General features: G+C 40.9%; 12 protein-coding genes and 3 non-coding genes across 24 annotated transcripts in view; 9 read left to right on the top strand and 6 right to left on the bottom strand.

Moving 5' to 3' along the window:
• LOC117425869 (ZP domain-containing protein-like) overlaps positions 1-2518 on the bottom strand; it is a 7063-nt gene extending 4545 nt beyond the window's left edge. Inside the window, exons 1-4 of one of the 2 annotated variants that reach the window (XM_058993813.1) lie at positions 2398-2518; positions 2046-2094; positions 537-638; positions 212-420 (exon numbers count right to left, since the gene is read on the bottom strand). In XM_058993813.1, the coding sequence (XP_058849796.1) occupies positions 212-420; positions 537-638; positions 2046-2094; positions 2398-2409 (372 nt within the window). In that variant the 5' untranslated portion in view covers positions 2410-2518. Of the gene's footprint in view, positions 1-211; positions 421-536; positions 639-2045; positions 2095-2256; positions 2296-2397 lie in introns of those variants that run through there. The other variant, XM_058993812.1, reaches the window with a different exon arrangement.
• A 2283-nt stretch (positions 2519-4801) lies between these two features.
• Positions 4802-15516, bottom strand: LOC117425922 (Y+L amino acid transporter 2). The gene is made up of 10 exons (XM_034043240.3): positions 15303-15516; positions 12067-12644; positions 10280-10405; positions 9854-9998; positions 9270-9393; positions 8847-8950; positions 8364-8460; positions 7852-8001; positions 7202-7385; positions 4802-6422 (listed from the first exon to the last, which is right to left on the bottom strand). The coding sequence occupies exons 2-10, from the start codon at positions 12602-12604 to the stop codon at positions 6232-6234; spliced, it is 1659 nt and encodes a 552-aa protein (XP_033899131.2). The 5' UTR covers positions 12605-12644; positions 15303-15516; the 3' UTR covers positions 4802-6231.
• A 996-nt stretch (positions 15517-16512) lies between these two features.
• On the bottom strand, positions 16513-28173 carry LOC117425474 (receptor-interacting serine/threonine-protein kinase 2-like). Its single transcript, XM_058993811.1, has 12 exons — positions 27828-28173; positions 26398-26571; positions 24379-24532; positions 23917-24072; positions 23435-23583; positions 22713-22762; positions 21778-21939; positions 21418-21503; positions 20864-20932; positions 20258-20426; positions 19844-20008; positions 16513-18406 (listed from the first exon to the last, which is right to left on the bottom strand). The coding sequence occupies exons 2-12, from the start codon at positions 26553-26555 to the stop codon at positions 18132-18134; spliced, it is 1593 nt and encodes a 530-aa protein (XP_058849794.1). The 5' UTR covers positions 26556-26571; positions 27828-28173; the 3' UTR covers positions 16513-18131.
• Positions 28174-33918: 5745 nt separating this feature from the next.
• Positions 33919-51047, bottom strand: LOC117425946 (adhesion G-protein coupled receptor G5-like). 2 transcript variants are annotated; one of them, XM_034043276.3, is made up of 14 exons: positions 50862-51047; positions 44855-44956; positions 42920-43360; positions 42299-42371; positions 41657-41783; positions 40966-41097; positions 40274-40387; positions 39075-39120; positions 38476-38576; positions 37815-37930; positions 37213-37481; positions 36503-36593; positions 35703-35971; positions 33919-35280 (listed from the first exon to the last, which is right to left on the bottom strand). In XM_034043276.3, exons 2-14 carry the CDS (start codon positions 44916-44918, stop codon positions 35141-35143), a joined length of 1983 nt encoding a protein of 660 aa, XP_033899167.1. In that variant the 5' UTR covers positions 44919-44956; positions 50862-51047; the 3' UTR covers positions 33919-35140. The 2 variants fall into 2 exon arrangements, with proteins under 2 accessions (XP_033899167.1, XP_033899168.1); XM_034043277.3 differs by lacking the exon at positions 50862-51047 and adding an exon at positions 49575-49626.
• Positions 51048-58554: 7507 nt separating this feature from the next.
• LOC117425419 (coiled-coil domain-containing protein 102A-like) lies at positions 58555-89206 on the top strand. The gene is made up of 9 exons (XM_034042348.3): positions 58555-58705; positions 69717-70439; positions 71562-71782; positions 73281-73389; positions 74437-74553; positions 76025-76234; positions 83073-83243; positions 83565-83668; positions 87936-89206. Exons 2-9 carry the CDS (start codon positions 69795-69797, stop codon positions 88060-88062), a joined length of 1704 nt encoding a protein of 567 aa, XP_033898239.2. The 5' UTR covers positions 58555-58705; positions 69717-69794; the 3' UTR covers positions 88063-89206.
• Positions 89207-107175: 17969 nt separating this feature from the next.
• LOC117425480 (docking protein 4-like) lies at positions 107176-147256 on the top strand. Its single transcript, XM_034042441.3, has 9 exons — positions 107176-107422; positions 125112-125344; positions 136374-136481; positions 136953-137067; positions 137815-137934; positions 139131-139320; positions 140590-140728; positions 141050-141167; positions 141690-147256. The coding sequence occupies exons 2-9, from the start codon at positions 125279-125281 to the stop codon at positions 141818-141820; spliced, it is 987 nt and encodes a 328-aa protein (XP_033898332.1). The 5' UTR covers positions 107176-107422; positions 125112-125278; the 3' UTR covers positions 141821-147256.
• Positions 147257-147491: 235 nt separating this feature from the next.
• On the bottom strand, positions 147492-154326 carry LOC117962809 (adhesion G-protein coupled receptor G2-like). The gene is made up of 12 exons (XM_058993809.1): positions 154277-154326; positions 152680-152917; positions 152250-152391; positions 151568-151690; positions 151087-151203; positions 150726-150762; positions 150450-150550; positions 150232-150353; positions 149689-149957; positions 149349-149436; positions 148676-148956; positions 147492-147624 (listed from the first exon to the last, which is right to left on the bottom strand). The coding sequence occupies exons 3-12, from the start codon at positions 152319-152321 to the stop codon at positions 147581-147583; spliced, it is 1254 nt and encodes a 417-aa protein (XP_058849792.1). The 5' UTR covers positions 152322-152391; positions 152680-152917; positions 154277-154326; the 3' UTR covers positions 147492-147580.
• A 9579-nt stretch (positions 154327-163905) lies between these two features.
• On the top strand, positions 163906-169751 carry LOC131698963 (threonine-rich protein-like; the record flags this gene model as incomplete). Its single annotated transcript, XM_058994098.1, has 3 exons — positions 163906-163910; positions 168374-168818; positions 169671-169751. Coding segments are annotated over exons 1-3 (531 nt in total), but the record flags the coding sequence as incomplete, so codon positions are not given.
• Positions 169752-177000: 7249 nt separating this feature from the next.
• LOC131698962 (uncharacterized) lies at positions 177001-180559 on the top strand. Its single transcript, XM_058994097.1, has 3 exons — positions 177001-178027; positions 179914-180052; positions 180404-180559. Exons 1-3 carry the CDS (start codon positions 177033-177035, stop codon positions 180557-180559), a joined length of 1290 nt encoding a protein of 429 aa, XP_058850080.1. The 5' UTR covers positions 177001-177032.
• A 2789-nt stretch (positions 180560-183348) lies between these two features.
• Positions 183349-186165, top strand: LOC117425149 (adhesion G protein-coupled receptor G3-like). The gene is made up of 5 exons (XM_058994095.1): positions 183349-183354; positions 183804-183925; positions 184612-184880; positions 185608-185695; positions 185880-186165. Exons 1-5 carry the CDS (start codon positions 183349-183351, stop codon positions 186163-186165), a joined length of 771 nt encoding a protein of 256 aa, XP_058850078.1.
• Positions 186166-190522: 4357 nt separating this feature from the next.
• Positions 190523-223090, top strand: LOC117425929 (protein VAC14 homolog). The gene is made up of 19 exons (XM_034043250.3): positions 190523-191354; positions 192689-192839; positions 193182-193349; positions 193832-193894; positions 194425-194532; positions 194627-194736; positions 194873-194994; positions 195410-195547; positions 195888-196028; positions 199761-199824; positions 201480-201624; positions 201947-202012; positions 206237-206384; positions 209454-209586; positions 215068-215242; positions 216003-216121; positions 217379-217458; positions 218671-218821; positions 221832-223090. Exons 1-19 carry the CDS (start codon positions 191251-191253, stop codon positions 221989-221991), a joined length of 2346 nt encoding a protein of 781 aa, XP_033899141.1. The 5' UTR covers positions 190523-191250; the 3' UTR covers positions 221992-223090.
• trnag-gcc (transfer RNA glycine (anticodon GCC)) lies at positions 196340-196410 on the bottom strand. Its single transcript has one exon. It is a non-coding gene; the product is annotated as a tRNA-Gly (tRNA).
• Positions 196608-196678, top strand: trnag-gcc (transfer RNA glycine (anticodon GCC)). Its single transcript has one exon. It is a non-coding gene; the product is annotated as a tRNA-Gly (tRNA).
• trnag-gcc (transfer RNA glycine (anticodon GCC)) lies at positions 199191-199261 on the top strand. The gene has a single exon. It is a non-coding gene; the product is annotated as a tRNA-Gly (tRNA).
• A 2281-nt stretch (positions 223091-225371) lies between the features above and the next one.
• LOC117425741 (protein MTSS 2-like) lies at positions 225372-272071 on the top strand. 8 transcript variants are annotated; one of them, XM_058993804.1, is made up of 15 exons: positions 225372-225953; positions 233028-233089; positions 233376-233449; positions 255735-255819; positions 257189-257280; positions 257775-257849; positions 260362-260519; positions 260871-260978; positions 261183-261280; positions 262327-262543; positions 263158-263232; positions 264061-264210; positions 265022-265198; positions 265798-265963; positions 266170-272071. In XM_058993804.1, the coding sequence occupies exons 1-15, from the start codon at positions 225885-225887 to the stop codon at positions 266964-266966; spliced, it is 2403 nt and encodes an 800-aa protein (XP_058849787.1). In that variant the 5' UTR covers positions 225372-225884; the 3' UTR covers positions 266967-272071. The 8 variants fall into 8 exon arrangements, with proteins under 8 accessions (XP_058849787.1, XP_058849788.1, XP_058849786.1 ...); XM_058993805.1 differs by having other exon boundaries at positions 225373-225953; positions 262411-262543; XM_058993803.1 differs by having other exon boundaries at positions 225373-225953; positions 262324-262543.
• The last annotated feature ends 16287 nt before the right edge of the window (positions 272072-288358 follow it).

Here is a 288358-nt window from a genome sequence, read left to right as displayed (position 1 = left end):
ATTTACACATTTGCCCCGATGTGCCGTCTTCGCTTCATCTCACCAGATCTGGGATCAATTAGAATTACAAGACGTATCTGAACCTTAGCACATCATCGCAATAGTAATTGCACCAAAGAATTTCTCCAATTGGAGAATTGGAGAACCACTTTAGCCACCAGTATGAAAGCTCTCCATTGTGGGAGTTCAGAAATGAGACCACCACACTTACCTGCGGTTTCAGCCCGCCACACTTGGTGTAGTTCTCATTATTCATGGCAGCTGTGTAGTACAGTACTCCATCCAGCTCTTCCTCAAAGGCAGTGCAGTTCACATTCAGCAGGTGCAGCATGCTCAGACTGATATTGTTGTACTCAAAATACTCCTTCACCACCATCACTTTAAACAAGTCCTTCTCACAGATCACCTCCATGTGCAGCTCTGGTGGAGGGGGGAGATAGCAAAAGGAGAGAGCATGAGAACAAAAGCATAGTCTCTCTCAAATTAAATGTACACGTGAAACCTAAAACAGCGGACAAATTAGTTTAGTGCCTTACGATCACATGCGTTTCCATAGAAGCCGGCTACACACGAGCAGTTGCCGCTGACCAAGTCCAACTCACAATTACCCGGATCCTTGCACGCGCTGGGATCGCAACCTGCAAAAAGAAGAATCTATCGTACACGTTGCACATAAACACCCATAACCCTAGTTTGTCTTCACTGCCTTTCAGGAACCAATTTTTAAAACACATGATTAATAGGCCACCAACTACATGTTACATGGTCTAAATCCTTAATATCGCAGTACAGGTTTTTTTTTTTTGATCTTATGTTTTTGGGTTATTGTATTTTTCGGTGCTTTTTTTTAGCTATTCGAGTTTTATGTAAAACGGTTTTTTTCGGAGCTTTCGTTTTTGATATACTGTGAAATTAATGTTTTTGGTTACTTTACAAAATGCCTGAGCGGTTTTTTTTGTCAAAATATGTATAGTAGTAACTCGACAGTACTTGCACACTTAAGTTGTGCCTTCTTTCCATTGTTGTCTTCCACAACGAAATCCCTATGGGCACGGGCAGTCTTCCAGGGTTTTTGTGTGTAGCCTTTTTTGTATATTTCGCCACAAACCTTAACCCCGCCGTATTTTACCTGTACAATTTTAAAATCCTGCTAACAAGCCTCCATCCTGATTATAATCTCGTTTTAAATCACGCAAGCGGAGTCTCCAATTGAAATGTAGGAATGTGCCGTGACTCAATAGTTGTGGCGGGTTTAAAGTATTCAGAACGAATCAATGATAGATAGATGCAAGTCAGGAACTGAATATTGCCCAGCAGCACAGGGAATGTATTATAGTATGTGTAGAAAAAGGGTAAAGTCAATGTGAATGGCTTAACCATTTCCACAGTTTTCCGGTGTTTATTGGCCATCCACCGATTTAATTATTTGTTTATTTAGCAGATGCCTTTATCCAAGGCGACTTACAGAGACTAGGGTGTGTGAACTATGCATCTACTATCTATGCATATGCTGCAGAGTCACTTACAATTACGTCTCACCTGAAAGACGGAGCACAAGGAGGTTAAGTGACTTGCTCAGGGTCACACAGTGAGTCAGTGGCGGAGGTGGGATTTGAACCGGGGACCTCCTGGTTACAAGCCCTTTTCTTTAACCACTAGACCACACAGCCTCCCAGTTAGTTGTATCGAGGGTGCTTTATCGGAATCAGAAGCCCTATTCATCGTGCATTTAGATGGTACTACAGCGATAACGGAATCAGATCATATAAAGGTCTGTACTCATCAATAAAAACGGTTTCAGCTGTCAAACATCATACTGCATATTCGTCGAGCCACAAGGTGAGAGTCTGAAAAGCTAAGACAAGTCTGATCTGTGAAACACGTTGCTAGTTTCTGGAAACAAGGCAACATCAAACTACAGATCAAATAGAGCTAGCATTAAACTCTAATGGAACGCGAAGACTGACCGGCATTACAGCACCGGCCTAAAGCCATGCAGGACGGCTCTGCATAATATTACCAACTAAATGCGACGCAACACTTACCTAGCCCATAGTCGAATAAGCAGCAATGCAGGAACACACCAATAAGGAACTAGAAATGAACGACAACATATATTGCATCAGTAAACACGCCAGCAAACAAACAAATATATTTACTCTCGATGCTGTGAGCTTTTTTTTTTTTTTTTTTTTTTTTTTTTTTTTAACTTTCATGCAAAAAGTTAAAACGCGAAAGCACATCTATAAAACTTACAATGAAAACGTGTTTTTGTAGCATTTACGTTTTGAAAGGTACACAAGATAAAAAATTAATTATTCTCGATTATAATCAAATATTTACGTCGGTCAGTTTTTGTAAATATAAATCCCAAATCCTATAAATACTTGTACATACCGCTTTTTCCATTTTTTTTTATTACAGTATACAAATATATATATATATGTAGATTTCGAGACACTCCAGTTACCAAACTTTATACAGCACACCACTGTGTCTATGTCAGTTGGCCGTGAAGCATTATAAACCTTTTTGACAATTAGCAACTCGCGTTCTCAATTGCCCTCCACACCCAAATCGTTTAGACAACTAGGCAGTTGCTAATTAAGAAGTGATTATTGACACTGGCAAGACGCGCACCTTTTTGCAGTTCAATTAAGAATGAATGCATTCAGCTTGCTTCATTGTTATTTGCAAAAACTTGCAACAAATACGCCAATTAATTTACCGGCAGTGTTTAGGGGGTATAAGAAGAAAAGATCTACCTGTATACATTATCTGAAACAAAAACACATTGGAAATGTGAAAAAACGCCAAGTTATCAAAAGTGCCCAGCCATTTAAAGTAGAGATATCAAAAACACAAGCCAAGTTTCAAGAAACCATTGAGGCAACTTGCCAGCACAAAGCAAATACGCACAATTGTCAAAGCGGTGCTGGCCAAGGTTGCCCCAATTGTTTTTCTAACTTGGCTTGTGTTTTTCATGCGTTTGATCCACGTTTATTGTGCCTGAAAAACACAAGCCAAGTTAATAGAAACAATTGGGGCAACCTTGACCCCCACCGCTTTGACAGTTGTGCCTGCCTATTTATTTATTTATTTATTTATTTATTTATTTATTTATTTATTTTTAACAGATCCGTTTTAAACTGTGTGTTGTTATTTGCATTTTATCTCGCAAAAAATAGGCTTCCCACCAATATTTTAGTTAATCTTCTGGGTTCACTAGGACTGTTTGGGGAATAGTGTGTTATTAATGTCACCTGTTATTTTGCCCAACGATACCACTTTCCAAAAAAAAAAAAAAAACCCTCTGTTAAACTCCTCAGATGTTTCTAAACTAAAGGTATTTTGGTGCTTGTAGTCTTGTGTCTCCAAAAAGAGGTAAAACAGCGCTTCCGAAATCTAAATTAAACAAACTTTAACTTTCACATAATATTTAGAATCAGAATTTGTCCTCTTTTGTGCCTTGCTTAATGCATGTAAAAGAGAGAAACCAGAAAAACAATTCGGGAATATGAAACCAATAGTGGAGTTCTAAGTTGTTTCTGGCTATTTTTATGACAGTCACACATCCTCTTACAAAAGAATAGACCTTGACCGATTGTTTCCTGTTTACTATATCCTAGCTGGTGCCCTCTGCCCCCGAGACGATCCTCGTGAAGCTGATCCGTGAGAAGCTGACTGAGTCGGACTGCAGAGACTGAGCTGGTAGGTAGCGGTGCTTGAGGGAGAGTCACAATGGCTCTGGAGACCCTGTGGGTTAGGGAGGTCACCTCACTAAGTGTCTGCTCTGCTCCAGGTCCCTGAGGAGGCTCCACAAGGGCAGGAGGTGTACAAGAAGATGAGGATGATGAGAACGACGAAGGGAACTGGAGGAACGACTATGCTGATGAGGAGAGAGGTAGGTCCCAGTTATGTTTTGGTGGACTTCCTCAATAAAGGTCAGGGTATAGCTGAGGATTGGATTGAGTGGGAACAGTAGTTAAAACGTCTTGGTTGGATAGTGCCGCTGAGCTTGCATTATGTGTGCATTGCAGGATCAATCTAGCACATTTCATAAACCTTTTAATATTACTGGGATGGGAATAAGATGATTGCATAGCAGTTTGACCTTTTCCAGGTTTTAATACAGACTTGATTAGCCACAGTGTATAGGTTACAAGCTCAAGTGAGACTTATTAAACTCATAATAAAACCAGGATTGGATCAAAGTGCAATGCAATGGGAGTTATTTCCATTCCCTGTATTTATAAATGTTAGAAAAGTTAATTAAACAAAAAAATAAATAAAAGCATGTGTCTTTAGGTTAGGCAAGATGTTGTAAATGCCTTTGACAGACCATTGCCTAATGTTACCTCAGGCCCCGTTGATAACTAGGTGAGTGCTTACTCCTGCAGGGCACAAAGACTGCATTCTGATAGATAGGAGGGGGAACCGCACTCCTCTGTAGGTAGGGGAGGGGTCATTCTGCAAAGTGCACGCAAATTAGTGGCCTGTTGCTCCGGAAGCTTTTTTTTTTTTTTTCTGAACAGATAGCTATATTGTATAGATTTTTTTCATTGTGGTAAAACCTGGACTGTAAATATATATTTTTAATGAAGATATTCATCAATGTTGTGGCTTCCTGTATTTATTATTATATGATAGATATATCATCTCCAAGTATTTCTGTACACTCGATCCTTCAGTAAAGGCAGATCAATGCCGAAGTAACCAGCTTGCTAGCACCTACACCGCTTGATAACAGCGACACAAACTGGATAGGTGCAAGCTATCTTAAATGAGTAATAACCACTGCTTTATCTTACCTAGCTTTATTAACATTACTGCTCCCACTTCTATTATCAAAACAACACTACAGCCAAACTGCTGCATGCTGCTTCAACCAGGAATGATCGAGCCAGAGATAACAAGAATTAAGAAAACGGATTTAACCCTTGAATACTACTCTGTTAGACAGACCATGTGAAAGTAGAACCATTCATTCCTTAACCATCCATAACTTCAGAAATATATATATATATTTTTAACAATTTAACAGCAAATGACACTGCTTATAGCCAGCAACTCATTTGCACAAATGGCAGTTTGCCTGCTTAACCTGTGTGTCAATAATTGGAACAGTGTGTCTCTCAGTTTAATGTGACTTAATTGACTTTGGTCTTGAATAGAGGTGAAACCCCATCCATGGAAATAGAAATCAAACCATCTCTTTGGAGTTCCAGGAGAATCGAGGAAGCATCTGCTCAAGGTTAGTCTGCTTCGACCCACGCAGTGGAGAGCTTTCTATTGCATCAAATAGTTTTTAAAAGAACAAGTAACAATGCAAACATTTCACTGTGGAACATACAGGGCTGTCATGTTTAACTAACGCACACACACAAATAAGGCAATACCCAGTCCCCCCCGTTACAGTTAATTCACATTTCCTACATATTCATACACTAACAATCAAAAAATAAAGGTGCTGGTACTTCACAGTGGAAGACTGATGTGAGGTACAGTACATCTTCCCCTGGCAATTGTCCCGTCAGGTTTCAAAACCCTTACAGTACATTCTGTAAATCATCTAACGCTTAAATATGCTGCGCACAGAAAAAAAAAAAAGATTATATATACAAATATATAAGGTACGACCATCCTTCCCAAGAACACCCATCCTTATTCCATCAGTTCTGTGTGTCAGATTGTATATCTATATCAATATCTATATCTATTATATAAAATCAAATCTCTCGGAGAGCCTTCGTGCAGCGAGGACTTATTTCTTGAAATCCCAAAACAGTTTCTACAAAATCGAGTATTTAAAAGTGGTGGGGTTAAAAAGTGGCTCAGTGACCCCACCCCCAACATCACCAGTAGACTTGACGTAGGTGCAACATGATATTTTTTTTTTGTTGTTTCCCACCAAATGATCCCAAAGTTCCTTTTGGACTGGAGTGTGGCAAGTAGCGTATGTGAGTGACAACTGGAGCACCATGTGGAATGTAGAAGTTCTGACTACTCCTGTTTGTAAAGAGCACGACTGAAAGCTGCAGTGCCACGTTGTGGATTGGAAGACATTGAGCAGAGTGGTTTGAAGTCAGGCCCAGTGTTTAAAACACCTGTCTGCAGGTAAGAAGTTAATAACCTCAAGTAGTGCGACTCCTGCCAGTGGTTCAAGTCTTAAGTCCCCACCTTAAATGAAAGCAGGGTTCAGGAGTCTACATGGAACCTTCCTAATGGATTCTATCTGTCCTTGTGTGTTTCTTCAGTTTGGCGTTTAGTGTCTGGGGACTGTGCCGGCTTCCCCAATCCTTCCCCCAGCCCCCCGGATTGAGAGGCACTGGGATGGGGGTAGGGTATCTTGTCCTGTTCACTGACGTCCATCTCCGTGAGCACACAGAAACAGATCAGCTGTGTGATTCGGGTCAGGGCAGCTGTCGGGAGGGAAACACAAAGAAAGACGCTGAAACCCAGTCCATGCACACCTGTATTAGAGAGAACCATTTCAAACAGTTTGCATGATCTGGATGTAAAGAAATCATTTAACAAAATGTTTCTTAGAAGCAGGGTTGACTGTACACTGGCAAACAGCAGCTACACTTTGTCCACATTTTTTTTTTCGGAAACGTAACATTTTGGCCAACAGTAAACGCGCAACAGAAATTAGCATCGAGGCTGATGTGCAAACTACTAAATTATTTCAAAAAGGCAAAAAAAAAAAAAAAAAAAATCAAAATGTTACAACGAGTAGTAAACAACCTAACACTTGAAATGCCTTGAATTATATACCTGTGTTTATTTCTAGTTAATAAATAAAACAAATACCTAAGTGTAATTTTAATAAGCAACCTCTGGTCCTCTGATATAAAAACATTCAAAACAGGCCAGAACTTGTAACGAATTTGGCCAATTGATAAATCGCTTGCAAAGTGAGGGGACAAGCCAAGTGGGATTGTGGAAGTTACAACTATCTACAAATACCTTAAAATACTGCGGTCTGCTTTAAAAATGGAAAATTACTGCTTTAAGTTTCTTACATTTCTCTGAGCTGTTTCCCTTTTTGGAAGTCTTGGTACATTAATTACAGGTGCTTCTCCATTTCCACTGACCCCCCCCCCCTTACACAGAGTTGCAATGTACAGCTCCCCACCCTTCCTGTGTGATCCAGCTTGATAAACAGGAGCTCTCTGCCGAGAGCCGGAGGGGTACCTACCCAGCAGCTTGCCGATGCAGGGCGGGCGCTTGGACTCGGGCAGGTGGATTCCCAGCAGGTAGACGGGCACCCCCGAGAGGGCGATGGCGATCCCGATGAGGGAGCTGAGGGTGTCGCTGTAGAGGGGCACTGCCACCAGGAAGACTGAGCACAGGCAGAACACGATGGGGAAGAACAGGCTCAGCTGCAGGGAGAGACAACAATGGTTAAAGTGTGCAGAGACTGGCCCACTTTCACTGCCAGGCTCACACACATCCAAATACTTCCAATGTTGAATGCATTAGCTAAAATGCTTGTTTTTTAAAATTTATTTATTTATTTTACTTATTTTTACCTCAAGCAAACACATGAATGTATAGCTCTCATTATGCAGACTTTGTATTAACAATGCTAAACTCCACGTGGTCATAGATCATCACTAACGTGAAAGTCAGATTAAAAGCTTTATCTTAAAACAACGTTTAATAAAAAGTACCTGAGCAAGCCGTGATCAGCTTACAACATGTTTTTCAGTAGCTTCCTTCTTTGTCAGGACATACCAAACTATGCTATACATGCACAAGGCGGTTTTGTTTAAGGCTGCACAGATATTGTTGGCTTAATAAATGCTTTTAAAGATGGATTGTCCTGAAGTCATAACCATCTCCAACCTTGAGTGGTCTGTATCTGTCGGGCTCCTTCCAGCGCAGGTAGATCTGTCCAGCTATCGACAGCCCCACGAAGAACCAGTAACTGAAGCTGTAGTAGTTAATGAGCTGGAAGACATCCTCCACAGCCAGGTATATTAGGGCCATGCCGCACTGTGAACACATCAAGCAAAGTCAATTACACAACCAGGGAGGAACTTTTTACCATTCGCCACTGGAGGGAGCACTATACTGTAACTGGACCACGAAACACTTCAGACATGAAAAAGAGCAGTGCAACAATGCATAATGACCATGCACACATAAAAAAACAGACACATGTACAGTATTAAATTAAACCTTTTAGACTGACATTTTGACAAAAAACATATGGGACCATGCATTGGTTTCTGTGTGAATTACAGGAACTGTAATTCAAATCAATTGATTTGGGTCCCATTAGGTCAGTTGCAGATTGCAGGTTAAACATGCAGATAGATCTGGAGGGATGGGGAGGGTCAGGAGGGCACACTCACGTTGAAGAGGAGCGCGGGGATGGGAGTGAAGCGTTCCACATGGATCATGGACAGGGCGTCCGGGAGATGGCCTTCACGTGACCCCACGAAAAACAGCCTGCCAGCAAACAACAACAATACATCAATTTCATATCAACCTGCCTCCCCATCCATGCTTTGCATACGTAAAAGAAAAAGGTGATGGGTGGCCAGAGGCACGGAAAAACATTCAGGATCTGTAGTAATACTTAAAATCACTCACAACCAGTTCTACTACAATTCTTTCTCAATACGAGACACTGGCTAAAAGAGAGACAGTCCAAAAAAAAAATTTACTGAATTTTATAAAAGTTTATTTTAGTATTACGACATACAACTACCATTGAGTGTTTTATAGTTATGGATGAAATACTTACAGGGTCAGGGTAAGTTACAACACAGTGACACAGAACAGGAGTGACCGCAGTGCAGGACAGAGCGATCTAAACAGCCAAACAGACCCACCTGGAGGCGGCGATGATGGATGCGTTCAACCCGCCGTAGCAGGAGAGGGCCACAGCGATGGGGATGGACCATCTCATCACACCCAGGGTCTGGTCAGCGAAGGTCTGGGGAAAGAGGAGGGGGAGAAGGGGCTTCACCTTCTCAAATGCAGTGCATACACAGAGCAGACTCACTCAAATTGCACATACAGATCCAGCTAAATACTGTTTTACTATTAAAATGAAAATTAGGAGAAAACACACGTGTTATGTCTGAAGTTTTTGCTCCAGAGCAAAGTCTGCACTAAGAAGGATGCAAAGGCTGTTAAAAAAAATTAGCAGGGAAGTAGCAGGGTTGCCATGCCTTTCATTTCTTTAAAAAATGGTGATGTTAACTTGCCACTGGAGCAACCTAACTCGGGATTTAAATAAGCAGCCTTCTCACCACGGCGACCGCGTCACTCGCGAGGATGGCATTCATGTCCAGCACTGCATAGTAAGCCACATTGGTCAGGATGTAAATGAAAGTCACCACCGGCATGGAGATCGCGATGGACAGGGGCAGGTTCCTGAGCAGGGAAAGAAAAGCCTTAAAAAAAAAAAACAGAAAAACTCCAGGACTACGGAACTGAGAGGTTGGGATTGAGCGTGTGCAGAGCGAGGACGTCTCGGCGAGCTGGCAGAGTCAGTGTTGATAAAGGAATCGTCTCAAATCCGAGTGGCCAGGGATTTTAGAGGTCGAAAAACGTTTACATTTTTAGCAGTCGCGCTTTATAGACAAGATACAGTGACCGAAATTTGCTTGGATCACTCATTTTTACTGAGCACTTGAATGTTAAATCACTGAGTAAACACCTCAACATGTTTCTATTTAAATATCTCAAGTTCACTCCGAGCCTTGGAGTGTTAAGTGGGAAACATCTCTGCATAATGGAAAAGTCTATGCTAGGTGAAATGCCTTACTGCAGAGAGGCAGACAGACAGACAGACAGATTCAACAATACATCCAGACAGGCCTCGGCACCGTACCTCTCAGGGTTCTTGATCTCCTCTGTGACGAAGTTGAGAGTATCCCAGCCGGAGTAAGAGAAGAGAGCGGAGTAGAGGGCTAGGGCGATGTCCCCGGGGTTCCAGGACGAGCCTTCGAAGGAGGACTCAAAGTGCTGTGTGTGCCCTGCCCAGAGGAGACAACCGCTGGGGTCAGCACCACAGGGCACTCCTGCCCTTCCACCTCAGTATTTCAACACCCTCTCACGACCACACACTCACACACACTATCCACTTTCTCAAAACGAAACCCAGCGAGCAGCAGTAACCTGTTCCGCAATCGCTTGCCTTTCCTCACCGAGTGTATTTTTAAAACTAAAATGTGAGAAAGGCTTTGTGCAAAGTGACCATTCAGTTTTGCAGGTTTGCAATTCTAAATGAATGGATGAGGAGGGAGATTACACTTACCCTGGCACAGCTTGACGAGGCCTGTGATAATGATGACAATCAGCGCGATCACCTTGGCGTAGGTGAACACGTCCTGAACTCTGGTGCCCCATTTCACATAGGCGGAGTTGATGAAGGTTAACAGACCTGCAAAGGCAGAGAGTAACAGTGGAAGAGCAAAGCTTTACTAACCAGCGTGTTCACCTTTCACACCGATACGAATATTATCATGTAGAAACAGTACACTGCATTAACACTTGGCACAGTGAAACTAAAACGTCGATCTTAATTTGGTGGGGAGTGTGTCTTCGTGTTATGAATTAATGTTGAAGGATATGTCATAATCATGACAAAGTATCTGTTTTTTGGGGTTTTTTTTTATTGCGTCCTAAAACTTTTAATGCATTTTAAATTTAGTTCTATTGTTTGAATTTATATGAATGTTAAATGACTATTAGGGACAGAACACTTATTGAAACGAAAACGGCTAACCTGACAGGTCAGACAGGTTTGTACAGCTGCTATGTTATTGAGGTTGTGAGGGAAAGCTAATATCTATTCATCAATGTGTATTTGCAGACATTCTAAGAACACTTCACTCCTGCAGAACAGATGTTGCAATACTGCTAATGCTGTGGTGATGTATGCTATCCAGAAGCAACATTCACACACTGGCAGGAATGTTTTTGCTCACAGCAAAACATTCTTGACAGCCGCATTCAGCAGTGCGTTAGGGTGGATGAATTAAAGGTTTTTAAACATTCCACGTAAACTGTTTTTTCCATTTAAACATTTCCGCTGAAAAAGTAGGCTCGATTTAGTTTTTTAATATTTTACTTTGAAGGTTTTTTCAAATATAGATAGATTTCTGCATCTCATCGAATGGGTTTATAATGGATCAGATATACTGTAGAATAAATGTCTGAAATCAATGTTTTTGTTAAATAATAAAACTGACATTTTTTTAATTCGACCCTTTAAAAGTTCAAGCCTTTGTAGCCTTAGATCTGAAACCGACTCTAAAAACATCTGTGCCTCTCCCAGTAGGGGGTGCTGTGGAAGAGGGTACCCCATGCCAAGCAAAGTTGGACTTTGGTACAACTGTGCTCGGCAGTCATTTGCAGTGAGCCTGGTAATACAGTGATCTTCTGTGCGGTATTCCTGAACTAAGCAATTAGCCCCATTAAGTTCACACAGTGAGTCAAACAGAGAATCAAATCAGGGAGGGTTAGATAATGTACATGCAACCAAACAATCTTATTTTCTCAGTCTTACACATTTATAAGAAATCGCTCCCATGTTACTTTTCTACTGCACTATATAATCATAGCTCTGTGTGTGTGTGTGTGTGTGTATGCGTGCGTGGTCTCTAGTCTCTTCCAGGTTTTATGAGATGCATCACGTGTGCCAGGGCTGATGGTGAAGTTACGGGTAACTCATAGTCACAGGGTTCATGGAGTTCAAGTTTTGAGTCCCTCTGCAGCACGCAGACAATAGGGAGAGGTCTAAAGCTGAAACTAGAGATGTAAAATCTGGGGCATAGGTCAGTCTCGTCATATTTCTGAAAAAGAAACAGCATGAATGAAACAACTGAAGGACATGCTTCATGCAAGCTGATTTAGCAGTATTGCCATGACATAGAACTGAAAACCTACCAGCCGCTGTAATTTCACAATGCAAATCCATCTAGCTTACCTGCCTCACAGCAATTATTATTTGTTTATTTAGCATCTTTATACACAAAAAGACACCACAGCAAGCCGAGGGATACAGCACAGTTCTACAAAAGCAGCAACAGGGGTACTCACAGATGCAGGCAGCCGCAATGAGTCTGGATGCCAAGTAGGGCGGCTCGCAGGTGGGGAATAGAGGCTGCACCAGGTAGTTGGCGAAGGTGATGGCAATGACGGCCTGGCTGGTAGGCTCGATGATGAGCAGCGAGGTCCACAGCCGGATGAAGGCGATGAAGCCCCCAAAGGACTCCAGGATGTAGGCGTAGCTGGCCCCGGACTTGGTGATGGTGGTGCCCAGCTCAGCGTAGCACAGCGCCCCCACCACAGAGAACATGCCCCCGATCACCCAGATCACCAGGGATAGCCCGTAGGAACCGCTGTAGATCAGAACCCCCTTGGGAGACACAAAGATCCCGGAGCCGATCATGTTGCCCACGATGAGACTGATCCCATTCAGGAGAGAGATCTCCTTCTTCAGCTGCATGGTCTGCTGGCCACCTTGCTGCTGCTGCTGCGATGCGTCTCCATTCAAGAGCTTGCTTGGTTCACGTGCTCCCGAACTACCACTGGCAATGCCGTCGGACGTTTCTGCTTGTCTCTCTCCGGCCGCCATCTTCAATTCTTCCTCCTACTCCTCCTCCAATCAAGTCGGTCTACAAGAGCATTTCATGACAATTTGTTACACTGATAAGTCGTTAATGTCAAACCCTAATACAAAGAGGTTTGGTCAGGTTTGATCATCAAAACCTCTTGGGCTAGCCAGCGGCCTGCTTGGTGACACATCCCATGTAGCTCATGTTACATTTTCATAGCACAGCCTTTTAGTTCATTATTATTAATGTTTTCATATTTTCCTGCTGATGTTTGTCATTTTACCACTCTCGGAATTAAGCAATAATTCTGCCTTTAACATAAAAGCTGATTGCAGATAAATTCTGTTTGGCATGTCTGAAGCGGATTTTAGGGGTATTGTATTTTTTTTGTTTATAATGATGCGTGTTGTATTTTTTCAAATTCTAAACTGTGCTAGCTTTGCCTGACTATTACCCAGTGTTTCTTCCATTTTAATTCACATAATCAGCTAACCGAATATGCAAACCACCATAGGAATGTTTGAAATGTTTTTCTATCCTGCAGCCTTCTCAGCGAACATTATTCTGACGTCCCTTCAAATATTCTCATTGTTTTGTGCAATGTCCCAAGCTCCTGTTTACTTAGAACTAAAATAGAAATCCTTCTGGCAATTATATTCCTTCTTCCATTGTATGTCCATGTGTGTACTCCACAAGCAGAAATCAGAAAAAAAAACATTCAGACTGAATATTATAATATAGCTGAAACAACTTTGACATTACATAAAAGGACAAAGAATTCGTAATTTGGCACAGTGCCAATAGGGAATAAGTTTAAGCCTTGTAGTTGTTTTTGTGTTTTTCTCTCCAGTTGCCTCGCCTTCTCCCCTTGCCCTCATTGGTTCTCAGCAGGCCAGCAACTCTGGAGCTCTCTGTCATTCTGCATGCTGAGTTTCCATAGGCTCATCCTGATTTAGACATCCCTATCCTGCTTAGCAACACGAGCCATGGGTCACAGGAGTAAACTGTGGTCATCACCATGGTGATTTGTTATAACTGAAATAGATCAATGCCTACCCCCTCTGGACAGTTGGTTTGCCTACCCAAAATTACAGAACCCTTAGTTTAAAGCAATAGCCTGGTCTGCTTGGTACATGGTTTTACATTTAGTTGGAAGATGTATTTTTGTTGTTAGGGAACCTAATTCATTGTGGATTTCCCTTTTAATGTTTGTGTGTTTTCAGACTGTGTGTGAGGATTCTTTTATCAGTGCAGCGCATGCTACTGCGGCAGCCAGCCCTTTATTACACCATTAGCAGGATGTTTATTCAACTTAATTGGAGCAAACAGTCAGTCTTGGGAAAACATTCCAACACTTCTCTGAATACTCCTTCTTTTACTGGAGATTTACTGAAACAACTTCTGTGGAGAGGAAGGGCTTTTTGATCTGAACTGGCTGACAGTAACATATGATAAAGTCAGAGTGTGTTAACGTGTTTTTGTCCCGTACATGTCTAAATATGAAACCAGTCACATTCTATTTACAAACGCACGGCCCCAGGGCAGCTGCAATAAACAGTTAACTTAACTCCCCCAACTCGAACCTAGATTCGAGACCCGATTTTTCACACCTCAGACCTAAAGAGACCAGATGCAACGACACATGATTGGGTGGTTATTTCCTGAGCATTTATGCCATAAAAAAAGAGCAGAAAGTCAAATTTGGTAGTTTTATATAATTATGAAGTTGACCACAGTATTTTTTGCAGTTTTCCCAAGCTTTTCCCATGGTTATGCTTCACATTTACCATAGTTTACCCTGGTTTGCCCTCCCCTCTCCCCTCTCCCCTCTCCCCTCTCCCCTCTCCCCTCTCCCCTCTCCCCTCTCATCCCCTCCTCTCTCACCCCCCTCCCCTCTCATCCCTCCCCTTTCATCCCCCCCTCATCCCCATCCCCCCCCTCCCCTCTCACCCCCCCCTCATCCCCATCCCCCCCCTCCCCTCTCACCCCCCCCTCATCCCCATCCCCCCCCTCCCCTCTCACCCCCCCCCCCCCCCTCAGCAATACAAACAACCTCCTTCCTACCAGCCTCCCATCTTTTTCTTTGTCAAGCTTTTCTTCTGGTATATTCAAAACAAACAAAAAAAGCAAACACACATAACCCAACAAAGTTAACACTTTAGTCAACACCTTTTTGAAAAGCAGATGTTACAAGTGACGACTAATTAATAATAATAACAATAACAATAATAATAAGTAGCGACAGCTTATTGGTAAAATCGAACCGTTTCTTTGCTTATAATTACGCGCTAAATTAAAATGAGGGTTATTTTTAAATTGTACAAACGATGTACAACAATGTAGCGTTTGCTAATGTGTGCACAGTGTATACACAATACAGAAACACGCCGGTACAACTATAATATCAATAGGAGTTACCTGACACCCTATCGAGGCATTCGATAGCTCTGTTAAAATTATTATTAATTTAAATACAGCCGCACCATTCATTATTCAGCACTGGTTCTTTTTTTATTATTAAAAAAAAAAAAAATACGATTTTTTTCTCATCTCTATTATCATTTTTTTTCTTAATTCTGATAATGGTGAAATGGCAATAATACAAGAAGATACGACGCAACGTTCCAAAACATCCCTTTGTCGTCTTTCAATTTGATTCTCTAAAAATATATATTTTCGACAATATCCCATCTGGGATACAGAATATAGAAACCTTACCTCTCTCTGGGAATTCCACTATACTGCAGCCTCACGGTCTGTTAACGCCTCCTTGCGAGAGCCAAACCTTGAAATACAACTGCTTCTCTCCACTCACTCAGATTCAGGTAGCAACCAGCCCAAATATAATCACATGGTACCGGCTTCTGGAACCCTGTCACATGACGGCTGCATCAGAGGCTGACAATATCTTCTGTCCTATGGTGTGTTTATAGCTTTTACTGTAGATCTTTCCTGCTAAAGTATATTGCACTCTCTCTCTCTCTCTCTCTCTCTCTCTCTCTCTCTCTCTCTCTCTCTAAAAGTGTGTGTGTGTGTGTGTGTGTTGTATTCTAGTATTTATGTTGTTTATTTAGGGTGTCCTGGGGGAAATAATATATATATATAATATAACAAAGGTTAGATGTTTAAACATAAAATAGTCTCTATCTAAAACCCACCTCCAGTTATAATATTATGCCAAATGCACTTGTTTACGTAGCCTACATACACCTGTCGCCCTCAGTAACACAGTAGTAGTCTTTCTAAAATACCTATTGGCTCTGTTGGTATTATAGCAGTAGTCTTGTGAACACTCCAAGTAAAGAACTCAGCAGTGTTAAAGTCCTGCTAATAAACCCCACAACATTGTACACATAATCTGCATTTACACAGTGTTCTAATGAACAACACTTAAATAGGATTAAAAAACAATGGTCATTATGATTGCTCTAGCAGACCTGCATGTTATTGTCATTAAAACAAAGACATGAAAAACAAACCTAACCTAGTTACTCTCCAGCAGAATCAAATTACCCAGCAAAGTCGGATTATTTGTGTTAGAATGTTAAGGTGTTCGCATGACTGACAAAACAGAGCACTTACATTGACAGGACCACACCTAACTTTTTTCTTATGCTAGCAAACAATAATATATCTGTTAATGGTTCCCATAATGAGTGCTGGGCTGCAGAGAGGGCGATAGAGTGGTTGAGTTGGGGGAGGGGGACTCCTATAGCCTGTACTTATGAACACTGAAGACTAAGTCAGGTGGGGGAGGCTGCCATTGTATGACCATGTCCAAGAAAGAATTTAAGTCCAGACCTTGTAGCTAATACCCCACACCGACTATTTTATAATACAATTATTTCCATTGCTGGATCAGTTTCCCAAATGTCCCAACATTGATCATAGTTCATGAAAACAGAGGTGCAACAAAACAGATCATAGATCACATTTCAATTCTTTATTATTTAAAAAGAACAATAAATATCTGTTATTCTGGTGTTGCCAACTCACTACCGGTAGGCATTGCAACAGCTAATTCCAGCGAGGCACTCACAGTCTCTGATGCTCATGTGTTCTTCTGAGAATGCACAGGCTTTGCAGTGCTGCAGAATTCCACAGGAGTACTTTACACACGGTTCACACGGGCCTGATAACCCTGCCTGATTGGAACGGGGTCCAGCTCCCTCTCTGTGCTCTTTCATAATGTTGGCTAAACATGCAGCGCACACACATTTGTTTGTGGGAACTGTGTGATTGACAAGATTGTGTATTTCGCAAGGCTACGTGACCATGGGGGGAAAATAAAAAAAACACACAATGAACATTTTCAAATATTTAATTATTATTATTATTATTATTATTATTATTATTATTATTATTATTATTATTTTTACACAGAAACTCACAATTGTCACAAAATGCACAAAATCAAGTAAAAAAAATCAAGTAAAAAAAAAAACCCTTCCTCACCCCCCGTCTTCTTGTATATTCTTTGCTATTTTGAAAACCAGGACAGGCTATAAAATGATACATACAGACCAGTGTTTAAACAACATTTCAGCCTTTTTCAATCCCCTGCTGGATGAAGGTCTCCCCAAGATTCTTCCACACAAACCTGTCTGCTGTATCCCTCATCCACGTTGCCTGTGGAGTGGTATGTTTAGCTAGATCTATATATATATATATATATATATATATATATATATATATATATATAAAATAATGATTATAATAACATTAATAAATAACTAACACATGCATCTGTCTTAATATAACAATACTAGCAGATCCTTTGCTCTTGATGCAAGATACAAATACCCAGTACTACAAAACGATATAGAATTATATTCAATAATGTTGTATACAGTTGCTGTCTTGTGAGTAGGGAGAGTGCAGGAGTTTCAATATAAATTCTCATCCAGGTGAGAAAATAATAAAAACTCTTTTTTTTTTTTTTAAATCTAACTGAGACCTCATTCAATGTGATGTGTGGCGAGTAGCAATTTAACAATTTAATTTAGCAACGCTGAATATTTATTACATTTTAAGTTAATGACTATAAAACTCCTGACCCTTGGCTATGGTCATTAACATGAAAAGACCAGAACCAAAACACTCAAGAGATGAGGCTCTAAGCAGCCTTGCCAGTAGATATAACTACTATACACGACTCAGCAAAGTATAACGTTTTATAAAAACTACTTCACCTGTGATGGTTTAACAAATACATTTAAACATATTACCATGAGAAAAACGTTCTATTCTGTGAAAACAAAACACTTTGACAAGTGAACCCAAGCAGACCCACGTCTTTGTCTTCTCTTGACGTCTGCTGTAAACGTGTGTGCTGTAATTACAGCACAGATTACAACACTTGTATTATTATGTATTTGAAACGGTTTCTTCCAAACCCTGCTTCATTATACAGTTATAAATGAGAACTTTCAAACACAAGTTTGGATATCACACGATTGCATTTCCATTTGAATCCCAGGGTCAATTCACCCCCCTCCCCGACACAGCCTGCTCCTGCGACTTCAATCACCTAGCCCATCGACCCTCTCACTGGCACAGACCCCTGGACGAGCCCAGGCCCAGGGCCTGCACTACCAGCTGAGCCGTCCCTTCTCCCAGGCACAGGCAGGTGTCCAGCAGGCAGCGAGTGCGGGCCGCCAGCGTCAGGGCAGCAGTGATGTACTCGTAGTCCTCTCGGGCCAGCGCCTGCCGCGAACGCAGCCTGTCCAGCACGTAGTTCAGCCTCCCCTCCGTCATCCCCCGAACGATGGACCCCCGCCTGTCCTGCAGGATCCGGCAGCAGCTCCTCTCTGGAAACCACGCTGCGGAGAAGAGCATGTTCAGCTGTTATGCTTTTATTAAAGTAAATAAGTCACAATAATACTTCTTTTACAGTCAGTAAAGTAGGGCTACTTATAAGCATCTTCTAACTTTGACAGTGGTTATTATGGGTCAATAACAGCTTTACATCTTTTGTCGATTGGTTTCATTGTACATGTTCGCAATGCAAAATACAAAAAAAATAATCAAAAACACTTAATTAAAAGCTATATATAAAATTCATATTCTTATTTCTTTGGGAGAATCCCCCTTTTCATCGATCTAAAATATTAATCAATGCGGTGCAGTCTTCCTCTATTTTGTTTAACAGGTAGTATTTTGTATGAGCACCACAAGAGGGAGGCACAGATAGACGGGACAGTTTGAGCACAATGTATTTATTTATTTAATCAGCAGAACTGCCCACTGAGACAAGGTCTCATTCACAAGAGAGCCCAGAAACAGGCACAGAGAGGGAGAGGGCTGGAAAAAGCTGCAAAGAGATAGTGGAGGAATATACAGACAGCACAGGAAACAGCTCTCCTGTATGAAGCAGCAGTGGGAGGGGAGGAAACAGAGTATAGAAGAGGAGGAAGCCAAAGAGACATTGATACTGTAGATAGAGAGGGTGGTGTACACAGCTACAGTAGAGAGGCCAGCAGGAAGCAGATGTGGTCTTTGTGAAGTTTTCAGTACTTTATCTTGAAAAACATACATTATCAAGCTTTGGCTAACACTATTGTGTAACATTAAAAGGACAAATTCTCAAAAGCTTATTTGGTCCAGATGTTACTTTGCTGCGTTTTTTTTCTGAAAGGATGAAACGCCACTTACAAAACTGAACAAACAAGAAACATCTTAATAACGTATCTGTCATTTTTCTTTTCATTGTTAACATCCCGACAACCTTTTACACATAAATTTAAATGGCCGCTCTAGTGCACTGGGGTTTGAGATCTGTCTTCTAAATCACTGCAGGAAGTGTGATATAAAAAAACGAAAAAGAAAAAAAAAAAAACATAACAAGTGCTCTGGCTTTCCTGTTCCGTACCACATCATGGATCGTTCTTGCTGTGTTGCCTGTTTGACAATGTGAGCAACAATCCTTACACTATCAGTGCACTAGAGCGGGCATTTTGAAAAGAGCTTTGAAACAGACTTTAAAGTTATGTGTAAAAAGTTATCAGGATGTTAACAATGAAAAGAAATTACAGGCACGTTATTTAAAAAGTTGTAGCAACACGTGGGGACGCTATATTTTTCGGAACCCCGCTACTTATTTTTTAAGATTACTCAAAAGCATCCGAGAGAGGTTTAGATGTGGTTTGGAAACTTTACTGGAGAGTTTTGACAATCTAGTCCTAAATTCGCTGTTTCTCACATTATCTATATAGGGTTATGGTTATTCCAGATGGATTGCCAGTAATCAGACCCCTTACCCAGTGTGCATTGATCAGGTTGGCTGAAGGAGTCTGTTTGGTGCAGGGGTGGGGGTGGAGGGCTCTGCCCAGGACAGCACCTGTCTGGGCTGCTCTGTTGCTCCCCTCCATCACCTCTGAGGAAGGCTGGCTTGCTGGGTAGAGAACTGGAAAAGCTACAGCTCTCTGGGGAGGCAAAAACACAGCAAGCTGAAACCTCTACAGATAGGATCATGGAGAGAGGACATCAAACATTCTCCAGCGCAGTAAGCAATGTTAGTAGTCAACCACAAAATCTGCCAGGCCAGTGTTATAATACTGTATACCACAAATACTTGTTGTGTGCTACCTAGTGCTACCTTGGGGAAGGAAGTCCAGCATACGGGCTGTTTGGTGTTCTGTGAAAAGAGGTGACAGTGGCGTATCAGTCCTCACCTCTCTGGGACGCAGCCTCCATGGGAACGCCTCGCCCCATCTGAGGGACTGGGGGAGTTTTGGGGCTTGTCCTGCGCGGGTCAGGGCCCACTGGTGCAGATTTCAACATCTGTACTGTTTCCATGGGAACAGACTTGTTTCCGGCATTCTTGGGATTCCGACTGGAAATCTGTCAACAGCAACAGTAGTAAAGCTCATCAAATAGAAGTCCTAAGCTCAGTCCAGGCATCAAGGTGTTAACTGCATTGAAATATTTCTGGTAACACCCTATATTTTCCACTGCAGTGTTAATAAATTCCATAACTTGAATCTACAGTGTGGCACACTGGTAATGCAACCTAATAATAGGACTTGTACGCTGATATACATTAATAGGGCTGCACTAGTGTGGATCCCATTTATTGTTATTAGAAAACCATAGCAAGACAACTGGTTTACACTTATAATACCTTTTAAATATACTGCTGTTGTTAACAGACAAGCAGGGACTTGTTAAATGAGATAAGGACCTACAGAGCAAGGTATGCAGGCTATAATTATGAAAACATGTCACAATGCATCATACGCCAAACCCATCTCCTGCTGGAACAGGATCTCAGTACTGACCTCCAGGTTGTTGATCTCGATCTGCAGCGTATGGATCAGCTGGTCCTTGCAGCCCTCTACCGCCCTCTCCTGGGGGAAAATAAAAAATAAAATGTTTTGTAGCCTGACTGAATACAATACTACACTCTTGTCTAAGGTTCATATGCCAGGGTATTGCTCTTACAACACAACTAGAATGTTAACTGTGCAAGCTTATTTTCCAATAGGACAGATTTGCGAGTGAACATATAACCCTCTGGGTTCCTGTCTCCTCTGCAGAAGGCTAGGAGCTACCTGTGAGCGTCCAAACTGATAACAGCATCTGTCGGCATTCTGATGTAAATCTTGTTTTCGTCCTGAGGCACTGCATTCATTAAATCTTTATCTCGAACCCACTTCATTTCGTAAACGTTTTTGTACTGTAGTATACAACCCGCTTGCCTGAGTTTGGTACACTGTATTTGAGTAAAGGGAACAACTTGAGTTTGGATTGGGATTGAGTCTGGATTAGGGACTCATTTTAAAGCTGTATAAACAAGCTGTTTTGTCCAGCAAGTCTGCTCTGTCTTCTTTACCTTCATTTCTTTCAGCAGGAGGGCAGCCTGTGAAAGTGTGTCAGGGTGAAACGTCTCCACAACTCTGCGCAGCTCCAGGACACAATCTGGGGTAGGAGAAACCCTCATTACAGTCTATCATGGACGATTCATCATCACAAAAAAAAACCCAACCCTAATCAGACCTTTACAAATAAAGGCATTGGGCTGTACTGAAACAAATGGTAACGTCTTCCTGCTGTTTATTCATTACATCACTGAAATTAACATATGTAACCAATATAACAACTATAGCACGGAGATACAACTTGAATGCCTGAAATGCAAGATGTAGCAATCTCCTTATATAAAGGCAGCAGGTAAACCGAGATGCGCCCTTACCTCTGATCTGAGGTCTGGTGTGTGGATCAGGGTGCCAGCACTGTGTCATCAGCTGGATCAGGGAGTTTCGCTGTGGCACAGCAACAGGTATAAACTCCTCCCCAGTATCGGGGCGCGCTCCGCTCTGGACTGATGAGACCAGATCCTGGGGCTGCCCAATATCTACAGAGAACAAAAACAAGCACAGTCGTGACTTATGATTCACTTTTGCTCTGTCATTCAGCATGACACATACAAATTTACTTAGCATTTTCTGAGGTAATAAAACGTATTGAGTATACTCATTCTGAAGTCATATAATGAAACAAAAAAAAACAAAACAAGTGAGTAATTTGCTGTACAGTCCCTGTAACATGAATCTGCAGCTTGACAACAAAGAGCTAACACAAATGAAGGAAGTGAAGAGTGAACAGATGCAGCTGTGTCTGGGGAGGGGAAGCGGGTTGAGATGTCTAGCTCTGACCAGCTCTCAGTCACAGCTCAGATGACATGGGGGGGCTGGCAGCCGGCTCCAGTACTGGCCTCTTCCCTCCCACACACTCTGACAGTGCTGTACAAAGGGCTTGCTTCAGCACATTACAGTGTAGCACGGTTCAGAGGAAGAGAAAAAGAAAAACCCCTAAAAAATCCTCCAGAGCAGCGAGACTTTTTTCCATTGCTGCCTCCCAAAAAACACACCTGAAACTGCCTGAAACTACAACCCGCTGCTATTTCTTGCCGGGGTGGGGGGGGCTCCTATGCCTGCCTTTGTCTTTATAACATTCTTTAATATTGTGTTTCTCCTCATTCAAATATAACTGGCCCTTTTATTACAGGTACTCTTTTTAGAATGAAGATGAACAATGTTCAATTCAGGATAAAAAAAAAAAGGTTGGTGTTTTGGAGATCCCTTCAGCCTTGTGTTCCGAGGCTGAATTCTGGGTTTCACCTCATACCTTGATACGGCCTTCTCCTGCTGAGGGTCTCCCACATGAGCATGGCAAAACTGCAGAGGAAGAGGGTTGAGACATTACAGTGTATTCTACACTTTATAGCTGGATGGCATCACACATTTAATTCAATTTCTTACTGCAATGTGCTCCTCAAGTTGTCAGGAACCAACTTTTGGGGCAAAAAAATATATATCGACATAGATATGCATATACAAAAGGTAGTGGAGAACACTAACTAAACTATCTTTTAAAAGGTTTATATGGATACTGTAGGATACATTACAGTCGCAAAAGAGGGCTATGTTGAAGGTATATACTTTACAGGGAGCTGTTGTGTCGTCTGGATTCTTCATACATACACTGGGGACTCTGTTCCTGAACTCTGCGTGTGTCCAGCTGCCTGTTTTCTGTTCAGAGTTTACAACAGGAGGAGTAATTCAATGTTGATGATTCTGCTCACAAATATTCAGAATACTGCTCTTGAGCTGAGGGAACACGAAGCCACCTTGTGGCTTGGAACTTGGTTTCACAGATTAACAGCCATGGCCGATTTCACCTTGAATAAAATATACACAGTCCAACTGCTTTCCCTCAAGAAGGAAACTAGACTGGGTACTTTCAGTGTGTCTTGTGCTCACATCATGCACACAGCAGTTAGTAATGCCTGTATTATTCCTGTTTAAGGAGCGTCTCTAGAATACCATGCCTGAATATTCAAGACTCACCTGTATACGTCTCCCTTTGCAGACGGTGCCTCGCCTCGCAAGGTCTCTGGTGATAAATAGGCCAGGTCTCCGCTGCACAGACCACTGTAGTCTGCAGGGACTGACTGCAGAGTCCAGGCTCTCCACTGAGACAGCCCATAGTCGCACACCTAAACAACGAGGGAATGAGAGCGCTGGTTATTTGTTTAGTTAAATCTGTTTGTACATGCTCAAAAGAAGCCCGGTCGGTTTCCATTCTGAGCGGGGGAAAAAGAAGATATTTACATACACTGGTCATTTCAACATCCACGATCGGATCTATGCGCAGTTAGATATGTCTCTTGACTAACTTGGTCTACAAATGCACAGATGCAGAATAGACAGGGATTTTAAATCGATTCTGGTTCAAGCAAAAGATAGGAAATGGAATTGAAAACCAGCGGTTTAGATCAAATCAATAAGGCCCATGTTGTTCTGTAGTTTCACTGTCCTGGTACTCTTACCTTAGCCCGGTTCTGCGTGTCGAGCAGGACGTTGCTAGACTTAAGGGCCTCGTGAAGAAGAGGAGGAGTCAGGCTGTGCAGGTGACACACCCCTTCAGCAACATCCAATAGAATTCTGAGGAGCAGTGGCAAGGGCAACTCCGGAAACAGCTGGCACTAAAAATATAAAACAAAAATGGTATTGTTATGGGTAGGAAAACATTTTAAACCCCAACACACATTGTACATGAGATAAAATGGCAAACGCAGGGAAATATCATCACTATATCAGTACTTATTTTATATTTGTTTATTATTAGCAGTATTATAAAAGACTGAATAGGCTTGAAAAGCTACATCAATAAAACGTTCCTTTTCTATGGCAGCTTTACAATTCGTTTTTTATTATAATTTTTTTATGCTGTACAAAATATGCTACTGGGGAATCCACCTATTTTCTAAAATGCATTTCAAGAGCATTACCTCATACAAGAGGGAGCGTAGAGAGCCACCGCCCATCCAGTCGGAGACCAAGCCCAGGAAGAGATTGGAGCGATAGATCCCGAGAGGAACCATGACCCGGTCCGATCGGACCCGGCACACCAGTGCGATCTCCTTGAGGCGCTCAGTCCAGTCGCTGTGGACAGAAACACACTGGGTAGAAAATATAACTTCACGAAACACTGAGGCAGAAAAACACTGGGTAGAAAATATAACACTGAGGCAGATTCCCAAGGCTATTTACTGCAAATCAAAGTTACTGTTATTTTTTGTCTAAAAGGAGAAAAAAAACCTCAAGGCCCTTAATTAAATGTCTATACTTGTTTGTTATTTAGTTTGGTGATTGTATTTGGTGACCAATTCATTCTTCTTGTTTGGATTAATTTGGTATCATTTTCTGTTTCAGTCATCAAATCCTTGTGACTTTTTTAAAACTCCCAAGTTTACATCATCCCTGTGGCCTCTATAGGGCTCTCAAGCACATTTTCTCTCTAAGTTCAGCTGGTACACCAGAGTGTAATGAATAACCTGCCCCTCTGCAACACTGTGGATCTCAGAAATACATCAGTGAGAAATTCCACTTAGAACAAAAGTGGTCTTTCTTACATCCACTAGGGGCAGAGTGTTGCAGGGAGGGACAGGTTAATGGTTACACTCTGATGTACCAGCTGTACAAATACAGGACAGGTGTGAGAGCTTAATAGAAGCCGTAGGGGTCAAACATCTGAGTTTTCAAAAGTATCCAGGATGCGATGACAGACACAGAAAAAATATATACAAAGTGATTTTAAACAAGAACAATTCTAACACATTGGAAGTATTATTATTATTTATTTCTTAGCAGACGCCCTTATCCAGGGCAACTTACAATTGTTACAAGATATCACATTATTTTTACATACAATTACATTATTTTTTACACATTATTTTTACATACAATTACCCATTTATACAGTTGGGTTTTTACTGGAGCAATCTAGGTAAAGTACCTTGCTCAAGGGTACAGCAGCAGTGTCCTCCATCTGGGATTGAACCCACAAGCCTCCGGTCAAGAGTCCAGAGCACTAACCACCACTCCACACTGCTGCCCATACCATGTGTGTCTCCACACACTGGACGCAATACGATTGGTCCTGTGACAAAATGGTACTTTCGCTGCGACACTACCTTTCACTACCTTACACGCCATTGTTTAGTGAAGGCGCGCAAGGGAAGCTGTTCCTCATTGGTCAGTTTCCTAGCTGCCACGCAACAAAAATCACAAAAATAGACTCCGGGTACTATTTTTTTTCGCATCGCTTCAGTGTCACCCGTCGCATTGCAGGCAGTGTGAACGGCTCGCATCAAAAATACATGTTTATTTTTTTTGTTGTGGTGCGGTGTGTCGTACGACACGTCCACTTGTCGCATCGCGTCCGGTGTGAGGAAGTCTGAACTGTTACACTATGATTAGAAGGTACAAGCTGCTTTTAGGAATGTCAGTTATAAAAGGCTGCTGTCTGTATGTTTGCAATAAACAGGGGTCAATGACACACTAGGTATGCTACGTACCTATTGAAAGCATTGATAACATGCTCTGCGGTTTTACTGAAATCTGTTTTAACTATTTACCGTAAAGGGAGCATAATATTGAATTTGGCACCAGATTGCTTCCCTGTAGATAAGGCGAGAAATAAATCAATAAAAAAATGCGACCACACTGAAAGATCTACAAAACACACCCAGTAATACACTCGCCAGTCCCTGAAACTGTCTCTGTACTGTACAAAGAAGTGCTAGTCTGGTGGGATTTTTGGCACAGTATTTAGTTTCCCCATGCTTTTCCCATGGTTATACTATGCATTTACCATAGTTTGCCACAGTATGCCTCTCTGGGCTTTACATGCTTTACCATACTTTTACTATGCTTTATTACATTTTGCAATTTTTTTGCAATGGGAAACTTTTATAAGAGTAAATTCTTATGGAAAAAAAACAGATCGAAAACATGAAATGCCTCACCTCTCTGTAGTGGGTCGGACGGTCAGCACTTTAATGGAAACCTGACGGCCATGACCTCTGAGCTGACCTCTCAGACAGGCCCCGGAGCTGGCTCTGATCAGGGTAAGGTTCTCCACATCCAGGCTGGGGATCGACAGCACATTGCAGGGCTGGGCCATCCTACATTGACAGGACCTGGAAAGACGTCAGAGGAGTTGAATTTCAAATGAAAGGTCAGCGCTGCAACGGTTATGTTAGAAATCTGATTACAGGGCCCAATGATCATTTTTATAACAGATTAATCAGATCTCCCCCTTTAAGTGCACCATCAACCTGACTATTTCAATGCAGGGATAGAAATTAGACTTATTGCTTAGCTCGATCCATTGCTGATTTTACTGTGAGTTTAATAAGACACACTCGAGCTTGTTATACCTATACACACTGTGACTAAATCAAGCTCGTAGTAAAAACTGGAATGGATGAAACTAGGAATCTTTTTCCCATCTCTGTAATGGGACTATGTAATGTGTCATGCAGCTCCAGCTGATATATAGAGATATATAAAAGATCTGACGGTAGTTTTTGTATGTATTACCGGTATTAAAAATATACAGTACATTTTTAAACATTAATATATATATATATATATATATATATATATATATATATATATATATATATATATATATATATATATATGCAGGCAACATACAGGAAGAATTGAACAATAAACAAATAATATTTGTTATAAAAACAAGCACAGCTACCAGGGAGTAATAAAAAATAAAAAAGACAATTTATATTAAATCAGTTTTTTGTGGCATCGTATGTCATCCGTGGCTAAGAACTTTTTTTCACGATGGAAAAGTTCATTAACTTGAAGCCTGTCTACATATCACCGTTTTTTGTTGATACTTTCAAATAAATCAAAGTGTTAAAGTGAAAGGTTTTTTTTTTTTTTTTTTTTTTTTTTTTTTAACTAGTAAGACTGCACAGCGGTTGAGAAAGTCCCAACCCCTCCTGTCCCACAGAATCACGAGTTGTTGTTTTTTTTTTAACAGGACAGCTATACGCAAGCCACATGTGACCTCAGAAGCAGCTACACAGACTGGGACCAAATCAAAACTTTGACAACAATCTTTTTATTTTTTATTTTTTGCAAGTATCTTACTTCTTGTACTCATAAAATTAAAACGCTATTAAATACAGTTTTATGCGATTAGCGGGTTGTCAAAGTTTTGATTTGGTCCCAGCCTTAATAAGTAAAAACCGTCCAATTAATTATATATTAAAGACGTCGTGACGAAAATATATTTATTTTATTATTTTTAAATAATTATAAACAAGTAAAAATTACGAAACCCTAGAAGAGACTCAATAGTGTAACTAACGTTCACATCTGCAGTCATGATGAGACGCGCTTCCCTGAAGAGCGCTTTATCTTTTACCTTTCAGGCTTCTTTCTTCTTAAACGGTACCTCAGCCACACTCAACAGGGATGGAAATTTACTTCATCCACTTGCTGCTTCGCTTTCAGTTTGAAGAAAAAACAAGCAAGCGCACATTCCACTCTGATGATCCACGGTGTTTACCCTGTCTCTCATTGGCTGTCGCATTCCGTTCAGAATTCCCCTTTCTCTGTGTGTGTGTGTTTGTGTGTGTGTGTGGGGTGTGGGTGTCAAGCTGTCGCCTGGGCTGGTTTGCGATCTCTAATTAGTTACCGTATAGGAATTTAATTCTGAAAATTAACCGGTTTTAGGTTTCTCTTCAACAGAACTGGTTTCCGATTGTTAATACATTGTGGTAGAATGGAAGCAATCCATGGACAATAAATATATTTTTTTTTTCTGTAAAGTGGAATTGCTCACTTCAGAGTAAATATAATTATTTCACTATTTCCAGAAATGTTGAAGCTCCAGTTATAACGATGTTCTTTTGGTTTGAATTTTAAGATCGTATACAAATATGGAAAGTGTTTGATGATGCAGAACTGCAGTGATGGGTAGAGAAATCTCGCAGTACCATTACGACTGTCTGTGAGCAACACTGAGATTACATTTTAATTACAGCGCCCAGCACCCTACTCTTAATTTAAGATAATTCAAGAAAAACATGTTAAATACAAGCATGTGTGGACATGAGCCACTAATTAATACCACAAAGACCAAAACACACCATTTTTGGTAGTTTAACCATCTTTATAAAGTAAAAAATAAAAATAAATAAACACTACAGTATTAGCACCTTTACATTAAACCTCTGTAAAATGTAATAAAACGAATTAAAATATATATTATTATTTTTTATTATTTATTTATTTGTCCGCCAACCTTCCAAGACGACTTACAGGTGTTACAGGTCAGTAGAGTATTACAATGCAAAATTAATAACCAGAATGACATATTCATTGATTGAAAATCATTACACGTAATTAAGATGTTTTATAGAGTTAATAGCCAGAAAAAGAGGTCATTATTTCCAGCATCTGTTGAAGAACAGTTTTGGCAGCACAGCAGATTAGTTGGATTCACGTTTCAGAAAAAAAAAAAAAAAAAAACACTGGTCAATAACTGCAACAAAGGAAATGGCAACAGAACCGTATCAAAGAAATATGGAATACCAAAACCAACACTCAATAATCAAGACGTACCACAGAACAAATTCAAATGAAACGCTTGAGGAAGCGGAGAGACTCCAAATGATTCCGGCACTCAAATAGTTAACACCAAAGGGTGTTGTGGGAATGTCGCTGAGGCGGCCTACTCCTGCATAGATGCGCTCCTAAGAAACTGTATCGTGAGAGGATGAACTGGATTTATTCTTTATGCAACATGTATTTTTGAACCAAGTTTCGAATGTCGAAACCTGTCAAACCTGATAGAAAATCTGAAACCACCTGTTACAGAATCGCCTTTTTTTCAGGGCTTGGTTCAACAGTTCACACCGGCAATTCATGTCATACAGCACTTCTTGTATATAACATACTGTACCAAAAACTGTTTGAAATACAAACTGAGAATCTGAGATCTTATCGAACCCTATAACCAGACTACCGTATTTAAATGTGGCAAGTATGTGTGTTGAATTACACATGATACTGCATATGATGTCAGTAATTTGATCAATTATATCCACTTAAAATCCAACTAAATATACCCTTCTGTGACAAGGTTGTGTCCTAGCCCAGATGGTATTTGCAAGGAGAAAGACTCAGACACAGAAAGCTGCAAGGTTAAATGCGCAGTTTTAATTACAGACAGACACAAATAGAACGATACAAACACTAACAAAAACACACTTGTCAAAATAAAAGGTTTTACAAAAACTCACGAAAAAAAACCAACAAACAGACAGCACAGAACACTAAACGTGAAATACAAAACAGTGAGTGCAGATCTACACTCAGTGATATTATACATTCTGAGTGCAGATCTACACTCAGTGATATTATACATTCTGAGTGCAGATCTACACTCTCAGTGATATTACACATTCTGAGTGCAGATCTACACTCAGTGATATTATACATTCTGAGTGCAGATCTACACTCTCAGTGATATTATACATTCTGAGTGCAGATCTACACTCTCAGTGATATTACACATTGTGAGTGCAGATCTACACTCTCAGTGATATTATACATTCTGAGTGCAGATCTACACTCAGTGATATTATACATTCTGAGTGCAGATCTACACTCAGTGATATTATACATTCTGAGTGCAGATCTACACTCTCAGTGATATTACACATTGTGAGTGCAGATCTACACTCTCAGTGATATTATACATTCTGAGTGCAGATCTACACTCTCAGTGATATTACACATTGTGAGTGCAGATCTACACTCTCAGTGATATTATACATTCTGAGTGCAGATCTACACTCAGTGATATTATACATTCTGAGTGCAGATCTACACTCAGTGATATTACACATTGTGAGTGCAGATCTACACTCTCAGTGATATTATACATTCTGAGTGCAGATCTACACTCTCAGTGATATTATACCTTCTGAGTGCAGATCCACACTCTCAGTGATATTATACATTCTGAGTGCAGATCTACACTCAGTGATATTATACATTGTGAGTGCAGATCTACACTCTCAGTGATATTATACATTCTGAGTGCAGATCTACACTCTCAGTGATATTATAAGTGCAGTTGCTGCTAATAGGATTCAATGGGTATGTGATTTATAATGTTAATAAAGATTGCAGCTGGTCAATTTGAAACACTCTTGCCTCTAAGTTGTTCCTCCATTTAATATACAGCAGAATTGAAAGTACTGTACCTTATAATGTCTTTCTATAAACAGGACGGTTTTAGTAATTTACTTTCATCATATTTGAGTTGTGAATTGGAGACATTTTTGTTATAAGTAACAGGAATTTACTGGAACTGAAACTATCCAAGTTACATGATCTGTATGGCGTTACTGTTCCTGTTCAAGAAATCTAAGCAATCAGACCCTTACTCAAGTCTGCTGTTGACTGTCTGTAGCAGTGATTCAACCCCTTTAATAAATCACTATGGTCAGTGTCGTTCGACCACCAGATGTTACCTACTGTACAGTAATATAATACAACAACAGAGAGGTTTGTAGCCAACATCCCACTCAAATCATCATGAGATTCTCCAAACCATTGTATTCTATAGGTCACATGTGCCCCAAAAGCATGTCCCACATTACATTTCCACTAACTCCAGGAGGCTGAATGAGTCTTTGTAACTTCTCCCTTGCAAAGCTTTACAACCGGCAGTTAGTGCTAATGATAAGGACAGTGTCATAAATGAAGGTGTGGTTTTTGAAAAGAGATAACCCTTGTAAAAGTTTCCCATAGTAAAAACATAGCAAAGTGTAATAAAGCATAGCATAGAGTATGGTAAAGCAGAGGCAAGCATTGTAAAGAATAGCAAGGTATCATAAAACACCTTAGAAAACATGGCAAACCAGGGTAAACTATGGGAAATACATAATATAGCTATGGAAAAAGCATTGTAAAACTGCACAAATATCATTCAAAAATACCATGGCAAACAACTCAGGTGATGTAATTCAAGGTCTTGAGTCTTCAGCACTCTCAAGCTGTTAGTTTCTGTTTTATAAATATGCTGCAGTAATTTAATAATTAATCTCCACCTTTTAAATGTAAATTATAAGACTACAACAGTGTGTTTCCGAGTGCATAGAAAGCAAGCCATCTGCTCTTCCATAATTATTTGTTTATTTAGCAGATGCCTTTATCCAAGGCAACTTACAGAGAAAAGGGTGTGTGAACTATGCATCAGCTGCAGAGTCACTTACAATTACGTCTCACCCGAAAGACAGAGCACAAGGAGGTTAAGTGACTTGCTCAGGGTTACACAATGAGTCAGTGGCTGAGATGGGATTTGAACCGGGGACCTCCTGGTTACAAGCCCTTTTCTTTAACCACTGGACCACACAGCCCCCTACTGGATTGGATAAGGCAGATGTTGTCGGATCTTTAAAATCAGCAGAAAGAAGACTGGTTTCATTATGTCAGATGATACCAGACGAAGGATGGCAGCTCTAACCTAGCTTGAACCTGGAAAACTCACATCACAAAATGGTTTATTAACATTTTATAAACTAGTCCTAAAAGTTAGGTGTATTGGGCTGCACTTAGATCAGGTTGCAATAGAACATTGACTCCATGTATTAAATACCTAACCATTAAGCAGTGAGGATAGCATGTGTAGCTGTGGTATGAAACAAATCACCCACAGTGTACAGTACTCCATTGTAAAAAACCAAAGAAAACTGTGATTAGTGAAGCAATCAACTTCCCCTCTGACTGAGCTTTTTATAGCACAGGATACCAAGTGATGTAACACCACACAGAGCCTCTGCAATTCTTTCCAGACATGACATTGACCCATAACCTAGCAGTTACAGTTGATTGCGTACAGGGGTCAAGGCCCTGTGCACTTGCCTGAGCTGTTGAACTTGTCCGGTATTCATGAAACTATGCAGAAACTATTTTTGTAGGCCGTGGTTTTCATGATACTGAGAGCTCCAAGTTGTTTTTCATAGCTGTGTTGGGAAGCGTATTTACTAACACGTTGATTTATGTGGTGGTTTTGATACTTGGCCAGCTACAGTATTGGACAGATTTGCTAAGTCTCTTGGGATATGATTGGTCTGTGACCCAAGTTTAATGTGAATAGACTGTTTGTGACTCAAGACTTCTCTGGGATCTGTGACCAAAAAAAAGAGAAGATTTTATTACAAATATTCGTATTAAAGTTAGTATAAAAGGTGGACAAAAACTACTATGATACAGAACTTTTCGTCAAAGAATCGAAATCTACGGTGTCTCTGAATAGATCTCATCTCCACTTTAAATAAGCAGATTCTGATGAGCAGGTAGTCCCCCAAGTGGTACCCCAAATACAATCCAGTTAATACCAACGTGGAAGCAAAAATTATAGAAACAACACGACTTACAGAACGACTGGAAATTAGCAAAAACAAAAGATCTGTATTAGTTTTTCTGCACTTTTTCTATGAATTGTATTACTGGTACTGTTGGAATATCATCACGGTTATTCCAAATGTTAGAATACTATTATTTTTATATTTAAGTCTAAACATCACGTGGAAAATGCATTTTACTATGTTTTAAAAGAGAAATGGGCTTTTTCAAAAAATTGTTTTATTTGTGTTGCTTGTAGTTCAATGGAAAAGCTGTTTGACTGGTATGAACTAGACACTAGAGGATGCCATTGGTCTGGTACTGTAGACTCACTATTGGGACCTTTCTATTGTCTGTTTTGAATGCTGGTTAGTTGCTGGAGCATTTGAGAGCGTGGCCGAGCACTCACACTAGTTACTGATGACTCCCAGTCATCCAGCGATGTAGATAAGAGGAAGTGAAATGTCATGTAAGTGCGGGGAAGGGACAGCAGGATTCCCCTTCACAGAACTTCTTCCACAAGCGTCTTCAGAAATTCTAGCCCACCCCTCCTCCCTCTACAGTAAAGTGGTTGACATTTTACTGGAACATTTTTTAAGGAATTGTAGATACTGATTTAAACAATAAAGTATGATGGGGAAAACGCACCATAGGATATTTAACAGGTAAGGAAGGAAATATAATGCAAAGGCAGATGACATAAAGTTCCAATATATACTATCTGGATATATCTGGATATACTTACCCCCGAACAACAAAACCCTGTGGAAAAAGAAGTTGAGAAATGAAGTGATCGCCAGCGCAGTGGAAACACGTTGATTGTACAGTAGCTCTTTGGTAATACTGTCAGTATGTTGTGAAAGTTTCCTTCAAAAACCTCCCCTTAGTTCTCCCAAGACCAAATTCATCACAGTGTAAAAACAAAACTTTGAATTTACTATGAACTCATGTTAATAAATGTGTGCATGCAAAACAAAACTACCCTTATCTTTAAGTTTAAAATTGCAGGTTTGTGGACCTGTGATATGAAGAGGAAAATGGAAGTATTATTATTATTATTTATTTCTTAGCAGACACCCTTATCCAGGGTGACTTACAATTGTTACAAGATATCACATTATTTTTACATACAATTACCCATTTATACAGTTGGGTTTTTACTGGCGCAATCTAGGTAAAGTACCTTGCTCAAGGGTACAGCAGCAGTGTCCCCTATCAGGGATTGAACCCACGACCCTCCAGTCAAGAGTCCAAAGCCCTAACCACTACTCCACACTGCTGCCCTACTACTCCACCCTGCTGCCCTGTAATATAATTGCAAAAAGTAATAGTCAGTATTTGATCCTACCAAAAAAATATTTATTCACAAAAGGTGCCACATGAGCACCTATTCACTAGACTGTGAGGTCTGTTTTCTTTAAAGGGTGTTAAGAAGCTTTCTTTAAAGGGTGTTAAGAAGCTATTTCTTAGGGTTAAACCGTGCTTTGAAAGATGAGAATCAACTAATAAACCCTTTCTGAAACCGGATTCCTGAACTGCACTGAACCTGGTTTAAATACTCTACATGGACTTTAAAAAACAGTCTTCAACAAAATATTCCTTGTGAAACGGGCCCATTGTGCAGACAATACTGGATGGGCTTTGCTGTTTTGAATTGCTATACAGTTAGGGGTGTTTTTCACGGTTCCCATTGAAAAGAACATCTCTCTGGAAAACTACATGGACAACAACATGTACCATACTTTATTTAAAAATATATATATATATATTATTAAGACAACAACCATTTTTATTCAAACAAAAACAAATGTAATTTATACAAATAATAGGTAAAACTTAAGTTAAAAAACTAATAAAAAAATGTACCCCCCTCCCCCCCCCCCTCGTTAAACAAAAACATTTATTGCACGTAGAATGTTAGATAGTTTAAGAACAGAAAATCGCTGATAGAAAAGAGAAGTAAAAGGCTTCAGCATACCGCACGACTAGAGATTTAAAATGCTGCTTTAAACAGAAACAGCCCTGATAGCATTATTACCGTATTTACATTCTGCGCCACCTGCTGGCCATAGTACAGTATGTGTGTTTTTTTTGTTCTAAATAATTTCATGGAATCTCTTCAGTTGGAATTCTGGGGCTTGATAATGTCATTTTCTGCTTGTGTGTTTTAAGGGTTTAAGAATTTCTATTCAAATGCAATCACATTTACCATTGTAGGCATAGTGGCAACAGATGCATTTAACACAAAAGAGGTCTCTTGAGTCAGAAGCACGGCGCAGCATGATCTCTGCTGAAGATGCACATGTGCTTGTACTACTAAGAGTTCAGTGATTTAGATTCTGCAGCATTACTGGATGAAGTGTTTCTCAATGAACCCAACCAAAACTTGCTTAACCTGGATCCACTGGTGCCTTGTTTGGGTCTCATGAGAAAGTAACGCACACAAAGGCAGAAACCTGCAAGAGACAAATAATAGGGAAAATCAATGTGTTTAAATTGGGAATGTTTGAATAGACTCTGTACTCAGCTCTCTCACAGGGATCTTAATTATGGGCTCTACACAGCAATGCTGAACAAGTACAGTACATTTGACCAGTATGAGTGTAAAGGATGCTTCCATAACAGTTGACAAGAATATCATACTTTATTTCATTCTTCAAAAACTTGCTTTAAATAAGTTAAGTAGCTTTAAATATCATATATGTACCTTTTTATGAGGTGTGCAAACTTATTGTGTGTTTTTGAAACAATTTTTGATAAGGCTGTGAAGTGCTCTGCCTACGAGTCCAGGAGCTCCTCTTCAGTTCTCGTTCCTGCCACATAAGTTTGTGTTCTGAGGTGAGTAAAATAAAGCTGGCGATGTGAATGCTGTACCCACCTTGCAGGGAGTTTAGGATGGTGGATAACAGCTGTCCAGTAAAGGTGAAGGAGAAGAAATTCAGCCCCCAGGTGGTTCCAAACAGACAGGTGAGCATCAGCACCGAGGAGACCAGCTTCCAGGAACTCCTCTCTGGAGTGCATTTGTGTTTCTCTGTATGTCTGATCCTGACGACTGTAACCACCAACATGGAGATACCGAAGAGGAAAATCACAACAAAGTACCCAACGTTTGCGATGTAATGGACCAGCGGATGCAGTATCCAGCACCTGTTTAACAAGAATACAAATCAAAAATCCACACGCATATCAATGAGCCAACGCTCCACTCTTCTGTATCTTTCTTCTACTGCGTGTGATGGGACTGCTGGTGACGCAGAGAGGTTTCTTACAAGATGCTAACTTTATTAACGTTTACCTCAGTAAATGAACATGGAATTTTGCCATGCATTTACCATCATTTACCGTGGTTTGCCATGTTTTTAAATTTGCTTTACCATACCTCTCTTTGCTTTACGTAGCTTACCTACAGCTGTGGCCAAATGTTTAGCTTCACCTAGAATTTTAGGATTGAGACCATTAAAAAAAATAATATATGAACATAATTTAGATCATGCAATCAATAAACTACAAAATGATATTGCAAAATAATCTACCGGTCCGGAAGCCATAATAGGATTTTAGTATTTCATGTTAGGTTAGGTATTGAAATGTCACATTTTTCCATTTTCGTCAGTTTTTCATTAAGTACCGTAAAAACCGGTGTATAAGTTATCAAACTCAGAGGTGAGTGGGACTTACATTGTTGTTTCAGTGCCTGTTGAGGATGTGATGCGATACAAACCATAAGCACCTCTTGAAGCAAATCCACACACAAAAGCAGCAGGGAGCACTGTGAAAACAAACAAGCAGAAACACTTTTTAAAAACGGCGAGGTTTTTCCAGAGCTCCAAAAAATAAAATACCTTGTAGGAAACGCTGCTAAATGTACAAACACCAATCATAGAAAACACATCGCACTTAACCTGGTAAGAAATGAAACACAGGGTGTCTATTCAATTCATTTACACAGAAGAAGATCGATTTATTATTTGAACTGCGGTCCTCTCTGGAGTTGGTTCTCATTATCCCTGTAATTCAGAATGTCTTGAATAACAAGTCAGTAACATCTTCAGCATTTCAACATCGATCTACACATACTCTGCACTACAGTACCTCTCCATACTGTAAATACATTTCTACAAGTTTACCAGGGTAGTTTTGCATGGTATTGGTGCACTTTTGGCATGCTTTTCCCACAATTATACTATGCATTCACCACAGTTTACCCTGGTTTGCCATGTTTGTTTTTTTTGTAATATGCTTTACCAGACCGCTCTGTGCTTTACAATGCTTGCCTATGCTTTACCATGCTTCCACTGTGCTTTATTACACTTTGCTATGCTTTTACTATTGGAAACATGTACAAGGGTAGGGTTCTCCCTTTCAAATGCACTTGCTTCTTTACTTACCAAAGCCCACAAGGCAGAGCTTGAGCATGTATAGACTCGTGTATGTGCGAAACACCTGACACAGCAGCCTGTAGACATTGTAGGCTTCGATTCCCATCCAGGTGAAGGAGCAGAGCAGGGAGTAATGCAGCATGAGGGCCAGCAAGAGGCACACTCCTTCATTACACAGAGAAGCCAGAGTCATATTTAAAAGAAAGCTGACGTTCAGCAGGAGCAGAGCCACGGCTAGGTTCATGTGGATCAAGCTGGATTTGTCAGAAGTACATTTCCTGCAGAAAAAAATGAAAGGCTCAGCAGTTTGCAAGGAATTGAATTTGCAGGAAAGTCATGACACCATTTCAATCTGCAACATGCAACTTTCAAACAACTTCTGAATCTTGCTGTAGTCTTTATAAAAAATGTGACAAACCTACAGTATATCATGGTAAAAAAAAAAGAAAACAACACGACTCCTCTATTAAGTGTAGTCAAACCACATTAAATCACAGAGACCACACTGCAAATGAACATGGATCCTGATCTCTATAGAAGGAATGCTTTATAGCGCTTGCAATGCTGCAGTGAAGTGGACTCCTGACACTCAAACTGATTAAAACAAATACCTCTGACACAAAAACAGCCCGATAGTGAGAACGCAGCACAAGGCAGAGATCCCACATCCGATGTAGGTGATGTTTGTCTGTGCTTCCAGATTGTGCACAGGCTTATTGGAAATTTGCTGCAACAGAAAAAAAAAACAAAGTGAAAAAAACAAAGTGAAACTGGCAAGCTCCTAACCACAGACAGAAGATATCATTAAATTGAACATCAGTTGCCACGTGTGGTAATTTCAGGTTTTGCTTGAGTTGCTGTTCACGATGCTTTGCTGCCACACACACAGTTTCGACATATTGATTTATTAGATAATGCAGCTTGCTGTGTTGCCTGATCCTGCATGTTCTTTAACCACACTGTACATTCAGCACAATCTGTATGGTGTGATGAAGCACCACAATTCACCAACACTCACTGGGCCCGATTCTCAAAGCTCCAAACTGACATTAGTGTTTTTGTTTTCAGGAAGGAAATTACAATTAAGAGTTACAATTCTAAAACAAAAAAGAAAAAGCTCAAAACTACTTCCAAACCCCTGCGTCGTTTAATTCTGGTTTGGTACAGTAACTTTATTAAACTTTGCTAATGAAACTTTTGACATACATGTATGCTACTACAGTTATCGGACGCACAAATGTACCAATATAAAGTCTAAACGATTATACCTACCAACAGCACTGCAAAATAGGTCAAGTGATCGCAATGACATGCAGTTTGAGTGTCACTCTTCAAAGTTTTACAACCCGATTCATTCCAAAACATTTTGCCTTCTGAAACAAAGATTTGTTTTTTAATTGGAGGAGCAATCTACAGGTTAGCTTACATGTCATTCAAAAAGCTGGTTACATTAACCACCAATTGCACTATTAATGTTGTAGAAACAAACAAAATTATGATTTTTTAAATCCTTTGTTGGACCAGTAATTCGTTGAAATCAATTTATTTGCAATGTGTTTTCTTGCGTAAATTTCAATGAGGTTTTGAAAACTGAAATGCAGAGCTAAACATATTCGGTAAGCAACTTCTTTTTTTTCAAAACAACAAAATGTATCGTTTGCTTTTATTTAAGCACTGACTCAATCTTTCCACGGACGCAGGAAAACCCACTCTTGTCACAAAAATTGTCTTGACGCAAAACTGTTCCTTCTGAATGTTCAAAAAGCATTAGGACACGCAGCTGTAAACGCACAGAAACTCAGCGCATTATCTACCATTACACAGACATTACATTTGAGGTTAAAATACATGTAACAGTTCTTTAAAATTACCATGTGGCAGCCCATCCCAGAAAACACATGTTCTCGTCATATTCTCCTGGAAAGTAAACAAAATAGTGTTAACTACTGTTACAGGCTTTTCACTGCATCAGTGCTTTTGAATGCACTGCTGCTGCTGACCTCTAGATGGCCCCATTGAGCTACACATGATTGTATCTCAGTTTCACTATGAATAGGAGCGCCCACGAGCCATAAAAAAAGGGTGAGAGTGCACTACCTTTGCTATGTCAAGACGGTACAGTTTTGAAATCATGTCAGTTTCTTCAGTTCTGCAGCCTATTTGTCAGCGGTCAATATAACTCCAGCCTCCACTCTATGTCAGATCTAAATAGACCTTACAGAACCTGAACTAAAATTACTGGTAACGTAATGAAAACATCTTGCGACCTCCATACAGTACAGTACTCTGTATAATAATGCGAAACATGTACACAATAGGAACCTGTAAAAAAATTTAAAGTTCTTTAAAATGACCATTGACGCAAACAATCAATGAGAGATCGCAAATGCTATTATTTTGTAGTGAAAGTCCAATGCTTATGACTTAATTATTGCTGATTTAGTGTTGTTCGACTGCTTGAGAAGCTCAAGTAGCAAATGGATGCAGTCACACCTAGAACTGGAAAACTGTTACATAAGTGTCTGGAGCAGAGGTTAATTGCAGGTAATGGCTGCTGGTCTACTTGAACCTGGTACCCTGAGAGGATTCATTGAGAGACTATTACTCTGTGCCTGAGTCCTACAGTGAATGCATTGCTACTGTTGTGTTAGAACACTCAGCTGAGAGCTGAATTGCTGCACTACACAGAAAAAGAGATCCTTATTTAGACCTGACATTATACTGGGCCTTTGATGTGGTTTCCAAAGACTACACATGTGAAACTGCTGCCAGTTACAGGAAGTAAAAGATCCTGATGTGAGAAATGTGTATCTGTGTCAGACACGACGACTCATTGAAGATGTGCAAAAGCGGATCACATTCTGATCTAATCATAGCACACAGTGACACTGCTGGTCAGTGTATGTCATTTTAATGATGTTCTGATTGTTGTGCTTCCACTAGCCCTTTAGCACATGTTTGGCTTTATGTTTGGCTGTAAATTTCACCCACCCTCATTTACAGATACATTTAAAAAAGTCAATTTATAAACTGTTGCAACTGGGTTTATTTAAGAATGGTGGGCACTTACTGGCTGCTTCTTGTGAAAAAAGGTAAAAATCACTGGCTCAACAAGGTCAGCGATGACTTCGTTTTCAACCGTCACTCCAACGACATCCCCGTTTAAAATCACGCTGTTTTTGTCCTGCAACAAGTGTTGAGGTTCTCAGTGCACACCCTTTATAGGTGTTATTTGCAGTCTCTGGCTACCATAGAAACTGCAGCAGTGAGCACTGTTCTCTCAAAACTCTAGAAGCTACAAGTTATGACAGAACTATGACTTCACCTGTCTGAACACACAACTGATTGAACCGGTTTAAAAGAGGGAACTAAGGGGAACAAATACAGTTAGCCTTTGAAATGGAAATATGAAAGAACTTGCTGCATATTCACTTCTGTGTCCCGCTGAAATTATAGGTACAGGGCCAGACAGGAAACATTCTGCGCAATATATATATATATATATAGTATGTTACATTAGTAGTTATAAAGACAGAGATGGTAATAAGACTCCTATTACATAGCAGTTTCACCCATGCCAGAGCTTGGTTAGCCACTGTGTATAGGTAACAAGCTGAAGCTCATCATTAAACACACAGTAAAATAAGGGGTGGATCAAACCGCTGTGCAGTAGGAGTCCTATTTCCATCTCTGAAGAATTATATAAATGTATTGTGAATTCAATAACATTTGGGGGAGAAGAGATGGCTGCAGCTACATTACCTGGAAAAGGCTGTTGTTGTTATGAAACAAACAGATAATTTTTGGTGTTTTCCGTGCCCTGGTTTTGTTTCCCAGCAGAGTGGGAGGGATGTACACGGAGGGGGGCTTGTTGATGCCAGGGAACCTGCCTTCCTGTAGAACAAGGAGAGAGGCCGTTATCACTGTGTACAACTGATGCCTGTGTGTGACAGAACACAGGTTCCCCATCACTGAGGAGGAGAGTGTTCAAAGAGTTACACAGCAGCAATCTTGGGCTTCTATAGCGCATTTCACAGCCACAGATACCGAAAAGCTCTTTACAAAAAATGCACAAGAGTCCCAAGAATCACCATCTGACTGGCTTGAATGTTGTGAGCAGGATTTCTAAAAACGTTTAATCACAAACTCTGTTAAATAGCACTTTGTGCTGCAGAGGTACATACCTGCTCAATGATTGCAATGCACCCTGAGACATTACTAGTGACTGCTCACCACAGCAATGCACTGTGACCATGCGTAAACCAGACATGTGCCAAGCGTTACCTCAATAAGCCCTGGCTTTCACAATGCTTTGCCACACCTCCCTGTGAAACACCATGCTTTCACAATGCTTGCTACTCTCCTCTATGCTTTTACCATGGCACACCGCATGTAAATCTTCTTGCACTTCACTTTTTATAATAAAGCGCAGATCTAGAAAATCCCCTCTTACCCGTCGTACCACGGTGTTGCCCTTAAAATCAGGTCCCAATTTAAAGACTGCGGCTTGGATTCCACAGGGCAGTTCGAAGTCCTGCATGTCTCTCGTGAACTTTGACTGCATCAGTAACCTCTCCAACCTAAAGGGTAAGACACACAGAGGATTGAAGAGATGGAACCCACACCCAGCGCTTTATTTCATATTCCATTTCCACAGCATCATGCAAAACTTGAATACCTTTAGAAAAATGATTTAACATTTATATATGCAATATATATATATATATATATATATATATATATATATATATAAACGACAAGCCTGACCTCCCCCAACCCAAACCAAGCTGCATCAACAACAGTCAAAGCTGCCACAACAGCAGAATACACCAGCGGAGGCCCGGAGTAAACCGCTGACGCTCACAACATCAGTATGCATTGTAACTCCTGAATGTGTCCAAGACTTTTGCACAGCAGTGTATATCTGTTTTTTACTCTTGTTTCTTCCCAATTTCAAAGGCCTGATTTGGATATCAACTCCCCACATCCATCCTCATACTGATAAAGAGAAGCAACGATATTTAATGATAAAAATGTGTAGTTGTTGAGTGACCCACATAGTTAATGAAAGAAACTGTACTGGAACCACACTTACTCATCACCTCGCCCCGATTTCATAGCTGTTTGTCCATTACTGGTGTTTAACAGGTCTTTACACACCGCTACGTCTGTAATAAACATAGTAATCATAAAACATGATAGTAGTTTCAGTCCAGTTACAATAGGGTGTACCTATAAAATAATCTAGTAATAGCTCGGCCCAGATATATGATGTATGCATGTGACTGATATGAGTGTACAAGGACAGCTAGGGTCAACAAGAGGTTACTTTTCAAACACATGCACACTAGATATTTTATATTGTGGTTAGGAAACTCGCTTGCTCGCAGTGTGCATGGTCTTTTACACCACACAGTGGGCCAACACATTTTCACAAAGCATTAACTCAAAAGTTATTTAAATAATGCTTTTTAAGTCTGTTTATGTTATTAACAAATCATTAAAAAAAATGCCACAAGTTTTGTAAATTAATTAAAGACTGGAGTAAAAAGTTCTGAAAATATACTCCAAACAGTCTTCTAATAGTACATAGTAGTGCTAAAGTGTGTGCTGGTATAAGTGTTAGTTTTAATGCTGGTCTTCTAATAGCACAGTGCTGAAGTGTGTGCTGGTATAAGTGTTAGTTTTAATACTGGTATTAGTGAGGCATGCTTACCACATCGATTGCTTTCCCCTCTGAAGATATAGAACTCCTGGGCATTCTCTTCAATAATATCTCCACGTACACTTCCTTTGAAAATGCCTACATCTTTACTGCCACTATTATTGTTTAAGGATAAGTCGGTGCAACAAGTGGTCTGCGGAGTCGAAGGACCACAGAGAGTAAAATTTCTAGTTGTGTTGTATTCGAGCCGCAGTAAGTCCAGGAACCCGTCCCAGTACACACAGAAAGAAGTCTCCAGTCCTGAGCCCTGGGGCAGGCTGATGCTGGATGTGTTCACACAGCTGATAGTGAGCTCTCCTCCGATGAACAGGGTATCCGCGTTGCTTGAGATGCTCAGATCACTGCAGCCTCGCGTCACGTTCAGCTGGAGCTTCTGAGTCTCATTGCTGTGCTTTCTAACACCGCAGAATCGGAAGGCTCTTTCGCATCTCCCTGTTGAGATGAAAACGAACAAACCAACACCACTTCAGATCGAACGATCTTTCATACTATGCACCCGATTGTTGTGTACGAATGGTACCTGTATTACAATATGTTTTCTTCTTCTCTTTAATGTATTGTGAGAAGATTCACATCTGCTAATTTACACTGAAACCTTGCTTCACTGCAGCTACACAATAAAGGTCACCAGTCAGGGCCTTCAACGCAAGTAGTCCTTTAATACTGTAGTTCAGTTGCCCTGCCAAAAAACATATATAGCACAGATAGGAAACTTAACATGGTACAATTATACATGCATGACCAAAGGGGATATTGCTATCGCATTTACTTTGCAGTCAATGAATGGAAACTGTAAAAATGTGGGATGGTCTTTGTACCGAGGTGGCTATTAGGCAAGGTTTTACTGTATAAATAATGATACAACACAAGCATAACATTAACCTACTGTGAGACCCAGATCATATAAGAATTCAATAAACTTTCCCCTTGCATCTGGTTATTAGTCATTTTTCTTGTGGCTGTAAGTATGAGACCAGCTCTTTACTGTCTCTGCCCCCACTGAAGTCACACCTCTACACCCACGACCCCTCCCCCATGCAGCTAGAGCAATGCTGACACATCGGGGAGCTGCTGCTTCAGGAGAGATTAGCGCAGGGAAGGAAATTACCCAAATAATAGAATATATCATTGCAGTAGTTTCGCTGTGCACACATGACTCACGCATGTTCCAGGTTTTACATGACTCAGGGATGGCACCAAAATGTCTGCAGACCCATAACACATTAATGATGCAACTGACCTCAAGAACTACAAGGTAGTCCTAGTGGAAGCTTTTGAAAACCTCATCAATCTTGACAATGTTAGAAGTCCATGCCATTTTGGTTTAACTGTACTTAACATAATACAGGCATGGAAATAAGGCTCCTGTTGCACAGAAGTTTCACCCATTCCAGGTTTTAATACAAGCTTGATTGGCCACAGTGTGTATGTAACAAGTGCAGGTGTGTCTTATTAAACTCATAGTAAAACCATGAATGGATCAAACTGCTCTGCAATGGGAGTCTTATTTCCATCCCTGTAATATCATTGTTTTCCATGATTTTGTTCAACTTCCAGTATTTAGTTCTAAAAGCTATGCTTACTGCAACTTATTTTTGCAAAGAAATAGACTTTTTAAGGAAGAAAATGAGATAAATAATGTGACATGAGAATCATGAGAAATCTACCACTTTCATTTTTAATTCACCATTATTATATGAAAATATGCTGAAAGAATAAACTGATCTAGTGTAAATGTAAACAGCACAGTATATACCTTTGAAACATTTAACACAATCACGTGCAACCCAGTGTAACAACTTTACACACAAACATATGAACTAAAAACGTATTTAAACAATTACAACCTCCCCTGTGTCCCCCTCCCCTAATATCTGACCGCTCCCCTGCACGCATGTCCAGTAGAGATGGGTGATTATATCTTACCGTCATTCAGAAAGCAAGCAAAAAGCAGAAATGTACAAATCCGTCCCAATGTGACTGAGCACATGATCTGTCCTGTGGGTTCTCCTGCATCCACGCAATAATCTGAAACACAAAAGATGTGCTATGAAATATTTATTACAGGATTTAGAAGATGTGTCTCAGTGTGATGCAAAGGGTTATTAATACCCAGGGTGAACTCATTGTAAATGGCACCGAATACCAAGTGGCATCAATATGTAAACTCACAACGACAACACAAAGTAAGCCATGTTACAATTGACATACAGACGTCGTTGTTACAATATCAGCTAGTCTATGATTTTTTTGCGGCATTCAAGGTCCATTTTTGCTACAATAAATGTTTGCGTTTCTTATTCTTTTAATGTACGGCACATGTATGAATAATATATTTCATGGCACGTTGATTCTGCAGATTTTTAATAAATGCGAAATTATCAAACATTTCTTGCTTGTGAAATGTTCTTGTTTTACAGTAGTAGATACTAAGTAAATACTTGTGTACTTACACATAATTATAATGTTATTATGCATAGTAACAATGTACTTAATGTGTAACTCTTTTTGTACGAAATACCCTAACCCTATCCTAACCCTAACCCTAACCCTATCCCTAACCCTAACCCTAACCCTAACCCTAACCCTATCCCTAACCCTATCCTAACCCTATCCCTAACCCTATCCCTAACCCTAACCCTAACCCTATCCCTAACCCTATCCTAACCCTATCCCTAACCCTATCCCTAACCCTATCCCTAACCCTAACCCTAACCCTATCCCTAACCCTAACCCTAACCCTATCCCTAACCCTAACCCTAACCCTATCCATAACCTGATACAATTGTGTGCTGCCAAATATTGTGCAAAAAGTACATTGCAATTATGCATACTAATATTGTAATCATGTGTAAGTACACATGTATGTACTACCCCACCCCCACCCAATACACACCGCAGCAGGTGAACAGAGCCAGAAGCAACGGCAGCCACATTGCTGCTTACTGTTTTTCTGTTTCAAGCTCACTGACCACAACCTCAGAAATGTGGCTGGCATTCAAATCAGCAGAGAAATGTTGTCTTCTTTGTTGAAAAACAGCACTTAAAAAGAAGACAAATATATCTGTGGTGTCCTTGAGAAATGAGAAGAAAAATAAAATGAAACCATGCCTTTGGTGAGGTCGCTCTGCTGAACAGAATGCTACAGATCAGCAACAGTTGCTGGATAAGGTAAAGGGAGTTCAAACATTCTTAGTAACCCAGACACACATTCCTTGTATTTCTCTGTACTGGCAGAAGGCATGGGAAAAGCATGGAGGAAGTGGAAACTGTAGAAATGCCGTGCAAAAATACTGGTAAACTTTTATAAGGGTAATCTCAACACTACTACAGTACATGATAAAGAGCAAATTAGTGTCTTTTCAATCGTCACATCCTGGTGACTTATTAAAACTCAGAGGTGTAAAGCACACCTGTGTCTTCAAATGGGGTCTCTAACACTCTCTAAGTACAACTAGTACACCAGAGTGTAACCATGTCCCCATGCAACACTCTACCAGGACCTAGTGGATGAACCAGTGGATGAACCGGTACACTATTTGTTCTATCTTTTACTTTTATTTTGCATTATTAATAAAGCTTACAGGACGTACCATACATAAAACTGCAATGCAGACACACTCTGTTTTATTAATAAAGCTTACAGGACGTACCATACATAAAACTGCAATGCAGACACACTCTGTTTTATTAATAAAGCTTACAGGTCGTACCATACATAAAACTGCAATGCAGACACACTCTCTTTTTATAAATACGGATAGCATTTTGTTCGACGTTAATGTCCACGGGCAGACATTTATTTTTTATGTCTCTGTATTAAGATAGAGCTAGTGCTTAGTATAGCTAAAGGATGTGGGTTCTGGTCTTAGTTTATTTGTGTATTTGTCTCATATCTTTAAAGATGTGCTGCATGTTGGGGTGTACAAGCACTGGTCAGATGTTTAACACTCAAACCACATAACCCCCAGTAGTCATTGCTATTTCTGCAGTAATTGTGGAAAAAACTTTGCAGAACAGCCTGTGTCAGTATGCAAATGCTATGCAAACAGCAGCCGTGTTTCTGCAAAGGTTTAATGCAAAGTTTGCTTCATTTACATTTTTATGTTAACAAATGATGGTAGTTTTAAACTCATGGAATGAAAGTCGGCACAGCTCTTATTATTTAGTGTAGAAAACCCTTTCACTTTACTTGGCAGAAAATATTTTAGTTATTGGCCACTGGCTAACGTGTTAACAAAATTGTGTGTAATTATTGTTAATGGATAGTTAACCCAAAATGAACCCAAAATGAACAACATTCTGTAAACAGGTTAGTAAGCTAGTTCTATGAAGTTAATACACTAACCAGTGTTTTGTGTAACAAAGCTTTATATTCTCTAAGCACAGTACACATTGTTAAGCTGGCGGTCTAGGAAACCATTAACCCAAAATAACCATGGTCTACTCGCACCCATTATGTTTTAGCACATTGAATAGGTAGAAAAAGAATAACATTTGATTTTATTTTTCAATTTTCAATTATTTTAAAAATCAAATCAGTTTTTATGCCTGTTGAAACTGATCACAGATTACAAATTCAACTTCAAAATGGGATTTCTATTCCTAATATTTAAAGCCTATGCAGAGTCAAATGTGTTAACTGGTCTGTCTTAGTAGTTTGTTTGGTAACACTTTACATTAAGTGTCTCTAATTACTGTCTATTTACATAGAAGATACTTAGTATATACATGTGTAATTACAATGTAATTTATCATAGTTACAATGTACTTAATGTGTTAATCTTTTGTACGCTATAACCTAACCCTATCCCTAAACCTAACCCTAACCCTAACCCTAACCCTAAACCTAACCCTAACCCTATCCCTAAACCTAACCCTAACCCTAACCCTAACCCTAATCCTAGCCCTAAACCTAGCCCTAACCCTTTTCTGATACAATTTTGTATTTCCATATATCCTTCAAAAAGATTGACATATTAAGCACATTGTAATAACACTGTAATTATGTGTAAGTACACATGTATTTAAGTAACTGGAGTGTAAAGTATTAGCGTTTGTTTTAGAATCAAACAGCAATGGTAGGTGCACGTTTATAGAGGTGCATCGCATTTCTAAGAAGGATGTTGGGTCAACAAGGGCAGCGAGGTCCACAGTGCTAGTGACAATTTTGCCTTGTTAAGTACACAACTGTGTTAGATAATGAGTTCAAGAACAATAATTCTACATCGATCATATCAGAATAATTTTCACCTACATCATCTGTGAGTAATCCTTATATGGGCAGTGTTTCAACTATCAGGACAAAAGACGTTTCTTGTAAGCCTCACTCTACCAATCAAGTAGTTAGTTTTGCATCACAGGCGTGCTCAGTTTGCATAATTTGAAGCGCTGCTATAGAAAGCAGCCCCTATCTGTCTGATAGAATTGGCAATTTCCCAACTGACGCCGCTTTCTTTAAACACCTGCCTAATTACAAAAGACTTTCTCTCAGAAACCTGCAGCTCTTTTTTAACACGCGCTCAGAGGTGTCAGTTGGAAACAATAGGCTGCGTTGTTTCATTTTTTTCGCTTTACCACCAAAAAAAAAGTTAAATATTGAGGATATCCTTGCCAGATAAGGAGATCAAAGAGCAGGTGTACTTTAAATACAGTTACAGGTGTGTAAATAATTCCGTCTAAAGTAAAAATAGCATATACTTTTCTGCGAGGCAGACTTTGTGCTGGACTGAAAACAAACACAGCAGCGAGGAAGCCTTATTAACAAGGCAGCAGAAATGATTTAATCTTGGGAGCAAATTGGACTTTTCGTATTTTTTTCACGCAAGGAAAAAAACACAAGATAAGAAAAATCTACTTACAGCCCCAAAATCACAGGTCGGATTTGTACTTGTATCACCTATAGCTGTACCTTCCATAACCCAGGACTTGTTCATAACAGACGGCTGCAGCAGTGGGACTTTGTATATGAGTAACAAACACTCACCCACATACATCTACACAATGCAGGCGCTTTACCCACAGCTCACCACCCCTCTATGCGAGACGAACATCCGATACTGGGAAATATTTGTAGATAATTGTTAAAATTATTATTAAAGTTATCAGTTTATCAATTACTTTTCTTTTTTGTTAAGTATTTCTAGTGAAGATTGATGAGTATTCTGTTGAATCCTGATTCTCCTTGAATATAGAGTTCTTGCTATATATATATATATATATATATATATATATATATATACACACACACACACACACACACACACACACACACACACACACACACACACACACACACACACACACACACACACAGTAATGTGAACATTTATTAGAGCACCCCTTTGCTTTTGATTTGTTGTGCATATAAAATTGTGATCCTATAATTGTCTGTTCTGCAGTCAACCAGCAATATCAGATCTATATGTAGTAGAGATCCTAGTATGATTGTGTGTTATGCAGTAGTGAAGTAAATACAAGGATGTTTTTTTGTAAAGACGTTATTGAGTGAGTACACTGTAACAACCGATTAGAGCTCTAAAACAGATTTAGAGGCTCAGGAATCTGCAAGGAGGATTTTAAAAGACAAAACATAAAACCACACAACTTTTAAGCTCCACTTAAACCCCCTGAAGAAGTTGCTTACCTTAGAGGAAGACCGATCGGATTGTATTGTTCTGAATAGGAACCAAGCTAAGCATTCTGAAAACTACACATCACAACCCTGCCTGCATCTATAGGCCACACCGTTTTGAATAGATTTAAAAGATATTTCGGTTTCACTGAGTCACATAAAAGAGAAGTGCACAATGGTCTATTGCTGTAAGCCTAGCCATTCTACACTATTGTATAACATGTCTGGATTTGTCCTGTTTCTCCCTGCGGATTATATAGGTAATGCTTTGACAATAGCATGATAGCATGAATTAGATTTTAGATAATGAAGGCTCAGGTTCAGAAATCTCTCAACACCTCAATCTTCATAGATACCCAACAGTTATGTAAACTATAAGGAAAAGAAATGGAGCAAAGAAAGCACATGTTTTGGCTTATGCCTTTATCAAGATAACAGAGATGAAGGCAACAGGCAAAAAGACTCCTCTACAGTAGTTTTTATTTCAGAATTTATCCCACAAAGCAGCCCCCGAAGAGGAAACGGACACAAGCCTAGTACATAAACTCTTTGGAAGGGTTCACTGAGCCCTCTATCTCTAAAGCACACTGTACAGAACGACAGCATATCTGCTTATCCATCCACTAGGAAATTATACATAATAGCCTGTGCAACCGAGCAGGGCGGGTCGACCTTCATTTCCATGGTAATGCTCAGGCTCCCAAAGACTATCGCTTAACTAAACATGTAAAGTGTGTCGTCAAAGGAAAAGCAAACAGCAAACAGCAAACAGTTACAGAAATAGTCACAACTGCCGTGCACGAAGGAGCTTCTAAATTATTTTAGTTATTTATTTGAAGCTTTGATAGGATCAGCATTTTAGAGCATTTTCTTGTTGTTCTTAGCACAGTGTTAAAACGCTTTGAGGAATTTGTTTGCAAGGTGTTTACTCAATTCTTGCTTGCAAGTTTTAAAATATACAGAAGTCAGAAACTGGTGGGAGAAATTATGTACACAGCAAAGATACATTTTTAACAGAATAAATAGCTTTCAGGAATAAATAAACTAGACAACAACTAAACAGAGACATTCTTAAATTAGATACAAAAATTGTATTACTAACACTTTATAATGAAGGTGCACCAATACCAGTAAGGGGTTACAAGATAGTACCCCTTACCCTTACCCAAATCCTATGAAAAGTAACAGAAAAAAACACTGGATATTAACTCATTAATAGCTATAAATATTTATATTATTAGTTTATCAAAAAACATCACTATATATACTATAATGATCAAAGACACAACAATTCTGTACCTTTAACAGAGCTGCTTGGCTTTCCCCCTTCTTCGGCGATGTGTTCAGAATTGAATGGTATTCAGTGTTGGCAGGAAGGGGCCAGGAGCCTCTTTTCATTAACAGTAGAGCTGTGTTTGTCCCAAATTGTTAAGAGAGTGAGCAAGCTGCTGGCTGATGAGAACCTCCCCTTTAACCTTAGTGCCAAGAACGTTCCACCCACATTAGAGCAACCAAGCTGAAGCTAGCCTGTGGGAGTCCCTGCTGCACACTGCACGGGCATACAGCTCTTATGAAACAAAGCAGGTGCCTTGAGGACCACGGGATTCAATAGAAAATCCCAACCATAAGCATGTGGCAAGGGTGTGTGGCACAATCACATGGCAACTTCTGTATTCTCGCGGTCTGGGAAAATAACTGTATGATCGTGTGTGCATGCTTGCCCGTGTGTGGGTGTGTGTGGGAACCGAGTTAACGAGGTAAGTGAGATACTGTATGGGGTTCTTTTAATTTTCCTGACCACTGCAGTGTGGAAGGCAGTTGGTTTGAGCAGCTCAGTGGGTATAGTGCTGGGCAACATTGTGGAAGGCAGTGGGTTTGAGTAGCTCAGTGTTTAGAATGCTGGGCTTTCTACGTCTCAGTTTTACATCTCATCCGAAGGACAGAGCACAAGGAGGTTAATTGACTTACTCAGGGTCACACACAGTGAGTCAGTGGCTGAGCGGGGAATAGAACTAGGAACCTCCTGGTAGCAAGCCCCATTTCTTTAACCACTGAACCACCAAGCCTCCTATAGCACTTTTACAAAATTGACTTGTTTGACGGCACTGTGTAACAGGAAAAAGCACCAATCTTTCACTTACTTATTTGGCACTTTTATGTCTTATTATTTGAAATTGAGACGTTGATTTTATTCAGGCACGTTTTATAAATGTATGTCTGATTTGTATCATCTTCACTCATTCCCACTGTTTAGTTATACAGCTGATACACACCTGTAGAACTGCTTAACCATCTAAAGCAGGGGTCTCCCATCCTGGTCCTGAGGGGCCGGTTCCCTCCTGGTTTTTGTTCCAGCTGTTCCCTAAATTAATTAATTGAACCAATAAACACTTAACTGGTCCAATGAAGTAATTTAGGGTACAGTTGGAACAAAAACTAGGCAGGACACTGGCTCTCCAGGACCAGGATTGGAGACCCCTGCTCTAAAGGGTTTATTCCAATACAGCAAACCACATGTGAGAATTTCATCTTCAGAAAGTGCCGTTCTACTGATTGGAATCAATCAAGCCATCATTAGTGCAGGTTTAGACACTGAAATTGTAACATCATCTGGGTCTAGTAACTGCTGGGCCAATCCAGTCATTTAATCACACATGTTTTACAGGCACTGTATTTATATAGGCGTCCAATGAAGCACTGGGGTTGTGGTTTAGACAAAGTGGGGCCTATTTTAATGATCCAAACACTGCCAGATCTAAATACTGCCACTCTAAACTATCAACATTAGACAAAAGACATTACAAAACATCCTACGTTTCCAACAACAGCAACAACAGCATATTTAGTCCAGTTGAAAAATGTTCTGCAAGCAGAAGCTGACATGCTCCGAGTGATGGCCGGGAGACATTCCTAGTAATAAAGAAGTAGCTGACCATTGACTGTCTGTGGAGGTATTAGGAGAATGGGCAGAGATTTAAAGAAACCTGCACAGGCTATAGAATATATTACATTAACCCTCAGTCTGTCAGCTTCACTTCTGCTATTTCGGACCAGCTCGCAAAGAACTGAAATATCATTCATATTGGGCATTTCCCCTTTTCTGTGTAACAGCACAGTCAGAATGAAATGAATGGTGTGTTTTGCATGTACAGTTTCATGGAGACTACATGGAGTTTTTAAATAACTGAAATAGTAGCATGTAACATTTTACTTTCAGAAATAGTAATTATTATTATTATTATTATTATTATTATTATTATTATTATTATTATTAGCAGCAGCAGTAGTATTAATACTATTACTACATTGAGTAAACTTAATTTATTTTGCCTAGAACAAAAAAGAATAAGCAGAGACTTGATTGGGGTTGCCAGAAACTCTGACAAGCATGTGTGTCTAAATGTTTATACACGGAGTACTGTCCTAGAGGATGCAACTGCATGCATGTAAGCAAGGGGTTTCCAAACTAAACCGCACAACCAAACTGCTTTATTACACTGTTCTTTGGCGCGATTCAATAAAATTAAAAAAATAAAATAAAAATCCACACCCAATAAAACAAACATTGAGGTTAATGTAGAATATTTGAGAAATAAATGTAGGCTGAATTAAAAGTACTATGTTAAACCTGTCAACAAAAAAGTACTTTCAAGGTGCACGTCATCCGTTTCTTTCTGTAGAGAATACAATCTGTGTTTTCCTCTCTCTCTCACGCTTCTGCTGCCTTTACAGGAAACAGTAACATAGAAAATAAAGGCATCAAATTCTCACCTGTTATATATAACTCAATTTGCTTACCTAAGAAAACCACAATGTGGACCTCACCCAATACATTATTACACTCATTCACAGCAGTGAACACAGTTCTGATGCTGAAATTAGCAGAGGAACTCAGAGTGCTGCCCTGCTGGAATTTATAGCAACTGCTGTTGAGATGGTGACCAGCGAAGAGTTGTGAATTGAAATAGATATTTACTGACCTCTTACTGGTTCACCAGGAAGTATATGACATGCCAGACAAGGTCCACAGCAAAAGGGTTAGACAGCATTTAACATTAGAACTGTACAGTAAAGGGATTTGAAAGAGACCTATCTTTATCTCAGACCAGCTTCTTCTCTTCTCAAGTGTCCTGAACCAGCACAACCAGCTGGAAAATAGCAAACTACCAGCTCTGACCAGCACACACAAGTGCTTTGCTTGGGAATTGTTTGATTTATTTATGCAGTTTTACATATTAGATGCCGTTGTGGTGTTCAGAATCATAGATCCTATCACGAGAATATAATAAAGGGTAGCTGTGCAATGAGCCCCAGTGCCTTGCATTGCACAATCTAGTGGACTGCTTGTGCAAACCCTTTCTCATTCTAGTGGATTGTGTCTGCAGTATCTTACCCTGTATCTGTCTTGTTATATTTACTGTCCTTCTTATCTCGCTGATTCCCTATCTTCCTAGCCGTTTCCTCATATCACAGAATGCTCATCTCCAAAAAGCTGGTTAAGATCCTGCAGGGACAATGGCTTTCAGTTTCTATTCACACTGCCTATGAAACTTTCTACCAATTCATTTAAGGAAAGCTGACACAATTCAGTAGTCCAGATTGAAGACGTATTTGTTTAAGTGTGCTTTTTCATAGGAACTGATTATAACCACAGGCCCATCAGTGATCATTTCATTTCAATTGTGAAGTGCCCTGAGATGCCTGGACATTACGAGGGCTATATCTGACCTCAGTCTCTTCCTTCCTGTATTACACAAACCATAAAACTATAAACCAATCCAGGGTTTAGTTTGTGTCCGGCGAATACATACATTTTAAACCTGCTTTAGAAAATGCAATTCTTCTGATATAGGCAACAAGATGAATAAAACAAAAAAGAAATCTAGACTAGTAACAGCTGTTAATAAAGTGATGAGGCTCTTAATAGCATTAATGACATTATTTGCAAAGGTTTTTCTGCTCGTGTATAGTAAGATGTAAGGAAGTCGATTTTAACTGTCACGAACATGCAATTTGGGTGCAGGATACATTTTCCTTTAAGAAACATTACGGACAAACTGGATGTGATGTTCTAAACTTAAAAAAAAAATACAATATACAAAACAGGGCATGCAAGAGAGAAAAAATAAACCCTGGGGCTGTGCTTCCATCTGCTGGCGAGAGGGAGGGATTATTACATATCTTGCACCATTCTTTTTGCAAGGTCTGCTATATCCATCAGCCAGCAACAAAATTAAGTTTATAAAGCACTTTGCATCAGTAAAGAAATACGCCAAAGCCCTATACAATTAGTAGAAGCAGCACTACAAAGTTACAGATAGACAACAGCACTAGGAAAAAGAGAAGGAAAGAAAAGCAGTTTAGCCCAGGGGCAGGGGGTGAGGTCATTGATTTCCAGCAGTTTACAGATGGTCCAGGAAGCCAGGCTTCAACTCAGTCTGCTAATCCAGGGAGGAGGAACAGAGATCTGCCTTCAGTGCTGTCCTCCCGGACATGCAGAGCAGAGACACAACAGGAGAGAAACTGAAAGGAAAGACAAACTCCTACATCACAGAAACACAGAAGGCAGGGGTGGATTGATGCACTGTACAGACAGGCAAGTACCTTGCCAGACAGAGAAACAAGCAGATTGATGGATAAAGAGGTTTCCTAGGATCACAAGATCTGGATGTTTGTATTAATCCTTCCAGGCTTTAAACAAGCCAAATAGTAACTGATTTATTAACAGTTGTATAGTGAATTTAGATACAATGCTAAAATGTTTAACAGCTTTTAAAGACAGCGTGTCCCTATTTTTTAAGCAAATACAAAGGCTAATTTTCATACATGTGTAATATATGGATAACATTCATACATTTGTAATATATGGCTATATGGATAAAACTAGCAACAAACAACTTAGTTGCAGGAATGAGCTGGTAATGTATTGTTCTAGATTGACACTTTTCCATTTAATTCATTTGAAACAGCTTCAAATCTAAATAACATCAGACAAAATAAACTGAGACTCACCTGCATGGTTTGCAATATAATAAGTAAATACAATGAATGTAAAATGCATTCTATTCTACCACTGTTGCAGTTCAAAAGAATATACCCCAATTATGTTTTTTTTGGTTTCTAAAATTGTAAAACTGTAAAATGGAATGCTTATTCAATAAAAGCAAGAAAGAAACAAAACTGCATCAGAACAGCATGGGTGGTTTTGATGAACTGGATGGAAAAACTGTAAAAAAGAACACTGATGTTATTAATCAATATCAGGCTTGCTATTTTCCTGCTGCTTGTAGGTTGGGTTGGTTTTTTATGCTGTTTTGTGATCAAGGTGATAAAGCCTGCAGACAATGGGACCACATGCTGTAACGCAAGCGCAGATATGAAGACACACAGATCTGGCAGTACTGGAGTCATCACCTTTTACAGCCACAGCTTTTTGTTTTACAGAGTCGAGTCTGTCTCACACTCCTCCAAACAGGAGCATCTAAGCTTTTTGCTGCACAAGGGGGTTCCTTCCTGTGCAGATTGTTAATTTGGGAACACAAACACAGGAAATAAAACCCCAAAAGACCCAGCATGCTTGCAGTCCACTGCCAAGCTAACTCCACTAGCAGTCTTATTTGCTTGGTTTCTTTTAATGGCAGGAGGCAAATTAACAGTTAAAAAACAATGCAATTTTTAGCATATTTAAAGTTATCTTCTGTATAACAAATCAGTTGCCTCAATAAACCATGCTGCTTCTAAGAATTCTATACACTACAATGAAATCCTTTGCCTTGCCCAACTTCTTCTATTGCAATGTATTTCCTACTCAGTCCTAGAATATAACACAGCAGTAAGGATATTTTTAACTGAGTACTGCTGACATTCTAGCATAAAAACAAATACAGTGCTTCCAGTAATAAGTGAACTGGAGTAAAAGCTAATCTCGGTAATAAATATGGCATAAATACTGGTGAATATAAGCATGCGTCACATGATGGGATCAGCGTTTGGGTGAATTCTGTTTGTTCAGGTATGCGAGGAATTTCGCATTGACACCAAAAGGTACACTGATTTCAGCACTGCTGTGCATTCCTTCCTCTTGATGCACAGTGCAGACAGAACCCCTCCCTCCACACAGACAGCTCTGGATTACTTGTCCTGACACACACAGCAGATTACCTGGCTGGCAGGGAATTTAAACCTTCTTGAGCCATCTGTTCACGCCCAGAAGAAACTGAATAATATCTCAGAGCTAACCTGGAGCCTCTTCCGTTGTCACATTTTTACGGTTTATGATGCTCTTTACAAATCGAAAGAGCGATGCTCCTTTTTTTTATACAAACAAAGCAAGAGAAAAGCTGATTACTTCCTGCTTCTGACAAGAACAATAAAATACTCTCCATCTATCTACAATTTTGTAACTTCCTCTGTTGAAGATACTGGGGTTGTTTCAACTGATCTAAATACTGCCACTGTTTAAATATTAAAAATAGGATCAAACCTGGCATTTTACTTACTGTACACCCACACAGACTGTTAGAAACAGTGTTTTTCACAAAGTCTCCTGCCTACACAGATTTAAATGGTGTCAGTAATAAGATCCGCCACAATTTACAGTCGATCAATTTAACAGACCCACTGTATGAACCTCCAGCACAGGGATTATTTAACAGGCTTTGTTTCTGAAAACGCTTATTTCAAGGAATTTCATTTTCAGGATTTATTTTGTTTTGGAGTTAACCACGAACCGAACACCAGACTTCAAAGTCTTCTCTCATTAAAACGGCTCAGCATGCCCCCTGAGTTACATACACATACAAACACTCCTAATTAAACCAATATCCTAGCGCTGGCAAAGACCTTGCACTCCCTGTTTCCAATTAAACTCCCTTTTCAGCGGCTCCGGGGCCTGTTTGATTTACAGCACCCAGGAGTGACGGGCAGGCTTTGAGGAGCATGCTCAAAGCTTTTGGCACGGATCGGGTCTGAATTCTTCAGGTTCAGTCCAAGACCGATTAGTTTCATCTTCCTTTAAACCATCCATCTTAAGCCTGGACTGCTATAGTTTTCAGATTCGAACAGTTTTAGTCTTATTTGGTTACATCTTATTTCATTCTTTTGATATAGCGAGTCTGCCTCAGTCAACAAGCTGCATGTGTTTCTGTGAACCTGCCTTTATAAATAACTATAAAGGGCAATAAATACAAATGCATCAAATTCCAGGTAGATTACAGTAAGATATGTTGACTACAAGTGCAATTTATGAACAAGAGGAGGTCATTTGGCCCATCAATGCTTGTCTGGTGTCTAGTTGCTGGGCGAACTCAAAACTTTGTCAAGTCGGGTCTCAAAGGATCCCAATGATTCAGCATCAACAACATAGTCAGGTAACTTAAACAAAAACTCTATGTGTAAATAAGTGTGCCCTACCCTCTGCCCCAAGTCTGTCTCCACTTTATTTCAAACTGTGTGGAGTAGTGGTTTGGGCTCTGGACTCTTGACCGGAGGGGTCGTGGGTCGTGGGTTCAATGTGTGTGTGTGTGTGTGTGTGCGTACAGAATGACAAACACACTGGTAAGGGTATTGCTGTAATTATATGTAAGAAAATATGGAATGTGATTTATTATTTTTTTTTAAAAGAAGAAAGATCTTGACCCACCTGTGTTATAGATCTACACAGGGAAGCAGACCCTATATAAACAACATTGCCCACATATCCAACGAAAGGTGACAACCCCTCTCTGTAACCCATCCCCAGCACTGCCCCCCCTATTATTGCCATGTCTACCAGGGTGCCAAAACGTATAGGGATTTCAGCTCACAAATATACTGTAATACATTTAGTTTGACCTTGTAAAAAATACAGCTCCTTGTCTCAATGGAACGAAATTGTTGTAAAAAACAAATCCCTCTCGCTGCTTTTGGACCCGCCCATATTCTCCCACTGTCGCGTCCTGATTCGCTAGTAAAATTCCACAGCTCTCTCCTGGGGCCCCGCCTTCATCCGGTGCCCCTCCTCTTCGTCTGCTCCAAGACTCCTGAGTAAATTCCTGCTAGCTGAACAGGGAACCTGAACGTGCAGAGGAAAAGCGACCGGATCTGCTAATAAATAATTGAAAACATTCACATACATCGCAGAACACTGCCGGAGCTGCCACAAGGTCAGTATAGCCACTTACTTATTTTAATGCGCGGTTTAAATAGAAATCTATAGTTTACAAAACAGAGAAATTAACGGAAAAGGTACAGTACGATTCCACAGCAGATATTTCTCACTGCATCCACTATATAGGAGGTCTGCCTTTTCGTGTTGTACTGTACAGAAAGACGCAAAATATTTTTTGCAATAGATTTTTTTGTACTATATATAGTATTTTCTAAATGCTATACATATACAAAAAAAAATAAAAACAATAATTTTGTTTGCCTTTCAATTAAATTCCTCGCTTTCCTTCGTTAAGGTTTGTTTGAGTGGTAGCTGTACAAGTTTCGAAAAACGCCAGTGAAATTACCTAGACTAATCCAATAAGCGGTGTTATTGCCCTTGGCGTTGTACTGCTTCTTATGCATGTGCAATTGCATTGACTTTTAAACCGGGAAACTGGGTTTTATAGCGTATTGTTTCTGCCTGTGCTGTCAAAAGTTCCAGGTAGATTGCGTTGGTATAAAACTTGAAGACAGAAATTTATTTGGATGGATGGCTCGGTCAGCCAATGTGCAGGAAAAGCTTGGAATGTTTGTGAAACTGTTATCCAATCGGATTTCCCAGTAGGCGGGGTCAGAAAGTTTTCTTTTTTGATTTTGGTCATAGGGCAGTGTGTACCACGCACAGATGAGATTGATGAAATACCCACATCAGCACTCGCAGATTTGTCATTTATTTATACATTGAGTTAACTTAAAAGACTTTGTTTGTTTTGTTAATGCTATTTTGTTTAGTCCATGTTATTTTTAGTGTGGTGTACAGTAGTTGCAAGCAGGTTTAGAAAGAAGGTTGGTGCTGGTGTAAAATTACTTTAAAGAAGGTAAGCAAACTGCTCTGCCAACAAGCAACAAGGTGCACAGACACCAACAAGTTTAGTTTGTAATAAACAAGATTGTGGGACACTAGCTGTAATAATACAGGCATTAAAAAAAAGTGCAGATAGAGGAAGATAAACACACATAGCTCTGCACAAATACAGGACTGTCCTAAACCCTCTAATAGTGAAAATGCAATGACTTTTACATTCAGTTTCCTTGCAAGCTAACTCTCTTTTCGCTAATACAAATGTATGCAAAGCTTCATGTGGCATTGAGGCAGTGTCTCATTTCTAATTATATCCAACTTTGGATTTTTATTTCATGCAGTTACAATGACAACGCCTACATCTCAAGAACCACTTGCTGAGCACGTGGAAAATAATAAAAATAAAATGGGTTTATATATATATATATATATATATATATATATATATATATATATATATATGCATTCAAATTTGTAATAGAACCCATGAAGCTTGGTTGGCCTACATCAGAGTAGGAAGTCAGTTATGATGAAAGAGAATTTGCTTGCACAGTGGCAGCCGACAGTATACAGGCTTCATGTGTGGTTTTTTCAAAACCGTTTTTCTACAGCCCTATTGCAAACCAAGCTGGCATACGAGTTGCATTCAAGTTATACACTTATGAAGCAGACACCCCCTGAATGTATGGGCTTCTCTCAAGCATAGACTGCCTAATTGGGTCTAATTGTTTTGTGGTTTGTGACGTCACCCTGGAGCAAACTGTACACTGTATTTAACCAAGGCCTCCGGAGGGGAAATGCCTGAGATCCAACTGGTTTGGCCTGCTGTTTCCCACCCACAGCTTTAAATAAGAATATGTTACATTTTTAAGGTTGTACTAATGTAACATAATTCAGCCTATAGAATGACACCCACTACTGAAGTATTAATTGTTAATTATTTACACCCTCCCTCCCAAACACAGACACAGACTTTCACTGTGCAAAGGAGGTATCTTATTACCACATGAAAAATACTTGGGGAAGTTGGAAACCAGAACAAAACATACGGTAACAATTGCATTTGAACTACATACGGAAATATTTGGTTTTCGCTTTTCTTTCCTTTATCCTGTCTTCGTCTTGTCTCAGGATAATCAATCTTCTGTTAATCAAAATTACAAATTGGCAAGAAAAAGTTGCATGTGAAAGGTGGGGTTCAGTTTCTGAATTCAATTAGAAAACAAACAACAACAACAAAAAAATTTAGGCAACTTCAACCCGGAAGGTAATTTTAAACAAAAGTCAATGCAAACAGGGCAATTTTCCACAATTATTGAAGTCTGATTGCTTCCAGGATGCAGTGCTGCGTTTTACATCTGCAGTATATTCACTGGTTTGATTTCCATCTCTCTAGGCCTCAGTCAGTGATACATTTAAAAAAAGAATTGGGCTCCTGAGTGGCGCATCCAGTAAAGGCTACTCCTCCGCAGTGTCTAAATTGTATTGACTAGCCCAGACTTTTTTTTTTTTTTTAGACCTTTAAAATGTAACTTTAGAACAGCTTTGTCTTGGCTTAAAGAATAAGACAGATACCAAAATGACATTATGTTTGGATTCAATGTAAAGTATGCTAAATGTTTTTGTGAACCTCGCTGACCTTGCTTAGCGGTTCTTTGTTTGAAAAGGCAGTTGCAAGGAACTTGGATTCCTTCACAGTTTTTATATACAGTATAAAAGGGTACTAATCGTGCATTCTTTTTTCAAACAGCATTATACACTGTACATGTGGTTCTGATTGTAAAACCCAAGGGCTTGACTGTTTCGCATTAGCTGTGTTTCAGAGTGCAGGTTCTGTGTGTTAGTGCTGTTCCACAGTTTCTTAAGTGACTTTGTCTGATTAGTTAAGTGTCAACTTAATTGGCTACTTTTGAAGAGATTAAACCAGGTTGTCGCTGCAGCCTTTGTGTCTTGTTATGGCAATTCACTGTGGGGATTTGGCATGCAGATTTTTTCTTGGACAAGTGGCCTTGACAGATTTGTACTGGGCAGCTAGCTACTGCAGTGTTCCCATTACACGCCACTGCACCCATCTTGAATAAACTGGGTCAGCTTTGTACAGTACAGGTGATATGAACACTGCTTGGCCTTGGTGTTTAAAACCTGCCAAGGTCTTTTGTATATAAACCTTAATTCAATACTCCTTGTTACAACAGATTCAGATGAGAACTTTCCAAATGCCAGATAGTACAGTCATATTAAACCATGTTTTCCAGGATGCATCTGCATGGGACGTTCTTGCAAGTAATTTGTGAAAACTAAATGAAACATGAAGCATCCCTGTATGCCTATGTGTGTGGATCACATGTGATAAAATACCTTGCAACCCCCGGTAACGGCGCGTTTACAGGCCAACCTCAAAAGCTAAACATTTCATATGCAGTTATTATAGTTGAATATAACAGCTTTTCTCCATACAGAATACAACTTGGGCAGTGCAAAGTTAATATTTGCAATGTTTACATATTTCCTTCCTGTCTGTAGGTCAGCTGGAAAGAGAGTGTGACTCAGACCCACACTGACAGCTCTAATAAAGCACCCAGACTGGAACGAAGCCGCTATTCTGGTATTCAGGTACTACTGGCTGTGCATTGTGCAGTGCAGGAAACGGATGCACAACACTGGGTAACGTGGCATCATTAAAATAGGATACATGTTTCAATAACCAGATCCTCAACACGGAAGACTAAATCACAGCAAGAGACTGCTGGAAAGCTGAGGAGGGTGGAAGGGTCCAGTACCCAAACCAGATCTCCCAGACCCCCAAAGCCTGGGAAACATACACCACAGAATGAGTATAACAGCAGCAGCAATGCTGTATAGTGTGTACTGTATAAAGGATAATATAAAGGGGTCCCTGGTGTGAGTGGGTGTGTTGCCACATCCATAGCAAAAGAACAGATGTTAAAACAGCTTTTGATCTAATTGCAAAAGTATACTGCATATGAATACTGTAGGGGTCTTGTGTGTAGAAGCAGATAGTGGTCCAACACCCTGGTGAGATCACAGCACAACACAAGTCTATTGAGATCATCACAACGTATTGCACATAGAGCTGAGAGCAGCCATGGCAGGGCAGGAGGGCTGGGGGCCAGGGTTCTCAAGGAGAGTGTGGGGCTGCGGGAGTATTGCATTGAACAAACGCAGGACAAGTGTACTGTATTATCTGTTTAGTTTTCAATGATGGTTTACCATAGAGAAACATATCGGTCAGCCAGCGGGATTGTATAGTGGTCTCATTGAGGTTTTGCTTGGCAGGGATGTGACCATAAATTCTAACTAATGGAATGCCCCATCTTCTCCAAAGGCTTTGCCTCTGTAATGAAGAATCCGGAACTGTTAAGCTAAATTGTCCATGGTTGAATGAGTAGCTACCCTAATACCCTGCTAGTGCCTGCCAGCCCAGGCTGCCATGCATTAAGCTGAAGCCAGCAGTTAAACTCTTATCCATTTGTCTGCATGAGTTCTTCAGAGCCTCTGTGGTCACATAATAATAATAATAATAATAATAATAATAATAATAATAATAATAATAAGGAATTTTATTTATATAGCGCCTTTCATTGAAGGAATCATAAACTCTAACGCCTTAAACTCCAACTATTTTGTACAACTTTGACTACCTGTCCCATACGCTACAGAGCGAAGGTTCAATGCAAATAAACCTCTGCTGAGTTTCCATGTGCATGCATTGGGCAGTATCTGCTACGTGTGCTCATCTGCATCAAAATGTCACATGACCAAGGATGGCTGGGAATCTCTTGGGGATCAAGAGACGAAACCCAGAATCAATCTGCAAAGTCCCCTGCATCCGCCTTCAGCGCCAAGCTCTGTGTAGTGATGGCATGTGCTAGTTAGAGTGTGTTTTTATGGGACCAGGTATACACTGTAAGAAACTGTAAGAATCCTCAGGCTACGAGAAGGGACACCGCTGTCCATGACAGTGAATTCTGACCAAATGCTTTCTGACCTTCCTTCTGTGTCTCAGTTAAAGAGATCCATAGACAGGATAAGAAAGTGTTTTTCTTCCCCCCCCCCCCTAATGGCATTGAGAGTATACTGTAAGCAGACTGTGCAGTTTACCCTGAAGGCGACTCTCAAGTTTAGAACAGGAAATGACTGTTGCATGAATATTATTCAATTGAGATACATTATCTCCTGAATCACACTGGCAGGCTGACATGCTTGGGGAAATTAATCATTATCAGCTGCAGTCTTTATGGAGTAGGGAAATCAGGTCAGGGTGCTGGGGTCCTGCTCTCAAGTTTTGCTAATACTGTACGAGTGCCAAATGATCTGTAATGTTCAGTGTTTGCTGTGATGTGTGTGCTGTCAGCCACTTAAAAAGCAGATCTGCAAAACCTAGCTTTTTTTGTTTTCAAGGGAATTTATCGGGTGAAAATCAGTGCATAAAATGATTTCCCTGGCTTTCCTGTACCTGGTCGCTGTGAACGGTCTGAGTGACAGTGGAAACGATATCGGTACTGTAGTACATTATGCAGGAAGCTTCGTATTGCACTAAAACTAATGAATTATTTACTGAAGTTTTATTTTCTGAATTTAAAGTGGATTTCTTAGTATAAATTAGGATATTTAGGTTACATTTCATGCGAAAAACAGAAACGTAGGATTTGAAAAATAAGAAGTAAACAGCCTTGTATATACTGTATGATACAGTTAAATGTTTCAAAATTCATGGTCCTGGGGAAAAAAAAAATATTTGTATAACATTGCAATATTTTCAAGTCCATGATGCAAAACCTGAAGAATTGGTACCTCTAGAATGCAAATGATTGTAAAAAGGACATAATGGTAAAATGAAGAACAAAAACACAGCATGCCTGGCGAAATCGCCCATCCATAACTACTGCAGATGAGACGCCGGCTGCTGTGGCTTTTTTTTTTCTGTCAGTAATAATTTGTCATCCCAGAATAATATGCAGGATCAAATTTCATGCAGTTACAGTAGTTGCAGTGTGTGTGGATGATACGTTTGCATGCAGTTTATCTCACAACTCTGAGAATGGACTCTTTTTAATTCTCATTTTAGTCAGATGCTTTTTAAATGCCCTAATTCTCGTAAATGACAGCTGTATTAAGAATAAGAATGCACAAGCTGGTACTGTAATTCCATATTCACAAATCACGTGTGCATTTACAGGGGGCTCTGTGCATACTAATGCTCCCTTTCCATCAGACACAATTGCTGCTCTGATCCACTGGCACACGTGGCATGCAATTAGCTTTCTTGTTATTTCGCTGATTGTTGAACTCAAGGTTCTTTTCACATATTTGATCGTTCTCTCCTTTACCACAATTAGCTCTCCTCATATGTGTATAGATGGGGGGTTGTTTTGACAGTGGAAAGTTACAGCAATGTGCATTTATTTTCATGATTTCTATACTCTAGTACACCATGGTTGTGTCGTTCATTTTATTGGCTTTTCTTTTCGCTCGACCAGTGAAAGGGGTTATATTCTGACAGGTTAAAGAACAATGAGCTACATGTACTTTATTGCTAGCTGTCGGTTCATTTTGTGATGTTGGCAGCCTTGACGGAGCCAGTGAACAAGCCAGCCAGTAGTCAGTGGATGTAGGCAGAGAAAGTGCTCTGCAGATACTGGCTGGGAATGGAGCCCCCTGAGCAGATGTTCTTGTCAGAGACTTTATTGCCCCAGTGTGGAGTTGGTTTATGGGTCAGGGGCTGGGAGGCACTGACTGTGCTTGGAGGAAGGGGGGTTCAGGGGGTGGGAGCCTGTCTCTCAGAGTGCTGTGAATTCATCCTAAACGGGACTCCCTTGCCGAGCACCTGCTATTGCTGGGAGAGCCTGGAAAGAAGAACTGCTATTCAGGGCAGGGAATTATTAAGGTAAGAAAGCAACAGATCTTATTCCCTGGCGTCCTACATTTCTGTGTAACTTTCTACCGTCTGTCTTTGACAGTATGGTAGGAGGTCTTTGACTGTAGTCTCCTCGCTCTGCGGCTGTGGGACATGCTACTGGTGACGCCAGAGAAGCCAAAGCAGTAGACATCTTTGAAGGCATAGTGAATGATTTTCTTTTTGCACTAACATTTGTTATTGATAGTGAGGTTTGGTGTGTGCTGGAAAGAGACTATTTAAATGTAAATGTATTGTATTTCATATTCATTCCATCTTTCCTTCTTTCGGGTCTGTCTTTCTTTTCTCTTTCCTAACACTCTCTCCTTGCTCCTGTTGCTCCGCTGGTAAATCTTTAACAAGGCACTGGGCATCCTCAGCGGTGCAGGAGTGTGGAGTTACCATCAGGATGGAAACTGCGGGGCTTGTTTGCCAAGTAGCTGATCCCAGCATCTCGGAGCAGACTGGCTGTGCTCTTGCAGCTTTGCTTGGACTCTGTGCTGTCCCTTAGTCTGCTTGTCTGATCAGCATGTGTGCTTTATCGTCCCCACATGTCTCATCTATGCTGTTGGTTTTTCATCTTCTGTTTTTGTTGATGAATCACAAAGCTATGCTAAGTTTGAGTTTCTGTACTGTAATATTGTCCTTTCTGTATGAGAACAGCACACATTATAAATACAGGAGTTCATCGTGTATCCGTGTGGTGGGACCAGAGTCTGGGCAGATATGTAAAAAGTCAGATGAATTAATCCTGTTAAATACCATTATACACAGCTGTAACAATTACTGTATTCACACAACTATTGTTTTGAGATTCAGCTTTTGTTAGAGAGCTCCCCTAAATCCCTTGTTTAGAAAGATACAGGGTATTAATGCTTGTGACAGGGTAGCTGTCTGCCGTGTGGGTGCGTGCATTCGCTGCTGAGTGACAGGCAGGAGATCGAGACGGAGGTTAGGGCAGATATGTGACGGGATTTGGTCTACTTTGACAAAACGTCACTCACACTTACGTGTTTGTGCAAGTATACTGAGAGGCACACCCACGTTTTTTTACTAAAATCATTGGAAGCAAACAGTGGTGAGTCTGTATTGCGTGTTTTTTTTTCCATTCTTTTTTATCAAAGAGAAATCTTCAAGAATCTAGAGGAGTAGCACACGAGCTCACACAAATACGTACGGTACGTTGCGTTCTTTTCTGCACGCACTTGTACAAATAGACATATTGACACTCGCAGACCCACACAAAGTGCTATGCACCCATACAGACAGCATGGCGAGGTGCACTGTAAATAATGTGTCCCAGTGTTGCTGTGCTGTGGGAGTTTGTTGCTGGGCTGTGCTGGGTGGGAGGCTGACACTCCAGCTGTAAATAACCTCTGTGTCGTTTTATTTACAGACCAAAGGGCTTGATCAATAGTCTGCCTCTGCCATCTGCTGAGTGCTCAATAAGCTCTTTTTTTTTCTTCTCCCTCTCACTTCTCCTTTTACATCCCAACTCCCTTTTTCTCCTTTGGTCTTGCATCTCTTTTTCTCTCTCACTGTCTCTCTCTGTCTTCCTCCTCTTCTCTTCTGCATTATGTGAAGCAGTGCCTCTGGGCAATTGGTTGGAACAAAGTTCTAGACTGGAATGGATTACTAGAACCGAAGTTCGAAACTATTTTTGCATCTCCTTTTTAACAGCATCTCTGCTGTTTTCTCTCGCTCAATATTTGTGTTTGATTTACAGTACGTGTCTCCATTTTAGGTCATAGCAAAAAAAATAAAAGCTATTGGAATGTTTGTGAATGGAACCCTTTTGACATGATGATTTATCACCATTTCATACGATGCATTCAGTTTCATTTTAGGCAGGAAGTTCTCTTCACTTTCTCTCCCTCACACTCCCTTTCCTGTCCTCCCTGTTGTAATCCTTCTCTGTCGTGAACTGGCTTTATACTGAAGCGTCTCTACACTCGAAATAACAGATTCATTCAGGGTTGACCAGTAAAACAGGATCATTGTCAGATAATTACTTTTACAGAACGTTACACATACGCAACACGACTGTGCGGCCATTAAAGCTGTACCTTTATTATTATTATTATTAATTGTTTTTTAGCAGACGCCCTTATCCAGGGCGACTTACAATTGTTACAAGATATCACATTATTTTTACATACAATTACCCATTTATACAGTTGGGTTTTTATTGGAGCAATCTAGGTAAAGTACCTTGCTCAAGGGTACAGCAGCAGTGTCCCCCTCCGGTGATTGAACCCACGACCCTCCGGTTAAGAGTCCAGAGCCCTAACCACTACTCCACACTGCTTTCTTTTGACACGTGGGGATTTTTTGTGATGAAGAAAGGTGCAGTTTGCAGTTTATTCAAATCATACTGTACATATTGCGTTATATCTTTTTTTTTAAAATAATTGTGGAGATGTATCCAGTTTCTTTTGATATCACCAACAAGACCTAGTTTCCAATATAACTCATCCGAAGAAAAAGAACATGTGAGTTTGATTAAAAGCGCTGGTACAGTAGCCCCCTTTGATGTGTTCCTGTAGCTATATATATATATATATATATATATATATATATATATATATATATATATATATATATTCGTTTGTAATTGGTCAGAAATAAAACTGATTTTGTTTAAAAAAAAAAATGGTTCCACCCTGAAGCGCTTCACGTATACCACTATTGCTTTTTAATGGAGTCATTTTCCATTGTTACTGTAATTTTATTATCTCTTTTTTCACCATACATTGGATTGCATTGTGTGTGCACAGTAGTAATATGCAATTTTAATTCTGATGCATACACTGTGTAATAGCATGAAGTACATATTGATGATGTAATACCCATTCATGCTGATTATACTGTAATCTCATTATCGTACACATTTTTATCATACACATACTGTATCTCATGAGTGGAACCTCAGCAAATTGTTGTGTTCAGCATCCAACTAGTGGCTCTGTTGGTTGTGTAATTTATTTTCATAACGTTTTCTGACGCTGATTTAGGTGAAGCTGAAGTAGGTTTCCTACCAAACCTGTAGTTCTGTTCAATCTGAACAGAGACAGATCGAAATACCTGGAGCACTGCCGGGATAATTAAAACAGGGGCCTCTGTGTATCAAGCATATGGAAATCAGACACATGTTAACAGTGAAATCCCTTGAATGTGATTCTGTATAAATATGCAAAATGCCGTTGAAGGACCTTCTGTATTTGAATGATTTCAAAACAACGCTGGTATTTAGAAACCCCTCCCCCCCCCAGCCCCCCTCCCCCCAACCACTCCCACCACCACCACCACCACCATTTAGATCAATTGAGTCATCACAGTAGTTAATGAGAAATCCTGGCTAAGCTGCTTCAATGGGCAGTAGGACTCACTTGATATATGTACAAGTGGACATTACTGTCCAGCAGCACAAATAGTTCCCTGACAGTGTATATACACTCTTCCTGACTTAAATATGTTACATTTCTTAGCATCATTAATTTAGTCAGGTTCAAGTTCAAGGCAGGAAGTACTGAAGGTCACTGAAACAGCGTCTCATTCTCAGAAGCCTCTTGGCAAGGCAGGGACAGTCATTCTAACACTGTAGCCTAATTCTTAAGAAATCCAACACATAAAACTTTATCTTGCCAGTGCACGCCTACACGCACACACACACTGAAATCATTAACAGAATGCAGATATCTTACATAATATCCTTGAGCTGTTTAAAATTGAGGAAGACAGATGCCTTGTATCACAATTAAAGGCTCTTTTTGCATTTGTGTTCAGCTGCCAAGAGGATTGTAAGCTATTCAGTGTGCATGTTGCGTATCTTGGAATGGGCAGTTTCTTTCCCATTAAGGCCTAGTGGACAGAATTCTTAACCCGACTCTGCTCAGTGGTCATGCCCAGCTGTAATGACTGTTTGAACTGTGACCCTGTAGACAGTGTTCACTTTACACAGGTCTCCAGACGGATTAGCTGTTCTCATGAGTAGTTCGAATTTAATTTCTTTTTACCTTTTTGGATGCTATGGGTCCCAGTGAAATTAAACTACAAATGAAAAGTTTACAACAGCTGACACTACTGTAGTTATGCTTTATCTGTGAGTTACAAAAACAATATAGCTTGGTTGCACCTTACAGACTGTTTAATTCATATTTTACACTCATGAAGGCATGTTTTGTCAGTCATTTGAATGTTTTTCAGGCTGTGGATGGATTTATTAATACCCCCCTCTTCCTGCTAGATAACCCGTGTTTCCTCTCGGATTCAGAAGATGGGCTCCTAACCATATTCAGTTCCCGCAACTAACACTGCAGCCTCAATGAGCCACACTGCAAGTTCCCACATGACAGACTCTGCAAAAACAGGGGGGAGCCTCCTATCGAGCTTGGGCCCGTCTCCAGACAGAATGCGCTCCCCAGGCAGCCTGGCCACCCCCAGCCCGAAAGGGGGAACCCCAAACTCCAGCCCGCCCCTACTGCTGTCCCCAGGGTTCGGGGGAGGCGAGGGGGGAGACTGGGAGGGCCGGGAGGAGCTGCGGCTGCGAGAGCTGGAGGAGGCGCGCGCACGGGCAGCCCAGATGGAGAAGACGATGCGCTGGTGGTCAGACTGCACCGCCAACTGGAGGGAGAAGTGGAGCAAGGTGAGGGCGGAGAGGAACAAGGCCCGGGACGAGGTCCGGCAGCTGCGGCAGAGGCTGGACACCCTGACCAAGGAGCTGACCGCAGTCCGCAGAGAGAGGCAGGAGCTCTCCAATGAGAATGAGCAGCTCAGGCAGGAGACTGGATGCCTCCGTGATGACAGGACAACCCCCACCACCGACGCTACTACTAATGCCCAGCCCTGCCTTGCTCTGAACTCGCCCCCCTCCCAGACCCTCGACAACAAGCTGGTCTCTGAGGGGCTGGGGTCCCCTGAGCAGGAGCCCGTGCGGGACGTGGGGACGGAGAAACCCGATAGTACCAAGGTGGGTTTGGTGTTACAGAAAGACCATGCCCAAGGTCTGTCAGTAGCTGAGCATATGTATTTGAACCTAGCATTACCACTAAACCACTTGTGAAAGTACTGTTAAATATAGCGGATTGAAAAGGAAGGCTGAATCACAACAGAATCTGTTCTCCGTCTCGCTCTCATTGCTTCGCTAAACCTTTGTTATATATATGCTGTAATGTGAAAGTGCTGTTTAATTTGAGTTGATCCACGTTCCTTATTGGTTTTTGCCCTCTTGAGAGTCCCAGCAGACACCTTGCACATGTAGACGGAATACAATAATTGTTCCTGATATCTCTGTCACAGTGGCTTTAAAGCTCCATTGTGTCTGCACAGGGGCTCACCTATATTGATGCATAAGGAATCCCCTTTGATCTCATTCTGCTAACAGGTGATCAGTTGTATTAAAAAAGACAGTGAATCTTATACAGTATATTCTCTTGAGACGCCACCCCCTCCCCCATACAATGTACTGTACAATGCAAAGGGCATTCTGCAGGCACCTGGGTTTGCAAGATGATATCCGTGCTGTATAGTTTTCTAGTTATACAAATAGATACATTTTGAGTAGCATTAATACACTATAGGGCACACATAATAAAGGTATTTTAAAATAATAAGTATAATAAAAACAAAAAGTTTTGAGTATAATATGTTGTATCCTGTTATGATTTCCCCTGCCTTACAGCAGTATTAATATGCTTTTTCTGTATTCCCTCTATAACTCAGACTTCGAAACCATGTTGTCTCCAGGGTTTCCTCCTCAGAAGTGGTTTAGGCTGGTGGATCTGGTTGTCATTTTCCTGGAGATGTGTGATGATGTCATTGCATTGGACATGGGGAGTGGGCTAACGATGGTGTGTGCAGAGATAAATCAGACTCTTTTTTTTTTTTTTAGGTCTTGGCATTACAACACTCGGGTAATCCACAACACATGTGCTAGCAATCACATCGTACCAAGAGCCCATGGGGAAATGGCAACAAGAAGTCTTGACAGTGCAGAGATGGGGGAAATAGTTTAGTCTTTGCAGGGTGTAGATTGTGGTCGGTAGGACTATGCCAGGGGGCATGTCTGAGTGTCTGTGCGTCTGTCCCACAGGAGCTGGAGCTGCTGGAGTCCCTGCTGCGGGCGAAGGTGGCCGAGGGTCCAGAGAACTGGGACGGGCGCAGTGCGGGCAGCCTCCGCTCGCCCCTCAGCCGTCAGGACCGCAGCCGGCTGCTCTGGGACGACGTGTCCGTCATTGAGGAGGACACCAGCAAGGTCAACGCCCTCCAACTGCGCCTGGACGAATCACAGAAAGTCCTGCTCAAGGAGAGAGAGTAAGGAGGGGAGGGGCTTAGACTGCATCTCTCCTGGGAATGGACAGGGTTGCTTAGCAAATGCCTCACCTGGGAAGGGGTCATGCGAGAGGGAGGAGCTTGGATTACAGCTAAACTGGGAATGGATAGGATAATTAAATGGGCAGAGATTTTGAAACAGATGGGATTGTTTGGGTCAGATTCAAGTTGTATTCTGTGGATTGTGTCCATTTCTTTTACTAGTTGTGACTGCTACTCTCTCGCCAGTATCCACTCGAAGAATATTCTTGATCTCAAGGTAAAATCATAAATTTAAATGAATTGATTGAGTGAGCAGAGAGGAGTAAGGGGAAAGGGTTCAGTTGGGACCCCAGTGCCCTCTATCATGTTAGTGTTTTGCAGACTCCATTGCACAGTGTATTAAATGTGTACATGTATGTAAAGCTGTCTGCTAGAGGTGTCCATTAAGATGACTTGCCATACAAGGACAACTTAATTGAACTATGATTGGAGACATTACCAGCAGTACATTCTCACGGCAGTAATTTAAAATACGCAAACAAGCCAGAAGTATAAGAGCACTACATAAGTAGGTGCTTAAAACACACCCCATCTAAAACAATGGCTGTGTGCGCTCCGAGCATATAAATGGCTAACTTCAAACAAACCAGACTGAGAGGCATTTATATGTCCTGCAGAAGCTTGCTCCTATTGATTGTAGAAAGTGTAAAACACACAGTAGATCTTTGCAGCCGTTCATCAGCTCTCTGTGTTTCTTCAATACCACGCTTGAGCAAGCACGCACAGGAGCGAGGAGCTACAGCAGCAGGTTCCGTGCTGTAGGGTCAAAGATTACGATGGCAATCTTGGAATGGCTGTTGGAAGCCAGGAGAAAACCATGGAGTAAAAATGAAACAGTTCGAAGCCGGAGATAGCTGAAACAAAATAACTTACTGCCTAAGTGAAATAGGTATTGTTATAAACATGTTGTTCCTTGATGGTTGTTACAGTATTGGCCTGTATTTAAGTTTTGGAACATATGTTGTTTTTTATAAGTGATGGAATCTTAGCGGGGGGGGGGGGGGGGGGTCTTTCCCAATGTGTTCTAAAACAACTCTGTATGAATCTGGAAATTCTATTTCAGAACTCGTTTAAGTTTATTGAAGTGTATCGAGAGCTCATAAATCGTGAAGCTGGCCATGAGAGTTCTCTGGTTGGAAATTAATCCGTGCAGTGGCCTCTAAAGATGTCAGAATTTAAAAAAATATTTCTATAACATTATGTACTAATAGCTACTATCCATAACTTAAACGCTTAATCACAGTTCGAAAGTTAAACTTATTAGAAGCTCTTGTCAAGTGGACAAACGTTTCGTCACCAAGCAAGCTCCCCGGCGTGGTTGTTTGCAGAGTATGCTTGTCATTGGTCTCTAAGGGCGTTGTAAAAGGCAGTGATTCTTGTTTCATACTCCTCCGAGCTCCCCAGCCCCTCTGCTGACTCGTGTGTTTCTCCTCCGCAGGGACAAGCTGTCTCTCAGTAAGAGCATTGAGAAGCTGGAGGCTGAGCTCAGCCAGTGGAAACTCAAATACGAGGAACTCAGCAAGACCAGGCAGGAGACCCTCAAACAGGTGAGGAGTTCATGATGTGCTCACAGCCGGATACCACAGAGGTTCAAAATCCCTGTCTGAGGAATCCATTCCAAAACCATCAATGCATCGCACATGTAACCGTATTGCGCTGGGTTTTAATGTGCATATTTTAGGTCCATAAGCATTGATCGACCTGGGTGAGTTTGGCTTGTGAGCGCTGCATAGTTGTCTTTAAATTCAAAATAATCCATTACAAAGTTGATTAGAAATTGGTGGATTTCAAATCACGCATAAGAAGTCATTGTTGCATATATATGTCAGAAATCCGGTACATTGAGTCCTGTGTACTGATGTCCTCCCATTCATGGAACACTGCAGATCATTTTAAAGCTCATTTAAAAAAAAACAAATAGAGAGCCGTTTAATAGAAGTTTCTTAATATCAGCTTAATCCTTGTAATGTTCACAGTTCATTTAGAGTATTCAAGTTATTCAAATATTCAAAAGAGAAACGGCTCATTGATTCCTCTTCATGTAATATAAGATACATACTGGGTTTGTATTTGAATAAAATATTAATTTACTGCCCTGGAGACTCTTATTAACTAGATAAATATCAAATCATACATCATCCCACTGTACAAAGTCCACCCATTTTCTTAAGCCTAATTCCAGTATTTGTTCAGCATTGTGTCAATTTGTTTTAACGATGTGGCCACTAGAGGGCTCCCTAATTACAGGCTGGAGTCACAGCAGAGAAAGAGAGACCCCCCATTAAAACAGAATGAGTGAGGATTAACAAACAAAGGAGGGGAAACTAATGCTGCTACAAGAGAAGACCAGTCCGCCAAACCCATTAACATCGAACACATCAGCTTTTGACCAAGCTGTTTGTCCAGTACCTAACAGCACAGACAGAATAAATGTTGTCAATCTTCAGATCTTTCTGCATTTACCTGCCACACCAAGACTATGTGAATAATATAGATTAGTGTAGTTCAGTATTAGAAACATGCCATGTATCAGAAATGAGCAATCCCAGGGCTTCAGACCCCCCAGTATGTTCTCTCTCTGCCCCCCTACCCAGCTGAACCTACTGAAGGAGGTGCACCAGGACGAGCTGGGCCGCATGTCCGAGAACCTGGAGGATGAGTTGGGCGCCCGCTCCAGCATGGACAAGAAGCTGGCTGAGCTGCGAGGGGAGGTGAGGACGAGAGCGCTTTATTCATCAAAAAACCACGTAGACACATCTGAGCTTGTTAGCTCTACTGTACACTGTGGCAAATTTAAGATTGTAATAAAACCTTGAACGGGTAATACTGCTTTGCAGTTATTGCATTTATTGTGCAAGGCCACACACCATCAGCTGCAGCTGTACTGTCTCTGTGGGATGAAATAAGAGTTTGTAAATGAAATGATAAAAGCTTGGTGTCAGCGGTGGATGAGGCAATGACGCTTAACCCTTTGCACCCCCCCGCCCTGTGCCATCACGCTCGGCTGCCTATCTCTTTGTGTGCGGCGTGATAAGCCACTGTCAGCTCAGGGAGGATTACCTTCAATCCTTTTACACAAACCGCCTGGAAAAAAGCAGCCGTGGTGAAACCCGGCACTGAGCTGAGGGGGGCGACTCTGGCTCTGGCTCTGGCTCTGCTGGCCTAGGGGCTCCAGGCTGCTGCTCGTACCACAGCCAGCTTGGGGCCAGGGGGCAGGCACTGTCGCACAGACCCATCGCCTCTTTGCACCTTGCACAGGCAGGGAGCCTGTCCCGCTGCACTGGAAGCAGGTCATCGAGGCTGAAGCCGACATCATTAAGGTCATTCTGTCCAACATCGTCTCTGCATCTGAATTTGATCTAGGTTATTCCATCTCAATCCCAATTCAATTAACTTTTTAATATATATAATGATTTCCATTACACGAGAGTAGATGTTAAAACTTCATGCTGATTTGAACTCGGCTCTCGCCAAGATAAGCACCAACTAAGACGTAGCTTTACAGTAAACTAATGTGATCCATATGTGTCTCCATCCATTTACGTTTCCTTCCATATGATGATGTAGATATCCTTCTGTCTGGTGTTAATGGCTGAAGTGTAATGCTGGCTCCAGGGATCAGCTTATTTTGCCTCCCTGGCGCATCATATATATATATATATATATATATATATATATATATATATATATATATATATATGAGCAGTATTAATTTGGATTTCATAAAGATTTAATCTGTGACTCTTATTAAATGGAATCCAAATAAATTATGCTCCACATTCACTCTCTGTTTGATTGCATCATTCCCCCTCTATCTCCACAGCAAAAGGTTAATTGAATTGGGTCCCTTTGGGATTCATCTAGTCATTTAATCTAGTGTTAGTCCATTCATATGGTCCTGGTCAAGGTCATTCACTTTACTGTACTTTTATTAAAATAATATGAATTTATTTATTTATTTTTTTAAATCTACACAGGAAACTCAGTTGTATAAGCGCTCAGATCTAGGTAAAACAATGTCAATCCGAAACCCGATCCCAGAGATTTCTAACCTTTTTGTTACAAGATTAAGATGCAGTCTAGTATAAAATAGTCCGATCCAAACTGAGTGGTGGCTGTTGTGTTAATTCCTATAGAAAGCTGTTCCATGTGTAATGCTAACCTGTATGGACTGGCCCTCAGATGGAGAGGCTGCAGGCGGAGAACGCGGTGGAGTGGGGGCGTCGGGAGCGCCTGGAGACGGAGAAGCTGACGCTGGAGCGCGACAACAAGAAGCTGCGCACGCAGATCGAGGACCTGGAGGAGCAGCTGGCGCGCAAACGCAGGCAGGCAGCCAGCGCCCTCGACACCGACCTCAAGAGCATCCAGAGCGAGCTCTTCGAAAGGAGCAAGGTGAGGACACCGCGGAGCAGACACTCAGACCTCCAGTCACTACATGGGGGGGGGGGCAAGGTGAGTGGGGTACAGGGGAGGTGAGGACACCGCGGAGCAGACACTCAGACCTCCAGTCACTACATGGGGGGGGGGGGGGCAAGGTGAGTGGGGTACAGGGGAGGTGCGGACACAGAGGAACAGACATTCAGACCTCCAGTCACTACATGGGGGGGCAAGGTGAGGGGGGTACAGGGGAGGTGCGGACACCGCGGAGCAGACACTCAGACCTCCAGTCACTACATGGGGGGGGGGGGGGCAAGGTGAGTGGGGTACAGGGGAGGTGCCGACACAGAGGAACAGATATTCAGACCTCCAGTCACTACATGGGGGGGCAAGGTGAGGGGGGTACAGGGGAGGTGAGGACACCGCGGAGCAGACACTCAGACCTCCAGTCACTACATGGGGGAGCAAGGTGAGGGGAGTCAGCAGATCTGCAAGCAGCTGCATAGTAAATTTGGTTATGTATAAGTGTAGAATTCTCTGTCCGTCTCTCTTCACTGTATATTATAGATCAGTCCAGGTCTGCATTTATAAAAAACTATTAAAGAAATCTATTAGGAGATAAAAATCACTTACTGCCGGGGTTTATGAGGGCCATTAAAGGCTCCGCTGTTTTAGAAACTGACGATTTATAGAGTTGGCTTAAAGCATTTTATGGGACAGGTCATACATTTCCAACCTTCCACTTGCCACAGAGCAGCCCACAGGGTGCGACAGGGCTTTGGAGAGTATCCATTGTTGGGAGAGCCCTGTAGGTGTGGGTAACCCTATAGAGATATATAGGTAGATGAGATGAATGTACTGTATACAGTAGTGACTAAGTAGATAAGGAGGTTTTATGCAGAAAACGCAACATCTGGATATGAAAACATGCATATTATGTAAGGGCATATGTGACCTCAAATATAACATGTGTTTATAAAAAGTGCCAAGTTAGGAAAAAGAGCAAGCTGTGCAAGTAACTTGACCCAGCTGATGGGATTTTGCTCCAGTAAATTTCAAGTTAAAAATGGTGGGCTTTCAGTAAAGAATGGTGCCAATAAATCTAAAGCAAAAACTTGGTGAAGTCCCAGATGTTTTGACATCTGTACAGTATGTCCTGGGAAGACCATGTGACAGCTGCATGGAGAAGTGTTAACACTTTAACCTCGTCGGGGTGCATCAGGAACGGTTGATTCCAGGTGGGAAAGGGTTAACCAGCTTGGAGTAGATGGAATTGTTCCCTAGCAGTTTGACCTTGAAATCTGCACTCGCCACACATTGCTAAACAGATTTACAGCAGTGTCCGTACAGTTTCGCTCCGGTGCCTGTACATTTAATACACCAACTATAGATTGCTTTCATTTGCCCTACGCTAGCTATGAATTACTGTGCAGTAAATTAAATATACATTGTTGAACCTCTGTACTTGATTAAGTGCTGTAATTAGTTTCACATCATAGCACAAATGCAGAGCCTGTACATGTTTACAGTTTGATGGTCGGATGCCTGAGATCGTGCTGGTTCGATATAAAAACAGTATTATGTTGGGTTGTAATAGCAGATTTTTCCCATGCTATATTTATTATTGTACATTTCCATAACATCCAGTAATGAACATTGTGGTACAAAGAGCCAGCAAGGTTTGGGGATCTGAGAGTATACAGTCAGTGAAAATACATTCAGAAGTGCAGTACTGGGGGTTCATCCTATACAGAATGCTTGGTAATGAGGGTCTTTAGACTGAGCAAATCTGTTATACAGAACTCATCAGGTCAACTATGGATTAATAGCTATGGTGACTTCATTTGTGTTTTATTTGTAAGAGTCATGCTTAAACGATATGTGCCATGTAAAAATATAAATAAATACAAATAAAAGGGAGACTTCTAGATAAGTTTTAAAGCCTTTCCCTGTACTAATTGCTTGTTTTTTTACGTTGATATAAAAAGTTGTTGATTTCCTGGGCTGTTTTCATTCCATTAAACCCAGCTTTATAATTCAAATCACTCCGTTTTCATTGTGAGACGCTGATGAGTGTGTCGCAGCGCTTCCAACCGGGCCATTCTCCCTAATGAGCCAAGGGAAGAAAAAAAAAAAAAGATAAAAGCTTATGTTTTATTTATATATATATAATATATATAAGACAATGTACAACATTATGTTCTTTTAATGATTTATTGTAAAATAATGCTAAAATAGAAATGGATTACAGTCCATAATGGGTAAAAGCAACCAATTCTGTTGCCTTTTTTTCCTGGAAATATCATAAAGCTGAAGGCGGTCTATTATTCTGGTAATTCCCATTGTGACAGGTACTCTTGCTTTTATTTTTCAATCCATGTATTAAATGGGGATTGTTTTAATATTGTAGCATTCGGTATTTCAGTTGTTCTTTCTTAGTTTTCCTTGTGTTTTTCAAGCTTCTGTTTATGAAACCTGGCATTGCATCACCAGCATAGGTGATGTCATATTGCTTCTACCCATGGATAGAATGGCTCTCATGGGTTTATGAGAGGGCTTTATTTATTTGGTGATCACTGACATTAATGTAGTTTCTGCCCTATACTGGGCCCTAGAGCATTGTGAATGGATTAAACAAGGGCTTTTGTAAACGGGTGCGCTACAAGGTAAAGAGGTGCCCTACAGGGTACAGCAGTAGAAAACCTTGATTAAGCCAGTTTGAGTGCCACTTGATACATGCATGCGACGTTATCACGCTCTGTTCCCCTTTGTGGCCGAGTCCCCTTTTCCAGTGCATTTGGGTTTTAATAAGTCAATCACTGCACCTGCAGGGCACATTTGTTTTTGTGTGTGTGTGTGTGTGTGTGTGTGTGTGTGTGTGTGTGTGTGTGTGTGTGTGTGTGTGTGTGTGTGTGCCTTTCCATTTCATTGTGTATTGATTCAGCAGACCCTTTCAGCTTATGGATTCATAACAAAAAATAATAATGTGGTTGAGAGAGAGAGAGAGAGAGAGAGAGAGAGAGAGAGAGAGAGAGAGAGAGAGAGAGAGAGAGAGAGAGAGAGAGAGAGAGAGAGAGAGAGAGAGAGAGAGAGAGAGAGAGAGAGAGAGAGAGAGAGAGAGAGAGAGAGAGAGAGAGAGAGAGAGAGAGAGAGAGAGATGAAAAAATGAATAACGTACCATGCAAAATAAAGAACAAATGTACTGTCACCCTTTCTGCTTTAGTAGCAAATGCATGCATTCACCATATTTGGTGAGCAAGGGAGCAGAGAGGGGTAAAATTGGAATAGCTTGTGTGGATCTCTACTCCTGTTATAAAACTCTTCCTCAGGGAAACAGTTTCACCTATTGTATCGAGCGTGGAAATTCAGGGGATCATTCGTATTAGTAAACATGTTTTATAGAGTGAGTGTGTTGATTTGACATGCTGTACTGATCTGCTGGTTAATTATCCTGAGATCCAAATTGGCTAATGCTAGAATTGTCTAGCTACAGTAATTCAAGAATTAACAGGATAATCCTAGATTTACCTTTCTAACCTTAAACATGACAGCAGTATTTTTTTTTTCTGTTTCAGCATTTCAATTCAGTTTCAGTTTTTATTTAGTAAGTAAGATTTATTATTTTGTTTCTATTTAGTTTTGGTTTTCAATCATTTAGTTTTATATTTAGTTTCAGTTAACTCAATTCAGAAAGTATTTCAGTTTTAGAAAAAAAATTGAGAGCGGGCGAGAGGAAGTGATAGGAGTGAGAGTGAGGAGCAGATCCGTACAGTTTGCCATCAGGAACAAAGGCAGATGGGTGTGAGGGGAGGGGGCATGACTGCAGGCAATTCTCCTTTCTCTGCTGGAAGTGTGAGTGGAGAGAGAGAGAGGGAGGGAGAAAGAGGGATGTTTTCTGTGGGGTAGATTCACTCACCTGGATGATCTAATTACATGAAATGAAAGGCTTTCTGTTTTGACAGCTGGTTGTTGTAGGAATGCTTGAAATCGGGTCCCCTATCACTGAGATAGTATGGTTAGAAGGCAGTGCACTCTTGTGGTTAGATTTTAAGGTTTAGGTTGCTTGTCTGAAGAAGTAAGAAGCAATGTGGATGTGGTTAGAGCAGGTAAGGCTTAATGGTTAGATTTGGGAAAAGTTCTATGTGATTGTGGGTTAGGGGTCAGAGCTGAGACATGGGGTGCCATGTGGTCTTTGTATTGTACAGTAGCTGGGAGCTGGTAGACATTGACTTCTTGATTATTGGTAAGCTTAGCACATAAATACACTGTGGCATATTTATTAGAGATGAGGATCGGGTGCCACTGCAGTCTAGCGCCTCGAGCCTTCCCTGTAGAGAGGTCATGTGTTCAGTGCCATTATTCATGTGCTTCCACTCCTTCCTTTTTTATATAGAAGCATTGAAAGTGTTTCGTTTTCTGATCAGTTTTTGTGTGTCCACGCTGTCCTGTTGACTGTCACATGGCTGCCATGTGGTGTCTTGCGCACTCTTGTTTGTTTCCCGGTGCAGGTGTGTTTTGAATATTAGTTCTCCGTGCAGAGAAGAGCACAGCAGTGTTCCTGTAGTGCCGTACCATCATCGTCTTCTTTATAACGAGGAGAATAGAGTGTGTGTGTGTGTGTGTGTGTGTGTGTGTGTGTGTGTGTGTGAACAAAGCATTCTGTTTACTGCAGACAAAAAGTAATGGTTATTGCCTACCTGAGTAGATTTCTTTTTTTTGATTTACCGTACATTATATTGCTGCCACACACTGGTGCGCACACACACACTGGCACACCCCTAAGTCTGACACCTCTGGCAGCAGGGAAGTGAGGCATTGTGCTTCAGTGGGCTAAAGGCACTGTGTTGTAGCTGACAGTCTCGCTGGCAGTCAGGCATCCTGTCTGTGTGCCGTCTGTTGCTCAGACATTCCCTCCCTGACCCACATTTCCGTTTCGCAGTACCAGTAGTACCAGGCACCGCTCCAGCTGTCTGGCACCCTGATCCGCAGGGCTCCCCTGTGATCTGTCTCTCTGTCTCTCTGTCTCTCTGTCTCTCTGTCTCTGCTTCATTAGCAGGTGCTGCAGGGGACCCTCTGTATTTGTTGTGTGTTTATTGACAAACAAACATTTATTTATTTATTTATTTTTTTTAATCTTGCCAATTTTTTCTTCTTTTTCCTGCAAATCTGCATTTATTTACACAAACAAATCTCTAATGTTTTTCTTTCATGCACAGAAAACAAATAGCCTAATGTTGGTTCTGATTGCCATAAGAAAATAGCACTGATTTTATGGAGCACTTTCAAAATATACAATCTGGGCAGCTTTCTATTTTTTTATGTCATATCGAATCTGCAGTAGCAATGATGGTCTAGATATACACATCAAAGAGCAACCAGCTTGTGTCAGTGAGAGAGCAGCGCCCTTCAGATCTGGCAGTGTCTGTCTTGTCAGGGTCTAGCCCGGAGGCGTTCTGTCTCTTGCTGCTTCCAGCCCCTCTGAACCTCAGAACGAGGCTCCAGGGATTCTTCTTATCACTGGTAGTTAACACAGTGTTGAATTTGATCAGGTGGTGCTTACATACAGCAGTAGTATTAGCAGTACATTTGTGTGGATCTGAAGACAAATGAAATACAGCCTGTCAAAGTTGCAGGGATGCAAGCCTCAGCTGTTATGTGAAGTCTGTCATGATACAGCCTCAGAAATAGAATGATAATGTAACACCCAAAATGGCAATTAACCGTTTGTACAGTGGAGAATATTTATGAGATGCAACTGGACGTGGTTATGTATGTCAACAGTTATAATACTGTGTCGTAAATATGTAGTAGTACTAAACTGACATTTAGACAACAGGTTTATCTGTGTAGCTGTATGCCAACACGTTAACATATATGGACATTTGTAAAGGCATCTCAATGGATTACAACTCTTTAGTACAGCTGTATTACAGGAAGAGGAAATTGGATTCTCATTCTTTGATTCTGGCACCACTCCCAGTCTCCCTTGATAGGCTGCTCTTTATTAGTAATAGATGTAAGTTGCCTTGGGGGTGATTTTAGATGATCTGCTCATCCCAGATTCTTCCACACATTATTAATGACCTGCTCTCCCTCCCTCCCAGCCACCCTTGACAACCCAGGTCGGCCTCCTCCGAGTCATTTCAGAGAAATCGTGAACCTGTATTCCTTTAAATACAGAGCCATGTCTAGACTGTAGTCAGACTGCCCTTGTACATTTGCTGGTTCAGTTCCCACTTTTCATTCATTATGTGTAACGCTGCCTTCTTCCAGGAGTAAGCTGACTGAACAGGTTAACCAGACCATCAATTATTAACTCATACAGTTAAGTGTCTATTGTTCTGTTGATACCATAAGTGTATGTCAGCAGAAGTGGCAGCTATCAAATTGTACCCTGCTAGGCAGAATCTTTTACAATTTCCTGACACGCCTGATTAGTGTAAAAGGCTGTCAGTCAAATTCTGTGATGCCGTTTCTGTGCATCCTCTTGTGAATGGAATGTATTGTACTGCACTGAGTGTCACATGACTATAGAGTGCCCTGGCACTTTTTTTGAGCCCCCCCCCCCAGCTGGGATATAGTGGTGTGATAGACTGATCTGTTGATATCACTGGTAACGTTGTAGGAAAACCTTTATGTAAGCTGATCATTGGTAGCTCCACCAGCTCTGCTAACCAAACCAACCTGACCATGCCCACTGTTTCTCTTTCCAAGCCTGGCTGTGTGTATGCATGCTGGCGTCCATGCAAAGTCTTTGAATTAAACGTTGAAAAGCTGCCTTCTGTAGCTAGCCAAACATGGTTGGTGGTTAAGAGTTAGTTTTAAAAGGGGTCTGTGTGATTGGTCCCTGCAGGAGCTATCAGACATGCGGCACGTCCACTCCAAGTTGAAAAAGCAATACCAGGAGAAGATGGCGGAGCTGGCCCACGCCAACAGGAGAGTGGAGCAGCACGAGGGGGAGGTGAAGAAACTGCGACTGCGCGTTGAGGAGCTCAAGAAGGAGCTGGCCCAGGCAGAGGACGAGGTGAGCCACGGAGGGGCAGTGGAGACTGCGCTGGTGAGCTGGAGTGTGACGCTGCCATTGACGTGCTGAGCACCTATACATGTATCTAGTGTGGGATCGTGTAACGGGAAAATACAGGTAGTGGCCTTTTTATAGCAACATTTATAAACATGGGATGGCAAGATTTCTGGAATGAAAACTAGGTTTGCAGCTGCCATAGCAGAGGGATTGCTTTTTTCCAGAACTGCCTAAAAGTTAGAGAGCTGGATTAGTTAAGGACAACCCCCCCCCACGCTCTGTATTACATTAACATTTCCACATTGCTGTTTTGTCTATTTTCAGCTTGACGATGCTCACAACCAAACCAGGAAGCTCCAGAGGTCCCTGGATGAGCAGACCGAGCAGTCGGAGAACACCCAGGTGCAGCTTGAACACCTGCAATCCAGGTAAATGCAGACAACGCCTTGCACCAGTTTTAAGATCACCTCTTTTATCAAAACCAAACCCATTTCTTTCATTTTTTGAATTGTGCTGTTTTTTGGGGTCACGTATTGTGCTTCTGCCCCTATCTTTCCTCCTGTGCTGGCTTCCCCTCACTGGGTTTATTAGAGGAACCCACTTCCATCCTTTCTCCTCCTTGTCCTCCATGTACCAGCATAGTCACTTTCATACTGCCTCTGTCTGTCAGCCTTCTTTCTTAAGTAGTCAGCCAATCGGACAGGCAGGCAGTTAGCCACTAATGACTAGTTACCATAGCAACATAAAGGCTTATGTCCTGCCCATCCCATTCCTTGCTGGCATCAATACAACTCACATCTAAGCTCATAAGAGTAGTCTACCAGGTTTGATAATGTCACTGCTTAAGTAAATGCATTCTTGTGTGACAATCTGCTCTGATTCCAGTACTGTAGAAAAATACCAAAGTCTTGATTTCATTGCCTGCAATTTACCAGTCAAATATATGTGAACAGTTTAAGGTATTCACCATTTGTAATAGTAAAGTTGTATCAGGATAGATTACATCTCAGTGCCGTGGGGGCTTTTTCTGCAGGCATTACTGCAAAGAGTGGGGCTCCAGGGCAAGAATCCAAGGCATGCCCTGCTAATGAACTCTCTGAATATGCAGCCCTTGATGCTAGGATCCGAAACTGACGAGTTGCCCTAATTCACTGCACTGTGAGGGGTTGAAGCAGGTGATGTCGAGCCAAGAGAGGTGCTCTAGTGACTAACAGTTGATTTATTCTGGTATATATTTATTTGTTGAAGTGTTCACTGGGGATCATGCTCACTGAGATGTAACATCTCATTTGCATAGGCTGCTTTTGTCAGGCGGCAGCGCTTTTCAGTAAAGTCGTTAATCACCAACGATACTAAAATATATTCTAAGCACATAGGACGATTAAAATAAAAAATAAAAAATAAAAATATTCAGTTGGTAGAAACATGAGCAAAAAGGCATTGAAAACAATGAAGCAGTATATTAGCTAATGGATGAGATACCTAATTCTGGACTACACACTTCAAGGGATTTATTTTTTTATAGTTGAGAGCAAGAGAAGCAATGAAGTCATACACCGAAAACAAATGTTATCATGATTGAATGATCGCTGCTGCGGAATGCATGAGAATACTAGGTGGGGGTTTGATGACATATTTACAGAAAACCAGACAAACAATTCCCATCAAAGCACCTCTTTGAACACGGTTTATTAAAAGGGATCTATCCAATATGGAGTACGGCTGGAGTAAGCTTATCTGCAACATATCTTTGAATAAGCAAATCCTTTTTTTTCTCCTTTTTAAATGAATATTTTTTTTTTAAATAAGCGTTCTGCCATGCAGTCTTCTGTGTCGTACAGATCAGCCTATTTTTTTCCTACCCTCTTAGGAAAATTTGTAGAGGTAGCAATGGTTGAAGAAATTTTTTTTTTTTTTTTTTTTTTTTTTAAGATAACTTGACTATCATCTTCTTTGGTTGCAATCGATGTTCACTTTGTTGAGTGTTATCTGTGTCTGTGTGTGTGTGTGTGTGTGAGATCCTGAAGGCAGGCTCCAGGTCTACATCTTTAGGAGGCACATGGGATAGTACTTTGTTGTATTGTTTTTAGTTTTTTTTTTTTTTTTTTTTTTAAAGCCTCAATAAATTGCTCTGCATTTTGTGATCTTCCAGCAATTACCATAAAGTTAATATATAAATCAATAAGGGATACCGCAGGCTGGGGCTCTGGGACTGGGGCTGGGATAGTACTTCTCTGCGCTTTTTTTTTTTTTTTTTGCATTAAAGACTCAGCAGTAAAAGCCAGGGATCACTTGATAGTTCTGCCTCTTCCGTCTCCACCCAACCAAGGTCCAATCGCATTTTATTGATCAGTTAAGGGTCGTTAGTTTTAGTGAGTTGCATCTGTACAGAACAACATGACTGTTTTATATGACAAATCACGACTCAAAAACAAAATAGTTTTTGATGTGATTTTAATTTGTATCACAGGTGTAGGTATTGCAGATACTTGGGGACGTTTTTCTTTTTTTCTGTGTAAGTGTTTCTGACAGTGGCATTTTCTTTTTATATAGTGTGAATGTTCCAAATTAAATACAATTCTTTACAGACTTTCCTTCCATCACAATTCACATGTGCTTCAGTTTGTTTGGGGTACGCCATGGAAATACCCATGTGTGCCAGGAAAACGCTATTAGATGAATCATTTTCTTTAATACGAAGAACACGCTATGTGGGTACAAGATCAGCAGATTAGCAAATACCCACACAAACACTTTTTTTTTTTAGTCAGGAAGTTTCCAGTGCAACTAAAATACAGCGCTACCATATGGGGGCCCTGTATGCCGTGTGACCAGTTACAATGCTGTATGGCCACGACTTCCATTTGCCCCGTAATGTAGTGTCACTAACACTGGGAGTCTCTTTATAAGGTGCATTACATATAGCATAGCTACTTCAATTGTGGTCCTGACTACAGCGTTATCCAGGGCTGTTGCAAGTTAGTTGAATATTTTCCGTACTGGGGAAGGTTATTCCATGTTCCATACCAAAGTGAAGGGAGGCAACTATGACCCTCAAGTTGTCAGAGCTGAGGGATTGTGAGACCAGTGTAGGCTTGTGGTCATGTCTGAGCTCCGTGGCAGTGCAGCCTGTCTGCTGGAGCTGAGGAGAGAATGGGGGAGACCCTTGATTTGAGTTCAGGTGCTGTCCTTGGGAGGGAATGCCTTCCCTTCACCTCCTTCAGCAGCACTGAAGTGCAGGTACTGCTGGTTACCGTTCAAATGGAGAATCTCTTTCTTGGTCTGAAGAAGTAACCACATTTTGTACTTGCTTTCCAATCCCATATTGAATAAGCTCTTCAGAAACTTTTTTTGTATTTCACTGCCTGCCTGTGGAGGAGATTAATGGCCACTCACCTTAGTATGATGCAGCTAAGTGTCTGGGCTCAATCTAAAAGCTTTTAGCGAGCAGATGACTGGTCAAAACACCATTATATGTAATTTAGCACCATTAAAATGCTCACAGTTCTCGTCAGTGTTTCCCGGCGCCCACAGAGAGCGACGGGATCATCTTCATCTTGTTACTGTGGTGGATTTCTATGGGGCCAGATGCAGCTACCTCCTTCTGGAGATTTAACCCTTCACTCGCACAAAAAAGAAAACCATTTCATTCATAGTCTGTCTGCAACTGTTCTTTTGATTGCAACTTGGCTAACAAAAAAAAAGTCTGCTGAAAAAGTGTGTGTGTGTGGTCATCTGTTTCTTTTTCTAAGTTTACTTAAATATATGTATGTGCGTTTTAATGTGCATGCATTGGTTATGTGTGTTATGGGTTACATCATCTCTACCGATGCAGTAATGGCAGAGTTTATTTAAATTTTTTTTATTGACTTTTGGTTAAGTTTTACATCAGTCATATACAGTTATGTGGCGTAAAACTGACAGGTCTGCTGAGACTGGGTGTCTTGTGCGATCGAATTTTACGCTTTGTTCTCCAGTGTCCACGGAGAATGGATTATGTTCTGTGTTAAATAAATTACACTAGACCTAATCAAATAAAGAGTAAGAGCAGCACTGCTGCACCTTGGATCATAAGACCATCGAAAGCCTGACTGCTCTATCATTTAAATACCTTGGATCATAAGACCATCGAAAGCCTGACTGCTCCCTCATTTAAATACCTTGGATCATAAGACCATCGAAAGCCTGTCTGCTCTCTCATTTAAATTACCCTTTTCTTCGTGTATGAGTAAGTGTGATGATGTAACCCTGTATTACAGTCCCAAATAAAGATCATGCGCTAATAACATTAAATCCCTTTTTAATATTTACTAAAATGCTACGCACGTCTGCATTCAGTGGTTGGCATGTTGTTACAAAGTAGTCTCCAATGGGGTCCTTTCCTTTTATCTCCTGTCCAATTTGGCTGTCTTTAAGTGGGTTCATAATTGTGTACCCTGCTGCAGGTCATCTTTACAAACAAGATTGTATGAAGTGCACGGATACTTTCTGCCGCTCTCATTGAGACAAGGAACCAAGTGTGCAACTAGTGCACAGCATCTTCACTTACCCTTCTGTCTTGGTCGCTTGCATGTTCAGAGGGCTTGCCTGTGATGATAACAATTGTAAATATCAGTTTATAAACTGCTTTGCCTAGATGTATAATGTATTGAGCCTGATCTAAAAAAAATAAAATATGAATTGTTTTCCACCCAGGCTGCGTCGGCAACAAAACCCATCTCTGTTTGATAAGATTCGGAGCGCCAGGTTCAGCACTGAGGACCCAAATGAGGTGGCCAGCGATCCTGACGAGGAGGAAGAGCTGCAGATCCAGATTCCTTAATGGACAGGCTCTCCGTGAGGCGTCAGCGACCTCAAACGCACGCGCGCACACACACACACACACACACACACACGGGCCAGATGACCTTCTGAGAGCGCTGTTACTCTCGTCAGTGGCTGATAAACTGGTGGACCTGCTTATAGTGCTGGTATTGTGGACGTCTGAGAGAGGATGGCACATGGTTTAACTTTTTAAACTGATGTTTGTGCCGAATTGGAACGATGTGTGTCAGGAGAAGGCACATTCAAAAGCAATAAGTATATTTAAAAATGTTGTTAGGGGACCAAGCCATTGTCACAGTTACAATGAATGTTATTTAACTTTTAATGACTGTTATTACATGTTCTATTTACTTGTATAAATACTTGGATCCAATTTGTGCAGTGCTCTAGGGTGGTGTATGCACCACTTCACCTGGTTCATTGTAATTGAGGTTGTATAGTTTGAAGGGATGAACACTGACCTCCTTACTCCCCCTTGAGAGTGTTTCTTTACATCTGCAGGTCAAGTCTACAGTGACAGATCTTTTTGAAGTCTCAGCAATAATAGAGCAAGACTTATAGAGAATAATAGAGAAAAACTGTACAGAATGTTTGCTGATTCTGTTTATACAATATCAGTGCAGTGAAATTGCAAGCTGCTTCCAAATGTTTGAACACAGGGGGTTACCTGGTCCACTTATTGGAAATGAGGACATTATTATCTGATTGAAGGGATGTGAGGTCATCATTGATCGCCCCCACGAGCAACAGCTGTTACCACGGAAACTAGATCATTCAGGCCGTGGAGGGAACGTGAATCTTGAGAGAGAGAAATGGATATGTACGTTTTTAATGTAATTTAAAATGCTCTAGTGTTATTTATACATGGGTTTGCTCATTTCTAAATCCAACCCTTATTTGATGTTGGTGTATTGTGTCGTTGTCAACAACAGTATATCCACAATGTGTTCTGATAAAAAAAAAAGTAGCTACTGCTGACATCTGGTCAAAACTGATTCCACCTCCCCCTCGAGGTTGACCTCAGATGGCAACCTACAATCAGATCGCAAATACAGCATACACCATTGTTACATTGTTAAATGTATCTGAATTAAGATCAACTTCTGGCAGACACCATCACCATAATACACATTATTCTGATATTGACTATCAGTTTAACAAATGTTAATTTTATAAAATTACAGATAACATATATGAGCTTTGTATATTATCTGTTGTATATTTTCCATAGTGTCGAAGCTTCGCCTTTGTTTATGGGAGCTGGGGGAGGGTGGTGTCGTGCTGCAGGAAGACACTTCCACTTGTCAACCTTGGCATACCCAGGGGATAAATCAAATCCTTTGCAATTGAGATGCAGAAAAACAGAATTGTAATACGGAATTAAAGTAATTCAGTTGGCATTAAAACAATGCATTTGTATTGTTGCACCCTGGGTTTGGTCATTTACATGTACAGTATAAATCCATGTACTGTTACTCTGTAAGTGTGCCCCGCAGGATCTGGGTTTGAATGTCATTTTAGATTGCACTCTGGTCTTACTCAGGGTGTAGGTAAATGCAATGTTACTGGACTGCAATAAAATGAAAGATCATTGTGCTGGATTTCATCTTGCAGATGGACTGATGTGGAGGTAACGGCAGACTTGCATATAAACCCGTTCTGGGTATTTTGCTATGGAATAGTTATGAAATGATGATTTAAGTTTTAAGATTTTATATTTTTTCCTGCTATTGGGGGGTTGCTACAATTATATATATATATATATATATATATATATATATATATATATATATATATATATATATATATATATATATATATATATATATATATATATATAATAATTAGTTTATTTAGCAGATGCCTTTATCTAAGGTGACTTACAAAGACTAGGGTGTGTGAACTATGCATCAGCTGCAGAGTCACTTACAACTACGTCTCACCCGAAAGACGGAGCACAAGGAGGTTAAGTGACTTGCTCAGGGTCACACAGTGAGTCAGTGACTGAGTTGGGATTTGAACCAGGGACCGCCTGGTTAAAGTCCTTTTCTTTAACCACTGGACCACACAGCTTATATATTTGTCTGTTCTTTGTTCTGTATGTCGGTTTTTTAAATCACTGGAATATTAACACCTGCTTGACTTGCTCATGTAGTTTGAGAGGGTGCCCTCAGTGCCCTCAGGGAATTTTATGACTGCTATAACATTGGTCACATAAGCAGCGCCATATATATGTACGTATTTGTTATTGAATCTGCCCTTATAAAAGGGTTAAAGCAGTTATTGAGACCCTAAGTTCTGCTCTGTCTCTCTTGCATGCGATTCTGTCACAACAGAAGCTGCTGTTTGCGTCACACATCTGCAAACATGACTGGAGTGTTGCTGCTGGCAATGTTCAGCAGCATTACACCAGTTGTTTCATACATTTTTGAAGCCTTACTCTATGTACTTGCTTTGTGAACAGCTTGTACTATAAACCACAATGGCTGGCTTGGAAAGGTGCATTACAATTAGTAATACAATCTCAAGGAAGACTTTATAGAGCCCACAGGAGAGCTATGTCATCCCAGACCTCCAGACCATTTTTTCCCCCAGTAAACTGCAGTGGGATATAACCCATCATTCCAGTAAGTTTATTATGGCATAACAGTAACTGGCATCCTTTGACTGTCTCACGTAATCACCAGGCTCTGCATTTACCACCCGACAGAGAACACACATACGCATGTAATTTAAAGCATTGCTGGCATTTCAGTAGTCAACATTGTGAAGGTGTCCCTAGTTATTGCCTTGTGTTTGATAACCCAACCATCCATATTACTGCAGTAATACATTACAGGCAAGGTGATTTTTTTTTTTTTTTTTTTGGATGATATTATTATTATTGTTATTAATATAATTATTGTTGTTATTATTATTAGTGTTAATTGTAATACAGTATTCTAATTTGAATAGCTCCCTTACTAGTAATGTGTTTTCAGATAAGTTCCTGTTTTATTTATTGTTGTTGTATATCTATTTCAGCCCAGTGTTGTAACTGCTTGTTTCGTATTAAGAGCTGATGTATAAGACATTACCAAGAAAGGGTGCTAGGTCACTAAGTTCTGTTTTTATACTTTATACATACTGTGTCTTGAACCAAAGAGTCTGCTATCTATCCTATCTATCCTATCCTGCTGTCGCTTCTGTTGCATCTCGTTTGTTTCTTGTGCTTCCTGGGGGTGCTCAAGCACTTCAAACTCACACTGTGTGCTGATTTCATTTGCAAAAAGAAAAAGCAAATACTTCTTGCTAGTTTTATAACATTGTTTTTTGGCTGGGAGGTAAACTACACCGGTGCAAAAAGAATGAAAACGCAAGGCCTTGATTACTTTTATATCTGTACCAGTTGATTTTCTGTTGCTTGGAACTGGCTACTCTACTTTAAAACACATACACACACGATACTAAACACTACTAATCCAGAGTATTATATATATGTTATGTATCTTAAAAAGTAATGATATATTTTTTACTGTTTTAACATGACACATTTTTTTTTTTTTTTTGTACCAATCCCTGAAGAAAAAAAAAAAAATCCTTGTTGAATAAAGGTGAAAAGCCTTCAGTCTGGGGCATTGTAACTCTGTTGTGTGTTCAACATGATATACCCACAATAGCAATAATCCTCCACAGAGAATAAATACGAGGAGTCAGTTTCATGTATTATGAATGGAGGAAATGTTTCAGATATGCCATTAGTGCTGTTTTTCTGCCACCGAGAACAACTTAAATGTGTGCCTCGCTGAATGCCCTCTAAGACATTTATTCTAAAAGTTGAGCTGTGGCTATTTAAGTGCTTGTATTTTGGAGCTGGAGAAAAAATATACTGTACAATAGCATAGGCACAGAGCAAGCTTTCCCATAAATTGAGGTCCTTACTATAGTATAATATGGCATTTACTGCATAAAATAATTAACTAAATAATTCCCTGGTGGTAGAAACAATATTGGAAATGTGTTCACTCTAGTCTAGTGAGCTCATTTTGCCCTTTTCTATCAATTATTCAACAATTTTAATTAACTCCAGTCATATCTCAAAGCATTTGTGAAATCAGCCTGGCTTTGGGAGTAATGTACTGATACGCGCTGGAACTGGTACATTTCGTTACCTGCTGGCACAGTAAATTGGAGTGCAGAGATTTTTTGCATCGTATTGTAGGTTTGTTTGTTTTTAGAGGATAACCACAGGGTCCACCAGCTGTGTGAAGCAATAACCTTCTCTCTAGCACATGACCACTGAAGCCAGGGGCTGAAGTAATAATGATCCCATTGGAAGTCAGTTTATTGCAGTTTCTTCTGCAGCAGACCCTTATTGTCATCCCTATAACACAAGACAAGTGCATCTTGGCAGCTTGTTTTCATTTTCTGGGCCTATAGGCAGTATATCTGGACACTGAAAATGGAAAATGACACACACTCTCCAATATTAACAGGAATTGTCTGTAACTTCAAACACTCAAATCAGAAACTAATGTAAAACTGGAGCGTGGACTTGACTTTAATTAAACATATTCACGTACACTGAAGCAAGGCTGCTCTAATCGAACTTATTCCTCAAGTGAGGCTCTCCTCCTCGCCCCACTAAACCCTAGACATGCATGCTAATTGATCTGTTGGAGCTGTGTTCAGTGATGTAAAAACAAGACTTGTCTGTCAGAAGAGATCCTCAGGTGAGCTCCAGCTGTTCAGCTCTCCGGGGGACAGAAGAACCAGTTATCCGAATCCTTGTGTATCTCAATACAGACGCATGATGTCGTCAGTGCAGCATCAGCCTGTTGGTGCTTAAGTAAGGGAGTGGAATTGTTCTGGAATTCTAGAAGGATTAGCAATTTCTCCGTGGGCCAAGGAACTCCCTTTTAGCTTTCACAGTGTGAAACACATTGCATTGATGAAGCAGATGGTCCTGATAAGGTGCAAACTGAAAACGTTGGATTTTTTTATAAATCAGGAAAAAAAAATAAAAAAATTCATTTGACAGTTCTAAATCTAAGCTTGGCACGTATTTTAAAGATACACGATATAAACACACACACACACAAACTCTATCCGACTGGGAGTTTGATTTGATGCAAACAGATAAAGAGCCAGCTGTATTTCTACAGACAGTAATGCTTCTGCCCCTCCACTCATCAATGTCTCCTCCATTCTCCTCATTGTTATTTTGGGGTGTTTTTTCCAAGGAAAACTGTGATGTGGGAGGCTGTATGTCCAGATTTAATAACACACGTCTATTCATATTTCCTATGATTACATATATTTTTTATCTAGTTCCCATCTGTCTCTCTTTCTCTACTGGTTTTGTTTTCATTCATTCCAGCTCAATCCCTTTTATTCTAGTTTTAGTCATCATTCTCACTCCCTGTCTCTATTTCTCTCCAAACCGGTGCCTTGAAGTCTGGGGTGTAACTTTCACAACTTTCCCTTTTCATTATCATATATAATAAAAAGGGAGCAGGGAGCAGGGGGTGGGAGTGGGGAAGAATTAATGCTCTGAGATCCGAAGCCACAGAAATGAAACATAATTACATTTCTCTAATATGATTGAGCCCAGCCCCTGAGCTCAAAGCTCCAGCAGACGCTCAAAATCAGCAGACAGAGCTGTGTGTGTGCGTGAGAGTGTGTGTGCGTGAGAGAGTGTGTGCGTGTCTGTGTGTGCGCTGACTCGGGAGGAAAGTCAATATTATCTGACCCTTTTTTTCCTGTCTTTTTTGTTTACGGAACGACGTTGTGGGATTGTGAGCTCGGGTTGGATCCTCTTGTCTGAGGGGATTTAGTTTAAAACTGCATGTTGAAATGAATACAGTATTCTGTACATTGGGAGAAAAAACTATGCACAGCAGCTGGTCCATTTAATTCCACTCCACTTTCCGGAGTCAAAAGGGACACAGGCAATTCACAGAAATTTGATTATTGTTTTTCCAGGCTTTGGTGTTGTACTATAAGCCTCTTATTGATGTGCCTTTCACGTTAGCTAATTTTAACTGTTTTTTCAGTTATGTATCTTAGAAAGTATATATTTTTTACAGTATCTTGCCAGAAACACCCATGCTGTTTTCTCTTTTTTGCATACAGATGATGAACACTTTAGCACTTTCCAGACACACCTGCTTACGCAACCCATGAAATGGAAATGCTATTGCATTTGAGATAATGACAGTGATTTGACTGGTAACGACATGGAATATGATGTTGAGAGCTGAATCAATTTCTGCATCAGTCTTAGTGTCACATCTGTGTCATTACCAGGCAAATCAGCATCATTATATTCAATACAGTGGTTGTGACTTACATATGGAACAAAGCACCATAAATGTCTGGCAGGAGAAGACTGATAAATCATACAGGATTTCTATGTAAAGAGTGAACATCTGATTGCTATTCAAGGCTTCTGGGGGTTCAAGTACAGTGCAGAAACAGATTGGATCCAAACAATACAGAGGCTGTAACTATCGGACAAATCACTGTGCAATCTGTTTTGCATGTGTAAGGACTTGCTCCTGCCATCTACGCATAACAGATATAACCTCTGCTTCTCAAATGCCTGCTAGGTTAAGCTGGAGGTTATTTATTCAGAAACTAGACACCCACAATAAACTACATTGAATAGGATTTGTCCAAAGTTACAGCCGGTAGCATTCAATACAATATGTATTATTTAAACATTGCCCTTTGGCCAACAGCTCTATCCTCTCCAGAGCTGCCAAATAAAACCAACACACAAAGACGTAACCTAAAGAACATATAACCCTGCAGCCAGGACCATCGGCCACCGCTCCTCTGATGAACCCTGCACCCAGGACCATCGGCCACCGCTCCTCTGATGAACCCTGCATCCAGGACCATCGGCCACCTCTCCTCTGATGAACCCTGCGGCAAGGTGGAAGCTGAAAGCACGGAAGTGCATTCATTTGGAGGGTGCAATAATTATATAATTTATAACATTGGAAAATTAAACTGAAAAGGCTTGTTCCAGGCAACATTTTCCATAGAAATTACAAATGCAGTATTTGTGAAGGTTATCGGCTGACAGAATGGTCTGTATGAATGCCACAGACTCGATTTTCTATGGTATTCTCAGTATGAGTCTGACCCTGGTACACGCTTCCTGCTTTAATGAGATCCTTCACCAATCTCCTTAAAATCAGATCTCAGTGGCTTGTTTATATTGACATTTAAACTCTGTTAAATGTTACATTTTGTATGTAGGACTGTAGCATTTAAAGGCTATCATCATGATGCATGTCCCTGAACTGATTCCTCAAGGAAATTATAATGATGCTCTTACTGAGCTTTTCTTTTATAAAATCTGTGTGCTCAATGTCAATGTAAGGTCATCATGGCTCCTGAACCTGAAAATCCTGATAGGTGTGGGAGCAGTTCATAATCTCCAATGTTATCTCCAAGGAGGATTCCACACTGCTGCCTTTTTGGGTGCAGAAGAACCAAAATGGGCCCCACCTGCCCCCAATAGTTAGGGGGGCTGATGCAGTAAAGGAGACATTCTTAATGGCAATCAAAACTCAGGGCTAATAGCAGCCAGACATGCTCTGGAATGTCACATGGTGGCAAGCTGCCAATGAGATGAAAGGGTTCAGCTGTTCCCAAGAAGACACTGTCTAGCCACACACAGATAATTACATTGCTTTGTACCTTGCTGCCTTGGTACCCCCTCATTATGTCACATCTCTTCCACTTCAGAGACCGGTCTGCGTCTCTCTTCTAGTCTAGTGACGCAATTGAGAAGCTTTGGTGGTCATAACAACTCGCCTTCTCACCACTGTAATTATAACTCCAGCTTCTGACAGTCCGACACAAGGCTCTGAAGAATTTAGGGACTGGTTGTGACATTTTCCAGAAAGAATATTTCTGTTCAGTATAAACAGTATTCTCATTTTCACCCTTATATTGTTTGTGTCTCTTTCAAACCGTTTTTAATTCATGTTTTTGTCCAACACGCAGAGCGCACCATCTGGGTATAAGGAAATGACCTTCAGATGATTTAGCTGGCTTTTGATGAGTCCTGACATTTGTTTTTCTGTCTTGGACTCATGCCATACAACACTGAGTAAAAGACTCTCATTCTGAAGCTTCTCTTTCTAAAGCTTTCTGTTCTAACACTGTCCCTGATATATACAGGCTGCTGTATTTCATATATCCACAGACTCTGTAGGGCACATCATTTCTATACTACCCCTGTCCTGAGGACTTCTATACATTTCAATGTAGTTTTGCTCAAACGCTATTAATTAATTTGACTCAAAGGGTTGATTCAAAGTGGCTTTGCTAGTTAATGCATTTAGCGACCAGTATACTTCAGCCGGTCCTGTTGGGATTGAATTTATGGTGCCATTGTGTATCTTTTTACATTGGGAGGTTCCTTGATTATTCCACCAAACAGCAATGATAACTTACATTCTGCTTTTATTCTACATTTGAATGATGTTTTTTTCACCATCCTCAGTCATAAATCAGTGTAATAATGCAGCACTCCCTGAGGGCCCTCAGCTAATATCGGCAACTTGGCATGGCCAGGATTCGAATCAGTGAGCTCCTGGTTATATGACTTAGCCTGCACACTACACGGTAGGGCCTTAGCTGGTTGAACCACCTGGGGGAAATCATATATTCTTATTAGGAAGCCTTTAACTGAAATGTTTATATTACCTTATAAAAGCCAGCCTGCAATTTTTTTGTTTCTTTTATGTCAATTTAATGTCATTGTTTCAGATATAACCATAAGGAGGCTGTGTGGTCCAGTGGTTAAAGAAACAGGCTTGTAACCAGGAGGTCCCCGGTTCAAATCCCATCTCAGCCACTTACTCATTGTGTGACCCTGAGCAAGTCACTTCACCTCCTTGTGCTCCGTCTTTCGGGTGAGACGTAATTGTAAGTGACTCTGCAGCAGATGCGTAGTTCACACACCTTAGTCTCTGTAAGGCGCCTTGGATAAAGGCGTCTGCTAAATAAACAAATAATAAATAATCTGGTCTTGGTTTTGTTTGACAGTTTGAATGAGCCCTGCCACTGTCTTTCCAGGGCATGTCTTGTAAATGAGATTTTATAATCTCAAGAGTTTTCTGCAGGGATAAATTAAATTGAACCAGATCGAGTAATTAAATCGCCTTGAGTCTTTCGAGTAAATGTAAATCAATCTCTGAAGTATTGAGCCAACACAAAGACAGTACTAAATGTATTTTTTACAGCTAAAATTCCCCAATGTATTCCAGCCTACTCATCGTTTCCATAGTTTCAATCAAAATGATATATGACATTTGAATCAACGGTTGTGCAGCCTACACATATTTAAGGGTGGATCTATTTTGCCGACCATTTATAAAAGACAGTGCTATCCAGCTTCTTTCAGCAGAAAATCAAAGGGTCATTTTCGACTTATTTGACAGGAACCACGAAACAATACTCAAATATACATATATATCTCGGTTAAAGCGAGGTGCAATACTGGAAACAGATTGCTCCAGATGCAGCTTGCTCACCAGAGGCATTGGCAATAGACAGTTTCACAGGTAAACAGGTTCATAGTTATGATCAAATGTTTTCCTGATTTATTTTATTTATTTTAATTTCTGCTTTTCGGTCAATTTCTAAAGTAATATGCAATGGTTTAAATTATTTTTTCTTCATAATCTTTAACGGTCTGTTGCTTCCATTCTCTAGAAAATCCGTAATGAAACATTTGAACATAACCATGTGAATCTCATTTAAATATTGATTTATGTCATAAAACTCTAAAACAAAACAAATGCATGAAATACAGAATGCAATTAGAGACGGATCGGCTCAACAAATATGTCTTTTAATTGCATCTAGTTGCCGCGTGGCATTGGCAAAAGCTTTGCATGTGAGTTTCTCTTCATGGTGTAATTAAAGATTAATTAAATAAGCCAAGCTGCAAGGCATGCAGACTGCCTAGCCCACTCTGTACAGCTTTAGCACATTTTCACATTTCAAAATTATATATAAAAAAAAAAAAAAGGATTTTGCTACATTTTTTTTCTGGAACAGCAGAATATTATAGAACTAACATTTTCATACAACATTTGCTCAAAATGAGAATTAAGTACCGGTGCATTGTAAATAACAATATCGTTGGCAAAGCAGGTCCCCTTTTATACCTTATATTTATACTCTGTGTAGCTAAAATATCTAGATCTTCCAAACAATTAACATTTATGTACATCTCCATCTTAAAAAGTTGCCTTAGCCCATATAATTGAATGGGACTCCAATCATTTCTATTTCACTAAAGCTTATTGAGACATCGGAAGATCTGATGACCTGTTTTACTGCATTGATGCAGGTGGTGGTGGCGTGATTTCATATTTGAAGAATTTCGAGCAATACTGGTAAATGGTCTTCCGGTAGGCTGTTATTCAGTTAAGTTGCGGTATATCAAAGTAGATTTACCTTTTTTTTTTTTTTTTTAATGAAACAAGGGGGTTTATTTTAATAGCCATGCTGTTATCTATAGCACTCTAATGAATCTGCTGTGTTGTTTGGTCTGTCTGTGATCTCTGAACTCACACGCTGTGGTGATGCTGAGCTCCTGTCTAGGGGAGGCTGCCCAGCTTGACCGTGGGGCTGCTTTCTCCACAGCTTGTTTTGTCTGCCTCCGGGAATGGGCAATTACAGGACAGCCAGCTTCAGTTACATACTGAGAGGGGACATTACAATAGAGCTTCATGAGCACTGCTAGTGAGATACTGAGCAAACTGTACACCGTACCAATCTCACAGAGTGCTGATTTCATTATTATTATTATTATTATTATTATTATTATTATTATTATTAGTAGTCGTAGTAGTAGTAGAAGTAGGTTCAAAGGGGTTAGGTAGTCATAGGTAGGCAGGCCTCAGTGACCACTTATAAAATGAAATGATGTGTTTGTAATGACATGTGTTTCTTTGAAAATCTCCTATGTAGAATATACCATTACAGAGCTGTGTGTGCTGTTTAACTAGTTTTATACTGCAGTCCCCTGTAGGTGTATTTGTAGTTATTACAACTTCTATAAAATATGTTTTTTTTTTGTACATTTGGTTCCTTGGTATTTTGCTCCCAGACTTGCAATATTGAGGGAAGTGCATTGCTGAATGGTTCCTATAAATTACTGTCAATGTGGCCTAGCAATGACTGAACCAAACCCTTGAATTATTGAATCATGTAATAATGAGCACAGTATTGATATGAATAGCGCACTGGATTCCCCTCTGGAAATGTACTAACACTTTTATAAAAGATGCAGCCAGAACCTGATACAACCAGAGGTGAACCACAAAGGGTGAACAAAAAAAAAGAAAAAGCTACTTATTTGTAGGAGAACAAATAATGTACACACTCATTATATTTATTTATTTATTTATTTATTTATTTATTTATTTTATTTTATTTTTTATTTGGGGGGGGGGGGGGGGATCTGTTAGTGAGAATATGGTTCCTTAAAACGCATGACACCTTACTGTCTCTTTAAATAGGATTCCTGACTTAATTATTGCTGCCTCTTCCTCTGTACTTTTCAGACAGCTGGTGTTGATTATCATTTATTTTTTGCAGCAGGGTTGTCTGGCCCCCCTAACTCCCTTCCGCTCTCTGTTTACAGAAGGCTGCTTGTATGTGGGAGGGATGTTTATTTCTGTTACTGGACCCCCCCCCCCCCCCCCCTCCCCACCTACCAAGCCGACTGAACAAACCACACGAAGAACTGTGCAGAGCCATGTGCTGCTATTGGAAAGAGACGATTCCAAGGCCCAAATGCACATATCAATTGGTTGTTGTTGCTCGTGCTATAATAATAAAGCATTGAAGTCAGTTGTAGTCTAATACTCACAGACCCACTGTATCAGTACCTTTCTCAAGGGAATGTGTGTTTGTAAACAAACCGCATGGTAACAATTCTATATACATTTGAATCATATACGCTGTATATTTTGTACTGTAGAAGCTGGTAGCAACCCACTCAATCATTTCCAAGATATACTATAATGTATACGAGCCATACATACACCCCTTTACCTCCTCAGAGTGAGATGTTAAACCGGTCCTTTGTGGACATCAGAGATTGTGAACAGCCTTTTCTCACTCTCAGCATTTCCCATGATCTTATAAAGCGGTGTTTGACCCCCCTTAAATAACAACAATAAACAAAGAGCTAACCTGTAATGTTTCACCAAAGCTCTCTAGTGTCTCCTGTGAGCATCTGGAGCAGGCGAGGCTGGGGAGTCTTTGTGAGATTAGCTTGGCACTTTAACAGGCTTCTGAACACTCATTATTCTACATGGAAAATACTTTCGGAACAACATCAGGCCTGGAAATCATAGACCAGCACAGAAACAGACTTCCATGTTGTTTCGTTGTTGTTGTTGTTGTTGTTGTTGTTGTTGTTGTTGTTGTTGTTGTTGTTGTTGTTGTTGTTGTTTCCATTCCCTGTTATTCATAAAGTTGTGTGCCAGTAAATCCAATAAAAAAAGACACTGATGGATATACAATACAGACCTCCTTAGTTCTTTACAGGACTCTTTTTAGTGACAATGAGGAGCCATCTAACCTCTACTCTGCAGCAAAGAGCTGTTGCTACTTCTGCTACTCTAGGATCCTCTGCCAGTGCATTGTTTACCACTATTGCGTTCCACTGTAATGCTGATTTGACAGATGCAGAGCTTTTCAAAGGACCGTCCCTGGTAAAAGTCCTTTAAATATGCCTACATACTGTATTATAAACGTGCAAGGGAGGTCTCAAACGATGCCTACCTATTCAAGACAAAACTTGTTTTATTTCCTGTCCTGCTTGTCACATTGCTTTGCCAAAGAAGGAAAAATACAGAAGGTTTATAACCAACCAACCGTATGCTTCAAATTTGGGTATAGCGAAATGGTTTGGAAATTGATTGAATGGGAAAACTCTTTTGCAGCATGGTTCCTCAAACCTTATGTTGAGGAAGGGGGGTCTGGCTAGTTTCACAGGCCCTGGTTAGTTCTAATCTTGGACTACCTTACCTAAGTTAACATTGAGTAGTCCAAGATTAGTGCTAATCGGGGTCTGTGAAACCAGCCGGCAGAGTGAATCCAGCTTTATTCCTAAAGGATTTCCATGCTGGTTACATCACTGACTAGCACAGGCAATCACGCTCAGCTCAGATCAAGTGTCAGTACATTGTTACTATTGGTTTCTCAATGTAACTTGTGTAAATGCACTCTGCTTATTTTGTCCATCTCCCAAGACCATCCTGAAAACAAGTCAATGTGTCTCCAGAGGTTTCAATCAATAAATCAATCAAGCAAGACAACATCCTGTTTAACAATGATAATGATCAGAAGAATGCTCTGTGTAGTTGTGTCAGTAAAGGACTCTATAAAAACATGAATAAAAACAGCACATAGATCTAACCCACGAGGTAATGGGAATCGATCCACTTCAGCAGGGCATGAGTCGTATCAATATCAGTGAGGTCCAGCTTTGCAACATTCTTTGGCAGCGCGGCCGGCAATCCAGGTTTTTGCCAATGTTGTTGATAACAGAATCGGAACAGGAGTTCAAACCCACATACATTCCTACGGTATATAGATCTTGTATGAATCCCCACAAACAAACAATGTATAGGGATTACAGTGACGAGCAGGGAAAATGTAAACAACAGTGATCCATCAACTAGGATGAATGGAAACAAAAATGTACTGTACTGTTTATATTTTTAAAGACTCTCACCCATGGAGGCCATTGCATCTCAACCAGCTACCTTCACTAACCCAGACCCTCAACCATGGAAGTCATTGCATCTCAACCAGCTACCTTCACTAACCCAGACCCTCAACCATGGAAGTCATTGCATCTCAACCAGCTACCTTCACTAACTCAGACCCTCAACCATGGAAGTCATTGCATCTCAACCAGCTACCTTCACTAACCCAGACCCTCAACCATGGAAGTCATTGCATCTCAACCAGCTACCTTCACTAACCCAGACCCTCAACCATGGAGACCATTGCATCTCAACCAGCTACCTTCACTAACCCAGACCCTCAACCATGGAGACCATTGCATCTCAACCAGCTACCTTCACTAACCCAGACCCTCAACCATGGAGACCATTGCATCTCAACCAGCTACCTTCACTAACCCAGACCCTCAACCATGGAGACCATTGCATCTCAACCAGCTACCTTCACTAACCCAGAACCTCAACCATGGAGACCATTGCATCTCAACCAGCTACCTTCACTAACCCAGAACCTCAGCCATGGAAGTCATTGCATCTCAACCAGCTACCTTCACTAACCCAGACCCTCAACCATGGAGACCATTGCATCTCAACCAGCTACCTTCACTAACCCAGAACCTCAGCCATGGAGGCCATTGCATCTCAACCAGCTACCTTCACTAACCCAGACCCTCAACCATGGAGACCATTGCATCTCAACCAGCTACCTTCACTAACCCAGACCCTCAACCATGGAGACCATTGCATCTCAACCAGCTACCTTCACTAACCCAGAACCTCAGCCATGGAAGTCATTGCATCTCAACCAGCTAACTTCACTAACTATATATATCATGAAATGTACGGTGGCAGTAAAAACAAAAACAACAAAAAAAGACTATGAGTATATAATTTGAAGCTACTTATTATTTAAAAAAATGCAAATATATTCAACCATGAATTAAAACTTTATTTGATCAATTATTATGACGAATAACTAGCATTTTTATAATTGGTAACTATTTAATTTGCCTACAGGCTAATTATATAAATTACTGTGGGCCCACCAAGGAAGATTTTTCAAATGAACTAAAGCTAGCGTTCGTTCTTTAGAGAATGTTAGAAAATAAAAAATGACAAAATGTTTTAAACTTGTACATCTAGGCTAAACGCAGATGAATGGCAGCGCAGAATGAGCTGCACTGTATGTTTTTCATACATGTATCAGAAAACAAATTTCAGCTTCAGCTGTAGGTGGAAAGGAGATAAAAAGTCTACAGCTGCAAAGGTACAAGGAAGGGCAGCCAAAAAGTGTTCCGTCAGCTCCCCTCCCTCCATCGCACGGCCTCATCTGGCAGTGATGAGGTGCTGCTCATTTCACCAGCTTGTCACCACCACTGCGTAACTGCATTCCCAGGTCAGAGGTCACCCCTGACACCTCACAAATCCACTGACCCACTGACAGGTTAGCAGGGGAATGGAGGCTCTGACTGGCTCAGTGGCCACACTCAGCATTGTGTGTCTTTACACTTCAATGAAAACCAGGGTTTGAGGAGAGTTAGTGATGAAAATGTCTTCAGTTATTATTTTTTGCCAGTATCGTCTTTCATTGCAACACAGTTGTGACAGTGCATTTACAGTGTAGTGTTTTCCTTTTCTTTGGCAATGTGAAGTTCCACTGTCAGTAGGTGTGTTGGTGCCATTATAGGGCCATTTTTACCATTTGGAAAAAACAAGGAGGCAAAATGCATTTCCATTCATCTGTATTTAGCTTAGATGTACAAGTTTAAACAGAACTGGTAATAAACCTGTATTGTATGCCTACAGTAGCTTATCCATTTCCATCTACTGCAGACACACAGTCACGCAGCTGCAACACGCAGCCCCAGGGCAAATCTGAATGTTCTAGCTACAATCACGTCCACTTAGTTTCTGTTTACCTTTGATACGCATGATTATTTGCCAAGCACACACTGCCATGCATTTGCTGAATATTAGAGTCAAAGATGTAATTGTCATAAGGTTCTTAATCCTGGATTAGCTGGTGCAACAGGGGTGTTCTGTTACCGTGTAGGTATCTGCTGAGAAAATGAGAGAGACACAGAGGGTTTGCAGTTGAAACGGCTCTCAGGCGTCCAGTTTTTATTAAAGCACTTGCAGTCAGGTGTAGTGGTACGTGGTCTCCACTAGGGTACCAGCAATGGTAGCCCAGCTAGTGCTAAAAGATGTATATGTTACACTCAATCAGGATTCAGAAAATCACCGATAAAAATAAACATTTCATAAACATTTCGTGATTTCAAGCATTTACAAATTATCAAAGAACAAAATGAAAGGTTATTTTGGTCTTTGAGCAAATTATTGTGGTCAGATTGAGAAATGGAAAATACCAAACAAGGAAAGAACGACTGGCAGTGACACAGCGCTGGTGTTATTTACACACCCAATGAGACTGGCAATAACGAAGTGCTGGTGTTTTTCCCATGCTGTGTGCCTGCCTGCCTGCCTCTTCCTTTCTTGGTATCTGCTTCCAGTCCTACAACAACCTCATCTGTCTCCGTTAACACGGTAGCTTATCTGAACTCTGGCTCCTCAGTTCTCTTGTGAAAACACCCCTGTCTGGAGATCCTGGGCAAGATTTATTATGACAATTTATCAAGCCTGCTACTCATGGTCTGAACTGGTTCTACCGGTAGTAATGCTTATAGTTTATTAGTTATTATGTAATTTATTAGGTATTGCACATTCTCAGACCACCCAATCAACAATGCTAATGTATGATTTTAAACAATCCCTAAATACATTTAAATTGATACAGAATGAGGAGGACAATGGGGTTCCATGAGAAATATAATTGAAGCCCCCAGGGCAAGTCATTGATTTTTGAAACCGTGAAAAAACACGCTTTTGCTTGTGATGGGCTGGGATTTGTAATAGCAGTGAACAGGATATTGTAGGTATCGAATGCTGCTCAGATGGCTGTGTTGAGAGGGAGCAGAAATTACAGTTGGAACTAAAGACATTAGTTATTAAGTCTGCTACAAAAAAATCTGATAATCAGCAGTTGAGAATTATACAATTCACACATTCTGTACCCTACTAGAATATTAAACATGTAGAATTGAGACCAGGATGGAGGATGTGACATGCTTACACTGAAGGCATTAATTACATTGTAATTCATTACACTGAAAAATAAAGTACTGTCTATAATGGTCTTACTAAAGGTCAATCACAATCCCAGTCGGCTGCAGCATCCAATCAGGAAGGGAATACTTGGTATATCGCTGGCTTTACCTAAACACGCCCCCTGTGGAGATGAAGACGCAGCCCTGTGCTACTCGGGACGTGAGCGCTTCACAGCTCTGTGCTTCCATGCTCGGGTACTGTCAGCTGTCACAGCGACCAGTAGGGGGCGAGATCTGAACGTGTGTTCTGCTGTGTTCTGTCTGTCAATCTGTCAGTATCTGAAGGGCATAATAAAACACATTTTCTATTAATATGACAGCATGAATTAGAGGCTACGTCTCCTGAATTTTATTATACTTGGAATGTTTAAAGGATATGTTCATGGAAATATTAGATAGAAAATTTAAAAAGTAAAGCCCTACAAATACCATCAAGAAATATTGTAACTTAATATGACTAAGAAAACTGTAAATAAAAAGAGAAAACATTGCATACAATATAAACACATTTTCAAATGCAGTTAATTTGTATATATAAGATATCCATGTTACAGTATCCTTCACAAAGCATTTTCAAATAGTCTTCAGTCATTTCTATTGTTTAATAATTAAGTGGGTGACTAATGAACCGCCTGGCCAATTATAATGTGTAAAAAAATGTACACAGTGAAATACTTCTAGAATGGAGAGCTTAGTTATCATTCAAATCAATGTTTAGTGTAGTCTTCGAAGACTTGAGTTGAAGACAATAGTCTTTTATTTGTCTTGTTCTTTGGTAAGGCTGTTTCAGTTTTACAGTGAAGACACAAAGGTATGTTTCTGTTTCTTGTCTCACTTCACCTGCTAACTGTCTCTGCCCTTTGGGGCCAGGCGTGGTCACCATGGCAACTGGTTTCTTCTGATTAGGGACTCTGGTACAGACTGAGGGAATTTGAAGTATATGGTACAATAAAATTGTAAAAATCTATATCTATTTATTGGAATGCTCTAGAGCTGTGCAGCAAGTCCACAGCTTTTTCTCATGGGTTTATCTGCATGTTTAAGATACGACTATAAGAAACAAACCAGGCCAGTTTTTTGGTAGCCCATTTATGAACCTTGGTAGCCTGCTTCTGGGACCCTGCCAGTTTTGACTGGTGTCGCAAGCCAGTTAGCAGGGGTGCATTTAAAGGGATTATGTGAATATCTGCTGGTCTTTATCACAAACGCCCCTGCTGTAGATAATTACACTCAGGAGGAGGAGCCCCAGCCCTAGCCAGCATTCTACCGTACTCCTTAGAATAGTATGGAGGTGCCCCATCGCACCGGCTGATCAATAAAGAACATTATGGACAGGTGCTTTTACATGAACAATTAACATACCTGTGCTGTATATAGAGATTTCATGACTGTTTTACATGGGCGACTCCCTGAGATTAGAGAGAGAGAGAGAGAGAGAGAGAGAGAGAGAGAGAGAGAGAGAGAGAGAGAGAGAGAGAGAGAGACTCTCAAGCTGTGATGTTACATGTTTTATTGATTCTGTAGGATTTCCATCCATTTCATTATGCTTATATTCATTTTATTGTACGTTATACAATAATCATACTGATTTATATGCTGTTCACGACTGTATAGGTTAAATGTATCCGAAATATAGTTATGATCATATATAGGTTAAATCTATCCGAAATATAGTTATGATCATATTTCAGATACTAGTTAGTATGAGACATATTATATTACACATGTTACATATATCTCTAAAATGTATTTTCAAGCTTACGATACGGTATTTGTTTTTTTTTTTTTTAGCTTGGTAAACATTTTTCCTAAATACATTCTATTAAATATGACACCCATGTTGTGTAACAGTATGGTATAGTCATTGTATCTTTATTCTATATGCACAAATCCGTTCGATATGTATCTATATAACAAACATTCATCCTCGTATTACCTCCTACATGCCGTATTTATAATGCATATATTATTCTATGTGTCTTATACAAATAGATTCTTTTTTTTACCTCTTCAGAACTGGCACATTAAAATGTACAGCATTGCATCTGAAGTTGGGTTGGGCAGGAACTAAAACAAACCAATACAGTACATAAATAAATAATTAATTAAACCACAGCCGCGCCGTCTATTCTGTTATATACGGTGCAGTGGGACTCGCTAAATTATTGCTTGTTCTGTGAGGCTTCACTGAATGCAGCTCCGAGCTATCAAGCTGTAGCCTGCTGTCGGCATAGAGGCAAAGGCTGCACTGTCTGCTAACACGCACACAGAAACACAGGTCTGCCTGGTTTTTCAAGGGATTATTATACACCTCGCACCCTGTACTAGCCTGGCAGATGTTCTGCGCATGAATGTCAGAATAGGAACGGTGTTGGAGTCCCTTTCTTCATCCGGCCCGCAGCCTCCTGTCACCCAGGTAAGACAGACCGTGGCTCGTTTTCGTGGTAAATTCGAAGACGGGGTTCGGCTGCTGGTTTAACGCAGAATTTCTCGATGATGTATCTTTTGATGTTGCTTTAGCCTTGAATCTTTATATAAGCGTGCATGTATCTGAGAAAAAACATTATTTGTTAGAAGAAAACATTGTTCCCTTGACCATCGTAGCAGGATTCTTCGGTTCTGCTGAATCTGCGACTCAGCTGGGGAAAGATAGAAATAATAATCAAAATAGTACATATGTGCATACATACATATACTTGTCGTTTACATACCTTTATTCTTCATTTTAAATGGAATACATTACATTTATTTTTACAATTGTAGATAAGTAAACATGTTACCATATTTCTTTTGCAAGATGATAAGTACTGTAGAAATCGTTCTCTTGAATGTATTCAAGCATGTAACATGTACTATAACGTGAACAAGAATAACACCAAAAAAAAAAAAGCCTTGTTAAGCCTCTTATTAACAGACACAACATCTGTTCAACTGCTGTCTTGCTCTCTTCCAGTAGCCTAAATAGTGCGTAATTCACTGTAGTAGATTTTAATTGACAAGATAACTGATCTAGCATTGACATGAATTATTTCCTAACAGCATTCCACTGAAACACTGACACATATTTTTACAGATAGAATAACACTATTGTACTTTAGGCCCCCTCACTATGATATGTTAGTACATATTTTGTAGGAGGTTGACTGCCTGTTTAATTCAGATGTATTAATTTACCTTTTTGCTTTTAACTTCAGCTTCCCACGTATCCAATACCTCATTCTGGAGAATGTTATTATTTTTCTTTGTGGTATGAATAATGCAGTGGTGTTATTATTTTATGATTGAATTCAGCTAAAAATTAGATGATTCATATTATTATTATTAGTTTATTATTATTATTAGTTTATTTAGCAGACGCCTTTATCTAAGGTGACTTACAAAGACTAGGGTGTGTGAACTATGCATCAGCTGCAGAGTCACTTACAACTACGTCTCACCCGAAAGACGGAGCACAAGGAGGTTAAGTGACTTGCTCAGGGTCACACAATGAGTCAGTGGCTAAGGTGGGATTTGAACTGGGGACCTCCTGGTTACAAGCCCTTTTCTTTAACCACTGGACCACACAGCCTATGAAAACATCTCATTCAAAAGCTGCCATTCATTCGTATGCATGCAGCAATCCAGGCAGGTAATACCCTAATAGCAGGGTTGGTTTGACTGTAATTTTCAACATTTTCACCAGTGAGTTGCCGTCTTTAGACAGTATTCAACAGACCGAACCTGTGATTAAAACAAAACTTGCGCGGTAGGCCTACGTAGCTATTGTCCACAGCAGTCTGTTCAATTGAAACCTGAAAGGAAATGTTTTTTTTTTTTTTTCAATGTGTTGGTCAATACAGCACACATAATTACAAGTCATTTTCCCCCTATTGTTCCACACCTTGCATCAGTTTACTATAGTGTTGTTCAATGAATCAGGAATACCTTTCCAATCCCATTGAGCATTAACTGTGGAGTGTTTATCCTAATCGTTGATCTATATGTGCGTTTTGCTTTAAATGATTCATATATAAACATCACGCACACACTCCCTTGTTGTCTGTGTTTAGATTTCCATTGGAGAATAAGGAGTTTACATTATAGATTGAAACACACAGCAGAAGATTGGTGCATACTGCTGCAGTGTTGAAGGTAGCGGGTTTGAGTAGCTCAGTGGTTAAAGTGCTGGGCTGCAGTGTGGAAGATAATGGGTTTGAGTAGCCGGAGGAAGTGGTTAGGCTATGGAAGGAAGTAGGCTTAAGGCTAATGCACGGAAAAACAAACACTCATGTTTAGATGGTTTCAAAACAGATTAAGTTGCATTCAGGTTGGATTTGACTTTCCCTTTACTGGGTTCAGTGTGGCATATAAGACAGAAGACTGAGTTTGTGTATTGGCTTTGATGCTAATCATAGAGATAGGAATACAGTGCAGGCAGCTAAACAAAAAAAAAGGATTGAAACACTGGCCCTGGAACACAGTCAGGGTATCAGCTATAAGCTTGCACAGCTATTCTGAAACAGCCCTGCAAATATCTACAGCAGAAAGAAAGGATTGTGGGACTTGTGTTTCTGGCTGGCTGGCTCTGTGAAAGCAACCAGACTGCCCTCACACCCTGAGAAAACCCTTTAATTACCACCTAGCACTCGCTGCAGCATTCTCTGCTCTGCAAATGACAGGCTAGCGAGTAGATCGCTGCTAAGGCATGTTCAGCAAGACCTATCAAACTTGTTATTTAAAGAGAATCTACCAGGCGCTAGACCGTTCCTCTAGAAAGGTTTCTACTAATTAACATGGCACTGTAGTTGGACACACTTTAATAGGCATCTACCATGCTTTACTATGATTTCAGCGTGTTTTAATGTGCTTAACAATGCTTTAGCTATGCAGTACTGCATTTTGTTCAACCACAGAAAGCATTTATGTGAACTGATCTACCTGTATGATTCTGAACACCTCTGTATCACTGTATATATCTGTGGGCTTCCTTGTCAAGCTGGGGTCCCATAGCCTTTACCACGCTCTGTATTAGAAAACCAGTAAGATATAAAAAAAAATGTATATTAGCCAGTGACCACTCTCTACTGCACTGCAGGGAGAGACAGTTTCCAATTCACCAGTACTTGTTCTGGTCTTGTTTACTGACAGGTGTTAGTGGATCAGGTCACTCTCCTCTGGGCCAGGGGGTCACAAGTTCATAGTCATCTGTACAATAACTTGATAGCCTTTATCCATCAACACCCCATTAGCGTATACTGTGCTTAAGTGTACGGGAGAGGGGGTCTGTGTTTAAGGAAGTGCCACTCTCCTGACCAGAGGTGAGATCAAATGCGTAAATACAACAAAGCTAAAATATGTGACTTTTTTATTTTTTATTTTGGACAAACAGTGTAGAAAACGCCCAGGTTCTGTAAATATACATATTGTGGTTAAGCACAAAATGAATTAGACAGTGATTCATTGGAAAACTGAATGCATTCTCCAGAGGCTGGAAAGTTTAAATGTGTTTAAGTGAATATGGTTAACCTCACTGAGCCAGTCTGGTTTCCAGTAGAGGGAGATGCTGAATTGTGGCCACTTAGCTAAGCAAGTATTGAGCATATAGTGCCTAAATAATAAAAAATATATATCAGGAATTTCATCTCTTTCTCTTTAAAAAAAAAAAAAAAAAAAAAAAAAGATCCCATGTTTTCATACATAAGGCTATTCAGAACTTTATAAAGAGCTGGAAATGAGCTGCGATGGCTGATTACTTTTCAGAAGCTGCCAGTCTGAGATGTCAGGCCCCATTGCTGGTTGAAACTAGACAGCGACCCCATGCTGGGACAGCCTGTGGGGAGGGAGGAGGGGAAGAAACAGGACTGGTACAGAAACGGGCTAGCTGAACTTCTGCTCGAAATGGTCCTTCTTTTTGGGATACCATTTAAGACCTCAGCAATGCACCCGACGCTGTCAGCCTGCAATAACACTTAAACGCACAACACATTAACAGACCCAGCATGTTCTTTCAATTGCAAAGCAAATTGAAATAGAACAAAGCATACCTGTGAATGATTGAGATGCAGAGAAGCCTGTGCTGGCACCATTGATTATTATTATTATTATTATTATTATTTATTTCTTAGCAGACGCCCTTATCCAGGGTGACTTACAATTGTTACAAGATATCACATTATTTTTACATACAGTTACCCATTTATACAGTTAGGTTTTTACTGGAGCAATCTAGGTAAAGTACCTTGCTCAAGGGTACAGCAGCAGTGTCCCCTACCAGGGACTGAACCCACAACCCTCCGGTCAAGAGTCCAGAGTGGTTAGCCAAGAGCCCTAACCACTACTCCACACTGCTGCCCCACACAGTGTGGAAACAGCAGTAGAATGCCACTCTGAGTCTTCTTTTTTTTTATAACATCGTATCATGTTGCGCGTGTAATATGGGGAGGTAGCACGCAAGGAAATAGATGTCAGTCAATGTTTTAGCAGTTTTTGGCTTTTCCGTGGTTCGCCAACAAAGTTTTCTTGTTCTGCTCTGGGTGATTGCATAAAAGAGAGTGCTGGATGGAATTTCAGCTTGACATTTTTTTACATTTGTCATATTTTGTTTGCTCAAGAGCTTTCTAAACTTTTTTTCTGCAAGCGGTGGCTGTTTTTGCAGAGCTGTCAGTCTGACAGGGTGACATTGAAAAGCCCTGTTAACTGATGTGTGTGTGCAGCGATTAAAGTGAGCCTGTGTCTGTGATGGAGACCGAGTGCTACAATCAATTTGTACCGTAAACAAATCGTTACTGCTAATGTGAGAACAAAGGGTGGACTGTAACCACTTACCCTAGTAGTCAGCATTAGTAGCTAGCAGTACATTATTGAAAAGCTAGCCTGCAGGGGCTCCTGAGTGGCGCATCCAGTAAAGGCGCTCCGCGCGGAGTGCAGGATGTGCCCTATAGCCTGGAGATCACAGGTTCGAATCCAGGCTATGTCACAGCCGACCGTGACCGGGAGTTCCTAGGGGGCGGCGCACAATTGGCAGAGCGCTGCCCGGGTAGGGAGGGCTTAGGTTGGCAGGGGAATTCACGGCTCACCGCGCATCAGTGACCCCTGTGGCCGATAGGGTGCCGGTGGTTCCGCCAGATCTGTATTGTCCTCCGGCACTAAAAGTCTGGTGGCATTGCTGTGGATCTGCAGTGCGAAAAATGACGGCTTGGCAGGAGCACGTTTTGGAGGACGCATGTTCCAGCCTCCGTTTCCCGAGTCGGCGGGGGGGTTGCGAGCAGTGAGCCGAGGATACAGATAATAATTGGGCATACTAAATTGGCGACGACTAAATTTAAAAAAAAAAAAAAAAAAAAAAAAGCTAGCCTGCTGTTGATGGAGAGGGATACATAATACACTGAAAATGAGTCTTATAATGTGACTATTTTCAAAGCATTTGCTCTAGTCTTGTTTTTTGAAGAGAGAAAAAAAATCACGGTGAATATTACAAAACTGAAAAGCAAATAGCCCGAGGGTGCTTATGAGACCTTTGATTTATATTACTTTGCTGTTTGTGATTTATTTCCTTTCAAAAAAATAAGTGTTAATATAAAATAGAAGTTAATTAAAGACTGCAATAAACAACTTGAAAATATGTCCCTAAAGGCCATGTTTTTTTAAAGCGATTCCTCCGTTCTTTAATTAACTTCTATTTTTTTAAAGGTGAAAACAAATATGTTAATGTTATAAAATGAAATAAATAAATAAATAAATGGGTTCTAGTCTTGTCAAATGAACACCTAACTTTGAAAATATGTCCCTTTCTTAGTTTAGTTTATGATTTATGAATGAAGTAATTTATAAAGTCATATATGTATAACAGGATAGCCCCTTTGTGCATACTTTCTCTTTGCCAAAGTGTTATGAGTTGCAAAGGAGCTTCTCAGGCAGGATAAATGCTGTATAGTACATATTATTTACAGTGAGGCTACATGACAAAGACAGCCAGTTCTCTGGCTCCAAGGCCTTCTATCTAACAGTAGTTTCTGCTGTGTTTTATATTTTGTGTAGTTTATTGCTCCTTTCATTCGTTATAACAAAAGTCTTTCCAAGAAAATACAAAGGCTCTTGGGATTTAGATACTGTAACTGTGTTTTTTTTCCTTTTAAAGACATACCGGAACAACAATAAACTAATTGAAAAGGTTTCAGATAAAATATTGCATTGTTTCCTGTCTGTCCGGAGCTGTCTGAATGAATCGATTATTTCATTAGCTTTGTGAGATAGAGGATATCTGCTGCGTGAAGTTCTTTTGTTCAGTCTGGAGAGTCTCATAGAGCTGACCAGTGTTGGGCATCGCTTGCTCCTGTTGTCAGTACAGTATGATTGTGATTTCCTTGTACCAGACACTAGCTATTCAAAGCTGCAATCCCACTGCTACAAATCCCAGGCAACTAAAATACTGTTACTACTTACGACAGTCCTCGTCTACAACAGGGTTCATTGAGGGATCTGCAAGAATTAAAGCCATGGGTGCAAGCACATGTAAATAAAGTGGCTTGAATGGTTGTTGAATGGAGCTGAAACCGTTATTAGAAGCATTGATGGTACCTACCGTACTGAGAGAAAGAACCTGTTCATTTATAACACAATGAAATCATTTCAGGAACTTCTTGGTTTAAATAAAAGTGCTTGACTTATAAAGTCAATGCACATATGGTTTATAGTGTTAATATCTCAATAACAGTGCAGGGGTTAGTGCACTCTCCCTATCACACCATGCTGTTTGAGTGCATCTAACGTAATGCCCCTTCCTAAGGATGGGTCGCTACTACCTTGCACTCTTCTCTGTGTAGAAGAACAGGTTTGAGTGACACTGATTAGTCTGCTTTTTTTACACCAGGTACCCGTTCACACAGCTGGGTCAACATGGGACAGACATGCCCTTTGCATGCCTTGACAGGTTCGAGCCCAGGAGGCTCTTCACAGAGTTCAAAGCTTATCGTTTTGAGTCTGCCAGGGACATTCATTTTCAAACAAACGGGTGACAGGGGATGTGCTTGAATTAACTACTAAAATCGGAAGAGCATCGTGGGGATGAGCAATTAAACCTGATCAGATGTTCTTCTTGCCTGCTGATTACTCCCCTGTGGGCTCCTAACATCATCACAGCTTGCCAGGGAGATAGCGATACAGCACTTGATTTTCGAAATGCTGCCACAGCATTCTTAAGCCAAGCTGTTTACACGTGTGAAAATTGTTAAAGGCATAGTGTACAGATTCAGGCAAATACAGAATACATGGTTTAAATGAAGGGTCCATCGAATGTCTTAGCACAGAAGCTTTGAATTTTTTTTGCCATCGCAGGCATGTGTTTAGAGAATGTTTGATTTGGTAATTTTATTGAGTAGTGCCATAGACAAGAGAGATAAAGTACTATAGTGATATACTTTGTGATGCTCTTTGGTTCCATAAAGTGGTCATAGAGGACTAGGGTTAAGATAAGTGTTAACTTCAATGCTCAAACTCTTTCTTAACTAAAACCAGGGCGAAGGAAGTTATGACAATAGTCCAAGCAGCCTGACTTTAATTCGATACCGTCAGCCATGCTGAAGAGAAGATAGCTAATACAGGCAATATAAACACAATTTGAAATGCTGCTAGCTCTTTATCTACCCAGCATTGTAGAAGAGAGTGCCAGACAGAAATCTAAAGCAGTTCAATGGTGTGCAGGCACTGAAAATGTGACTTCCCGTGATTGCAATCTCACTTTGTCACAATCAGCTCTCCACCTGACCTTGTTACATTTCCTGGGTTCTGTTGCTTATCTTGATGTGAGATTGGAGTCTGCCTCATCACTGCGAGAGCAGGCTCAGGAGACAGCAGAGCGGGCGCTATCCAGCTGAAATAAGTTTGCATTTCAACTTCTCTCATTCTTTAAAAGAGAATCAGTGAGTGGAAAATAAAAAGAGAGAGCTCTATTGTAATTGGTGCCATTTGCTAGTACCGCTCCCTGGTATCCTAACATCATCGGCTTTTTCTAATCATAATTCTTCTTCTGAATCGTTTGGTATCATAGTTCAGACTCCACAGGTCTCTATTCTGCTAAGATTGTTTTTTTGTTTTTTTAAAATTTTTACCACCTTGAGTTGAATTCAAGTATGATGACCTTCAGATTGAAAACATTCCCAGGATTGTCAATCATAGTTAGCATAAAAGCTATTTCAAGTCAATACAGTTATCTGAATCATATTGTGTTTTTTTTGGGGGGAGTTAGTTATCAGCTTACCATATTGTCTAATAAATGCACAATCTACTACTACAAACTGTTTTACTGTTGGCCCTTCCTCACTAAAATTAATGAAAAAAAGAAAGCGAGTGTCCTCTCAGAAACCAACCTCATGCAAAACTGCACTTTTCTCATTCCGTACCTACACTATGAATAAAACAGGACAGCTTTTTGTGTCTAAACAGAATGCAGAATTTGACAGATATGATGATGCATAATTTATTGATTCCTTTCGCCATCATACAGTATGTTCATCTTTGTTTTGGGGTGTATCATTGGAAGGCCAAACCATGTCAGATATTGTGGTGGAGAGAGGTTTAACCACAGGCATGCTGCAATCCCCACCCCTCTCCTAGGAGAGGAAAGGAGATTGGGCTTCGAGCTCCCCAACCACAGAGCTGGCTCCTGGGTAGACTCAGAATAAAGCCTGAGGGATTGTGTTTGGAATAGGCGGACTGCTCTGGACTGTGTCAGGAATGAGACACTACCCCAAAGATAGTGCCTTTATGAGATCCACTTCATTCCAGCACACACACACACTCACATATGCACACACACACACACACACACACACACACACACACACACACACACACACACACACACACACTCTCTCTCTCTGTCTCTCTCTCTCTTTCTCTCACACACACACACATACCCCCCCCCTCTCTCTCTCTCTCTCACACACACACACAAACTCTCTCTCTCTATCACACGCACACAAACACACACACACACTCTCTCTCTCTCGCACACCCACACACACAGCCACTCGTATGTCAGAAAATTCCTTTCCACTCTTCAGACGGTAGCGGTTTTCTGTTTCCCTCTCAGCAGATGGCATTAATTGTGTCGCTTACCCTTTCAGAAAAAGAACCACTGGCAACAATGCACATAACAACAATACTTACTGTGATCGCAAGTACACATGGCTTATTCTGTTCAGAAACCGGGCCCCCTGGCCAGCATTATGCACTGCAGTAGCAGTACAGCATACCAAACTCTACGGCAGGCTTCCGTACGTGGCAGTGCACTTAGGCTATTTAGCAACGGTGAAAGAAATGTATGTCAGGTAACGTCATGGTCTTTAACCTTCGACTGCTGGAACATGAATAAGGTAAGGCACTAGCTCAGTGTGGGGAGGAGGGCAATTGACAGAGAAAGGGTTAACAGTAAACTAAAGATAAGGTACTGGAACCACTAGCTCAGTGTGCGGAGGAGGGCCATTGACAGAGAAAGGGTTAACAGTAAACTAAAGATAAGGTACTGGAACCTTAAAGCTGCTGCTAATCCAGCTTTGCTGATCCTTTCACATCAGTGCCGTCTGTAGCCGGCCTTAAGGTTTATACAAAGGGTCAGGCTGGCACCTCCCGGGGGGCCATTAACACTTGGTGAGCAATGAAGCCAGTTAGAACTCCGAGCTGCAGGCTTGCAGTCAACCCCATGCGGCCTCCACCTCCCCTCTCCTGGGACCTTCTCTTTCTCTCCCCGAGGGAGCGCGTTCGATTGAGATTTCACTAGCCCAGCACTCGGAGGCCTTGACTTTTTAAAGAGCTGGTATTTACACATAGTTCTCCAACCATCTGCACGTTGTAATTGCGTGCCCCAGTCATTCTTATTTACCCAGTAATATATAACTTTGTATATATAATTTCACTACTGTACATATTTATTTACTTTTGGTGGCCTCAGTGTAATATCAGTTATTTGTTTGTTTTATACTCCGCCACCTGAACTGATTAGATACATTTTATTTTGTTTGTTGTTATGGTAACTTAGTGTTTTACTGTAGAATGCTGGCTCTGAATGTCAATTTTCTTTGACTTTACAAAGCAAGCCATGTATAGCCATGTATAGCCATGCATACCCACAGGAAAGGAATGTTTATATCGTTACACCAGGAATGCATTCAAAAGCCGAGCACACTCAAGTGAGCTTTTTCTCTGTTTCTGAGAATCATACCAAGAAACCACACTTGATTAACATTTAAAATTGGAGTAAAAAAACCTCTCTAAATAAATAAAAAAAATATATATAAAAAATGATCAATTTCAATTTCAATGAAAGATACATAAGCACTGAAAGACAAAGCATGCAGTATAATGCGATGAAGACAAAGTAGACAAACACTGGGGATTTAAACACATCGTAATACTGCATTACTGTTGCCACCTCACTCTGTGGGAAGCCAAGTTTCATTTTGCCTTCTCATTTTAAAGTGCTGTATGGATTATTCTTTCAAGTCAGTTTCTGGGAAATGAGAAATACCCTTATAAAGTTTTCCCATAGTACAGTGTGGTAAAGCACAGTGAAAGCACTGTAAAGCAGAGAGGTATGGTAAAGCATATTAAAAAGCATGGCAAACCGGTGTACATTATGGTAAATGCAGTTAACCACAGGAAAAGCATGGGAAAACTGCAAACATACCATGGTAAACTTTTATAAGAGCAGCTATGATGTCCCACATTCCAACCCATCCCCCAAGTCAAACAATTAACATAACTAAAACCCAAATGATGTTGTTAGAATGCATGCAAAAGAAAGAATATTTGACTGTGCATTTGGACTTTACTTTAAAATTCCTTGCAGTAATTATATTTAGCCGCCTGGTGGTACTGTTTGCTTTGGCAAAATCAAAGGAACTGCTCTGTTGTAACTTTTAGCCCCCAGCAGTGACAATATGTGTTGTGCAAAAATAAGACAGTGTAAATATAATATTAATAATGAGCCAGTTGTTATATTTGTTTTATAGTTCAGCCCTAGAATCCGTATTCATGGCGTTTCTAGGTAACTAACCCAGCGTCTGAATCAGTCTACCTGTCCTACCTGTTAAAGAGGTTAGGAATAGAGCCCCTTGGTACAGTGCGTTACATGGAAATCATTTTATATATTACTTATCTTCTCTAGCTGGGTACAAGTTGGGGGCCACACTGAAAACAAGTTTGGGCGTCCTTTGGGCTGTTTTCTAGAAATAATTTCCCCCCAAAAAAGATGTAACTCGTCTGTAACTTCAAGCCATATCCGACCGGTTCCTGTGTGTGCGTGGGCTTGGCAGTAATGACCTGCCTGTTTGTTTTGATAGTGAGAGAAGGGTCACAGATAGTTATCTTTCTCTGCCCCTACTGTATCAACAGAAACTGGATTCCTTCCCTTTAGACAAATGATAAAGCTCTCCAAACAGGACCGGCTGGCAGACATCGTGTCTGATACCTTCAACCTGCCACTGCTTTCCTAGGGAACCTCAGTCTCCTTGTGCAAAACCTTTTCAACAGTGCAGTGTGCCCGTGCGTCAGCAGAGCATGGGCAAGGTCTTGGCAGGGATTGACTTGGTGTTAATGCTTACTGGCCTCATCAAGTTACAGCACAATTTAACAAACATTAGCATTTAATGAGAATGTAAATACAAAGTCATTATCTGGGGTAATTAACATAAAAGTTCATTAAGCATGATGGCAAATTCTAAAGCTATAATGGGATCACCATTTTTGGATAAAAAACATTTTTTTGTAATTGTTATTTTGATTAATAAAATGAAGTTTGTATTTCCTGAAACCCTTATCAACAGTTTAGAGAGAATGTATTAGTTTATTCTCATTTTATCAAAGCACTGTTTAAACATATAAGAAAATGTTTATAAAGACATCAACATACAGAACATGACCATAAACAGAATATGTTACTTTGCTAGCCCTTAGTTTATCTTTATAACAAGATAGCTAACTGGAAATGCTTTGTGAACAGGACAGTCGGTCTATACGGCCCTACTGGATTTAAAATGTAGCAAAATGATAAAGCATTTGATACCTAAGAGTATCAGAGACGCAGGACTTGAGAAAAAAAGGAATAATTCAAAATCAAAACGAGCAGAACAGTCTGTCCTCTTTATTCTGACATCAGGACAGCATTGGGTTGCCAGTGTTGCCTGTTGGTTGATTCAGGCCCCCAAGCAATCATTGTCATGATGCTTTCATCTGATATTCTCAGAAGTGTTTATTTCTTTCTGTGTGAAGTTCAGGTGACACAGTATTTGTAGCCCTGAAACCATTACTTCTGTAATTGCCACATTGTTGATGTTGCTTCTCTCAGAATGCTTTTTATAAATCTCTCTGAAAAAAAGAGAGAAAAAGACAACTGGCCTGGAGATTCCCTAGGTTGTATCTATTTTAGTTTAAGGTGCGCCAACATATCTGGATGCACATTTTAAGACATGCATTTCAGAAAGCTGCTGAAAATTGATTAAAAAAAGGATCTCTTCAAACAAAAACATCTTGCTGCTGCAAACCTATGGGAGCCTATTTTTTGGTTTGTTTGTTTAGCCATTTTGTATGTGCACTATTCCTTGTTGGGTTGACACACACACACACACACACGCACACACACACACACACGCACACACACACACACAGTGCGGTTATTGGCAGGTTAGGATTGTGGGATGCAAGCCTGCAGATTCTGACAGGGACATGTAATAATGAACCTACCAGCAACCCAGCCAGCTGAGTCCTCTCTCTCTCTCTCTCTCTCTCTCTCTCTCTCTCTCTCTCTCTCTCTTTGTCTCTCATTCTCTATCATTCTCTATCATTCCAGATAGCTCTCCCAGATACCTAGTCAGTAAACCACTACTCCGAGGTATTCAGGGAATATATCTGTATGTTATAGATCATTTTTTTGGTGTATGCCCCCTTCTTTTGTTATAAAAAAAAAAGAAAATTAAAAAAAGAAAATGAATGAAGAGAGCAGTACGACAGTGCAGTTTGCTGTCAGATTTCTCAGGTGCTAACCCTGTGCAGATACAAATTATTTTCCAAAAGGGAAAAGAAAATTGTTGTTTATGAACATTTATTATAGCTATCAAAGAAACAACATGCTGTAGGTGAACATACTGTAAAATCCATTAATACAACAATTCATTAATTCATACTTTGGACTGGGACAAAAGCTTTGAAATCTGCTGCACAAAATCACGTCCAACTTATTTCTCGGAGAACTGTAAACCCCTTTGTTGGTGAGACCTTCTCATTGGCTACTAGAAGCCAATTCCTTTGAGCCTGAGTTTGACTAGCACTGGAGCTATTGAAAGGTAGCTGCTGTCAGAGAGCCCCTAATTTGGTAGATGACACGTCAGATGACACATCAGAGACACTGAGAATTAATTGGGTGAGAGGATTATGCCCAGATTTGGGGGGTAGAAACTTCTGGGATGCCAATCTCTCAGACGCACACATTTTGTTTGCAACAAGATGAAAATCTGATGTCTGCTGCAGCTACTGTAACTGTTTATTTTGGGCTTACTGTGATGAATAGTTAACCTTAAATGACCTTTGTTTTTAACAGCTTGTCTATGGGCTGTTTTTTCTTCATTTGATCCTCTTCCGTGGTGTATGACTCATTCTTGCCATTGCCTTGAAGCCTTAGCAGTTGGGAGAGAGGGACAGGGACTGGGGCAGTTACAGTCACTGCACTGCAGCCTCTGGTGCATTAATAGCTTCAGTTAGTTTTGTATGAATGGGAACGGTTTCTAAAATTCAGAAAGAGGTCAATAAAAAAGTGGAGAAGATAAAAAAAAGAACTTAAGTTATGATAATAAAAGATATATATGTAACAAAAAATATCAACATGTCCTTTGACAAGCTAGCATCCAATGTTATAAGTTATTATTAATTACCCAATGCAATGAACAGTGTCTGTTTGATAAAGCCAGCTTTCTCCAGTCATCTTTCTTCCAGTTCATTGCTTACCCACAGACGGGCCCTAGCTGCTAACATGCTGGTGATCGATAGGGTTCTGGAAAATTGCTAGGGTTCTGAAAAAATAGTTAAGAGATGTTTTATCACAGTGCTATCTGTCAGGGATCAAGGCTAAAAATGCAGTCTGACCCTGAAATCATCAGAGCAGAGACGATTGCCCCCTTTCCTACCATTTTTGTTTTCCTATTTCAACCTCCTCCTGATCAATGCGTAGTTTTATTTTTCAATGTAAAATGTTTTCGGCTCAGTAGCCCTTCCTGGAGAATTAGAGGGAAGTGGCTCATGAAATTGACCTGAAACTGACAATCAGTCTCTCATTTCCTTTTTCACAAAGAAAATAAATGTCAGTCTTTACTGTCAGATTAATGTACCCGAAGAGCATTCGATTCAGACGTCATCTGTCAAGGCAGGGAATGGTCCCTCCTGAGTTCTGACGTGAGTCCTCGCTCCTCTGAAAAACACTGCATTTTATTCCATTTAGTGACACCATTTAAAAAGCTAGCACTTCATTGTTTTCTCAGTTGGATTCCACTGATTCTGTAGTTTAGCGACTCCTGCTGGTAGAGGCAGGGACTGCAGTAATCTTTTGGCATTGTTTACCCAGAGAATTAACTACAAAACAAAGGGTGCCAAATAGCAGTTCAGCTTAAACGTTGTTTTGTTTATTCCAGAAATAAATAGTACATAAAGTTGAAACCGCATTTTATTTATTTTTTGCTTTTTTTTAATTTTTATTCCTTGCCATTGCCGTTTCTTCGCAGTAAACAGTGGACATGTTTTCATAAAGTAACAAAATTAAGTTTACGTGTGACTTTTTATAACTGAACAAGCAAATGAAAACTGAAATTTAACTTTAAACACTTCAAATAAAACAAACGTGGATATGGCGTTGTAAAATGAAGTACAAAAAAACTTACCGTTTTAGTTCTCGTTTCTTACATTCCACATAACAGAAAGTTGCAACAAAAAATATGTAATATATACAGTCTATATAAAAATCACTACACAACATTGTCAGGGAGTTGGGTACTGTTTAACAAGGCATTTCAGAAGACGGGCTTGCCTTTCTGTCTCATGAGATTCTGGCTCGCTCTAAAGCAGCACAACGCATTTTTGTCCCAGGTGGCATTCCAAAGAAATCACTGCGTGAGCGTGTGTAATCTGGTTTGTTTACTTTTTGCTGTATAAAAGCTTTTAAATAATGGCTTGCGTATCACAGAGTTCTTTTTCATTTGCCGCAACTTCTGGTGAGGCGGTTAAAAAGTGCAAGGTATTTTTGTCATTTGTAGTTAATATAAACATTTTATTTTTGTATTCGAATACATGTCAAAAAATATTTGTTTGAATATTCAGACATTTGTCCCAACACTAAAATTATAGGATCTGTGGAAGACAATGGTCGTTTTTATTTTGTATAAAAATAGTATTGGAGCAATTTTACAAAAACGTATAAATAAAATCTGTTAAAATTATATCCATTAATATCAATATTTATACTGAACCGCTGCCCCGTGCGAATGAAATTACACCATACAATTACCTTTTTGCTTTGCTTAATAATATTCTTATTTAAAAAAAAAAAAATCATGATGTGTTGAGTATTATATTCATCAAGCAGAAGCAAAAGAAAGAGTAACAATTATAAAATAGCAGCAACAGCATAAATATCACTTTTATTGTGCCAAAAAAGTTCCATTAAGAAAGCCTTCAGCTGTACAAAAAGAAAACTAATATTCTGTAGATCTCATTATGTTTAACAACTCTGGTGAATGCGATTTATGAAAGCGACATGAAAAATGACATTCTTTCTGGAATCTATTTGATTCTCATTAGTTTCTTTTCAGCTTTAGGCTGCTCAGAAGCAGCCTGGAGCGTGCTGTCATGCTGTCAGCCTGTTCTAGTCAAGGCACTACCTTCAATCGCTCTTTTCTCACTGGGGTACAGACATATTGCCTCTATTTGAATTGTGATAAATGTCTCGTCGACCCACCCCATCTGACTCAGGAGGTCGTAGGATGTGATCTTGTCTTAAGACTACTCATTACATAATCCATCGAGTAGCTACGAGGTTGTGTGGGGGCCTGTGCTATTTAATGAGTCTCCTGGATCTACTGCATGTAAAAGGGAGCCATAAGAATGTGTGGGGTGCTGTACTGTTGTATCTCCATTGTTTGCTGTAGTATAGTGTACTGTATTTTCAGACATGCACAGAAGTTGAGGCTTATTGTGCAAAACTATCGTCTCAACAGTGCAAAACTAGGCCTATAGCCTCAACAGTCAAATAAGTGAGCGACAGTAGGTTGTAATTTCCAAAGCAAAGCTGAACAGAATTATTTTCCCTGTGCCATTGACTTCAATTACCCTCAGGATAATATACGCCTTCCATTATTTGTATTCTGCAATTGGCCACGTGTCACAGCCGTTCGGATTCATTGTGTTTTCATCACTGTGTCGCTGCACTGTGAATCAGATGTGGGGGGAATGTTAAAGATCTCCCTCATTACAAAACATGTCACTGTTTTGACCACATTTTTCCTGAGCCACATCCTCAGCTTCCAATGTTAGGTGAATAAACAAGCTTGTATACTTATTTAAAGGATACTTGAAACACATACACATATACAAACTGTGTTTTTTCCCCAGCACAGAGACAGGCCTCTTAGGGCACAATACAGTGAGTTCAAAGGGCAGCTTATTTAAATATAGCTTGGGGACAGGGCCTTTTCATAAATGATCATGCTGAGAAGTAAATCAACTACTACCACTATGCCTTCCCCAGGCTAGCGTCTAAACTAGTTATTGATTGATATTGATCTTAAACTGGTCAATTAGCACATAACAATTGTTATTAAAAGCCACTGGTCGTATAATTATGTGGGTCATTGGCTTCAAAATGTAATTTTTTTTTATGTTCCAACATTGAACCCCTCTTTTCCAAACCCAATGTAACAATTAAAAAGATGCACACTACGTAGACTAGAGCTTCCCTCTACATGGTGTTACTGCTGCATTTCTCCTCACCCTTCTTCATGGACACAGTGCTTCTGAATTCAGTTTCTGATTTATAAACCTAATGGAACACAAGCTATAAGGAAGCAACTTTTTTTTCCAGCTCAACCTTTTTTTTTAACACGTAAAAGTTAAAATAAATAATAATAATAATAATAATAATAATAATAATAATTTACTATGCCAGTATAGCAATACACAATATGATTTTGTACTTTGCCAGTAGGTAGTGCTCAATCTGTGCTGTTAACTGACTGCATTACCTAAACTGCAAATGACTAGTCAGGACTGTTGTTTATTTGAATGTAACTTTTGAAATGTACTGTTTTATCAGCTGTAAAACAGTGCTTCCCAGTCTCATTAGCACCCATGCCTGCTCCACATGCAGATGTTTTATGGGTACATTGTCACTGTTATAATTAATCTTCTTGTTTGCAGTACACCAGTGGAAACGTAAGCAAGTAACAACAGAGTCTCTGGGCAGGGTCTGTTATGAAATGATCATGCAAACTCGGTTTAAAGATGTTATAAATCGCTTCTTATTCTGCACCAACCCCAGGTTGGGTGATCACTCAGCAATTCCTTATTATCCTTATAATATCATTATGTGGGAGTCACTGAACAAAAAGGGAATTTCATTTGGTTCAATGGATACATTTTTATCAGACGTTTACTTCCATTCTAATATTGACCCTGCTGTATCAGAGTGTATGGAAGAAACAAGGTTAGGTTTGTTCCATGCTGAGCAAGAAAAATAGGTTGGCAGTGGACTGCCTAAAGATAGTGAGCACGGTTGGACTGTCTTACCAACAAAATATGGATTGAACTGGTGTCTTCCTGACAGTTTACTCATATTTGGTAATAAAACAATATTTGGTTGAAACATGTGAATAGAAAGCCTAAAGTAAACACAGTACAATATAAAACTTACTGTCACACACCCGTATCTCTGGGTCACCTTAGGAACTGTCTTAATAGTCCTATCTACTGTAGTCAACCCTCTAAATAAATAAAAGTGGGCCTGCAGAATGTGCATAAATATTTGACTGCCTCCCTCCCCCCATTTGTTCCACTTCTCTCTGGCTCATGGCCTCACTGACATTTTCCTCTTGCAGAGAGCAGGAAGAAGGAAAGAAAGAGCTGCGATGGAGAGAGCGTGAAGGAGGGTCTGCTCTGGAAAGCCAAAGAAGGAAAGAGAGAGACCGAGACAGAGAAAGAAAGAGAGAGGTGAAAGTGGACAAACTGGAGAAGACAAGGTCATAAAAACACAGGAGACAGAGAGATGGCTTCGAACTTCAACGATATTGTCAAGCAAGGTTACGTTCGGATGAGAAGCCGAAAACTGGGGGTGAGTCAAGTGAGATTTTATTTACATTCCTAAAACTGATTTCAGCTATTGTGACATTCTTTTCTGTTCCTTAAAAGTCTTCACACATAACCTGCTGAACAGACTTGAGTGGCTGCTCCGTGGAAGACAGTGGGTTTGAGTAGCCTAGTGGTTAGATTGCTGGACTGCAGTGTGGAACGCAGTGGGTTTATCTCAGTGGATAGAGTGCGGGGCAGCAGCGTGGAAGGCAGTAGGTTTGAGTAGCCGTGGTTAGAGTGCTGGACTGCAGTGTGGAAGGCATGTTCAAGTGATAGCAGCGGTGTAGTTGAAGTTGTCTTGTACTGCTGGTGACGAGTGTCTTCTCTCCATTTAAAAATCTATAAGGGTGTGTGGGTGGTTTTATGGGCTTATTCTACAGGCAGTGTTCGTTTACCCTCCAGCAAGAGAGCTGTGGGACTGAGTCTTCATTGACTAGGGTTATTATTCAGTAGAGTGTGTGGGATGGCATTTTCATCTCATTGTACAGCACACAATAAACCCTGACAGTCCAATCTTGACGACAGGAGATTGTTTCATTGGCTGATAATTCTCTTTAAATGTTCTCTGAATCAGGTGCCAAGTTCTTTATGTTGTTGCTTAGGCGCGCCTCAGTGCAATTGTCTCTTTGGACCTGCCAGTAGACGCCAGCTCTAATTATTTCCCGGAAGCAGTGCTTTTCCTACGTGGCTCCTCTGATCTACACAATAAGCTGCACCAGTCCATTAAATTCTCCACAAGTTTGTCTACTTTTAAATCTCAGGTGTTTGAGCACATTAGACTGTTCCTGTAAGTGTTTTGTGTGTGTGTTTGTGTGTGTGTGTGTGTGTGTGTGTGTGTATGTGTGTGTTTAAATGGTACACAGTAAGCTGCATGAAACTTGATTCAGAGGTAATCATAAGACAGTGAACTGGGCAGACAGAATATGAAGTGTTTGATTACAACACGGCTTAAAAAATAATTTTAAGCACCCCACTGCTGTCTATCAGCAAGCAGTTAGAGACTTTTCCTTTCAGAGCATTTCAGTATCCGTAGACTTTGTCTCATGTCATTACCAGGAATTGATTGCCGATAACCCCTTTTTGATGAATTATTATTGTAAAATAGAAGAGGTTATAGGTTTCCCACCATTGTCCTATTGTATTCACTATGCTCCCCCACACATATTCACAAACACACACGCACACATGCACATATACGCACACACACACACGCGCTCGCACGCATGCACGCACGTACACACTCACACACACACTCATGCACACACACACACGCACACACACACATGTTTGCATTCCTATATTTGTGGGGACATCACTGACTCTCACTGTAATTTTATTTTATCCTATTACAACATTGAATAAAACAGAAATTTAAAAAGATACAAAATGTGGTTGGTTTTAATTGTAAAATTTGAAAAAATAAAAAACTAGAACTAGCTAAAAAAAACCAACAACTTTAAAACTGCTATTATAAAGGGGACCATCTTGTGTCGATAACATTCTAGTTCACGCAATCCCAGACAGGAAAGCATTTGGGGGAATGCAGAGACTCTCAGTCAAAGTGGGGTTGACAAGGTGCAGTTGCCTGGTGACAAGATGGCACTAATTACAGTCCTGGAGAGGAATATGGTATTTTATTCGGTCCATGATTAATTGCCATGCTTATCCACATAGCAGGCATCTGCAGGGCTATGCTTCACTGCATACGGCAACGCTGCGCCAACATGCCTCAGCAGTGTGCCGAGGGGAATAAGAACAAGGGGGGGTGTGGGGATGACAGGGGAGGTGTGTGTCTGTGTTTGTGGGGGGGGGGGGGGGGGGCTAATTAGTCCTACTCTTGTCCTGCATTATGAAATGCAAACACCTCACTGGGCATTTCTCCTGGGTCAGCAACAGACACAATACGGAGATGATTGCAGGATTGGTACAGCTTCTTGCTTACTCGAATGCCTAGGTCAGCAGTGTAGTAATAGGATCGAGATATTAGCATTGAGCAGTACAGTCGGTTTAGATGAGCAAACCAAAGAAAGATTTCAGTTCAACGGGACGGCACAGTAAGTTTCCCACTGTAAAAGATTGCATTTAGATCATCTGCATGAATAAGCCTTTATTTACCCAGCTGCTATGACTCGGGGCTAGATTCATGTTCAGTTCACAGGTACAGAAATTGCAAATAAGCTGTCAGGATGCATTATGTCCCCTACTTACTGTATCTCCTGTAAACCGTGATAGCGAGTAAATTAGTAGATGGTCAAAAGCCATCATTATGCATTGCTGTCTGTCTGTCTGAAAAGACACAAAGGGTTGAATCAGCCTTGCTAACTGTACCAGTGCTCCAGACTCTCTCTGTTTCTAATTAAGATGGGGGGTGCTGTGTAAAAGCCGCTAATCAAGGATAAGCGGAGTGTCGGCAGTAATTGTGCTCTCGCTAGGATCTCACCGCTCCCCTTCCTCACTAACGAGCGGGAGTGAGATGTCATTACAGCAGCAGGATCGTTCTTCACATTAGTATTCCACTTCTGCGGCCCAATTTGAACATCAAACAGGCTTCCCTTTTCAGCCACTTTGTTTCTCCGAATCATGAAAAGCCCCTGAGTTTTTTTCCTCGGGATTTGATAAATGACATTTGGTTTTCTGTCCTGTTTTACTTTGTCTGTTATTAGCTGTTGTGTTGTTACTTCTGATTTTTCACTGCATCTTATTCTCATGATTCTGTGACATATGCATACTGTTGTGTCACAGCTACTTCTAATCTTTCACTGTATCTTATGATTCTGTATGACATACACATCCAGGTTTCGAATTTTCACATCCTTGCCTTGTATTTCATGTATTATGCATTGTTTTTCACTGTATTTAATGTATTATGCATTGTTTTTCACTGTATTTCATGTATTATGCATTGTTTTTCACTGTATTTCATGTATTATGCATTGTTTTTTACGGTATCTTGTAAAGCGCTTTGTGATGGTGGTCCACTATGAAAGGTGCTATATAAAATAAAGATTGATTGAAAGAGAAGAAGAAAAGCTTTGGAGATTTGGACTGGTATCATATTCGCTAAATATTATAGTTCATTGTTCAAAAAAAAAAAAAAAAGTATTTGTTATTTTTAAATGTTGCGTATTATAAGGCAAATGAAAAAAGAAAACTTGAGCCAAAAAGGGTCATGTATCTGCCCCAAAACCAAGGCATTTCCCAAACAGGCAGAGATTAAATTCGTGCCCTACAATTATTAAACAAATGGAGGATTTTAAAATAACCACAGACATAATAGTTCCCTGTTTAGGTCTTTCGACAGCTTATCCTCAAACCCAGACTAGCAACCTTATACTGAGACCATACTGTACCTAGGGACAAAAAGGAGACCTTTTTTATCCCTTGATATTGTGAACCCTGCTGACAATGAAAGATAGTACTAAGAGCGAGTTAAGAAACGTTTTTAAAACCACTCTGTAAATCAGCTTTCTGTTTTCCCTTCTCCCGGCATTACAAGATGGAATCAGACATGCGGTACCGGAATGGCATGAAACCGACGTCATGCATCCAAGAGCAGACACTTGCTGGTTTCCTAAGCGACTACTTCACAGAAAACAATGCCTTTCCGACTGCAAGCAGCACAGCGCTTTGCACACTTATACCGCAGTTACATTCCGCTTGATGTTAGGCAAACTTTTGTATTGTCAGGAAAAATGACTTCCTAAGAGGTGCTTTAGGAATGGGTGTAGCAGCGACTCCCTGTCAGCTATGATCCTCATCTTTAATCACTGTCTGGCAAGTGATTTCATCCACACCCCCACTGCATACTTTCTTATTGTTAACGCAAGTGATGTCATTGATTTCACTGTCACTTACTGTATGCTAATATTTGTATTTGAATGTTCAGAATTGCATTACCCTATAACTGAGCTGTTGTTTAAATCCTGGCTCTGTGACAGTCTGTCTCTGGGCAACAAGACTTATGTCAATGTTTAAAGAGGGACAAGAAATGACTGCTACAGCTGTAAACCTGTGCCGAGCCATCAGTAGCCAATAATTGATTAGCCGTTAGTCATAATTGCAGGTGGATACGTAGGTTGTCCGATGGATTACCCACTGAAGGCCCCTGATAAGAAGGTTCAGGCTAAATTTAGCAAAGCTGATGTTGTGTAAATACACATTCGGAATGGAAATCGAACACTCAAAAAAAGAAGCTTTTACTGCTTGCTATTGTGTTCTTGCTGGCAGGTCCTTTCAGCTGAAATCCACGAGCCACTCAGTCTGTGCGTGTTTAATTCTCTTGGAGAATCCTCAAGGGCGCCGCCACACTCCGCAGCGCAGGACCAAGGGATTCTATAATGAATCCTCCTCGCCCGAGGGGGAGGGGCTTTCAAGGAACAGTAAATCAAAGAGCAAGAAGGGTTGGTTGTCTGTGTGTGCTGGGTTGGGATACGTTTTTTAAGGATTTTTAAGGCAAAAAAATTTGAAGGCATTTTAAATGTATATTCATCCCACGGCGCAGTAAACAGACAGCTGAATCCTAAATCTTTTTTTGTTTTTTTCTGTACTGATCAATGGTAGCTCTTTGGCCGGAGAGCAGCACGTAATTAGCTTTTTCCTAAAATCAATGCAACCCTCTCTCCAATGGCAAGGAGGGAGAACTCAATTAGGTGACACGGCCGGGCTATGAAGTACGACAGGAAGCAAGCATTCCCTGTGAAAATTCAATCTGTAAACAAACGCAGTGAGAGAGTAAGAGGGGCGCGTTTACAGGAAAACCACTGGTTCTGGTCATTGAACATATTTTTGTTGCAGCATTAAATCCCATTGATTGTAAACATTCAGTTGCCTTTGTTTAGTGATCTGGGAAACCACATTTACTGCAGAAATGCTGAAACCCTGTAGTGTGTTTAATATGTATGTTAATGTAATCTCTGAAAAGATTGTGTTTGTGAGTAATGATTTAGATCACAGAGAGTGGAGCCTTTCCTACTGCGTAGATTACAGAGACGTGCCGAGTGGGCTGTGCTGTCATTCCAGAGTGGATTATACTTCAGTAGGAGGTGTTGTCCTGTTAAGCAGTTAGTCTTTGCGAATGTGTTCAACCTCTACTGTATTAGTCCTTTGGGTCCAGTGATCCCACAGTAAAATATTGAACCCTACTGTCAATTATGTACATTTTGTGTCACTGTAATTTATAGCTTGCTTGAAAAAGCCTTAATAATAATAGTGTGGTGTCTTTGGATTTGTGTGCAGTTTTTGACCCGACAAAAGTCTGTGTATGTGTGTGCTTGTGTGGGAGTGTGCATGTGTATGGGTGTGTGTGTGTGTGTGTGTGTGCGGGTGTGTATGTAGATGTGTGTGTGTGTGCATGTGCTTGTGTGGGAATGCGTGTGCATGTGTATGGGTGTGTGTGTATGTGTGTTTGTGTATATGTGTGTGTGTATGTGTGTTTGTGTATGTGTGTGTGTGTGTGTGTGTGTGGGGGAGTGTTTCTGCAAGCAGAGGGGTCTCGGGGGAGAGTGACAGGCACACAGAGCATTCAAGATTAAACTACCACAGTAATGAGGAAAGAGCCTCTGGAGGGAGCTGCTGCTGCTGCTTTGGAGAGATGTTTATCTATCTAATCATCTGTCTGCAGTACAATATATCCAATGCAGTGTATCTTTCTGCATTAACAACAGGGCGCATTGTGCATGTAAGGAGAGGATACAATCTGAGACAGAGTCGAGGGAGCATATTGTCTCCAATTAGCCTCCATGCATCCTCTAGTCATTGGTATTATGTGACAAGTGCTTTGGGCTTTCCATTTATTAACGTCCTGTTCTTTTATATAAAAGGTCTCTTTTGTGCCGCCTCCATTCAGCCGTTCTGCAGCAGGCTGCTGTGCTGTGCTGCCAGCGGGAGCCTCTGTGACGTCCCAGTATGAAAAATGGACAGTGACCTGTATCTCTCGTGATGGATGAGATCAAACCCGAATGAAAGTCAATGACTGAGAGATTCCACAGCTATGTGATATTTTGTAATGTGATGTTTTGTAACAACTGTAAGTTGCCATGGATAAGGGCGTCTGCTAATAAATAAATAAATAATAATGTTCTGTTACATTGGACAGGAGTTTCTGAGAAAGACATTTTAAATGAAATACATCACATATATGTACTGAGTTTAATGTAGATGCGCATTTTATTTATGTTATACAACATACAGTACATGCATTTCCCTTATAGGCTTTTTGCTGTGTTTATGGAGCAGGAGTTCAGTTCGCCAGAGAGAAACATACCAGCATTCTGCAGTGCTGCACTGCTTACTGTATAAATAAAGCAATTCCCTTCCCAGCTGTGTGCAGCCCAGCCGAGGCATGGCCTGATTCCACTCCAACATCCTCCTCTCCACAGTTCACAGTCCTTGTTCGTTGGCTGAAAGCTGGTCAAAGCCATGTGACAGAGACAGAATGATTCTTGGTGATAAATCTCCCTCCCGACCTGTGAGGGCGCTGTGTAAAGGAAACAGAGTGCCCTGGACTGGATGGCCAGACAATTAACTCCCAGGGTTAAGCGGAAGTCGGCCATCTAGAAAGGGGGCAGAGCTATGGTACACTAAATCATCGACCTGGAAGGGAAACGATGTGGCAGCCGCGGATTGGAGGAGCGGTTGCAATCGTTAACCAAGGGGGCGTGATTGACGGTACATAAGGGGACGTAGCGAGGTTATCTGTTCCTTTGTTATGGTTAACGCTAAACCGGAAGGCGAACCATGTTAAAATATATTATGAGTGTTTGTTTGTTTTGTCGTGTCTAATACTGTGCTTGTTTGTGATTTATTAGGAGCTATTGCTTAAGGCCAGCACGAACCTGGACAACACTGCAGCCACAATGCACCTTTGTTCACATATTGAATTATATTTCACCACTTGCATTGAGAGCACTCAGTAGGGACTTGTGATCGTGTGTGTATTTGTGGGTGATAAAGTAACTGTGTTATTATTTGGGACTGCAACCCGTGCTTTAGAACAGTGCAGTACACATTGCTGTGTATTGTCCGGGGTTATTATTTGTGGTCACCAGACCAGGATTAAAAATAAACACCATTGTACCTGGATTATCATTGTACCTGGATTATCGTGGTCTGTCTTTTCATTGCTCACCGCTTCACTCCTGCACCTGCACCCTGCAAACCACTTTGCCACAGGCCATCAAGAGAATTTAGCACCAATAGCAGGCGTGCCTTTGAGTGCCTCTTATAGCCTTTTACATTGAAATGAGTGATTTAATTTGTACATACATTTCGGTGTATACTTTTTTCAAGGCGGCGTGTTTTTGAAAAGAAATCCATGTTTGCAACTGCTCTCGGCTTTCCCGCACGGGAATATACACTGTACAGCATGTACTCTAATGAGGACTGAACCAGAGAGAAGGATCTTCTTTCAAAACAATGTAAACAGAAGCCCTGTCAAGAGAACAATGTTGAACATCCAGCTTCTCCCCACTGCCTATTGTACTTTCACTCAGATTCTCAATATAGCAATAGAATTACTGCAGGCTTCATTTAACTAGCAAAACCAGCTGAGCTGACCTCAAATGCAATCACCTGTGTCCTTTACTGATGCAGAATTAATATATATTATATTATAATTAATATAATATAAGGTATCAGTATATGTTTAATTTTTGTGAAGTTCCCACATGTGTACAGCAGCAATGCAGAGAGATCGGAGGGTTGCTTTTTGCACACTGTGGGCAGTGTCAGTTCCAGATTCCCGACCCCATTCCACAACAGCCAGAGTACATCAATCCTGACGTGAAGTTACTCTCTTAGAAAGTATAGACTACTATGGCCTCTGCTGTGAGCTATTAAACTAGCAGTCTATCAAACACTGACCTCTGTGGGTCTTTATTGCTGGAGACCGATGGAGTTTCCTTTTGATTTTCTACATTCCACTTAAACCTGCAATACAATGCATGAATGAGCTTGTTTTACAGGATGTTCGATTAATTGGATTAACCGAAGGTAAAGAATGTGTAGGCCCCGGACTCGCTCTTGCCCCCGGCACCATTAAATGGATTTTGCTCATAATTGCGGAAGGGCTTATGGGAAAAGAGTGCGAGATATCATTATTATGATAAATATCTGAAATGATTTCAGATCACAGTCAGAGGGGAGGGGGAATGACAATGCAGAGGCCTTGTATTACAGGAAATGATTCGTGATTATCATAGCTAATTCTAGATGTTACAAGAACAGCACATAGTGGCTTATCTGTGCATGCACAGGGCAAGATAGCTGTAAACAGACAAAAACATGAATAAATAAACCAGGCAAAGAGAGTACCAGACATTGTTCTATACCAGGCAAAGATAGTACCAGACACTATTCTAAAGATAGCTGATCAGTATCTGTTCAGATTACTTGCCAATATTTTTTTACTACTTAAATCATAGTTCTCATTTGCCTGAAGAGCATTCATTATAAAGTATGTTTTAGGACAGATCAGCTATAACAAAAAAAGTGTTTTTTCAGGATGATGCTTACCAGTTCAGTTTCCTCTTGAGTTTGCGTGTGGAGATCCATATATACAACAAGGATAAAAAATGGAACACCTGCAATATCCAGCACACACTTGTGTAGTGTAAGGAGGCTGTTTTATGGGGTCTGTAGGGTAACCATAAGTGTCAACACATTTTTCTTCTGAATCAAGAAAAACGCCTGCTGATGTTACTAGACAAAAGCAGCTTAAGAATACCTAAGAGCCCTTGAATTTAATTCCTCTGCTGTTTATTTCAATTTCAATTAAATGACTTCAATGAATTTTCCCCATTGTTGTATTTAGTGTTTTATAGAAGTAAACTACAATATTTAAATTATATATATATATATATATATATATATATATATATATATATATATATATATATATATATATATATATATATATTCCTTTTTTTCCTAATCAGTTTCTCCCTGAAAGTGATATTTTAGGACATCCTCAGAAAGCATAAAATAAAACTATTGCTCTTGAGAGAGCAGATGAGGGAACCAAAACAATCCATTTATTTAATTTTAATCCTGGGCACTTGAAGCACCCCGTAGCATGCCTGGGGGGTGACTATCCGCACAACAGCTCCTGATTAGATTGTGAAGACCCTGTCGAGGATGGATGGAGCAGTCTGATTGTTTTCAGGCGCACACTACATTAACATTCTGCAAGCTGCTGTACAAAGTGTTGTGCAGGAATCAGCCCTCAGCTGCAATGTTGTTTGCACAGAGACAACAGACGGCTTAAGCAGGCATGCAAAGTACCCCTGCAATGTTACCTGTTCTTCACAAATCATGACCAAGACATCTGTAGACCTGGCGGTGTTAACATGAGTATACGTTTTAAATGCATTTCCAAGCAAAAGTTAGTAAAAAGGTGCAGTGTTGTTTTTTCAATTTGAAATGTCCAGATCAATCGTCGGCTCCCCACTGCAAACCACTTACTGAACAGGAAGACTGTAAATAAATTGACAACTCAAGTTCCTGCTTTCAGTCCAATTGTCTCTTTCACTTGCTGAACCTGAGAAATTGAAATTATTCTGGAGGGAAGGGGTTAATAATAATAATAATAATAATAATTTATTTCTTAGCAGATGCCCTTATCCAGGGCGACTTACAATTGTTACAAGATATCACATTATTGTTATTATTTATTTATTTCTTAGCTGACGCCCTTATCCAGGGCGACTTACAATTGTTACAAGATATCACATTATTTTTACAATTACCCATTTATACAGTTGGGTTTCTACTGGAGAAATCTAGGTAAAGTGCCTTTCTCAAGGGTACAGCAGCAGTGTCCCCCACCTGTGATTGAATCCACAACCCTCCGGTCAAGAGTCCAGAGCCCTAACCACTACTCCACACTGCTGCCCTATGAACTTGATTGTCTGTTAACAACCTTCAAATGGTGTCTGTCTTTAGGGTTAAAATATAAACGAGACAAATGCACCAACAATACGTAAAAGACAAACTGTGGCAATTGATTTTGGATTGCATTGTACAGCAGTGAGTTCAGTAGCTACATACATGAATAAATCTCTGGCCTGTTTCATCAAGCCCAATACTTTAATCTGTGATGAACTACAGTAGCATGCAGATAAATGATATTGCAGTGGTCAGACCAACGTACAAAATTAATTATACGTCAGACATTTAGCAACTTGGCTGTTAAAAATCAAAGCATTCACAAGCTGTCAGTGCCAAGCCTGGATGCAGCAGTGTTACCTGAGAGACAACAGAATGGAAATGTTACAAGACTGTCAGAGTTAACACTGATGCATTTTCACTTCCTTGACCTGACACAGACAGCGGACGCAAGTCAGAGTAGATTCAAAGAGCAGGCAGCGGGATCTATTGACAAATCCAATACAAGAAGCAAACGTGACGATTCAAAAACAGGCTTGTAGAAGCAAGGTCAGGGGGAGTCAGAGTTCAGTCCTCGGGTTAAATGCATATTTTGTACCTACATCTACATTTGAAGTTTCTTACAATTTTTTAAAAATATTGTATTGTGTGTATGATCTGTAATTCTCTCATATGAGTTCTGCCTCTGCATTGTTTACCAGGCTTACCATCCTAACCTATGCCCTTTTTAAACCATGTGACTCCTGGAACAGTTAGTAAGTATATTAAATAAAGATCTAAGCAGAAAGAACAATAGAAAAGGAATGCAAATGCACACGATCAGTTATTAAACAAAAGTAAGCGGTGTAAAGAACATATTTTCATGCAATGCAGTAGTTGGGTTGAAATAATAGTGTTAGTGTTTTTGTTCTTGTATCTGTTGAGCTTGAGAGAGGATGTTATTTAATTTTTGTGTGATGTAGCATCGTAAAGCTGACATTTATTGAGCAATCTGGTTCAATACACTCATGCTGAGGTATGATAACACACGCTGCTGATAAGAGGGAAAGGATAAGAGAAAAAAAAAAAAAACTGACTGGAGAGATGAGATGATAGCCAGTGGAACTCTTGTCCCTGTGATTTCCTTTCAGATTTACCGCCGATGCTGGCTGGTGTTTAAGAAATCTTCCAGCAAGGGCCCCCGACGGCTGGAGAAATACCCAGATGAGAAATCCGCCTACATCAGGGCGTACCCCAAGGTATGAGCAACACTTTGCAGCTGATCTGTCTGGACACCCAAGTGTTTCACTTACACTTGCAATCTTAGTGGAAATACAGATTTTAAATGCATTGTACAGCATGGATATAAAGCATGGCACCCTGCAAAAAAATTACTGTGCCAATTTACCATGGTACACTTTGGTATGGGTGTTTCTAGGGTGACCAATTTGGGACAGTTCGCGTTTTGTTTTCATTGCATCGCAATGCATTTTGGTACTCGTAGTCCTGCTTCTCCTAGAGTAAAGAAACGTACCTGGGTGTTGAAAAAGCAGAACTGTTCCTGTGGATCTAGAGCCCTACAGTATTATCACTACAGAATCCTGTGAGATCATTTAATGTCTTAGTCAATATTAAAGGCGAATACTTCTTATTGTTGTTGGCATCTCTGTACTGCATCAGCAAGGCAAGTTAGCAATCCCCTCCTGAGTGTCACTCACTGCGTTTCCCAGGTAACAGAGATAAGCAACGTGAAGAATGTGACCAGGTTGCCCCGGGACACCAAGAGACAGGCAGTAGCCATCGTCTTCACTGACGACACGTCCCGCACCTTTACCTGCGAGTCAGGTAAGACACTTCGGCTTTGTTCATATCACTTTACACTGCGTTTTCAGCCTTCTTGGTAAAGCTAAGCACAATTACCATATTTAGGGATCAGCAGAATAGACAAATAGTATTATAAATGTTATGATTCTAGTTTTTTAAGGTTTAAATGGTAAGCTTTTACAGTAATTTGGTTTCGAACACAAAAGACAGTCGGTATGTTAGAGAATACAGAATGCAATATTGCTGTTTGCATAACTATGACTGCCAGTCTTATTGGATTCAGTGAACGTCATGTTTGTTTTTTGCACACTTGTGAGCGAGTGACGCATTTTACATGATGGAATAAAGAAACACACTTACTCTCTGCCCTGAGGCATGAGTCATTCACCTGCAGAGTCTGCTTCCATTGTACAGATGGATTTATAAAGGCTCATATAGGAGTCAGGGTGACACAAACTCAATTGCAGTTGGAAAATGTAGCACCAAAAACATTCAGAGAGAGAGGTCAAGCTTCAAACCCGGCAGCCTTCTTTGCGTATATGATTAAAGTTAACTGTTTGAACCACACAGCCTTCCTTGGTCCTGAGATCTGAGACCCAGCCACTATTAAGAGATAACTCAGTGGGTTTGGTTTTCAGGCTCATGTACACAGGAAAGCATTTGATTATCTGCTCCAATGCAATCTTGTGCTTCCATTGAATGTATTGAGAATTAAAGCCTTTAAGCAAGTGCTTGGACACTGAGATCCTCTGGCTGTGTTTCCCACAGAGCTGGAAGCTGAGGAGTGGTATAAGATCCTGTCCATTGAGTGCCTGGGAGCCAGACTCAATGACATCAGTCTGGGGGAGCCTGATCTCTTAGCAGCCGGAGTGCAGTGTGAACATACAGGTAATTGCCTCCCAGGCTGTAGTGCCTACCTGCAGTACTGTAGGCTGTCTGGCATGAGTCCAATAGAGCAAAATGAATCGAAACCCAAGGAAATTATTCAAACATATTTTCTTTATACAACAAAGTGCTCAAAGCATGTTTTTTTTTTGTTTATCTTATACTTTTTTTTTTTTTTTTTTTTTAATTGTATCCAGCCCATCTGATTTATTAATACGGTGTTCAGTTTAATCAAGAGTAATATACAGCACTTGTTGCTGCTGTCTGCAGTTTGACTACAGTGCGTTCAGGCTCTCGTCTGCTGTGACAGCGCTGCTTCTACCTTCTCTCCCCCTTTTTGACTACAGTGCGTTTCAGGCTCTCGTCTGCTGTGACAGCGCTGCTTCTACCTTCTCTCCCCCTTTTTGACTACAGTGCGTTCAGGCTCTCGTCTGCTGTGACAGCGCTGCTTCTACCTTCTCTCCCCCTTTTTGACTACAGTGCGTTCAGGCTCTCGTCTGCTGTGACAGCGCTGCTTCTACCTTCTCTCCCCCTTTTTGACTACAGTGCGTTCAGGCTCTCATCTGCTGTGACAGCGCTGCTTCTACCTTCTCTCCCCCTTTTTGACTACAGTGCATTCAGGCTCTCATCTGCTGTGACAGCGCTGCTTCTACCTTCTCTCCCCCTTTTTGACTACAGTGCGTTCAGGCTCTCATCTGCTGTGACAGCGCTGCTTCTACCTTCTCTCCCCCTTTTTGACTACAGTGCGTTCAGGCTCTCGTCTGCTGTGACAGCGCTGCTTCTACCTTCTCTCCCCCTGTTTGACTGCCGTGCGTTCAGGCTCTCGTCTGCTGTGACAGCGCTGCTCCTACCTTCTCTCCCCCTTTTTGACTACAGTGCGTTCAGGCTCTCATCTGCTGTGACAGCGCTGCTTCTACCTTCTCTCCCCCTTTTTGACTACAGTGCGTTCAGGCTCTCGTCTGCTGTGACAGCGCTGCTTCTACCTTCTCTCCCCCTTTTTGACTACAGTGCGTTCAGGCTCTCATCTGCTGTGACAGCGCTGCTCCTACCTTCTCTCCCCCTTTTTGACTACAGTGCGTTCAGGCTCTCGTCTGCTGTGACAGCGCTGCTTCTACCTTCTCTCCCCCTTTTTGACTACAGTGCGTTCAGGCTCTCGTCTGCTGTGACAGCAATGCTCTTACCTTCTGTCCCCCTGACAGAGCGCTTCAACGTGTTCCTGCTGCCCTGCCCAAACCTGGATATATACGGCGAGTGCATGATGCAGATAACCCACGAGAACATCTACCTCTGGGACATTCACAACCCCCGCACCAAGCTGGTCACGTGGCCGCTCTGCTCGCTGCGGCGCTACGGCCGGGACGTCACCAGATTCACCTTCGAGGCCGGCCGGTAAGAGACCAGGAACGAGACTACGCAACATTTCAACAATCTGACACCACACACAGACAGAATTACCACAGCAAATCTGTTACCAAGCATCATTATTATGTTTACTGCAATTCCTATTACAAATGCTGACAAAGGCCAGTCCAGTCCTCATAGCAAACAGCAGAGATGTCTTAATACAGAAGAATGCCGTGCAAAGACAGTGTGGGAGTCTTTTGCCTTTCAGTTGATTAAGACTGCCGTCTAGTGGTAGAAAGTCAGTCCTTTATTGTACTGCTTTACAGAATGTGGGCAATGCTGTGTTCGTACAAGCGTTTGGTCTTTTAATCCATATCAGATAAATAAAACAGTCGTGTTGGGAAAAGGAGAATTGTGCTGCCTTGACAAACAAACAATGACAGGCAATGATAATACATTTTGAATAGAATTTGAAATGACGTAAACTTTATGTCTGTTGGTATCAATATCACTCCTGTGCAACAGCCTGGAAGCAACTGTTCGTTTAGCAGGTGGATTCCTGGAATATTACAAGTCTTTGAAGTATTCATGTTATATTAATTATGCAATCATATTTAAATATCTGCTTTAAAGCGACAGTATCTATTGTAACAGTTGCATGTGTTACTTCATTGTTATAACATAATGAAGGGTAGTAAAAACAAAAGCAGCACAGGGTAAAGTTTAGGCAAGCATAAAAAGCAGAGCAGTATGGTGCAGCATTATTTTCTGGGAGAGTAAGCAATTTCATGCCAACACTTGTCAGCAAATATTGCGATGAGACGTAGTTTATGAGGCTGTTTAGGTAGCAAGAAGAAAATTAAGGAACACTTATGATCTGGAATCAATAAGTGGAAATGATTACGAAGGCAAAGTGTTAGCCAATTTAATCTGCATATGTTCCTGTCGCAAACTGAGCCATCTTAATGTAAGGAAAGTGGTTCCAACAGTATTCAGTTTCTTTGAAAGATGTGTGTCTAATAGATTACATCAAATTAGAGTAAGTTCCCAATTAAGGTTTTGGTAATTTGTTGATTATTTTAGTAGCAATTTGGCTGCATAGTTTAACATGAATTCACACCTGCAGCCACACACAACCCCTAACACACACATACCTGCTTTACACTTTCTGTTTGAAACACACACATGCATCTCGCGCTCTCTATTCAGCGCTCGAGGGAACATGACTGAGTTCTAAGTGTTTTTCTTCCTGAGCATTCCAGGAGATGTATCTGTTGTGGAACAGCCTGTGACGGGAGGTTGTGTGTTTTCCAGGATGTGTGACAGTGGAGAGGGGCTCTACACATTCCAGACCCGGGAGGGGGAGCAGATCTACCAGCGAGTGCACTCAGCCACCCTCGCCATCGCTGAGCAGCACAAGAGGGTCCTGCTGGAGATGGAGAAGAATGCCAGGGTCAGGCCTTTATATATCTGTCAGGCTTCTCACACTGTGGGGGCACGGGGACGTCCCAGGGCTGGGACAACCATTCAGATAGAGTTGTGAGTTCAGGAGGAGTGTCGATCATAGATGAAAGCATTACCTTATTTGCAGAGTTTATACAAAACAAAATGCCATGATTTATATACTGCACATTTCCCCGTACCAAAACACCCATTAATTCAGACTACTTAGTGGTCCAGAAACAGTTCAGATAACAAGTGGTTCTTCTGTATTTTGATAAACAAAAGCATTGTGAAGTCTGGTATAAGAAAGGTTTTTATTTCTCGGTTCCAGCTGCTGTCGAAAGGCTCGGAGCCAAGTTCCTACCCCTGCAGTCCCAACACTATCCTGCCACGCAGCGCCTTCTGGCAGCACATTACGGGCATCCAAAGCAGCGCAGACATGACCAACGGTGAGTGAGCCCACCCCACAGGTGCTGCGAAGAAAGGACTCCGCAAGTCTTTAGTGCCTCCGAAATATCTGATTGCTCATAACATGCTGCTCATCAATTATGCATTGAAGCACCATCTACTGTGGCTGTTAGATATCCTGACATTTATATTGATTCATACAGGGTAGTATTTGTTTATATCTTCTGACATCAGATCAGGCAGTTTAAAAGTGTATATATTGTATTGTTGTTTTCATTTCCAGGTTGGTTATACATGAAGAATTGTGTAAGACCCTTATAAAAGTTGACCATAGTAAAATCATAGAAGAGTGCATGGCAAAGCATAGGTAAGCATTGTAAAGCACAGAGAGGTATGGTAAAGCATATTTAAAAACAGGCAAGCCAGGGTAAACATTAGCAAATGCATATTATAACCATGGGAAAAGCATGGGAAAAGTGCAAAAATACCATGCAAAAACACAGTGGTAACTTTTATAAGAGGAATGCCACAGCCTGACCTGATTCTTGTCTCTTCTCACCCAGGTGACCTGTATGCAGATTCCCAGGGGGACCCTGAAGCAGACCTGCACCCGACCCGCCTGCCCCTCGAGCCCCACAGCCCTGCATTCATGGGCCGTCACCCTGGCATGTTCCCCAGCTACCCTGGTCAGTGACGGGCCGGTCCGTGCATTCTTTCCCTCTTACCGCCTCAACTTTGCTGGGACTGGACTGTCACCCCCTACCCCACCTACTCCCCCGACACAGAGGGAGGTGATCCTGCTAGAGTCGGGACAGACAGAGGGGTAGGCTTGTGCATTTCTGCAGGACATTCGATCACAAAAGAGGAGCCCCCAGAAGTAACTTTATCTTAAAATCAGAAGCAAGGGACCCTCCGAGACGGAAGAAAAGAATTCAGATCCTCTTGGTTTGAAGATTTGATAATCTGCACACGGGATGAAGACTTTAAAAAAAGTTGAAGAAGACACACGATTTTAAGCATCTAGATTTTCTCTTTTTGTTTTTGTTTTCTTGCAAAACTTTGTGTTGTTTTTTTATTAGACACTTCCTAAAGAGTGCATCTCTCCTTGCATGGTCGCTGGAAATCTGCAATTAAGTTGTTTTGATGTTTGGAGGAATGTTAACAGTCTTTAAGCGGCACTTGTGGTAGAGGATTTCGCCATGCCCCTGACCTTTGATGTCACCAAGCAGAAGATTACTGACGAATAGGCTGGCAGGACTGCAGACGCACCTTCAGCTGTTGTATTTAAGGGGAGCCTCTTATGTTTCACGGTTGATGTTATTCAATAGATCCCAGGCAATCTAGAGAAGGACAGCATCATGCGGAGCAAGCCAAGGCCAAGTGGATTAGTAGCACAGTATACTATTTTTTAGCCGTTAACCTTGCAGCTGTATGTCCTGTAAACCCCTCTGTAGTGCAGGAATCTGTACTGCTGTTGCCTGAGAATGCACACATTCCTCTCGGGTCACCTGAACAAGGTTTTACATGTGCTGCTGTGTTACAGAAGGGTAATCTGCTTTCTATAATGGACTATTCTAATACAAATGAACTTGTGGAGCTGTGTTGATCTCTTTAATTCCTTTTTTTTCTAACCGTGAATGTGTCAGAACAGAAGTAAGGAACTTAAAGGGCCATTCTAATTGTGGATTTTGATTCCGAATCCGAGCCCAGCGACATCATCGTAGAACTGAGGCAGAGAAGACTGTGTGCTGAACCCCTCTCCTCACCCTCATTCTTTATTGGATTTTGTTGGTGACGATTTGAAACCAGTTTGAAGAAACAGGATTGCATTCTGGAACAGGCGAGGGGTGCGCTTTATCTCGGTTATAATTTGTGCTCCAAATTTAAGCTCTCAAAGGTTCAAGGAAGAGGATAATCCAGGTGTTTAAAAAGACTGTTTTGGTTTGAATTTGTATGTTTTATTTTGTTATTATATTATGTTAATATTGTTATTTGTTATGATTTGTTGTTGTTTTTTTTTTTTTTTTTTAAAAACATTAGGTCAGATTAGAGACCTCTGTGTTCTTGAAGTAACATTTGCACTTGGAAAGGATTTTAAACAATCTGTTTAGACAACTCAGGAGAAAACTTCTTTATAGTTTGAACATTTTTCTTACTAAGAGTGGTATGCACAACTCCTGCAGCCTGTATCGGGGAGCAGAGTAAACACATTGTGTTGTGGGTGTCAAGGGCTCAGCTTGTCCCAGCTACCTGAAAAGGAGACCTACAGACCAAATGCTTTACTTAGACCTAGCTAAGGTGTTCCACTTCAAGAGGTACCTGAACAAGACAAACAAAGTGTGGGAGAAGATAACAAAAGCAATCCCATTTTCAAGTGACTGTTTTCAATAACATTGCAATACCATAACATGCGTTTTTTTCTGATGCGTGTATACTGTGTAGGATGCCTTTTTTATTGACGTTAAAGTGCGATTAGGCGTAAGCTAGCTATTATTGATATTTTTTTGGCTGGCAGATTTATAATAGAGAGAATGGCAAGGCAATTTAACACATTGGTACCAAATCACTGTAGGAAAAAGGTGACTTTGTCCATTGAATGATGCAGATTTTAAACTATTACTTTCCAAAATGCAACCCAGCTCGGTGGGCACTAAGCTATTTGAACCTGCTACCTTTCTGCAATGCAGGTTATTCACACTCACTATCTATTGCAATTCAACTATGCTTATAACATTAAAAAAATATATATATCATATTCCACAACATTGCACATTTTCACGTTGCACATTCCCATAGTAAATGAAAGCAGGCATGCGAAAAGGCTTGAGAAAATTAGCTATTTAATTGACAGGAGGTTACAATTCACTGAGAAATAGATGATTAAGACATTCTGTGTATTTACTTGACCTCTGACCCTTATTGGTATGCAAAGTGGAACACCTTATTTTTAAAGGCTAGTTAGTGCTCGATTCCAATAAAAAAAAAAAAATACAGTTTTGCTGTTTATGTCACTTCCATCTTTAAGAAGGGCTAAGCTTTTGTTGAACAGATCTCTTCACTCTGTAAGCTTCAAATAACCTGGGTTCTAATTCAGCCCCCCGGGGCATGTGTGTGTATATAATGCTATCTGTTTCACCTGATGTGTCAGTGTGCCCACTGGGGCACGGGAACGTTCTTATGGATGGGTGGGGGCTATGGATAGCATTCTGATGTGTCCCTGGTAACATCTGGAAGGAAAGGAAAGGAACCTAGTAATAAAATTAGACAACAGTTTCAATGAGAAGGCAATAGGCTTGATTCTCCAAGCTATTTACTCTAAATACTCATGAGCACTTTTTTTTTTCAGAAAGAAAAAAACTCACCTGATAAAGTTACTGAACATCTCAGACATTTAATTAAGTGCTTTTTAAGTAGTCTTAAGGTATTTATTACTCATTTTAGAAGTGTGATTCGTGTTGCTTTTCTTTACAAAAAAGTTGTGCTAAGGACAATTTGGAGTAAGTATAGTCTAGCGCAGTCTTCTCTATATCTTATAACGGAGTGTTTAAAGTTACTTGCTGCCCAGCCCTTTATCCCTACATTTAATTCACTCTGCCACCTGCGTTACACTCCATGTCCTAACCAGAGTGCTATCCAATAGACAAACTAGACAGCAGTGTTTTTTTTTTTTAATGAAAAGCCCATAAAAATGAGTTGCTTGCATTTTCATTTTCATGTCAAGGCTTTCCTAGAACCCAGCTGCTGTAGACAAAGATCACTTTCGGTTTGTTCTAGAACTTGAATTTCTGCCTTAAGACCATTTCTATTTGTTTGTTTTTAGAGGGAGGGAGGGGGCGTTACAGTTCCTCCAGAGAAGGGGAACTAGGTGGTTGATTGTGCTGAAGCAGATCAACCTTGCTCGTCCTTCCAGTTTGACTCATTCAGCTAATTCTTTTGGTTTTCTGATATTCTTTGGGAGGGTTGTGTTTTTCACTGAGTAAGGTGGCGAGAGAGGAGGTGGGGAAGTTTCCTGGTTAATCCACAGCTTGTATTGTCTGTTAACTAGGCCTTTCCTTTGTATAGCATCTAAATAAAGATTGATTTGCATTGCACAGCATTGACAGTGACACAATTCTGCTCAACAGGGAGTTCGGAACAATGCAGGTCCTTATTCTGATAGTTTTGGTTTTGAGTCCCTTGCTTTTAGAGATAGTGTGTGTTTCAGTTTGGCCTATCTGTGAAATGGCCCTTGAGGCACTTATTATATTTAAGTCTGATCGGACTGGATAGGTTCAACAATGTCCTATATTGCACTTGCTTTACCCCCTCCTCTCTCCCCTATTTAATATTTATTATGAGGATATATAGGCAGATAGCTGCATAAATAGATAGGCAAGATGGGAAAGGGAAAATGGAGTTGGCAGTGAGGAATGCTATAGTCGAATCAAAATGTATGTTTATATATTAATGAATGAAATATATTTAGCTATATTTCAAATGTATTTCGACTTCAAAAAAATACTATTATAGTTAGATATGGTACACAGTATAATATGCATTGTAAAATCTGAATTGGTGCCTATTTATTTATCTGTCTGTCCATGTGCAGTTGAAAGGTCTCTTTTGGGCTGGCGGCTGCCCTCTCAAAGGCACACTATAAGGCTTATACCCAACCCAACCCAAGAGCCACTGTAGTTAACTCCTCATCTCCACCTCCCCTGCCTAACCCCTGTTTTATCAGGGCAGGACTTAACCTCCCAGCTCTTGTTACCTCCATGTAAAATACCTCGAACTCACTGTAGATGACCACAGGCCAGATTTGCTCATTTATTATACCGTAGAGCGTCAGATATATTCGTGTTACAGGTACCTGCTATGGACATTTTATTTAGGTCACTGAAGAGCATGTCGCCATGGAACCCAGCCTTGCATGACATTATGCTCTGAATTGCCATGTGTCTTGTATTGTTTGTGGTACAACGTTTTGCAGTTTTACAATAAAAATTTAAATAAAAATAAAAACATGTTTGCCGTTGTCTCCGTTAAGTGTCGTCACCAATGCAGAAACAAACTGTGGCCTAGAGCTGTACACCAGGGTCTTTGTGCAGGCAGTGATGTACTGCATGGGCCCTAGTCACAAAACTGCAAGGCGTGTTTTGTTTAAGAGGTGTTTTTTAAAGCCCATTTTGATTAATTCAGTCAAGTTTGCAGTCTGTTAAAACCTTCTCAACTGTTTGAAAGAGGGTTAGAAGTTTATTTTTATTTTTTCAGGATGTTTTATAAACAATGTTCAATTAGCATGGCAAACCAACCTGTATGAGGAACCGTAGTGTTCAGCAGTATCTGTTTTTTCCCCTCCTGAGGAAGCTCATTAAGAGACACATATAAACACATTTGCATACTGTCACACAAACAGTGTACGCTGCATTGGGTCCTATGAATGATTTACTCAGACTTTATTTACAGGTACGTTTTAAAAGCTTTTGGGTTAATGAAGACAGCTTGTTCTTCACTAAACGTTGACTGTTTAAGCGAATTGTCTGTTTATTATCCCCTCCCGTGGGTGCATATCTGGGGGTATTGCAGACAGTGAAGGTGCCTGTATGTACCTATAGAACTATTTTAAAATGTATGCATAGATCTAAAGAACCACTAATTCAATTATGATGAAACTTGGTTTGGCCCTTAAGCACAATTTTTTGCAAATCTGGGAATATAATCTGGACCCTATGTGTCCACTGCACTGCATACCTTAGATAGCTATTGCGTTTTTTAGATACCATATAACAAACATTTGTATTACTTATTCTTACACAAAGGAAGTGTAAGATATTACCACATCTTTGTATGTTTGTTATAAAAGTCATTCGTTCAGCATATGAAAATTATGAAATGCATACATTTGTATTTATTATTTTATTGCACACACAATAAAGAGATTACATTCTTACAGCTTTATATGAATTGACACTTTCAATTACAGTGCATTACATTTATAAGATACAGAATATGTAATATGTATTGATACCAAAATAATTATAATTAATACCAAAAGAAACTTGACAAAACTCAACAAAATGTTTTTCAAAAAAGTATATTTACAGATCATGCATAATAGATTTTTTTTTAGCATATTAAGAGGATATTGACCCTCCCATCCAGCCGCAGTAATAATAAGAACATTTCAAATGAATTTAATTACTTTCAACTCCTACATACCAAGAAAATGTAGCATCTGCATGTTTAGTCTAATAAAACAATAACTTGAATCCACAAAGCTTTAACTCCTGAAATATTATAAAAGTTAAACTATCATGTCCTACAATCTACATTTATTTTATGTGTTAGCTGCACTGCTAACTACATTAAAAACACAAAACTAATCAAAACAAAACAAATAACAAAGATGCTTTATTTCAGCTTTCATTTGAGCAAAAACTACGAAGAGAGACCATGGCTCCCTATTCTTGGTGATTCAATCAATGGTCAATGCGTAGTATCTCAGAAAGACAAAGAAACCTGAACAAAAACACAAGGAGATTTGTTAATATATTGGCAGGAGCTGAGGTTGGTATCTGTTGTGCTATAACTAAAAGTTAGAATATCTGGTAGCATGTTAGAATGTCTGTAATTAAAATTGTAATGACATGGTAGATACCAATGGTTACTACTGTGTAATTACATGGATATGTGAACAATATTTTTTGCCTTATGCAATTACATGGTAACAGAATGGTACAGACCATTTCAATGTACTTACAAAGTTAGAAACCTACCCAGTTATTTCCTTTTTTTCTGAGTTTATCACATGGTAATGTATGCCCTGTTATCTAAAGTGCAACCAAATCTTTTTGGAATAGCTTTTTTTAGGAATAACGTGTTTATTCCTTTAATGGATTTAATGACATCTGATATGCATATATTAGAGAAAGCATCAACAGTGAGACTATTGCTTGTTTTAATCCATGAAAACAAAATAACACAGGCAGGGATAACATTAGTGTCAACTTTTCATCTGCCAATTAGAAAAGCCTCAAGAAAATAAACATGAGAATAGAATAGACTAGAACATCAATTACATTCATTACCAATACTTAATGTTGCCTTTGGGGCCCAGCAGAACAGACGGAGACTGGCGCTGCAGATCAGAATGTTTTTAAAGGCTATGAACCCAGCCTGCATGCTGGTGGTTCATTTCAGTTCCGTTCTGTAGTTAACCACCTAGTTTGCATACAGTGAGTCACAAAGCTTTCAATCAGTCAGTTTTGAGAAGTAAGATTTAACATTACACTGGTCCAAAAAATTAATTACAATTGTTATTCTTTAGATCATCGTAACGTTCTTTAAATACTGTGACTAATTTGAGGTAAAGGTTTCGTGGCTTGGACCCCCAGATTCATAGATACAGACAATAAATATATGACATGAATGTCAGTCGGAAACTGCATACTTGCACCATACTATATATTAATATACACAGGATACAAGGCATGCTCATCCTCTAGTGCTGTATTGCCTCCAGTGTAAGGCCCACATTTTGTGACTATTGTATATATGTTACCCTTCTTACCGTGCAAGGAATTCAGGATACTAAATGCATAAAGCGCCGGCACTTGGAGGGGCCCAAAGTTGAAGAACATGATCCCCCACGTTAATCCAAGCAGACAACAGAGCCCCACCAGGGTGCAGACATTCCTTCTGGTGCTCCCCTTTTCAAAGAGGCTGGAGTCGGACTTTCCCAGCTGGACTATCTTCACTGCCACCAGTGAGAGAATCACCACGCTGCACAGAAACAGCAGTGCATAGTAGGCAATGGTAACATAAAGGACTGCAGGATCTGTCAGCCAGCACCTGGTAAGAATGAAAACACAGAAGGAGACAGAAGGTTCAAAATGCTTGTAAATGTATTTTCTGTAAATATAAAAATGTTTTCAGATAAGATTTCCCTTCTCCTCTCTGTCACAGCTGACAATACTATGCAGTAAATCTGCATTCCCTTTCAGCTTTCTCATGCTTTTCACATGGTTATACTCTGTATTTACCATAGTGTACCGTGGTTTGCCATGTTTTTAAAAACACTTTACCATGCCATCCTGGGCTTTACAATGGTAAACTTTTATAGGGGAAGCTACTACAAATGTATGACTATTTAATTAATGTGACCATTATATATAGATCTGTATCCTCTTCGGGAGAAAAATAAAAATGCAACTTATTGAATTAAACGTTGTTCTATCACTTACATTGATACAGACCCCTCTTTCATGTATATTTTATACTTCCCATACTTCTTCAAACTTAAACACACAATGACAGCTACAGCTGAGAGTCCTGGAAAAGAACATGACATTACATTGGAATGAAGCAGTGTAAGACAGGGCAGTCCAATGTTATGATATTATAGTGTAAAGCTGGCCAATAATAAAAATCCTCTACTGCTATTATTACTGTACAGTATTTGTGTTTGGTACAGCAGTTATATCAACTTGCTTGTAAACCATAAAAGCTCCTTCCAGCTATCAAATGAACTGTGAGGGCCTACTTCTCCAAAGACCCTATACAGATCCTCCAATGGAGCCTCACCCCAGCCAGCAAGGCTCAGCTTCATCCTGTAATGCTTTATATAGGTGTTGAAGACCTTGATCATCAGCAGGTAGAGGTGGAAAGCTTCAATTCCAAACCAGGTGAAGGTGCAGAGCAGGGAGTAGTGCATGAGGGCGGCAATGAACTGACAGAGCCCATCGTTATTATAGGACGCCAGCCACTCGTTCAGAAGGAAGGTGAGGTTCAGCAGGAACAGCGCAGAGCACAGGCTCTGATGGATTGTGGTGGAGTCATCGGATTTCTGTTTCCTGGGGAAAGGAAGGGGAACATCAATAAGGCTGTTTACCATCAAGGCTTGTCGCTTGCTAGTATACCATTTACCCCAGGGTAGAATAACATTTTCAGTGAATTCAGTTAATAAAGTACTTCCTACCTTCTATTATGAACTCTGGTTGCATTGTGCCCTCTAATCTATAGTAGTGTAATTTGGGATAATGTCATTTAAGATTTCACACACAAAAAAAAATTGGAGGTAAAGTGATAAAAGAAGATCAAAAGGAATTGAAATGTCCCTGGTAATACCTTAACATGATGTACATGAACAGGGTGACTCCCAAGAAAAAGAGTGACACCCCACAGCCGATGTAGGAGATGTACGTCAGTGCTTTCAAGGTGCTGGCGCTCAGGGTGATGTTATTAGGGTTCTGTGGGAATATACTTCCAGTTATATACTTCCAGTTACCAAAAAAAACAAAACAACTAACACATTTTCATGCATGAACTCTCAATACAACCCTTACCGTTAACACAGCAAAGAATGTGAGGTGATTGCAGCTACACACTGTTTGGTTTTTTTCTTTAACAGTCTGGCACCCAGATTCATTCCAGATTGCTTTACTTCCTGTAAAAATAAAAAAAGAACACATGGTGGATGGAAAAGGCTTCTAAAACTCAGTAACAACAGATGAGTCGATGCAAACCCCCTCTAGTTTACATATTGATCGGTTAGCAGTTTGAAGAGAACATCCTAATTCTTTTCATATTACTAAATCTAAATAGTGAAGGCTTGGATTTACCATTTGAGATCACGTCCCAGAATACACATTTTCGGTCCTGAAACAAGAATGATGATATCCCATTAGGGGCTTCTTCAACATTTACAGTACAGTATATCACATTCCTGTTTTCTTACTTCAGTCTTGACCACTTACACACCACAATTTTATTCACAAATCTGTCACTTTATTGTTTAAAGATTTGTTGGGGGCAGATTAAACGCCTGATCATGAAAAATGAAACCCAGTGGAACATATATGAACACTTTTTATGAATATCAAACATTAAGTGATTCATCAAAATACTTATTTAAATAATGTAGGTTAATATGTTCTACTATATATATATATTAAATGACCAAGCAGTTTGGAGAGACTTTACCTGCAAAGTGTCTTCATGGTAAAAGGTTATTGTTATGTTGTCAGTGAGATCAGAGATTGGACTCCCCAGTTCAATTGCAATCACCTCATCCGAGAGAAGTGAACTTTTCTGCGCATCCTGAAAGACAAGATGTCTTTTTGCTATTATTTCATTGACTTCATACAGTATTCTCCCTGGATCTGAATTGTTGTTTGACACACGTTTCTGTTGGTGATGGACAAATCAAAGTTGGTTTAAATAGTTGAATAACCAATATGAGCCGTCACCTTCTCCAAACCACTGTCCCCTTCCTTTTAGTGCCAGTTTAATTCTGACAATAATGGTGCTAGAACGATTTGGAGTAAAAACTGAAAAGCTTTGAGAAATTGGCCCTGGAACAAGATTAAAGAACAAGCCTTTATACTTAACAAGACTGATACAGCATTTTTAATAAGTAGTTGGTTTCATTTGAAAACCATCCCAGTGGTTTTCTTTTCCTTACCGGAAATATGCTTTCGTTAAACATAGCAATGCCAACTTGCACGGATCCATTTCTTCCAATAGCCTTCTGTAAAGCTTCGTTGGAAATTTTGACCATTATAGTATCTGTATCTTTCTTTGTGGCCTGAAACAAAAAACCATACAAGGCTAGATTCTAAAACAAATAAGAAGCAATTAAGACTACTGTACTTACAAGCCTCCAAATTAAATGTCTGAATGATTTATTTCTGGTTTAATAACTTTGTTGGGTGCGTTGTTCCTTTCTGAAACAAAACGACTGTGCTAATGATGACATTGGAGTAAACAGCTTTGAGAATCTAGCCCCATGAAAAGAAACAGAAGCTTCAATTTGCCGGTAGCTGGAGTAGTGAAAATGATGAATAATATAAGTAGTAAAGCCCCAGACACAATTATTTCTATAATTATTTCTATAATACTCTGGAGCAAAGAGTGTTACCTGCCTTCATTATCATCTACAAGCATTTTAGGTCAGGTGCATTTTAATGCATTTGATCGTAACATTAGCATTGATTCATACAAACTCTTAGCCATAAGTTCCATGTCCTTTTACGTTTGTCAATTTTCTCTGTGTTTATTGTGTTTCTTATCTGAGGTTTTAACCTTCTATTACAGTCTTAGATACTTAGATACATTGTCACTTATGACAGATATTAGGTACTTACTCCTAATGATGGTAATGCAAGGTGGATGTCTGTAAAGTTATGTTTGTTGTATTTTATCACAAGTCCCTTCATGCCTTCAGAAATAATCTCCTTTTTCGTCCCATCAAACCCTTCTGTTTCCTCAACTATGTTTTTAACACCTCTATGAGAAAGAAAAAAAAAAACATATTGGATTTTCAGTCTTCAGTTACAAAAACCACAGCAGAATCTGCTTTGATCACACAAATTACTTTTAGATTGTGACACGTAAGAACTTACTAATTTTTATGATTTTTATTTTTACATTTTATTTTAAAAGCAAAAACAAATATTAACAAACCAAAATACTCCTAAATACGCAGAAAATAAGGACTTTTTCAGGGAGCCTCAAAACTAAATAAGCAGCCAGGCAAGTGTGGCATAAAAAGTGTTAAATGCAGATGGTACTCACTGTAAGATCGAGGAGTAGGCTTTACAATTCACCACATCATTTTTTGTACACTTTTTGTTTAATGTTTGAGCTTTGGATGGCGTGCTATGGTTTAAATTATTCTGTTTGTTTACAAAGAATTCACAGTTACAGCTGCTTCCTGACTTCTCTTCATCAGTTAATGTTGGGGCTGTTGTCTTTGCGGGGCTTGTAATAGTACTACTTTTTACGGGTACTGCTTTAACTAAACAACAACAATCTGTGAAGAAAAAGAGGAGCAAAACACTTGATGTTACAACAATATGGCAGTGGCTTAAGCCTGTTCAAATGAAAAAGGTGACATAATGATGTCTTTGTATGAGCAATCAAGACTTTTTAAAGGTGGAATTTCTCAACCGTGGTATTATTATTATTATTATTATTATTATTATTATTATTATTATTATTATTATTATTATCAACACTGGGCCTACAGATACCCCCAAAATAAACATCAACCCCCCTGAACCCTGAAGTAACATCTTCCAAGCTCGTACTGAGGTTGCAACTGCATTGCAAGCTTGAAACATGATAAAGTGGAAAACTGGCTCCAATTTAGTTAAATTAACAGGTGCTTTTCCGCCTTAAAAGAATATTTCTCCCCCACTGTGAATTAAGAAGTGTGATCAGTACCTGTCTTTGGAGGGTTATTGTTTTTACACCAATAAACTTCATAACATATTCGGTCATATTCCACCGTCTGAAAACATGCTTTTTCTTTATCAGCCTTGCATTCTTTTTAGTTAATGATAGTGTAAACTAAAGAATACATTAAAACAAAGCAACGTAATCATTTGAGGAATCTGATATCAAATAATAGCATTGTTATTAGGGTAGGAATTGTAGATTTCTACAATTTAAACTGCATAATTTGCAAAAGCACTAAGTACTTAATTAAGGAAGACAAATCTCAATCAAGGAGTAATAGCTCGTATCTATCAAGCTTTGGTTAACGCAGCCTCTGCCACTTTCACTCAAACATGAATCACATCTGCTGTAATGGTATTCACTAGTGGCTCTTTCAGTCCATTGCAAACCAGGACCCTGTTCCAAACAGATCCTTAATGACTTCACTGGACACCTAGGTTCAATTAAACACTGAAATATCTGATTGGAAAGAGGCTCTGAATGGAATGGATTGAGGACCACTGATCTATGGAATATGGAATAGAATCGAATGTAAAAGAGGCATGAAAAGGTTCAAGTAATTGTAGCTAACACAATGATTCCATAACTCTTCCCCCAGTATCCACTTCCATTGGCTGCATAGGAATGGAATGTGCAGTTTTTAAAGAGACACGTGTTCTAGCAAACATGTATGTTCATTTTAAACCAGACATATGGTACTACACTGGGTTAAAACACATACTCAGTTTGCTTGCGGTGCCTTCCAGGAAGTCTGTTACTGCTTTACTTCCTTGCTAATTTCACCCTAGCAGTGTCTGCACTTGAGACCTACATAATGAATGGATGCTCTTAATGGAGAAAATGTATGGAACTGTTTCGTTAGTTACACTTACTTTAATAGAGGTAACTCTCAATAAAAGCAACTAGCTCTACCTACCCTCTCCTGCCTTACCCTTGTTATTATGTCCGCTGGAAACGCCTGAAGGACACTTTTCACTTATACAATCTGGTAATAATATAAAATAAACAACAACCTTTAGAAGGGTGTGTGTGTCAGATTCATACAAAAGTTATTAAAAAGACACATCTACCCCAAAGTCTTAAAATACAGTATTGTGTTGTTACAACTTTGATCTGGTGTGTCCCTTGTAAAAGTTTCTCTAGTAAAAGCATAGTGAAAGCATGGCAAAGCATAAATAAGCATTGTAAGGAATATCGAGGTATGGTAAAGCGTATTAATAAACATGGCAAACCCGGGTAAATTATTATAAATGCAGACTATAACCATAGGAAATACCATGCAAGAATACTGCATTTATAAGAAAAATATATTTATGCAAATACATACCTTTAAGGGTATTAGATATTATTGGAATATTATCACAACCATTTGGGTCAGCTAGTCAGGGAGAAAAAACAACAAATTAATACCAGTGATAGTTGACTTCCAATGAAAGCTTAAAAAAAAATAAAAATTGTCCAAACTTAGAAACACTTTGACATTCTACTTTATTAGGCAAAGAATATAAAGTCATTAGATATAACACTGAGCACCCAGAAAACTTCACGGACAGTGTGTAAATACAAAACACTGGTGGCAGTGAATTGACACCATTGCCACGTGTCCTGCGTTTCCCATGGGCGGCTCCCCCCGGGCCCGGCCCCCCTACTCCCCCCCTTCACAAAAGTCTTGACCCCCCACCTCCCCTTCATGAATGTCTGGATCTTAACAGTTTTCCTAAGGTTGTAGGTTTTGGACTGCTATAAAAGGTATTGTAAAGGCTCGTGGCACAGACCTGTAAACAGCAATCCAACACCAGGGTTGTGTTTTGTTTTCTACTTATTTGTTATTTGTCATTATAAAGTGCAAAATGTTGCTGTTAGCATAGTGTGCAGTGTGCACAGTTTACCTTTTTATCAAAACCCCTTCTTAGCCTTCTGCACTATCTATTTTTTATTTTTTTTGCAGCATTTACTTTACAAAGAAGCAGCAATTGATAGTGCAGGTGGTCCCTGCGGAGGTAAACCTGTTTGCCATATAGCTCGTGTTTGGAGGTGGCTGGATGTCCTTGATGTTTCAGATTGCTGACCAGGCCCCAGGATGTCACTGTCCCTGTACACACACTGCAGTAACCAGGAATGATTCAGCCTCTATAAGTCATTCTGAATGGACTCAGACTAGTAATTGAAAAGTTTATATACTGTATAGTTATTGTAATAAAGTGTTTTTTAATAGTTTTAGAAATAGTTTCTTAAACTTAACTGTGACAGAATTCTTTCAACTTTGGAGCTATAACTGAATGACCTGTTGAATGTATACCTCACCTAGGGGAGCGCAGAAGGCACTCAGGGATGTCAGTAAAAGAACACAGCCCCACAGCCCTGCAGAGATCACACAGGAATTCCAAGTGGGCCAGACCATCCTGGAGCTAAATATGAAGACTGCAAAAAAATAGCTGAAAATGTCATTTCTTGTGGGTATATCATATAGACTATCATCTGAGCACCAAATCTGTGATGAACCTCAGTAAAAAAACAAAAACAAACAAAAACTCTTTATTTAATCAATTAAATATAGTATAATGTGCAATTACTAATCTTCACAGAGGTATAGTGCTCTTTTCAATGTGATTTTTTTTAACAGAGGCTAACCATATAATATAAGAACAATCTAAAGCAATGAATTGACTACAATTTTGCAGAAATTGCCAATACACATTAAGTGCTACAGATTTCTTTTTAATATACATTAAAATAATTTGTTAATAGCATATACTTTATCTGTGTCTTTCGCATGATAAACTCAGACATTTATCCCTACAAATAAAAACAAACTAAATGTACTATTGTATAAATATAGGCTACAATAGAAATGTACAAAGAAGGAAGCTTTCTTTCTTTTGACTATTTTTAAAAAGGTACTTTTAGAATAATAATGTCATGTTTTACCTTTCCTGTGTTTCCTAATCTTTTATCTCCAGTATTAACTTCCCTTTTTTATAAGGTGGAGTAGAACAATTGATTTTAACATTAGCAACTGCAACTGAGTTGTGATGAATGTATTGTACTGGTGTTGTTTAAGGGTTTTAACTACTTTAGTTGCAGTTCAAATCATGTTTGAGGCTTCAGTTACAGCGTTTAACTTATTTTAATATTAGATGGATGAATTTATGACGTTTTCAAAATGTACTTAAAATAAAATAAACTTTAAAAAAAATAAAACACACACCATATTTCCTAAATTAGATTAAACTAGGTATGTCAGCTTTAAGACAGAGAACCACGTCTGTATCCCAATGATTCTCATATAGAATTAGCAAACATCACAATCTTTCTTGACACCATTTTTTAAATTACTATTCTTGAGGATTTTAATATCGCCTCAGTCCTACTTTATACTTCTAAACGCACTTTTCAAACCTTGATCTATTTATTCTGTTAGTTTAATTATGTTTGTTTAATTATGTTGTATTCAGAAATGCAAATTTATCAAACAAAGCTACATTATCCATCTTTCCTGGTAAACCTGCTATTTTATTTTGAGCCCGTCAAGTCAACGATCAAGTCAAAGTGACAAAAACTATGTATGACACTGTTTAATCCGCAATATATTTAATGACTCATAATGACGTTTCATTTCTTTCTAGCTGATCTCTATGAGAAGAAACACCAGTGAAATAAAAAAAGCTGTGTTTGCGAATGTTCTTTATTCAAGTATGCCAGTTGAGGGTGAGATTTTCTGACTTCTACGCTGTAAACAACAGGATCCTCATTTTTTGAAATAGGACTCTAAAAAACAAAAGTATCAGTCATAATTACAAACCGTGTAAAGAAATCCAGTTTCGATCTTACTAAATTATCCTTTAGAATGTGGCCCATTATTCCTATGTAAAACACAGGTAGGTACTAACAATAAGTTATCAACCAACAAGCACAATCTCCCTGATTTTTAAATATCACATTAAATGAATATACTTACAAATACTGTTGTATTCTTTAAGAATGTCCCTTTGATGTGTGAACAGCTTTGCATCTACACTATACTCTTGCATTAATACAATGACGCATGATACACTTTTTTAATTACAGAACCCATTGCATGTAAATTTATTTGTGGTCACAAAAAGCTGAAGTAAATGATCTGCAAAAGGAAAATTAGCAATGAAAACAGGGGAGCATAGGCAGAAGGTATTGTTAGCACAAAAATATTTTTACCTAGGAATAATGAAGCATGGGACTTTTTTTAATGCAATCATTAACTACAGTAATTTCAAATCACCTGTTATTTTTACAATCCTACACTGTAAAACCAAATGTTTAAGAATTAAAGATGAATCTTAAGCAACAGATTTTAAACATATTGTAGCGAAATAGGTCAACGCAGGCAGCTGCATCACTAGAGTCTGTGCAGTATGCAAAGCCGGATGAATTTAGAATTGTGTGCGTGCCTAGACATATGTTCAGTGAGATGACTATTTTTGTGTGAATAAACAGAGACCATACCTAAGTCTCACAAGCTGCAACTGATCGGTCAGTTCAATAATATTCAGAGATTTGCATACTTGCATAGTTCATAACAGTGCTCTGTGTCATAGCACAGCAGGGTGATTTTGTTTTGTGCACAAATCATGCAAAATAATTCAAACAACAAAGCTTACAGTCGTTCCTAAAACAATTGTGCAGCACTACATGCGATCACTGATGCCTGTTAGAATAGGAAGGATACAGTCCTGATCAGGTAAGATTTTGGAGTGATTTTCATGTTATCTTTACACCCATTGTTCAGACATACAGTCTGTTATATATATATATATATATATATATATATATATATATATATATATATATTGTGAGACAGCAGGGAGGGGGTTAAAACCTCTCTGCAGGAAAAACATGTGCGGAAGGCACACTTTTGTGTTGTTTAATTGTTTTATTGATTGATCATTACCTGCACCTGGCTACTATTGAAAATTGGAGCCAGGTGCAAGGTTTATAAGGAGAACAGTCAGTCTGCTCTACGCTGCTGAGTAGAAGGAAGCAGAAGAGAGGTGCTCTGCTTCCGAGCAGTCGTGAGTAAGTACTGTGTTAAGCCAGCGTGGTTTTTGTGTGTGGGGCAGGTAAACGGTTTAGCCGTCCTGCGTATTAGTAAGGGAAAAATCCAGTTGAGTTAGTGCTCCAAGAGGAGCTAGGTGTTTATTTTGCTTTGGTATTTTGTGTGTTTTGTTTACTTTTGTGTTTATTAAAAATAGCGCACTAGCGCTTAAAACTCCATTTCATTGTTCTGGGTCGTATTTTTAAAGGGGCACGAACCCGAGTGAGTTGTGCTTTGTCACATATGGTGGAGAATGCGGGCAGAGAGTGTGGGCACCCCTACGACCCAGAAAATGGATTTTAAAGAATTGATCGCAATGATCAATCGTAACACCGCTGCTCAGAAAGAGCAGACAAAGAAGTGGAGACAGGAGTGGGGGCTACCGGATCCGGAGCCGACAGAGCTAGACCTGCTACTCCAAAAGTGGGAGCAAGCAAGAGGTACCCTGCTGACTCCAGCTCCAGAGCCCAGAGAGGAGGAGCCGCCGCTTCCAGAGCCCAGAGGGGAGGAGCCGCCGCTTCCGGAGCCCAGAGGGGAGGAGCCGCCGCTTCCGGAGCCCAGAGGGGAGGAGCCGCCGCTTCCGGAGCCCAGAGGGGAGGAGCCGCCGCTTCCGGAGCCCAGAGGGGAGGAGCCGCCGCTTCCGGAGCCCAGAGGGGAGGAGCCCAGAGGGGAGGAGGTGAAAAGCATACCTCCACCACAGCCCCGACCACCACCCCTACAGCCCAGTTCGGCGCCGCTGCGTCCAGTCCCTCACCCCATGCTCCTGGACACCCTGCCGGTCTACCTGGACCTCCCTGTGCTGGACCTAGAGCCCAGGAGTCTGCAGCACTGGCCACAGCTCTGCCCCTGGTTACCTGCTCCGCTCTCCCCGAGCACCCAGACGTCGCTGGGCTGCTGCCAGACGTCGCTGAGGCTCCCCCTGTTAGCTGCTTCGCTCCCCCTGGGTGATCGGACATCACTGCGCCAGTTCCCAGGGGAAGACCTGTGTCCACTGCGGCATCCTCCAGTGCCCCGGCCTACGCTTCGGTCGGCCCTGTTAGCCCGGTGGGGTCCCGTGTCGCCGGTTTGCGGACCCTTCCTGGCAGCGCCGGAAGGACCGACCCATCCTCAAGCCCGCCCGTGGAAGAGGGCGGCAATGGACATTGCTGGACTTGAGGCTGGGTGGTCTTTTAAGGGTGGAGGGAGGTGGCCGTGGTATGGCCGGTGTCTTGAAAAGACATGGGGGGGGATGTGTGAGACAGCAGGGAGGGGGTTAAAACCTCTCTGCAGGAAAAACATGTGCGGAAGGCACACTTTTGTGTTGTTTAATTGTTTTATTGATTGATCATTACCTGCACCTGGCTACTATTGAAAATTGGAGCCAGGTGCAAGGTTTATAAGGAGAACAGTCAGTCTGCTCTACGCTGCTGAGTAGAAGGAAGCAGAAGAGAGGTGCTCTGCTTCCGAGCAGTCGTGAGTAAGTACTGTGTTAAGCCAGCGTGGTTTTTGTGTGTGGGGCAGGTAAACGGTTTAGCCGTCCTGCGTATTAGTAAGGGAAAAATCCAGTTGAGTTAGTGCTCCAAGAGGAGCTAGGTGTTTATTTTGCTTTGGTATTTTGTGTGTTTTGTTTACTTTTGTGTTTATTAAAAATAGCGCACTAGCGCTTAAAACTCCATTTCATTGTTCTGGGTCGTATTTTTAAAGGGGCACGAACCCGAGTGAGTTGTGCTTTGTCACAATATATATATATATATACCAGTGTTGAATAACAGTTTTGTGTTCAACATTACTGAGGGTTTTATTTTTTTTGTATCTATCTATCTTGCATTCTTTTAAATCCAGGAACAAAATGACAGACAAAGTGCACTTTCTCAAATGATGGCACATGTGCCTTATGTCGTGGAAATTCTAATGAAAGGAAAAGAGACTGCGAGTTCCAAACACACAGGCCTTTATTTCTTAAGTTTGCAAACTGAAAACACTCTCAACACACAGGGTGCTAGATAATTATTGAGCAGTGTTTCAACATTCAGAGTTAGATCAGTTTCTTATATACCTTAAAACTGTCCGCAAGGCAGAGGGTTAGCCAATGATGACTCAGGTATTAGCATATAAGAGAAAACTTATAACTATGCATACGTGGCATAAAACTAAGCAAGCAGATAAAAAGGCTGGGTGGTTTGGGTATACGTGTAAAAAGACACGTCTGGCTCATCCTTTTATCTCACAGCCGCAGCTGCACTGTAGGCATCTTGCGGTTCCTTGTAACAAACTTTGTCTTAGGCAAAGCATACAAGGTTATGCGAGCAAGGTTATAGGAGTGCAAAATGCCAGTACATTATGTCGAGCCAATTCTATTTTCTGTAACATTTCTATTACACTTACCTAATAGTAATTTCATTACAGTTCACAATATCCCAGGCAAATCCTTATAAGAGGGAAAATAAATTGCTAATTGTTTCCCTCCAGTTTACCCTGTTTTTCTCTACGATTATAATATGCTTCTAACATTTTAAAAACGGGGTTTACAATGCTTCTCCATCCTTATCTGTGATGTGCTACATTTGACAATGCTTTCCCTGTTGTTTTTTCTATGCTGTTATCATGGTTTAGCACAGTAAGTGTTTTATTCCTGTTGTAATTTCCCATCGTTTCCTAAGAATTTCTTTAAATGTGGTGGTGGAGTCTGTCGTGTTTACCTTGTCAATGCTTCTTCGTAACTGCTCTGCGAATAAATATTGTTTGAAGGATCTAAAACATTCAATGAATATAAACTAACCAATAGACCAGTTTTTAGAAAGTACAGACGTGCTCAAATTTGTTGGTACCCCTCCACAAAAAACGAAGAATGCACAATTTTCTCTGAAATAACTTGAAACTGACAAAAGTAATTGGCATCCACCATTGTTTATTCCATATTTAATAGAAATCAGACTTTGCTTTTGATTTTTTATTCAACATAATATTGTAAATAATAAAACAAATGAAAATGGCATGGACAAAAATGATGGGACCGCTAACCTAATATTTTGTTGCACAACCTTTAGAGGCAATCACTGCAATCAAACGTTTTCTGTAGCTCTCAATGAGACTTCTGCACCTGTTAACAGGTAGTTTGGCCCACTCTTCCTGAGCAAACTGCTCCAGCTGTCTCAGGTTTGATGGGTGCCTTCTCCAGACTGCAAGTTTCAGCTCTTTCCATAGATGTTCGATAGGATTCAGATCAGGACTCATAGAAGGCCACTTCAGAATAGTCCAATGTTTTGTTCTTATCCATTCTTGGGTGCTTTTAGCTGTGTGTTTTGGGTCATTATCCTGTTGGAGGACCCATGACCTGCGACTGAGACAGAGCTTTCTGACACTGGACAGTACGTTTCGCTCCAGAATGCCTTGATAGTCTTGAGATTTCATTGTGCCCTGCACAGATTCAAGGCACCCTGTGCCAGGCGCAGCAAAGCAGCCCCAAAACATAACCGAGCCTCCTTCATGTTTCACTGTAGGTATGGTGTTCTTTTCTTTGAAAGCTTCATTTTTTCGTCTGTGAACATAGAGCTGATGTGACTTGCCAAAAAGCTCCAGTTTTGACTCATCTGTCCAAAGGACATTCTCCCAGAAGGATTGTGGCTTGTCAATATGCATTTTAGCAAATTCCAGTCTGGCTTTTTTATGTTTTTCTTTCAAAAGTGGAGTCCTCCTGGGTCTTCTTCCATGGAGCCCACTTTCACTCAAAAAGCGACGGATGGTGCGATCAGAAACTGACGTACCTTCACCTTGGAGTTCAGCTTGTATCTCTTTGGCAGTTATCCTTGGTTCTTTTTCTACCATTCGCACTATCCTTCTGTTCACTCTGGGGTCGATTTTCCTCTGGCGGACGCGCCCAGGGAGGTTGGCTACAGTTCCATGGACCTTAAACTTCTTAATAATATTTGCAACTGTTGTCACAGGAACATCAAGCTGCTTGGAGATGGTCTTGTAGCCTTTACCTTTACCATGCTTGTCTATTATTTTCTTTCTGATCTCCTCAGACAACTCTCTCCTTTGCTTTCTCTGGTCCATGTTCAGTGTGGTGCACACAATGATACCAAACAGCACAGTGACTACTTTTATCCATTTAAATAGGCTGAATGACTGATTACAAGATTGGAGACATGTGTGATACTAATTAAAGAAACTAATTAGTTTGAGATATCACTATAATCCAATTATTTATTATCTTTTCTAAGGGGTACCAACAAATGTGTCCAGGCCATTTTAGAATATATTTGTAGAATAAGCAATAATTCATCTCTTTTCACAGCTTCTTTGCTTTATTCTATGACATACCAAAGGCATGCAAGTATACATGATAAAATAGCTTTTAATTTCATCACTTTTCAGGAGGAATGAAGCATTATTTCAATGAGCTGTAAGGGTACCAACAAATTTGAGCATGTCTGTATAAACAATAATTTTAGACGATTTGAAGAAACATTTCCTGGGCGCTGTGCTGCAAATATAATTAGACCACATTATTTCCCCCGCTTTTAGGTTGATCATTTATATTATCTCATTGTTTTTCCCCCTGTAATCATTTTTAGCACTGACAGGACTTAAACTAGTGTTGTCTGTCATATAAAAGGTAAGTGGTATCCACCAATCGACACAATGCGTATGCTGTAAAACAGTGTACATCTGCAGGACAATCTACCCCCACACTGGTAGAGCATGGTAAATGCAATGATTCATAGCCTGTTTAATAAAGGCTGTTTGGTATTTGTACTTTCAATATTCATAGTACATTTTAATATCCAAGCTGCAATTAATAGTATACATAATTTGCACTGAAAATGTCAAGATTTAAATATCAGCGTGATTAGAACCAGTAGAAAATCTACTGGCAGCTGTCTTTTTGGAGTTTCCTATTACCAGGATCTTTGATCGATGAAATGGTAGCCATATCAGTCCAGAAATGATAGACACCTGAAGAAGAAACCTTTGAGGTCTTCAAAGCTTGTGATTAATTATTATTTAGTAACTCCAATAAAAGGCTTCTCTTTGTCTATTACCAGTATAAACTCTACTACCAGTAAGAAGTCCCAAAAAGACTTTCGCCAGTAGTTAATCAGGGCTGAAGAAAGAGAAATGCTTCTATTTTATCGACTTTACGTTTAGAGAAAGTGAAATGGATGGTTATATTAAGAATTTGTTTTTGTGCAGCTACTGGCAGCAGCGGAATCAGCTGCTAGTGCCAGTAAAAATCCTACTGTAGGAACATCTGCCCTAAAATATACTAAGAAATCCAATTCACCATTTGTTCCGTTCTTTATATCTATAGACTCAAAAGTTTATTGCTATATGTTAACTGTATTGTAAAGGTACAAAGCTGAAACAATATTTATATTATTTAAAATAAACGCCCCTCACGGTCTACCAGGAGAAACACAAAGATTTAAAATCAAGCTGAAGTTAAAAAAAAAAGTAACATAGCATAGTGTAGTGTGTGAAAGCCTTGTAAAGCACAGTGTAGTAAGATGAGGTATGGGAAGCAAAGTAGAATAATAATGGTAATAAAAATGTCTCTGCCAATTTAGATGACATACCTACTGTATACCACAGTTAAAGGACCAATTGTGCTAATTAAACACATTCATGTCAAGCAAATAAAACAGCTTTTTATTTGTGTTCATAGGTTTCAAGTGTGTAATTTTTAAGAATGCCCAAAAAGGTTATGCTATGCAGAGAGTTACAAGCGAGTGTTTTTTTTTTTTGCATCTAGAATACATACATATAATATATGTGAATGTTTTCCAATTCCCACTTGTAGCTCTGATCTGCATTCTGCAATGGGCACACTGGAAATCTCTGCAAGGCTGTGGGGCTGTGTTATGTTACTGCTTGTTCACACTGCCCCAGGTGATTGCAATGGTAAGTGATAGATCTGATTGATAATTCACATACAGTAGTATGCACATTTATTAGAGCACCCCATTGCTTCTGTTGTTTTGATTTTGTACTGGCATTAATAATAATAATAATAATAATAATAATAATAATAATAATAATAATAATAATAATAATAGCTGCAGCTAAAGTGTATGAATGCACTATGGATATTCTGAAAATAATAATAATAATAATAATAATAATAATAATAATAATAATAATAATAATAGCTGCAGATATATGAATACACTATGGATATTCTAATATGAGTGTTTTACTTTTTTTTACAGGTTTTGATGAAACAGCAGCTAAAACAGAGACCCCAAACACAGCATCAACAGAACCCCCTACTACAACAGCTAAAACAGAGACCCCAAACACAGCATCAACAGAACCCCCTGTTACAACAGCTAAAACAGAGACCCCAAACACAGCATCAACAGAACCCCCTACCACAACAGCTAAAACAGAGACCCCAAACACAGCATCAACAGAACCCCCTACCACAACAGCTAAAACAGAGACCCCAAACACAGCATCAACAGAACCCCCTGCTACAACAGCTAAAACAGAGACCCCAAACACAGCATTAACAGAACCCCCTACTACAACAGCTAAAACAGAGACCCCAAACACAGCATCAACAGAACCCCCTGCTACAACGGCTAAAACAGAGACCCCAAACACAGCATTAACAAAAACCCCTACTACAACAGCTAAAACAGAGACCCCAAACACAGCATCAACAGAACCCCCTACCACAACAGCTAAAACAGAGACCCCAAACACAGCATCAACAGAACCCCCTACCACAACAGCTAAAACAGAGACCCCAAACACAGCATCAACAGAACCCCCTACCACAACAGCTAAAACAGAGACCCCAAACACAGCATCAACAGAACCCCCTACCACAACAGCTAAAACAGAGACCCCAAACGCAGCATCAACAGAACTCCCTACCACAACAGCTAAAACAGAGACCCCAAACACAGCATCAACAGAACCCCCTACCACAACAGCTAAAACAGAGACCCCAAACACAGCATCAACAGAACTCCCTACCACAACAGCTAAAACAGAGACCCCAAACACAGCATCAACAGAACCCCCTACTACAACAGCTAAAACAGAGACCCCAAACACAGCATCAACAGAACCCCCTACTACAACAGCTAAAACAGAGACCCCAACCACAGCATCAACAGAACCCCCTACTACAACAGCTAAAACAGAGACCTCAAACACAGCATCAACAGAACCCCCTACTACAACAGCTAAAACAGAGACCCCAAACACAGCATCAACAGAACCCCCTACCACAACAGCTAAAACAGAGACCCCAAACACAGCATCAACAGAACCCCCTACCACAACAGCTAAAACAGAGACCCCAAACACAGCATCAACAGAACCCCCTACCACAACAGCTAAAACAGAGACCCCAAACGCAGCATCAACAGAACTCCCTACCACAACAGCTAAAACAGAGACCCCAAACACAGCATCAACAGAACCCCCTACCACAACAGCTAAAACAGAGACCCCAAACACAGCATCAACAGAACTCCCTACCACAACAGCTAAAACAGAGACCCCAAACACAGCATCAACAGAACCCCCTGCTACAACAGCTAAAACAGAGACCCCAAACACAGCATTAACAGAACCCCCTACTACAACAGCTAAAACAGAGACCCCAAACACAGCATCAACAGAACCCCCTGCTACAACGGCTAAAACAGAGACCCCAAACACAGCATTAACAGAACCCCCTACTACAACAGCTAAAACAGAGACCCCAAACACAGCATCAACAGAACCCCCTACCACAACAGCTAAAACAGAGACCCCAAACACAGCATCAACAGAACCCCCTACCACAACAGCTAAAACAGAGACCCCAAACACAGCATCAACAGAACCCCCTACCACAACAGCTAAAACAGAGACCCCAAACACAGCATCAACAGAACCCCCTACCACAACAGCTAAAACAGAGACCCCAAACACAGCATCAACAGAACCCCCTACCACAACAGCTAAAACAGAGACCCCAAACACAGCATCAACAGAACCCCCTACCACAACAGCTAAAACAGAGACCCCAAACACAGCATCAACAGAACCCCCTACCACAACAGCTAAAACAGAGACCCCAAACACAGCATCAACAGAACCCCCTGCTACAACAGCTAAAACAGAGACCCCAAACACAGCATTAACAGAACCCCCTACTACAACAGCTAAAACAGAGACCCCAAACACAGCATCAACAGAACCCCCTACCACAACAGCTAAAACAGAGACCCCAAACACAGCATCAACAGAACCCCCTACCACAACAGCTAAAACAGAGACCCCAAACACAGCATCAACAGAACCCCCTGCCACAACAGCTAAAACAGAGACCTCAAACACAGCATTAACAGAACCCCCTACCACAACAGCTAAAACAGAGACCCCAAACACAGCATCAACAGAACCCCCTACCACAACAGCTAAAACAGAGACCCCAAACACAGCATCAACAGAACCCCCTACCACAACAGCTAAAACAGAGACCCCAAACACAGCATCAACAGAACCCCCTACCACAACAGCTAAAACAGAGACCCCAAACACAGCATCAACAGAACCCCCTACCACAACAGCTAAAACAGATACCCCAAACACAGCATCAACAGAACCCCCTACCACAACAGCTAAAACAGAGACCCCAAACACAGCATCAACAGAACCCCCTGCTACAACAGCTAAAACAGAGACCCCAAACACAGCATCAACAGAACTCCCTACCACAACAGCTAAAACAGAGACCCCAAACACAGCATCAACAGAACCCCCTACCACAACAGCTAAAACAGAGACCCCAAACACAGCATCAACAGAACCCCCTACCACAACAGCTAAAACAGATACCCCAAACACAGCATCAACAGAACCCCCTACTACAACAGCTAAAACAGAGACCCCAAACACAGCATTAACAGAACCACCTACTACAACAGCTAAAACAGAGACCCCAAACACAGCATCAACAGAACCCCCTACCACAACAGCTAAAACAGAGACCCCAAACACAGCATCAACAGAACCCCCTACCACAACAGCTAAAACAGAGACCCCAAACACAGCATCAACAGAAACCCCTGCTACAACAGCTAAAACAGAGACCACAAACACAGCATTAACAGAACCCCCTACTACAACAGCTAAAACAGAGACCCCAAACACAGCATCAACAGAACCGCCTACCACAACAGCTAAAACAGAGACTCCAAACACAGCATCAACAGAACCCCCTACCACAACAGCTACAACAGAGACCCCAAACACAGCATCAACAGAACCCCCTGCTACAACAGCTAAAACAGAGACCCCATACACAGCATTAACAGAACCCCCTACTACAACAGCTAAAACAGAGACCCCAAACACAGCATCAACAGAACCCCCTACCACAACAGCTAAAACAGAGACCCCAAACACAGCATCAACAGAACCCCCTACCACAACAGCTAAAACAGAGACCCCAAACACAGCATCAACAGAACCCCCTACCACAACAGCTAAAACAGAGACCCCAAACACAGCATCAACAGAACCCCCTACCACAACAGCTAAAACAGAGACCCCAAACACAGCATTAACAGAACCCCCTACCACAACAGCTAAAACAGAGACCCCAAACACAGCATCAACAGAACCCCCTACCACAACAGCTAAAACAGAGACCCCAAACACAGCATCAACAGAACTCCCTACCACAACAGCTAAAACAGAGACCCCAAACACAGCATCAACAGAACCCCCTACTACAACAGCTAAAACAGAGACCCCAAACACAGCATCAACAGAACCCCCTACCACAACAGCTAAAACAGAGACCCCAAACACAGCATCAACAGAACTCCCTACCACAACAGCTAAAACAGAGACCCCAAACACAGCATCAACAGAACCCCCTACTACAACAGCTAAAACAGAGACCCCAAACACAGCATCAACAGAACCCCCTACTACAACAGCTAAAACAGAGACCTCAAACACAGCATCAACAGAACCCCCTACTACAACAGCTAAAACAGAGACCCCAAACACAGCATCAACAGAACCCCCTACCACAACAGCTAAATCAGAGACCCCAAACACAGCATCAACAGAACCCCCTACCACAACAGCTAAAACAGAGACCCCAAACACAGCATCAACAGAACCCCCTACCACAACAGCTAAAACAGAGACCCCAAACGCAGCATCAACAGAACTCCCTACCACAACAGCTAAAACAGAGACCCCAAACACAGCATCAACAGAACCCCCTACCACAACAGCTAAAACAGAGACCCCAAACACAGCATCAACAGAACCCCCTACCACAACAGCTAAAACAGAGACCCCAAACACAGCATCAACAGAACCCCCTACTACAACAGCTAAAACAGAGACCCCAAACACAGCATCAACAGAACCCCCTACCACAACAGCTAAAACAGAGACCCCAAACACAGCATCAACAGAACCCCCTACCACAACAGCTAAAACAGAGACCCCAAACACAGCATCAACAGAACCCCCTACCACAACAGCTAAATCAGAGACCCCAAACACAGCATCAACAGAACCCCCTACCACAACAGCTAAAACAGAGACCCCAAACGCAGCATCAACAGAACTCCCTACCACAACAGCTAAAACAGAGACCCCAAACACAGCATCAACAGAACCCCCTACCACAACAGCTAAAACAGAGACCCCAAACACAGCATCAACAGAACCCCCTACCACAACAGCTAAAACAGAGACCCCAAACACAGCATCAACAGAACCCCCTACTACAACAGCTAAAACAGAGACCCCAAACACAGCATCAACAGAACCCCCTACCACAACAGCTAAAACAGAGACCCCAAACACAGCATCAACAGAACCCCCTACCACAACAGCTAAAACAGAGACCCCAAACACAGCATCAACAGAACCCCCTACCACAACAGCTAAAACAGAGACCCCAAACACAGCATTAACAGAACCCCCTACTACAACAGCTAAAACAGAGACCCCAAACACAGCATTAACAGAACCCCCTACTACAACAGCTAAAACAGAGACCCCAAACACAGCATCAACAGAACCCCCTACCACAACAGCTAAAACAGAGACCCCAAACACAGCATCAACAGAACCCCCTACCACAACAGCTAAAACAGAGACCCCAAACACAGCATCAACAGAACCCCCTTCTACAACAGCTAAAACAGAGACCCCAAACACAGCATCAACAGAACCCCCTACCACAACAGCTAAATCAGAGACCCCAAACACAGCATCAACAGAACCCCCTACCACAACAGCTAAAACAGAGACCCCAAACACAGCATCAACAGAACCCCCTACCACAACAGCTAAAACAGAGACCCCAAACGCAGCATCAACAGAACTCCCTACCACAACAGCTAAAACAGAGACCCCAAACACAGCATCAACAGAACCGCCTACCACAACAGCTAAAACAGAGACCCCAAACACAGCATTAATAGAACCCCCTACCACAACAGCTAAAACAGAGACCCCAAACACAGCATCAACAGAACCCCCTACCACAACAGCTAAAACAGAGACCCCAAACACAGCATCAACAGAACCCCCTGCTACAACAGCTAAAACAGAGACCCCAAACACAGCATCAACAGAACCCCCTACCACAACAGCTAAAACAGAGACCCCAAACACAGCATCAACAGAACCCCCTACCACAACAGCTAAAACAGAGACCCCAAACACAGCATCAACAGAACCCCCTACCACAACAGCTAAAACAGAGACCCCAAACACAGCATCAACAGAACCCCCTACCACAACAGCTAAAACAGAGACCCCAAACACAGCATCAACAGAACCCCCTACCACAACAGCTAAAACAGAGACCCCAAACACAGCATTAACAGAACCCCCTACTACAACAGCTAAAACAGAGACCCCAAACACAGCATTAACAGAACCCCCTACTACAACAGCTAAAACAGAGACCCCAAACACAGCATCAACAGAACCCCCTACCACAACAGCTAAAACAGAGACCCCAAACACAGCATCAACAGAACCCCCTACCACAACAGCTAAAACAGAGACCCCAAACACAGCATCAACAGAACCCCCTTCTACAACAGCTAAAACAAAGACCCCAAACACAGCATCAACAGAACCCCCTACCACAACAGCTAAATCAGAGACCCCAAACACAGCATCAACAGAACCCCCTACCACAACAGCTAAAACAGAGACCCCAAACACAGCATCAACAGAACCCCCTACCACAACAGCTAAAACAGAGACCCCAAACGCAGCATCAACAGAACTCCCTACCACAACAGCTAAAACAGAGACCCCAAACACAGCATCAACAGAACCGCCTACCACAACAGCTAAAACAGAGACCCCAAACACAGCATTAATAGAACCCCCTACCACAACAGCTAAAACAGAGACCCCAAACACAGCATCAACAGAACCCCCTACCACAACAGCTAAAACAGAGACCCCAAACACAGCATCAACAGAACCCCCTGCTACAACAGCTAAAACAGAGACCCCAAACACAGCATCAACAGAACCCCCTACCACAACAGCTAAAACAGAGACCCCAAACACAGCATCAACAGAACCCCCTACCACAACAGCTAAAACAGAGACCCCAAACACAGCATCAACAGAACCCCTTGCTACAACAGCTAAAACAGAGACCCCAAACACAGCATTAACAGAACCCCCTACTACAACAGCTAAAACAGAGACCCCAAACACAGCATCAACAGAACCGCCTACCACAACAGCTAAAACAGAGACCCCAAACACAGCATCAACAGAACCCCCTACCACAACAGCTAAAACAGAGACCCCAAACACAGCATCAACAGAACCCCCTACCACAACAGCTAAAACAGAGACCCCAAACACAGCATCAACAGAACTCCCTGCTACAACAGCTAAAACAGAGACCCCAAACACAGCATCAACAGAACTCCCTACCACAACAGCTAAAACAGAGACCCCAAACACAGCATCAACAGAACCCCCTACAACAACAGCTAAAACAGAGACCCCAAACACAGCATCAACAGAACCCCCTACCACAAGAGCTAAAACAGAGACCCCAAACACAGCATCAACAGAACCCCCTACCACAATAGCTAAAACAGAGACCCCAAACACAGCATCAACAGAACTCCCTACCACAACAGCTAAAACAGAGACCCCAAACACAGCATCAACAGAACCCCCTACTACAACAGCTAAAACAGAGACCCCAAACACAGCATCAACAGAACCCCCTACTACAACAGCTAAAACAGAGACCTCAAACACAGCATCAACAGAACCCCCTACTACAACAGCTAAAACAGAGACCCCAAACACAGCATCAACAGAACCCCCTACCACAACAGCTAAATCAGAGACCCCAAACACAGCATCAACAGAACCCCCTACCACAACAGCTAAAACAGAGACCCCAAACACAGCATCAACAGAACCCCCTACCACAACAGCTAAAACAGAGACCCCAAACGCAGCATCAACAGAACTCCCTACCACAACAGCTAAAACAGAGACCCCAAACACAGCATCAACAGAACCCCCTACCACAACAGCTAAAACAGAGACCCCAAACACAGCATCAACAGAACCCCCTACCACAACAGCTAAAACAGAGACCCCAAACACAGCATCAACAGAACCCCCTACTACAACAGCTAAAACAGAGACCCCAAACACAGCATCAACAGAACCCCCTACCACAACAGCTAAAACAGAGACCCCAAACACAGCATCAACAGAACCCCCTACCACAACAGCTAAAACAGAGACCCCAAACACAGCATCAACAGAACCCCCTACCACAACAGCTAAATCAGAGACCCCAAACACAGCATCAACAGAACCCCCTTCCACAACAGCTAAAACAGAGACCCCAAACGCAGCATCAACAGAACTCCCTACCACAACAGCTAAAACAGAGACCCCAAACACAGCATCAACAGAACCCCCTACCACAACAGCTAAAACAGAGACCCCAAACACAGCATCAACAGAACCCCCTACCACAACAGCTAAAACAGAGACCCCAAACACAGCATCAACAGAACCCCCTACTACAACAGCTAAAACAGAGACCCCAAACACAGCATCAACAGAACCCCCTACCACAACAGCTAAAACAGAGACCCCAAACACAGCATCAACAGAACCCCCTACCACAACAGCTAAAACAGAGACCCCAAACACAGCATCAACAGAACCCCCTACCACAACAGCTAAAACAGAGACCCCAAACACAGCATTAACAGAAACCCCTACTACAACAGCTAAAACAGAGACCCCAAACACAGCATTAACAGAACCCCCTACTACAACAGCTAAAACAGAGACCCCAAACACAGCATCAACAGAACCCCCTACCACAACAGCTAAAACAGAGACCCCAAACACAGCATCAACAGAACCCCCTACCACAACAGCTAAAACAGAGACCCCAAACACAGCATCAACAGAACCCCCTTCTACAACAGCTAAAACAGAGACCCCAAACACAGCATCAACAGAACCCCCTACCACAACAGCTAAATCAGAGACCCCAAACACAGCATCAACAGAACCCCCTACCACAACAGCTAAAACAGAGACCCCAAACACAGCATCAACAGAACCCCCTACCACAACAGCTAAAACAGAGACCCCAAACGCAGCATCAACAGAACTCCCTACCACAACAGCTAAAACAGAGACCCCAAACACAGCATCAACAGAACCGCCTACCACAACAGCTAAAACAGAGACCCCAAACACAGCATTAACAGAACCCCCTACCACAACAGCTAAAACAGAGACCCCAAACACAGCATCAACAGAACCCCCTACCACAACAGCTAAAACAGAGACCCCAAACACAGCATCAACAGAACCCCCTGCTACAACAGCTAAAACAGAGACCCCAAACACAGCATCAACAGAACCCCCTACCACAACAGCTAAAACAGAGACCCCAAACACAGCATCAACAGAACCCCCTGCTACAACAGCTAAAACAGAGACCCCAAACACAGCATTAACAGAACCCCCTACTACAACAGCTAAAACAGAGACCCCAAACACAGCATCAACAGAACCGCCTACTACAACAGCTAAAACAGAGACCCCAAACACAGCATCAACAGAACCCCCTACCACAACAGCTAAAACAGAGACCCCAAACACAGCATCAACAGAACCCCCTACCACAACAGCTAAAACAGAGACCCCAAACACAGCATCAACAGAACCCCCTGCTACAACAGCTAAAACAGAGACCCCAAACACAGCATCAACAGAACTCCCTACCACAACAGCTAAAACAGAGACCCCAAACACAGCATCAACAGAACCCCCTACTACAACAGCTAAAACAGAGACCCCAAACACAGCATCAACAGAACCCCATACTACAACAGCTAAAACAGAGACCTCAAACACAGCATCAACAGAACCCCCTACTACAACAGCTAAAACAGAGACCCCAAACACAGCATCAACAGAACCCCCTACCACAACAGCTAAAACAGAGACCCCAAACACAGCATCAACAGAACCCCCTACCACAACAGCTAAAACAGAGACCCCAAACACAGCATCAACAGAACCCCCTACCACAACAGCTAAAACAGAGACCCCAAACGCAGCATCAACAGAACTCCCTACCACAACAGCTAAAACAGAGACCCCAAACACAGCATCAACAGAACCCCCTACCACAACAGCTAAAACAGAGACCCCAAACACAGCATCAACAGAACTCCCTACCACAACAGCTAAAACAGAGACCCCAAACACAGCATCAACAGAACCCCCTACTACAACAGCTAAAACAGAGACCCCAAACACAGCATCAACAGAATCCCCTACTACAACAGCTAAAACAGAGACCCCAAACACAGCATCAACAGAACCCCCTAATTCAACAGCTAAAACAGAGACCCCAAACACAGCATCAACGGAACCCCCTACCACAACAGCTAAAACAGAGACCCCAAACACAGCATCAACAGAACCCCCTACTACAACAGCTAAAACAGAGACCCCAAACACAGCATCAACAGATCCCCCTACCACAACAGCTAAAACAGAGACCCCAAACGCAGCATCAACAGAACTCCCTACCACAACAGCTAAAACAGAGACCCCAAACACAGCATCAACAGAACCCCCTACCACAACAGCTAAAACAGAGACCCCAAACACAGCATCAACAGAACTCCCTACCACAACATCAACAGTTTCGCCATACACAACATCTGCAACGACGATAATGTCCCCTAGAACTGTGACCTCAACATCTACAATAATGTTCTTCACCACATTTACAACAGATATTCCCATCTCACCTACAATTGATAATCCTTCCACAGTGTCTACAATGTTATGCCGTACCACATTATCGACAACAATCTCTCCTACTTCAGCATCTACAATACTTCATCCTGCTACAATATTTACAGCTGTAACCCCAACCACAACTACTACAACAGGGAACCCAGCCACAACTGTGACAAAACCTACTCCTACAAATACTGTTACAGAGACCACAACATCTACAGCAATGTCCCCCACAGAATCTACAAAAGAGAACCCTACCACAATATCTATTACAACAGCATACCTTAATCCCGCTTCTTCAATAGAGACTTCTACACCATCTACAACCCCAGCCACAGCATCAAATACACAGACCCCTATTCCAGGACCCACAACCAAACCCCCTACCACAACCTCTACATCACTATCTCCTAGCCCAGCCTCAAAAGTCTCCTCGACCCACATTTCTACAACAGAGACACCTACCATAACTACAAAGATCCCTACCATAGTATCTACATCAGAAGCCTCCACCAAAGCATCTGCAACCATGAACCCTACTACTACGTTCACGACAGTTACCCTAGCATCATCATTTACTACCTCGTTATCTACAACAGCGACCCCTACTATAGCATTTTCAAAAGAAACCATTACTACAGCATCTACAAAAGTGTCCCCTACTACAACATTTATAATTGAGACCCCTAACACATCTACAACTAAAACTCCTAGCACAACATCTACAACAGTGTCCCCTACCACAGCATCAATGACTGAGAACCTTACCACAACATCTACAACACTGTACCCTAGCAAAGCCTCCACAACCGTGTCCCCTACTCAAGTCTCTACAACAAAGACCCCTACCACAACATCTACACCAGAGGCATCCACCATTGCCTCAACAACAAAGAATGCTACCACAGCATCTGCAACTATTATCCCTACCACTGCATACACAACTATGAACTCTTCCACAGCATATACAACAGAAAACCCAACCACAGCATCTGCAACTCAGATCCCTACCATTACATCTACAATTGAGAACTCTTCCACAGTATATACAACAGAAAACCCAACCACAGCATCTGCAACTCAGGTCCCTACCTTTACATCTACAACAGTGTCCCCTTCCATAGTATCTCCACCTAATACACCTCACATAAGTGATACAAGAGTAACACCCACCATAGCATCTGCAACTATTATCCCTACCACTACATACACAACTGAGACCTCTTCCACAGCATATACAACCATGATCCCTACCACAGCATCTGCAACCATGACCCCTACCATTACATCTACAATTGAGACCTCTTCCACAGTATATGCAACAGGAACCCCTACCACTGCATCTGCAACTCAGATCCCTACCATTACATCTACAACAGTGTCCCCTTCCATAGTATGTACACCCAAGACACCTCACACAAGTGATACAAGAGTAACACCCAGCATAGCATCTACAACCGAGACCCCTACTACAACAGCTCCCACATTATCCCTCACAGTTACTTCCACAGTAACAGAGACAACTTCTGTAGCATCTACATCCAAGACCTACACCAAAGCACCTTTAACCATGAAACCTACAAATGATTTCACAACACCATATACAACTGATACTCCTGCTTCAAGATTTACAATGGTGTCCCCTACCACAGCATCTACACTAAAGTCCCCTTTACCATTATCAAACCCATCATGTACAATAGGGATCCTTACAATAGCATCTTCAAAAGAAACCACTACCGAAGTATCTCAAAAATTGTGCCCTACAACAAGATCTTCAGCCGGGACCCCTAACACATCTACAACTGAGACTCCTAGAACAACATCAACCACAGTGTCCCTTACCACAGCATCAATAACTGAGAACCTTACCACAACATCTATAACACTGTACCCTAGCAAAGCCTCCACAACAGCACTCCATACCCAAGTCTCAACAACAAAGAATGCTACCACAGCATCTGCAACTATTATCCCTACCACTACATACACAACTGAGACCTCTTCTGTGGTATCTACACCCAAGACGCCTAACACAAGTGATACAACAGAGACCCCTTCCATGGCATTCACAACAGTATTCATTTCTAAAACATCTGCAACAGTGTCCTCGTCTACAACCACGAGCCCTGCCACAACATCTGCAAAGGAGTCCACTGCCCCATCTTTAAACAGCTCTACAGTCTCCCCTACTCAACCATCTAATATAGTGTCCCTATCAGAAACATCTGCAACACAGACCTCAACCACAGGAAAACCTACCATAGCATCTACAACACTGTCCCCTACAACTAGATTTATAATAATGTCTTCTTCCACAACATCTACAACCAAGACCCCTTCCACAACATCTACATCAAAGACCTCAACCGCAGGATCTACAAAACAGAACTCCACCACAGCAACTACAGCAGTGCACTCTACATCTGAACTTTCAACCAATCCCCCTACCACAACCTCTACATCATTATCCCCTAGCCCAGCCTCAAAAGTCTCCCCGACCCACATTTCTACAACAGAGACACCTACCATAATTACAAAGATCCCTACCATAGTATCTACATCAGAAGCCTCCACCAAAGCATCTGCAACCATGAACCCTACTACTACGTTCACGACAGTTACCCTAGCATCATCATTTACTACCCCGTTATCTACAACAGCGACCCCTACTATAGCATTTTCAAAAGAAACCATTACTACAGCATCTACAAAAGTGTCCCCTACAGCTGTAACCCCAACCACAACTACTACAACAGGGAACCCAGCCACAACTGTGACAAAACCTACTCCTACAAATACTGTTACAGAGACCACAACATCTACAGCAATGTCCCCCACAGAATCTACAAAAGAGAACCCTACCACAATATCTATTACAACAGCATACCTTAATCCCGCTTCTTCAATAGAGACTTCTACACCATCTACAACCCCAGCCACAGCATCAAATACACAGACCCCTATTCCAGGACCCACAACCAAACCCCCTACCACAACCTCTACATCACTATTTCCTAGCCCAGCCTCAAAAGTCTCCTCGACCCACATTTCTACAACAGAGACACCTATCATAACTACAGAGTCTCCTACCATAGTATCTAATTCAGAGGCCTCCACCAAAGTATCTACAACTGCATCCCCTACCACTTCTACATCAGTTAACGTTCCTGTTCAATGCCCTTGTGAATTAATGTCAGAAAGTCTACAAAAACAAGATAAGGATTTTTTAAGTATAATATCCAAGTGTGACAAAAAATCAGTGGAACAGTGTAATGATGTCGTCTCTTCAATATCAAAGTAAGTTCTGTTTAAAGTTATATTAAATATTTAATTTCATATTCAGTGTTGTGCTGAGTGAATTTTTTAATTTTGATATATATATATATATATATATATATATATATATATATATATATAGATATATATATATATATATATACAGACGTGCTCAAATTTGTTGGTACCCCGCCACAAAAAACGAAGAATGCACAATTTTCTCTGAAATAACTTGAAACTGACAAAAGTAATTGGCATCCACCATTGTTTATTCCATATTTAATAGAAATCAGACTTTGCTTTTGATTTTTTATTCAACATAATATTGTAAATAATAAAACAAATGAAAATGGCATGGACAAAAATGATGGGACCGCTAACCTAATATTTTGTTGCACAACCTTTAGAGGCAATCACTGCAATCAAACGTTTTCTGTAGCTCTCCATGAGACTTCTGCACCTGTTAACAGGTAGTTTGGCCCACTCTTCCTGAGCAAACTGCTCCAGCTGTTTCAGGTTTGGTGGGTGCCTTCTCCAGACTGCAAGTTTCATCTCTTTCCATAGATGTTCGATAGGATTCAGATCAGGACTCATAGAAGGCCACTTCAGAATAGTCCAATGTTTTGTTCTTATCCATTCTTGGGTGCTTTTAGCTGTGTGTTTTGGGTTATTATCCTGTTGGAGGACCCATGACCTGCGACTGAGACAGAGCTTTCTGACACTGGGCAGTACGTTTCGCTCCAGAATGCCTTGATAGTCTTGAGATTTCATTGTGCCCTGCACAGATTCAAGGCACCCTGTGCCAGGCGCAGCAAAGCAGCCCCAAAACATAACCAAGCCTCCTTCATGTTTCACTGTAGGTATGGTGTTCTTTTCTTTGAAAGCTTCATTTTTTCATCTGTGAACATAGAGCTGATGTGACTTGCCAAAAAGCTCCAGTTTTGACTCATCTGTCCAAAGGACATTCTCCCAGAAGGATTGTGGCTTGTCAATATGCATTTTAGCAAATTCCAGTCTGGCTTTTTTATGTTTTTCTGTCAAAAGTGGAGTCCTCCTGGGTCTTCTTCCATGGAGCCCACTTTCGCTCAAAAATCGACGGATGGTGCGATCAGAAACTGACGTACCTTCACCTTGGAGTTCAGCTTGTATCTCTTTGGCAGTTATCCTTGGTTCTTTTTCTACCATTCGCACTATCCTTCTGTTCAATCTGGGGTCGATTTTCCTCTTGCGGCCTCGCCCAGGGAGGTTGGCTACACTTCCATGGACCGTTAAATTCTTAATAATATTTGCAACTGTTGTCACAGGAACATCAAGCTGCTTGGAGATGGTCTTGTAGCCTTTACCTTTACCATGCTTGTCTATTATTTTCTTTCTGATCTCCTCAGACAACTCCCTCCTTTGTTTTCTCTGGTCCATGTTCAGTGTGGTGCACACAATGATACCAAACAGCACAGTGACTACTTTTCTCCATTTAAATAGGCTGAATGACAAGATTGGAGACATGTGTGATACTAATTAAAGAAACTAATTAGTTTGAAATATCACTATAATCCAATTATTTATTATCTTTTCTAAGGGGTACCAACAAATGTGTCCAGGCCATTTTAGAATATCTTTGTAGAATAAGCAATAATTCATCTCTTTTCACAGCTTCTTTGCTTTATTCTATGACATACCATTTGCAACAAGGCATATTGCACATACTAATAAAGTAGGTGAAAGTAACCTCACAGCTTGATTGAATTTGATTGAACATTATTGGTCATTTAAATATAATAAATGATTCCACATATGTGTTTATGGTGGAGATCTGCTTTTCCAGGGTCCTGACACCTATAAGATGTTGTTTATATCAGACAGACAGAGGGTACTGTATTTGTACTAATTACATATATTATTCATTGCAGAGCTATTAAAAATATTCTTACTGACAAAACTGCATTTAATGGGCCAAAGAAGGAGATTAATTTTACTGGTTTTTATGGGATTGTTGCTAAATACAACATAACTGACAAGAAACCTCTTCTGATTCCATTACCTTTACAAGTAAGTATTCTCCTATTTCCCAAGCCACATTTCAATTGTAGTAGCAACATATTCAAAACCAGTGATTGAAACAGTTTATAGAAATAATGTTGAACTAAAAAATGAAGTCACTTTCCTGTTCTACTGTTGATCCTTTTTTCTTTTTTCTAGGCGTAATTTTGTTTTGAACACATTTACTCTCTTTGTGAAACTTGTGTAGCAGTTGATAAGTTAATACACAAAAGAGAAGTAACTTGGCACAGTCTTAGAAGCAATAAACAATATACAATTAAAGACACCCTATACGAAACATACTGAATGATAATGCTGTGGATATTGCAGTTTCTGATTGTCTGTGCTCTTCTGTTTCAGGATACACATTCAGTGGAGATCAAACTTACACTTGAAGCATTACAGCAGGCTAGTGGTCACAATAATGATTCCTCACAATATGGTGTTGGCAGGTTTCTAAATTCCAATTTATTTCCGGTAAGGCAGCTCAGGTTTATCCACAGCAAAAATATCTAAACATATCTACATTTGGTTTTGTATCTGACCTAATTTAACCAAACACCACTGGTCTTGCACATTAACTGTCTGAAACCCCCGTACCCTTGTCTATTGCAGGATGAGCAGAACAGTTCACTTCTCTCGGATGAGGTGATTGCAATTGAACTGGGGAGTCCAATCTCTGATCTCACTGACAACATAACAATAACCTTTTACCATGAAGACACTTTGCAGGTAAGGTCTCTCCAAACTGCTTGATCATTTTGCAACTGTTTGCAATGATGTTTTACTGAATTGTATAATACATTGTTAACACAAACACACACACACACATATATGACAAGGAGAGATTTATTTTGTTGATGTTCAGTAGAGCCTTATTCCCATTTACTAGCAATTTCTTCTTCTTATTGTTTTTATTTATTGATACCAAGAGAGACCTAAGTAGACCATACTCAATAATAAACAATACAACAATTATACATCCAAGCAATATCAATAAAAACACACATGTGTACATACAGTACACCAATATATTAAAAAGTACAGATATGTATATTTAAATTACATTACAACTAAAACAAGTTCATCTGAAACATGGATTGCACTGAACAGCAGTTTTAAACCCAGAGATGCTTGACAATGACACAATGGAACCCGGAAGGGCATCCCATAACAACAAGGCTGTGCCAAAGAAAGAATAACGACACAACTAAAGGCGAAAGGGACTAGCATGAGAAGACTTTTATTACATAAAGCACATTTTGAGTCGTATCTGCAGTACCAGTGGGTAGGCCATTGGGGGCATCCGTCTGCAGAAATGCACTGTTTTCCACAGCCACTGGTGTTTTGGGTTGATCAGTCATTTAAGAACATGTGTAGAATGTAACAGGAGGTATGAACTGGATGGTTAGGCTATTGGACTGGGATGAATAAAGCCATCACTCTCTCCCACAAAAGGGTTCTTTTGACAGACAGCTCTTGTGAGTCAAGACAGCAAATAAAGGCAAATGAGCCAACCCAGCATAGAACCGTTGGCAACTACGCTCAGACTAAGCTGTGCAGTAATCCGACTACGCCAGCTCTATATAGAAAGAGCAACTAAAATGTAATGTTTGCCAATGTTGCCCTAGTTTCACAGCACAGGTTCTTTTATTGGGAAAGAGCAATGCATGAACCACAAGAAAAGCAGAGAGCAAGCAACGATGGAGTTCAGTGTTTTTATTAAGATAAAATATGCTTTTTGCATTTACAAAAAAACAGAGGCATATTAGTTACCAGCTACACAATTTAGACACCATCGTTCACAAATCAGCATTACAGTTTGTAAAGCACTGAAAGGCACCTAAACAGAATGAAACAATCTAGTTAGTTTCACTGGTGAATTGGAGATGTGGTTGAGGACTCAGTCAACAAAGTGTATTCAAATCAAAATAACTCGGTGCTCCAACTAAACAAAACAAAACCCAGCGAGTCCTCAATCTCACCTCCAATGGAGTTCAGATACCAAGCATCTGGCACATATTCCGTTGACTAAATAATCCTCACAGCTATCAAAGAAAGGAAATGGATTTTCATTTTACAGGCTAAACTATCACATAGGAGCCATTCTAGATCTCCCCCTACCAATCTCACTACAGGCAGAGCAGTGCCGGGCTAAGAATGTAGCAGCAGCGGCAACACTTGAGCTGCAATTGCTATATGCAGATACACACCACCAGTAAACTTCACACACAAAAACCCTACCGCTGCTCCTACTTCCCAGCCCGGCATCCATGCTAACACGAGCTGCTCATTATCCTGAACGTCCTCCCAGCTCTCCCCTCGTTCTTCTTAATGAAGCTTTATAAAATATTCAGCTACAAACAATTAGACTAATTAATCAATTACAACGCAATTTCCTTACACACATTCACACGTGCTTTAAAACAACATATCAATATAGAATAATCAAAGTGCAATAGAAAAACGACACATCTATAAAATTATAAATACAAAATTAAGTGCAAAGAAAGCTTAACCCTGTTACAAGACAGGTTATTGGAGTTGGTAACCAAAGAAAGGCTCAGTTAAGTTAGTTCTCCAAGAGAAATGTTTTTTTTCTTTCCTTTTTGTTGTTTTCTCTAAAGGTCCGAGAGGCTAACCTGTAAATGATAATATAAAACTACATTCTAGTGTTTAAACCCACTTTGTATATGTATGTGTGTATGTTCGACAGTAATATGATTTTTGAAGTTGCATGTTTTGTGAATTGATGTGACGTTGTTCTAATTTCAGGAAAATGTACTAGTGAAATGTGCATTCTGGGATCTGAGTCAAAATGGTAAATTAAATGTTATTTTAATTGAATAAAGATATTAAATGTCATTTTTCTTTGAAATTAATTTAGACAAGCTCCCATTGTCTGTTCCTGCTTTCAGCTCTAACAGTATTTTTGCTTCTACAATGATTCGTTATGTTGCTCTACCCACTTACACTGTGGTTAACTGTGCTTGCCTGTGCTTTACCATGCATTTTTCTGTGCTTATGCTTTACCATGATACAGTAAACTTTCATAAGGGGCCAGCTCCAGCCTCACTGTACTGTATGTACCTTCACATATAAGTGTAAAACATTTAATCATAAGACAATTTTATTCCTGTGAACGTCCACATACAGTACCAGTACAGTGTTCCATTAATAACAATAATATTCTTTAATAAAATGTATTTCTGTTGTACAACATAAACTAACTAAACTAAAGTTGTAAATATATAATTAGCTGTGTAAAAACTGTGTAATAATACTCCATGACTATAAAACACTCAATGGTTGTATGTATATATATATATATATAGTAATACTAAAACAGACTCTTAGACCAGAAGTGTCTCTCAGTGTTTTCAATAAAGCCAATACATGTCAGTCCTTGATAACGACGTCTTTAAATGTTTGTGAAAGAATCTAACTATATGAACCTTATTGCAAGGCTTAGCTGTACCCAAGATACCCTCTAATTATTTTTTACAGGCACAAAAGCAATATGGAATGATTCTGGTTGCCAAACTTTTGGAGACAAAAATAAAACTGTTTGTAGCTGTAATCACCTGACTTACTTCGCTGTATTAATGGTAAGAACCGTATTTACTGACTCTAGCTAAGATGTAATGCTGGTGTATAATCAACTGTTTACTACACTCCAACAAATATTGGGTCACAAGGGATCAGGTTTATCCTAATCCAGGTGTGTTTCTCACTCAGATCTTTCCTTATAATTCCACAGAACCCTAATAACATCACTCTGAGCGCCAGCACCTTGAAAGCACTGACGTACATCTCCTACATCGGCTGTGGGGTGTCACTCTTTTTCTTGGGAGTTGTTCTATTCATGTACTTTATTCTATGGTAAGGTATAACCCTCAAACATTGGGAGATAATACTGTAACATAAAAAAACAAAACAAATGCAGACTTGCCATTGATGTTGCATTCTGGTTCTATGCATTTTGGATTGGAGAGAGAGGAAGGCTGCGATCTCTCCTTCCTCCTTTTTAAATATATAAATACCTGATGGGAATGTGTGGATTGATAAGTCTGTGTAAAAGTGTTTTAGCTGCTCTTCATTTCCTGTTGCCTGCTGTAGATATATGTAACATATGGTAGATCACATCAGCTACTGTAGATTACATTTTCTTCCTGTGTTGCTAGCAATATAATGATGTGCACTAGATGGCGCTGGCACAATACTTTGTCTGCTCTAGTCTACATTGCAGACTGTATTGCTATGTCAGAAACTCTTTGTGAAAACTTCCTAATACAGACTTAGCAAAAACATTTGAGTAATTGCAATTCGAATCATCCAGCCTGATCGAAAACATCCTAAAATGAAACAGTAAAAAAAAAAAAAAAAAAGGTAATTTCAAGCAACATTACTACAGCAGGAAAAACATTAGAACTCTACACTAAAAATCTATGAACACCCATTACAAACTCAGATTGATGGGAACTGAGTTTGTCTTGGTTTTTATAAAGTAGGACTTACCATTTGCTTGCACTGGAGGCTTCAATTAATACGTTCTTTCCTTTCCCCAGGAAACAAAAATCCGATGACTCCACCACAATCCATCAGAGCCTGTGCTCTGCGCTGTTCCTGCTGAACCTCACCTTCCTCCTGAACGAGTGGCTGGCATCCTATAATAACGATGGGCTCTGTCAGTTCATTGCCGCCCTCATGCACTACTCCCTGCTCTGCACCTTCACCTGGTTTGGAATCGAAGCTTTCCACCTCTACCTGCTGATGATCAAGGTCTTCAACACCTTTATAAAGCATTACAGGATGAAGCTGAGCCTCGCTGGCTGGGGTGAGGCTCCACATAATGGAAGGGGATAGAAATCTAATTTTAAAGCATTCACTTTGGCATTTCTTAAAGGTCGAACATCACAGCCTTGAAACTTATTTTTTGAAAGTTTGAGCACAGCAAGGTTCATGGTTATGTGTTTTATTTAATTGCAGGAAAGCTGGCACAGGTGTTGGAGGCGAGACTAATAATCAAATTCTTACTTTTAAAATATGTTTGAAGGATGTATTAAAAAACAAAAACAAGAATGGGAAACCACTTAACATGAATGATGATACGTAGGTGACAGAATTATTAAATGTTGTGCAACCTATACAGTCTACCTTAAGAGGTTGAGTTCATTTGATAGCTGGGGAGGTGGGCTTTTGTGGTTTATGAACCTGGAGATGCAAACGCTGTACCATACATGAATACTATACACCTACCATATTACTACTAGTGATGTTGGTTATTATCCCGCTTTGCCAGAACACACTTCGGAACGAGCCATATGGTTTAGCGACTAAGTATAGAACAAAACTTGTTTGTATTTATATTTAGAAATAGCAGAGCTATGCAGCCTCTTTAATTTCACACACAAGAGATTTAATAGATGGAGTATGTTTTAGGAATCTCTCATTTAGCTTGTTATCTTGGTCTGTAAAAACCACCACCCTGTCTCTAATCTGAACACTGGTCCATCCAGATCCTGAGCCACACCATTCCAATGATACACCTTGCTCTTTTCCAGGAATACCAGCTGTACCTGTAATTCTGTCAAGAAGTTTGAACAAGTATGGGAAGTACTCCATATCCACAGAGCAGAAGTCTGTTTCAATGTTAGTCATGCATTGTTATTATTATTATTATTATTATTATTATTATTATTATTATTATTATTATTATACAAATGGTTTGTTTCGTATTATAAATCATGACCATATTGCATTGCTTCTTCTTGAGCCTTTCAAACACAACACTAATTCATCTAAAATCTCACATTTGCATTGTCAATCTTACCAGGTGTTGGCTAACAGAACCTGCAGTCCTTTATTTCACCATCGGATACTTTGCAGTGCTGTTTCTGTTTAATGCAGTGATATTTACAAAGGTGACAGTGAAGGTGGTCCAGCTAAGAAGAGCTGGGGCACCAAAGAAGAGCATATCTAGGAGGGAATTACACACAGTACTGGGCATGGCCTGCTTACTTGGGATAACATGGGGGGTCATGTTCTTCAACTTTGGCCCCCTCCAAGAGCCAGCACTGTATGCCTTTTCTATCCTGAATTCTCTGCATGGTAAGAAGTGAGACATATTCACATAATGCTAGCCTTATATCAGAGGCAATGCCACGCACTAAAAGGAAAGCATTCTGTAAAGCACACAAGCTTGAAAATGAACCGATTAACATTACTTTACTAGAAATGTTAGATGCTCTCTTGAGCATTTTATTAATCATTTTATAAAATGTGCATTCTCCGTTTTGAGGAAAATTTGGAAACTGGAGTAAAGCTCGTTTTTCATACACAGCATGTTTTCCAAATTGTTTAGAGGAACTACAAAGTTTAGAATTATATCAATACCTCAATTTCAGAGGTATCGTGGTGAAGGCCTGTTTTGTATGATGGACAGTTATCATAGATAGAGAAAGCTGCTAGCTGGTAGCAACCACTTAAAAAATAATCTATACTTGTATAATTCAGATAACTCTTTAAACAATTTATCCTGCTTTATACCAATCTTTTTTTTAAAAGAACAAAAACTCTTTCTCATTATGTACCCCTACACAGAAGTGAATATTACACACTTGTACACCACTGGGGTTTATCCCCTTCCTCCTCTCTAGTTTCCACTTGACCTGCCAGCAAAAATAAATAAATAGAAAAACAACTTCAAATTAATTTTCTTCCAGGTTTCTTCTTATTTCTGAGGTACTGGAACTCAGCCAAGACTCGCAGATCAACTGAGAAGCTTGACCAGACAAGAACTGACACTGTTTTGACGAGCAATCCTACCAGCACAGTAGTAAACGAAACTGGCATTGAAACAGGTGCAGTTTAGCCTAGTGGTGTCCCTATAGAAACTGAAGACCACTGTACAGTCATATTTCCACTGTCTGATCCATAAAGTAAGACTGTTAGGCCAGTTTGGGTTGTCCTGCTGATTAGGAAAATGGTCATTCAATATCCTGAATTAGGCGATTGAATTAGGAGGAGATGGCAGCACACAACTTGAATAGACATCACCGTGTGGTGAAATGAACAACAGACCACATGTTCTATGCAAGCAATGCATCAAGAGTGTGTCTGTAATGCAGTGTTGTGTGATGCACTGCTGTTACAGATTCTAACCCCTATCAGTGAGATGAGATGAGGTTAAACAACGAATGCAGACGAGCCCGGCTCTTTTTCAATGCTAACTTTCCATGCACCAGATACTCGGGTTTATGCTTTTGATGATATTTTTTTAAATTAAAGTGGATTGATCTTGTTTGTTTAAAACAAAGGAATGAAATGCTGCATCTTGATTGGCTGTTGAAGTGTTCAATGTTATATTAGATTTAATGCTTGTTTTATACCCAGTCTGACAATAGTTTCGAAACTACTGACTGACTGTGCTTTAGCTTTGGTGCAATTCACATTTGTGAGCAGGTCAGTCTGTTTGTAAATGAGCAAGGCATGTAATAGTTTACTGCGTGGATTCCAGTCAGCTAGTAGCTCTCAAACTTGCGTTTTTAATATTTGTTTTACTCTGCACACTTCATTAAACTCTATTTATTAAAAAGAGTATTGTTTTCCCCCCTCATTATGTCTGTAATTAAATGACATTTTTTGTTCTTACTTGTTTTAAATGAAAACAAATGATAAAAAATAATTTAAAATAATTTCATGTTGGTGTTTTCTCTGTTGTCTCGCTCTCCCTCACAAGTTCCTATGTTATAGTGTATTCACTTCACAGGGATAAGGACAGGGGAGATGGAATTCAGAAAATTACCCTTGTTGCTTATTTCATAACCCTAAATAAATGAAGACAAAATGTTTATGGTACATTTTTTAATGTATTCATTTAACCAGGATAGAACTCTTGAGATATACACATCTCATTTTCATGCTTTAAATTGAATGAACAATGAAAAAAAATAAAATCAAATGAGATCCCAGATAAAGAGAATGTCAACAGATCACTGCATTTAACTTAAATTTCATGATGAGAACAAGGATTACAAAGTAGGGAGAACAAATTATTTCAGCCCTTTTCGATAACGTTGCTTCATTTCTTTATAGCCAGCCGATGAAACAGATTACTGCCAACCCTGTTTTACACATTGAGAGAAAATAAACAGTGTTAACAAAAGGTGCATCTAAATGTAAAATTAATGTTATGTTATTTGAAAATAGAATCTTTTTTGCTCAAATCCTCTTTAGCCATAAAATTTCTAATACACCACCTCAGCAGTCCATTCTAGACAGAAGTAGTTGAATATATAGAATTCAATTATTGCATTAAAATGAAGTAAAGTTGCTGTGGTGGAATAAATACTTTGAACAATGTAAAACTAGCAAGAAACAACTCAAAACCATTTATAATCGAATACTGTTACAACTGCATACTCGTTTTGGGTAATTTGCCCTTGTCTTTGTATTATCTGGTTTTCTCCCAGTTATATCCACTGGAATCTGTTTTTGCTCTGAGCAGCCACATGGTTTCAAGACGTTCAACACCATTCTTGTCAACAAAGCACTGGCCACCAAAGTTTGTTGTAGACCAAGGGTCTCCAACCCTGGTCCTGGAGAGCCCCTGTCCAGCAGGGTTTATAGGTGTATTTACATCATCAGTGGCTAAAGATCTGGAACACCTGTTAATCTGGACAAATTAAGCCAATAATTGATTCAATTAAGTAACTGAGAGATTGGTTGAAACGAAAACCAGCAGCTCTCCAGGACCAGGGTTGGAGACCCCTGTTATAGACTCTGCAAAAAAAAGAAAAAAAAAAAGTGTGACAAAAAGACAAATACCACATTCATTATGTTATTAATGTATATGTATTGAGGCAGAGCAATAGCCCTGCCTGTAAATACTGTTATATGTGTTTTGGTGATGATTGGCAGGGATGGGTTAATTCCTGTCCCTGCCAAATGCATGTGAGAATGTGGCTGTTCCCAATGGGATAATTGGTGCTAACTGGGAACAACCACGTGATATAAAAAGAGAACCAGAAGCTCCATTAGGAGAGGCTACCAGGGAGCTGGAAACAAAGTTTAAGTTAGCACTCCTGGAAGGAGTTAGGTTTTGTGTTTAAAATAAACATACAGGCCCACCCTGTTTAAAAACCTACCTGTGCTGTTCCTTTTACCCAAAAAGCCAAGTGAAGAAGGTCCTGCATGTGGCAAGCACACCCTGGTCTGTCACTCTGTGTGTGTGTGTATATGTATATTTTAAAATAAATATTTCTATTGCATTTGTATAATCTGATAATACAAACACATTATACAGTATATAACTTAAACGTTCATACATGTATAACCCACAACTCCATACCTTCAGTGATAACTATTACCAATGTTACAGCATTTTACTGTAGTAAGCTGACAGTAACATGTATCATATATCTATTTTTGTTAAGTTTGTGCATATTCAAGTGTATTTTCTGACTGGCCCTACAATGCACAATGTTTCTGGATTTAAATGTATAGATGCAGTGTACATATTGGGTGAAGTGATAAATCCTCTGCTTTGTGATTCTGATGTGTTCCAAGTTCAAGTTTGGCAGAGCTATACAAGTACTTCTTGTGCAATGGGATTCTGAGATACTGTGCAATGGACAAAAGTACTGTTTTACCTGAGAAAGCACATTTAACAAGGAACCCAAATATCGGCTGATAAGAATCATCTTTAACTCCAGAGAGGGGGGATTCCTTAATTTCCACTCCATTGTGTGCTGTCACTGCAGTGAAGTAGGAGCCAAAGACTTGTCCTTTATTGTCTTGGAGATAGTCATGTTGGATCCAAGTTCGTTTACCCATCTTCCTGGTCAATCACACTGAAATAACACTGATTATTTACAGGACAGTCTTAGATTGTTATCCGTTTTCAAAATGCATGGATTTACATGATGGATTTGGGAGTATCTGGAAGGCAATCTAACTTTAATTAAGGTATATATTGTGGATCCATAAGTATATATTGAGTTACAAAATGTATACAGGTTAGTAAAAGTTAATGTACATATAAATAGAACAAAATATGTTTTTAGAAAACATTCTGTATCAAGAAAACTTTGACAATAAAAATGTATTTACTTGCTTGAGTTAAACTGTATAATGTAAGCTTAGTGACATGCTATTAGCAATTTTGTCCTTGTTTTAGGTAATTCGACAGAAAAATGTACAGCTACTTAGGTATTTATTTCAGAAACAGAAAATTGTTTGTAAACAACTTTATTATCTTTTTATATACTTTAACAAATCTATTCAGAATGTTTATATCAAATATTTTTGTACTTCAATCTGTATTAGTTTTAGGATTTATTACTAATAACTGCAAAAAAATAAATAATAATAATACAAAACTACACTTTTCACAAACTACACTGTGCTTATATCTGTTATCAGCCTGTGAACAAATCGTAGCTCGACTAGCTGGGCTGTGGGGAGTGGAGTCATGTGAACCGATCAGCAGTATACAATCTGCTTAGCGCCAGCGCTGTCAATACAAGCACCCCCTACTCTCCTACCAAGTTTGGGTCTCTCTCAATCGGGCTGTTCGAGGCAGACTCCGGAACGAAGGCGATACAACAGCTGGATTTACATGCATTCCCTTCACGTTTTTCGTCTCAAATCTATTGGCCTTATTTATCAGCATTATTATTAATATAGCTGCAGTATGTGAATCAATGCAAACAAATCTTAGTAAAATATCGCTATTACGTTCAATTTTTTTCTTTCATGTAACGTAATTTTATTTTTTATTTTACTATCGGTATAGTATAACCCTGTTTGTTTTTGCTACCGAACAGAAGTAATCTACTCTGGACAATTGCAGAGCATTCATAATATACGATTTGCAGAAATTAACGAATAAATATTAGTGTTGTATCATGACTATAAATAAATACAATTATTGTGTTACTTATCAGACATCAACAAGACCGAGAACCAGTTAGCAGAACGGCTTGTTAGGGGGAAAAAAACACATGACTGTCATTTGTTATTTGGTTCTACGTGAATCATTGTGTGTAATTTCACAAGTAACTTGGAAGTGAAATGACCAAGTCAATTTCAGAAACTTGACTGAATTATCGAAACCAAGGAGCGAGACCTCACAAAAAGAAGAAAGGCCGGCAGCGGAAGAAACGTTAATTATTGTGTGTTTCGTTTTTGGTTGATGTTTGAAGATGAACACGGAAAAGGATTTCTCCCCTTTGACCCCCAGCATTGTGCGGGCCCTCAATGACAAACTGTACGAGAAGAGGAAGGTGGCAGCCCTCGAGATTGAAAAGTAAGAGGGGTTTCTAATCCTTGCATCACTAGAGAATGACCCCTTTAAGTTATGAATGTAATTGATTCATGTGTGCCCCTTTTAATTACGTGTTGTCCTCTCACCCTGAAAGATGTGCCACTTCTTAAACCCCCACCCTATTATTATTATTATTATTATTATTATTATTACGACTAGGACAGCTCGCTGTAGAGCTCTCTGTACTTAGCCAGTGCCTGTCCCAATATCATGGCCTATTATTTTTTTATAGGCATAATTTTTAACAAGGTAGTTTGATTTCTAGCACTATCCAGTTTGCGGGGGCCCTAAGGGTTTAAGTGTATGCAATGAATCACCAAGTACAAAAAATACACTTTTTAAATGATCCAGCAGCAGTGTGTGAACACATTTTGGTTTGCTGAGGCAATGAGAGACACAAAAGTATACTTTTTGTGGTGCTACTGTGTGGCAGAGAAGCATCTTCAAGGAATTATAAACGTTTACCGTGTAAATACCATAGCAAGGTTATTGGATGATTGAGAGATATATTTTATGTGATTATTAGAGAGGTTCAATAAAGTAATTTAATGTTTTGGGTTTTTTTTGTGCCTATTTTATAATATTTGTTTACAGTGCATTTATTACATTAGGGTTGTGGGCGATGATGACTCAGAAGTCATGTGATTGACTCCATCTGAGAGGAAATGCTGTCATGTGATACTAATAATGCCTGTTGCTGGAGAATTAGTCCTAACAGGTTGTCCAGTAAACCGGTAGAGCTGAGGAAGGAGGTCTGTGCGTCTTGCTGTGCAACACCAATTAAGTAGTACTGTGTGTGTGTGAAATTTCTATTGCAGTAATTCCCCAGCAATATTGAACCCTGTGAGGACTACGGCAAGTGTGTTATCCAAGAAAATGCACCTATTGTGGGACCTTGCATTTAGTTTCTTGGCTGCAATGTACTTTTCATAGAACTGTTTTTTTTAAGTATTTGTGGGTTCAGTCTTCCAGAAATGCATGTCTTCAGCAGTAAAGTTACTTTGGCATTTGAAATTCTTTTTCACAGTGGCATACAGTACTGTACCAGTAAAAGGCTGTTTATGGAAGTTGTGGTGCTGCACATTGTTTTGACTCAATGATCTACCTGATGAACTGAACCTGCCCCTTGATAGGAATAAAGAATCGATTTTGCCTTGTAACCTTTGATAATTGTCTGATTTCACGGACCTTGATTAGCACTTGGTTGCCTGACGTAACATTAGGTAGTCCAGTGTTGGTTTTCTTCAGGTCTGTGTAACTGGCCGCGAGTAATGGATGAGCAGTTGTTTTTGTTTGTGTGTGTTTTCTGCTTTCAGGCTGGTGCGTGAGTTTGTCGCTCAGAATAACTCGACCCAGATCAAGCATGTGATCCAGACCCTGGCGATGGAGTTCGCCCTGTCCCAGCACCCCCACAGCAGGAAGGGGGGGCTCATCGGGCTGGCAGCCTGCTCCATCGCACTCGGCAAGGTGGGCAGACCCTGCACATGCTTCTCCTTCGGTCCACATTAACAAATAGATACAGGTCTTATTTGTACTACCCTTAGATCTCTGTTTGCTTAGTGTCTATCACAGTTTACTTGCTCTTCTGCTTTCTGCAGGACCTATATAACCCATGTCTCTGTCTCTCTCATACTGTCACACACTCTCACTCTCTCTCACACTCTCCTCTCTCATACTTTCACTATCTCACAGTGTCTCACTCCCTCTCACACTCTCACTCTCTCATACTTTCTCACACACTTTCACTCACTGTCTTTCTCACTCTTTCTCTCTTTCTCTCACACACTCACTCTCTCTCTCACGGGACAGGACTCTGGGTTGTACCTGAAGGAGTTGATTGAGCCGGTCCTCACCTGCTTTAATGACTCTGACAGCCGGCTGCGCTACTATGCCTGCGAGGCTCTCTACAACATTGTGAAGGTGGCGCGGGGAGCGGTCGTGCCACACTTCAACGTGCTCTTCGATGGTCTCAGCAAGGTAACACTCAGACAACTGGGATGGAAGGGAGAGCTGGACGGTGGGGTGGGGTGGGGGGTCCCCCATATCCTGGTATTTGTTGCATTAGCTCCCCCTTGTAGAATACAACTTAGTGATGCAGTGTTTTCTTTTGCTTGCATTTAGTGGGCAGCTCTAGTTTTAGTTTACAGAAAGCTTGCCATGTGTAACTGTCCTCTCGCTGTCCAGTATGTATAGGGCTCTTCGTTTTCCGTTTTTTATTTCTGATCATGCGATGTTCCTTTTAAACTCTTGGAAAAGTGTTGATTGTGAAACAAGTTCACTAGTTTTTTCTCCTGTAACTTGATTGAGACTATGATTCTGTTTCATTGATAATGTGGTTTGAATTAAAAAGAAGGAGGGAAGGAGAGAGATGTGGGCACGAGTAGATATGCATACGTTGATGTACATTTTGATTATACAGACAGATGATTACTGCTCATGTTATTTTCCTCCTTCCCCAGCTGGCAGCAGATCCTGATCCCAATGTCAAGAGCGGCTCTGAGCTCTTGGACCGACTGCTGAAGGTGAGTGACACTGCAGGGACGTTAACTTCCATCACAGACTCCAAAACGTTTCATATGTACAAAAAGAGAAAGCAATGGGGTCTGTAAACATATTACACAGTATCCAAAATCAGCCCAGTTGGAGAAGCAACAGTTGGGGATAAAAGCTGGAGCAGTGTGTGTGAGTGGAGCCGTGACGCAAGGTATTAAAACAGTGTGGGGTGCATAGTCTGTTTCATACTTCACGTAAAGGGACAGGTTATGGAACGTTATGCAAAGTCACTGTGGCTTCATAGTCAAAGTACCGTATAGAGCAGATGGAGCTTTGTTTAAATGTTATGAACAGGCTGTGAAATGAAGTATATGCATGTGTACTGCATGTTGCAGAGAAAGAGATGGACAGTGTTGTGTGTGTGTGTGTGTGGAAGGGAGGAGCAGTATGGCAGTGTAGTGTGTGTGTGGGAGAGAGAGGAGCGTATGGCAGTGCTATGTGAATGTGGGCAGGCTGTGTGCTCCTCTCCAGTAGTGCTGCACTGTGTTTTCTCCTCCAGGATATCGTCACTGAGAGTAACAAGTTTGACCTTGTGGCTTTCGTTCCTCTGCTGCGGGAGAGAATCTACTCCAACAACCAGTACGCTCGCCAGTTCATCATCTCCTGGGTGAGCCCCCCATTCATTTTCATGCTGTATGTGCAAGGCAGGGGCTGTGTCCATGCCTACCCCTACTACCTCCCCCCTGTGCTCCTGTCCCCAGATCCTGGTTCTGGAGTCTGTCCCCGGTATCAACCTGCTGGACTATCTCCCTGAGATCCTGGATGGGCTCTTCCAGATACTGGGGGACGGCAGCAAGGAGATCCGCAAGACGTGAGTCCCCAAAAAACTGCTTTTCCCCTTTTGTTGTAATCAATATCCTGTATCAATACATGCATGGGGGTCAGTAGGTTTGAGTTCTGTCTCCCGTCCTGTTCCCCTCTGACAGCTGCTCCTTGTCCCATTTCAGGTGTGAAGTGGTTTTAGGAGAATTCCTCAAGGAGATCAAGAAGACTCCCTCCAGTGTCAAGTTTGCTGAAATGGCCAACATCCTAGTGATCCACTGCCAGGGATCAGATGAGTCCAAACTGAGTATGTATCAGTGTTTTCACATTCTAACATTATACTGTAATGACCTGCCAAAAAAATCAGTCCTTATCTCCCATTATTTTAATTGATGCGTAATGATTTTGGTAGTATCCATCCACTGGACAAAAACTCAGAAGCATTTTGTTTATATTTGTTGCATTAGCTCCCCCTTGTGGAGTACAGATAGAATACATCTATATCCAACTTAGTGCTGCAGTCTTTTTTTTATTATTTTTTTTTATTGCATATTGTGGGCAGCTCTAGTTTTAGTTTACAGAAAGCCTGTCATGCGTAACTGTGTCCTCTCACTGTACAGTACATATAACACAGTATAATGTATTCTGAGAGTTGTGAAATCTATTTTCCATTTTCTTATTCCCATGATTGTGATAATAGCAGTTTGGTTTTCCTCCCCTAGCGAACGACCTGATCCAGCTGACGGCCATGTCGTGGATGCGGGAGTTCATCCAGCTGGCGGGGCGAGTGGTGCTTCCCTACTCCTCGGGGATCCTGACCGCTGTGCTGCCCTGCCTGTCCTTCGACGACCGCAAGAAGAGTATCCTTCAGGGCAGGGGGACCGGGAGGCAGGGTGGTCTAGTTATTGGAGCTGATGGACTGGGAGGAAGTGTGCCCTACTGGTTAGAGCTGAGGGACTGGGAGGCAGGATATCCCAGTTACTGGAGCTGAGTGACCGAGAGGCAGTGTGCCCTAGTGGTTAGAGGTGAAGGACTGAGTCAGTGTGGACTTGCAGTTAGAGCTTTCACAATAAATGAAGCCTTCAAAGAACCATATGTATACACTCCAAGCATTCGAATGTTTGCAACTGTATCCTGCCCTCTGATTTGAAGGGTGTGGAGCAGGGTTGATCCAAAACCCCTTAACCCCTTACTGCCCAGGTACCAAGGAGGCAGCCAATGCCTGTAACCACAGCCTAATGAAGTTGGTGACTCCTGAAGATGATGTGGAGGAGGCTGGAGAGGGCAGTGAGCTGCCGCAGCAGGACAACACCCCTCCCCGGACACAGGACACCCTGGACAGTGAGTAGCCAGCTGGACGGCTTCATCTGGGACAGGGATGGGGGGCGTGGGAGGGGGTTGGCTAATAAACTGTATATTTTCAGATTTTATGTTTTTATTGAAGTCTTACTGAACCTATTAAAAAATTCTATATTTTTGGAAAACATAACACAATTGTGACTTTAGGTAGGTTATTTTCAAGAAAGAAGAAAAAAAAAAAAAAAATCTTTGTTCTGGCATTAGTGGGAAATACTTTTTGAATTTACCTGACATTTAAATATTTCTGATAAACAACGTGTTTTCTCTTTTTAATACAAAAAAAAAGGTAATGTTGCATTGGCCGGGAATCGAACCCGGGCCTCCCGCGTGGCAGGCGAGAATTCTACCACTGAACCACCAATGCTGTACTGGGAAAGAGAGAAACCTCAAACGTCTGCCTAGATAGAGAGGGCGTGAACTTCAGACAGAGCCACGTCAGCAGTGGGAGGGGCTGTCAGCTGGCATTATCCCCACCCACGCACTGCCTGACAGTTTAGCAGGGCTCAGGTTTCACTCTGCTCTGCTCTACTCTGTGGCTCTGAGACAGGCTCTTTCAGCAGAGCATTGGTGGTTCAGTGGTAGAATTCTCGCCTGCCACGCGGGAGGCCCGGGTTCGATTCCCGGCCAATGCAGTTACACTTTTTTAAATTTTGTTATATATTTTTTAATTTAAGGAAGGCATATAGATTAGAAAAAGCATGGTTCTAGATATTGAATTTAACACAGAGAGATTAAGCCAGTCCGAACAGATTGGAAAACACACATGTGGAATTATTAAATACAAATTTAAGGGAAACTGTTTGAGAGTAATGAAAGTGGAAGGTTTAAGGTGTCTCAGGACCGTAATGTGATAGGCTTGTATTTTATTAATGTTGTCTGTATGGCAAAAACATTTTGGCAATCTGAAGAATTTTAGTAACATTTTGCCTACGCACCCTCCTGTCTAGGCTGCTGTCTGAACTTTCTGTCCCAGCACAGCATTGGTGGTTCAGTGGTAGAATTCTCACCTGCCAGCGGGGGGGCCAGTCGAGATTAGGTATAACAGAGAATCCAGTGCAGAAGCCTGTTTTCAGGGTTTTTTTTTTGTGGTTGTTTGTTTTTGTCCCTGGGGATTACACATCATTAGCACTAGGGGACTGGAGTAAACACTTGTTTATTGTTAACCATTTAACTTTTTGCTGCACGACATATTGAACTTATTATATAACATTTTACAGTATTATCATAAGTTTAACCCATATGATCATAATAACAGTAATACTGGAAGCACTGCAGAGACTGGCAGAACTCAGCACACTTAGAAACTATACTTCTGAAATGTAATGATCTAGACATCATTAGGATATTTTTAATGCAAATTAAGCTATTTACAGTATAAAACATTAAACACAATACATAAAATATTATAATGCATATATTGCATATTGCATATTATTTCTATACCTAGTTACACGGTTGGCCAACGTGGAATAAGGAAAAACCTGTGAGAGTTTATGGAATATTTGTAGACAATCAGTCAACTTTTCAGAGTCTGCTTTTGTAAAATGTAAAATAAAAATGCCCAAATCCTTTGTTCTGAAAACATTTGAAAGAGTTTCCACTTGACCACTATCTCTGTGTGACCTCAAATAAACAAACTGCAAACTCAAGAACTTTCCAGTCACTTCTGTAGAATCTCCATTTGTACTTTTTTTGTAAATCTATCTGTGAGTGAGTGAGCACATGCTTTTACTTTAAATTAATAAATTATAATTGTACAACAACCAAGCTGGTTAAACTATAATGCTTATTATTAGGAGTTAAAGAATAAACCAAGTGTAACATTTAAATTTAAATAGATTTAAATGTAAACTAAATGTATATTTACAATACAGTATGTTGATATGTCTAAGCAACAACTATATTTTTGTGTGTGTCACTGGGGTAAGTTATAAGTTCGAGATTCTGGGGTAACACCTTGGTAACGCAGACAAGGAAGCCAGACAAAGTAGTTATCAAAAGGATGTTTATTAATTGTATTCTAAAACTATTAAAAGCAATCAAATTTAAGTATGCAAAAACACACTATTAAAATGGCTAAGCACCTAAGCAGGGGTTGAAATAAGACTCTCATTGCATAGCAGTAGGAGCCATTTCGGGTTTTCTGACCTGCAGACTTGTTTTTTTTTCTAGCTTCTTTAGTACAGTTTATACAAGGGCCTGCAGTTAGTAAAACCTGAAATGGACCAAACTGCTATGCATTAGGAGTCTTATTTCCAGCCCTGCATATGCAATTAACAATAAAAGTAATAGCTAATTCAATAACAGCAAAGGTAACAGTAACTATAGCAATAGTATTCAAAATGATATATGTATCAATAGCAGCAATGTTAGCAATTGCTATAGCAATCGAAGTAATACAGCTATATCAACAGCCGCAAGAATGAACAAAACAATAATTGTTTAAAACAATACAAATATCCAGAATTCCTCTTCTCAGTGTCTCGAAGCAGTTTGGACTCACTCTTATAATAATAAACAATATCAACAATAACCGCATTCGTACCTATTTCACTCCGAGCTACGCGAGCAAGTTATGTTGTTGATGTCTCACTCACTGTAAGTTTAGGCACAGACCTGCAAAACAGCGCCAAAACCATGTAGCGGCGGCAGCAGTATTACATCCGTAGTGGTTTAGCACTACCGTAGAGATGAATGGGAAATCGTTTAGGGCGGTTTAGCTAAACAATTCTCGACAACCAGCGGGGGAGGCCCGGGTTCGATTCCCGGCCAATGCAGTTACATTTTTATTTATTATTTTTCTTTTATTTATGAAACGTTTTTTAAACATGCTCTACCACTGTCATATTTGATGGGGGAATGATAGAAGAGAAGCCGTTTGGTTAGAAGATATCTGGTGTGCTGATAGAGGTTAGATCACAGTGCTGTTAGGCAGCGTATAACTCTGTGCAGTGATCCAGTGAGGGGGGGGGGGGGGCATTGCTGCAGAGTGAAGGTGGTTTCCCGGTTCCCTGTAAAGAGCCCTTTCAGAAGCTGCTCCAAGCTTTGTGCACGTTCCCAGCCCCTCCCACTGCTGATGTGGCTCTGCCTGCAGCTCACTCCCTCCCTGTTTCGACTGTTGTCTGATCTCTCTCTCCCAGCACAGCATTGGTGGTTCAGTGGTAGAATTCTCGCCTGCCACGCGGGAGGCCCGGGTTCGATTCCCGGCCAATGCAGCGTTACCTTTTTTTTTTTTTTTTCCCCTCACTATATAATAGAGAGTTTTATTTTCCAAAAATAGATGTTACATCCAATGGCAGGCAGATTCACTCTAATACCAGATAAACGTTTTTTTTCTTGCTGAAAATAACCTACCCAAGATCACAATTATAATCAAACAGAACATACCCAGGAGTGTCATGTTTGAATTCTAGCCAATGCTATTGCATTTTTTCAAAAGACTTATTATTACAAAAAAAATAAATAATAATAATTAACTACTAAACTGCTAAATTATATATACTATATAACAAATGCTAGTGTTTTTTAAAAAGGAACGAAACAATATATATAACAAATTATTTATTTCTGCTAAGAAATAAATAAATAAAATACAGACCATGTTTAAAGAATATTTGATCTCAATTATTTAAAAAGTAGTAGCATCGAAAGGTGGCATTGGTAAATTTCTAAAACCTGATTTTTTATTTTTATTTTTTTCATTTTCTTTTTCAGATTCACTGAATGCTTCACAAGATTCAGTTGGCTTCAGCAACATCAGCTTTTTCACGCTGGCCAGGTAAGCTTGTATTTACACCATTATTACTCTGCCATTTTTTAATTATTTTTTTTAAAACGGAGATCACCACATTTAAGTTGTTTTCTGTATCGAGGGTGTCTGCGCGTTAATTATTTATTTCTTAGCAGAAATATTATGCATCATACTTGCTGTCTTGAAGCAGTGCTTTCTGTAAAATATTCTTCCCAACTTTTTGTCAGTTATAAGAACTTTGATGGGGAGATTTGATAACCCCTCCTCAATTTTGAGTGCACAATTATACAACCCTTCATTTACTACTTATTATATCGCAACTAACGTGCTTAGTCAGGAGGTTTGGCCACAGGAGAGGCCATCAAATCATTGTAAAATGACATGACCTGAGGCAGTCTGTGGCATGTAATCCTGAGTATCCTTACTGCTCACACTCTATTTACAGAACAGCCGTCTTCTCATCTCTTTTGTATGTAGGCACTCTGACAATGTGTCTGTTCGTTGGTGGGCTCCCCCTCCCCTCAGTCTCATTACAGTAGCCTGGTTCTTCTCTTTCAGTCCCGTATCACAGCTCTGTTGTCTCCCTCCTGTCACCAGGCCGTGCTGCGGTTCTTCTCTTTACCAGCCTCTCTTCTGTACGTCTCTAATTTCCATCTCTGCAGACCACAGATTGAAGAGTGCAGGAATATCCCTCCACCTATCTAAGTACCGCTATCATCATCGTTTCATATTTCGTGACTCTTTAGAGACCTAGTAGTAGGCTAGTGGACTCCTGAAACCACTTCCTGTGACCCTCACTAAATCACGGCTTGCTTTAACCCCTTAACCTCTGGAATGGTCTTTTCCAAGACCTACGATCGTCCTCCCCTCATCAGCAGGAATTGCGTATTTTAGATTCTGTATACCACTCGCTTTTAAAAAAATGTGTAATGCAACACTGTTTAATGAATCTGAGCCAACCTTGCTGTGGAAAGCAAGAGGCTTTGCAGATTTATGAAATTTTACAGTGTGCAGTGTATTATTGTACCTTCACAAATGCACCCGCTAGTAACACTTTACACCTTATCTGCAGGGCTCCACTGTTTCCCATGACATGGATACGTGATGCACTTTTGTACATTTTTAGTGTTGTAGATCAAAGCGCCGACTGACCGCTGTCAAAAACACAATTAACAAGAACCAACAAAAAACGTGTCCTCCTTATTCCCCTCAATGGAATTCTAGCATTATTCTGGAACACTGCCTTCACTCTAAATTCTTTGATATCTTATTGAGTTCCGGTCCTTTGTATTAAGTTCTGCCTGAGACACCCTTCTTTCATTGCAGTAGATGTTGGTGCTGTGACGGGGCTTTTCCATATAATCCCTGCAAGTGTATCCATGGTGTTCCCTTCCTCGCAGTCTCACTGCTGCAGCCTGCTCTGTCGTCAGGGTCTCCCTTGTACTGTGTGTGTTGTGCTCTAGGGGGCAGTATTTGTCTGCTAACCCTTACCGAATGTATTTTTTTTTTATTTATTTTTTTACGAGTATAATAAACTCAGTACTTGTTACATCATCCTGCTGCTTTATTAGATTATAGCGGTGGTTTTGTTTTCAAATAAAACTCCCTAGAGGAGCGTTGTATATATCAGCTCAGAACATAAAGATGGTTTAGTGTGCTTGATGAAGTCTGTTTCTTCCCAGCCCGGAGAGGGCCCAGGTGACTCTAGACCTGGACGGGATTGTGCAGGTTCTGGATCGGCACCTCCATGACCCAGCCACAGGAATGATGACCCGCATCACTGTGCTGAAGTGGCTCTACCACCTGTATATCAAAACACCACGGAAGGTGAGAGGGCACGGCCCGACTCCATTCACCCAGTGGAATTCAATGTCATCACACCTCACTACAAGAAACCACTATGAACAAACACTAAAATGTCTTAGCGCTAGTTTTTTCTGAATGACAACAGTAGTGATGCACCTGTACAGCGTACTACAGAGCAGAAATAGTCATATTGAATAGAGTTGAATATTTCTGCTAAATATTTGGATTGAATTAGTAATTGATACTGTACATGACATTTTCATGTTTAGATTTTAATATTGGTCAGGTATGGTAGATGTAGCTAAACATGTAAGTGAAACATTTTTTTTCTCTCTGTCCCCAGATGTTCCGCCACACTGACAGCCTCTTCCCAATGCTTCTGAAGACACTCTCCGATGAATCGGATGAAGTAAGAGAGTGTATATAATATAACCTTGGTATGTGAAGATAGACCATTATACAGACAGTGCTGGTAAACTCTGTCTCTAAAGATGAAGTTCAGATTCCAGAGGTGGGAACTCCCATGTCTGCAGTTCAGATGGGCTCTCTATACACAGTGCTGTGAAGTTCACCCCATCTCTAGGTTTCCATTGCTGGTTAGCATGACAGGCTGAGGATAAATCAACCCTTTGTTTTAGCTTCCTGGCCGTGACCCAAGCCAGCTGATTTTATTTACTGTTCTGAAGCAGTCTTCAGAATGTGCTGAAAAGCAGCTATGTCTCATTTCTTTGTGAGTGAAGAGAAAAAAGAAAAGAGAAAAAACAATCAGCCAGCTTCAGCTGCTTCTCCATTCTCTGCAATGTAACAGAAGATATTTATACAATGGAGCCTCTTAGGAAATGAGCAGCGTGCACACTCATTTCCAAAGAGTCCTTGTCCCTCTGCTGGACTGTGAAGGGAAGTGAGGATCCTTTTTCAAATATACATACATAGGAACCCATTCACAGTGTTACAATCCAGCCATTGCAATACAACACATTAACACATGTTTGCGGGCCATTTTTTTCAGAGGTCCCGTCCCTGTGCTGTGTAAGGAAGTGAAGATCTTCACACAAGGAAACCCCTCTGTGCAATCATGCTGCACACTTCCAAACTGTACTCCTGAATGTGTTTTTATATACAGTGAATCTTTTAACTAATTGGGATCAGGGGTCTAAAATTGGTTTGATAATCGAAATCGAATTGATACTCCTAAAATAAGCATGTTGTTCCCAATCATGAAATCTCAGCAAATTAATTTAAATGTAAGCAGTGTACATTTAAATTGGCCCTACGTAATGTACAGAACTATACAGTGCTGTCACAAGCAGAAACTGGTTCACGGATTTTCTCCACGACAATAGGGCAGAAGAGTATTGCACAGAAGATACAGGTTAGCAGAGGGCTGTTCAGATAACAGAGGTGTTTCTAAAGAGACAGATCCTGGAAGATGTTGGAATTATTTCCCTTTGTAGGTCAAGGGTGCTGAAAGCCAGCTTCGATTTAAAACAAGTGCTTAAAAGGTTCCTTTTCAAACAAGCTTTTCCTGTTCCATAGTAACACTTGTGCAGTTGTGCTCGCTGGGGCTTTGCTGTGCAGTTCTTTTTGAGAAAACACTGTAAAAACAGGGATGGAAATAAGACTCCCATTGCATAGCAGTTTGATCCGTCCCTGGTTTTCCTAGGAGTTTAATAAGACACACCTGAGCTTGTTTCCTATACGCTGTGGCTCATCAAGCATATATTAAAAACTGGAAATGGTGAAACTGCAATGCAATAAGTTCAAAAACATATGTAGCCCTCCACAGAATATGCTGTGCTTTGCAAGCAACTCCAATGCATACATTCTTTCTTTTATATGTTTGGGTAAGCAGGTAAACAGTTTTGAAAACTGTATGTCAGTGTCTTTATGTTTGTGGGTGCAGTCCAGAGAGGCTCTGGGAGTTGTTTACCAGCCCTGGGGCGAATGGGTCTTATTTTCTTTTGATTCCCAGCAGCCCTCTTTCATGTTGAAAGAGAACTAACTAACCTACTTTCTCCGCTCTCAATGGAAATGTGACGTCTTCACAACAGGGAGAGTTGTTCCTTCAAAAAGGGTTATATAAGAGATTCAATTTCACTGTACATTGGCTGGCTCACAACAAGACAAACAGTTCATCAGCATCATTGGGTGTTTGATTTAATGGATGTATTTGTTATATGTGAACTATAACTTGCTGCATTTTATTATTATTTGTTTATTTAGCAGACGCCTTTATCCAAGGCGACTTACAGAGACTAGGGTGTGTGAGCTATGCATCAGCTGCAGAGTCACTTACAATTACGTCTCACCCGAAAGACGGAACACAAGGAGGTTAAGTGACTTGCTCAGGGTCACACAATGAATCAGTGGTTGAGGTGGGATTTGAACCGGGGACCTCTTGGTTACAAGCCCTTTTCTTTAACCACTGGACTACACAGCCTCCTTATACGCATTTCCCCCCTGGGATCTCCCTTGAAAATAGCCCTGTTTACAAATAGTCTCTGCAGATAAAAGAGGCAGGCAGTGGGAGAGAATAATGTAGAATACCACCACCCTTCTCCCTCCATCTTATTACAAATAAAGCAGGGGGCTTGGTAGCAATGTGGTTAAATTGATTAACTTCTACAAGTCTTCAGTAGTCTTCATTTCAAATGTATCGTAGTCTGTGTTTGTTTTTAGTCATCATGATGGTGCATCGGGTGAGATGACATAGCTGCTGCCAGTGTCCTTGGGTCTTCATTGATACACTGAAATGAATCTCAAAGAATCGAAACACAAACGTCTTCATTGTGACAGTCCAGAGATGAGCGTCGCTGGCCTGGAGTTGTCCACAGCCGAGTCCCAGTGGAAAGCCCGGGGCTGCAGCACACAAACAGCTTCTTGTAAACATCAATAGGAAGCAGTAATAACTGCGGCTTAGAGCATGCGAACCAGTCGTTAAAAAGGGCCAGCCAGGAGGGGATTTCTGTGCTAATGGTGGCCCTGAGATTTCTACAATTGTGTGTGGTTGGCACACAGCTTTGGAACTCATTTTTTCTATATCTTTCTCCATTTTCTTTCTCCTGTTTCATTCACTTTGTCATGTTTTGTAGTCCTGTTTTCTTTGTTTCCTGTGGTTTTCTTTCTTTCCGTCATTTCTTCTATTTTTACATTATTGGAAACAAGTGGTCAAGCTCAGTTATAAGGCATCCATTTAAAGACATCCTGTAAAGTAAGCCTTCGGGGTCATCTTTAAACATACAGAATATACTGTTCACCATGAGAGAAAGAAAGAAGAAATGTTTTTATAAGGTATTTGCAAAATACCTTTTCAATGTGTCCTACAATACCATTACCAGACTGCGGCATCATTTTTGAATTCTGTATGCTTGAATAATTTGGTGAATTTACGGTATTGTTTTGTTTAGCAGAGCAAGTTCTGCGTTATCTATTGAATTTGAGAAAATTGGAGTGTATCGGAATCCTTGAGAGAAACGATCAGCCCCGCCTGCTGTAAACAGGAAGCGGCCACGCCAGAGGCAGTGATGAGTCTGATAGCTTGGAGAGGACCTTACCGCCGCCGGACAGGGCAGGGTCACATGACTCCACAGTTACTGCAACCCCCGACGGCCCGTCCCAGAGGCACCTCTGCCATGTTGTGTGTGCGTGACATGAGTCGGTTCTCTGTGGGTGTGCTGTCTTGATAATTTGTGGCAGGACAGCAAACACATGTGAATCAGATGAGAGCGGGTAAAGTATCGATGATCAAAATAGCGATATCAGGGTCACATGTTGTCAAGTGTTGTCAAATGAGTAAAAAAATAAATAAAAACATTGTTAGTGCGAGGCACTTAGAATTCTGTTCATGTGTACAATAATTGTTTGCCATCTGATATGGTATAGTCAAAACCCCAAACTAGAATGTGTTTGGGAAGGTGTAACTTACATTAAGAATTGGGCAGGTTTGGGGGGTGTAATAGCTACTGTTTTCTTGTTTAACTAAGCTTTTTTCTTGTTGCATCTTTACATGAAACAAACAAATAAAACATTTTGCAGAACAAGAAATTCAACTCCAGTCGCCTGTGTGGCAGTCACAGTTGCTTTGGCAAGCAGGGTGGGGTGTTTCCCTGATCTCCTTGTGCTGTGTGGTTTGGAGAATTGCATAATTGTGAATGCGAGTGTGTGGAAGTGGTGTCTCTGAGTTTGTAAACTTTATTCAAAGAGGAAACGGGTGAATGGGAAGGGGGTGTAGAGGTCATCTGCGTTTGCATTGACCGTTGAGAATAGGAGCTGCTGAATGATCGTGGGAATGGAAATGGAGAGGAGGGCGAGCTAGGGACTCTCACACTGCATCAACCAAGGACGGGGCAGACAGGCAACTGAAAATGCAACAGCAATGCTCATAGTCCTTGGCACCCTCATCACAACCAATGAAGCTTAGGTGTTTTTAATTAAAACTTCAGTGCACACATGGATATAAAGTCACATATTCAATTGATTTTATTTACACTGTTGTTAAACAGTGTTTTCACCGTGTATATGTGATAATAGTACAAAATGTACTTTACAGTACCCATGTCTTAAAACGCACATCTCCGATCTACCTGTGGAAAGACGGCCTGACCTCCTGCAACCTCCTGTCTGTTCTTCACAGGTGATCCTCAAGGATCTGGAGGTTTTGGCCGAGATCGCCTCCTCTCCGGCCGGACATTTAGACGCACCGGGGTCATGTGACAGCTCCGACAGCAAATCCGAGCTCCAGGTTCCAGGGTCGACCAAATCGGTTCAGCCGAGCGGGTTTGGTGAGTGTCTGCCCCCAAGATATTCACCTGCTAGATGTGTCCTAATGACCCCTTTATTCAGCCCTATTGAAATGGATTGCTAATCCAGCTTGGCTGCTTTATACTTGTATATTGCGCAACATACATTGCAACATTCGATATGATTCCCCAGAGTCATTCAACCACCCATTGTAATACAGAGAATGCACTGCACCTTGTCTGAATCTTTCAGTCATTAACTCCAATATTTAATCATCTGAAAGTCTCCTACCCTATTTCTGTTCTCTAATCAAGATGGTGTTTTTGCTTTTAAACTGCAAATGATGGAGCAAAAGCTTTCTAATTGGTATTGTTATATCAATCGACCACTAGATGCCACTGTTTAATTCCACTTTAAGCCTCTATTGAACAGACACAGAAGATGCACACACAGTAGATCTTGCTGGAGTCCCAGAAATATGAAGACAAACAATGCTCCAGTTCACCAGATCTGAAACCTGGAGGATTCTCCATTGCTGCCAACAGCCAACTTTTAGGATATATATATATATATATATATATATATATATATATATATATATATATATATATATATATAATAGTTACTACAGATTTGAGGCCCCTGTAGATTTGTCTGGGGGAGTACCCCCCCCTTTGCTGAGCACCTAGGACTGTAAAAGTCTTCCTGTCCTGACATCTCCCCGATAGCTGGAGCTGAAGTTATTTCCTCTCTATTGACTCACATTTCCTTGTTATAGCCCCCCTCCTCCCTCCCTCCCCATATACTGTATTCCTGTTTTTTAAACTTCGCCTGGTGTTTTGCTGCTTCTAACCAGTTACCAGCTGGGGAGGAAATTGGGCATACGGGTTGTGTGTCCAAGGTCACACATACAGTGACTGGGCATCTGAGCTTTGAAGCAAGGATCTGCTGACCCTTAGCTATAAACACTGCCCCACACCCCTCCAAATAGTTTCAGTGTTTAAGTGAACAGCTCTGATGAAATGGATGTACAGTTTTGTTATCTTGTGGCTCATGAAAGGGCAGAGAGAGAGAGAGAGAGAGAGAGAGAAAGAGAGATAAAGCGAGCTTGTGTGGTTGTGGAAGTGCATGCTGATAGCCTCCATTACCAGCAGTTGCCATGGTTACTCGCTCCCTGCCTCCTTCGCCCCAGAGCACTCTGGGATACGTGTGCGCTGTGGCTGGAATTATAAACAGTGCATTGTGATGCAGTGCTGAGGAGAAGAAGCCAGTCATTGTGATGGAAATGAGGAGCAGTGCCACACTGAAAACAGATTGGATCACTCACTGACTAAAATTGAGATTTTTTAAAAGCAGCTCTCCTAAAAAGGTTTTCTTAGTAAGCAGTGGGATTTAGCTGTTGAAGGGAAATACAAGAAAATCATTCAGTTTTGCTATTCACAGGGTGATCGTGTGGGCTGTCCTTTGGCTCCTTGCCCCACCCCACCCCACTCCAAATTCAATGCGTTTGGGATTGGAGGTCCAGTCCTAGCAGTCTGAAGTTTAGCTTGCCAGTGCTGTATTTCACTGAGATCTCAAGTCATCCAAAGTCTTGGAAGCCAGCTTTTGAGTGTATAAACATTTACTTTTCAAAGCAAGCCAGTATTTAACACTGCCCGGGGTTGAACAGTTTGAAGTGTAACTCGATAGGTGTTACAGAAACAGAACAGAAACTAATTGAAAATTTCCATCCTGACAGATTCCTTTTACAGGCATTGCTGGTGCTCCATGCAGCCGGGTACGCAGCGTTGAGTTTCAGTTTATACTGGAGAGCTTCTGAGCACATCTGGCAGCAGTGGCAGTAATGTCGAAGGGCAGTCAGGAACATTGTAAAACATCAGAGTGAAGCGAGGGTCAGGAATAATCCCAACTGCAACCTGTGAACTGCCTTAAGCCTGCTTGCTGTATAACACTCTCTGACGATTACTGCGACCTGTGAACTGCCTTAACCCTGCTTGCTTTATAACACTCTCTCTGACGATTACTGCGACCTGTGAACTGCCTTAAGCCTGCTTGCTTTATAACACTCTCTCTGACGATTACTGAGAACACTCCTGTGTTAGTTTAAAAGCAGAGATGGAAATATCTAGACACCTTCCTAAGATCCACATGTGGTTAATCTGATGTTTCCATTGCTTTATAAGATTTATTAATCATTTTTTCATTTATTTATTTATTTATTTATTTATTTATTTATTTATAGTCTCCCAGTCCCTCAGCTACTAAACCACACTACTGCCCAGTCACTGATCCCAGACAAATTGGAACACACTGCCTCCAAGTCAGTCATCTCTAACCATTAGGACACTGCCTCCTAGTCCCTTGTCTCAAAGTATGAGGTCACTGCCAATTTAGTTTCTTTTGAAACTGTTATTCCGAGATAGTTGAGATTACAGAGGCTCCTTTGCACCTCCGTATGTTCGTTCCTGTTTGGTCCTCGGTGTTGGGAAACTGAGTGCATCCCTTCTAATTTTTGACTCCTAAAAGTTGTTTTTTTTCAAATTCTTTTTTCAATCCCTGTGGGACAATTTTGAATTATTTTTCCACATAAAACACATTCCCAGAAATCCCTGCTAGTGTCAGTCCCTGGGATCGCATATGGCTCTTATTTTATGAGACTGTTGATATTTTGGGCCATTTGTAACCCTGAAAGTGAGAGGACAGAATTGTAAAGGATAATGATTTTTTAAAGGCCCACTAGATACCTGGAGCCTTTGGGAAAAGATTGTCACACACACACACACACACACACACACACACTCACACACACACAAATACCACAGGTTTTGCCTGCACAGCAGCGGAGGCTCTGCAGGGTCCCCTGGAGAGAATCGAGGGGCGCTCCCTGCTAGTCCAGCCTGACCACAGCCCTGTATAATTACAGTGAAATCATTTCACTACGCTGTTGTGCTCTTCCATTACTTGTATAGGGCTCAGAAGTTTTATAGAAGGACATGTTGCAGTCAACATGTTTTTTTTTTTATTTTAAAACATTATACATGGCACTACAGTTGCTTTTAAAGAAGGCTTTCTGCTGGCATTCCCTGTCATTTGTCTTTGCTGTGTTCCAGGATCAAAGGGGGCCGATTGCTCCCCCTCCACCCCCAGCATGAACTCCTACTTCTACAAGTTCATGATCAACCTGCTGAAGCGGTTCAGCATGGAGAGGAAGCTGCTGGAGATGAGAGGCACCTTCATCATCAGGTAGGGATGGGGGGGGGCTGTCCGTCACCACTGTACTGCTTGCACTGCTTTGAATTCCGCCTTCACTAGATGAGGTAATGCTTTCACTCCCACTCTGATCATCGTGGAGTTGTGATGTTTCTAATAATTGTTGGCATGATTTTGAGAAAAAATCCTTAAAGAGCTTCAAATAACCTCTTATTTGTATTTGTTTTACTGACTCCTTTTCTTTCTAAGATGTTTGCAATTATTATGAGATCTTATTGCAACTAGTTATACAAGGCATTTTTTTTTTAATTATTGTTTTATTTTGTAGTCGCCTGACATAGAACTATATAATGTAGGCAAGAGTCTGTATATAAGCAAACACCAGGACCATGCAGGTACAGCAGCGTATAGAAAACAAAAAGAAAGAGATCAATATATACAACATATTACTGTATATCTGAATGGATATTTACCAGGTGAAAGACACTTCATTAGTGCAGATAGAGCTCTTTATCAGATGTTTGACGAGAGTTGGTCTTTGTGTAACTAAATCTATAAAAATCCCTTGGGGGATGTGATGGGTGACCTTGACCTTTTTGGTGCAGTGTAGGGGTTTTAACATCAACTTATAAACAGTGGTTCATAAATCCTGTCTAACAGTCCTTTCTGGAAAGTGAACCCACATGGCCGACATAGCATGTCGAAAACATGTTTCCCAGTAAATATTTTAATGATGATGTTTGGCTTCCTTCAAAACAAGGTTAAAATAATATTTGAAAAAGAAACCACTTTTTTTTTATGTGTGTGTGTTTGTCTTTAACAAGACATTTTTAATTGAGTTCATATTTTCTCCATTTTTGTTGGATATTGGGCGCCGTGAAGCAGATTGAGTTTGCTTGTAGTAAAATTATTTGCTGCCAAATATGAGAGGAATGAGAGCAATCCCCTCAACACTGGCTTGCACTGGGACACACAGTCGGGGGCTTTTAAAGGGGCAGGCCTGCTTTCCTGGAATGTTTACCAAAACATTACCATAGCAACAGCATCAGGGATGATCCAACTCAGCCACACCATGCTAAAAGAGTGGCAGTTGATATTCGGTGGACAACAGCTTTTTTATGTGGTTAAAATAAGAAAAAATGCTGCGATTCGATTATGTGCCTAGTAACCTGTTTAACTTAAGGACAGGAAATGATGTCATTGTGCATGATTCTAATGGCCATCGGACTAGGAAACCAGCACCAGTATGAACATTTTAAAAATGTTAATTGCAACAAAACGTTATTTAATATGGGGGAAACTAGCACTTTAACAAGCTACTTGTGTTGTCCCTCAGCTGATGCAGCAGCTGGTGTACAAGGCCAGCACCTTTTATTATTAAGCAGTTTGTCAGATGCGGTTTCAGTGCTCAAACTCAACGGGTGCAGTGCGCACCTATAGGCTGGACAGGTTGAACAACAGCCAGTCCCAGCAGGCTCTGCAGTATGAAGATGAATGTTCCCAGTAGAGGGTGCTGTTCATTAACACAGTCACCTTTTCACCTTTTTGTTTTTCCTAATTGAATGCACCCAGTTCAGACACAGTTGTTCCCAGAGGAGTCTTCTGTCAAAGGCTGAAGAAGTTAACTGATGATTAGAGCTATTGATCTGTCACTAATCTTGTGTGCTTTCATTCCCTCTGCCTGCCTGCCTCCCTCGCTCTGTCTACTACAGTATAATATTATCATTCCATCTGCATTACATACATTTGATTCTGCTGTTTTGGAAACAAGTGTATTTTTTTCAAATTCTGAATGTGCCAGCAGTTCATATGGGTTAGACCCCTTTTTTAAACAAGTATGCGTGCTATTGCTGGACCACCAGCCCTCCTGCTTTGGGAATGGAGTGCAATGGTTGATGCCGACGATGATCCCCCGGCTCCTCTCTGTCATGCTGACAGCACCAACCTCTCCCGCAGGGCTCCGTCACGAAGCAGCGTGGAAAAACGGGGGCAATGCCGGCAGCCATAGACAGTATAACACAATATAATACACATTGCACGTTGTATAGCACTGTGCAAGGCCTTTCTCAAGGCATTTTCAAACAGAAATGTTATACTAAAAATGAGAGATGTGATTTGAAGACAGTAGCCGGACTAATAGAATGTGTCTTGAAATTCCACAGACTGGGAGGAAAATTATCCAAATTCTTATTCACCTTTACCCTGAAGAGCAGCAGCAGCAGAATTTCAGGGCTAAAGCGTAACCTTCAAGTGGATTCTAAGACATACCGAAGGCCAGCGCTAGAATGATGGACTTTTCTTGTTGCAGTATCTGCCCCTTGCTAGGCTTTAAGCAGGAAGAGAGCTCCGAGGAACCCAGTCAGGGCATCAGATTGGGGGGAGAGAAGAACAAGCCACAGTGCACAGCTGATACAATAGAGAGGGCAAAATACCCAGACAGTGAGAGAGAGAGGACTGTGCCTCTGATCACACATGACATCAGTGCTGCCCCGCCACCCCCTTCCTTTGGGCAGTTACGGCAAATAATGTGGCACTTCATTCCTCGTGAATTATTTGGGTTACCTCTCTTAAATATTTTTGCAGCTGCCACTGTTGTCTGTTTGCAAATCACATAAAGTATATGGGTATAAGCAGGTCTTCAGTTCTGAATGGAGTTCTCTTTCCTGGACCTATATAAAGATGTGTAGTACAAGTATTAAATGATCTGCTGAGATCCCTGCTGAGATCCCTGCTGAGCTTCACAAACACATTCATCTGGAGGGGAGCAGAAAAGACCCGGAGATCTTATTATCTGATACTTCTGTACCACCACCACGTTGTTATTAATGGAACATTAAAAAATGTGTAGGCAGCTTTAGCCAGTGGCTTTAATGCTAGCGGAATCGGCTTCTGTTTTAAAATGTAAACTGTATTGTTCCAGAGAAGGGGAGTGTTGAATCGACTATGTCAGTGGAGTGGAGAGCTGCCTTCACTGGTGTTTCTAAACCACATCAATGACCTGGGGTGAGAAGGTCAGCACAGCTGTGTTCTAGACTGCTCTCAGTTAAATAAGAGACGTGTTTGAAATGTTCAAACACGTTGACTTTCCTCCGGGTCACATTCTGACTGGCCTTAAAACCAATTAGCTAAAAAAATAAAATAAAAAAAAATTGCCAACAGTTAACAGGGATTGTATGAGTCGCCTGGCCTTGCTGGCCTGATCTCTTTGTGTAGAGAGGTGTGCAAGATAGCGACAGGATTGCGTTTACAAGTGTAGCGCTCATTGCTTACCACTGAAAGACAATTGCAAAGTTGGACTGGTTTGTATATGTATTTATACCTTGCATGAAAGGCAAAGGTTACTTTGTGTGTGTTTCTCTGTGTGGGTGTCTGTATACAAGTGTGTCAGTGAGGCAGAAACACTACTTGTAAGCTTTCCTGATCAAAGGGTTTACTTATAATTAATGTCACTGTTACCAGCTACACCTGAATCTCACAGCACTGCTTGCCTTTGTTCAGTTCTGTAAAGTGTGAGACTTTCCACAAACTGCTAACGAGAACCTTCGCTGTCAAGGTTATTTTTCAAGGTTTTAATTTGAAACGAGATTGAACTTTTAATGAGAGATTTAATTGGGATTTTTACAAATAGAAACACAGGCTTTTTTTATTCCAAAATAAAAAACCCTGAAGATTTATTAAACGGAACAACTACCGTTTTAGCTCAGTGTCATGTTCAAGTTTAGACTGGCTTGTTCAGACTGGCTAAATTGGATTTATAGAGGGTCAGGTTGCTGTTTTTAAGTATACCCTTGTAAAGGAGTGCAGTATATTTTAGTAAATGTGCTGTGGCAATGTCACCACTTCCTAACTCGGAAACCATTTGACATACAGCCTTCATATGCACAGGGTTTTATAAACTCCTTGGCTTAAATGTACCGGTGACCTTAATGTAAGACCGGATGTGGCTGCCACATCTGTGATGAATTGCCTTTGTTTTGTTTTGCTATGCGATTTTAAACATTAGCGTCACATCTGGTACATACTATTTTTACTTTCTTACACAACTACTTGTGATACCTCAGAAACCATTTGAGATACACTTATTTGCAGATTAATATAAATAATATTAAATATATTTATTTTAATAAATAATATTAAATACAGCAGGGGTGGTGAGCACAAGTTTCCCTTAGTTCCAAAGTGGACAATCACTCCAACTTTTATCCCGTGCAACTTTGGTAAAATAATTGGAAGTTTTGTATCTCCTACACAGTATGACATTGAACAAATGCCTTTTTTTTTTTTTTTTTTTTACTGAGTTTACACGACTGACAGTGATGGCTCAGAGTGATTGATGGCACTCATTTTTGTTGTTGTGTCTTAGCAGAAGACGAGTTAGCAGAGCGAAAAAGACAGCATTGTCTCCTAAACTCTGTGAAACCTTCAGAATATTATTCAGTGCAGGGAGGCTACAAAGTCACTTAGCCACTCTGTACTGGAGGTTGCATTAACAGGTTGCAGGTTGCAGGTTGCAGGTTCGAGGAGTTTAGTCGTCCCTGTGGGCGTTTTGGTATGGCAGAGGAAGAAAGGAGATGAAAGGCAGAATTTGCATTTCCCCGAGTCACTGGAAAATCGCAGGCTGGCAGTAGGGGGAGGATTCCAGCTGCTCTCTACCCTGGCCTGCTTTCCACTAGTTCTGTCTCTGCTCTACTTCACCTACGAGTTAGGAGGGGGCGGTGAACCACTGCTCTCCAAATCAGCTGGAGCTCCTAAGTTGAGGGTGCGGGGGTGCAGAGCTCATTAAAGTCCGCCCTCACTGGAAACAACATTAAAATGATGAATTCCTACTATGCTATTAGCACATCTTTTCTAATTTCTCCTCTTCCGCAGTAATGTTGACAGCACTGCTTTATTTGAAACGAGCAGCAGCCAAAACTAAAAGCTAATGTAGCTAATTTTTTCACTGAAGCCAAATGCAGTGTTTCAGTTTCATTATTAAGATTGTTGTTGAAAGATGGTGGTCAGTGTCCTCGTGTTTGTTAAAAGACAGTAGTGGAAATTGCAGTTAGCTGGGATTACTTACCTTTGCACTGGTGTTTTTATAATTATCTGTCATTTGTTTTCTTCAGTGTCAATAGCTGCTCTGGGTGTCTTAAGTGATGTAGCCTAATTACTTCATGTCTGCCCTGTAAGCTATTGCCCACAGTTTATTTGTATTTGGACGTTGCTCTAGATGCAGATTTTATGTACTGTACAGGCGTGTGATATGCAGTTAATTTTACAGCAGAATAATACCTTGAATTCCACAATTATTTATTGGAAGGTATGTGTGGGCCATAAAAAAACACTTTAGTTCTTAGCAGTCCTTTTTAGCATGTGTATTTTAAACTGGACGTGCACTGCAGTGTATTTGGTGGGCACGTCCTGAACTCATTGCAAAAGTCATTTGTTGAAACATTTCTTTAGTTTTTCTTTAGTTACTCAGATTTTATGATCGAGTGTTAGGGATGATGCGTTTGTGTGTCCTCTCCCCAGGCAGCTGTGCCTCCTGCTCAATGCAGAGAATATCTTCCACTCCATGGCAGATATCCTGTTGAAGGAGGAGGACCTCAAGTTCGCGTCCATCATGGTGCAGACCCTCAACACCATCCTGCTGACCTCTGCTGAGCTCTTCCAGCTCCGGAACCAGCTCAAGGACCTCCACACTCAGGTACCAGAGCCATCACACGCTCACCCTCAACGCAGCACTCGTCTCACTCCAGCACACTGCCATTACACACTCACCCTCACCGCAGAACACGTCTCACTCCAGCACACTGCCATCACACGCTCACTCTCACCGCAGCACATGTCTCACTCCAGCACACTGCCATCACACGCTCACCCTCACCCAGCAGGATAAGGATGTTTCACATCCTTACTCTCACTCCAGCACATTGCCATCACGCACTCATCCCTAACCCTATGATGCTGTCTCACACACTGGATTGCACACCGACTACCATCCTAATACCTCCTCGTACAGGTGCTGGCGGACTCAAAACTGCCTCCATTCTAACATTTACCTTCTGTATAGTCTTTCACACACATGTATACTCAATCTCACACTTGCCCTCATCCACACACACATCAAATACTGCCTCACCCTCATACACTTACCCATCAAACACTACCTCCACCCCAACACATACACAACCTAATTCCCTCATAGCCACACAGCTATAATTTTTTTCATATAGATATACGCTAGCTGTCTCTCACACACGGGGCAGGGTTGGATGCTTCGTCAGTGTCCAAGCTGTTCAGTTCTGAAAATCTGCAATGAGAAATAGGCGAGCATTTGGCTCGATAGAAACAACATGCATGGTAAGCTTGGCTCCACTCTGTATCGCTCAAGGTGTCTCGTTCTGCTTGCTCACCCTCACGTGGCTCTTCTCTCTCACTCTCCCTGTGCTTGTGTTTCCCTGCAGGAGAGCTGTGCTCTTTTCTGCTGCCTGTACCGTTCCTGGTGTCACAGCCCAGTGGCCACCGTCTCTCTCTGCTTCCTCACCCAGAACTACAAGCACGCCTACGACCTCATCCAGAAATTGTATCCTTTTATACGGCTCCTTGGAGCATTCATCTTCCACTTTCATCTGGGTCGGAACTCTTAATTGGTTCACAGTTTTCCATCCTGTTGGCAGTGATTCTCTGGCACTGGCAGATGAAACACACAGACAAGCTGGCTTGCTCTGACTTTACCATTTATAGGAATAAGTGGAGAAGGAGCTGTTTACATCAGGAGAGGAGCAGCCCTGGCTGAAGATTTCTCTTTTTCTTTTTTGAATATCTAAATGAATGTGAAAGATGTTTTATAATATCTTTTATTGGAAAGAGGTACTTCAAGTAAAACATCTGCCTTTTGAAACAAAACATGCTGAGATTGGAGTGCTTTAGTCTCTGTTGTTAAAGTGCCGGGTGACAATGCTGGGGATTTGAGAATGGAGTGTTTCGTGCTTATTCTTAGGGTTCAGGGGGAGTGACTATTACCACAAAGGGGGAGCCATGTGGGCTAAGTGGGGCAGCCAGCCAGGGAGATGGAGAAGGGAATGGACGTTGTTGTTTTATTATCGGTGAAAGAAAATCTGCCTGCAAAATAAAATGATTCTAAATAATTTAGTCTGTGCAAATTTAAAAAAAAAATGTAATGACTGCAGTTTTTCCTTCATGCTGTCTACCTACCCCCATGCGTGTGTTCTATTATGTTGATGTAGAAATAGGTCCTGGGATATTCTGCTTATTGTACACATGTATATAAACATTTAACAACAAATGGCCATATGTTCTGCTGTGGCTTTTATGCAGTCTTAGAAATATTCTGAGGACAAGTGTAGTTCTTTAGAAGTTGGGGATTGACAGCCCTAGGGATGGAACACAGAAGGTCTACCCTTTAGAGCACCAAAATAAGTACCTGTAAAAGAAAAAGCACTGAACAATTTTAAATATCAGTAGTACAGTTTATTTTAATGTGCATTGTAGTGTATGTTCTGTTCTTTGAATTAAAGGTGAGGAATTAACAGACAGATGCTACTCTATGGAGGTTCCCTTAAAAAGCTTTGCCAAAACACCTCAATCCTGACTTGAACTGCAAGTCCTTGCAATGAAGTCCTGGGCTCCTCTCAATGAGCTGAGCTTGATAAATGACGGTGGTTTAGTGAAGTGAATTAGGTTTTGACAACTGAAGCTCATTTCTTAAGCTTGGTTTGATGCCAGCCCTCCATAGTTGAAAGGCTAGTGCATAAGGCTAACTCGATCCTTAGACCCACAGCTCCTGACGACAGGAGTTTTTCTTTACATCTGTGCTCAGCGGCGACCTTGAGGTGACTGTGGACTTCCTGATGGAGGTGGACAAACTGGTGCAGCTCATTGAGTGTCCCATCTTTACATGTGAGTCCAGCTGGCTTTGTGAACTGGCTGTAGGTGTTTAAGCGTATTGTTTGCAATTTGCTAATTTGTGGTGCTTTTTAAAAAATGCATCTGTCTGGTGGTGGTGGTGGTGGTGGTGATGATGATGAATTTGCCATTTTTGCGTCAGTGTGGATATCTGTGGCTCACAGAATATGCATGTGTATATAGTGTGGCTGTGTGTACAGTATGTAAGTGTATATGTGTGCTGGTATTGAGAGTGTTTCTGTATGAGTGTGTGGATGCTTTGATGTTGATGCTGTTTCAGTAACTGGGGCAGAACTGATTGCTGATGGCTGCAGGCGTACAGAGACCTACATTCAGCAATCCAGGCAGGGTTCTGGATTAGAGAGAGGAGCTGTCCCCAAACACACCACCCTTAACCCTCCTGCACCCAGCCCTGCACCCAGCCCCTATCCAGGAGAGTGTCTGAACAGGCCTGTACGTGCAGCCCAGCCTCTCCAAAACCTCGACACCAGAGGGACATGCAGATGGGAAGAAAAGATTGTTTAAAATGCAAGAGTAGACAAGGGAAAAACAGTAGAAAATATCCATATGGAAAATACATACAGTGCATCTTATGTGATGTACAGTGATGCAGTTTTAACATATGTTACATTCTTAAAACCTACAAATCCATACAAGTCAAACCATGTGACATACATTCAATGTGCATTGCTTTTGCATTGATGGACACACAAAAAGACAACAAAGTTGTAAGAGAGTCACTGAGGGATAATAGAAGTCCAGTGCAGGATTTGTGTAACTCAAAGCCCCTCTCTGCTTTAATAGTTTACCTGTGGGAGTACCAATCATTTCCACTCTTGGAGGTCCTCTGGTGACATTTTCAAAGATGAACAGAACAGACCTGTTCATCACAGAGACCTGTTCTTTAGAACACGATGCACCTTGCCTCAAGGAGACAAGAATGGTTTGAAAATTCATCGTTTTGAACTGCCACTCATTTTTTTTTTTACAGGAATAGCTGAGAGGGTCAGTGTGAATTTTCTAGTGTGTAGTAAAAATGGCGCTTTACAGAAGTGAAGCACAGTGTACACAAAAAGGGTTTCTGTAACCTGCAGGCATCCTGTAGCAGTGTTACAGGAGGTGGATTTGAGAAGTGACATTTTCTCCCCCTAAGCCCTCTCCAGTTCTCTCCGGGTCTCATGCTTCTCTATCTCCCTTGCTGTCTAGATCTTCGTCTTCAGCTGCTGGATGTAGAGAACAATCCCTACCTGATCAAGGCCCTTTACGGGCTCCTCATGCTGCTGCCACAGAGCCAGGCCTTTATGATGCTGTCCCACAGGCTGCGCTGCGTCCCCAACCCGGAGCTGATGAGGGCTGTGTGAGTACACCTGCGTGACCTATATGACCTGCAGTGTGCTCTGCCCGCATGGAAGCGGGGTGTATGACAAGCATTCTCTCCTGATAAACCACCCTGCTTGCGTAAGCGTATCATTATCTCTGTCAGCAAACCTAACCGAGAAAACCTGAGTCTCCTGTGCAAATAATTATTTAAGGTTATACATTCACTTATACACTCGTACATTTTTACACAAACTCCCACACACTTTCTGAGAGATGAGACCGTAAGGCTAGGGGTTGAGATCAGGTGTGACATTGCTAACAAGTTTTGTGTGTGTGCATGTGTGTTTGTTTCTTTTTTGCGACTGAGTGGGGATTTGAGCATTTTCTTTTGAGCAAAAATGTCTTTAGAGGATAACAAGGGGTTAAAATCTGCCCAGCATCCAGGATCCATGGCTATCAGGAATGTGAAGGCTTCTTTCTGTTCATCCACATAATGAATGAACGTTAACGAGGGTCCCTCTCAGTTCACAGCAGTAGTCTGCACATGATCTACAGTCAGGGTGGAGAGCTCAGGACAGAGAAACAATGCTGAGGTGAAAGGCGCCGGTCTGTCACAGTAGGCCTTTCTCCTCCCTGGGCTCTCCATCCTGTGTTTTGGTTTGATTTCTCAAGTTCAGAGGTCAAGGCCAGGTCACCACCTCCTCTCTGATTAATGTTAGTACAACCTTTTGTTGCGCCATGGCTCAAATATTGTCAAAATTAAATAAGAAGTGTGTTTTGGCCACACACTCGCTAATGATCATACTCAGATCTAGTAACACATGAGTATTTTCTGGCTTTTGTGGGAATGCTTTGTTATAACAATTTGTGACTGTGTGTTTTATTCACAAGTTATAAGACTCACAAGCTTTTATAGAACTAAACCTACAAAAAATATCCAAACACTATACCTTATTAAACCGAGTGTGCGCTACAAGCTTGCATGCATGGTTATTTCAGGGTCATTTTAATTTGTCTGTGGGGTAACCTAACATAAATTCATAATGTATTGAAACAGAAACATGAGGATGAAAAGGAAAATTCAAACGCACCTTTTAATACAAAACCCCTTTCAAAGCTTTTAATGATAAGTGATGCACTGCAGTGTATGGACCATGTTATTAAAGTGTGTTGGACAGATTGCAGGTTAGAGTTAAGCACTCAAGGCTTCACAGTGCTGTCTAGCGTGCTCACATTATATCTAACCCTTCAGGGGGGTGGCTGTTGTCTGTGGTGATGTCACTCAATGTAACTCTCCCTTGCTAGGAAATTGAATTGTTTCACTGGTGATGGCCTGTGGTGAGGTGAGGAGTTATTGCTGGTGTTTAATACTGTGCTTCTCTGTGTTCACCAATTTTAAATTGTACAAAGTAGTCTATAAACCCAGAATACAGTGTAGATGGCATATAACTGTTGTGAATTTAATGCTACTGAATGGTGAAAGAACAAACAGCAATGGGTTCACAATTGCACATGTATGCTTCCCCACATATCTACTATCCATTGAGGACTAATCAGTAACCACCAAATACATTTCCATGTGCTGTACTAATATTCATGCCAGCACAATAGTACTATTGATTATTACATGTATTTTTAGTTTGCTTTGTTCATTCCACTGTGGCTTTTTTTAGTTAGCTGGTCTCATCTAGATTTGGCACCACACACTGTCACTGTGCTGCGATCAATGTGTGACATTCATTTAAACCCAGTTTGTCGAGGGATTGATGCTCCATTTGTCCTCCTCATTTCTGGACCCGTTATACTCAGTAAAATAGCTTTCATTGTAGTAGGATAGTTTGAATTTCACATGCACTTCTATTGCCACATGAAACAAGTGCATTAAGATCATTTATGTGGGTGTATGGATAAATCGTGAAGCTAACTTAAATGGCTCTTTATAGGATTCAGGTGTGTGTTGTATTACGTGACCTAAAGCACTACTGCACATTGCTACTCGTAGTCTAACCAATTTCTTCAGTAGCTAGTACATGCTCTTTATAGTTGCTTACATGCCACGCTACCTCATTTTAAGTTTTTGCCTTTTAACAAAAAAGCCTCTCATTTAATGGACATGAAATCCTATTACACAAGTCACCTATCAAGAACATCTCATGCATTGCACTGTGACTCACTCAAGTGTTTTGCTTACTCCCCTATCCATTTAAAGCTAATTTTAATCAACCAGATTCTAGGACTGACACCATAGGTCACAAAGGGGGTGCTGTATTAACAACTTTTAGTGTAATTTTATTAACTTTCTATTCTGGTCTACGGTGGGCTTCCATAGTTGAAAAACAGCAACAATGCAGCATTTCCATAGGGACACACAACAGTCGTGACGGATGGTGTCCTTCAGGAAAGGCTATTTGTTTTTTTCAGTGACTGAGTCACTTTAAAATTGCCCTATAGATGTGAGGAAATAGCCTGGCTGCAGAACGGTACTGTATTAGACCCTGGCATTCATTTTATTTGGTGGAACAGCCAGCCTGAGAGGCAGAGGCAGCTCATTAGAGCGAGGGAGCCAGTGGGACTGATTTTAAATTAAAAGGGCTGTCTGGGGATTACTGACTGCGAAATGTCCACAGACCCCCAGACGGCAGTCATTACCTGCCCTCTCACCACTAGGTCACTGGACGGAGTACAGTAGATAAACAGGCAGACAAGGGAGGAATAACTGGCTGCTATTATGAAGGCTAGGGAGGGGCTGTGTTTGGAAAGGGCTCAAGTAGTTTAATACCAGCCCAGGCACAGTTGTATGCTGTACAGTGACCAGGCAGATTACTGGGGATCTCTGGTCATTTAAGTATAAACCATTCTTCATGTGAATGTACTGCCATGGATTTTTGTTTTATTTGTTTTACTATTGCCTCTTTGAATAAAGTGATACGTTGATGATCTCTCTGCCATGGATTCTTGCTTTGCACATGTGCAGAAACGTATTTGAGAGAAGTAATAATAACAACTACAATTACAGTTTTTCATTCAATTTCTTACTTATTTTGTAGGCCCCAGAAAAAGCCTGCAGACTCAAGTAAAGCTGCCCCAGTCCACATTGACTACGGGGAGCTGCTGCAGCATTTCGACCAGGTCCAAAACAAACACCTGGCGGTCCGGCACCAGAGAGCAGGCCGGGCCGAGCACCCTGACCGGAAACTTGTGCTCTGATTAAAGGAGAGGGTACCTGCCTGGGACCAGCCAGGCAACACATCCCACTCCACATGTCCAACTGTCCAACCCAGCAGGACATCGGGCATTCCTCAAACATCAAGTCTGTGGAGTTGGGGGCCGGAGCCTGATGCTGTCTCTGAACTGACTGAAAAACTACACCGCCCCCTGGACCAAACCCCCATGGGAAGACTTTTTTATTTTTAAATTGATGTGCGATCTGTTTTAGAGCTCTTTACAGAGGTGCAGAATCCATAGGCCTGAAGATCTGAGAACAGTGTTATTTACTTTTGGTTAATAATAAGGTGCTGAATGTGTGCTGACTTAGTCAAACGGCTTCTCCTCCACTGCCCCACAATGCACTCTTCTGCGGGGGGGGGGGGTCCTTGTTGAAGTGTCTCTGCTGTCGGATCATGCGCCAATCAGGGTGGCTTTGTTAAACTGGAAGTGAGCTGAACCTGCTCCTCCACAGGCTAAACTTGAATATTCTGAAATACAGACTCGTGAGGGTTTTTCTATGGTCCTGAGAACCGTTTGTTGTTTTTAGCATGACACCCTGTCCAATATTAAACGCGCTTCTCCTCATCCTGGCCTTTGAGCAGCATGGAAATTCCATCACATGATTATAAACAGGCTGTTTAATTACATTCATTATGACAGGTGTAAACTGTAGCCCTGAAAACGCAGTCGGTTCCACAGACTGCATGAAGCAGGAAGTTATTTTGAAATGTCTTCTGTAGCCCGTATACTCATCCTGCAACAATATTCAAGTTCTGCCTAAAGTTCTTCTGCGGGAAGCTGATGTTGACTGTAGTTTCACTGTCTCTCTACTTCCTTCTCTCCTGTTGATCACTGTCTTATGTAGTTTGTTTATCCTTCCTCTTTCAGTGTCTCTCCTTTCTTGCTGCCTGTCATCCCTTCTTGTTCTCTCTCTCGTTCTCTCTCTCTTGTTCTCTCTGAGATGCATGTTGCCTTAGAATTTATATAACCCCTTTGTGAAACAGAATGCACTCTGTAATGCAGTGCAACTTGAAATAAAATATGAACCGTGCTTTATCAGTTTATTCTATAAAACAAAGTTGTTGGGTTTTACTTTCTGTCACTAATCCATTTGGTCACCAGCATAAGGCACTTTAAGTAGCATTGCCTCTATTGGAGGGAGTCCACTTTGATCGGTGTTGTTATTGAGTGCAGTACCATCTTATCATTAAAAAAAAGGTACACTAAGAAAATCAGGTAAAAAAACTTTCAAATTAAGGCAAATGTGGTTAACCAATTCCAGGTTTAATTCATAGTCAAATCAGGAATGGTTCAAACTGTTCTACAAATGGGAGTCTTATTCTCATGCCTGTTAACTGGGCAGGCACCCAGGGCTGGTGCCAGCTTCATTAGGGCTTTTGGAGATGGAGAAATCAGCCCTGAGCCCTGCTTTACAGTGCAGAGCGCAGTCCATCTGTGCAAAGGCATTGACTAGCCTTGCAGCCATGTAGTCTCCCCTCCCTTAAAACTAGCAATATCCTCCCTTTTGACAGAAAGTAACAATGATGAGATTGTGTTAACCTTGGTTCCACAGCTTAACTCCTCTACAAGGTAGAATTCAATATCCCCAAGTCTTCCGAAGTCTTCCACCCACCCCAGTTTCTGTGCAGGGGGGAAATTCATATGAAACAAAGAAAAAGAGTAAAAAAAAAAAAGGTTCCCTGCCGGCGTGAATGGGGCTAGATTTGGAAATCAGATTGTTGCATCTCAGGAGATCCATCAGGTTTAAAACTTCTAAAATATCACAGAATGATGGTCTGAATGCTGGTAATGGATTTATTTTTCCTTTCGTTATGCCTTCTTGAACAGAAGTAATTAATTCTATACCTGACTCATGATAACTGTTGTAGTTAGTCAAGGTTAAACCATTGAATTCTGAACAGCACTTGCCCGGTTATTGTCTTATACACTGCAGTGAAATATAACCATATATCTTGTGTGGCAGAACAGTAAAACAAACAGCAAGCACTGCTTAATGTATGTCGTCTCCTGAATTAAACAAGGACGATTGCACGGTTACAATACATTGAGTAAGAAAAAGGCCCATTATTGAACATCAATGTAAACCAAAATAAGTCAACTATGACATCCATATCCCTTAAACTCACAAAGAACATATCTAGTAGCAGTAATTACATAATAGGTTTAAAATAATGCTGTGTAATAGATTGAAATGTTGCTGCTTATTCAGATGTATTTAAGCAGGGTAAGTTAAACACATTATACAACAATGTGATCTATATCATAATATTTAGCCAGATTAGCTTTTGCTAAATTACAATAGTCTACTGCAGCTGTGCACAAAAAATGTGCGTTTGCTATACATTGAAATGGCTATGAAATGTGCATAATCTAGCAGGCTAGAAAGTTACATTTGTGATGTCTTGGCATGTATATCCACCACATCTGGAATTATCAAGATCACTGAGTGGTTTGGCATAAACTGTTTGGGTAATCTCTGGTAATTCCCTTTCCAGGTATTATTATTACTTATGTGTCACAAGCAACATGTGACGTAGCATGAGCTTGCAAATTATAGGACTAAATGATGAGTTACAGCTAGAGCGTTGGTCTTGCTACTTCAGAATGTAAACAAATATCCAAACAGAAACAAAACTGAAGAAAGTTACTTGATAAATAAACAAAGGGGAAAACGCTCATCTTTATCTAGGTATTTATTTTCAAGCTGCATTGACGTAGTGGTTTTCTTTTCTTGATAGATTTGTTGCACTCGTTTTAGAAATTATAACATTAACGAATATGAACAGACGCGTTTATGTTAACGCCGAGTCCTCAGGTGCGCTCCTATCAACAATAAGATGCCGCACCCTACACAGGGCGAATGCAAGATTAGAAGATTTTCTCAATATGTTTTCATTCTTGCGATATATAATTCAGGAACTCAATGGCAGGCAAACAAGAACAACGTTTTAGCTAACCATGTAACCCCTGGAACACCTCTGGCACATTGGCCTGGTTTATTCGAAATCTTAGGTTAACCTATATTTTACATATTTAAGAACAATTGTTGACGCATATTTCATAAAACTACACATACTTTGTTTTAAAGGTCTAACCTCTCAATGGATGTTACCAAGTTTTCAATTCCGGTTAACACAAGCAAAATAAGCATACACACTTTTTTTCAGTCAGTGTCACATTCACACTTTCTGTGTGAGCACAGTCTTAGTTTGCCCCCCCCCCCCCCGTGTAACTGGAAAGCAGTACATCTCTGACGTCTCTCCTCTCCTAACCCCCCTCCCGTTTTTTTTATTTTTATCACCAAAGTCAATGCTGGCTGGTGTTGTCTATCTGTGACGGGGTGTCCCTCCCTCTCTGCTCCATGTGACACGAAAGCTGACCGGCCCCCCTCCAATTCCCATGGATCGGATAACACAGCCTGTTTGCTGTACTGCTCCTAGTTGTTAGCCTATAGCACCGCTACAAACTGCGGCTGCCGAGCACACCGGGGTTACTGTGACCATTTCACATTTCGATACACCGCTATAATATTATTATCCCTTTATTAGCCTCGGTTGCAGCTTCGTTTTATATCCAGAATAAGGGTGAAAAATGCCCTTAGCAGAGACGTCTGCGCTTCTTCTCGTCTCCTGTCGCGGGGAGTAAACCGGGATTTGGGAAGACTGAGAATAAATAATTCTCTTCGCCTCACCATCGTTCGCTAATCTCTCTCGGCCACGGAGTGGCGATTCATTAGAAAATAGGGACTGGTCCTGTTTCTGCTTGTGTGTTTTTTGCCCATTACATTAGCATCCTTGATGTCAGACTAGAACGTTATCTTGGCGGAAAAAAAAAGCTTTTTAATTTAATTTTTTTTCGGTGGATGTGTTAATATGGAGAATGTGGAGAAAGAGTGTGGAGCTCTGGGTGGGCTTTTTCAGGCTATCGTCAATGATATGAAGGTATGATTCATATAAATCTGAAGCATTGCCATGGTTTATTTATTTATTTATTTATTGCATGCACATACAATTGATGGTGTTTTGCTCGAGTCATTTAATAATCATTTGAGACGAGCTGACTGTATATTAATGTTTGCAATGCAGCATTGGGGCATCACTGCATTATTCTGTTGTTATTTTGACATCCAGCTATTTTAAAAGGTATGGTAACGGGGTTTGCAGTTATTTGCTGTATTTCTGATTTAAATAAATTATTCAAATCTATAGTACCGTAGTATTATCAAAATAAAACAAAACAAATCAGGGATGGTGCATTCTATTAACGTTGAAGCAAGTAAACAGCATATATGTTGAATGTTGAAGGATGCATAGCGGTTTATGTTCTCCTGTAAATATAGCCTATTGTATTTTTTTTTTTTAAACCCGTGAAAGCAAGATGGGCTAAATAAAACGACGCAAACCCCACCGGTATTTGGTTTGGTCGGTATGTCTGCCTGCCTGCCGGTCTGTCTGTCTGTCTCCTACACATAGTGACAGAGTTGGGGTCAAAGTCGTCAGGTGACACGCATGCAAAATGAATAGATAAAAAAAAAACTGTTTGCAAACCACGAAAGTGCTAATGTAGATAGAGCCATTGGATTGGGTTAGAGCAATCCACGGTGTATAAACCCATACAATTAGCATCGTAGCCGCACGGCTGCCGCCTCTTGTTACGGCTACTGTATCGTTAGTTGTAGCAGCAGGAGAAAGGTGGCACTGGTAACAGTACCAGGAACTGTTAACAGTAATGCTATTAACAAATCCATGACAATGTTGGCTTTAAGGGATATTTTCAACAATATGTTTAAAAAAGAAAACGTTTTTCACCTCTTTTTTAAGGCGCAATTTTACAGATCAAGATATCCCAGTTGCCCTTGTTTTCTACAAATCATACGGTTGAGGGATGCAATACCGATAATAATGGGTAGGGCTTTATAGCAATGTATTTTGGGAATAGGTATTTCGGGATAAATTCATCTTATTTATAGTTATTACTAGTTTTTTTTTTTTTTTTGGTGTATATACCTCGTCCCGTCCCCCCCAGTTTTGCCCACGGTGTCTCGTTCATATTTCAACAATTTACCTCCCCGGAATAATGCTGCCCCCTGACATTAAATTACTGACCGAAGAAATATAGGTCACATAGTAACCACGGCAACAGCTATGAGCTTTTAAGGACCGCATCATTAAGTAAACATACAGCCTTTTCCGTGGTGGATACTGTAAAATGTACCGAGCTGTCATCGGTCTATCGGTTTATCTGTGTGGCAGTTTCAGCCTTTTCCCACATATTTGATCGTTCTGTGTTTTTTCTTCTGCAGAATGACTTAATGTCATCTACTTTGCTGGGCATGACCCCGATGTATTTTCCAGTAATATGCTGTAATTATGATTGTTACAATAGTGTGTGATGGTGGTCCACTATGAAAGGCGCAATATAAAATAGATTGATTGATTGATTGATAATGAGTACTGAAATACAAATATCAAGAAGCGTTTTTTTTAACCTACTGTGTTGTCACAATGGGTAACATATACATTGGTTGGTTGATGCACACAGGGCATCAACCACAGTGTATAGGACAGAACTGGGTATGGGGGGCTGTATCTCTGCTTCTTCAAAACCCATCCTACCGTCTGTCTCCAGTGCTGTCAGTGCCCCTTTTCACTGGCTCTGTGCCTCTGGATAGACACACACACACACACACACACACACACACACACAGACACACACAGACACTCACAGACAGGCTTCAGTTCCATGCAGTAACCCCAACATGTCCCCATTGCTAGTGTGTTGTGTCTGTATGTGCGTGTTTGTGTGGAATGCACTGTAGCTGTAATGTAAAGCCTCTAGGCACTGGGCAGAGTCGGACTTGTTATTATGATGAGCAAGTAAATGTTGTTATTTTAGATCAGTTGGATGTTAATTGAAATGGAAGATTAGGGGCACAGCAGGGATTCAGATTCAGGTTTCCTTAAACACTGGACCTGTGTGGTCCAGTGGTTAAAGAAAAGGGCTTGTAACCAGGAGGTCCTTGATTCACATCCCACCTCAGCCACTGACTCATTGTGTGACCCTGAGCAAGTCACTTAACCTCCTTGTGCTCTGTCTTTCAGATGAGACGTAATTGTAAGTGTCTCTGCAGCTGATGCATAGTTCACACACCATAGTCTCTGTAAGTCGCCTTGGATAAAGGCGTCTGCTAAATAAACAAATAACTTTATTTTAAGGTGCTGCTAGTGCTGTAACTGGGTGTGTTTGCAACATTGAAACCCAGTTAAAATGTTTGCTGTTAGCTGATGTACAGGTTTTATTGGTGGTTTAATATTTATAATAATACAAGTATGAACTATCGTAAAGGGAATAGATGTGATGCTTTATTCTTTTTATTAGGCGGTACAGCGGATTCATGCACTTTCTTCTTTGAAATCCTGCGTTTTGACACAAGTGCACATCACAAAACCACTGCACAAAGGGATTTTATTCTGGGCATTTTTATTCAGGGAGGCTAAAATAATAGCAATTCAATAGTGTGGCAGATGGGAGGGGGACATTTATTTAGTCTTATCTTTCTTTCTTTCACTTGGAAGATGTTTTGCAGTGGCTAGAGTAGTAGCGACAATTGGGAACTCTGCAATATCAATGCGTTCACCCCCTTTTTAAATACCTTCTTGCCGGATTCACTGAAGTGCAGAAGGTAGTGAAGTTTGAGTTGCGCAGTGGCAACTGTTTTGCATTATTCATCCTTCATGGCTCCAGGCTCCTGTTAAATTCTAAACTAAGGGCTTATTCCGCTTCTTCATCCTATTACATAAGAATATTAAAAAAAAAAAATCTTGGGGTGGTTTCACAACAGGGTTTCTTCAAGGAAGATTTATTTAGCTGTGTACAAAAAAAACAGTTAGTCACAAGAGCCGTAGGAAACCGCAGTCATGAAAAAGCACAATGAGTAACTTGTCTTTTACATAACACAGAAGAAGAAACTTGGTTTTGTCACAAAGTGTTATTATAAAATTAAAAAGTAATTCAAAATTTTCATTTCTGTGTGGCATCGGTCTCTCTGCCACTTTATTCTGTCTTGTCTTTTTTCTGTTCCTCCTGCTTCCTCCCCATGTGGCAATTTTAAACACCAGCACAAGACTGTTGTAAATACAGCACTGTGCTAAAATGGGGGAGCAATTTAATTATATCATAAAAGACTGCAGCTTTATTTTTCAGTGTTGGCTGTTATGTTATGCAATTACAAGGATTTTTCAGGGAACATTTCAAGTGCTTTGGCAACTGACCTTTAATAAGGAATGCTTTTTGATTATGTCGATCATCTCAAGTGTAGTTATTACAGAACAGAAAAGATACAGAGAGAAACCTGAATAATAATCAAGAGCCATGGATGAAAGCAGTACCCTGGGATCACCATGCATATCCATTGACAACTCCGCTTGTGCACTAAAGAAAATAGATAATAGGGGATAATGATGAAATAAACATTGATAGACTATTTTAGGATAGGGAAATTGGCCTACTGAACAATGTTGGCAATCTGTGTAGGAATCAGATCAACTTTGGGATACCCACAGAGGTCAAACATAAGCAAAACCTGCTTTTCTGTTTGTATCTCAATGGTTAAGTAACTTGGTACCATGGTGGGAATTGTTACAATGACAAACATCAGCTGATGAAAAAAATGCCTTTCTTTGTAAGGATCCAGCTAATGTAATGTGGAGTACTTCTGATAGAAAGCCTTGAACTGCAGAGCCATGATAGGAACAGCTGGAAAACTGAAGGTTTGTTTTAAGTAAACTTACAAAATGTCATTCTATCTAAGTACTAAAAAAGTAATGTTCTGTTTTACTGTGAGCTGGACACATCTGAGCTTTATTTGGCAAACCAGAGAGGAAAAGCTCAGCTGTGCCCAATCAGGCTCAATCTTTTATGCAAAGGCAGCCTGATTTCCATCCCTGCAGCATGCTGTGTAATATCAATTAAACCAGCGGGTCTCTGTGGCAGATGTTTTGAAAGATGAGGTCGAACGGCAAATTCTTTCAAATGTACTGTATCGGTGTATTCAAATTTTGGTTGTTTATTTAAAAGCATTTACCTGACTGAACGCACATTTGTGGGAATAAATAAGTACCGTTAGTGTGAAGAACACAATTGAAGGTTGTCCTGAAAAAAACTTGATAGCCCACAATTTAATTATCTTTACATCACCCATTCGTTCTTCAGACAGACATGATCAGGCGAATCTGAAATTGTAGGATAGCGAGGATGGGGATGGAAGTAAGACTCCTATTGCATAACATTTTCACCCATTGCAGATTTTAATATGTGCTTGATTAGCTCTGAGATATAAGTAACATGCCCAGATGTGTCTTATTAAACTCATACTAAAACTAGCAATGGATCAAAGTGCTATGCAATGGGAGTCTTATTTCCTTCCCTGCAAACGATTCACTACTGCTGCAATGTCAAGCACTTGAAACTTAGGCTTCGAAACGTTCTTCAATTTACGTCTTTATCTTATCAACCTCTTATACACGAGACCGCCTAGAGGAAGTCGTCTGATATCAGCATTGTGTCAGTATAGGGACGTGGGGCAGTGAGTATTACAGCGCTGTCAGGACACAGAGTTCTAAGTGAAGAATGTATAATGACAGCACTGCTGTGTATTACTGTGAAAAAGAAGTGGGGCTGCCAAATGTGAGTGAATACCAGGCTCAGTTCCAGTGGCTTACCAGGGAAATGAGTTGAATTGTGTACACTGCCTCCTGTGCAACATTTACTTGAACAGGACTAGTCTTGAGAGAAGGTAAAGTGCTGTGTTAGTGTGCATGCTACAGAGGACTCTGTGCAAAGGACAGGGGTCTAAAAGATGGGGATTGACGGATGCAAATTAAATATTTACTGTACGGTGGACGTTATTTTACCTTTAATGGAACACATTTTTCCATGTGTATCAACATTTTTCCATGTGTATTCTATTTTGTGGAACTTCAAGTTTAGCTTGAGAGATGATAAATATGCAGAGGTGACATGTTTAAAGATGGTGCTCATATAAAAAAAAATGGATGCAAAGTAGGAAACATTCTGTTCAAATGGGCCCATACGCATGAGAAAATGTGTCAATAGACAAGTTCAATTCTGCAATATGACCTATGCTAGTTATATTAAAGGTGAACCAACTTCCATAGTAAATATTACGTTTTTATCAGGTCTCTCCCTTGTAGCCAAAATCCTAAACTAATCAATTTGCAATCTAGGCTTCATTTACTCTGCAGTGAACCACCCTTGACGTCATCGTCATAACAATGCATTGACAAGCACCTTGCAGGAAGAATGACAGTAAAGCAGCAATAAAAAACAAAACCCAACAAAGAATAGTATGTATGTTCTGTTCTCCATTCAATCAGACATAATTTATAAAGCGTTTGCCCCCACCCTGTCTCTTGTAGTATAAAGTATCTTCTGACTCACACGATGACAAACAAGAGCTCTTCCCAGACGCTACAGAATAAAATAAAACTGCGACACAGAGCCTTTCAGCTTTAACCAGCTTTCCTTCTGTTTGCAATTACTGCACCTCCATTAACTTGCTTTGTAAAGTTGCTTTAGGGGATGCACACTCTAGAAGTAAAAGACTAAAACAAAAAAAAAAAAGTGTTTAAAATTGCAATCGGTGTCCTGATCAATTTAAATGAAATCCATCACCCCAGTAATTACCTGCACAAAGTGTCATGGAAAACTATGATAGCTGTAGCCGTTATAACCCTTGAAATACGATGGATAGTCTTTTGGGTTACCATCACTTCTGTATTCCCCAAAGCTTTTGCAGATCCAACAAACTGTATTTTGTGATTCACCTTGTCTTTGTAGTTATAAAGATGTAAGTGGCACATTAGTAGAGGTGCTGTAGATTAACCAGGTACAGGCAAGTGGTATTCTATGGAGAAAGCCACTTCTTTTTTGATTGGGGGAGATTAAATAACACAAATTCCAGGATTTCCGTCCATTTTATCTGGACAGCCAGTTTATCTCAAGTCAGAAAAAATTGCAACTTTAGTATTAAACATAACCTAGTGATTTCATGATTAATTAATACTGGCGTCCCATTCATAACGCATCCTACTCATATTCATCGACGATATTACAGTATATCACAAACAAGCCTTTATATTCTGGTCAAATGTATTCACCCGTGGTTAAAAAGTAATAGATGTGCAAAAGACTGGTAGTATGGAGAATGACCTTAACTTCAATGTTACAGACTGCTGTTATATTATACTATGCTATACATTTTCCCTGTGCTTATACATTGCATTTTCTATGTATATAATTCTTAACCATATTTATACAGTCTGGGTTTTACTACACATCCATGTGCATTATCATTCCTTTATTCTTTATAAAAATAAGAATCTGTGACAGGTAATGCAGACTATTGGACCTGTGCAACTCCAAGATAAATTGCTCAAACATTCAAAATTCCTACAGTTTGTAATAGCTAAGCACTCCACAATGAGAACAGGTGCATTACTCCACTCTCTTCAGACTGGAGACCCCAGTCGATAAGCCCAGTACAGAGTTTTAGCTTTGATAAGAAACACTGAAATAGCACAGATGTTTGTTGAGAGTAGCTGCTTGATAATGGGAGTGGATTGCTTTGAATTGATCGAGTCTATCGACTGGAGTGTGTTCCATTACTTGAGAACTAGGGCTTGAGGTTGGGTGGATATTAAAACTGGGATATGGTCAGCCTATCCATAAATAATTATTTAATGGAACTAATTATTAATAATTATTTAAAGATATGAATTATAGATATAGTTATATGTATTACACAATATTCTGTTCTATCAATGTAATTACAAAACACAGTACCAGTACGTTAATTGGAAAGAATTCCTAATTAATGATACTTAATAATAACCATACACTGAAAAAGGGGAGATTATCTTTCTGCTAACTAAACCTAACAAGGCTATACCGTATAACTCTAGGAAAAACTAACTGCCTTCTTTTTCCCATTACAGAGCTCCTACCCAATCTGGGAAGACTTCAATGCCAAGGCCACCAAACTGCATTCTCAGCTGAGGTGAGTACAGTATATCTCTCCTTCTCTCCATGCCTCCACACTACAGTACACTCAGACACCCACTAGTTGTATGTCCAGGGTGGTGGACTGGCTGTGTCAAAGCTTTGTTTTTAGGCTCCTGTGTGTTCAGTTCCTCACCCCTGCTCTGTGGATAGAGATCTTCAGCCTCCAGTACTGTCGGGCCCTTACCTTGCACAGGTAATCCCTGTGCTGGAGCTGCCCTGTGAACAGAGAGGCAGGCAAATAGATGGGCAGGGATGACTAACGCTGACTCTCTCTGTCACAGGACCACAGTGCTGGCTGCTGTGGCTTTCCTGGATGCCTTTCAGAAAGTGGCGGACATGGCGACCAACACCAGAGGTAAGGAGACATGTCTCGTCCACATTCGATAGGAAACACTCTGCATTTAGGAAGCTGGGTGTCGTCGAGGGGCTGGGAGGAAGCTTGCGTGCTGAGAGATATTTCCTTGTGCTTAGTTAAGTTTTTTTGTGGAAAATCTGCACTGTTGTGTTGTGGATCTGTGGTTTGAACAGTGGTAGTTTGTGATTCATCATGAGAGGTTGAATTCTCGTGTTGAAGGTGCTAGATCGGACATCTCGTTTTATAAAGATAATGTTGAATGTTTGCACAAATTTAAATAAATACAAACACAGTTCATAAAAATGAATGCATTGCGCAGTGTCTAATTAAACATCTTGTACAGCCTGTTGGCCCTTTAACTCACACTGCAGGTTTGGAGATTGTCTCTGATTTCATGCAGTGCTAAACTCCATAAGGAAACAAAGACATTCCAGTTACATAACAACGGCAAAGCATTTCATTACAACAGGGGTTTTCAATCAGGGGTATGTGTACCCCTGGGGGTACTTCTAAGGGTCATAGGGGGTAAGCAGGACGACTCAGAAATGCACAAATAAAAATGAAATGATTTATTTCAACAGTATTATACAGTATCTCTAAACCACTGTGCATAAATATTACAGTTTTGTTTACAGCTCAATGCGAACTGCAGTTAAAATAATTAAAAAAAACACTGACTATCACGTCTGTACTTACGCATGCGTGATTTCGATTGCGTGGACAGGATTTCCATTAGGGTGTGAGAAGCAGGCGAATGGTGATTTATTCCTATGTAGAGCACTCTGTGCTGCTCATGAACTTTGCTGTTTTCAACTTGTTGTATAATTGAATACTAATTATGATTAATATTATTTAGTCATTTAGCAGACGCTTTTATCCAAAGCGACTTACAGAGACTTGGGGGTGAACCTCCTGGTAATAAGCCCCTTTCTTTAACCACTGGACCACCAAGCCTCCTAATCAGGGAAGCGCAATCTGTCTGCATTATTTATAAGTACAGTATAAATGCTCCAGTAAATATAATTATTAATCATAATACTCATACTTGGCGGTTTTTGTTTTATTTATTAGGCGCGGCTGCATTTTAGTAACGGCAGAAGCGTCTGGTTGAATTTGTTTTCAGTGTTTGATGAAATGGATACACTGCTTACTGGCAAAACAAAGGAAGAAAACACAAGGGTCTACAGGAAATGCAAAGCGACAGAAAGTTATACCGAATCCCTGTGGATAATTTTTATGTTGGCTTTAATACAAATGTTTATCATTGTTAGTAGTTATTATAGTTTTATCTTGAGGTAAACATTTTAAATGGCATACATAATTATGTGGAGATGGGAAGTAAACGTTAACGTAACAAACGTTTACAATGCACACTATTTTGTATTATTTATACTAACTTTGCTGAATAGAAAGCGAATACGACTGTTTCCAAAGAGATTACTAAATACTTGTCTTTTATTTCTGCGCATCCAAATACTTGTAATTAAAAGTTTTAAGAATTAAGCCTACTGTTTGTTATTCTGTCCTAAACCAGCAGTTTGTCACCCAAACTGTTATGACACGCATTATTTATTAAAAAAACGGGGAAGGAAAGAAATGTGTTAATCAGTATTTATTACAGCTGTTGTGCCATTCAGTAGAGCTGAAGGGATACTTGAGCTGAAACCTCCAGACAGAAGGGGTACAGCTTCAAAAAAAGGTTGAAAACCCCTGCACTACAGCATTGCATAATGCTTAGCAATTCCCCAGAATACAGTAAGTACTGGAATGAACAACCAGTCAACGTTCCATATTTTCCTTATTTTGGAAATTTTACTTGGTATCCCTAAATGAACTATTGCAAGCTCTAACCACATGGCTAAGCATGCCTATTAAATGTGAAAGTTTAATATTGGTTTATTTTCGGCGGCTGCTTGTTTTTAATAAAAGGAGTCAATCTCTTTCATTATTGCCATGCCCTCTGGTAGTTAAGCTTCCTGTGAGGACCGGGGCTATTGTTACTGAGTCCAGCCACATCCCTGAGCCTGAGGCTGAGCTTCTGTGTTCAAATATAGGCCCTTTATATTATACCACTTTAACCTCTAGAATTGCCTTTTGTAATGTATCATGTGACCCCCCCGGCACCATCTGTTTCCTATACTAGTGTAAACTGGTCCCTGTACACAGGTTAGACAGGTTTATGTCATTTTATTACATTTTTCTTATCCTGCATGTGTCTTGGTGCCCTCCACATCTGTTGCTAATACTGTACCAATTTCGATGAAAGGTGTAGTAAAGTCCTAAAGTGCTGTAGGACCACAAAACGTCCTATTTTTATTCATGTGTTTTATTAGAAACAGATGCGGGTATATTCTAGTGTGACTCCCACAGTCTGGTTTAAGATTGTTATTGGGACTCTCAGCATAGCACCAGAGATCTGGAGGCTGGAACAAAACTGACTGTATCGAGGAGGCGCAGATGTGTGATGTCTTCTCTTGGGCATCATTTGTACTCCTGTCATTCCTTCACAGGAAACAAACTTTTCAATGTGGTTTTGTTGTTTCATCTTCCCTGTGTACTTGTTTGGACACTCCCTTTTGTGTGCCTGGGAACCTGCACAATATATATATGTTTTAGAAACATTTGCACATTTGTGTTGAACCTAACCGAATCCTTTGACGATCATTTATCCAGCTAACAAATGGTAAGAAAGGACAAAATTAAATGTATTGAAAGAATACATATAATAGATAAAAAAACATATCATAGATAAAACATAGTCAAGCATATCTTTAAAACCATATCACCATCTTGACCAATTTCTGTTATGAAACGTGTGGTTAATGTCTAAATTTATCCCCCAAACTCTGGTGAGATAATCCAGAAGCAAGCCTTTTCAATTCATTACCATAGATATGATATACTGGAAGCATCAATTCAAAATGTTTAGCAATAAAACAGGAGCTAATGGTATATGAAAACAGAGGGATAGTTCATAGAGCAGGAAGCTGGTATCAAATTCATTCTAAAGAACAGTTCTGTCTGTATGCATCTTATTTACATCTTATAGTGTCATGTGCTTAGATCCTCAAGGCTTTTAAAGACCCTGCAATACCACACATTCCTGATCTCTCAACCTGTCAGTGTCTATCTCAATGAGGACTTGGAATGTACCATCTCTACTAAGTGGGGGTGTCAGTGTTTTAATTTGTTTTAATTTATAGCAGGTATGTTAAGCAAGGGCTATCTATTTCTATTACTGTATGAACTACTGCTTGTAGTCCGTCTACACAAGACCCAATTCAAACCCTTGTAATGGATCGAGCAACACACATATACAATGTTTGGAAACACTTGCAGTAATATGGTCAATGAAGGTAGGACAGTCTGCAAGGTGCATCAATTGTTCTGATGGGATATCTGATCACTGCTCAATTATTCTCTAATTCCTTGGAAAGGGAAGAGTACCCTATCAAAGTCTGTATGATCTAGCTTATAGAATACATCATTCCATCAGTAATGTGATCGAGAGCCAGTATGCTACATATCACAGAACGTTTTTGTCTCATCCTTGTTGTTCACAAATATACTAACGCACTGAGAAGAAGAAACACAGGTGAGTAAGGAAAACTCCTCTACAGTACGTACTGTATCTCCAAGCGTGCCAGCAGTTTGTGTGAATTACAGTATTGGAGGTTTATGTAGGGCTGCAGCAGATGCTGGCAGTGATTACTGCAGATTTGCAGGGCAGGGCAGCAAAGGTCACAGCGTGAAATGTAGGTCAGGGCTCTCCATGGCACATACGCATACCTGGCACGTGATTTTCAGGAATTCCTTTCAATATTGGACACTCTCAATATTGCTTTTTAATGTCTTCAGAATCTTCACACGAGAGACAGACAAGCACCCGCGCACACACACACACACACTGACATACACACACCAGAGAGGAGAGAGATAATGACAGCGAATGAGGGAGTGAGAGAAACAAATAAACACACAGATGGTGGGTGTGGGGGGTCTCTGTGCAGAAACAGTGTCTTTCTAATCTAGCTTAGTAACATTTCACCAGTAGATCTTCCGAATTGATATTCACAGTAAGCCTGTCGTGGATGTGGCAAAGTAACACTTAAGTCATGTTGTGCAACCCAGATGCAATTTCCTGTACTGTTAATATCAATGAGTGTAATGCAGGCCTTAACAATAGAAATTAACCCTTGTTGGTTAACCAGCGTTTCTTCAATGAACAGACTCAGTGCTTTGAAAAACCACTAGTTGGGGCCAGGCACTTCACAACCAGATCATGGACAATTCCACCATACTAGGGCATTACTTGTGCTAAAAAACAAATGACACCCAAATAAGGATGCATGTCTTCAAGTTTGTTGGATTACATGCAAATTCCATAACTGGTGAGCTGGAGCGATATCGGCTTTAAAACACCAAGAGAATCCTCAGAGAGCTGCACCATCCCGTTTTCATTAGCATCCCGGGGGAGATAATGAACAAGCACAGAGGTCACTCACACGGCTCCTGATGCAATACCAGCTAGCAGAGCCATGCATTAGTCCAGAGCAGCACTTTGCCAATAACACATTAAGAGATGGAGTTAGAACTTGTTGGATCGATTGGAAAAATTGATTGAGAGCAGTACAGACCTGGAGTATTGATTAAATGATTGGACCATATTTACTTTAAAAGTTAAAAAGTGAATTGAATCGATTAGGTATCATGTGACACAGGGTTGAATTTACACAGCGGTAGATTTAAGTGAATGTCTATTATCTAAATTTCGTAATTCAAAAAGAGCAATTGTAAGTTACAAAGCCCTAGGTGCCAAATGACAAATACATCTTGTGAAAGCATATTATGTAAGCTGATATATTCAGTTGAGCCTTTTCCCATTATGGTACAAGAATATGACATATTTAGTTTGCAATTCTAAGTTGTACTGGTTTCAAAAAGTATTTTTTCTCTGCAGTGCTGAACCTCTTTATCTTTACACACACATACACACACAAACACACGCATGCACACACACACACAACCTCACGCACCCACACATGCACCCACACATGCACCCACACATGCACGCACACACACGCACACACACGCACGCACACACACACACACACAAACACACACTCACACACACACAACCTCACGCACACACACATGCACCCACACATGCACGCACACACACATACACACACACACACATGCACCCACACATGCACGCACACACACACACACACACACAACCTCACACGTACACATGCACACATACACACTCATACACACAACCTCACACACACACAACCTCACACACACGCACGCACACGCACACACACCGGCCTGTCGGTAGCTGGAGAGTAATCTGAGATCAAAAGTGAATGGTGTACAATCTGTAGCTCAAGGAAGCTGCACAATTCACTACTATCCTACTGTTATATGGCACAAATAACTTTTAAAATCTGCATAAAAAAAAACAACAACATATCTGTGGCAGGATAAAAACACAAACCTAATTGTTATCTAGAGGTGAAGCAATTTGGGAGGGGGACCCCTTGAGACTCGCTTCTCATTTCAAAAGTGCTTCTCTGCCAAGACAGCAGCCTTACGAAAGAAGGGCTGAGACCCACTACAGCACTACAGGCACGGTGAATCGTCACTCGCTCATTATAGCAACAGGTCAACACCCATGTATGTGCAAGAGATCAGTTCAGATACCAGGTTCTGTTCAGCACTGACTCCAGCATGCACAGGTTTTGACTTGAAGAAATAATTAAACTTAAATATAAAAGGAAAAGCAACTTAAAGGTGTACTTACTGTACATTTGCTTTTTAAAAATAACATTTTAATACCCACATTTTGAATTGTGTTTTCACCCTTATGTAATTTTACACTAAGAGGTAAAGCTACAAGGAGACCAGCGTTTCAGCTAATGCCCTCGTCTTCTTGAATTTTTTCATCTATTTCTTGGGGGTCAAAAGTGTATTTTAAGCTTTCCCACACGCTCATATTTCTCGTCAACTTAAGGAAGTGTGTACAGTACAGTACTGGAGCTGCAACCTGTGAGTAAAGGGGCTCCCACTACTCTAGGACTAGTTTTGGATCACCTTTTTTTGCATTCATTATTAGGTCGCCTTGTGATTGTACGGTATGTGGATGGGGTCTCTTCAGGGTGATGTAAAAACTGACTCCAGATTCTGACAGCACCGCCACTCATTCCCAGCTCATTCTGCCCTGCGATCGGGGAGTGACTGAGCTGCTGTTCTCCTGCCAGCCTGTTCATTGTGCCCTGATTAAGTGGAAATTCAGTCCCTTAACAAAAGGGTGCCAGCCTTGGCTCAAGGCCGCCGGCAGGGCGGGCAGAGAGGGACTGTTGTTGGTTTGCTGTGGGCGCTACTGGCGTGGCTCTCTGAAGAAGCGCCTGTAGCTGGCGCTGGAGTCTATTTGCAGCACTCGCAGCTCATTAGGAGGAACTTGGACTGGAAGCAAAGGAGTTTTTATTCTGTTTCCACATATAGTGGAGGCTTTGTGCTGGCAGGTCAAGGCACAATGAGCTTCTCTGAGACGAGGACGTCTCTGCCGCAGCGAGCGAGGGACACTGAGGGCCTGTTTGACACTCCAGAGAGAGGGCTGGAAATCTCTGTGACCTCTTCTTAATTGGACAAAACAATGTTGTTTTTATACATTAAAAACAAAAGGAACAACTCAAAAAGCTGGGGTGGTCTGGTGGTTAAAGAGGAGGGACTGGGAGGTGATGTGCCTTAGTTGTTAGAGGTGAGGGACTGGGAGGCAGTGTGACCTATTGGCTAGAACTGAGGGACTGGAGCCAGTGTAAATTACAGCCACTACCTTAGTGGATTCTGCCCCTGTCAGCTCTCGGCCTCCGAGGCAGTGTCAGCTCTGATTAACCTGTAGAGGCAGAGACTCGCATAGTGCTGCAGATGGGCGAGGGAGGGGGCAGACAACACAGACCAGCAAATAGGCAGCCCAAATCGGCGAGGTAATCCCTGGTATTAAGTGTTGGAAATCAGGCGTGATTACTCTCGATATCAGTGTAGGGCTGTTGCTGGCTCAGCTGGAGTTTTTATTTGACAGATTTCATTTCATTAACCCTGCGCTGGCTTTCACTCACACTCCCCCCCCCACCCACAATGTACATCTGGATTCAGCTCAGTCCTTGCAGAGTTGTCTACAGAGGCATTCAAAGTGGTATTTAATAATTTATTGTTGCCAGTGTTTGGGATATAAGTAGATGCAATGAGAACATATAAAAACACATAGCAAGCTTGTATGTACTGTGGTTTTATAAACCAGCTTTACTAGGCGTTCCTGTGTAAAGGTTTTGGAGCCATGATCTTGCTAGAGACTGCAAGTATTTTTATTGTGATGACACAGGGACACACCCATGACTGACAAAACTATGCACTGTGTCCGTCCATCTGTCTGAACACAATAACTGCTTTGATTTTGCACATTCCTAACCTCCTATAGTTGTTTTGGATTGAATTTTGCTATAATCTGATAAATTCTCTATGATACGGTTATGAGGACCCTCTGTAAGCGTGTACATGGCTTCCTATCTTTGTGGTGCTGTGGATTTAATAGCATAGAAAAGGGCAATACAGTGATAATGCATGTCTTTTTTGAATGAATGACCCCTTGAATGAATGACCCCTTATTCATGTGGTGCTCATCCAGAACGCTGTCATCGCATAGGGTTGCAGAGCTGTTGCCGCACTGAACAGTTTGAAGAACTGCCTTATTCATCAAAGTTTGAGTTTGAGCAGCTTTAGAGATTTGACACATGTTTAGTGGGGGATTCATTCCAATGTTTTTGTAAGTGATATGTCTTATTTTGTCTTTGCTTGTGGAGATGGCACGGCGGTCACTCATCTTCTGTGATGACCTCATTGCGTATCGTTGCAGAGCGATGTGAACAGCTTCCATTTCCGGGAGCAGGGTTCAGAGGTCAGCTCTGCATGTTTACTGTGGCAGGAAGCCAGGCCTGAGCTTCACACTCTCACACTGACAGACTGCCTACTCTCACTGGAGAGCAGGGCAAGAAAAAACACTGATATTTATAGCTGCTTTCTTCAGGTTCCTGGGAAACTTGTTAGATTAGATTGGTTTTATTCAAAAGCCTGAATTCCCTTTTCAGTGTGTCTGATTTAGGTTTTTTGTCAGTTTTTTGTTTAGTATAAAATTACAAAGCGGTAAAGAATGTAATTCAATATGTTAACGTAACATTATTCAGCAGGTTTTATTAAACTTTCATAAAGCAAAATGAGTTAATTCTGTAGGGTGATGCAAAACTTTTGACCACAGCTATAGATTGATGCCATGTTATTGCTGAACTGACTTGGTGACTGACAGCTACAGAAATAAATGGTTAGAGATTAATGGGCTAATGGAGCAGGGCTACAGATTATAATGCTGAGCCAAGATTAAAAATCCTGATTTGGGGGTCTCGGACTATGGACAATGGAGGAGGGCTGTCAGAGTTTATTGCGCAGAGGAGATAGAAATCGCTCAGTACGCTCCGGGAGTATAGAAAATCAAGCCATGCTTGTCAGATTTTTAATTAGCACAGCGATCATAATAAACTGGTGTGGCGCTTAGAGACCACGGAGAATTGAGTGAGGCTGTCAGGTTTTAATACTGAGCAGAGATGGAGATTGCTTTCCAGCACTCAGAGAGCACAGAGCAAGTACAGGCAGCTCCGGGTTGTGAGTGTCGAAAGCAGGCCAGGCTGCCGGTGGGTGTGAGCGTTCCTTGTGCTTCTCAATCCTGAGCGACCTATAGAATTATTATACAATCAAGTGCGGAATGTAAAAGCGATTATGTTCCGATGGACTGCGCTCTGAAATAAATAGCCCTAGCTGTTCTGGAAAAAATAAGTTTATCTCTGCAGGACAGTGGATACTTATTGGCCTGGTGTCCCACTGAAAAGCTTCCTATTGCTGATTGAGGCACTGCCTGCTTCCCTTCATTGCCTCCAGTTAAGTAGTGTTGGCATGGAGCTCAGCCCCGGCCTCCCTTCTAATCTTGACCCATCACCCGGCGTGTGACAGGTCAGTGCAGTCACTGTCATCCATGGGATTGTCATCCTAAAAATACCTAGGATCTGCTTCATCTGCCAGCCAGCACCCCAGGAAGGTACCAGAGATGTCTGGATGTGCACTTGTCTTGCTGTCTGCAGGAAGTTAAGAACTTTGGAACCGGTTTGTCTTTACAAAGTAAAGGGAAATCTGAAAACATGAAGTTCTATGGCATATAGACTGCTGGATCATCAGTGCTCCATGAACATGTTTAACTGGATTGAGATACAGGGATTGTGGTAGCCATGGAAGAAGGATACAGTTCATTCACAATTCTGGCATGATGGATGGGGTGCATTATTGTCTTAAAGTCAGCCATTGCCATCAGTTGCAGCATCCTAATAATGATATAAGGCAGTGCAGATAGATATATATATATTTTTTTTGTTATTTGGAATCGGCAATTATTTTTCTTATTTTCTCCCCAATTTGAAATATCCAATTATTTTTATTTTAACCCGGCTCACTGCTGCCACCACCGCGCTCTCGGGAGAGACGCCATACAACCACCTCGGAGCTACAGCATAGGAGGACCACGCAACTCTGGGTAGCTTACAGGCAGGCCCGCAGGCGCCCGGCCAGTCTACAGGGGTCGCTGGTGCGCAGTGAGCCGAGGACACCCTGGCCGAACTAGACCCTCCCCACCCGGGCGCGCTCAGCCAATTGTGCGCCACCCTGTGGGAACTCCCATCCACGGTCGGCAGTGGAATAGCTTGAACCCGAACCAGCGACCTCCAGACTATAGGGCGCATCCTGCACTCCACGCGGAGTGCCTTTACCGGATGTGCCACTCGGGAGCCCTATAGATAGATATTGTTAGATAACATCTCACTGTAGGAAAGGTATTAGTATTCCTGTATGGTCAGCACAGGTTTGAAGCTGATTGCTGGCTGCTATCACAATGATGTTTATTGGTGGATTCCAGCTGTGGCACTCAAGATGGTAAAGTGTAATCGCTCTCTGGTTCTCTCTCTCTCTCTCTCTCTCTCTCTCTCTCTCTCTCTCACTGACACACAGACCGAGTTCCAGTAGCTCTGGCTGCCCTGGATCAGTGTGTCAGTGAGGGAGGGTTATACCTTGTAATTCAGGCTGTGAGCAGGGAAATTGCACTTCAGATCAGTCATACCTGGTAGACACAATATAGCCTGTGCAGATTTCCTTCAACCTGGAATCTGTCACTGTACACCTACACTGTTCTAAATGACTGCAGTCTTTAATTATTATTCAGTATCTCGATGCAGGTGGTTGCGTGGGGTTTGCATTTTGAATGTAAGTCTTAAAAACTAAGGATCCGTTTTTTAAGAACATCTTGTTAAATAAAGCAGCTGTTTTTTTTTTCTTTTATCCTGCGTCGATGCCCTTTCACAGAGAGAGAGAGAGTGTTTGCTAAGACTCCAAGGGCTGCAGAGTGGATCCCACCCCCTCATCTTTGAATAATTGAAACCGAGAGCTGTCAGGAGACATTTCTGCAGTATCATTTTATACTTGCTTTGCTTTACTGCTCTTGTGTTATAGAGTTATGGATGTTTGGATGTCATGGTTTGTCGTGGTTTGTCGTTCAGTGTTATCAGGAACTGTAAACAGCATGCCAGTCTACTCTCTGTCTCTGGAGTTATGTCCGTTTGTTGATTTATACTTTAGCAATAGGACCCCAAGAAGAGGGCTTTACATCTGGTAAGGCTAGACATGGTCAGTTAAATGTGCCGAGCAGGAAACGAGTAAATTACAAACATTCATATTGCCATAATTTTTTTCTTTTTGTCACATTCAATTGAGATTAAACCTATTTTGAAGGGTAACATTTGAGGTGCTTCACTGACAATTAGAAACCTGCTATTGATCAGGTTAAATGAAATCTCTGATTAAATGTATGCTAGAAAGCTCAATAAACAGATATATAAATACTGTAATCTCTCTTTTATTAGCATGCCATACATTAAACTGCTAGCTTAAATGGCTGCTAATTGTGCAGTGTACTGTTTACTGGGCAGCACCACAGTTCTGCTGTTTGCCCTTCATGGCTAAAATGTATCTAATTGTATATGAAAATGTATCTAATTGTATATGAAAATGTATCTAATTGTATATGAACGTTGATCTAATTGTATATGAAAATGTATCTAATTGTATTTGTTTATCTAATTGTATACATGTATCTAATTGTGCTGAAGTGGTTTACAGTAGATCAATAGCATTCCTGCTTTTTCGGGGGCGGGGGTGGGGGAGTTCAAATCATTTCCCTTCCTTCCACCCCGCATCGTGGGCACTTTGCCTCTTTGGAAATGAGTGTGCTCTTCTGTTCAAATGTCTTCATTTCCCCAAACAAGCATAAGGAAATGAGTAATGGTCGACTTTACAACTAAATTACTCGGCAGTTTCTATCTTTCCATTTGATCAGCTCCTACGAGGCGTGCAGATGGACATTTCCCTCCAGTAGCCTATCTGCACAGAGGGGTGCACAAGCTGTTTAAGCACACGTATGCAGTTTATTCAGTTCAACATTTGGACCAAAGGGGCACATTTCCAACATGTTTTTACCCTAGTCTTGAACTAACTACACATTAAAAGTTGTTTTTGTTTGGTATTAGAAAGTTTCAAAATTTTTGTGTACAGGTATCAGAAGGTTCCAGAAACTAGTCCTTGGTGATATGCAGTCTTTAACATATGAGATTTCTGGATAATTCCACCAGTATAATTAGCATGTCCAGTACTGTATGAGATACAGTGCAGTGAGAACTGCAATGCTGTGGAGGTTTTTGTAATTCAGAGTAAAGTGCCAGCCTTGTCTGCCTGCTTATCAGAAATCCCCCTGCAATCCTTGCAACATCTTAAAACGTCAATTTAATAGTCTTAAACGAAGAGGGAGCAGAATGGGGATACGGGGCAGTAGTTTTAAACGAAGATGAAGGGTGGTAGATCAGAAATCAATGTTATGGGGGAGTGGTGGAGGTGAGGAAGAGTCTCTCCCCCTTTCTGTGCAGTTGTGCCCAGACTCTGTTGTTGCTTTCCCAGGCTGTTTTTGGGAATGCTGTTCTTCTTGGTTAAATGAAAAATACATCTGCTGGATCCTATATTTTTAGCAAGCCTCTCCCTGCCAGGAAGTTCCTCATGCAATAAATAGCCGATCTCTCCTCCTTCCCAGCCGGTTGTAATAACTCCCAGAATAATTCCATCCAGAGCGCGGTTTAGGTTGTGCTGCTCTCTCCAGCTGACTCCAATCAGCAGTGCCATCATTCCTCAGGATCTCTGCATCCGAAACGCTCCACCCAGCCACTGCTTTGGCAGGCCTTGCAGCTCGGCTCCTTTCCAGACTTTCCGGGACAGATCTGCTGAGATTTTGCTCCATTGCTAAGTTTTGCACCATGGTATTAACTCCCGTACCTCCGGCGCATCTGTTTCCAGCTTGAAGGGATTGCTTTTAAACAGGGATTAAAGAGCTGTAGTTCTGTGATGGCAATCTGAATTTGGGCAACAGCTCAGGAGTTTTGTTGTTGTTGTTGTTGTTGTTGTTGTATTGGTTGGCAAATATGTGTTATCTGTTTTATCTTTTGCTGGAACCCTAAGTACTTTTTTGGTGGGGGAGTTTAGCCAGCACACAGAGGCTCTGCTAAAATGCTGGTAACATCTTCAGTAGAAGGTAACAAAGTTATACAATATGCATTCTTTACTGTCAGTTGCATTCACTGATTTATTAATTAATACAACGTGGCAGGTAAAATCACTTGTAGCCGGCCCATTATTGTAAGAAAAAATAAAAAAACGAAAACAAATAGGCAGTATGACCAAGGGGTTTGGGCTGAGGGACAGGGAGCCAGTGTGGCCCAGTGGTTAGATCTAAGGAACTGGGAGGAAGAGGGGCTAGTGCCTAGACCTGAGGGACTAGTAGGCAGTGTGGCCTAGTGGTTATAGTGGGACAGAAACCAGGGTGGAAGATGTGGGAGCTGAGGGACTGCAAGGCAGTATTCCCGGCAGGTTGTGATGGCTGATTCTTTGTCCAGTGAAGATTGTCTTCCGTGCTGAACCCTTCCAGGTACCTCGCTGGGAACGGTGGTTCCTCGTATCCGACAGAGAAATGAAAAAAAGACTTGGGGGTGAGGAACACACATCCCTGTCTAATAACAGGGGACAGCTGAGGACAGGTACTAAGAAAAGTAATTCTCCTCCCGTAACTCCCAAGGGCGCTCCCTGCTGGTCAAGACAAAGCACTGCATCTCCCTTGCTTAGGTATCAAAGTAAGAACTGAGTGGAGCATGAAAGGTAAACAAGCCCCCAATCCCTCAGCCAGGTGCAGCTTAACTGTGCATACAACCCAGTAGAGTCTTTAACCAGCTCCCCCCACTTCCTTAGCTGTGATGGATGCAGTGAGACAGTTTCTCACTCATGCCTGGTCCTCGGAGAGATCAGAAATGATTGCTGAGGGCAGGCTGAGCCAGACCCCTGTGGTGCTGAAGAGGGCTGGAGGGAATTCAGGCCCCGTCAGCTGCAACAAGACTGGGTCGAGTGCGAGGCAGCCATGTCTCATGGACCCTGAGAGAGAGAGAGAGAGAGAGAGAGAGAGAGAAAACAGGGAGGGGGAACTGTTGACGTTGAAGAAAAAAAAATTCAGTAAATACTTGGCCACTGTCTAGCTAAATAACAATACCCCCCTCAGCTATTTATCAGCCCCTCTCTGACTGATACAGACACGGCCATCCACCAGCAACCCTGGCTACTGTGCCAGCATGTTGTGATTAGAAGCACATTATCTGACAGCGATGAGAACTTGAATGGAAATTAACCAGAGGCTTCGTCTGACATCGGCTTTTCAGCCTCAATAATTGAGCCATAAAACGAGAGGTTTATAGACGCTAGTGTGCCACACTGGTTTGTAATCTCAGTCATTTCTGGCACAGAGGGCCTTATTGCAGTTATGTGACACTTAAACGGGCAAAGCGCTGTTAACCATGAAGTGATGCCACCAGTGCACGTGGTAAGCCCCTCTTTTTTGAAACTGATAAAAAACACTTCAGCGTTTCTGATATGCTATGATTGTAATCGGAGTTCAAAGGATCTTGGTCTAACCTGGTACCATATATCTTTAGTAAAACAGTCACGTTAAACAAACGCTTTGACAAAACTGTAAGTATTGACTGAAGTTCTGAATGGCAGGTAGCAAAAATAAAACTTGGCGGCGTTTGATACCTTGATACATTACACTTCAGGTCTGAGCTTACCGTTTGAACTGCTTCCTGGGAAGACAGGCATTAAGATGACATGCTCTTGCACTGGTGGCTTCTATTCAGTTCAGTTCAACAGCAACATTTCTAATCCTCCCTCCCTCCCGCCTAACAAATGCACTTTTAACCTGAAGGAATACGTTGGCTTTCTCACGGTTTCTTGCACTCCTGAAGAACTTACTTACACAGCAAAATAAAATAGAGACAGAAATAAACAGAAGTGTTTGTCCACACATAGACGCACATTTCCACCATTGTAAACAAGCTAGACATACCTTGGAGGCCACAGATTCCAGTACAGTGTAAATATGGATCATGCTCCCTGCTATGTGGAGAATGGCAGTCTTGAAACCTTTTGGAAGGGGGGGGGAGGGGGGGAGTTGGTAGAGACCACTTACAGTACTACTGCCTAAAATGTATTAAAATTGAGTAATACCAGTAACTACTGTAACCTCTATTATTTATGTTGAAAGGCTATTTAAATATAATTTGGTGACCCCAAGTACTACACATACAAATGCGAGTGGGTGTCTGTTGTGTGATTCTGTTTTTGTGTGCATTTGTGTAAGTGTGTAGTTCAGCAGGTTTGTGTTCAGGAATGTGTGTGCGTGCGTACTGTACGTGTTAGAGAGTGTGTAGAGGTTCTCTGTGTGTTCATTGCAGGCTTGGCCCTGTTTGTTCAGCGTTGATTTTTCATTCGGAGAGCCAGCCGCTGCTCTCCCTTCAGGGCTTCTATTTGAATAGAAAGTAGGACAATGGTCTGTCTGTTTTGGCAATCGATAAGTTGGGCAAAATAGCGAACTGCGTTTTAATTGGCGGCCTGGCGCAGTAGCCTGAATGCTCAGTCACTTGCTCACTCACAGAAAGTAAAAAGTGCGTGGGTGCATCGCGGCCTATCAGACAAAGAGACCTCATCACCGTGAATATTTAAAATCGGAACTAGAGTGGCCTACATTTAGTTAAAAGGATGATTTTGGATGCATGTGCAGTAAAGTGTTTTCAAAAAGGCTAAAAAGACCAATATAATTAGAACTCAAAATATGCTGTTTTCCGCTATTTCTTTCTATTTTGTTATTCTGATTTAATCAGTATTAGATTTTTGTAAAGAATTCTGTTAATGTATTTATTTGAATAGCGATTTATTTGTACATTTCGTATTTATCTTTGATTCCTGGTTGTTTGGAATCTTAGAAGAGTCTTAATCACATGTTTTGTAGGAGGCACAGCGATTGGAGGTCCACAGGCATTAGCATAGCCATAGCAGAGTGTTTCCACTGCTTCCAGAGTGAGCTTGTCTAGTCAAGGTTAGTGCTGGGAAGGATAGGAGCCTGTCCGTGGGATGAGGGATGTCTTCAATGGCTGACTGAAATGGATCAAACCCATTATTCCAGGGCTTCCCTGTTGCTGGCTCAGAAGATTTAGGGACAGTCAGCAGTAATCCAGATCAGAGTAGGCGGAGCATAGACACACACACAAACAGGCTGCCTTGTACTAAAACACACCACATCTGATTTTATGACCAAGCAAACAAGATTAATGTCTGGGTGGGGCTCTGTTGTTCAGATGTGGATTGAGGTGTATGGCTGAGCTCTGTTAGGAAGCTCACGTTACCTCACCACACCTCACCTGTCTATAACCGGGGCCATTGTCCTTTGCCTTTTCATGAGCACTGACATTCACAAGCACAGAGGGGCAGTGCAGTGTCAGCACTCCAGGGACAACTGTAGGAATGGAGGAGCCAGGGTGTAGGACATTCCAGGACAGATACAGGATGTGGCAGCTTGCAGCTGAACCCTTGTGCAATGAAGTTCAAGCATGAATAACTCGGGATTGTTTATTTACCACAAGGCCTGTCCTTTCGGTGTGCATGCTCATAACAAGCCCGGTCTCCTTGTCTTTTCCATATCCAGCTTATCTTCAATATCCAACTCAAAAGCTTTTGAATAGCTTTATACCATTTGGTTTAATCATACTTGCCAACATTTGATGCTCGTCTCATTATCAACACGACACGACCATCATGACATAATGAAGCGTTCTTACCTTTGTATAAGTTAGTGATCAGCAGATGTGTCAGCCGCACGTAGAGCACAGCATGTGGTTTTCACTAACTCTACTGTGCAGAATACTTTTTTTTTTTTCTATGTGTAAATATCGGGACTTTCTTCCTATCCATCGGGACGTGGGACATTTGCTAGGACCATATAGGGACTGTTGGCATGTATGGTTTAATGTAAAATTTAAAATAGATATAACTGTACACCGATGCAGCTACCTGGTGACCATTTAAAAGGATAATATGTACAAGGCAGTCCAGAGTACAGCCATTTTAGGTGGCTTTGGTATATATATTGGCATGTCAGGATACAAAACAATTTCAAAATAAATAAAGAAATAAAATGATTTAGTATGGTGTGGTTGGATTTGTAAAGGCTATTTGTGGTCCTTAATGTAAAGCAAGATTAAGTTCAGACTGTATATTGCAGCAGCGAGAACAGATAAGGTGTAGAGAGCGAGGAGAGAGAGCTGATGGCCTGTTTTTGTTGCTTCTGAATCCCTCTGCAGATTCCATCTCTAGGTTGCTATGGAAACACTCTAGAGGGAAGGCCAGAAAAAGCATGGAGAGAGAGAGAGAGAGAGAGAGAGAGAGAGAGAGAGAGAGAGAGAGAGAGAGAGAGAGAGAGAGAGAGAGAGAGAAAAGGAGATTAAGTAGGGCTGAAACATATAGCCCAGAAATGGAGTTTCTTCCATTTGGAGATTTTGCAGAGAAAAAAACCCAAAAAAAACCAAAACAGTGTACATTAACAGTGAGAAAGGAACGCAGCCAGTATAAAATATTCAGTGATTCGAAGTGATTGGGTTTGTTCGAGATCGCTGGGACGTGCACAGTTCAGGCGGATTGCTTTCCGCCTCAGCGCTCTCAGAAAAGAGCTGGAATTCAGTGCGGAGATTCAGCCATGTCCGGAATAACGCAACCCCCAGGGCACCAACCCCCCCCCCCCCCCCCAAAAAAAAATAAAAAATCAGCACATTTAACTGGACATGTCACTGGCATGCTCATGTCACTGGCACATTAAAAAGGGTCTGTGAAGCAGACAAACAGCAGACTCCATCTCTTACTGCTTGGACTGATCTGTGATGCACTCAACACAAAAAGTATCTTAAAGCCCTTCATACCGCCATCGGACCACACTGATTGTAAACATAGAATGGGAAGAGGTTACTCTGAAGTAAATTACTGTTAGTGATCCTCGCAGTAGCATTTTTGTTGGTACAAGATGCAAATTAGTGCAACAAATGAGTAGTCCTGATTCTATTTAATAAAGAATAAAAAAAAAACATTCAGTGTATACAGTTTAGTATAAAAACACATTGGAGATGGCAAAATGTCTCCAAAAATGCAAAAAGAATCTGCTTAGAATCTAAGCGTATTTAGCTAAATTAATTCCGCAGCAAAATAATCAATTTTGATTCTCAAAAAAGCTGCAAAATGTTGGGTCCACTCTTATTGTCGATAAGACCCCCGGAATCCTTTCCAATATGGAGCCTGCCAACTGAACTGCCGACATAGAGAAAGTCGGGGTCAGCGTTGTCACGGCAACGTGCTTGCCTGGGAATTGATTTCTCAGAGAGTTGTGCTGGCTTAGAGGGCATACTACAGTATCGCTCTCTGTCACTGACAGAAGCAAACATGCTGGGCATGGCAATGGAGGAACGAGCCTGATCAGACTATACTGTATGCTATGTACCCCAGGCTCCCTGGCACTGCAAACACACAGACCCACCCCAGCATTCACAGCACGCATAAAGGCTGCTGCTTGCCTCACGCGCACGCACACAAAAGGCACATTTTCAGAGGATTCATTTAAACTGCAGCTCCCTGCGACTAGATCCAATCGTGTGTTAGCAACATTCTGTATCTGACAGTTTAATTGACTAGCACCATACAGGGAACTATTGCAGATCATAAAGCTGTGCTGTATTTTTCAAATGAATCCAGTGCAGTGGACTTCATATAAACTAACTACATACATTTTAGTTTAAACTGTGTAAATCTGTGCAGCATTAACTAAGCCTGCATTCACCGGTTGTAAGGGTCTCCACACCAAAGCCTTTGGTCTAATTTATTTGTATGATAACAGTGAAATCTAATGGGAGCAGTTTCACTGTTGGGAACTGCTGGGCGTTTCTGTGTTTCCCAGGGGACCACTGAGCAAGCAGCACCGGAGTAAACAAGCTCTAGGCACAGTGCCAAGGATGGCACCTTAATGTACCACCCTTCCGTCCCTATCCAGGAACTTCTCCTCACTGAACTGAGGAGAGCCAGTCTGCACAACAACCCTCTGCTCTGAGCATGTCGCAGTGTCCGTGCATGGCAGGTGTGCTCTGTGGGGAATGAATTCTTGTGCCACTGGGATTTTTGCAAACGCATCAACATTCGTATATTGCACCGGGTCCTAAAGGTATAGAGACATGGAGACGCAAGTGGCCCCCGAATTCACCAGTTCTAAATATTGTGGATTGTGCTTCTTCGATAGTTGCTGTTCCTTGTTGACAATAGGGAGCTAGTGAAGAACCTCGATTTGATCAGCGCATGAGCACAATTACCAGAAGCAAATCTGGGTGTAGGTTTAGTTCATTTGGAGTTAGATGAACTCGCTGAGTGACCGGGAGGCAGTGGTCTATTGCTGGGGAGTGGCAGAGTGCAGTTTCCTAACCCTTGTACGCGGGCAGTACCACATACACACACACACACAAACGCTCCATGGTGCCAGCTTGTTTGGTCATAAATCAGCAGGCTGTCCCAGCGTGCATTGTTCCTGTAAGAATGGTGTGTGAGGAAACAGTGCTGTAAACAGCATGTTCTCAGGAAAGGCAGAGCAAGGAAGGCTGAATGGAGGGATATCCCATCAGGGAGTTCCTTTTCCTCCTGGATGGGGGCAGGGCTGGGGTGCCCACCTATAAATCACTGCCTGCCTGGTCACACTGCTACTGCTCCCTTTATCCGCAACTGAGACCCATTTGCCCTATCGATTTGAATTAAAATACGATTTGTGTGCCTACAGCTCCATAAAGGATATACACTGTAATCAGTGGTTTTGAACTTCAAGAGAAAGCAGCAGGTACTGCTGAAGGTGGTTAACCCTGTGCAAAGGGGGTCATGTCTTTTATCTGCCCCAGACCGTATGGACTTCTGCAGCCTTCTCATTTAAACCTGTACCCCACAGAGCGGCTTGTAATTAAAATTGCAGCCATCCCTCCGGCACGGGAACTGATACTTTAGCCCATAATTACTGCCTCCCCTCTTAACTTTGATGCGGAGGAGTTGTCTTTATGGCCAAGGCTTTCTGTATATAATAGTAATACCTCTGAACCCCGCTGCCTAGTAGTGCCCCCTGCTGGGACTGGAATATCTGAAAATATCTCCATGTTATCTGAAAATAAATAATTAATTCCAGCTTGATATATATGTAGACCAGCTTACCATTGAGACTAGTCCAGTGCCTTTGAACACGGAGACTGAAGAACTCCTTCATTATACAAGCTTTTTGTTATGACCGTTTTACTCGTAACAAAGGGAATAAAGTGTAATCTAAGAAATTATGAGAACTGAAAGAGATGGTTCTAGTATTAGAACATCATTTGCCCCAATTGCATAGCTGTGGGATACAGCTCTCCCTAAGGCCTTATGGTGTTATTCCTAGAATCTATCATCAAGTGCCTCCTCAGCCAGGTTTCATTGCTGTGTAGTGAATGTTTGTTTTTATGCTGGTAATGTTGGCTGCTTTAATCTGCCATCTCAGCATGTGGCAAATAATGGCAATATTGTAAAACTGACCAATCGGTGCTTTTTAATAATGTGATGTGATGCTGTCACCATCAAAACTGTAAAGACACAATAATGATGCCAGCCTCTCTGTTGCTACCCTGCAACAAGCTCCCTGTTTCAGGTTCTCTGTGCCTCCTTTACAAGGGAAGCTCAGGCTGACCAAATGTCATGAGAAAAATCAATATCCCCCCTGCCTGGCCAGCCCCGGTGCATTGTGGGAGCCGTGCAAGGAGGTGACGGTAAACAAACCACAGCGTCTGATAGATGGCTGGCAAATACGCTCACTGGAGAGGGCCAGGTTCTTATTATTTTTGCTGGCTTTTAATTCCATTTTTGGTTCGATACAGCTGTTTACTCAAACGACGGCTAAATAGCGATTGCCAATGTCTAATATTAGGCTCTTAGCTACCAGCTGTCTCGAAAGAAAATCGCTTTCCAGCCTTGCCATGTGTGTACATGTGTCTGCCTGCCTGGCTCAGCGCAGTTTCAACCAAGTGTTAGAAATAAGGACATCAATTTAACAACCCCCAGACACATACCAGATGGGGTTGGGAGCTGTCCTTGCATGCCCCTATATTTCTTAGGACATAAAGATTAATTAACACAGTCCAAGGCAGTGAAACAATGACACACACGAACACACTCCCCCCACCTCCCACACACACATACACTGAGGCAGACACACACACACTTTACTTGCGCACATACTCACACACAGCTGCAGAGGCACGCAGATTTATAGTAACACAAGAGATGTTCCATTTACTCTAACAGGCTGTGTGAGAGTGAGCAGAGGAGAGTGATTGCTTTCACGGCTTTGGATTGTGTTAAATAACCCTTTATAGAGAATGTGGTGGGTTAGCTAAATTGGACAGCTTAGGTTTAGTAAATATTTAATAACATTTACATGCTTTTTAGTGGGTCCTCTCGAAGGAGCAGTCCAGTTGATGGCTCTCTAAAACAGAATGGTATAAATACTAAAGGTGCACTCCCAAAGGTTTTAAAATCCACTTTCCTTCTTACTGTAGCTGCAATTTGCACTTCTGAATTATTTTCTTCACTTTTTAAAAAGCCCCTGAAGCCACAACACTATGGATCAGCCCTCTCCTCCATGTTGGTCCTCAGCGCTTTCTTTGCTGGACTGCACTGTAGGGGGCTGTAATTGCATTTGGATTCCCATCACTTACTGGCTTAAGAGGCTGGCTTGCAAATACATTGTGCTTCAGAAACGTATGTGGTCTCTATAATGATACAAAGAGCGGAGGGTCTTTAATATTACCCTATTCCCACTATATTTTGAATGTTAATAAAAGGGGATCTATAAATCACCCCTGTAGGGACTTCAAGGAGTATTATGTTGTTGTTTAGGTTATGTTGGTTTCCATTCTGTCCAGCCAGCTTCACAGGTATGCACAGTGTGTCTACATATACTCTTCAGTATACATGATTTTCATTTAGAAATGATACACACAGAAACCTACAGCGAATTCTTTCAAATCAGTAGAGGTTGTACTGCTGCTGCCCTGTCCAAGAAGCATTTTCTTATGAAAGCGTGGATTTAAACCACGCAAGAAGCCTATTCTCCTTTTCTCTTTGCTGTACCAATTCAGTTCAGTCGCAGTGCTGTGCATGTGTGTCTGCTGGTCGGGGGAGGGAGGGGGAGGGGGTGCTCTATAAACCTCACAGATGTCAAGCCTTTGAAATACCAGAGCTTTGAGAATGTGACAGTGACAGAGAGGATCCATTTAGAGGATCTGTGTCTCTTCCTTCAAAGAAACAGGTAGCTACCCAGCACAGCCCGGCAGAGCTGTCTCGTCTCCTTTTCAGGGTGGGCCTGTTGCTTTTACCCAGTTAAAGGATAAAGCATGAGGAGATCAAGAGACTTGCTTTAACTAGTGCTAAGCCTCCAGTTATATAAAGGTTTCTTGACACCCTGTCTATCAGCTGTAACCACTAGACCACACTGCCTCCCAGTTCCTCAGCTCCAATCACTAGACTACACTGCCTCCCAGTTCCTCAGCTCCAATCACTAGACTACACTGCCTCCCAGTTGCTCAGCTCTAAATCATCTCTTGGTCTTTAAGGCGATGCTGTCCCTTGCTGGCCAGTGTTGGAATGACAGTCTGACTTGTATGTCTTCTCTTTCCAGGCGCCACCAGAGATATCGGTTCAGCTCTGACCCGGATGTGCATGAGGCATCGCAGTATCGAGGCAAAACTGCGGCACTTCACCAAGTAAGAGAGAGAGCTGCTTACTACTCTCCCGTGGGTTCTATTGTCAAAGGGTTTTAATCTTGTATTTTTAATGAACTGCTATTTTTTTTAAACAAATAACCCATGTTCTAAAACAAGAAAGAAACAAGTTAGTATTCTTACGAGACCTTCAGTTATCCCTTTCAGTGCTGGCGGGACCTCAAAGTCTTATTCTTAATGTACTGACAGGACTTGAAGTCCCATTTACCAAAATATACTGTATGTAAGAAAATATGTTTTTGTCCTGTTGTCATGTATACTCAACCTTTTTTAATTATATACCTTAATTTCACATTCTTCAGCTCGACAAAAATAGTTACGGTTTTTGTTTTGTAAAATTGAACATATATTTTTGTCCTTTCATCAAAATAGGAGTAAATTACAGGCTGGACTCTTTGAGTGTTGACATCTTAACCGTGTGTTGCAAGATGTGAGTCCGTTATAAAAATAAACAGTCTCCTTTTCACCAGTCTCTACTCTTCACATAGCTGACACGGGAAAAGATACACTGGTCAAATTTAAAAACTGGGTTATGGTTATATAACAAAAAGACAGTGGAGAAGCAGGTGAAGTGGGAGTTCAAATATATTCCAAATAGCATTCAATTACTGCCCACAGAGCCACAGAGCATGTTACCTGCATGTAAAATGTTCTTCAGTTTATCAGTGAGAACAAAAGGTTGTCACACAGAATGGCGACAATGCATTTCATTTTGTGTTGGAAAAAGCCAGCCTCCAAACCGTTTTTTTTTTTTTTTTTTTTTAAGTGAACAAACACTGTAGATGTTTGATGTCTGGAAGACATCTGATGGCTGTGCTTTACCTGTGATTTAAATCTGACTTTCAAAGCTTATGATGCAGTTTAGTTCCAGCATTCCATGCCTGCCCTAGTAATCCTCCAGGCATCATGGTATTAAGATTATTCTTCTGTTTTTTTTTGTCTGGATGTTAAATGGACAATTTTGATCCACTCTGTTTTTACTCTTGCTGTCTTTTAAACATGTACACCTCTATAACCAAAATCTTTATTTAGAGGAAGAAAATAAACCAAGTTGAGCTTGTCATTAATGATAAGACACTAGAGATCTACATTTTGATTTACAATTAGACATCAGAGTTCTACAGTTGGGGTGTGTAGAGGCTACTGACTAACTTGAAAAGTGGAACAACCAAGATTCTAGCACCAGCATCAACATAATTGGTGACCAATGGAGGAATGCAGTGGATTTAGGGTAGGGTATGGTGGAGTAGGACTGATCAGCTAAAGAACCTCCCTCCTAGCACTCCCTGGAGATAATAAGGCACATTGCTGAGTTGTGTTGGTTGTGATCATTGTGACTCCTTTTGTGCAGTGCCCTGATGGAGAGTCTCATCACACCACTGCAGGACCGCATTGAGGACTGGAAGAAGACCGCCACTCAGCTTGACAAGGACCATGCGAAAGGTGCCCTCTTCACTGCCCGCTCTCTTCGTGCCTGTCCCTCTGTTAGGCTGTGTGCGTCTCGCATTTCTGCGTCTGTCTGTTTTATGTTTATTTAAAGTAATTTAGACACTGTATGTGGGTCGTTTTTTGTTGCAATAAATGGAAGTTTGTATTTTTTCATTTTGTGTCAATGATATGCATTTTTCATGTGTGAATAGGTGCTTGTGAGTGAGTGTAAAGGATCATTTTATTGAGAAATAATCAAATGATCAAAATAAGACCTGACCAGACTTTTTTAACACATTGTTTTTTCTACATCCTTTACAGCACATGGTTTATTTATAAAAAGCAAGGATTTTGCAAAACAGACACATGCTGAGAGCTTAATATTCTAATATTGATTTGAAAAAAATGTAAGACTGGGTGTTTTACAGAGCTCCCACACAGTTGCTCAGATCTCTCTCTATCTCTCCTCCTTCTCCTCCTCCTCCTCCTCCTCCTCCTCTCCTCCTCAGAGTACAAACGTGCCCGTCACGAAATCAAGAAGAAATCCTCGGACACACTGAAGCTGCAGAAGAAGGCCAGGAAAGGTAGGCCAGGGGAATTCCATTGGGAGAAATGCATTCTGATGCTGTGGACATTGTTCCAAAATGACTGGAAACAAGAAAATGCCTCTAATTCGTAAAATATTCATGTATAATAGCCGACGTGCTTGGAATAACAACTGGTTGATTGTTACTGCAGGTACAGTGGTATCCCTCTATGGTTGAGCAGTTTTTGTATAATGGAGAGCTGGATAAATATTAAAGGTGCTTCTGTCATTCACATCTATTTAAAAGAGAAACTGTTTTACTGGCTGCTTCATTAAGGTGACTGGAATTATAGTCTGTGCTGTATTTCAAGATGGAAATGCATACTAAGGGACCACATGTACTTCCTATTTGATGTTAAAAAAAAAAAAAACTACCCTTTGGAATACAAGTGCAATAACTGGATACAGTTTGTCATGTGTCTGAGGTCAGTAAAATGCCGGCGTTGTCAGCGAAAATGAGAGCCCCTGTCAGTATAAATATTCCTCAAGTGGTTTGTTGTCAACTCTGGCACTCACACAGCAAGAAAAACAGACCGAGAGGGAGTAAATGAATTAGTGAGATGTTTGTGCAACGTCTCCACCTGCAGGTCTGACTTTGCACTGCATCATCATCACCGGCAGAGAAAGATTACAGCAGGGCAAGGGGTTTTTATCAAGCAATGAGGCCCAATCAGGAATGGTTATTTTATTCCATTCCACTGCTGTCTAATTACATGCTCATGTGCCTATATTAGTGTAGCGCACTCCTCTTGGGTCACATTCACAAATACAGAGCCATTTCATACTTATGTTATGTCCCTTTTCTAATGTCACCATGGAATATGAAAACTGTATTTTTTGATAAAAAAGGAATACCTATATCAAGCAGTCCACTCAACACATGAACAAAATGTACCGATAAGTCCTTGAAGATATTTCATTGCTGCAACCCGAGATCTTCAGAATAGACAAACGTCTATTTTTATACTGCAAATATGGTACTCGGGAGTCTTGACAACCATTGCCCTTGGCTAGCATATAATTTGTGTATGATCCATCTCTGCTGTAAAGATAATATAAGAACATTAAATAAAAAATGAAATTCACTAAACGTTACTGTAGAGCAATAAAGCTGTATTTATGAGCGATTATTCGGCCTGTTATGGCAGTAGTCTGATGTCCAATGTCCTGATTTATAGCGAGTTGGTAAATTAGGAAATTACACAAGCTGTCACCTATTGTTTAAGTACAAGCCCAAAACAAAGACAAGGAAGGGGTTTTACAAAAACAGTGCTGGGAAAAAATAACCTATTTGAGTACGTCCAAACCTGCTGTAATCCGGCTGCTCCTGTCCTGCTCTCAAGCTCGTCTCTCTGAAGTTACCCCTGCCTTGCTGTGCTGGCTGCAGACTGCACGAACGCACCAGATTTGTGCTGCACTGCGCCATGGTAATCCTGCAATGGCTTCTTTACTAACCCTGACATTGAGTTCCTGTCTCTCTCTCTCCCTCCCACCATCCCTCTCCCCCCCTCTCTCTCTCTCTCCCTCCCACCATCTCTCTCCCTCTCCCTTTCTCTCTCTTTCTCCCTCCCACCATCCCTCTCCCTCTCTCCCTCCCACCATCCCTCTCCCTCTCTTTCTCTCTCCCTCCCTCTCTCTCACTCTCTCCTCCGCACATTCCACTTGTAGAACTCCTAGGTGAGTACAGAGTAATTGAGACCTTGCTTTTGTTTGCTTAACCGTATATTGATAACACAGAGGTTCTAAGTCTAGTTGTGGTCTATGTGCACTCAGCATTTATTTTAAATGATTTTTCTTACTAAATACCTTAGTATCTGAGAATAGATAATCATCCCCTCTACTTAAAAGGGTTTTAATGTGTGTCTGCCAGACAGGTATCACGCTGAATTGCACTAGTATTGGCAGTCGCCATTGCTGAAAAGTATTTTTTTATATACATATGGTAAGATTTTAGATATGTAAGATAATTACTTTACATGAATCTCTTTTCATAACCAAATCTTATTCTGCCTGCATTAGACCACTTTAGTTCAAGGCCCGCCTCATATAACTGCTGTGTTTGGCTCCATGTAGATTTGCATGCTGTAGAACCCTGCGCGATTCAGCCTGGCTCTAGAGTTTGTGTTTCTGTGACGCACGTTCACTGGTGCTGGGAAGCCCTTTTTTCTTTTCTCCTTTCTGTTCTTCGCTCGCTCATTCTCACCAGTTTCTTTCTGTCTCCTGTTTCCTGCATGGTCACAGACACCATTGTGCCCCATCTGAGGGTTTGCTCTGTTTTTAGTGTTTCACAGCTGGGTTTAGTGAATTCCACACCTGCACTTTTAATATAATTTTTGTTTTGTATTTGTGGTGATCAACTCTGGTACTTTTTTTTTGAGCAATTCTAACTCTTTTTTTTCATACCTCTTCTTTCCTATCATATCCCTCTTTCCTTTATCCCTATTGCTCTCTTATCTCCCTCTTTTTATCCCCTCTCCTGTTCTGTCCTTCCTCCCCTTTTCCCCCTCCAGGTAAGGGTGACCTGCAGCCCCAGCTGGACAGTGCCCTGCAGGATGTCAATGACATGTACCTGCTGCTGGAGGAGACAGAGAAGCAGGCGGTCAGAAGGGTTCTGGTGGAGGAGCGCGGAAGGTTCTGCACCTTCATCGGCTTCCTGCAGCCAGTCGTGGTGAGTGAACTGGGGTCTGGGAGAGACGGGGAGGAGAGAGGGGATAGGAGAGATTAGGAGGAAAGAGGATAGGGTGGAAGAGACTGAGAGGGAAGCAGGGAGAGACAGAGGGAACAGGAGATGGGAGATTGGAAGGGGAGCATTGCAGGGAGAGTGGAAGGGGAGGGAGGAGTGATATTGGTGTGGGCGGATAGAGACTATGAGGTGAGAGGGGCAGGGAGAGCTACTAAAATGGGAGGGGAGGGGAGAGGAAAGAGGGGACTGGAGTGGGAGAGGCTGGAGGGGAAGAGGAGCTGTTAGGTGGAGCTCCTGGATTCAGTACGTGGAGGGTAACGTGTTTCTTTTCCTCAGAACGGAGAGATCGCCATGCTGGGAGAGATCACTCACCTCCAGGCCATAATTGATGACCTCACTGTCCTGACCGCCGACCCTCACAAACTGCCCCCGGCCAGTGAGCAGGTACGCAAAGAACTGTGCAACTCAACACCACTGCCCTCCACACTGCAGCCCAGCACTCTAACCACTGAGCTAGTCAAACCCACTGCCTTCCACATTGCAACCTAGCACTCTGCTGCCTTCCACACTGCAGCACAGCACTCCAACCACTGAGCTTCTCAACCCCACTGCTCATGGCTCATGGTGTTTGTGTGCTGTGTGTTTCAGGTGATCATGGACCTAAAGGGCTCGGACTACAGCTGGTCCTATCAGACCCCTCCCTCATCACCTAGCAGCTCTGGCTCCAGGAAATCCAGCATGTGCAGGTAAGGAGGGAGCGACAGAGAGGGAGAGCGTGTGATTGACAGAGAGAGAAAAAGAGAACAAGTGTGTGTTTTGAAGGCAAGGAATAACCTAATTATTAGGAGATGAATCCCAAACCTGTAAACTAGGAGAAAGAGCAAGCAAGAAGTTGTTTTAAAGGAGTGGGGGTGGGGGTAGGAGTTGGGAAATCCTTTGAGGGAGGTGTGCGATGCCACTGAGAGCAGGTGTGAGGAGAGTGTATCAGCCTGTCTGATTGTCCTTCTGTCTGTCTGTCTGTCTGTCTGTCTTTATGTCTGTGCTCAAGACCCATATGCAAAACAACTGCTGTTCAATTCTCTGAGTTTGTGTGACTTTACTGTCAATACTGTAGTTATTAGGTAACTATAAATGCTTGAACTAAAGTTGTTGTTGTTGCTATGGGGAGGACTGTACGACAGGTCACAGGTTAAAAGTGACAGGTCCTTGAGCTATGTGTCTGCTCTTCTCCTGTCTGCCAGTCTCTCGTTCTTACCGTCTCAATTTGTCTTTTCCGTGCTTTTTTCCCAACCCATTGTCTGTCTAACAACCCCCTACCCTAAAATCTCTCCTCACCCCTAAAACCTCCATTCCATTCTTAACCCTTTCCCATGTCACCTGCAACACTCCCCCTTCTCCCTCTCTCCCTTGTGTTCACCTGTTCTTCCTCAATCCTTTATTTCCCTCTCCCTCCTCTTTGCATCTCCTCTCCTCCTCCCTTGTTTTTCTCCCTGTCATATTTGTCATCCCCCTCCCTTATTTTTTTTCCACACTTCATTATCCCCTCCATTTCCCCCTTTTTGTTCTCTCTGCTCCTATCATTTCCCTCATTCTTTTCCATTCCCCTGCTCCCTTATTCTCTCCCCTTTCCCCTCCTCTCTTCCCCACTCTCCTCGCTACCCCCTCCTCTCTCTTCTCTCGTCTCGCTTGTTTCTCTGTCTCTCTGTCTCTTCTCTCCTCCCCCTCCCGTCTTGCTTGTTTCTCTCTGTCTGTCCTCTCCCTCCTCCCCCCCTCTCCCTCCGCTTCCCAGCAGTGTAAACAGCACCCACAGTAGTGCGTCTCGCTCCTCCAGTGGCTCTCAGACTCACTCACCCAGTTCGTCCTATCGATACCGCAGCCTGGCCCATCCCCCGCCTGGTGGGACCCAGCGACTCAGCAGCGTCTCCTCTCATGACTCGGGCTTCATCTCGCAGGATGCCGCCATCTACTCTAAGCCGCCCTCGCCCATGCCCTCTGACATCACAAGCCAGGTAACAGAGCCAATCAGAACTCACAGCACATAGATAAAGCCCGTAGTTTGAATTAAACCGTATTAAAACTAGCTCTAAACTGCTCAGAACAGTGAGTTGTTTCTTTTGTTCTAGTTTTATACTGCTCTTTTATTCCCCTTGCATTTTGCACTCACTTCAAAATAATGTAGGCTTCAAAATTTTGACTAATGAAGGCATTTGTTAAAGCGAGGCTATTTTAGAACTAGATTACACACTTTGCAAAAACACTTGTTTTTATGCATCAAGCCCTTAAGTTTTGACCCTTAGTCAAAATTTATTTTTAGTGCCACTATGTATGCAAATGCATTTCTGTGTGATGATGACACTTTCACTACTGTTGAAGTAAATGTGCCAGAATATAGATGCTCTGGGTAGCACTGTAACTCTTCCAACATTTGATCGGCTTTCAAATTATAAAACACACACACACACACACACACACACACACACACACACACACACACACACACACCAGAATTAGCCTGATATGCAAATATTCTCTTGTATACTGTAAAATATTGTCCAGTTAGTTGACTTCTGGATGAAGTGAGAAGTGTTTCCTGGGCCTGTGACCCTTCTCTTTCTCTCCGCAGAAGTCATCGAGCTCTGCCTCTTCTGAAGCCTCGGAGACCTGTCAGTCAGTGAGCGAGTGCAGCTCTCCCACCTCGGTTAGTTCAACCTCTACCGCCGGGGCCTGGTCAGGGGGAGAAAAGGTGAATTCACTCCCACACTCTCTCTCACACACGCACACACAGCGACTCACCGTCTCACCCTTTGACACACAGCCACTGTGTCTTACTCTCTCACTTGCTATGTCTCACTCCTTCACACACTCACTTTCTGTGTCACACTCTTTCACAAACACGCTCTGTCCCACTCACACTCTTTCACCTTGGTAAGTTCTGTTGGGGGGGGTCTGTTTTGAGTAAAAGGAAGGATGGTGGTGAGCCAAACGGAAGTAAATGGAGGTGCCCTTTATGGAGACTGCTCTGCAGTCCCCAGTCAGTGTATCCCTTTCTCTTATCATCACTCACTCACGCAGTCTGTGCTGGGAAAGTGGTGTACAATTTGTAGGGTTAATTTTAAGTGGTGTTGATTATATTGTTGGATCATTACTATGACACTACATGTGTAATTACAAGCAGGTAACATCACAAAACAAAATGTGACTAAAATGCAAAACTTAATTTGATATATTTTATGGTTTTTTTAAGTTAGAAGCAACTGTCCAACCACAGGCAAATTTCCAGAGTGGAATAAAATGATTTTAACCTTTTAAGAAACTCTTGTAGTATAAAGTTACACAATTAGCCACCTAACCACATACACTTATTTGACTGCCTGCTGCTGTGTGAATACAGTGTAAGTAATGCCACTTAGACTCCCACCTTACTGTATATTGTATAGAGGGGTTTCCACACCAAGGCCCCGGGTCCTTGTCTCTGGGCTGCCCTGAGCCGTGCCTGCTCTGATTGTTTTGTCTTTCCGTTTCGCAGTTCGGCTCGTCCTTCGCTACCTTCCGCCCTGCTCTCTCTCTCACTGGCTCCATCCGGCCTCTCTCTGTCATTCTTCCTGTGCCCCCACCCCATAATCGCCCCCCCGGAACCGACACTTACACTCCCTCATCAATGGTTCTTTGCTGGAAGGTTTGTTTTCATTTGCACTTTTTATTTATTTATTTTTTTTGCTGTATCTCTTGAACTAACGCTTGTTTGGTTTGGTTTTGCTGATTGTTTTTGCTTTCCATCTTTTCATTTATTCATTCACTTCATCGCTTGTTTAAAACCAGCTGCTTCCTTCCGTCACTGGTGACCTGAACTCCGTGCATAAGAGTTAGGCTAAACTGAACAGATCTTGTAAATACGGCAAACCCCTTTATATCTGCAAACCATTTTTTTTGAGATTTTCAAAAAAATCGATTCGACTGCATACATTGTAGCAATGAAGGACTTACTGAAAAATGATTGTACTATTTTCTTGGTGCAATTAGCAGTCGTTTAGATTAGCGTATCGAGATACATAAGCAAACAAATTAATGGCACACAGTAACTTATTGATAGTTTTGCAGGACATCTAGTGCAATACAAAACAGGTGTTTGGCAATATTTAAGCATTCTCTGACAGACCAAAGGAAACACTAGCGTGGCACATGCGATGTTATATGAAAAGCAATCGGATAGAATTGCATTTGTAAAAATAACAGCTGGGATCAATGTCAAATTGGATCCTGCTTCTATCAATGAACAATCCCAAACCATTGTGAGCTGATCTCGCGTGATTCAATTGAGGGTACACTTCGTCACCATGATGGAAGACAGGACAGAATGGGCAGGTTCATGGGACACTGTAACCCAAACGCTGAGGTGCCAAACTCGGGGGCCTTGTGGATAACTAGTCCCTGCGCTCTGATAGGCTGCTCCCTTGTCTGTCTCTAAGTAACCCCCTCCCCCTCGTCAGGATTGGTCCAAGCCGGGCCCTTATGACCAGCCAATGGTCAGCACGTTACAGCGGAGGAAGGAGCCAGCCGAGCGACACAGAGAATCTGAGCTGGCCCCTCCCCACCAGGTGTACCCTGGGATACACCCAGAGGACGCCCAGAGGCTCAGGATGACCCCAGCCACCATCGCTGCCAAGGTAACAGCACTTTCACTCACACCAGTATGCTATTAGCAGCCTGATGTTCTAAAATAAGTCCCACGCACTTACTGTGAACAAGTTGCTTCCCATTGATGTATAAATTAAATTGTAAAACACAAACATGAAAAAAACTGTGCAAAAAATGAGGACCAGGATCTAAAATAACACAGTAGTGTTTAAGCTGTATACAGCAATGTGGAGCACTCACCCAATTGTTACTTGGTATGGGCATTCCTTAGCACAAGTTTAGTTATGGGTGAATTGTGATTGTTATGGCTGCTGAATGGTTGGTCTCCTGATGGCTGCACTGTATCTAGTGAACCACTTTAGTTGACAGTTTCTTAAGTTTTATTTTTGATGAAACTATGCATGGGAATTTCATCTACTGTTCTACGCTGTGCAGATGGATGACCTACTTCTCCAGCGTACTGGCTCTTATACAGTGTATATGTATTATTTATTTCTGGATTTATGTAACTCACTTTCTATTGTATGTCCCTGTGGAGTTTAAGACAAAGAAAAGCAGAGAGGCACAGCATGCTTATAACATCTCAATGCTGTTTTCTTATCACTCCCCACCCCCTCCTATACTCCAGCACGGTGAGGAGGTGTCCCCAGCTGCCAGTGATCTGGCCATGGTCTTGACTCGTGGGCTCAGCATGGAGCACCAGAAGAGCAGCCGTGACTCCCTGCAGTACTCCAGCGGCTACAGCACCCAGACCACCACCCCCTCCTGCTCCGAGGACACCATCCCCTCGCAAGGTAACAGACAGCACCGCCTCCGGCACAACCCACTACACCTTCCTAGTAAAGCTTAAGGGACTGATCTAGGGATTATTGTAATAGCTGTGCGGTAAATAATACGGTTTACAGAACTGTCTAGATAAAAAAAAATTAAAAATTGAAAACAGTGCTCAAAACCTGAAATAAATTGAAGAGTTGTGACTCCTCTCTCTCCCCCTCCACAGTTTCGGATTACGACTGCTACTCAGTGAACGGGGACGTGGAGGGGGAGGTGCAGAGCGAGTTCGACAGGTCCTCCACCATCCCCCGCAACAGCAACATCGCTCAGAACTACCGCCGTATGATCCAGACCAAGAGGCCAGCCAGCACTGCAGGCCTGCCCAGCGGAGCCGCCGGCCAGGGTGGGCATCCGGGAGGGGGAGGGGGTGGATTGACCCCGGGGGTGGCCACCATCCGCCGCACCCCCTCCACCAAACCCTCTGTGAGGCGCACCCTGTCCAATGCTGGACCCATACCCATCCGCCCACCCATAGTGCCGGTCAAGCCCCCCATGGTGCCCGATTCCTCGGGCTACACAGGCCCTCCAGTGAGGGTCGGCAGCGAGGAATGTGTTTTCTACTCCGACGAAACGTCGCCCAACGCTATGGATTTTGTCAAGGCCTCTCCCAAGCGCCTCAGCCTCCCCAACACAGCCTGGGGCTCTGGCGCGGGGCTGGAGATGAGTGTCTACGCCCAGCCTCCCCCTCCCATAGTCCTGACCTCCGAAGAGGACCAGTTGCTCGCCGCTAACCGCCACAGTCTGGTGGAGAAGATTGGAGAACTGGTGGCCAGCGCCCATGCCCTGGGGGAGGGCCAGTTCCCCTTCCCCTCCCTCCCCGGAGATGACCTCATGGCCCCGCCCCCGGGCCCCGTCATGGCAGAGGAGCCGGCCTCCGGCGGAGACATGCTGGTGGCGATTCGGAGGGGCGTGCGGCTGCGCAAGACGCTCACCAATGACAGGTCAGCGCCCAGGATTTTGTGATGACCGCGGCCCGCACACACAATTCACACTTCACAGACTCATCAAGTACAAAAAAAATGAAAAATAAATGAGTACATAAAATAAAATAAAAAAATAAATAAATGAATAAAAAAATAATTAAATAAAGAAATAAATAAAAAAAGACCTGGGCCGCTACCTTAGCGTGTACGGACGCATGTTTTACCGTTTCTAATTTACGCCACCACCAGATGTTTTGACTGTATCGAGGCACTGAGATACTGTGGGGGAGCCTGGTTTCTACTTACAGCCCTCAACCACCCCACCAACCCAAGCCCAGACAGCCTGGGAGGGGTCCAGGCAGAGGGACTGATCACTGAGATCATTGCCTGCCATTTTTCAACGCTCCTCTCCACCCTTATGGACTTCACATTGTAGGCTTGTTTCTATGGTAACACTCTCCTTGTCTCTCTGTCTTTCTGTCTGTCTGTGTAGCTGGCTGGCTCAAAGGTGTGGAACAGTCTTGTGTTGTGGGTTTTTTTTTTCTTAAAGATTAAAAAAAAACCATCATGCAACATTTAAACATGTCCATCCATAACAATCAACAAATCATTGTAACATTAACAGAAACATTTCTGTGCAAAATGCTGTTTTTTTCACGATATGTATTTAAACACACCAAGTGTTTGTTTACTACAAATTGGATACAGGTATGACTGTAGTATGAGTAAGGGAACAGCACTTCATTTGTAACAGGCTGTAGTTCATATATCTACCACCAGGTTTCAGTGTAGCATAAGCAATAAAATCACCCACACAGGAATAACAATAGAGAGGGGGATTAATACCATGGTACACCAAAATGTGTCACTATCCTTTAAGAATGAGATGTGTGTCACCTTGTGGGACCTTCCCTCGCTAGATAGTGTGATAGACGCATGAATGAATACATGAAAATATGTTGGCAGTGATTTGCAGCGGGACATTGTGTTGGAAAGTTTAAGGTGAGTGTGTGAGAGAGAGCAGGATGTGAAGGAAAGAGTCACGATGAGGAGATGCAGGAAGTCAGGCAGAGAGGGAGTTGTCTGAATGGTGGGCAGGCTGGTGTGCTGCTGTGCGATCAAGGCGTGGTTTTAAACATAGCCTGGGAATCTGTAAAGTGCAATAGAATAACAAAAATGGAATAACAATTGCTGTTCAGTGTATCTTCTGTATATAACTTAAAGAAAACTCCATGGCTCTGCATCTTAAAATTATGGTACCAGTAGTGCTTACATTGACTTTTGATTGGGGTTTCAGGGATAAAGAAGACCAAAATATGTTTTCTTTAAGGTGTGGTCTACCCTCATATATGATTTGTGAAATCGAAGTTATTAAACCATATAGAGTAATTGAAGCACTTTTATCAAATTTCATTTGCCCATGTGTGGGTTTTTTTTTTTAACAAATTGTTAGTGGTTTTATTAAAAATTATATTTTGAACCGTCTGAAACTAGGAATAAAGTGTGTGTTACTTGTGTATAGAGAAGATGGCCCGGTGAAGCAGTGTAGTGCTTTGGACTGTGATTAGGGGATATCAGGTTAACTGGGAGCACAGTGACCTCAGGAATGAGTGAGTGCTCCGCTCTGTGGAGAGTGTGGAGGGGAGGAGGGTAAAGGAGGCACAAGCTGGAATGCTTCCTACTGTAACAGTGGGAGCTGGCCATGTGTCAGCCATGCCATGTCCTGTTCTGAAACATTCAAAGAACAATAGAAATCTAAATATACAGCCGATTCATGTCTTTAACTCTGATTAGTATAACACATAAGCTGATTGATAAATAAAGAATACACTGTACCGTTACGGAAATAGCTTAACTGATAATCCGATAATAACCTGCAGGAGACCATGTCAGAAGAGGGCACATTAAACATATCTCTAACCTCTGGAACAGTAAGTAATATCCTTGGGTAAAAGGGGGGGGGGGGTTGGGGCTGGGGGGGAGCTTCATTGACCACATCACATTTCAGTCTCTCCCACCCTCACCAGCTGCCAGCAGTCTCTCATCTGTAGTTATAAAGTAAAGCACAGGTCATAACCTTGTATATAAATGAAGAAAGTGAACACCAATTGTATAAGTCGCATTGCAAAAAATATTGTCTAGAAGTAATGAACAAAAAAAAGCAAAAGTCAAGTCTTAAGGGGAGCACAGAGAAATGTGTTTTTAGCTGAAGTGAGTGAAGTAATAATAATACAGTAGTAATAATAATAGTACTACAACTGTTGTATATTTTTCATATATGAATTTCTGTTAAAGATGTATTGCAGGTGAAACTGTACAGTGTAAGCTGATATGTTCCAGGTCTGGGAAGGCTGATACACAGGAGATCACAGGTTTACTTCTAGATTTATAGCACCACTATCATAAATATAGCAGCGCTATAATGCCGTAATGTAACAGGTCTCTATAGAGAACAACATGGCATAGCGGTGCTCTAATTTTGGTTTAACCCAGTCGTAACTCAGCCTTGTCAAGAGATACAAATGCAATGGGGGTTGATCTGATAAGTTCCCAAATCAAGTTCCATGTTAATGTTACACCCTATCATAAGTTCTATATATATAATATATACACACACACACACACATACACACACACTGCTGTGCAAAAGTCTTAAACATGTTGCATTTTTCTACACTGATGCATTATGAGCATCAACAATTTACCCACAGCCTCAACTAGTGTTTTCTACTACAGGAAAAACATTGAGTGAAATAGCTTGCATCACTCATTTTTCAAGGTGTGGTATCTGAAGCATAATCAACAAGTACAGAGAAACATCATCTGTAATTGACAAACCCAGGACTGGAAGACCCAAAAAGCTGTCTAACAAGGATGAGCAATACTTGAAGATAATATCCTTAAGGAATAGAAAGAAGACAAGCGTTGAATTGACAACAGAACTGGCAGAAGGCACAGGTGTCGTCCATCCATCAACAGTCCAAAGCACCGTTGACCATTGTTCCATAGTCCAATTGCTGTGTTTTTGTGCATATTTTAGCCTTTTAGTCGTGTTCCCCTTTCTTAACAGAGGTATTCTTACTGCAACACATCCTTTAAGTCCTGATTTCAAGAGTGACTTTCGTACTGTTGATTTGATGGACAACGACACCTGTGCCTTCTGCCAGTTCTGATGTCAATTCAGTGCTTGGCCAGGGATGAGAACAAGGTTGTGCAGGGACATCTTTCCAATTAATATTGGGAGGCCATGTAGAAATATGGAAGGTATCCCTAGTAAAAGTAGCTGGGCATCCATGTAACGAATAACGGTGCATAATGCATTATCCAGTACTTTGTTTTGCAGATTTTGATATGGATGTCCTGTGTGCATTATGAGTGGTAACTGCTTGTTTAGTCCAGATTTTACTGAGAGTTTAAGAAGGTTTGTGCTGTAGCTCCCCGGACTGCCATTCCAGATCAATGATTTGAAGTTTGTTTAATCTGGTTCGTGTCTGATGTCCTGCGGTCTTAAGATTGTGGCTGGAGGTGCTATTATAGTTTACGTCTCAAGCCTTGACATGATTGTTTGTATTCATTCTGTACTCAGGTAAACGCTAGACTTTTTGTCTATAAATAAGGTTATAATTCTATAGGTGGAAAGCCAGACACTGTTAATAGTTTTAGAAGTGAAAAAAAAACAAAAAACATGGAACTTGCTTAAGGGTACTAGGGGTAAAAAAAAAATGCTGTATATATTTCCTGGAATGAACGTTTCAAAATATTATTAAACCGTCTTTCCAGATTCAAATTTCTAGAATGTCAAAAGCAAGGGTCAAAAGAATGTACAATGTTTCTTTTTGATGTCTTAAAAGATTTGGTGTGATTTGTGAATTTACTTCTATGCTACATAAGTTACTGGCATAAATTTGACACATTATTTAAAAAGAAAAGAAAATGCATAGAAATGAAGCTCCTGTTTCAGTCTCTTGTAAGTTTTATTCTTCTCACTTAAGCCTTTGCCTCTTCTGAGTTTCCGGGAGTCACAGAATTATTTTTGTGTTTACAAAATAAAATGCTTTCACTGCCTTGCAGCCTGCAGTTACATTTTCCTGCCTTGTCATATTGTAAATAGCACAGATTCTAATTACCATTGCTAGTGCATTGCCGTGTCCACACATATATAACGAGCACATGTGACCACATCCTGTTGTTAAAAGGCGGGAGGCTCCTCCTCTTGTTACATCACTGTAATGTATGGCTCCAGCTTGTTAAACACTGTTTTTGTATAAATGTAGGTTTCATGAAGTTCAGTTTAACAAAAAGCTTCTTCACAGTGGTTTATCCAGACATGTAAATACATGAAAATAAATAAATACATTGAAACCCAGAAATGATCTGTAGCTGTCTAGACGTGCACTAAACCTTAGGGCCAACACTAACAATTTCAAATCTATACAAACAAACAAGTTGTGTTAACACTTTACAATGGTGGGAATCCCGTTGTTATTCAGAATGTAATACGAACAGCCTTATTCTAACCTTTGTTCATATATACAGTACTGTTCTTTGATTTAACTAAATCCAATCAAAGCAAGAAATATTATCTTCTTTTGTTGTTGTGGTTGTTGCAATTTTTCTTATTTAAAACCTTTTTGAAGGTTGCTTCAGTGTACAATTACTAGATATGTTACTAATGAGGTTGCCAAAGGTAGTCAATGGGTACTTGTTGATTAGTTTCTTGTATGTTTGGTTGATCCCTGTGGTACCCCCATAACCTCACTACTGAAAACAAGCTAAAAACACAGTCTCCAAACTTGACATTTGCCATGTTTAAAATAAAAAAAGTATTCTTATTATTATTATTATTATTATTATTATTATTATTATTATTATTATTATTAATAATACATTTTTTTATTATCGTGAAGAGATATGATGTGTGCATTGTTTTTGTACAAAAAAGTGTATCATTTCTGGTGCTGTTGTTTTCTAGCATTTCTCCTCATTTTGTTTTATTTATTGTTTTGTTTTTCCAAGGCTTTCCCCTCAAGTAAAAGTTTTTCTTTTGTAGTATTTATCCTTTTAATTTGTTAACTTTATTCACTGCTAACGTAACACAATGCACGGTGGTGATTCCAGTATTAATAAACGTTAGACTGAATTAAAGATATCTTTGTTTGTGTTGTGTATTTGAGTGCATTGCTGCTGTAAATGCTTTTAGCCTATGCTGGCGGACACAACCAGTGTCAAACAACTTTGAGCTTTGTGTACCTCCTCCGTGAATAATATGTGTTGCTTTGAAACAAAACCAAATTTATTTTCAAGAAAAAAACCCAAAAACATTATATATATGGCTGAGAAAATCTCAAATGTCCAGTTCCTTGTTTTAAAGTACATTTAAAAATGGAGATTATTTCAAAGAGCCACTGACTTTTAACAAAGTTAATATTTTTTATTAAATTACCATTTAATCCAATGGGATTGCTAAATGCTCACCCACGCAAATTCATCTGCCAAATTTATTGAACCATTTTGCGACTTGTGAGATGGAGTCAGTGTCCATCTGAAGTCCAGGGCCTCTATAGAACTCATCCAAATAGTACTATCAGGCTGTTTTCCCAATACAGCCAGACGTTTACACATGTTTAACTCTGTGATAAATGGTTGTAGGTTAAAGTATGATGCAATTAAACATGTGAACACCAGAGGGAGCCACAAACCTTTCAGAAAAAGGTTGCTTTTTCAAAGCAGCTGCAGAGAGCTGGGACTGTGCTGAAACTATGTTGAAATGAGCCGTGCAGTAAGTATAACCTGGGTCTCAATTGGTCATGTGCATCCTTATCCAATTACATGTGACCATAACATGCTCACTTAATCTCACACATTCTGCTGTTTAACACCTCGCTGAAAGTGGCTGAAACTTTGCAGGCACATATGGCGGGAGGATGTGACGTGATGCCCCTCACTTTGCTGGCTAGCCCTGTTTTGGCTGGGGTTTAATTGGCATGGTTTGTACAGGTCAGGATTGCTGTGCCCAGATTCAGCAGAGGGAAACGATGGGGTGTGGCAGGAGCTTGTTAGTGTGCAGAGAAGGCACATTATGGTTTTGTAACATCTATACCAGCTTTCAGTACTGTGAGCTCTAATAAGGAATCCTAATAAAATCAGGTTTGAATTTTTATTAAAAATATGAACTCTTATACACTGATCACATCCATCTGTCCGTCTGTCACACTCTATATGGTAAACACAAAGACTACCTTGAATGGATCTTGTCCAAACTCCTAGCTTAGAGCTATTTGTGGATTACTTTTGAGTACAATCTGATAAACCTTATAGATATAATACATGGATGAAGGCTATATTTGCATCCTGAGCCATTCGTAAAAAAGGCATAATACCACAGTAGTGACGTCAAAAAGTGATAATTCCTCTAGAGGAAAATATACTTGAACTTTGACCCATTCGGCTCCTCGGGACCATCACTTTCAACTCAAACACAAAATGTCTCGTTTTCAATCACTCTACAACACCCACAGTACAGAAATGATCAACAAAATGAGAATATGTTAAAAAAAAAGATATAAAGCTGGTACATTCGTATCTCAGAGAAACAGGAAATTAAAACAAGGTAAAGGCAATCATCCAAATAAAGCTGAAGCACTAACGGATAACGACATAGAACCCCTGTCAGCATCACAAGGGTATCCATGTATTATAACAAATAACAGATGGGTCTCTTCAGTGAGTTACAGGAAAACAATTCCATCTCGGGTTTCTGTGACAGTTTATAAACTTGACCTTTGGTCTTGTAATTTATGATGTCACAGAAACCCTAGATGGAATTATTCTCCTGTAATTCACTGAAGATCATCTATTTTATATATATATATATATATATATATATATATATATATATATATATATATATATATATATATATATATACAAATGTATCCATTTTCCATTTCCAGAAGTGAGATTATGAAGTCTGTGCAATGGCTGTCTAGATCTAGATTGTGCTATCCTGTTACAATTTTCTGCAATGACCAAGACCAGTTTAAATTGATCAGAGCTGGCCATTCTGGTTCAAGAGACTCCGCAATGGTCCATTATAAAGCATGTTCCCTCTCGTTTCTGATTGTTTCTTTCTTTGGATGAGTTTACTATTGGATTTCCCTGCAATTGGTTTATTGAACTAGCTCTTAATTTTAACCAGTTTAGTATGAAACCAGTATATGGAACAAGTTATTGACAATGTAATTGATGCATTATGATAAAAACATTATGTAGCTACTTAAAGTAGAATTTATGTTGTCCTTGTCTCTACAAAGACAACAACAATTCTACTTTAAGTAACATTTTCGTTAGTGCATAATTATTTTATTTTGTAATTTTCCACTTACAATACGTGAAAGTATTTGAAATTGTCAAGCACAGTTAGTAATGACCACCCAGATACTTGATACATGATATTGACCAATTAGGTATGCTACAAGTGAATTACAGTAACTTTCTAATTCGTAATTATCACTAAACACAAGTTGTGAACTAAATGAAGTTTCCTGAGCTCACTAAAATAATTATTTTGTGTGCACTGGAGCTTGTCTAAACTTTCTGATGCTTGGAGCTTGTTGGAGTACAGGAGGGCGAGTGACGTTTGTTTCAGAACTGATTTTACTGGAGCTGTCCTTACCTCAACCCCCTGGTCCTTCCTGTAAATTACAAGGACAGAACTGAACCAGCCCTAAGGCTGCCGTAGACCTCGGCCCTGCCTGTCAATGCCAATCCTGATCGGCCAGCTGATGAGCGCGTTCCCGAGCGGAGCAGAGCGCTCAGGAGATACCCGCTCTCTTTCTCCAGGAGTTGGAGCTCAGTCCACTCTATAGCACACTGTGCCCCCGTCCACTGAAAGAAACCACATCACGGCCTCAAACTGCCCTGTCCCTATCTATGACTCTCTGTTGGAACAGGGAATGGATTCTGCAGCCATTGGAACATGTTTGAAGGTTTTTATTTTTCTTCTTTTTCTTTTACCATAACCTGTGTTAAAGCGTGGCACTCCGCTCCTTGTAAGGAAAAGTTCAATAAAACCTCTGAGTGAAATGAATCTCATGTCTAAACAGCTTGCAGATCGCTGCCGCACAATCCCAAAGCAGTTCTAAAGAGACCGCAGAGCTCCCATTAATCTCTCCCTGGAGCCCTTCAGCTCTTCTCCCCCTCACGCTCAATTGGATCCTCTAGCAAGGAAATAAGCATCTGGATCTATTTTTATTAACCACTGACAATACAGCATCACACACACACCTCTCAGTACTGTTGTTCAGAATGCAGTATTTAAATGGCTAAAGTGCTGTATAATGTTGGCTCCAACAATAGCAGTACATTTCTGTTGAATTTGAATGTAAACTGCACAGTATGTGTGCATCATTATAAACTAAAGATGGAAGGAAGCCTGTTGAGAAAGGGAATGTCTTGTTTTTAGTACATTTCCATTGCAATGGATCTCCTCCTAGTAGCTGATGAGTTAATAATACTGACTTCACCATAAGACCCTCACTTACCTCTCGACTACAGAGCTTGCTCTTTAGCTAAATGGAAAGGCAGCTGTCTTTGAACTGTATAGTTTGTGGTTCACATCCAGCCCTTGTCTTTCCATTCAAAGTGGGAGTTAAAAGCCGTCAAGCTGTAAAAGATACTAGCTGATCCAGCCTAAATTACATACAGGCCTATCTATGTGGCAGTAGACTTGAAGAGTAGCTTCAGTTGAAAGCACTGTTATACAGACTTATCGGGAAGAAGAAAAATAAACACAGGGTAATTGCATACATCATAAAAATTTAAAAGAAATAAAAAACAAAAGATAAACATGAAATGTGAATCTACTTGGTGTTGTGTGAATAGGGCCAATGCTGTTCCATGCTCTGAGCATTCTGTCTCTGTTGCTGTTGGTGAGTCACTATTCCACTGACTGGAAGAAGGTCAGAGACTGGGGATGGTGAACCTTGGAACTGAGTCAAAGGTGATTAAACTCTCCAAGCTGGACAATCAGTCACAACCCAACCCCATTGAAAACAACCAGGGTCTCCTTTACATTCCTTTGCATTAAAACAAAAACAAATACTCAACTCAAACACCACTGATGAAGCTAATTAGGTAAATTAATAGTGTCTAATTAGGCCTGAAATTTCCATATCACAATCATTAATTTACATATGCAGTACAATAGAGGTTGTATTAGTGGTTCTTTGTTGTTGTTTTTTTGCTTGTTATTTTTTTCGCCTTTCCCATGAGTGAAGATAAGGTGTCTTTTGGTTCAGTGTACCGGTACAATATCTATATTGTAAAATGCACAATGGCAATCATGTACCATGTATTTTAAGTGGGTTGTCCTATTATAAATATACAGTAGCTTTAATCAACACTATTTCATTATGTTGACTGTTACAGCTTTTTTACTTCACTTCCAAAGGAGATTTCCACAAACTAACCCGGTAAACTTTCAAGTTGTGATGACTGGAGACCAAAAGAACCAGCTTTATTACAAGTAAGGTAAGTTTGTTTGAAAAAAAAAGTCTCTATGAGTTATTTCAGTCTTCAAATGTTTGTTCCCACAAATGAGCAAGAATGTTTTGCTTTTTATTTTTCTTAACAGTTTATCATTATTATAACTGGTTAACATTACTGGTGCTGGACTTTATTCCATATTAAACTTTTAGTCTTTAAAAAAATGTAATTCCGGTACAATATGATCATTCATATCAGATACAATATTGTGTCGAGGGGAATGGGAGGCTCAGTGAGTTTATCCACTAGCCTTTCACATTTGAAACTAGTTTAGACCACAAGTGAAATGGTGGTTGCGTGGGCAGTATGTGGTTCACATTACAAACCACGTTTGAAAGCACAAGTTCCCACTGCTTGTGTCATCACTGCTCTGGATTTGCTAGAGAGGACTTTAGTCTCCTTGAGAAATGCATTTCATCAAAGCCAGTTAAATCAGCCTGTTAAAAAAAAGGGACGGATTACAGAATGTTTCTGTGAGTGGCATTACTTCATCAGGGGGTAGGAAGTAATGACTATTATTCAGTTTGAGAAATCCTATTGAAACTCAACTCGTTGTTAATATGGGTGCCAAAAAAAAATAAAACGTTTACAGGATGAGATTAGATTAAAACCCTATTTACACCAAAAAGGTGTGAGGAACAGAATTCTGTTAGATTCTCACATGTATCTACCCCCCTCCTGACCAGCTTTTCAACTGCGCTGCTGATGCAGAAATGACTACAAGTAAATGTCTGTTTGGAGAGCTCCAGCTTTGGCTTGGCTTGTTGCTTCATATGCCATTACACATTCAAACGCAGTTCCTCAGCACACTTAAGAAAAGCTGAATTAATTAGAAACTTTAATTATGGGTTACCAAGACATATTCTCTCAGGGTATAATTAAGAAGTGTTTATTTGAATATAATTTTCTTTTGAACGGAAATACACTGCTGATTAGAATTATTTTTAAAGTCATGTGTCCCACAATTCTATGGAGTTCCTGGCTTCACCCCTGAGTAAGAGTTGGGGACTCCAATTAGAGACTTTGGAACTAATATGATTAAGTATTTAATGGTTTTGTAGGTGCAAAAAAAACACACATTTAAATGGAACACAAGTATCAGTAATGCAAAGTCAATGGTAATGAGGATTAGGAATCTTTTTCTGGAAGAGCTGATGATTTGATTAACCATTCCAACTATTTTAAAGTGCTAAGTGGCTGCTAACAGTCCGTTTTCCAAATCACTGATCCTTCACTGGTCCCTCTTGTCTTCTGTTTAATATCTTTTGGTTGTTTTTTGCCACATGTGCTTAACCAACTCATTACTATTACATTAGTATTAAAGAAAAGCAAAAAGGTGTGAGGAACAGAATTCTGTTAGATTCTCACATGTATCTACCCCCCTCCTGACCAGCTTTTCAACTGCGCTGCTGATGCAGAAATGACTACAAGTAAATGTCTGTTTGGAGAGCTCCAGCTTTGGCTTGGCTTGTTGCTTCATATGCCATTACACATTCAAACGCAGTTCCTCAGCACACTTAAGAAAAGCTGAATTAATTAGAAACTTTAATTATGGGTTACCAAGACATATTCTCTCAGGGTATAATTAAGAAGTGTTTATTTGAATATAATTTTCTTTTGAACGGAAATACACTGCTGATTAGAATTATTTTTAAAGTCATGTGTCCCACAATTCTATGGAGTTCCTGGCTTCACCCCTGAGTAAGAGTTGGGGACTCCAATTAGAGACTTTGGAACTAATATGATTAAGTATTTAATGGTTTTGTAGGTGCAAAAAAAACACACATTTAAATGGAACACAAGTATCAGTAATGCAAAGTCAATGGTAATGAGGATTAGGAATCTTTTTCTGGAAGAGCTGATGATTTGATTAACCATTCCAACTATTTTAAAGTGCTAAGTGGCTGCTAACAGTCCGTTTTCCAAATCACTGATCCTTCACTGGTCCCTCTTGTCTTCTGTTTAATATCTTTTGGTTGTTTTTTGCCACATGTGCTTAACCAACTCATTACTATTACATTAGTATTAAAGAAAAGCAAAAAGCTGCAAATTAAAAATACAATTACAGCTAAGAGAATGCAGCTAAGCCAAAGAAATGATGTGTCGTTGTGGAAGGGCGGAAGTGTGGTTTTGGTGTTGTGAAAATAAAGTTTGATTATTTTGAATTTAAGTTTACAGAAAGCTCAGTCCCCCTGAGTGCCTGCTAACTAATTTCTTAGCCCAGTCTTCTCTGTGCATGCCTCTCTGTCAACACCACCGAAGTGCAGCAATTGCCTTTCCTTGGGAGGTCGGCTTGGCTTGGCTCCTCATACCCTTCTTTGGTTAACCAGTCTGTCCAACCCCCCAGAAATGAGGGTGGGTTCACAACAAGCACAACTAAGGAGCGAGAACAAAGGACCCAATGCTTTCCATACAATTGCATCAAAGCTTTATCCAGTTCTCTTTCTTATTCATTAATCATACTAATTATGAGCGGCTCTTCTGATTTGACCAATGGCCTAATTTCTGTTCTCAAATACATTTTCTTTTTTTTCTTTTTGAGACATGGTTGTTTTTCATTTCTTCGTAAACTCATGAAAATTGCAATTACAGGATCATTAAAAAAAAAAAAATCAAGCTAACTCAGCGAATTAATTATAAAGCAGTTCAACCTTCTTTGCCTTAATACAGGTGTTAGGAAAAAAAACAGAATTGGAAAGATTAAACAAAAGTACAGCATTTTATAATGTATCATATTTTATTTATAACGTTTCGGTAAATGTTAAGAAGAATAACAGTTTTCAACTACTTGTGATGAACTGCAAAGTAGTTCAGAGATCTAAAGCAGTCCATCTAAGACAGGGGGAAATAGTTTGAAAATGCAAACAGTATTTCTCCTATTCCCATCCCTCAGTAAAGCCCTGCACACAGTGACAGAACCCTTTCTAATCTATTTTAATCTCTTTATGTCATTTCCATATTCTCTCCCTTCCTTCATATTCTTCTATTTTCCCAAGTCAAATCCGTTCTATTTGTATCCACTGAAAGAGAATATTATAATTATGGTCATCACTGAGGACTGAGCTTTTAAAAAATACCTTAACTGTACAGTACCGCAAGGCTTTCTATATCATCGAGTAGCTTGCACAAACATCACAGTCCTTCATTAACGGGCCGGCATCACTAATTCCGTATGGAATATAGGAACTGTACAGTTCAAGCTGAAATGGGTTGGAGGGGTCAGGGATGGGGAGCATTGGCCCCCTTTTTAAAGTCATTGGGGAGCATTGGCCCCCTTTTTAAAGTCATTTTAATTGAGGAATAAGAGACTATGGCAATAACTTAACTTCTCTTTCCTGCAATGTTTTCTTGCTAGTTTGTGTTTCCTGTCACCCTTTGCTCCATGTGGTCCCTGATGTACTTCAATCTTTCTCCATTATGTGCTGATGTACTTCAATCATAACTTCATTATAATGTTTCAAACCTGGAGCGGAATTGCCCTCCAGGACCGCTTATCCCTGGAGCAGGACAGTCTTCATTTAAAGATAAGGAACTGTTTGAGGTGAGTTACCGACCTAGTCTGAACTTCGTTATTTATTTATTTATTTTTTACCGGTGAGGTTACCTGTCTGACCTATGAGCTTACTTTCCTATTATGTCATATGCATTACGATGCCAAATGCTTGCTTTAGGTTTTGCATACTCCCATTCATACCCTATGGAAGCCCTCTCAGACACGTTTCTGAGCGGGGTCTTGTCCCATTCATAACCTATGGAAACCCTCACAGACACGTTTCTGAGCAGGCTCTTGTCCCATTCATAACCTATGGAAACCCTCACAGACACGTTTCTGAGCAGGGTCTTAACACAGGAAGTGCATGATTGCAGTGATTAAAGGCAATCGTGCCTTGCCTGTTGAAAAAGGACAATGACAGTTTTATAGTCTGTTATTATTTAATATTACAATTTTAGAATTCATATAATTGTTATATAAAACGTTGACTGGCAATATACTTTAGTTGGGCTGCTGAATACTGTGCAGACTTTTTTGGTGTTTTTTTTTTCTTTCAGTTTAGGCCATAGACACATATTCTTAAAGAATAAGCTCACCAGTAAATGTATAGGCCCGCAATACTCTTAAGAATATACAAATATATTATACTGCAATGTACAACTTGCTTATCCTCCCTTTGTGCAGTCTCTACACAATGCATACAAATTACCTACTCCTGGCAGGGTTAGTCAGTTGACTAAACCTGCCTTTACGATATCAGTGAAATTGCTCTTAAGTTTAATATATATACATAGACTTGCAAGTAAAACCTTAGATAACAGACCTTGTGTCCTTTTAAATCTGCCCATTATGATTATTACTTTCTATTAAAATATAAAGAGGGCTATTTGGGAATGTTTCAGGGATCGCCTGGGATTTACTCAGTGAAGGTGCACGTAGGTTGCATTGATGCCAGAGACACATTGACAGTATGGTTTGCCTAAAGCAGTCATGTGTTGAGAGTTAAGCCATATGAATTGTTGCATGGTACTAGTAGAGTTGATGCTTAAGCTTTAAATACATGAATCTTTTCATCCATCCGTATGGGTATATGCCCCTAAATAGCTGGTAAATAGTAATGTTCCACAACCTTTGCTATATTCTGTATTATCTACTGTAATGTGGCACCTAAAAGAACAGCACTCAAATAGGGATTTTTATAAAGTGGAACGTTAAGCTGTTAGGAACCCAAGTAGAAAGCTTTTTTACGTTGATGTGTCATCAGCAGATCTGTAATTCAACTAATTAGCTGTAACAGATGCTGTATTATACAAGGCAGATAAAAATCCAACTTCTTCCTCATCACCGCAAGCCCCAGTGCCAGTCCAGATAAGAAGACACACACTGAGATGGGGATCTGTTAGCCTACAATGATCTATTTAATCAACTCTTCTGTTGCAGCGATTGCAGTGTCTGTGATGCCCCATGATGCCTCACAAAGTCTCTTTTACACTGACGTTGTCGACTGGATAATAGGAGCAGCGATGCTCCAGCAGCACAATAACTGCCTTCAGAAATGAATGGCTGGGTGGCAGCGTCAAACGAGACAAAGACACATTCAGCCGTCTGCTGAAATCTGCGTAGCAATTAACCACCCAGCTGTTCATTTTTACACTGTCCCCCTAATCAGCATCTCTGTGCTGAACTAGCCGCTGGGAGGGGACCTGGGCTAGGCTTGGTCAATGCTCATGGATTCATGCAGCTTGTTGGATTCGATTGATGAGCTTCAGCAACCACTGCAAACTAATTGTATGTGAGAAAGAAGGTAAGGAAGGAAGAGATCTCTCTCTTTCTCTCCCTTCCATCTGCCATTTCAAAAGCTGGGTAACTTGGGTTGAGTATTTCCTCCTGGAATTCATTCTAAATGAACTTTTTTAGAATTTGTAGAATGTATAGTTGTCTGAAACCTGACTTGAAACTATACGTTTGAAATAATAGTTTCAGACAAAGGTCATAACTACGTATTTTGAGGATTTCATGTCGGGATTATTTTTAACAATGTCCAAACTTCTGGACTGCTGCACTCCTTAAAGCCCCCAGATGTATTTTGTTATTCCATTTGAGCGAGTCAATCTAAGTGTTTGAATCCAAGATACTGCTGACCACACAGCGACTGATTCACTGACTATATGACAAAATGACGTGATGCATGTACTTAATGTGTAAATATTAATTGTGTTCTTACATATATTGTGCAAAATATCTACACATTAATTACATTGTAACAATGTATAATAACATTGTAATTATGTGTAAGTACACATGTAAGTACTATGTAAATACACATTAATTAGAGATACAATGCAAAGTGTTACCCATCTTTAATTTAATGTAAAAGCTAAATATCTCCCATAATATAGATATATAGCATATATAGAGAGCTTATATTTTTATCCATAGAGAAAAGCTATGAAAACACACCCCCCAGTAGCAACGTTCACTCTAAGCTGTGCTTAGCTACCTAATGCAAATATAAGTTGAGCTGCTAAATTAAAAAATGTTAAGTCCGTGCCACTGAGTTAAAATATAAGCTGTAACTGGGAACTTGATCTACAAAATATAACCTTGGAGATAACCTTGCAGTAAACGGCTTAGAATATTGCTCAGCTTTTTTTTTCCTTTCTTTTCTCCTGCAGTTCAGTTGGAAGCCCCCGGATACTGATGAGTACAGCTGTTAGATTTCTTCACAGTGCAACACAATTAAGAAACATTGCCTGAAGCAACCGTATCTACTAAACACTTTCAAAAACATATTTATCTAGAGTTAAATATTTTATATATTTTAGCTAAACTCAGGATACTTGCTGAATTCACTATTGGTTCGTTTTATTATCCCTGTAGTATATGCAGGAAAATATGATACCAGTAACAAACTTGATAATTGTTTGAAAGGGATTGTAGTCTTGGAGCTTGTGGATACCAATTAAGGTTTAGTTCTTTAAACCAAACCTAAACTGCAGGTTGGGTGCCCTGGGGCTGCAAGATGTTTTCTGGAAGGCCACAGCACCAGCAGAAATGTTCTCTGTCTCGAATGACCCTGACATCTGACAAAGCAATGCTGTTTGGTGCTTGGGGTTATTTCAGCTGTACAGTATCACAACCTGGACCTCAGCTCCATCGTGCAATCTTCATTTCCAATGCCTTTGCTAATACATTATACAACATAAAAGGGGTTTTTGAGAGAACACTGCTTTGCATTTCTATAGATTAAATGGATGGAGCCTCAGTCAGGACTCTAGAATTTTTTTGTGTGGCCTTGGACAGCACAGACTTGGAAATACAGTAGTATAGTAGATGGCAGTGTTCAAAAAAGTCTTTAATATTTTGTTGTTGATCCCATTAGGTGGTGTCCACTTGTTAGACACTCAGTTCAGCAATGGATGTCATACTGTCAGGGATGTGAAAGCTCTCTGTTGGTCTGGGGCTTGGATCTGTGAATTATTAACTTCAAACTTGCACAGTATGAACCACTTTGTATGTACTGTATACTGTTTTTTACATCTCAATAGCTTTATTAACATTATTACTGGCATTATGATTTTTAGTTGAAAATATTTCAAGGGCAACACTAAAAATTGCTGCATCCTGGTACCTTTGCTGTAGGTCACATAGTCTGATTGAATAGCTTGCAAGCTTGTGAAAATAAACAGTGTCCAATTCCAAAGGACCCTTGCTGTCACCAAGAAGAACTGAACAAGATGCAGCAATTTAAAAAGATCAAAGACCCCAATAGCCTTTTGTAATAAAAGTAACTGAACCCAGGGACCAAGGATTAGCAAGGCCTTTGTTCCAGAATGGCAAGAAGCATGAAGTTGAAGGTAAAAAAAAAAAAAAATCCCTTTGAAAACTAGAATCTAGGCACATGGGAAATACAATTAATTTAGAATTAACCCCCCCCCCCCAAAAAACATAATCTCTACAGACACGTTTGCTTTCTGGTAGCGCTGCTGACTCATGTCCATTTATCTAACAGACATAAGCTTCTGCTATTCTTGCGAAAGAAATGGATTCAGTAAATTATTCATTAAGTACATAAGAATTTTATATTGCATGTGTAACTGAAGTATCCAGGCTCAAGACTGCTTCAGGCTTTGTGTCATTACTAGAAAGTGGAACGTGACGAAAAGATCCAGAGAAATGTTTTATTTATCAATTAATTTGCTAACAGTGGTTTCAGTAACCCCTGTCTTGACTGCTAGTTTCAGGCAGTATGTTTATATCAGTTTGCACTACTGTATTTCCTGCTCATAATTCACACTCTCACTTTTTTTTTTTTTTTTTTAATAATTTAGTCGTTGCCAATTAGTTTTTATTATTTTCTCCCCAATTTGAAATGCCCAATTATTTTTTAGGCTCAGCTCACCGCTACCACCCCTGCGCTGACTCGGGAGGGGCGAAGATGAACACACGCTGTCCTCCGAAGCGTGTGCCGTCAGCCGCCCGCTTCTTTACACACTGCGAACTCACTGTGCAGCCGCCTCAGAGCTACAGCGTCGGAGGACAACGCAGCTCTGGGCAGCTTACAGGCAAGCCTGCAGGCGCCCGGCCAGACTACAGGGGTCGCTGCTGCGCGGTGAGCCGAGGACACCCTGGCCGACCTAACCCTCCCTTCCTCCCGCCCCCTGGGAGCTCCCGTCCACGGTCGGCTGTGGAATAGCCTGGACTCAAACCGGCGACGTCCAGGCTATAGAGCACATCCTGCACTCTAGCGAGTGCTTTTACTGGATGCGCCACTCGGGAGCCCCTACACTCTCATTTTTATGTAACTTCTCCATTTCACTCTCCAAGAGAGCCACTCTATTAGCAGCTCTTTCTTTGTATTGGAGTCCGCCTTCCTGTACTGTATTTGCCTGGTGAGTGGCGTCTATACTCAACTCTAAACCACAGACCTGCTGTTTTGAATGCCATGAGAAAGCATACATGGAATGCAGATTTCTAACAATTTTACTGTAAAAGCGATTTGATTAGTTTTGCACTTCTTATGTGCATTTCAGTTTATCTTGCTGAAAAGTATACTTACGTTTACAATACATTTCACTAGACTGCATGTCTCTTAGCGGAACCATTTCTTTGCCTGAATAATTTTCTTGTTAACCTTTTTAACCTCATCAGTCACTGGTCGGGCTCAGAATCGATGACGGCTGAGCATCAACCAACACTGCCCGCTACACGCGCAGCATCCCAAGAAGCAATCCCTGTAGAATGATAGATATACAATAACAGATTGACCTTTGAGCAGGCTTTGTGACCCGTCATCAGCATTTCAGCTAAAGAAAACCATTTCAAATACATCTTTCAAGACCGTTTATGAAGGTTCATCTGTTTCTCACCACAAACAAAGAAGAATGTCCATTGAAAATGTATGGCAGCCAAGAGATGCCAAAACACAGTATATCATTAATACAGACCCATGAAAGAGCCAGAGCGGTGAAAAATGTTTGCATTTTTAACTATGTGGAATTGTGTTTAACAAAATAAATAAATAATCATAATAATAATAATAATAATTTGATTCTGTCCTGTTAAATAAGATCAGCTTAGTCGGGTATGACGGGATGAGCCTTGGTGGGACAAACAGCCTTTTTTCCTTCCCAAATCTTTCTTTTTTTCAGAAGAGCTGTTTCATCCACCCAGTCACAAGAGGAGGGTCCCCACACTGCTTACTTTTTGAAATGTACTGCACTGGAATGAATCTCTGTCATTGCATATTGTATACTGATTTGTACATACAATATTGAGAATAATAGGTTGATGCATGAATGTGTTTGTTACTTTGTACAATTTTCAGTTCTCATCAGAATATTGTATTAATTCTACTTGACATTAATTCAGCATTCAAGTACTGCATTATATTTTATTTTTAAATTAAACATGTTTAGTGAGAATAACTTGATGCCACCCACCTCAGTCTGAATAGGTCTGTCATTAAGTGAAGAGTTTTTGTGTTGGTGAACTTTAGCTATTGGTACTGTTGTACTATTTGCACTGTCAATGTTTCTGTGCTAGTTTATATAAACTACTTTAGTAGAAGATGAAACCTGGTGTTTTTTCAGCATAGTGAAGAATGTCTTGGCCTCGGACCTCGGTAACTGCTAATTCTAGATCAAATCAAATCAATGTTCTAAGGTGATTACGAGGGCAATATTAAAAACTTCAGAAACCTGTTCCATTTTTTTATTTTCTACAACAAAGCGATTAAAAGATTATCCAGTTCTTAATGCCTGCATGTCTGGAAGCAAATAGACCTACAAAGAAAAATGAAAATCTCAAGTTGAACGATTTTGTCCGTCTCCCCAGGGGCAGAATAATTAAAGACTAGGAGATTAGTCTTGGAAAGAAAGAAAAAAAATAAAGGAAATGAACAACCTTCTCATAATAGTCTGATTGGTAGAAAGGATGTGCTTATACTTGGTTATCTTTAGACTGGGCTTTCCAGCCAGATCATGGATTTGCAAAGCCATGTGACTGCTCCCAAGTTATTGGCAGTGGCTGGGCTCAAACCAGCTAGATCACAGTCATCATGTGAGGGCTTTAACGGCTGTATGAAAAGGTCAATAAGCATTTCAACATGTGACAGAAAAATAGTACAACAAATACTGTAGGAGATTACACACAGATGAATCATGTTTGAGAAATCAACTAATCACTGTTAAAGATATTTAAAAATCGAATCATGTGTATAGCTCTCATCCCGAGGATGGAGCGTACAGAATAGTTTTAACAACCCTTTTTATGTTTAATAGTAGTTCAGTATAATCTTCATGTTTGTGCTTGTGACAGGGGCAGAGAGACTCTGGGGACCAGGGGTACCAGGCTGAAATGACGGCTTGGGAGAATGTTTTGCTGGATACAGGGGTGTAGTGCTGGGGGGTCGGGTGGGGAGCGCTGCTCCCCCATTTCTCTTGGGCAGGGAGAGCACTGCTCTGTTTTTCTCCTATTAATATATGGAGATATACATGTGTATAACCCATACAAGTATGCAAAGAATACAATAACCGTAAGAAACCCTTGAGAGATAAATAGTGAGAAAAGTTTGAATATAGCGTGCCTGGTCTGGAACAACAGGTGTGAATAATGTAGAGAGGTGAAGGGAACCTGTATCAATGCTGTGCTGAGGTGTCAGCGTTTTACAATTAGATGTAATAATTGGAACAGTTCTTATTTTTAGACCCATATATAAGAAATAATGTAGATAAAATAAGATAAAAGATAAAACTCAATCACAACAAGTAAATAAAGGGTACCTGTGGCCTTACAGATCTTTTTAGATAATAGCGATCCCTCGATATCAGTAATGACATTCCAGATCATGCAGGTTATTTTTTATTTTTTTTGCAGCAATAATTGTAATTTAACAAATGGAAAAACAGGAAAAATGATAACTGTGCAAAATGCGATGAAAACAAAAGATGAACTTGGCTTGGTTTAAAATGAAATGACTGCCCCACACTATACTTCTTTACATGCACTAAGCTTTCCCTCAGTATCGGTACAGCAGTCAGCACCATGAAATTAATAAAACTGTTCATTTTTTACTTTGCAGATCATTCCTCACTCTTCATGTAATTGATCTGATCTGCCTTTTTATCCCTCCCAACGTGATCATTCATGAATTGTAACAATTGTAAATCACCCTGGATAAGGGCGTCTACTAAGAAATTAATAATAATAATAATAATAATAATAATAATAATAATAATAATAATAATAATAATTGAAACCCCCCTTCCCTCTGAAAGGAATTTTCAATTAACCTTAGCACATTTTTTTGGTTTTGTCAGCTCCCTGTAGCCCTTCCTCAGATTCTTAACAGCAGACAGGCTTTGTTCCTCGTCCCTTTTGTTTGACCTGCAAGTACCACTGACTCCCCTACTGCTACGGGGCTATATAATAAGATAATACCTCATGTTATCCACATTTGATCATCATGAGAACTTTAAAACCATAGGATTAGTGTAGTCCACTGAACTTGTGATGGATACCCCTGAATGTCACTTACAGTAGTTTAACCGTGTGACAGTGATCTCCATGACATACTTCATTTGTAAGATACAGAGTGTAAAGTAAAGATGGATGGATGGATGGATGGTCTTTGTCATACTCGACCTGTTCCAAAAAGCTTTTATTCAGTCTCCTCCCAATCACAGGCAGCGGAAGTGCTTCCATGGTTAATTTGCAGTCATCTAACACAGCATGTTGTTTGGTTTTTAATATGCAGATGTCCCAGGACACGAAGCAATTGCAGATTGTTTTTTAAGTTGTGCATTGCCTAGTGCAGGCAGGCAGTGATGAACTGCCTGCTAGACAGTCCCATTAATAAACATTATGATGCCATGGCACAGTGCCTGCATAAT

The sequence above is a fragment of the Acipenser ruthenus genome, chromosome 20 (assembly GCF_902713425.1).
Source record: "Acipenser ruthenus chromosome 20, fAciRut3.2 maternal haplotype, whole genome shotgun sequence".
NCBI classification, from domain to species: domain Eukaryota; kingdom Metazoa; phylum Chordata; class Actinopteri; order Acipenseriformes; family Acipenseridae; genus Acipenser; species Acipenser ruthenus.
Note: the sequence above shows the minus strand (reverse complement) of the source record. Positions and strands in the feature narration are given on the sequence as shown.

What these genes read in the sequence shown, in the direction of transcription:
- LOC117425419 (XM_034042348.3), top strand. Translation starts at nt 69,795, where the DNA reads ATGAGCCACACTGCAAGTTCCCACATGACAGACTCTGCAAAAACAGGG. An exon ending in AGCTCTTCGAAAGGAGCAAG is followed by an intron (nt 76,235 to 83,072) that starts GTGAGGACACCG and finishes TGGTCCCTGCAG; the next exon opens with GAGCTATCAGACATGCGGCA. An exon ending in TGGCCCAGGCAGAGGACGAG is followed by an intron (nt 83,244 to 83,564) that starts GTGAGCCACGGA and finishes GTCTATTTTCAG; the next exon opens with CTTGACGATGCTCACAACCA.
- LOC117425474 (XM_058993811.1), bottom strand. Translation starts at nt 26,555, where the DNA reads ATGGCCCAGCCCTGCAATGTGCTGTCGATCCCCAGCCTGGATGTGGAG. An exon ending in GCAAAGGGAGACGTATACAG is followed by an intron (nt 22,763 to 23,434) that starts GTGAGTCTTGAA and finishes CTTCCTCTGCAG; the next exon opens with TTTTGCCATGCTCATGTGGG. An exon ending in CAGGAGAAGGCCGTATCAAG is followed by an intron (nt 21,940 to 22,712) that starts GTATGAGGTGAA and finishes TGTTCTCTGTAG; the next exon opens with ATATTGGGCAGCCCCAGGAT.
- LOC117425480 (XM_034042441.3), top strand. Translation starts at nt 125,279, where the DNA reads ATGGCTTCGAACTTCAACGATATTGTCAAGCAAGGTTACGTTCGGATG. An exon ending in AGTGCAGTGTGAACATACAG is followed by an intron (nt 137,935 to 139,130) that starts GTAATTGCCTCC and finishes TCCCCCTGACAG; the next exon opens with AGCGCTTCAACGTGTTCCTG. An exon ending in TTCACCTTCGAGGCCGGCCG is followed by an intron (nt 139,321 to 140,589) that starts GTAAGAGACCAG and finishes TGTGTTTTCCAG; the next exon opens with GATGTGTGACAGTGGAGAGG.
- LOC117425922 (XM_034043240.3), bottom strand. Translation starts at nt 12,604, where the DNA reads ATGGCGGCCGGAGAGAGACAAGCAGAAACGTCCGACGGCATTGCCAGT. An exon ending in CGAGTGACGCGGTCGCCGTG is followed by an intron (nt 8,951 to 9,269) that starts GTGAGAAGGCTG and finishes CTCTTTCCCCAG; the next exon opens with ACCTTCGCTGACCAGACCCT. An exon ending in ACAGATACAGACCACTCAAG is followed by an intron (nt 7,386 to 7,851) that starts GTTGGAGATGGT and finishes CTCTCCCTGCAG; the next exon opens with CTGAGCCTGTTCTTCCCCAT.
- LOC117425946 (XM_034043276.3), bottom strand. Translation starts at nt 44,918, where the DNA reads ATGTGCTCAGTCACATTGGGACGGATTTGTACATTTCTGCTTTTTGCT. An exon ending in TGCTTGCTTTCTGAATGACG is followed by an intron (nt 43,361 to 44,854) that starts GTAAGATATAAT and finishes TCATCTCAACAG; the next exon opens with GGAGATGCGAAAGAGCCTTC. An exon ending in ACAACAACAGCCTTTTCCAG is followed by an intron (nt 40,388 to 40,965) that starts GTAATGTAGCTG and finishes CACTTGTTGCAG; the next exon opens with GACAAAAACAGCGTGATTTT.
- LOC117425929 (XM_034043250.3), top strand. Translation starts at nt 191,251, where the DNA reads ATGAACACGGAAAAGGATTTCTCCCCTTTGACCCCCAGCATTGTGCGG. An exon ending in GCTCCATCGCACTCGGCAAG is followed by an intron (nt 192,840 to 193,181) that starts GTGGGCAGACCC and finishes CTCACGGGACAG; the next exon opens with GACTCTGGGTTGTACCTGAA. An exon ending in GGTTCAGCCGAGCGGGTTTG is followed by an intron (nt 206,385 to 209,453) that starts GTGAGTGTCTGC and finishes GCTGTGTTCCAG; the next exon opens with GATCAAAGGGGGCCGATTGC.
- LOC131698962 (XM_058994097.1), top strand. Translation starts at nt 177,033, where the DNA reads ATGTCTTCTTCCACAACATCTACAACCAAGACCCCTTCCACAACATCT. An exon ending in GTCGTCTCTTCAATATCAAA is followed by an intron (nt 178,028 to 179,913) that starts GTAAGTTCTGTT and finishes TATTCATTGCAG; the next exon opens with AGCTATTAAAAATATTCTTA. An exon ending in TGATTCCATTACCTTTACAA is followed by an intron (nt 180,053 to 180,403) that starts GTAAGTATTCTC and finishes CTTCTGTTTCAG; the next exon opens with GATACACATTCAGTGGAGAT.
- LOC117962809 (XM_058993809.1), bottom strand. Translation starts at nt 152,321, where the DNA reads ATGAAGGGACTTGTGATAAAATACAACAAACATAACTTTACAGACATC. An exon ending in TTAACGAAAGCATATTTCCG is followed by an intron (nt 151,204 to 151,567) that starts GTAAGGAAAAGA and finishes CTTGTCTTTCAG; the next exon opens with GATGCGCAGAAAAGTTCACT. An exon ending in CATTCTTTGCTGTGTTAACG is followed by an intron (nt 150,354 to 150,449) that starts GTAAGGGTTGTA and finishes ATATTCCCACAG; the next exon opens with AACCCTAATAACATCACCCT.
- LOC117425741 (XM_058993803.1), top strand. Translation starts at nt 225,885, where the DNA reads ATGGAGAATGTGGAGAAAGAGTGTGGAGCTCTGGGTGGGCTTTTTCAG. An exon ending in CTATCGTCAATGATATGAAG is followed by an intron (nt 225,954 to 233,027) that starts GTATGATTCATA and finishes TTCCCATTACAG; the next exon opens with AGCTCCTACCCAATCTGGGA. An exon ending in CATGGCGACCAACACCAGAG is followed by an intron (nt 233,450 to 255,734) that starts GTAAGGAGACAT and finishes TTCTCTTTCCAG; the next exon opens with GCGCCACCAGAGATATCGGT.
- LOC117425149 (XM_058994095.1), top strand. An exon ending in TTCATGTACTTTATTCTATG is followed by an intron (nt 183,926 to 184,611) that starts GTAAGGTATAAC and finishes TCCTTTCCCCAG; the next exon opens with GAAACAAAAATCCGATGACT. An exon ending in GAGCAGAAGTCTGTTTCAAT is followed by an intron (nt 185,696 to 185,879) that starts GTTAGTCATGCA and finishes CAATCTTACCAG; the next exon opens with GTGTTGGCTAACAGAACCTG.